This window comes from Eptatretus burgeri, chromosome 18, assembly GCF_056783735.1.
Source record: "Eptatretus burgeri isolate ZD-2024b chromosome 18, Ebu_testis_v1, whole genome shotgun sequence".
Taxonomy (NCBI): Eukaryota; Metazoa; Chordata; class Myxini; order Myxiniformes; family Myxinidae; genus Eptatretus; species Eptatretus burgeri.
In genome coordinates this window covers 37925349-38213706 of record NC_140978.1, presented here as the reverse complement: position 1 = coordinate 38213706, position 288358 = coordinate 37925349, and the positions used below count along the sequence as shown (strand labels likewise).

The following is a 288358-nucleotide window of genomic DNA, read 5'->3' as shown; positions in this document are numbered from 1 at the left end:
TGTTTGTTTTTAAAGACTCACTCATTGCTCGTCTGAGCATCTCCACCAAATGGTTCATGTCAAGCGACCCTGACGAAGCCGATTCGCTTTGGTCGGGCACGGATCCGCCAAGGGTCGGGAGGGAAGTGTGACGGAGGGGGGTGTCATACACCACCCCTGCGCCCTTTACGGACTCTGTGTTTGGTTGTGCGGGGTGGTCAACCTGCATGGCGGTGGTGTCCAAGACCATGGGTTCATCTACACTATTACCACTAGGACTACCCACCTGCCTCAGCTCGTCTTGGCTCAACATGTTGCGTGCTGGGAATAATTTTAAAACGCTCGAAATTTGGGGGAACGGGAGGGGGGGTTCGCTCGCTACACCCCTGAATTTTGTGGACGAAGGGGTACGAGTCCCGCTCCTGGACACCAATGTTGCAGGGCCGGGCGTCGGCCGCGAGCACGACCGCGAGATGGAGCAGTTGAGTCGGCTCGACCGATTGCCCGGTAATTAGATCGTACCTTTTCGGAAAACGGAAAAGTATGAGTCCCTTATCGGACCGTGAAGCGTCAATATTTCTGCCACATGGTGCAGGGTTATTCGCCAATTTTCAAAATACCTACATAACCACGTGGCTATTTACCGAGTCTCCACACCCTCGACGGCAGCTGTACGGAACGAGCCGCTTAGCGTACTCGAACCGTGTGCGATCCGAGCGGTTTATCGCCGAGGTCCGTCGGTCCAAATGTCCCGTTATAGCGGCAACAGCCTGACCAATTTCCCAACACACAGCACGCTAAGCCAATGGAGGAAAGGACATGAACGAGCGGATACATTTCACAAATGGGGATGTTTATTTACAATAATAATTGGGTGACGAGGGAAGCACGCAAGAGCAGAGTTAAACCGATTAAAAGAAATGCACGTATATATACAGCACGGCACTTCTACAATTTCCTACTTAACTGACTGGCGCCACAAACACACATACGCACACACCCAAATAATCGGACCAAAATGGTCTTTATTGAGGCCTGTCTCGGACCTGTCCGCCTCGTGCGGTCTTCAAGGACCAGGTCCTCGGGGCAGAACTGGAACCCCAGCACAATCCAGATGCCCTAACGACCGGGCTCCAGGCGAACGGAAGTCGGCAGGGCGAAAGCTGGCAGGAGAAGACCCTCCGTTGCCCCGACTGTGCTGTATCACGTGGTTGGGTTTTCGTATGTCATGACTCGCCCGCTAGGGGTGGCAGTGATGTACATCCGGGCACGCAATAAAGCGGAGTTACTGCTAACGCTCTCACTCTCCATGTTCCGCTGCACCTCGGACATTACAGTTGGCTGACGAGGATGATTATTAGACGAGTCACGGCGCACGGACAGTTGCCCGTTTCCGTCGGAGACGACTTCGAATTGTTTTCGGAACAGTTGGGGTGCTATTTCCACGCGAATGATGTGGTCGACGGGAGCAAGCAGAAGTCGATCTTGCTCGCCACGCTATCGACGGAACATTATCGACTGCTGAGTGATTTGGTGGCGCTGGACAAGCCCAGTGGGGACACGCTGTCGTTTCAGGACATTGTGCAGAAGATGAAAGCACACATGGCGCCGGAGAAGTCATTACAGCTGGCTCGTTACCAGTTCGATCGCCTCACGAAAGGTACGGGGGAGCGCGTCGCGGATTTCGTGGCGCGAGTGAAGCATTCGTCCGTGGCCTGCAAGTTCGCGGCCGGAGGAGCGTCCAGCTCGGCTCAGAGATCACTTTATTTCTGGTTTACAAGATGAAAAAATGGTTTCGGCGATTCTACGGCTGAAGGGTGAAGCCATTACGTTCACCTCGGCAGTCGACACTGCTCCAGCTGTCGAGCAGACTCTTGAAGATGTTCGGCCAATCACCGGCCGCGGCATGCCAGATGGCCCGGGGGCCCACGCGGTGTCGCGAGCGCCCCAGGACGCACGCGCGACCTTCGGTGCGGGCCGGGGCCAGACGTCGCCGCACGTCCGCACGAGCGGCGGGGCGACCCCACGGACGCGTTTGGGATGCGGAGGTCGACACCTGGGCGTGTGTGCCCGTATAAAAACACCGTGTGTTTACATTGTCGCAAGGTGGGTCATCTGAAGCGTGTGCCGTGGGGCGTTGGCCACCGTTAAGGTCATGGACGGCAATGTGCGGGGTGACGCCGGTGACCGGGGGCGGAACCGGCAGCCGATGATGAGCCTGTTTTCAATTGGTTCTGCGGCGGCACGCCCGATGACGGTGGAAATCAAAGTGAACAAAACGCCGATCACGTTTCAGGTTGATACGGCAGCGGCGGTGTCGATCATCGGCGAACAGACCGCGCGTAGACTCAAAGGCCTGAGGCTTATCAGGTCAAACCTCACACTGTACACGTACACCCTTGAGAGGATAACGCCCATCGGGATGGCAGACGTGTCTGTGCGGTACCAAGGCCAGGTCGCCACGCTTCCGTTGTATGTCGTGCGGGGGAGGGGTCCGTCTCTCCTAGGCCGGCACTCGCTGACCCGCATCAGGCTAGATTGGGCCGCCGTTCACCTTGTGAAACCCGTGCCGAGCCGATGGGAGGATCAGTTGGAGAAGATTCTTCAAAGACATCAAGGTTTGTTTGGCGACGACCTTGGGAAACTCAAGGACGTGCAGGCAAAGCTCTTCCTGAAGGAGGGGGTGGTTCCTCGCTTTTGTAAACCACGACCGGTGCCGTATGCCCTGCGGGACAAGGTCAAGGGTGAACTGGATAGGCTGGAGGCCTGTGGGGTGATCGAACGGGTGTCGTACTCAGATTGGGCCACCCCGGTCGGCACGGTGCTGAAACGGAATGGAGACGTCCGATTGTGCGGGGACTTCAAGTCCACGGTTAACCCGGGGCTCAGCGTGGAGCAATATCCACTGCCGTCAATCGATGAGATATATGCACGATTGGCGGGGAGTCAATACTTCACGAAGCTTGATCTGCGTGATGCATATTTTCACCTGGCGATGGATGCCGGGAGTAGCGACCTTTTGACAATCAACACGTGTCAAAGGGATCTATCGATATACCCGACTCTGTTTTGGAATTGCCTCGGCCCCAGCCTTGTGGCAGAAAGCCATGGATCAGGTTTGCATTGGCCTGCCCGCTCAAACCTCCCTGGACGATGTGCTCATTGCGGGGAAAACGGCGGACGAGCACCTTGCAAACATTGCCCAAGTGCTGACGAAGCTGGAAGTGTGTGGCCTGCGCTTGAACAGGGACAAGTGCGCATTCTTCAAGCAGCGCTTGGAATACCTCGAGCACATCATCACGCCGGAGGGGTTGTTGAAAGGCCCTCGGAAGGTGGAGGCAATTCAGCACATGCCACCGCCTCACGACAAGACGGAGCTGCGCTCATTCATTGGTATGGCACGGTATTACCAAAGATTCGTGCGTGGGCTCAGCTCGCAGCTGGTGCCGTTAACGCGGTTGCTCAGGAAGGACGAGCGCTGAGCCTGGGGGCCTGCACACCAGGCATCGTTCGACCGCGTCAAGCGGCTGCTCACAGAGGATATGGTCCTCGTGCACTACGAGCCTGCACGTCCGCTCTTATTGGCATGCGACAGCTCTGCATATGGCATCGGGGCAGTCCTCTCCCACAGGATGGACGATGGTTCCGAGCGGCCTGTTTGTTTTGCATCCCGGACCCTGTCCACAGCAGAGCGGGAATATGCCCAGATCGAGCGCGAGGTTCTCACCCTCGTCTGGGGTGTGCGGAGGTTTCATCAATACCTGCTGGGGTGGCATTTCACTTTGCAGACGGATCACAAACCACTTCAATTCATCCTGAGACCCGAACGCGGGGTACCGGTGGTGGCGGCCGCACGAAAACAGCGGTGGGGTCCATTTCTTGCTGCTTACAGCTACAATATTCAGTTCCGAAGCACCGAAAAGCATGCTAACTGCGACGGGCTCTCGCGCTTGCCTTGCGTGGAGGGTCCAGTTCGTCTGAATCAGTCGACCGGGTTGATGCGTTTGCACTGAGCCAGGTCCAAAGCGGGACGATCACTGCCAAACAGGTCGCGGTGGAATCGGCTCATGATCCAGTGCTCGCCCGTGTCGTTCAGGCGATTTCTACGGGGAATTGGAGCAATCTACCTCCAACACCGGCATTTCAGCCTTTTGCGTCATGCGCATCAGAGCTGTCGTTGGACCAACGGTGCGTTATGTGGTGAATGAGAGCGGTGATTCCACCGAAGTTCAGGCAGCAGTGTTTGGAGGAACTTCATGTTAGTCACATTGGCGTCGTGAAGACCAAGAGTCTTGCTCGTAGCCTGTTGTGGTGGCCGGGGTTGGACAAAGACATTGAGCAGATGTTTAGGCATTGCACCACGTGTCAAACAGATGCTGATAACCCACGTCAAGCTTCGGGACTCTGGCCGACCCCAGACAGGGCTGGCAGAGGGTCCATGTGGATTTTGCGGGGCTGGTTAATGGCAAAATATTTTTGATTGTGATCGATGCATTCTCTAAATGGCCGGAGGTTGTAGTAATGCAGCATACATCATCAAACATTACGATAGAAAAACTGCGGACGATCTTTGCTAATAAAGGATTACCCGAGATTCTGGTCTCTGATAAAGCTCCGCAGTTCATCGCAGGTGTATTTGATGAGTTTATGCGTCAAAATGGTATTCGATATCTAAGGTCCGCACCGTATCATCCTGCGACGAACGGGCAGGCGGAACCATTTGTTAAAATGTTGAAACGGGCTTTGCGAAGGGGGTGTGTTGCACCTGTGCAGACGGTGGTCGATGTCTTTTTGCTCCAATACAGGAACGCTATTCATCCTGTCACGGGCGATTCTCCTGCCATTCGTCTCTATGGACGGGCATTGCGGTCCAGACTGGATTTGCTGCGACCTGGAGGGTCGGTGAGTGGGGCGGTGTCGCGCCCGCCACTGCTGCGCGGTTTTGATGTGGGACAGCGGGTAATGGTGCACGATTATTTCCACGGTTCCAAATGGGTGCCGGCTGTGGTCTCTGTGGTACTGGGGCCGGCGAATTGCATGGTGCTGACTGATGGTGGGGAGGTGTGGAAGCGGCACGTGGACCAAATGCATGATCGCTGTTCAGCGTCACACCCCCCCCCCCATGCCGAGTGATGTGGGACCCCCACCTATGATGTCGCCGTGGCCAGGGCGTTGTATCGTCACCACCGCGGTACTTGGAGGATTTTGAATGTTGATTTTTTTCGTTTGGTCATGTTATAATTGTCATTTCATCATTGGAATTGTCATTTTACGAGGGGAGGAATGTGCTGTATCACGTCGTTGGGTTTTCGCATATCATGACTCGCCCACTTGGGGTGGCAGTGATGTACATCCGGGCGGCCAATAAAGCGGAGTTACTCCTAACGCTCTCACTCTTCCTGTTCCACTGCACCTCGGACATTACACCGACCACTCCGTGCGCAGACGCTTTTCACTCCACCACCTTGCGCGCAGATGTCCACTTCTTTGCAGAACTCTCAGAACTCCCCAACGCGCAGACCGCGACTATAATTATAGCCCCTCTTCAGGGGGGGGGGGAACCGCCTCCTTGCAACCTTCCCTCTCTCACTGGCTGTTTTTTGGCGCACAAATCGCTCTTCGTCTCTCTCACTGGCTAAAACGGGCGGCAAGCTCCTTGATTGGCCAGGGGGCATGGTGACATCACGCGGAGCCCTTTCCTCCTGTCGCGATATCTCATTGGTGGGCGACGGTCACCTCATTTGTTGCACGCTCATTGGTCGAGCGCCTCCGCGTGGCTCCTCCTTGAACTCCGCCCACCATGACGTCGGCCAGAGCGAGGTGAAGGAAGCGAAGTGAAGCTGAGGATGATGTGGTGTCGTCGGCATTGATATTGGTGGAAAAATAAAAGAAAAACCCAAACTATCAAAATAACTCAACAGCACATGAACATTTAATTACCCATTAGACGAGGGTCGGGACCCTAACTGGCAACATGAACTAACCGATATTACTGATCTACAGGACCTGTATGTTGTGTGCTCATGGCTTCCAGATTAGCAACAGTTCGGCTGCAATGACGGATTGGGGAGAGGTGGACGGGACGATCATGAAACGGAAAACCAAGATGTAAAAACTTCTCGTGACGTCACCAGATTTGTATGACGTTGTTTCCACACAGGCGGCTCATTTGAAGTTTGTTGAGATTGAGTTTTGTTCATCACGTTAACATCCTCCATGTTGGGAGTGTTGATGATGTTTTGTTCATCACGTTAACATCCTCCATGTTGGGAGTGTTGATGATGTTTTGTTCCATTTGTGGTTCGAGTCTCGGATACTTCCCCAGACCGAGTTGTCCGGATCATGGTGTCCATGTTCGAATGAGCTTCGTGAAGGAGACCTCAACACAGACATGGTGATGAATATTTATCTCTCATTTGATCCTTTATTTCATCACCAGCGTCGTAATCCCCAAAATCACACCTTCTCACTCCCTTCAGAAACCCTAACATGTAATCAGTGACGTAATTACCTTGTCCGACGAGGTGAAACACGTGACGTTCAAATGAAACCTTCTGTCGATGGTCCAAGTGATCGTTCAGTTCTCCGATCGCGCCAAATCCTCCTCGTGCGTCAACATCATGTTCCTCATCACCAGGAAACCTCATTCGTTCCCCACAGGATTTCATCAAACACCACACGACGTCAAACCGCCATTCACACACCCTCCCTTCCTTCATTCATTCACACCAGAATACCATCGTAAATGTGCAAGATTCTCATTGTTTATCACTAATTCCTGATATGTATTTGTTTATTTATCGTGTTGATGATTGAGACTATTTTTACAGTTAATTGACGTCATTCCTCCGGCCGGGAAATAGTGCGTCGACCCCGGAATTAACGCGCGGCGGTAAACTGTACTACAATTCTCAACGGCGCAATAATAAAATAGTGCGTCTACCCTGGAATTACCGCGCGGCGGTAAACTGTACTACAATTCTCAACGCGATAATAAAATAGTGCGATCGCATTTTTGTTGAATTAAATATAAAAACAAGAACCTGAACTCTGATTACAGGTCAGAAACAGGGCGGATAAAACACTCGTGATGTTCATCAAGTTGGGCCGCATGGTTTTACCGAGATTAATCGGAGAAAAATAAATAAATTATACAAAAGGTGGAAAGAAATGATGCGGTGAGGAGGGGGCGTGGCTACAGGCAACTATGACGTCACAATGGTTGTTGTTGGAGACAATGAGAATTCCATATTCGGGATCATTCAACACAGAGATTGATTGTGAAACGCCATTCCGTGGATAGACGTGCATGAGAGATGTGGTCTCTGATCGCAGTGGTCATGATGTTCGTCTCCGGAGAACCATCCCGACCTCCACAGCAGGTAAGCGGTGATTGTAAGAGATAACGTTTTTGGGTTGATGGAGAAGTGAACCGGTGGTGTATTCCATGTTATATTTCTCTTGTTTTGGATTCGATTGAAAATCCGAGTGAAGACGAGAGTGACACGGCGAGTGTGATTCAAATATAAAACGTTTCACGGAAATAACTTTCTCGCAAGAACGTCAATCGTGGTGCAGAGTGTGTGTGAGTGGAGGAAGCGACATGAAGAGAGGTGATTCGTTATTTCAGTAAAATGGCCGCAGGAGTGGGATTCAAAACGATCCTTCATCCATTGAGATAATCAGAGATTGTTCAATATTCACAAATATGTAAACTAGATATGTAAAACTAAAAATATGTAAAATAGGTCACAATTCTTCTTCTTCGTTTGATATGACGTCACAATTGATGCTGGGGACCTGATACTGCAGGCACAAAGCTGCACATACTGGCACGCACCGACGGGCCCGCACTGGTATTCATAATCATAATAATAATATCACAATAATTGGCAGTAATAAAAAGAATAACGTCATACAATGACCAATGTCTGTCAACCAATAACGATCGATATATTGTCTGTCAACCAAACAGGACACTGTGCTATGACATTACGAATGATGTCACAATGCTTCCTCTTTTTTTTCTTTCAATTTAATGGCTTTTTCAGTGTTGAAAAGGTGTATATATGGCAGCTGAAGTGTCGTTCCACCTTATCACGCCATTTATTTCTCAGAATAATGATAACAGCATCTATCTATAATTCCAGCAATGTGTGTGTGTGTGTGTGTGTGTGTGTGTGTGTGTGTGTGTGTGTGTGTCTGTCCATCTGTTTGTCTGCGACCACCATATCAACAACTGCTGGTCCGATCTGATTGAAACTTGCCAGGAATATTGCCGGGGCCCCGCAGATGTGCCTTTTCGAGGTTTGATGTCAATCGGACAAGCAGTTCCCAAGTTACGGCCATTTATCTGTCGACCAATGATAAGACACGGTGCTATGACATCACAAATGACGTCACAATTAATGTTCATTTTTTTTTTTTTTTTGCATGATTGACGATCCGATCTGATTGAAACTTGCCAGGAATTTTGCTGGGGACCCGCGGATGTGCCTTTTTGAGGTTTGATATTAATCGGATAAGCGGTTCCCAAGTTACGGCCATTTATCTGTAGACCAATGACAAGACATGGTGCAATGACATCACGAATGACGTCACAATTAATGTTTATTTATTTATTTTTTATGAATACATTAACAGAGAGAGGGGTGAGAGAGGAGGGGTGAGAGAGGAGGGGTGAGAGAGGAGGGGTGAGAGACGAGGGGGAGAGAGGAGGGGGGAGAGAGGAGGGGGGAGAGAGGAGGGGGGGAGAGAGGAGGGGGCGAGAGTGGGCTGCACATACTGGCACGCCCCTACGGGCCCGTACTAGTTTATCAAAAATTCCAGCAATCTCTGTGTGTGTGTGTGTGTCTGTCCGTTTGTCTGCGACTGCAGCTTCTCGATGACCGCCGGTCCAATAGGATTGAAACTTGCCAGGAACATTGCAGGGGCCCCGCAGATTTGCCTTTTCAAGGTTTGATGTCAATCGGACGAGTGGTTCCCAAGTTACGGCCATTTATCTGTCGACCAATGACAAGACACGGTGCTATGACATCACGAATGACGTCACAATTAATTTTGTTTTTTGCACGATTGACGGTCCGATCTGATTGAAACTTGCCAGGAATATTGCTGGGGACCCACGGATGTGCCTTTTCAAGGTTTGATATTAATCGGATAAGCGGTTCCCAAGTTACGGCCATTTATCTGTCCACCAATGACAAGACACGGTGCTATGACATCACGAATGACGTCACAATTAATGTTCATTTTTTGTGAATACATTTACAGAGAGAGGGGTGAGAGAGGAGGGGGGAGAGAGAGGAGGGGGAAGAGGGGGGAGAAAGGGGGGGCAAGAGAGCGGAGGGAGAGAGGGGGGAGAGAGTGGAGGGAGAGAGGGCGGAGAGAGAGGGGGCGAGAGAGGACTGCAAATACTGGCACGCACCTTCAGGCCTGCCTCTACGGGCCCGTACTAGTTTATTTTAATTCGTGTTGGTGTTGTAGTTTAAACATTGGTTCAGAACACGTTATGGTCCATCATTCATGCCATGGTTGAGATTTAAGAGCAATATGAGGCAATAAAGGTGTGTGTGTGTGTGTGCGTGTGCGTGTGCGTGTGTGTGTGTGTGTGTGTGTGTGTGTGTGAGAGTGTGTGTGTTAGTGTGTCCTCCATAACCCCAAAACCATGAAACAGGGCATCATGAAATTTGCATGTGAAGGGAACTCCAAGGAAGTGAACATTGGGTGTTTGGGTTAATGAAAACATCCCTTTTGAAGATAATTAAAGGCCATATTTAATTAATATTCCCAGAATGTTTTGCCTCCATTCCCTTGGAACCTCCTCTGTTATCATAACACAGGTGAATCGTTCATTCAACACCTGAACCACGTGTTCACCGAGGCAGGTCCATACTTCCACTGGGATCTCATCAGGTCCCACTGCTTTGCCATATAATGCTTCATCTTCCTCCTTCACACGTTCGGTTCTCATGACTCCCTCTCACCTTTCTCAAAAACGACCCCCTCACCTTTCTCCCTCAACTCTCCCCACTCACCCTTCGCCCACCATTCACCCCCCTCACTCACCCTTCTCAAAGTTGCCCCACCCCGTCACATCCACAAAGCTCCCTCCTTCCGCTGCCCTCTCACCTCCATCTCACCACTCCACCTCTTCAAATCCTCAACTGCCTTCTGCCCCCTCTCTTCCCTCCCCTCTCCCCCAGCACCACAGAGCCTTTTCTCCCTCTCATCCGGCCCCTCCCCGGGCTATTCTGCAATCCACCACACTCTTTCAACAATTCTCCTTACCTCCACCCCTCCTCCCTTGTCCCACCCTCCCCCTCCACTCCCATCCCCTCCACCCAAAGCCTCCTCCCCTCCCTCTTCATTAACAGTGTGGACCTCAAATATCCGTGGCCTTCGCTCAAACCTGACAGATCATTCCACAAAGGTTGCCACTGACAAACCAGACATAATCTGCTTCACAGAAATTTTCTCCCTCAAGGCATCTCTGACTCCCAGGTATCTCTCCCTGGTTACTCCCTCCTCCGGTATGACAGACCTGCACCTCGTCCTGGTGGAGGAGTTGCTCTCTTCATCAAAAACTCTATTCCTCACTCTCCATGCACTGCCTTCACTCCCCCACACCCCCAGGAATACCTCTGGCTATGGCTTCCACTCCACTCCCACCTAATGTTGAAATGTGTACTGTACCATCCACCAAACAGTAATGACTCCATTTACACCTCACTATCCAAAAAGATGGACCAACTTCTATCTTCTCATCTGAACTCTCTCTTCCTCATATGTGGTGACTTCAATTGTCATTGTGCCAGTTGGCTCGGTGTGGGTACCTCTCACCTGTCATGGCACGTCAGTAAAAGACTTCTGCGACTCATTGGGACTGACTCAATCGGTCAACATCTCAACCAATGGCAACCAGGATCCCAACCAATGGCACTCCATCTCTTGTGGATCTGATTTGACAAATTTCCCTGAAAATATCTGCTGTTCTTCCTCTGCTCCAAAGGTTCTTCTGACCACGTGCTTGTCAAAGTGGACATCTCCCTGGTTGTTATCAGAGAACCACCTCAACGCCGTCGAGTCTGGCATGCACTCAGGCCGACTGGCAGGGTCTCCAAGCAGCCATCAATCTTCGAGACTGATCTCCCATCGCTACTTTCTCCAACATAAACTCATCCTGGGAATTCTTTCAAAGAAACTTGCTCTCCTTCTGGCACAGATTTATCCCCCTCTCGTCTTCAGTTGTCCAACCCTTCTTCCCGCCTATGATTCACTGAAGCTTGTGGCGAGGCAATTGTCCTAAAACAACTTGCCTTTGCCTCATGGAAAGCAAAGCCAACTGAGGGTAATCTCAGTTCCTTCTATAAAGCTCGGAACAAGTGTGTATCTACCCTCAGGAGAGCCAGAAAACATCTTTCGATGCGAAAGTCTGAACTCTAAAACCTCTCTCCCTTCTCCAAATCCTGGTGGCGTCCAATCAAATCTGTTTCTGGTGTATGTTCCCCCTCCATCCCCTCCCTTACCTCAAATAGCCGGACTGCTGATACCGCATGTGAAAAGGCTGAATGCCTAAACTCGGTGTTTGCATCGAAATCTTATGCACGAAACCCATCGCTTTCTGCACCCACCTTACCCAGTTTCATCCAACTGTCCATGGACTCTGTGTCCTTTTCTTCTGACAAAGTGGAGAGTTTGCTGTCAAACCTCAACTCAGATTCTGCGACCAGTCCAGACGGCATCAGCCCACGTGTGTAAAAAACCTGCTCCTCTGCACTTGTTCACCTTCTCTCTGTTCCACTCACCCTCTCATTTGCTCAAGTTCATCTGCCATCTGCTTGGAAATCAGCAAACATTACTGCCCTACATAAAAAGGTGCAAAAACAGATCCCTGCAACGACAGACAGATCAACCCTCTTCCAATCATCAGTAAGGTGATGGAATCCATCATTGCTTCAGACATCAAAATCCTTCTTCTCCAATGGCTGGATTTCCGATCATCAATTTGGTTTCAGACCATGCACTCTCCCTTCGATATACTGCTTCTGCTCTCCTAACAATGGATGGAGATCCTCAATGCCAGGCATGAAATCACAGCCATATCCCTCGACATATCATGTGCTTTTGGCACGGTCTGGCACCCTGCCCTGCTCACCAAACTCTCTTCCTATGGTATCCAAGGCCATCTCTACTCACCGCTCACAGACTTCCTCTCCTGTCGCAGTCAAAGTGTGGCCCAAAATGGAGTTCTCTCATCTCCTCTTCCTCTCCAGGCTGGAGTTCCTCAAGGCAGTGTTCTGGGCCCTGTTCTTTTTCTGGTTTTAATCAATGATCTCTCCGACTCTCTGGAAAATCCTCTTTATCTCTTTGCTGATGACTCCACCTTCTGCCGTACCATCTGTCATCCCTCAGACCGGAAAGCAGCAGCTTCTTCACTCTCTGCAGATCTGGATAAAATCACAAACTGGTCCAACACGTGGAACATGTCTTTCAATCGTGACCAATCTCACACTCTCACTATGTCTCTCTGAAAGGACCTTTTGGAAAACTCCCTGCCCCGATCTACTTTCCAAACAATCCTCTGAAGAAATCCTTTCATTCAAACTTCTGGGTCTCTCCATCTGCCATGATCTTTCCTGGGAAATCCACATTTCCAATCCGGTCTCCAAAACCACTCGCCGACTGGGAAACCTCCATCACGCAAAGTCCTTCCTCGGCACACCTGAGCTCCTGACCACATGCAAAGCTGTCGTCCGCAGTCTCACTTCTCACTTCACTTCATCCCACCTCACTCCCTTCTGAAACCACGTCATGGAATAAGTGACGTAATTACCTTGTCCGACGAGGAGAAACACTTGACGTTCAAATGAAACCTTCTGTCGATGGTCCAAGTGATCGTTCAGTTCTCCGATCGCGTCAAATCCTCCTCGTGCGTCATTATTCTCCTCGTCGTCAACATCATGTTCTTCATCACCAGGAAACCGCCATTCACACACCCTCCCTACATTCATTCATTCACACCAGAATACCATCGTAAATGTGCAAGATTCACATTGTTTATTACTAATTACTGATACGTATTTGTTTATTAATCGTGATGATGATTGAGACTATTTTTACAGTTAATTGACGTCATTCTTCTGTCCCCGGAAATAGTGCGTCTTCCCCGGAATTAACGCGCGGCGGTGAACTGTACTACAATTCTCAACGGCGCGATAATAAAATAGTGCGATCGCATTTTTGTTAAATTAAATATAAAAACGAGAACCTGAACTCTGATTACAGGTCAGAAACAGGGCGGATAAAACACTCGTGATGTTCATCAACTTGGGCCGCATGGTTTTACCGAGATTAATCAGAGAAAAATAAAATAAATTCTACAAAAGGTGGAACGATCAAAATAAATGACGTGGTGAGGAGGGGGCGTGGCCACAGGCAATTATGACGTCACAATGGTTGTTGTTGGAGACAATGAGAATTCCATATTCGGGATCATTTAATACAGAGATTGATTGTGAAACGCCATTCCGTGGATAGACGTGCATGAGAGATGTGGTCTCTGATCGCAGCAGTCATGATGTTCGTCTCCGGAGAACCATCCCGACCTCCAGAGCAGGTAAGCGGTGATGGTAAGAGATAACGTTTGTGGGTTGATGGAGAAGTGAACGGGTGATGTATTCCATGTTAGATTTTGCTTGTTTTGGATTCGATTGAAAATCCGAGTGAAGACGAGAGTGACACGGCGAGTGTGATTCAAATATAAAACGTTTCACGGAAATAACTTTCTCACAAGAACGTCGATCGTGGGGCGGAGTGTGTGTGAGTGGAGGAAGCGACATGAAGAGAGGTGATTCGTCATGTTAGTAAAATGGCCACAGCAGTGGGATTCAAAACGATCCTCCATCCATTGAGATCATCAGAGATTGTTGAAGATTTACAAACATGTAAACTAGAGTCTTGATACAGTTTACTCGGAGTCACGACAAGGTGTGTCTGGTCACGTGGGTAATGACCATCATTTTGTATCGTTCGATCGTTCATTGAATGAATAAACCATCATTCATCATTCTCATTAAAATGGCGGGATGCTGTGCTGTTAGATGAACCATTCGATCACTGAAGATCGAAATTTCAATTTCTCTTGTTTCTAATTTCTCTTGTTTCTGCCCTTGTCCATGTCCATAGTTGTTCCACAATGATGATGTGGAGGTACCGGTGATGTCGAAGGTTCGCGATGTCGTGTTCGTCACGATCGCGCTCCTCTTATTCGTCGTCGTGATCTCCTTTAAACCAGCGAGGTGGTTCGGGAGGAGGAGGAATCAAAGAAAGCCCGGCATTCACTGGTAAAGATCACGTGACTTTTCATCAATATTTAAATAATGCCTTCATCCAAGAGGACAAGATAGTACAGAACTTTGAAACGAGTTTACATTAAATTCTTACGAATCATCAAGTCTGGCAAACGAATCTCTGGTCCAGTGACAACAGGGAGGACCGGAACACGGATTACACTCTCCTTGAAAGTGACATTCAGTCTGAATCCTGAAAGTGACATTCAGTCTGTTTCCTGTCTGAATCCTGACAAACCACAATTAAAACGGGTTCAGACACTCCAAGCAGAGTCGAGGTCCGAAATGCTGCTCTACCATACTTCAGCGGAAAGTCTCAGCCAGTTGAGCGATGTGCTGGTACTTCCTTCATGGCCGGTACTGAATTGGTGACATGAATGGTTTTGCCATGTCGGATGGGGCTATGTTTTGTTTGGGACAGGAGTCGCTCCTGAACCCAACCTCTTCTTCAACGGACTATCAAGAGCCAGTGTGGCTCGGAATTAGGAAAACGAGAATCACTCCACAGAGCCCAAGTTATTATATATATATATTGATACTGAAGGACCAATTTTGTGCTCCTCCGAGCGGTCGCGTCCCGTTGTTCTCGGTACTGTGACCTGGACTGAAAGAAACTTCATCCCTGTAAGAGTGCATCGCACATAGTGGCAATTGTCAACCTTCAATTGTGAAGCAGAATAAACACTTTTCATTTTACATTCGTTTACATGGCGACGTGTGACGTCACGACGTTTTTCTCGGGACTAAGAAACTTCGTACCTGTAAGAGTGCATCGCACATAGTGGCAATAGTCAACCTTCAACTCTGAAGCAGAATAAACACTTTCCGTTGAGACGGGGGCGAGGAGTGAAGAGGCGGGGGGCAAGGTAAGCATTTTTGGGCGGGGGTAAGCAAATTGAAAGCGGGAGACGGGGGGAAATGGGGCGGGGGAAGAGTGGGATGGGACTGGGGTGAATTAGGCGGAGTTGAGTGTGAGGAGGTGGACAGGGGCGCGGAGAATCAAGAGACGGGGGGCGGGGAGTGAAGAGGCCAGGGCGGGGCCGGGGTAATTAAATTTTTGGGCGGGGGTAAGCAAATTGAAGGCAAGGGGTGGGATGCGGGGGGGAATGGAGCAGGGGCGGGGGATGAGTAGGTGGAGGCAAGCAGGCCCTGTCCAGTCCATGTCCCTCGAGTGTGGGTGAGCTGGTGAGGGTGGTTGAATGAACGGAATCCGTCTGTGAAGGGGTTTCGGCGAGTCATTATTATTGTTATTATTATGTTTTTCCTTACAAGGTGTATTCAACAACAGGGAAGGGAAAACAAAAGATACAATTACAAAAGAACTATTGCACACTGCGTGCCCTGGGTTTCATACGATCGGAAGGTCCTCAGACAACCTTAAGGCCTCAGACACACTCTAAGAAACAAATGACCAAGGAGACAGACAAGACTAGAAATACCGTAGATGTGTTCGCTTGTACACAAACAGGCCCACGGTCCGGAGACTGGTCTGATTACCTCCTCCACTGCAGGTGGATGGACATTTTGTTTTCACCCCTTTCTCTTTTGTTTGTTTGTTTGTGTGATTGTGAACAATATCTCAAAAATTTGAAGATGGATTTGGATGAAATTTGTTGGAGAGGTTTGGCATGTGACACTGACTGAATGATTCGATTTTGGTGAAGATCTGAATCCGAGGATTTTTTAAACTCATTTTTCACGATTGAATGATTGTGCTAAAACGATACACATACAGTGTGATATCTCAAAAAGTTAGGGACGGATTCGGATGAAACTTGGAGGAAGAGTTTGTTGGTGACCAGAACAAGCCGATTACATTTTAGTTTACGTCCAAATCCAGATCCATCCTTTCACTGGGATACAAAACGTAAACTAATCAGCCTGGCGGAGGGATGTGTTCTTCCAAGTGTCCTTCTTGTTGATGCTTGTATTCCAGTGTCTGGAGTTTCGTTGAGATTTGATTGGTCAAGATATCTTTCAATCAGACCATGTGTGTAAGGAATTGAATCGTCTCATCTTCGTTTTCTTCAATGCAACACTCATGGAACATGTGTTTGGTCGTTCACAAAATCATACATTTTCCTCAAACTTACGAGCATTGCCCTTGTTTTGTTGCAGTTTTTGTTGTGGCCGGAAGCACTTGCAGAAAAAAATGGGAAAAAAGGAGCGGCCGTTGCTGGAGGAGGATCAACAAAAGGAGGTGTTGGAGATTCAGAAGGTGAAGGAAGAGGAGGATAAAAGAATGGAAGAAAAAAAGGCATTGTTCGAACAGTTGTGGCAGAGAGAGAGAGAGAAACTACAGGAAAGAGGTGAAAAATTGCACCAGAAAGAAGAACGAATGAAAGAAAGAGAGCGATTAATTCAGCTCGCAGAAAAATCTGTGCAGGAAAAAGACGTTCAACACAGACATGAGGATGAACGATGGAGAAAAGAGAGAGAAGAGCAGAATAAAACAGAGGAAGAGCAGCAGAGGAGAAACAAGGAAGAGGAAATGAGAAAACGTGATGAGGAAGAACAGGTGAAAAAGAATGAAGAAGAGCTAAATAAAATAAAGGAGGCAGAGTGGAGGGAAATGGAAGAGGGATTCCTGAGAGAACAAGAGGAATTCCTACGATGGAAGGAATCGGTCCATCAGGAGCAGACACGCAGAATGCTTGAGATTCAGCAAAAAGAGCAACAAGTTTTAAACAGTGAGCACGTGCTGTTCGGGTTGGAGAGAGAGATTGATAAACGAGAGAGAATCGAGTTGGAACAACAGGCTCGATTTGATAAAAAGATGGAATTGAAAGAACTCGAGATTAAACACAGAGAGTTTGAGACATGTCGCCAAGAGGACGAGATTAGATTGAGAGAACAGGATGTGGAGAAGAGGGAGAAACTGGTGCACCAAAGAGAAGAGGAGGAGAGTGGGCGGCAAGATAAATTTGTGGAGACACAGAGAATAAAAGAGGAAGAGTGTTTGTGTCGAGAGCAGGCGGTACATCTGCTGGAGCTGGAGATACGTAAACGAGAAATCGACGTTCAGACACGGGAACATGAGGTTTGGCGATGTGAGGAAAAGGAGAGAAAGAGACGAGAGCACGATAAACATGGGGAAATTAAACAGGAAGAGGTGCACCAGAAAGAAAAAGAACCACGTAGACAGAGAAAGGAAGAAAAGGAAAAGAAGAAAATACAAAAGCACAGAGAGGAAGGAAAGAGGAAACGTGATGAGGAACGAAAACCTGAACGTGATGAATCGCTCAAACAGCAACCAGGTCAACAACAGAAACCACACGTTGTTGGAGTGCAGAAGGAACAAAAACCTCAACGTGATCAAGGCCTGCAACAGGTGCAGCACGGTGTTGATGGATCAGACCGTATGCAGGACCTTCAACAGGTGAGGACTCTTCAGTACTTGGGAGAAGTTGGGGGTGAACACACTGGGTACAAACACAGTGAACCTCACGATGAAGTTGTTCAGTTGGATAATTGTAATTATTATTTTTGTGATAAAGGTCACATATTGGCATGGTCATCCCCACGCAGGATAAATAACAAGAATTATAACTCACCTTGATTGGATCAAATCGACTAATTCACCTTTTCATCGATTTCCTGTTCCATCAGTTCATCTCCTGATGTTCCCTTTCCTGAACAAGTTATCAATCTGATGAACACATCAATGTGTTTAATCTTTTATCTTTTTATTCTTTCTCCAAAGACCCCCCAGAACAGGCGCTCGTTCCCTCCTCCTCCACCCTCTTACAAGAAACCTAACCAGATGGAACGTAAGTTACCAAGATTCTTACCTTACATAAATTATTACAAACTTTGTCTAAACTGATGAAGAAAAAAAACTGATGGTGATGAAGAAAAATCAAGATGTGAAATTGCAGGGGAAAGTGAAATAACATTGAGAGTGGGAGAGAGAGAGAGTGAGAGAGTGAGAGAGGGGGAGAGAGAGAGTGAGAGAGGGGGGAGAGAGAGAGAGAGAGAGAGAGAGAGAGAGAGAGAGAGAGAGAGAGAGAGAGAGAGAGAGAGAGAGAGAGAGAGAGAGAGAGAGAGAGAGAGAGAGAGAGAGAGAGAGAGAGAGAGAGTGAGAGAGGGGAGAGAGAGAGTGAGAGAGGGGGAGAGAGAGAGTGAGAGAGGGGAGAGAGAGAGTGAGAGAGGGAGAGAGAGAGTGAGAGAGGGGAGAGAGAGAGTGAGAGTGAGAGAGGGGGAGTGAGAGAGTGAGAGAGGGGGAGTGAGAGAGGGGAGAGAGAGAGTGAGAGAGTGAGAGAGTGAGAGAGTGAGAGAGTGAGAGAGTGAGAGAGTGAGAGAGTGAGAGAGTGAGAGAGTGAGAGAGTGAGAGAGTGAGAGAGTGAGAGAGTGAGAGAGTGAGAGAGTGAGAGAGTGAGAGAGTGAGAGAGAGAGATTCATTCCAGGACTGTGTTGGGACACGTGATAATGATGGAGATTATGATGACAATGCTACTTCGTGTTTTTGACCCTGTTGTTGTTGTGTATGTGCAGAGGAAGACGTCATCGTGACAGTTGCTGGCGAGGAAGATGCCATGTTTGGTAGCGATTCCATCATCGTTCCATCGTACAAACTATCCAGAAACAAAAGACGATACACCAGGCTCTTACAGATGGCTGATGCAGCATTTTTTCAATGAACATCAGTCTGAAGAACTCCAGGTACTTACACCTTCCATGGACTTAATTTAATCACTTGCATCCTTTTTGTGTCCTTGTTTGTCAATTTGTCACTTCCTTGTTTATGATGAGAACTCAATAATTCCGAGTGAAGAGAATTTTAACATCAGAATGAATCGGCCAACATGAAACAGGTGAGGTCTCTCCCTGATTTGTACAAGCAATGCCAATCATGGTCTGTCACTCATGAAGGAAACTGCAGCCATGAACCCTTGGGATTTGCTGCGTCACTTCATCACTGCACATCATACGTCACCTCATCACTGGACACCATGCGTCACCTCATCAATGGACACCACGCGTCACTTCATCACTGCACACCATGTGTCACTTCATCACTGGACACCATGCGTCACGAACACTAGACACCATGCATCACCTCATCACTGCACACCATGCGTCACCATCACTGGACACCATGTGTCACTTCATCACTGGACACCATGTGTCACTTCATCACTGGACACCATGTGTCTCTTCATCACTGGACACCACGCGTCTCCTCAACACGGTATAACCACATTTACACTCCAACATTATCTTTCCCGTTTTTTTTGTTTCCTCCTTCCCTTCAGCTGCTGCCATCATCATCTGGATCGACTTCAAATATTCTTCCAAAACATCTCCAGCCTGAGCGGCCTCATCTCCTCAATAATCATTCCAAATGGCTCTCCTTCATTGCTGTTCCTGAAGGATCTTTTCCACAAGTATCCCTCCAAGGTTCTCCAACCTTGATGTTACATTTCACTCCAGCACCCAAGACTCCACTGTTGAATTGTCTTTGATAAAAGTATTAATTTTCTTGTGTGAATGTAGATTTTCTCTTGTAATTACAGAGAATAAAATTGACCTAAAATCTCTTTTCCTTTCAAGTTATGTTATTTATAAATCCAAGGAACGGTGTCGAAAATATTGTTTTGGAAATGTCTCCTCATGATTACTAACTATGTAAGTAATTTAAAGTGTTTCTGTGTTTGTTTCTCTTTCGAGGCCAAACCGGAGCACCGAGAGGAAGCAAATTTTGGGTTCTTGTATTTCAGAATCTTGGCTAAGTTTTAAGCTGCTGCACGTTGGCCTTGACCTGACCGTGGGTACCCCTGGCACGTTTGTAATATTTAGTGTTGATTAGACCAGCTGTTTTTATTTCTTAGATTTCCAGACCTACACAAACGTGTCGACAGTGAATTTCCTTCAAGGGTTGAGTGATTTGGGGGGTGGAGGGGGTTGTGCCCACGACCTGACCCTGGGTATTCCCAGCATGTATGTAAAATTCGATTGAGATAGTTGCAGGGGTGTGGAATTTTATATCAATCAAGGAAAAGGCTTCACACACACAAACACAAACAACACACCGCGTTGAGGAAAGCGGCACATAATCACCTCGTCACACCATCTCACTCACTGCTTGGTGGTGTTGATGGCGATTCCGAAACCACAACCCTGACGTTGAGGTGAAGGAGATCCTGTGGAGAAAGGGCGGGAAATGTGAGCAGGACAGAGAGGCTTCCTTAGGAGTGTGGATTGGAGGCCCGAGGTGAGCTTCTGCTGCTGCTCGTGTTCCTGGACGATTTGAGGACGACGTGGCTGTTAATCTGAGCGGGTAATTCATGCACACTTCGAGGAGTCTGTAAATCAGCAAAATAGACATGCAACTGGATGTTAAACACTCTTCTTGTTACTTTTCAGATTGAGATGAAAGATGAGTAAGCCGTCAAAGCGAGTTCTGGAAGGAAGTGTGTCACTTCAGACAAACGAAGAGAAGATGTGATTCAGTGAAAACCAACCACAGCAAATGGAAAATATGTCGAGGTGAACAAAGTCAAAGAATGTGCAATCTTCAAAAGTATACATTTAAAAAACTTAAGTCGGCGATAATCGTCAGACGAGACAACTGCTTTACATTTGCAAATGGACAAAGTTGACCAAATTTGGTTGGAGCATGTGAAGCTGGGAAACCAAACACCCCACATGGTAAAATAAATGCAGAAATGTGTACATCACTGAAAAAGGCTACAAACTAACAGAACGGAGGATTGGGATTAAAACCTCGATTTGAAATAATGAAGAACCAACGGCAAGTTCAGAAGAGAGAATATTGACCGGACAACACGGTGAGCCTTATCAAGGAAAGGTATGCTGTGTTACATATAACCGATGGTTCCAGGGGAAAGAACCACAATGTAAAGTGTCGACAAATGATAACCAGGAAACAATCATTAGTCTTGCTAAAAATCTGAACATAAATGAGATAGTAGTTCAGGGTCATTGGTGCAGGACATGACACGGTGGCTAATGATGTGTGCCACCTCAAACCAGGTATGAACGCCTTTTCAAGCTACTTCAATCCCTTCAACAAGAACACAAGATGTTCGTCCTTTCGACAAAACGTTTAAACTTCTTGTGGATCAAAAAAAAGAAATCTGTGTTTCACGAACAGCAGAGTTTTCTGGTGCAGTCTTTATGTGATCAATACAAAAGAATTGTTTAAGATCTTGGAGTAAGGAATACAGACTACGACCGTGCGGTAACACTGAAATGGGAACTTGTTCAGCATTTTGACACTTGTATTGCAGTGTTTGATCAAAGCTGTGGCTCCACATTCATCTTTGCATCTCGGGTTTCTCTTGGTGATGCTGTTGATAAACATTGGAAGCTCGAAAAGGAGGAAAATGTAAACGAGAAACAAGAAACCCTTCTGCAGACAGCAAAGATTGTGAGATGACACAAAGTTGTTCAAAAAGGAGGTGCAGACCTCAGCGTCGACAGGGATATCAACTGAAGCAGCTTCTCAGATGGTTCCAGGTACATTCTATCATTTCATTGCCAGTCTATTAGCAGACAGAGTACACTTTCCAACAAATCAACAAGAGCGCGACAGAGACTCAGTCAACAGACAGAAGAAAATATCCTGATGATAGCACAACAATTATTGCAGCACATGTGTGGTGTTATTGTTGTGGGGCCAGGTCTCGGTGGCGAGCACGACCGAGAGGGGGAGCAATAGAGTCGGCTCCACCGAATACACCGGAATTTAGGTCGTACCTTTCAGATAAATCTGAAAGTACGGGTCCCTTACAGGACTATAAATCCCCAATAATTGAACCGCGTGGAGTCGGGTTAATTGACAATTTCAATATACCTAAGTGCCCACGCGGCAAAGCTTCCCAGGGAATTCACACCCTCGGCAGGCCTCGAGCGGAACGAGCCGTTACCGTGATCGAACCGTGTGCAACCCGAGCGGATGGTTCCCGAGGCCCGTCGGTACAAATGTAGAACTGCGGCAACTGCCTTCCTATCCCCCACTACGCAATGTGGCAAACCAATGGCAGAAATAACAAAGAACTAGCCGAAACCCCGTCACAGACGGATTCCGTTCATTCAACCACCCTCACCAGCTCACCCACACTCGAGGGACATGGACTGGACAGGGCGTGCTTGCCCCCGCTTACTCATCCCCGCCCCTTCCCCATTTCCCTCCGCCTCCCACCCCCCACATTCAATTTGATAACCCCCGCTCAAAAATTTAATTACCCCGGCCCCGCCCCCGCCTCTTCACTCCCCGCCCCCCGTCTCTTGATTCCCCGCCCCACTTGCCCCCGCCCCCCTCTCACACTCAACTCCGCCTAATTCACCTAAGCCCCCACCCAATCATCCGCTGCCCCATCCCCCCCGTCTCCCGCTTTCAATTTGCTTACCCCCGCCCAAAAATTTGCTTACCTTGCCCCCCACCCCCGCCTCTTCACTCCTCACCCCCATCTCAACGAAAAGTGTTTATTCTGCTTCAGAGTTGAAAGTTTGACTATTGCCACGATGTGCGATGCACTCTTACAGGTACGAAGTTTCTTTCAGACCAGGTCACAGTACTGAGAAAAACGTGACGCGACTGCTTGGAGGAGCACAAAATTGGTCCTTCAGTATTCATATAGAGAAGATAGAATGTTTCTTGTTACATTTTTTGTGTCAAATTCACATTCTGAGGTAGTCAGCATGTGCAGAAGAGGGTTTTACATTACAGACGCTATTTTTGAGGAGTGGAATTACACCTCTCAGCGGGAACGGTCTGTCGACGACAGACGTAATGACGTCAGCGAATGACCGATGATGTCATGACCTCCTAACGCCTCTCAGCGGTGACGTCACACGTCGCCATGGAAACGAATGTAAAACGAAGTGTTTATTCTGCTTCAGAGTTGAAGGTTGACTCTTGGCACCATGTGCGATACACTCTTACAGGTACGAAGTTTCTTTCAGTCCAGGTCACAGTACCGAGAAAAACGTGACGCGACCGCTCGGAGGAGCACAAAATTGGTCCTTCAGTATTAATATATAAATAACGATCTCTTATAATGCTTCATCTTCCTCCTTCACACATTCGGTTCTCATGACTCCCTCTCATCTTTCTCAAAAACTACCCCTCACCTTTCTCCCTCAACTCCCCCACTCAACCTTCTCAAAGTTGCCCCGCCCCCTCATATCCACAAAGTTCTCTCCTTCCCCTGCCCTCTCACCTCCATCTCAGCACTCCACCTCTTCAAATACTCGACTGCCTTCTGCCCCCTTTCTTCCCCCCCCTCCCCCAGCACCACCGAGACTTTTTTTCCTCTCATCCGGCTCCTCCCCGAGCAATTCTGCAATCCCCCACACTCTTTCAATGACTCTCCTTACCTCCACCCCTCCTCCCATGTATGACCCTCCCCCTACACTCCCCTGCACCCAAAGCCTCCTCCCCTCCCTCTTCATTAACAGTGTGGACCTCAAACATCCGGGGCCTTCGCTCAAACCTTACAGATTTTCCACAAAGGTTGCCACTGACAAACCAGACATAATCTGCTTCACAGAAACTTTTCTCCCTCAAGGCATCTCTGACCCCCAAGTATCTCTCCATGGTTACTCCCTCCTCCGGTATGACAGATCTGCGCCTCGATCTGGTAGAGGAGTTGCTCTCTTCATCAAAAACTCTATTCCTCACTCTCCATGCACTGTCTTAACTCAACCACACCCCCAGGAATACCTCTGGCTCCAGCTTCCACTCCACTCCCACCTAATGTTTATATGTGTACTGTACTGTCCACCAAACAGTGATGACTTCATTTCCACCTCACGATCCGAAAACATGGACCAACTTCTATATTCTCATCTGAACTCTCTCTTGCTCATATGTGGTGACTTCAATTATCATTGTGCCAGTTGGCTCGGTGTGGGTACCTCTCTCACCTGTCATGGCACTTCAGCAAAAGACTTCTGCGACTCATTGGGACTGACTCAATCGGTCAACATCTCAACCAATCTCATCTTCCCCCATCCAAAACCTCAATCTTTTCTACCCCCGTTAATCCACCCCAAACCCACCTCCTTCAAATTCCCTGCCTTCCTCCCCAAAAGTTCCCTGTCATGCAAGGTCCTGAAAGTTCCTGTGGTGTCCATCTTGTATACCTCATGTTCCCCACCCCATCCCTCTCCCTTCTACAGATCTGATATATCTGTTCCCCACTGTTTTGTCCTTCCCTCTCCTGCCCCCTTATCATGCGTTGTGTGTTCGCTCTCATGCGAGCCTCGACAATGTACAAAAAATACAATAAAATAAACAAAAACAAAAAAATCACGTGATATTTCAAAAATGTATTGGGCCCGATGTGTTCTCGTGCATCAGGCATTATGTGGCGGAGGTGTGCGCTCTCCTGTTCAGTTTATTATGTAACACACCAGAACACAAACACCACACAAAACAAGTCCTGGCGAGGGTCTGCAATGTCTGATTGCTCCTTTTCTTTTTAAATATGTGAAAATGAGACTTTCGAAGACAATTTAACCAGAAATCCAACATGATGAATGCAGGATTTTCTTCCTTACCATTGTGGATGGAGTCAAGCCAGCTCTTCAGCCAATGGATGGCTTTGAAGGCTTCATACACATGCAGCTTCGTGACGTTATATATACTCGTACACGAGAGATGCGCTGGAAGGTGAGGGATTTCGGTGTGGACTTCTGTTCCCAAAATAAGTTCTATTGGAGATGCCCCTATGACAAAATGTGTTGTACGATAATTAAGGAGAAATGTGAAGATCTCCTGATGCCAATTGGTGTGATCGATACATGGTGTGGGAAGAGATTTACCCAGAATGTGGAAAAACGTTCCATCTCTGAGTTGTCTTGAGATCAATAATGTGTAATTTGGTAATATTGTTGTGGTGCCAGGTTCGGGGGCGAGGAACGACCTGCAAGATGAAGCAGTTGGGCCGTCTCCACCGGAATTGAAGGTCGTCACTCCGGACAACTCCGAAGTCGACGGGTCGCTTAATGGACCATGGACGCCAATATTTCAACCGCGCGGTTATGGTCTTGTTGTCTGATTCCAATTTACCTAATTAGCCACGTGGTCATTTTACAGGTCATTTTACATCATTTTTACAGTTAATCGACGTCATTCTTCTGTCCGCGGAAATAGTGCGTCTTCCCCGGAATTAACGCGCGGCGGTGAACTGTACTACAATTCTCAACGGCGCGATAATAAAATAGTGCGATCGCATTTTTGTTAAATTAAATATAAAAACGAGAACCTGAACTCTGATTACAGGTCAGAAACAGGGCGGATAAAACACTCGTGATGTTCATCAACTTGGGCCGCATGGTTTTAGCGAGATTAATCAGAGAAAAATAAAATAAATTCTACAAAAGGTGGAACGATCAAAATAAATGACGTGGTGAGGAGGGGGCGTGGCCACAGGCAATTATGACATAACAATGGTTGTTGTTGGAGACAATGAGAATTCCATATTCGGGATCATTTAATACAGAGATTGATTGTGAAACGCCATTCCGTGGATAGACGTGCATGAGAGATGTGGTCTCTGATCGCAGCAGTCATGATGTTCGTCTCCGGAGAACCATCCCGACCTCCAGAGCAGGTAAGCGGTGATGGTAAGAGATAACGTTTGTGGGTTGATGGAGAAGTGAACGGGTGATGTATTCCATGTTAGATTTTGCTTGTTTTGGATTCGATTGAAAATCCGAGTGAAGACGAGAGTGACACGGCGAGTGTGATTCAAATATAAAACGTTTCACGGAAATAACTTTCTCACAAGAACGTCGATCGTGGGGCGGAGTGTGTGTGAGTGGAGGAAGCGACATGAAGAGAGGTGATTCGTCATGTTAGTAAAATGGCCACAGCAGTGGGATTCAAAACGATCCTCCATCCATTGAGATCATCAGAGATTGTTGAAGATTTACAAACATGTAAACTAGAGTCTTGATACAGTTTACTCGGAGTTACGACAAGGTGTGTCTGGTCACGTGGGTAATGACCATCATTTTGTATCGTTCGATCGTTCATTGAATGAATAAACCATCATTCATCATTCTCATTAAAATGGCGGGATGCTGTGCTGTTAGATGAACCATTCGATCACTGAAGATCGAAATTTCAATTTCTCTTGTTTCTAATTTCTCTTGTTTCTGCCCTTGTCCATGTCCATAGTTGTTCCACAATGATGATGTGGAGGTACCGGTGATGTCGAAGGTTCGCGATGTCGTGTTCGTCACGATCGCGCTCCTCTTATTCGTCGTCGTGATCTCCTTTAAACCAGCGAGGTGGTTCGGGAGGAGGAGGAATCAAAGAAAGCCCGGCATTCACTGGTAAAGATCACGTGACTTTTCATCAATATTTAAATAATGCCTTCATCCAAGAGGACAAGATAGTACAGAACTTTGAAACGAGTTTACATTAAATTCTTACGAATCATCAAGTCTGGCAAACGAATCTCTGGTCCAGTGACAACAGGGAGGACCGGAACACGGATTACACTCTCCTTGAAAGTGACATTCAGTCTGAATCCTGAAAGTGACATTCAGTCTGTTTCCTGTCTGAATTCTGACAAACCACAATTAAAACGGGTTCAGACACTCCAAGCAGAGTCGAGGTCCGAAATGCTGCTCTACCATACTTCAGCGGAAAGTCTCAGCCAGTTGAGCGATGTGCTGGTACTTCCTTCATGGCCGGTACTGAATTGGTGACATGAATGGTTTTGCCATGTCGGATGGGGCTATGTTTTGTTTGGGACAGGAGTCGCTCCTGAACCCAACCTCTTCTTCAACGGACTATCAAGAGCCAGTGTGGCTCGGAATTAGGAAAACGAGAATCACTCCACAGAGCCCAAGTTATTATATATATATATATATATATATATATATTGATACTGAAGGACCAATTTTGTGCTCCTCCGAGCGGTCGCGTCCCGTTGTTCTCGGTACTGTGACCTGGACTGAAAGAAACTTCATCCCTGTAAGAGTGCATCGCACATAGTGGCAATTGTCAACCTTCAATTGTGAAGCAGAATAAACACTTTTCATTTTACATTCGTTTACATGGCGACGTGTGACGTCACGACGTTTTTCTCGGGACTAAGAAACTTCGTACCTGTAAGAGTGCATCGCACATAGTGGCAATAGTCAACCTTCAACTCTGAAGCAGAATAAACACTTTCCGTTGAGACGGGGGCGAGGAGTGAAGAGGCGGGGGGCAAGGTAAGCATTTTTGGGCGGGGGTAAGCAAATTGAAAGCGGGAAATGGGGCGGGGGATGAGTGGGAAGGGGCTGGGGTGAATTAGGTGGGGTTGAGTGTGAGGGGGTGGACAGGGGCGCGGAGAATCAAGAGACGGGGGGCGGAGAGTGAAGAGGCCAAGGCGGGGCCGGGGTAATTAAATTTTTGGGCGGGGGTAAGCAAATTGAAGGCAAGGGGTGGGATGCGGGGGGGAATGGAGCAGGGGCGGGGAATGAGTAGGTGGAGGCAAGCAGGCCCTGTCCAGTCCATGTCCCTCGAGTGTGGGTGAGCTGGTGAGGGTGGTTGAATGAACGGAATCCGTCTGTGAAGGGGTTTCGGCGAGTCATTATTATTGTTATTATTATGTTTTTCCTTACAAAGTGTATTCAACAACAGGGAAGGGAAAACAAAAGATACAATTACAAAAGAACTATTGCACACTGCGTGCCCTGGGTTTCATACGATCGGAAGGTCCTCAGACAACCTTAAGGCCTCAGACACACTCTAAGAAACAAATGACCAAGGAGACAGACAAGACTAGAAATACCGTAGATGTGTTCGCTTGTACACAAACAGGCCCACGGTCCGGAGACTGGTCTTATTACCTCCTCCACTGCAGGTGGATGGACATGTTGTTTTCACCCCTTTCTCTTTTGTTTGTTTGTTTGTGTGATTGTGAACAATATCTCAAAAATTTGAAGATGGATTTGGATGAAATTTGTTGGAGAGGTTTGGCATGTGACACTGACTGAATGATTCGATTTTGGTGAAGATCTGAATCCGAGGATTTTTTAAACTCATTTTTCACGATTGAATGATTGTGCTAAAACGATACACATACAGTGTGATATCTCAAAAAGTTAGGGACGGATTCGGATGAAACTTGGAGGAAGAGTTTGTTGGTGACCAGAACAAGCCGATTACATTTTAGTTTACGTCCAAATCCAGATCCATCCTTTCACTGGGATACAAAACGTAAACTAATCAGCCTGGCGGAGGGATGTGTTCTTCCAAGTGTCCTTCTTGTTGATGCTTGTATTCCAGTGTCTGGAGTTTCGTTGAGATTTGATTGGTCAAGATATCTTTCAATCAGACCATGTGTGTTAGGAATTGAATCGTCTCATCTTCGTTTTCTTCAATGCAACACTCATGGAACATGTGTTTGGTCGTTCACAAAATCATACATTTTCCTCAAACTGATGAGCATTGCCCTTGTTTTGTTGCAGTTTTTGTTGTGGCCGGAAGCACTTGCAGAAAAAAATGGGAAAAAAGGAGCGGCCGTTGCTGGAGGAGGATCAACAAAAGGAGGTGTTGGAGATTCAGAAGGTGAAGGAAGAGGAGGATAAAAGAATGGAAGAAAAAAAGGCATTGTTCGAACAGTTGTGGCAGAGAGAGAGAGAGAAACTACAGGAAAGAGGTGAAAAATTGCACCAGAAAGAAGAACGAATGAAAGAAAGAGAGCGATTAATTCAGCTCGCAGAAAAATCTGTGCAGGAAAAAGACGTTCAACACAGACATGAGGATGAACGATGGAGAAAAGAGAGAGAAGAGCAGAATAAAACAGAGGAAGAGCAGCAGAGGAGAAACAAGGAAGAGGAAATGAGAAAACGTGATGAGGAAGAACAGGTGAAAAAGAATGAAGAAGAGCTAAATAAAATAAAGGAGGCAGAGTGGAGGGAAATGGAAGAGGGATTCCTGAGAGAACAAGAGGAATTCCTACGATGGAAGGAATCGGTCCATCAGGAGCAGACACGCAGAATGCTTGAGATTCAGCAAAAAGAGCAACAAGTTTTAAACAGTGAGCACGTGCTGTTCGGGTTTGAGAGAGAGATTGATAAACGAGAGAGAATCGAGTTGGAACAACAGGCTCGATTTGATAAAAAGATGGAATTGAAAGAACTCGAGATTAAACACAGAGAGTTTGAGACATGTCGCCAAGAGGACGAGATTAGATTGAGAGAACAGGATGTGGAGAAGAGGGAGAAACTGGTGCACCAAAGAGAAGAGGAGGAGAGTGGGCGGAAAGATAAATTTGTGGAGACACAGAGAATAAAAGAGGAAGAGTGTTTGTGTCGAGAGCAGGCGGTACATCTGCTGGAGCTGGAGATACGTAAACGAGAAATCGACGTTCAGACACGGGAACATGAGGTTTGGCGATGTGAGGAAAAGGAGAGAAAGAGACGAGAGCACGATAAACATGGGGAAATTAAACAGGAAGAGGTGCACCAGAAAGAAGAACCACGTAGACAGAGAAAGGAAGAAAAGGAAAAGAAGAAAATACAAAAGCACAGAGAGGAAGGAAAGAGGAAACGTGATGAGGAACGAAAACCTGAACGTGATGAATCGCTCAAACAGCAACCAGGTCAACAACAGAAACCACACGTTGTTGGAGTGCAGAAGGAACAAAAACCTCAACGTGATCAAGGCCTGCAACAGGTGCAGCACGGTGTTGATGGATCAGACCGTATGCAGGACCTTCAACAGGTGAGGACTCTTCAGTACTTGGGAGAAGTTGGGGGTGAACACACTGGGTACAAACACAGTGAACCTCACGATGAAGTTGTTCAGTTGGATAATTGTAATTATTATTTTTGTGATAAAGGTCACATATTGGCATGGTCATCCCCACGCAGGATAAATAACAAGAATTATAACTCACCTTGATTGGATCAAATCGACTAATTCACCTTTTCATCGATTTCCTGTTCCATCAGTTCATCTCCTGATGTTCCCTTTCCTGAACAAGTTATCAATCTGATGAACACATCAATGTGTTTAATCTTTTATCTTTTTATTCTTTCTCCAAAGACCCCCCAGAACAGGCGCTCGTTCCCTCCTCCTCCACCCTCTTACAAGAAACCTAACCAGATGGAACGTAAGTTACCAAGATTCTTACCTTACATAAATTATTACAAACTTTGTCTAAACTGATGAAGAAAAAAAACTGATGGTGATGAAGAAAAATCAAGATGTGAAATTGCAGGGGAAAGTGAAATAACATTTAGAGTGGGAGAGAGAGAGAGAGAGTGAGAGAGGGGGAGAGAGAGAGTGAGAGAGGGGGAGAGAGAGAGAGAGAGAGAGAGAGAGAGAGAGAGAGAGAGAGAGAGAGAGAGAGAGAGAGAGAGAGAGAGAGAGAGAGAGAGAGAGAGAGAGAGAGAGAGAGAGAGAGAGAGAGAGAGAGAGAGAGAGAGAGAGAGAGAGTGAGAGAGGGGAGAGAGAGAGTGAGAGAGGGAGAGAGAGAGTGAGAGAGGGGGAGAGAGAGAGTGAGAGAGGGGAGAGAGAGAGTGAGAGAGGGGGAGTGAGAGAGTGAGAGAGGGGGAGTGAGAGAGGGGGAGAGAGAGAGTGAGAGAGTGAGAGAGTGAGAGAGTGAGAGAGTGAGAGAGTGAGAGAGTGAGAGAGTGAGAGAGTGAGAGAGTGAGAGAGTGAGAGAGTGAGAGAGTGAGAGAGTGAGAGAGTGAGAGAGTGAGAGAGTGAGAGAGAGAGAGATTCATTCCAGGACTGTGTTGGGACACGTGATAATGATGGAGATTATGATGACAATGCTACTTCGTGTTTTTGACCCTGTTGTTGTTGTGTTTGTGCAGAGGAAGACGTCATCGTGACAGTTGCTGGCGAGGAAGATGCCATGTTTGGTAGCGATTCCATCATCGTTCCATCGTACAAACTATCCAGAAACAAAAGACGATACACCAGGCTCTTACAGATGGCTGATGCAGCATTTTTTCAATGAACATCAGTCTGAAGAACTCCAGGTACTTAAACCTTCCTTGGACTTAATTTAATCACTTGCATCCTTTTTGTGTCCTTGTTTGTCAATTTGTCACTTCCTTGTTCATGATGAGAACTCAATAATTCCGAGTGAAGAGAATTTTAACATCAGAATGAATCGGCCAACATGAAACAGGTGAGGTCTCTCCCTGATTTGTACAAGCAATGCCAATCATGGTCTGTCACTCATGAAGGAAACTGCAGCCATGAACCCTTGCGATTTGCTGCGTCACTTCATCACTGCACATCATACGTCACCTCATCACTGGACACCATGCGTCACCTCATCAATGGACACCACGCGTCACTTCATCACTGCACACCATGTGTCACTTCATCACTGGACACCATGCGTCACGAACACTAGACACCATGCATCACTGCACACCATGCGTCACCATCACTGGACACCATGTGTCACTTCATCACTGGACACCATGTGTCTCTTCATCACTGGACACCACGCGTCTCCTCAACACGGTATAACCACATTTACACTCCAACATTATCTTTCCCGTTTTTTTTGTTTCCTCCTTCCCTTCAGCTGCTGCCATCATCATCTGGATCGACTTCAAATATTCTTCCAAAACATCTCCAGCCTGAGCGGCCTCATCTCCTCAATAATCATTCCAAATGGCTCTCCTTCATTGCTGTTCCTGAAGGATCTTTTCCACAAGTATCCCTCCAAGGTTCTCCAACCTTGATGTTACATTTCACTCCAGCACCCAAGACTCCACTGTTGAATTGTCTTTGATAAAAGTATTAATTTTCTTGTGTGAATGTAGATTTTCTCTTGTAATTACAGAGAATAAAATTAACCTAAAATCTCTTTTCCTTTCAAGTTATGTTATTTATAAATCCAAGGAACGGTGTCGAAAATATTGTTTTGGAAATGTCTCCTCATGATTACTAACTATGTAAGTAATTTAAAGTGTTTCTGTGTTTGTTTCTCTTTCGAGGCCAAACCGGAGCACCGAGAGGAAGCAAATTTTGGGTTCTTGTATTTCAGAATCTTGGCTAAGTTTTAAGCTGCTGCACGTTGGCCTTGACCTGACCGTGGGTACCCCTGGCACGTTTGTAATATTTAGTGTTGATTACACCAGCTGTTTTTATTTCTTAGATTTCCAGACCTACACAAACGTGTCGACAGTGAATTTCCTTCAAGGGTTGAGTGATTTGGGGGGTGGAGGGGGTTGTGCCCACGACCTGACCCTGGGTATTCCCAGCATGTATGTAAAATTCGATTGAGATAGTTGCAGGGGTGTGGAATTTTATATCAATCAAGGAAAAGGCTTCACACACACAAACACAAACAACACACCGCGTTGAGGAAAGCGGCACATAATCACCTCGTCACACCATCTCACTCACTGCTTGGTGGTGTTGATGGCGATTCCGAAACCACAACCCTGACGTTGAGGTGAAGGAGATCCTGTGGAGAAAGGGCGGGAAATGTGAGCAGGACAGAGAGGCTTCCTTAGGAGTGTGGATTGGAGGCCCGAGGTGAGCTTCTGCTGCTGCTCGTGTTCCTGGACGATTTGAGGACGACGTGGCTGTTAATCTGAGCGGGTAATTCATGCACACTTCGAGGAGTCTGTAAATCAGCAAAATAGACATGCAACTGGATGTTAAACACTCTTCTTGTTACTTTTCAGATTGAGATGAAAGATGAGTAAGCCGTCAAAGCGAGTTCTGGAAGGAAGTGTGTCACTTCAGACAAACGAAGAGAAGATGTGATTCAGTGAAAACCAACCACAGCAAATGGAAAATATGTCGAGGTGAACAAAGTCAAAGAATGTGCAATCTTCAAAAGTATACATTTAAAAAACTTAAGTCGGCGATAATCGTCAGACGAGACAACTGCTTTACATTTGCAAATGGACAAAGTTGACCAAATTTGGTTGGAGCAAGTGAAGCTGGGAAACCAAACACCCCACATGGTAAAATAAATGCAGAAATGTGTACATCACTGAAAAAGGCTACAAACTAACAGAACGGAGGATTGGGATTAAAACCTCGATTTGAAATAATGAAGAACCAACGGCAAGTTCAGAAGAGAGAATATTGACCGGACAACACGGTGAGCCTTATCAAGGAAAGGTATGCTGTGTTACATATAACCGATGGTTCCAGGGGAAAGAACCACAATGTAAAGTGTCGACAAATGATAACCAGGAAACAATCATTAGTCTTGCTAAAAATCTGAACATAAATGAGATAGTAGTTCAGGGTCATTGGTGCAGGACATGACACGGTGGCTAATGATGTGTGCCACCTCAAACCAGGTATGAACGCCTTTTCAAGCTACTTCAATCCCTTCAACAAGAACACAAGATGTTCGTCCTTTCGACAAAACGTTTAAACTTCTTGTGGATCAAAAAAAAGAAATCTGTGTTTCACGAACAGCAGAGTTTTCTGGTGCAGTCTTTATGTGATCAATACAAAAGAATTGTTTAAGATCTTGGAGTAAGGAATACAGACTACGACCGTGCGGTTACACTGAAATGGGAACTTGTTCAGCATTTTGACACTTGTATTGCAGTGTTTGATCAAAGCTGTGGCTCCACATTCATCTTTGCATCTCGGGTTTCTCTTGGTGATGCTGTTGATAAACATTGGAAGCTCGAAAAGGAGGAAAATGTAAACGAGAAACAAGAAACCCTTCTGCACACAACAAAGATTGTGAGATGACACAAAGTTCTTCAAAAAGGAGGTGCAGACCTCAGCGTCGACAGGGATATCAACTGAAGCAGCTTCTCAGATGGTTCCAGGTACATTCTATCATTTCATTGCCAGTCTATTAGCAGACAGAGTACACTTTCCAACAAATCAACAAGAGCGCGACAGAGACTCAGTCAACAGACAGAAGAAAATATCCTGATGATAGCACAACAATTATTGCAGCACATGTGTGGTGTTATTGTTGTGGGGCCAGGTCTCGGTGGCGAGCACGACCGAGAGGGGGAGCAATAGAGTCGGCTCCACCGAATACACCGGAATTTAGGTCGTACCTTTCAGATAAATCTGAAAGTACGGGTCCCTTACAGGACTATAAATCCCCAATAATTGAACCGCGTGGAGTCGGGTTAATTGACAATTTCAATATACCTAAGTGCCCACGCGGCAAAGCTTCCCAGGGAATTCACACCCTCGGCAGGCCTCGAGCGGAACGAGCCGTTACCGTGATCGAACCGTGTGCAACCCGAGCGGATGGTTCCCGAGGCCCGTCGGTACAAATGTAGAACTGCGGCAACTGCCTTCCTATCCCCCACTACGCAATGTGGCAAACCAATGGCAGAAATAACAAAGAACTAGCCGAAACCCCGTCACAGATGGATTCCGTTCATTCAACCACCCTCACCAGCTCACCCACACTCGAGGGACATGGACTGGACAGGGCGTGCTTGCCCCCGCTTACTCATCCCCACCCCTTCCCCATTTCCCTCCGCCTCCCACCCCCCACATTCAATTTGATAACCCCCGCTCAAAAATTTAATTACCCCGGCCCCGCCCCCGCCTCTTCACTCCCCGCCCCCCGTCTCTTGATTCCCCGCCCCACTTGCCCCCGCCCCCTCTCACACTCAACTCCGCCTAATTCACCTAAGCCCCCACCCAATCATCCGCTGCCCCATCCCCCCGTCTCCCGCTTTCAATTTGCTTACCCCCGCCCAAAAATTTGCTTACCTTGCCCCCCACCCCCGCCTCTTCACTCCTCACCCCCATCTCAACGAAAAGTGTTTATTCTGCTTCAGAGTTGAAAGTTTGACTATTGCCACGATGTGCGATGCACTCTTACAGGTACGAAGTTTCTTTCAGACCAGGTCACAGTACTGAGAAAAACGTGACGCGACTGCTTGGAGGAGCACAAAATTGGTCCTTCAGTATTCATATAGAGAAGATAGAATGTTTCTTGTTACATTTTTTGTGTCAAATTCACATTCTGAGGTAGTCAGCATGTGCAGAAGAGGGTTTTACATTACAGACGCTATTTTTGAGGAGTGGAATTACACCTCTCAGCGGGAACGGTCTGTCGACGACAGACGTAATGACGTCAGCGAATGACCGATGATGTCATGACCTCCTAACGCCTCTCAGCGGTGACGTCACACGTCGCCATGGAAACGAATGTAAAACGAAGTGTTTATTCTGCTTCAGAGTTGAAGGTTGACTCTTGGCACCATGTGCGATACACTCTTACAGGTACGAAGTTTCTTTCAGTCCAGGTCACAGTACCGAGAAAAACGTGACGCGACCGCTCGGAGGAGCACAAAATTGGTCCTTCAGTATTAATATATAAATAACGATCTCTTATAATGCTTCATCTTCCTCCTTCACACATTCGGTTCTCATGACTCCCTCTCATCTTTCTCAAAAACTACCCCTCACCTTTCTCCCTCAACTCCCCCCACTCAACCTTCTCAAAGTTGCCCCGCCCCCTCATATCCACAAAGTTCTCTCCTTCCCCTGCCCTCTCACCTCCATCTCAGCACTCCACCTCTTCAAATACTCGACTGCCTTCTGCCCCCTCTCTTCCCCCCTCTCCCCCAGCACCACAGAGCCTTTTCTTCCTCTCATCCGGCTCCTCCCCGAGCAATTCTGCAATCCCCCACACTCTTTCAATGACTCTCCTTACCTCCACCCCTCCTCCCATGTATGACCCTCCCCCTACACTCCCCTGCACCCAAAGCCTCCTCCCCTCCCTCTTCATTAACAGTGTGGACCTCAAACATCCGGGGCCTTCGCTCAAACCTTACAGATTTTCCACAAAGGTTGCCACTGACAAACCAGACATAATCTGCTTCACAGAAACTTTTCTCCCTCAAGGCATCTCTGACCCCCAAGTATCTCTCCATGGTTACTCCCTCCTCCGGTATGACAGATCTGCGCCTCGATCTGGTAGAGGAGTTGCTCTCTTCATCAAAAACTCTATTCCTCACTCTCCATGCACTGTCTTAACTCAACCACACCCCCAGGAATACCTCTGGCTCCAGCTTCCACTCCACTCCCACCTAATGTTTATATGTGTACTGTACTGTCCACCAAACAGTGATGACTTCATTTCCACCTCACGATCCGAAAACATGGACCAACTTCTATATTCTCATCTGAACTCTCTCTTGCTCATATGTGGTGACTTCAATTATCATTGTGCCAGTTGGCTCGGTGTGGGTACCTCTCTCACCTGTCATGGCACTTCAGCAAAAGACTTCTGCGACTCATTGGGACTGACTCAATCGGTCAACATCTCAACCAATCTCATCTTCCCCCATCCAAAACCTCAATCTTTTCTACCCCCGTTAATCCACCCCAAACCCACCTCCTTCAAATTCCCTGCCTTCCTCCCCAAAAGTTCCCTGTCATGCAAGGTCCTGAAAGTTCCTGTGGTGTCCATCTTGTATACCTCATGTTCCCCACCCCATCCCTCTCCCTTCTACAGATCTGATATATCTGTTCCCCACTGTTTTGTCCTTCCCTCTCCTGCCCCCTTATCATGCGTTGTGTGTTCGCTCTCATGCGAGCCTCGACAATGTACAAAAAATACAATAAAATAAACAAAAACAAAAAAATCACGTGATATTTCAAAAATGTATTGGGCCCGATGTGTTCTCGTGCATCAGGCATTATGTGGCGGAGGTGTGCGCTCTCCTGTTCAGTTTATTATGTAACACACCAGAACACAAACACCACACAAAACAAGTCCTGGCGAGGGTCTGCAATGTCTGATTACTCCTTTTCTTTTTAAATATGTGAAAATGAGACTTTCGAAGACAATTTAACCAGAAATCCAACATGATGAATGCAGGATTTTCTTCCTTACCATTGTGGATGGAGTCAAGCCAGCTCTTCAGCCAATGGATGGCTTTGAAGGCTTCATACACATGCAGCTTCGTGACGTTATATATACTCGTACACGAGAGATGCGCTGGAAGGTGAGGGATTTCGGTGTGGACTTCTGTTCCCAAAATAAGTTCTATTGGAGATGCCCCTATGACAAAATGTGTTGTACGATAATTAAGGAGAAATGTGAAGATCTCCTGATGCCAATTGGTGTGATCGATACATGGTGTGGGAAGAGATTTACCCAGAATGTGGAAAAACGTTCCATCTCTGAGTTGTCTTGAGATCAATAATGTGTAATTTGGTAATATTGTTGTGGTGCCAGGTTCGGGGGCGAGGAACGACCTGCAAGATGAAGCAGTTGGGCCGTCTCCACCGGAATTGAAGGTCGTCACTCCGGACAACTCCGAAGTCGACGGGTCGCTTAATGGACCATGGACGCCAATATTTCAACCGCGCGGTTATGGTCTTGTTGTCTGATTCCAATTTACCTAATTAGCCACGTGGTCTAGCTACCGTGGAAACCACACCCTCGGCTGGCTTTGTCCGAACCGAGTTGCTGTGACCGACTCGGATCCGGCGTAACCGAGCGGGAATTACCAAAACCGTGCCGTTCCAAATCAATTTACGGCACAATCGGCTTCCCTGAAACAGAGCCCAAACCCAAACCACACTGGGTCAATGAAAGAAAACACAGACAACGAACTGGAACATTTAACAGTTATTTATTTACAATAGGCAATCGGGAGGGAAACACAGAACAGACTTAATCACGAATATAAATGCAGGGAAATGTATAATGGCAATTACTTAACAGTTTTACTTGCAAGACTGGCCACAGATGGACACACACACCCAAAAAGAAATGGAGCTGGCTGGCCTTTATTGGGCCCTCCAGCCGTGGAGGATAGGCAAGCTGGGGGTCAGAGTCTGGTCGGGTACCTGGACGCCTCATGCGGTTTTACCGACTCACACTTGTGGAGCTCGGAGTCCGTGGAAGGGAACGGGGATCTCCAGTTCGAGCGCTCCAAGACAACCCACCACGGTGGGACTCGAACCCACGAACCAGAATCCAACGAGGGAAGCCAGGATCCTACGAACGCCCCGGCCAGCCACGAACGATGACCGACGATCAGGAGAGCCCAGCAGACCAGAAGCAAGGAACGACCTCCAAGGAACCAAGGAACAACACACCAACACCAGATACAGCTCGCGATCCTTCTTATCCCTCCCCCGTACAGGGTGGAGGGATCCGCTCTCCTGTAACTCGCCTCCGGATTGGATGGGGCGTTTTTGGGTGTCCTGGTGGCCAGCCACGATTGGAGGAGGGGCGCCTGTCAGCGTCTCGGTGCTCCTCCCCCGAGAGAAGCTCTTTTGTTGTCTTCCCCAGTGACGAGAGGGGAGACATTCTTCTATGACGGGGCGGAGTCAGAGCTGAGGCGATCTCAGCCCTGATTGGACGGGAGGAACATTCCATCTTGCTGGGGCCGAGGCGGCTCTGAGGTAAGGGGGGCTCCACCCACGTCCGTTGTCAGAAACACGTGCGTTATGGCATCATGGTGTAAAGTGAAAGCTGGGCGGGTTAAGCACTTTTTCGCCCGCAGAGTGGGAGGAGGAGTGAAGTGAGGGTTCCGCTGGCGTCGGTAGATTTAAAGATGTAAAAAAAACCTGACTATAAAAGAAACCCGCAGCGCACACATGAAATTAACCCATTAGACATAGAGGAGAGATTCTAACTATCCACATATACTTAACGAAATAGCTAAACTTTGGCTCACCTCTATGTGTGAATGCGAATGGTTTCCAGATTCGTAACAATATTTGTTTCCATGAATACTGCAAAACTGTTTGAACTTGAAACTGATAAACTGAGGTCCATTGTGTGGAACAATTTCATGTGGCGAGTCGTGGATGGAAAATACAGGTGGTTCTGTTGCGGGGCCGGGTATCGGCTGTGAGCACGACCACCAGATGGAGCAGTAGAGTCGGCTCGACCGATTGCCCGGAATTTAGATCGTACCTTTTCGGAAAACTCCGATAAAGTATGGGTCCCTTATCGGACCGTGAAGCGGCAATATTTCTACCACGTGGTTCAGGGTTATTCGCCAATTTTCAAAATACCGAGAGACCACGTGGCGATTTACCGAGTCTCCACACCCACGACGGCACCCGTACGGAACGAGCCGCTTTGCGCACTCGAACTGCGTGCGACCCGAGCGGTTTGATCGACGAGATCCGTCAGTCCCAAATATCCCGTTACAGCGGCAACAGCCTGGCTAATTTCCCAACACGCAGCAAGCTAAGCCAATGGAGTAAAGGACACGAACGAGCGGATACATTTCACAAATGGGGATGTTTATTTACAATAATAATTGGGGAACGAGGAAGCACGCAAGAGCACAGTTAAACCGATTATTAAAGGCACGTATGTACAGCACGGCACTTATACAATTTACTACTTAACTGACTGGCACCACAAACACTCATACGCACACACCCAAAGAATCGGACCAAAATGGTCTTTATTGAGGCCTGTCTCGGACCCGTCTGCCTCGTGCGGTCTTCAAGGACCAGGTCCTCTGGGCAGAACTGGACCCACAGCACGATCCAGATGCCCTCACGACCGGGTTTCAGGCGAACAATATAGGAAGGGTGAAAGCTGGTGGGAGAAGACCCTCTGTGGCAACAACCACTTCTTGCCAGAACTCTCAGAACCCCCGAACGTGCAAACCGAGCTGTCCGGATCATGGTGTCCATGTTCAAATGAGCTTCGTGAAGGAGACCTCAACACAGACATGGCGATGAACATTTATCTCTCATTTGATGTTTTATTTCATCACCAGCGTCGTAATCCCCAAAATCACACCTTCTCACTCCCTTCCGAAACCCTAACATGTAATCAGTGACGTAATTACCTTGTCCGACGAGGTGAAACACGTGACGTTCAAATGAAACCTTCTGTCGATGGTCCAAGTGATCGTTCAGTTCTCCGATCGCGCCAAATCCTCCTCGTGCGTCATTATCATGTTCCTCATCACCAGGAAACGTCATTCGTTCCCCACAGGATTTCATTAAACACCACACGACGTCAAACCGCCATTCACACACCCTTCATTCATTCATTCTCCCCCTTCATTCCTTCACACCAGAATATCATCGTAAATGTGCAAGATTAACATTGTTTATTACTAATTACTGATATGTATTTGTTTATTAATCGTGTTGATGATTGAGACTATTTTTACAGTTGACGTCATTCCTCCGTCCCCGGAAATAGTGCGTCTACCCCGGAATTAACGCGCGGCGGTAAACTGTACTACAATTCTCAACGGCGCGATAATAAAATAGTGCGTCTACCCCGGAATTAACGCGCGGCGGTAAACTGTACTACAATTCTCAACGGCACAACAATAAAATAGTGCGATCGCATTTTTGTTAAATTAAACATAAAAACGAGAACCTGAACTCTGATTACAGGTCAGAAACAGGGCGGACAAAACACTCGTGATGTTCATCAACTTGGGCCGCATGGTTTTTACCGAGATTAATCAGAGAAAAATCAAGAAATTATATATCAGGTGGAATGCTCAATAGAAATTATGCAGGAGTTGGGGGGCGTGGCTACAGCCAATTATGACGTCACAATGGTTGTTGTTGGAGAGAATGAGAATTCCATATTCGGGATCATTTAATGCAGAGATTGATTGTGAAACGCCATTCCGTGGATAGACGTGCATGAGAGATGTGGTCTCTGATCGCAGCGGTCATGATGTTCGTCTCCGGAGAACCATCCCGACCTCCACAGCAGGTAAGCGGTGATTGTAAGAGATAACGTTTTTGGGTTGATGGAGAAGTGAACCGGTGGTGTATTCTGTTATGATGATATGCTCGGTGGTCATATTTTGAACCATAGTTGAATATTTAATCAATAGTCAATAGTTGTGTGTTAATCAGCTGTCGGGATTCAAACCTTGCTTGTAGTTGTGTATTATTCAAACCTTGCTTTAAAATGTTGCTTTAAATGTTCCATGTTACCAATGTTCCAGAGCACCCACTGTTTTTTGGACAGCGCCCAACTGTTTCTTGGAAACTAAGCTCTTATCACCCTTCCTGTTGTTCTGTGATAGTGTGCCCTTAGTGCGACCTTGGAGGGAACTGTGGAACTGTTCCTTCAGTGTATGCTGCCCACACATTCCTATTCTTAGTGATCACTAGAGTTTTGCCTTTGTTATCAGCAGGTGCCAGTGAAGGAGTGTAGGAAGCTTGGAAAGTTGTTAGTTTGCAAGACTTGCATATCTGAGAGTTGTGTAGGCGGCTTGGAAACTGTTGGGTTGCATATCTGAGAATTGACCGATTCAACTTCCCCTAGGGCCCCTCGGGAGGGGGAAAAGAAGCCCACTGCCACATTTATTTCTTTATTTCTTTATCCCTTAGCACACACTTTTAGTCCACACCCAGTTTTGCTTTTGTGTGATTATATATATATGATGGTTTTGAAGCATATTCTCAATGTGATTCGTGGGAGCCTGACTGAAGGGTCACTGAGTCACATTCCGCATGCATGTGGTCTTCGGAAATAAAACGTGTAATTTGAGGATCCTCATCTGACTCTGTCATCTTACTCGGCCGGGTGGGGAGTCATAACAATTGGCGACGAGGATGGGATTCGACTGATGCTGGCGGTGTGGACGGTGGGACTCCACTAGGTGTACAGCGATCACAAGGGTTCAGCTAAAAGGTACGTGACGATCGCACGTAGGGCACCTAAAATAGGGAGCCCCAGTTAGGCGAGCGCTGTACACTTGGTGGGCAGCGCCCTGCCGGACGCAGCTCCAGGATCTGCTCGAATCAAGAACTGTAACGGTAAACACATATGAGGTGATTCGAATGCGGTTTGTCTGAAGAGCACAAAGGGGGGGGGGGCTGGCAGGCAGTGTTTGTAGAACCTGGAAGGGTAGAGGATAAAGGTATCCGTGTGAAATAAGGAGGGAACAGGTTGGAATCCTGTACCATAGAGAGGGAAGGTTGGAGGCCTTCATTGGGTTTTGAGGCTTAAGGCGGCTGATTGAAAGGGATTTCGGTCCCGGCGTAAAAGGAGAAACGATTTACAGCTATTAGGCGGTTGATAAGATAAGAACAAAAGATGGGGAATAAATCTTCAAAGAACGAGAAGATACCAAAAGGAACAACGTTGAAAGTTATCAGTGACAAATATGAAATCGATAACGTAAAGGGAATACAGGACTGGGTGAAATGGACCGCGGGGAGAAAAGATCCCTTTCCGCTCACTGGATCCTTAGATCCAAAGATATTGAACACAGTGAGTAATGTGCTGATAGAGGGCAAACCAGGAGGCCCGAAACAAAGTGGACCACACTGGAAAGCATTGGCCGCGTGGCTAATGGAGTCGCAAGTCGAGACAGAGCATAGGCGACTCGGACTAGAAGGGACTGTGAACCAACGGAAAATACAAGACGAGGAACGACAAGGGAGACTAAAGCAGGCGCTAGACCAGCTAACGGAAGTTAAGACACAGGGAGAGGACAAACAGAAGGAACTAGACCAAGTGTTAGCCCAGCTGACAGAGGTCAAGATACAGAGTGAGGAGAGGCAGGAGAAGTTGAAGCAGGCGTTAGCACAGATAGCAGAAATCAACGACGACGTGAACCGAAAGACGACAACCCGACTTGGGACGACAAAAGGAATTTACCCCGTCTTAGGGGACGGAGCAAGAGGAGGGACCGACATTCACCAGTTCCCCATGATGCAAGCAGCAGGGGGAGATTGGGTTTGGAGATCATGGACCCCACAAGATATTAGGGGAGTAAAAGCTAGCATGGAAGAATGCATAAAGAAAAACCCAAGAAGGGCAATTCAGATATTACACGACCAGATAAAAATGCAGGGGGCAACCAGGACAGATATAGGGTTTATCTGCACTGCTGTGCTGCCTAGCACGGTTTGGAGCCGGCGTGCGGCAGCCTGGGGTGTCAAAATGGAAGGAGAGGAAGATACCACCTTAAACCGATATTATCCAGAGGGAGCCGACCGAGAAGCACAGGCAGTGTACAGGGGAAGGGTACAAGCCGTGATGGAAGAACTTGCGGCGGAGATGGCCCCAAGGGTAATGGATTGGCAGGCAATACAGGATGTCACACAGAATCCCAAGGAATCACCTGGGGAGTACAAGGCACGACTGTATGAGCAGATCGAACTGCACTCGGGATTTAATAACATCGCACAGACGCCCTCCATTTCCTGAACACTATGTTTGTAGATGGACTGTGTGACGAAGTAAGGCGGGAGGTGAAGGCGGACATGCCAGGGTGGAAAACGGCTGAAGTAGATGCCGTGTTTGAGAGGGCGAGACAGGCCTGGCAGACTCTAAGAGAAGAGGAACGGAGGGGAAAGAAAGATACCAAAGCTCTAGTTGCAAGAAACCTCGAATTGAAAAGCCGTAAATACGAAGAGAGGGAAAGCAGGCCTCGCTGGGAAAATCCAGATTGGGAACCCCGGTATGAAGCCGAACGGGACTAGCGGAGACCTTGGAACCGAGAGAATGAGCCGCAAAGACAGGGAGAATGCTTTAACTGCGGTCAATACGGGCACTGGTTTCGGGACTGCAAGGCACCTCCTAAACAACGAGGATGGGGCTCGCGGCCACCACAACAGCAAGAGAGACCAACGGCACCTCCTAGAGAATATGAGAGGCGAGGGGAAGCAGCAGGAAGAAACTATTGACATGAGGACACCGTGGTGGCTCCGCAAAGGGAAACACGGAACGTAAGGGAATTGACCACGACCTTAAACGTAGAGGGGAGACAAGTAACATTCCTGGTAGACACAGGGGCCACCCGGTCAACACTAAAACAAGGAGAGATAAAGAACCTGCCACTCTCAGGCGAGTCAGTGAGTGTGGTGGGGGTTTCGGGACGGAGAGAGGATATCCCGATTTCGGACAAATTACGAATTGAAGTAGGTCCCCTGCGGGGAGAACATGCATTTTTGGTAGCCAAACACACCCCGATGAATTTGTTAGGAAGAGATTTGTTGTGCAGAATGGGATGTACCATAACATGCAAGCAAGACGGAGTCTTCATAGATGCTCCGCTAGCATTGCAAGAGGAAGTAATGACCCTCATGATGACCAAACTCGGACCGGTAGTCTATTGGTTGCGGATTGTGTCACAAGAGGGGAGAGATAAACTGACTAGGGATTGGGAAAGTGTGAAAAGATTGCGGGACGTAGCAGAATGGTTGCGTAGCAACGACATTGAATTGAAAGAAGTGGAACTGCCTTTGCACTGTACGGTCTATTATGACGAAACAGGGCAGGATTTTGATTAATCGGATAGAGTACAAGAAGAGTACGCTACCACACGCACTTTAATGACAACCACTTTGTGGATCAGAAGAGAGGGAGCGGCAATGGAGGTGGAACTAACCGCCAAGGAACGTGAGCTAATGAAGCACAGAGAAGGACTTACCCCACACGTCTCAATGGCGGTCAGTAAAGGACATAGTGCCGGAGAATTGGGAAGGATGCTGACCAGGTTGAGATGCGCCTCGTAACCACCAGGAAGGGATAGTGAAACCCAGAGCACTTTACAGGCCAGTCGACGGGGGGATGGATGGAAGGTACGCTTGCCTGATCAGATTTTGTCTTGTATGCTAGAAAGACATGAGATGACCAGCGAAAGGCCCCGCCGCCAGGCCAACAGAGAAACGAGAACGGAGGAAAGACTACAGGAAGTACCTATTGAATTATGGACACGACATCCGAATGATGTGGGCAGAGTGCTAGCCGCAACGCCCGTGTCCATCCAGATAAAGGAGGGGATACCCCTGCCTCGAGTGGCTCAATACCCGTTGCGCAAATAGGCAATAGAAGGGATCGCTCCGGTGATAGCATCATTACGCGACCAAGGGGTGATAATACCTACTAAGAGCCAATGTAACACACCAATCCTGCCGGTGGAGAAGCCCGGAGGAAACAAATGGAGGTTCGTACAAGATCTGCGGGCAGTGAATAAGTGTGTGAAAGCGTCCTTTCCCGTGGTGCCACACCCGGTTACGATACTGTCAGGGGTGCCGTCCACCGCAACGCACTTTTCCATGGTAGATTTGTGCTCGGCATTCTTTGGCATACCGCTAGCCAAAGAGTCGCAACACTTGTTTGCCTTCAGCTACGACGGACAACAATACACCTGGACTGTACTTCCGCAGGGGTTTTGCGATAGTCCAACGTGTAGTGTCGTGATAGCGGTGCTTCGGAGGCAGACACGAGTGTGGGGAACAGTCGAGCCCGGCTTTGTTGCACAAGCGGGAGCGCGGGCGTACGTTGCCCGCAACTCTCCTTTATTACGTACTCAATGCACTCACGAGCCGCGGCGACTACGGCAACCACTACAACGCCTCAGGCGGCGCGCACTCCTATACCCCCCACACACACGTGATCACGCCGACCACTCCCCCACCATCATGCCCTGCCCCGCAGGCCCGCAGGCTACACCACACTCCTTCCTCCTAAAACCATGATTATTAAATGACCATCATCATAATAAGCATAAGAAGCATAAGACACCACGATATAAAAGCAGACAAGATACAAAAATGAAAAAGCATAGGCACATCACACCATATAACGTGTCGACGCGAGCGAGTGGAGCTGCAACGGACAGGTTCCGAAGACCGAGTTGCACAATGAACCCACAAACCCCTGACCGCGTTACAGATATGAAGCAGCAAGGCGAGAAGCACAGCATCACTACGCAGCAAAAGCGCCCCCAGGCGGCTCATGCTTACATGGCCTTCGGCGAGGTCGTGGCGACCCCCCCGAGCAAACCTCCCCCGGCACCATTAAACGCCTCCGGCCGACAAGGCGGCACATCTCCCCCAGCCAGACCTGAAGCAGATAAACATTCCGAGGCCGGAAGCCCGCTGTCTGGAAGCCGTGGCGCCAACGCCAGACCCGACTGACCTTGGGTGGGGGCGCTGAACAGCGCCGTTGGCTGGATGCAACAAATGCCCCATAACAACCCACGCACTACAATCAGTTGAGATTCCAACGCATGTCCAAACGGCCTCGAGCGAGAACAGAGAGCTGCTCCCCAGGCGCCAGGCACGTCTGACCTTGCCGAAACCAGAGGTGGGGGGTAACGCTGAACAGCGCACCAGCCCCGGCTCCGAGTCGACCTCCGAGACCCACACGGCAATTAGACGGTAGCCATTCCATACAAACCACCCCTTAAACTCAGGCTCGTCATAAATCAATAAGAACATCATTTGTGCCATTGCAAACTCATTTTTCCGTACAGCGCGTTCTTCCGATAAAATCCCTGCACATGACAAAGTAGCCACCCGTGGCCTGGGGCAACGGGAGGCCAATAAAACCTCTTTATTTGCCACCATCGCTCCCAAAGCCTTCACATCACATTGATCATAATGAAAATCCCATCGATTGATCCCAGCCAAACATATTCTCACACATGAACTGTCGGTATTTATTTCAACAACGTTAAACCGCATCACTTGAGCAATGAAAAACAAATATGCAATGAACAGCAACCCATAAACCACATCACGTGTCCGTCCGTCTCTTGGTTGTCGTCGCAACGTTGCGAGGACCTGCTCGCCGCCGATGGTCGCGATCCGCGAACTCCTTGAGCGCGACGGGCTCGCTGCAACTCCCCGTCGAAATCGCCTGACCGACACAGGCGCGCATTGTCTCATGAGCGCAGCCGAAGCGCGAGAGCTCATCACGGCTGGCATGGCTCCCGTTGCTTCCGAACCGCACATCACCGTTGCAGGCAGCAACAAACGGCCGCTCCCGTTGCATCGATGCGGCTCCCGCCGCCAGAACCTCGCTCTCGGGTCTCGAAGGAAACAACGAAGGAAGCACCGGCGCACCTGGAGGTACGAACTGGAGATCCAGCTCGAGGTGCGTCAGCCAGTCCCGACCCAAAAGGGCGGGCCCCTCCCCTCGCACCACAAACACCGAGAGTAGGGCGCTTCGATCCCGGTGGAGCACCGAGACGTCGGCCACCGCATGCGGTGCAATCGCTTCGCCGGTGTACGTGCACAGCGACAAGGTCGTCTTGACCAGGCGAACACCGCGAAGACTACGAGCCGCCCGCTCGCCCATGACCGACACTGCAGCCCCGGTGTCCACGTAAAACACGGTCGGCTCGCCATTCACCTCGACTTCCACCGTGATCGGTGTTGTCACCTCCGGACCAATGGAAAACAGACTCAACATTGGTTGCATCTCCTGCTCCGGCCCGCCGGCATCGCCATGCCCCGGCTGCAGGCCGCTCCCCAGGTCACTGGGGTCCTCCCGCACCTTGCCATCCAAGACCCCAACGGAGGCCCCCGCCATCCGACACACCCGTTTCAAATGTCCCACCTTGTGACAATGCAAACACACGGTGTTTTTAATCGACTTGCGCTTGCCTCCATCATCTACATCATTCGCGTGGAAGTAGCAGCCCAATTGTTCAGAAAACAATTCGAAGTCATCTCCCCCGAAGATGGGCACGCGTCCGTGCGCCGTGCCCCGACCTTCTGCCATGCTTGTGCTGGCGAGACCCCTGGCCCCGGAGCCTGTGCGCGCGGCGTGCGAACCTGCGATGCGCTCTTCGCGATGCGCTCCTCCGGAACCTCGAACCGCACGGGGTGCGCTGAGTTACTCACTGCCGATCTGAACGCCACCACCCTGCACACGCCGATCCGAACAGCCTCGTCGACAAACTGTAGTGTCGTGATAGCGGTGCTTCGGAGGCAGACACGAGTGTGGGGAACAGTCGAGCCCGGCTTTGTTGCACAAGCGGGAGCGCGGGCGTACGTTGCCCGCAACTCTCCTTTATTACGTACTCAATGCACTCACGAGCCGCGGCGACTACGGCAACCACTACAACGCCTCAGGCGGCGCGCACTCCTATACCCCCCACACACACGTGATCACGCCAACCACTCCCCCACCTTCATGCCCTGCCCCGCAGGCCCGCAGGCTACACCACACAACGCTCTTCTCGCAGGCTCTGAAGGAGGACCTGGAGGACATAGAACTCCCGGAAGGATCAGTCATGATACAATACGTGGACGACCTGCTGGTATGCTCGGACAATCAAACGAAATGTGAAACGGACACTGTAGCTCTGTTAACAGCTCTCGCCCGAAAGGGCCACAAAGTCAGCAAAGACAAATTACAGTTCTCGCAGACAAGAGTGACGTATTTGGGACATATACTGGAGCAGGGGCAGAGAAGCCTCGGAGCTGAACGGGTGGAGACAATCCTAGAGCACCCAAAACCTACTACATTGCGACAATTACGGCGGTTCCTCGGGATGACGGGATACTGCCGGCAGTGGATCCCTGATTACGCAGTTCAGGCGCGATCACTGTACGACATGGTAAAGGAGGCAGAGGGGGGTAAGATCTCCTGGACGAATGGTGCGAACAAAGACTTTGAAACATTGAAGCAGGCCTTATCAAAAGCACCAGCATTGGGGCTACCGAACTATGATCTTCCCTTCACCCTATTCGTCCACGAAAGAGGAGAGTTCGCCCAAGCGGTGCTGACGCAAGAACACGGAGGAAAGAATAGGCCGATTGCGTACTACAGTAGTCATTTGGACCCGGTCGCCGCCGCCTATCCCGGGTGCTTACGGGCAGTCGCAGCAACGCAATACGCAGTACCCGCAACAGCGACGCTGGTTTTGGGTTCTCCACTGACCGTGAAGGTGCCGCATGATGTGGCGGCGCTGATACGGAAAAACAAGACACAACATATATCCGCGGCACGAGCAGTTCAACATGATTTGGTGCTGTTGCAGGCAACTAATATAACGATCGAAAGATGTTTGCCACTGAACCCAGCCTCCCTAATGCCAACGGGCGATGAGGGAGAGGCACATGTGTGCGAACGAGTGCTGGTGGAAGAGACAAAGGCTAGGCGTGACCTACAGGAAGCCCCGATCGAGAATGCAGAATTGGAACTGTTCGTGGATGGAGCGGTGAGGAAGAACCGATGGGGAAAAACGATCGCAAGCTTTGCAGTATGCACCGCAAGCGCCACCTTGAGGAAACAATTGTTACCAAAGGGATTTTCAGCCCAGCAAGCTGAGCTGGAAGCGTTGATATGCGGATGTGAGCTGGGTGCGGGTAAGACATTGAACATATACACAGATTCCAGGTATGCCTGGGGCATCTTACATGACTCCGCTGCCATTTGGGCCTTGCGGGGCTTTAAGACGTCCTCCGGGAAGGTTATCCGACACGGGGACCTGATCAAACGACTAATACGAGCAGCACAAGAGCTGCAGCAGATTGCAGTGATTGAATGCAAAGCTCACACAGGAGGGACAGATGAAGTGTCAAAAGGCAATGAAAGAGCAGATTTAGCGGCAAAAGCAGTGCTCGATGAGGAGGAGGCGAACCCACAACCAACGACCGAACTTTACGTGGAGCAAATGGTGGACGGTCCACAAACGCAAGAACAGCTGAAGGACCTGCAGATCTCCGCAACTATAGAAGAACAGGAATCATGGAGGGTGAAGGAGGGTGCAAAGCAAAACACACATGGAGTATGGGTGGATGAGCGAAATAGGCCATTTGTACCCCGGATATTGCTACCGTGGCTAGCCCTCACTGCACATGCGCAGGGCCATATGGGAATAAAAGGAGTGACGGAAATTATTCATCAAACCTGGAATGCCCCAGGCGTAACAACAGCAGCAACAAAGGTGGTTAGCAATTGTGCTACCTGTGGTAGACATAACAGGAAGCATGCCGCCAAGAAACGGGGAGCACACCCACCCCCGTCTGGACCGTTTCAACACCTTCAGGTGGATTTTATAAAAATGCCGGCATACAAACATCACCAATATGTGCTGGTAATCGTGGATATGTTCTCTAAGTGGGTAGAGGCGTTTGCCACGACCAATCAGGAAGCTGATACAGTGGCCAAACTGCTTTTGCAGGAAGTAATTTCGCGATTTGGGATTCCAACACGACTATCCTCGGACCAAGGAGGGTCTTTCACGGCAAAAGTGATGGCAAAGGTAGCCGAAGGCTTGGGTATTAACCAGAAACTACACTGTCCGTACCACCCTCAGTCAGCAGGGGCAGTAGAAAGGGAGAACCAAACCCTAAAGCAGACGCTTTCCAAGCTCTGCGAGGGCCAGTCAATGCCCTGGCCAGACGTGCTGCCGATAGCGCTCATGAAAATGCGGGCAACAAATAATGCCACAAGGGGGCTCTCGCCCCACGAAATAATAACGGGACGTCCTATGCAGTTACCGGCCTCGGCTCCGCCAGATATGGGAGATTGGGATTTGGCATGTATGACTGACGGAATGATGAACTATTGCAGAACACTCACTGCTACCATTAGGACTTTTCACTCACAGGTACAAGAAGTGTTGCCGATACCTGCTGGGGACCCGTTACATGATTTCCAACCCGCTGAACGAGTTTGGGTGAAAGAGTTCCTGCAGAAAGACGCCCTGCAACCCAAGTGGACCGGACCCTACACTGTACTTTTGACCACGCTCTCGGCCGTCAAAGTGAGAGGTAAGAGTGCATGGATACACCACTCACACTGTAAACGAGCACCCAAAGAGGCCGCCGAAACTGGGGAACCGGAGGAGGTAACCCCAGCAGTGGTTCCGGCAGTGTCCGATTCAGTCTTTTATCGGGATAGTGAAGACGACGACGAGGGGGAAGACGTGATATCTCTACAGGGACCCCCTCCACTGCCACCAAATCAAGACGGAGCCGGCCCGGCGGGACAGGGTAAGATAGTACAGGGAGGCCCACTGCAGGCAGAGCCAGGCGCCCCGCCGGACCCGGGACCTGAAAACATAGACAACAGGGATCCTGGAATACCAGCGCTAGAACCAAACGCCCCGCCAGACGCGGAGCCGGAACCTGGGCCGGACACCCTGCCAAACGTGGAACAGGCAGGTTTAGACGACAGCAACATTGTAATACCAGAGACAGCGACAGGACCTTTGACGACACAACATGCAACTCCTGGTGCTAACGCTGCTCCTGTGCGAGGGCGGCCTGTCACTAGACAGCAAACTGACAGTCTCAGACCTCGAGAACCATACACGCCTCCTACACCTCGACCACGAAAGGGGAAACGGGAGTGAGTTAACAACTTCTTTACAGCGAAGCAGGAGAGAAGTACCGAGAGAGGCGACAGCAAGTAAATATGCAAATTTTGGGACAACCCATAACAAGGAGTTAGACACAGTAAGAGTCTTTTCAGTTAACCGCACCCAACCTTTTTCGTCAATGATTCCACACCCAATAGACATAAAGGCACCAACTGCTCCGACCTCAACAACTCATAGAAATACCCTGCATCCTAGCAGATGGGTCTAGTGACCTGGTAGAACAACACAAGGAACTTAAGGCCATCGTATGGTACTACATGATTGCGGGGCAGGATCTCTTGGTAGCTCGACAAGTAAAGAAACAGAGAGGACAAAAGGGATCCTACAACAGACAAGGATATGAATGGGGCTAGCATGCAAGTCTGATAACTAGAATTCCACAAGTACCAGATGACACTCATTTGGCATACTATTGCCGCGTTCTATTGAGCAACCAAACAGCACGGAGTAATTGGATACACTTTGATGTACGCAGACAGGGGCCGCCGACAAGGCCCCCGAATACCTTTGTAGCCCTAACCACAGAGATAGCAAACATTGAGAACCGGAGTGAGTGCTGGGTGTGCCTTAAACCACCATCTGGCCTTGTGACCGGACTTCCTCTTTTCGTACTACCATTAACCATCTTCAATCATGTAACCGGACCAGTGGAAGGACTCGAAGCTAAGACCTCAGCCCATGGTTATACACAACGGGTCGATGCAGGGAAGAATCCGAGTGCTAATGTAATGGTGGTGCCATCTCCCCAATGGGTAGAAAACACCAGGGGAGCGGTCTGTTTTAAAGGACAGGGAGCAAACAGAATGGGGAAGTCAGAGTGTGAGATTCAACTTCCCCTCCCGGAATCAACTGACCAGGAAGTCATCGCTGTTAACCCGGACACCCTGGTAGAGGAGCAAGTAACATTCACAATAAAAGCAGCCTTACACCATGACAACGGAATGATCCCGCCAAAAGGCATTCACTTAGTCTGCGGGGACAAAGCTTACCCCTACCTACCAAAAGGGTGGGAAGGGAGTTGTTATTTAGCTTCAGTATTTCCGGACAGCAGGATTAAGACCACTTTTCACCCTACCCCTGCACCACCACGGTACCGACGCAGCGCATCAGAAACGGGGGATCCAGAGGGATGGGCCGGTGTATCAACGCGCTTGGGGGTTATCAAAGGCACCTGGTGGGAGAAGGCTCTTGGCCTTTTCATGCCACATGCTGGTACTACTATTAATAGCATTAGGATAGATGAGCTTTCGCAAGTTTTGGAATATTTAGGTAATGTAACCATGGCTTACTATACAGAATTAACAGATATGTTAGTATCAATGCGCGCTATGGTAATGCAGAACAGAGTAGCTCTAGACATGCTTCTAGCTGAACAAGGAGGGGTATGCGGGATGATTGAAGGAGAATGTTGCGTCTGGATTCCGGACCCAAAGGACATAACTAATTAAACCCAAAGGCCCGAATTAAAAAGGTGGTGGAAGTTCTCACTAGCAATCGAGTGTAACGTTATGCATGGTGGAAGTCGATCTTCCAGGGCTGGGGAGGTTGGTTGTTGCGTCTAATAGGGTCAGTGCTTTTAATCATTGTAGTGGTAATTTTTGGGGTGTTTCTAATCAAACTTCTCATTACCATTTGTCTGAAGAAATGCTGTACAGCGTCACCCCTCACCCAGGCCATTATAATAATTAACAGCGAACTCTCTGTTGAGGACGACTCGGCCAGTAATGGGGAGGGAGACGACCAGGGCCTTCAGGGGGAACCCCACTTAGACGTCATACACGTGGACCTAGGCCAAGGCCGACAACCATTCCTCTTTGTTGAAGCAGATAACTAACCCAGGAGAGAGTGCGTGTTGTTTTGCCTTCCAGTGCAAGATGTGACTCCTGCGCTGGACGAGCTTACACCCGTGCCTTGAGTGCTACTTTTGCTACTTGCTTATGTAGAATTGTTTAAACAATAGTATTACAACTGCTGCTAATATAAAACAGTATTGCATGTTAATATGGTGTGGACTTAGCATAGAATTCGTATACTACAGCTTAACGGGAGACATGTGGCAGTAGGCAGGACAAAAGAGGGGGAAGACAATGGTAACCAAAGCTAACCTGAACCACCGGCAGTTGGGGACTTCTCATTTGGAGAATGTTGATGGCTACCCACGGCATTCGTAAATCCCGTTTGGCAGGCACGGGGGCCTAGGGGTAGCTGCTACAGGAACCAAATAGGGGTCCACTCGGTTGGTGAGTATCAGGTATGGCTGGGTATGGTCAAAATATGACCAAGGAGGGAACTGTTATGATGATATGCTCGGTGGTCATATTTTGAACCATAGTTGAATATTTAATCAATAGTCAATAGTTGTGTGTTAATCAGCTGTCGGGATTCAAACCTTGCTTGTAGTTGTGTATTATTCAAACCTTGCTTTAAAATGTTGCTTTAAATGTTCCATGTTACCAATGTTCCATAGCACCCACTGTTTTTGGACAGTGCCCAACTGTTTATTGGAAACTAAGCTCTTATCACCCTTCCTGTTGTTCTGTGGTAGTGTGCCCTTAGTGCGACCTTGGAGGGAACTGTGGAACTGTTCCTTCAGTGTATGCTGCCCACACATTTCTATTCTTAGTGATCACTAGAGTTTTGCCTTTGTTATCAGCAGGTGCCAGTGAAGCAGTGCAGGAAGCTTGGAAAGTTGTTAGTTTGCAAGACTTGCATATCTGAGAGTTGTGTAGGCGGCTTGGAAACTGTTGGGTTGCATATCTGAGAATTGACCAATTCAACTTCCCCTAGGGCCCCTAGGGAGGGGGAAAAGAAGCCCACTGCCACATTTATTTCTTTATTTCTTTATCCCTTAGCACACACTTTTAGTCCACACCCAGTTTTGCTTTTGTGTGATTATATATATATATATATATATATATATATATATATGTATATATATATATATATGTATATATATATATGTATATATATATATGTATGTATATATATATATATATATATATATATATATATATATATATATATATATATATATATATATATATATATGTATATATATATATATATATATATGTATATATATATATATATATATATATATGTATATATATATATATATGTATATATATATATATATATATGTATATATATATATATATATATATATATATATATATATATATATATATATATATGTATATATATATATGATGGTTTTGAAGCATATTCTCAATGTGATTCGGGGGAGCCTGACTGAAGGGTCACTGAGTCACATTCCGCATGCGTGTGGTCTTCGGAAATAAAACGTTTAATTTGAGGATCCTCATCTGACTCTGTCATCTTACTCGGCCGGGTGGGGAGTCATAACATATTCCATGTTAGATTTCTCTTGTTTTGGATTCGATTGAAAATCCGAGTGAAGACGAGTGACATGACGAGTGCGATTCAAATATAAAACGTTTCACGGAAATAACTTTCTCACAAGAACGTCGATCGTGGGGCGGAGTGTGTGTGAGTGGAGGAAGCGACATGAAGAGAGGTGTTTCGTCATGTAAGTAAAATGGCCACAGGAGTGGGATTCAAAACGATCCTCCATCCATTGAGATGATCAGAGATTGTTGAAGATTCACAAACATGTAAACTGGAGTCTTGATACAGTTTACTCGGAGTCACGACAAGGTTCGTCTGGCCACGTGGGTGATGACCATCATTTTGTATCGTTCGATCATTCATTGAATGAATAAACCATCGTTCATCATTGTTATTAAAATGGCGGGATGCTGTGCTGTTGGATGAACCATTCGATCACTGAAGGGTTTCAAATTGTGGAGATTCCCTGGAGATGGAAAATAAAATTATTCTGACATGGAAACCCACTCGGGGGGGGGGGGGGTACTTTGTGTGTCGGCTAAGTTGTAGTCCCGTGTGTGTACATTTGTGTGTGGTGTTGTAATCACATTGTACTTGGTAGTTGGGGATAACTCGTAAGAAGATATAAATCATCGTGGAAACCTGTTTGGATAAATTATGATGTTTATCAAGAACATCCTGGAAAAGTTACGTCTGAGGAAACTTGTCGTGTGTGTGTGTATATGTGTGTGTGTGTGTTTGTGTGTGTGTGTCAGTGTCTTCTCCATAACTCCAAAACCATGAAACCAAGCATCGTGAAACTTTGCATGTGAAGGGAACTCGAAGTAAGTGAAAATTGGGTGTTTGGGTTAATTAAAACATCCCTTTTGAAGATAATTAAAGGCCTTAATTAATTAATATTCCGAGAATGTTTTGCATCCATTCCCTTGGAACCTCCTCTGTTATCATAACACAGGTGAATCGTTTATTCAACACCTGACTCCACATTCACCGAGGCAGGTCCGTACTTCCACTGGGATCTCATCAGGTCCCACTGCTTTGCCATTTTCATTCCGCTTTAGCCGGCTGTCTTGTCTTATGGCACTTTTCTGCAGAAATGAAAGATTCCAGGAGTAATCTTTAAAATCCCATATCGATCTTCCTTGTGTGTCATTTAAATTGTTGTGATCCCTGTTCACCATGAGCACGTGATGAGGAATATAAAGGGTTTATCTTTGGTTGGAAACTGTAAGTGAACTTTCTCCACCAAGGAAACTTGGAATTTATTCCTGAAAGGGAAAAGCTCCTTCATGGTCGTGTCGATGGAGGAATCTTCACATTCCTCGTTTGTTCAGTGGATATTGATATTGAGAAAATACATCTCAGGGCTGCTGTCGCCTCACAGTTTGTACACTCACCTCTGAGCTGTGTTGCTTGGATTCGAATCTCTATCCCGGTATAAACTGCCACCCTGGTGTTTCACCTGTATTGCGGTCCATCAATGTGTGCACCATCAGAGGAACGTGAAGCACGAGGACCCGTATGCAGCACTAATTGTTGGTGTACGTTGAAGGTTTCACGGGTGTACGTTGAAGGAGTTCTCCGCGGCATTCTAAACAAATTACAAGTCACTTCCCAATCACCTTATAAAGCTGAACTTGTCAAGTGTGGTTCAAATGATAAACTCTCGTACATTCCATGAACCACTGTGTTTGTAACTTCTTGGTCTTGTTTTGTTACAAAGTTTTGGATTTTGTTAAATTTCAATTTCTCTTGTTTCTAATTTCTTTTGTTTCTGCCCTTGTCCATGTCCATAGTTGTTCCACAATGATGATGTGGAGGTTTCGGTGATGTCGAAGGTTCGCGATGTCGTGTTCGTCACGATCGCGCTCCTCTTATTCGTTGTTGTGATCTCCTTTAAACCAGCGAGGTGGTTCGGGAGGAGGAGGAATCAAAGAAAGCCCGGCATTCACTGATAAAGATCACGTGACTTTTCATCAATATTTAAATAAACCAATGTCACCCTCAGGGTGACCCGTATCTTGCCAAAACGTGACCACGTGTGACTTCTTTAAGGTCACACTGAGGTGAACAGAGCTGCTATTCACCAGGAGCGACTCCTTGAGGAATATCTGCCTACGAGAGATTCCGATGAGAATCGTTCTACAGAGTAACCATGAAAAATACGCGTTTGCCTCATAACGTCACCAAATGACGTCATAATGTCTCAAGCTTGACATATCTAGAAAGCACATATCTAGAACACTCAAAGTGTTCAATTTGAGGTACTACACGATATGGTTCCTAAAACTTGAAAATTTGACCTTGGGGTCAAATATGTTTGACCGAAGGCGCTAACCATGAAGGTCAAGGCCAATCGCCACTAAAAATTAATCAGCTGAGCGCCAGACCATGAACTATATTCCCATGAAGTTTGAAGACGATCCGATCAAAATTACTAAAAAATAAGGGTTTCGTCGACTCCCCTGATTTGCGCCAAAGTGACCTTGACCTTCAAAATTTTGTGCACTGAAAGGGACCTCTATAGGCCTCTGATATGCGAAGTTACAAAAATTTCTGATGATAACTGTGCTCTGCAGAATTTTTTATACGTGATTACAGACAAACAAACAAACAAAAAAAACAAAAAAAAAACATACAAGCTGACTAACATATCTTGCAAAAACTTTGTTTTGGCAAGATAATAATGCCTTCATCCAAGAGGACAAGATAGTACAGAACTTTGAAACAAGTTTACATTAAATTCTTACGAATCATCAAGTCTGCCAAACGAATGTCTGGTCCAGTGACAACAGGGAGGACCAGAACACGGAGCAACACTCTCCTTGAAAGTGACATTCAGTCTGAATCCTGAAAGTGACATTCAGTCTGTTCCCTGCCTGAATCCTGACAAACCACAATTAAAACTGGTTCAGACACTCCGAGCAGAGTCGAGGTCCGAAATGCTGCTCTACCATACTTCAGCGGAACGTCTCAGCCAGTTGAGCAATGTGCTGGTACTTCCTTCATGGCCGGTACTGAATTGGTGACATGAATGGTTTTGCCATGCCGGATGGGGCTATGTTTTGTATGGGACACGAGTCTTCCCTGAACCCAACCTCTTCTTCAACGGACTATCAAGAGCCAGTGTGGCTCGGAATTAGGAAAACGAGAATCACTCCACAGAGCCCAAGTTATTATCATTATTATTGTTATTACTATTATGTTTTTCCTTGCAAAGTGTATTCAACAACAGGGTACGGATAACAAAAGATACAATTACAAAAGAACTATTGCACACTGCGTGCCCTGGGTTTCATACGATCGGAAGGTCCTTAGACAACCTTAAGGCCTCAGACACACTATAAGAAAGAAATGACCAAGGAGGCAGGCAAGACTGGAAATACCGTAGATGTGTTCGCTTGTACACAAACAGGCCCACGGTCCGGAGACTGGTCTTATTACCTCCTCCACTGAAGGTGGATGGACATTTTGTTTTCACCCCTTTCCCTTTTGTTTGTTTGTTTGTTTGTCAACAAAAATATCTCAAAAATTTGAAGATGGATTTGGATGAAATTTGTTGGAGAGGTTTGGCATGTGACACTGACTGAATGATTAGATTTTGGTGAAGATCTGAATCCGGATCTGGATCTGAGGATTTTTTTGAACTCATTTTTCACGATTGAATGATAGTGCGAAAACGATACACATACAGTGTGATATCTCAAAAAGTTAGGGACGGATTCGGATGAAACTTGGAGAATGAGTTTGTTGGTGACCAGAACAAGCCGATTACATTTTAGTTTACGTCCAAATCCAGATCCAGCCTTTCACTGGGATACAAAACGTAAACTAATCAGCCTGGCGGAGGGATGTGTTCTTCCAAGTGTCCTTGTTGTTGCTTGTATTCCAGTGTCTGTAGTTTCGTTGAGATTTGATTGGTCAAGATATCTTTCAATCAGACCATGTGTGTAAGGAATTGAATCATCCCATCTTCGTTTTTTTCAATGCAACACTCATGGAACATGTGTTTGGTCGTTCACAAAATCATACATTTTCCTCAAACTGACGAGCATTGCCCTTGTTTTGTTGCAGTTTTTGTTGTGGCCGGAAGCACTTGCAGAAAAAAAATGGGAAAAAAAGGAGCAGCCGTTGCTAGAGGAGGATCAACAAAAGGAGGTGTTGGAGATTCAGAAGGTGAAGGAAGAGGAGGATGAAAGAATGGAAGAAAAAAAGGCATTGTTCGAACAGATGTGGCAGAGAGAGAGAGAGAGAGAGAGAGAGAGAGAGAGAGAGAGAGAGAGAGAGAGAGAGAGAGAGAGAGAGAGAGACTACAGGAAAGAGGTGAAAAATTGCACCAGAAAGAAGAACGAATGAAAGAAAGAGAGCGATTAATTCAGCTCGCAGAAAAATCTGTGCAGGACAAAGACATTCAACACAGACATGAGGATGAACGATGGAGAAAAGAGAGAGAACAGCAGAATAAAACAGAGGAAGAGCAGCAGAGGAGAAACAAGGAAGAGGAAATGAGAAAACGTGATGAGGAAGAACAGGAGAAAAAGAATGAAGAAGAGCTAAATAAAATAAAGGAGGCAGAATGGAGGGAAATTGAAGAGGGATTCCTGAGAGAACAAGAGGAATTTCTACGGTGGAAGGAATCGGTCCATCAGGAGCAGACACGCACAATGCTTGAGATTCAGCAAAAAGAGCAACAAGTTTTAAACAGTGAGCACGTGCTGTTCGGGTTTGAGAGAGAGATTGATAAACGAGAGAGAATCGAGTTGTAACAACAGGCTCGATTTGATAAAATGATGGAATTGAAAGAACTGGACATTAAACACAGAGAGTTTGAGACATGTCGCCAAGAGGACGAGATTAGATTGAGAGAACAAGATGTGGAGAATATGGAGAAACTGGTGCACCAAAGAGAAGAGGAGGAGAGTGGGCGGCAAGATAAATTTGTGGAGACAGAGAATAAAAGAGGAAGAGTGTTTGTGTCGAGAGCAGGCGGTACATCTGCTGGAGCTGGAGATATGTAAACGAGAAAATGACGTTCACACACGGGAACATGAGGTTTGGCAATGTGAGGAAAGGGAGAGAAAGAGACGAGAGCACGATAAACATGGGGAAATGAACCAGGAAGAGGTGCACCAGAAAGAAAAAGAAGCACATCGACAGAGAAAGGAAGAAAAGGAAAAGAAGAAAATACAAAAGCACAGAGAGGAAGGACAGAGGAAACGTGATGAGGAACGAAAACCTGAACGTGATGAATCGCTCAAACAGCAACCAGGTCAACAACAGAAACCACACGTTGTTGGAGTGCAGAAGGAACAAAAACCTCAACGTGATCAAGGCCTGCAACAGGTGCAGCACGGTGTTGATGGATCAGACCGTATGCAGGACCTTCAACAGGTGAGGACTCTTCAGTACTTGGGAGAAGTTGGGGGGTGAACACACTGGATACAAACAAGGTGAACCCCACGATGAAGTTGTTCAGTTCGATAATTTACTTATTATTTTTGTGATAAAGGTCACATATTGGCATGGTCATCCCCACGCAGGATAAATATCAATAATGATAACTCACCTTGATTGGATCAAACCGACGAATTCACCTTGTCATTGATTACCTGTTCCATCAGTTCATCTCCTGATGTTCCCTTTCCTGAACAAGTTATCAATCTGATGAACACATCAATGTGTTTAATCTTTTATCTTTTTATTCTTTCTCCAAAGACCCCCCAGAAGAGGCGCTCGTTCCCTCCTCCTCCACCCTCTTACAAGAAACCTTCTTACCGGATGGAACGTAAGTTACCAAGATAAGTTATCTTACATAAATTATTATAAACTTTGTCTCAAATCCGTGTTCTTCACCTCCATCGTGTCCCATTTTGTCCGTGCCTTAGAAATGGTGAAAACAAACGAATGTTTTGCTGCAATCGAAGTCAGAGAAGCACCAAACAAATCTTCCAGTTGGTGAAAGTGTGGCACCAGTGTTGATGTGTTCATGCAGAAGTCATTGTGTGCACCTGGATTATCATTAAAGTTAATTGTTTGAAAAACCAAATTTTTACAATCCCACATTCAATCAGCTTGGGGTGACTCGAGCTCCCTTCCCTGAAAGTGTACATCTTGGTTCACCCGAAGGACCGAATACACATTATATACACCGAATATTCACCCGAATACACAGATTTATCCCCTCTCGTGTTCAGTTGTCTTACCCTTCCTCCCGCCCTTGGTTTACTGAAGCTTGTGGCGAGGCAGTTGTCCTGAAACAACTTGCCTTTGCCTCATGGAAAGCAAACCCAACTGAGGGCAATCTCAGTTCTTTCCACAAAGCTCGGAACAAGTGTGTATCTACCCTCAGGAGAGCCAGAAAACAACATCTTTCTCATCTCAAGTCTGAACTCTCAAACCTCTCTCCTTCCTCAAAATCCTGGTGGCGTTTAATCAAATCTGTTTCTGGTGTATGTTCCCCCTCCATCCCCTCCCTTACCTCAAATGGCCGCACTGCTGATTCCACACGTGATAAAGCTGAATGTCTAAACTCGGTGTTTGCAGCTAAATCTTGTGTCCTAAACCCATCACTATCTCTACCCACTTTACCCAGTCGCACCCAACTGTCCCTGGACTCTGTATCCTTTTCTCCTGACAAGGTGGAGAGCTTGCTTTCAAACCTTGAGTCAGATTCTGCAACCGGTCCAGACTGCATCAGCCCACGTGTCCTCAAAGCCTGCTCTTCTGCTCTTGCTCACCCTCTCTCTGTTCTATTCACCCTCTCATTTGCCCAAGGTCATCTGCGATCTGCTTGGAAATCTGCTAACATCACTGCCCTGCATAAAAAAGGTGCAAAAACAGATCCCTATAACTACAGACCAATCAGCCTTCTCCCAATCATCAGCAAGGTGATGGAATCCATCATCGCTTCAGATATGAAATCCTTCCTCTTCTCCAATGGCTTGATTTCCAATCATCAATTTGGTTTCAGACCAGGTCACTCTACCCTGGATATGCTGCTTCTGCTCTCCCATCAATGGATGGAGGTCCTCAATGCCAGACAGGAAATCCGAGCCGTATCCCTGGACATATCACGTGCTTTTGACACAGTCTGGCACCCTGCCCTACTCACCAAACTCTCTTCCCATGGTATTCAAGGCCATCTCCACTCATGGCTCGCAGACTTCCTCTCCTGTCGCTGTCAACTTGTGGCCCTAAATGGAGTTCTTTCATCCCCTCTTCCTGTGCAGGCTGGAGTTCCTCAAGGTAGCGTTCTGGGCCCTGTTCTTTTTCTGGTTTTCATCAATGATCTCTCGGACTCTCTGGAAAATCCTCTATTTCTCTTTGCCGACGACTCCACCCTCTGCCGTACCATCTGTCATCCCTCAGACCGGCAAGCAGCAGCTTCTTCGCTCACTGCAGATCTGGATAAAAATCACAAACTGGTCCAACACGTGGAACATGTCTTTCAATCCAGACAAATCTCACACTCTCACTATGTCTCTTCGAAAGGACCGTTTACAAAACCCCCCCATCCACTTTCTCAACAATCCTCTGGAAGAAGTCTTTTCTTTCAAGCTTCTAGGTCTCACAATCTGCCATGACCTTTCCTGGGAAAGTCACATTTCCAACCTCGCCTCAATAGCCAGTCGCCGACTGGGAATCCTCCGTCGTGCTAAGTCCTTCCTCGGCCCTCTTGAGCTCCTGACCACTTACAAAGCTTTTGTCCGTAGCCTGATGGAGTACTGCTCTCCCCTCTGGGCTGGTGCTCCTGCCTCCCACCTTTCTCGGCTTCACGCTGTCGAAACCAGGGCATTTAAGATCATCGGCATCTCCCGCAATGAAGCTGAGTCTTTGGGCCTCTCACTCAATCACCGCAGGTTGGTCGGTGGTCTTTCTGTCTTCTACCGACTCCTCTCCAGCCTTCCCCCCCTGCTCTCTCTGCGATTTGTCCCCACCACATTTCCACAGGGCGCTCAAGGTCCGCCAACAACCCCCTTCTGGTAAAACTACCAAAATCACGAATCACTGCTCATCTTCACTCTTTCATTCCTCTTTTTCCCGCCTTTGGAATAAACTTCCTCACTCTATTCTTTCCCATTCTTCCCTCTAGGCTTTCAAAACAGCTGTTCACCACCACCTCTTATCTTCCCCCATCCAAATCCTCGATCTTTTCTACCCCCGATAATCCACCCAAGCCCACTTCCTTCATTTCTCCTGCTTTCCTTCCTGAAAGTCCCTGAAATGTCCATCTTCTCTTCGCCATGTTCCCCGTCCCATCCCCATCCCTCTCCCTTCCACAGTTCACCTAATGTGTCTGTTCCCCACTGTTTTGTCCCTTCCACTCCCGCCCCTCTTGTCTCATGCCTCCTTGCTGTGAGTTGTGTGTTAGCTCTCATACGAGCCTCGACCAAGGTATACAAAAAAAACAAAACAAAAAGGACATCAGAGGTTTTTTAATTTAAATTTGAACAGTAAGTGGGGATTTGTGTGCTTCTGCAGGAGGTGCAGGCATGATGGACCAAATTACCAAAGTTCCCTTGTAAAGTGTCAGAAAGTAAAGGTTCATGTAAATATGGTGGGAGATGGTGATGAAGAAAAATTACCCCCGTGTGGGGGTGACAGTCATCTCTATAATACCACAAGTTCTCAATGTTCAGTTATCACCGAAGACTACTGCGCAATTCTACTGCGCAGCTCGAACTGTGCAGTTTGGTTCAAGATGACTCGGCATTTTGGTGCGCGTGCACGAAATTATATTTTGAAAATAAATGCCGACGTTTACATTTCGGGTTTTGAAACTTTTTCACCTTTGGCGGAAAATGTATAAATAGAAAAGGCTAAAAATGTGTTTTATATTTATATTTCATTTCTCCTTCCTTCCTTCTTTGAGAATCGCATCGGCGTTTTTGGCCATCTTCCAGATCAGGTGACGATCAAACGGGAAGGAAATTCAAAAATCTGTCCGGTTAGATACAAGATAATATTTTTTACTATCATAATCAATAAACAGTTGCCGAATATCTTGTAGAATGGCAGACTCGATAGGTTTTGAAAATGGCGATTTTTATAACTTACGTGACCTCATCTCTGACCTTGAATCCGGACAAAAGTTATATCGTTGTGCAACACTCATCGACCTTTACCCACATACTAAGTTTCATCAAGATCGGAAAGAAAAATTGTTGACGGACGTACGGACGGACGGACAGACGGACATTTGGTCATCTCGGCAGAGATGACCTAAAAATCAAGATGTGAAATTGCAGGGGAAAGTGAAATAACATTGAGAGTGGGAGAGTGAGAGAGTGAGAGAGTGGGAGAGTGGGAGAGTGGGAGAGTGGGAGAGTGGGAGAGTGGGAGAGTGGGAGAGTGGGAGAGTGGGAGAGTGGGAGAGTGGGAGAGTGGGAGAGTGAGAGAGAGTGAGAGAGTGAGAGAGTGAGAGAGTGAGAGAGTGAGAGAGTGAGAGAGTGAGAGAGTAAGAGAGTAAGAGAGTAAGAGGGTGAGAGGGTGAGAGAGTGAGAGAGTGAGAGAGTGAGAGCGCGAGCGAGCGGGTGACAGAGTGAGTGCATGCGAGAGTGAGAGAGTGAGAGAGTGAGAGAGTGAGAGAGTGAGAGAGTGAGAGAGTGAGAGAGTGAGAGAGTGAGAGAGTGAGAGAGTGCGAGAGTGCGAGAGTGAGAGAGTGAGAGAGTGAGAGAGTGAGAGAGTGAGAGAGTGAGAGAGTGAGAGAGTGAGAGAGTGAGAGAGTGAGAGAGTGAGAGAGAGAGAGAGATATTCATTCCAGGACTATGTTTGGATGCATGATAATGATGGAGATTATGATGACAATGCTACTGAGTGTTTTTGACCCTGTTGTTGTTGTGTGTGCAGAGGAAGACGTCATCGTGACAGTTGCTGGGGAGGAAGATGCCATGTTTGGTAGCGATTCCCTCATCGTTCCATCGTACAAACTCTCCAGAAACGCAAGACGATACACCAGGCTCTTGCAGATGGCTGATTCAGGATTTTTTCAATGAACATCAGTCTCAAGTACTCCAGGTACTTAAACCTTCCATGGACTTGATTTATTCACTTGCATCCTTTTTGTGTCCATCTGAGGGACGTCACATATGTTGTGATGCAAGCATGCCAGCGTACGATTGTAGAGAACAATGTATTTCTCCCATCGATCTTAAAAATGAAACAAGCTACTTGCACGACCAGCATGGACTGCCAGTACAACCTTTTGGATCTGATATTCAAACACCTAAATGAGAGTGGAGAGTAATGGTGACAAATTATGTTTCGGATGTCGACATATCACACTGTCAAAATGCAAAAGCAGAACCACATTCCCACAATCCCATTTCAAACTAAAAGGATAAAACCACTTTATAAAGAGGTTACAACATCGAGATGTATTCATCATGTCTGTGCTCTTTCAACTTTAACCCTATTCAGGTCGGGAGGCTTTTTCAAAGCATGTTTTGGCTGGGAGACGAGGGGGGAGGGCCGGAGATTTGACCCCACCACCACCCTGGAGATCTCAGAGATGGAACTTCCGTCCGAATGACACCATTTGATGTGTGGATACAAAATCTTCTTTACTGTCATTGAATTACCAATAAAATGTCGATAATTTCAATTATTAAACAATTACGTTAATTTTATGCATATTTTGAAGTTTTTTTTATATTCTTTTTGAATAAATTTGGGTGTCAAAGAAACTGAGAACGGCACTTGGTAGGGCACATATCTCCACCAAGATGAACAGTTTACGTTTTGGATCCCATTGATAGGCCGGATCTGCATCCGGACCTTAATCAAAATTTAATTGGCTTGTTCTTACCACGTGCATACCCAACCCGTCCAAGACCTTTGGAGATATCATGCTACGTCTCATTTTTGGCTCTTTCTCATTGTGAATTTTTTTTTTAAGTTTCAGTTTCCAGATCCGGATCTTCGACTAAAATCGAATCTATTCGTCCTTGTTACACACCCAACCTGGTCCACCAAATTTGTCTGAATCCTTCCTTAACCTTTTGAGATGTCCTGCTCACAAACAAACAGACAGTGGTGAGAACATATTTGGTGGCGGAGGTTAACAGTCATGAAATAGTATTTATCGATTCGTGGGGATCGTGAAATTTCTGCAGGCAACTCATTTTGATCCCCCTCCCGCCCCCACCCCGAATAGGGTGAAGAGCCAGCTTTACCAGTCATTCCCCAATCCAACACATGACAAGCAGTTGCAGTATATGGAAGAATCTTTTTGGGGGTAATTACCCCACCACCTAAAGAAATCTCCAACAAAAAAGCCATCGTGTGTAAGATAGGCGGTCGGGTAAGCACAAAGCACAAACGTAGAGAGAAAAGTAATCCAAGGAGGAAGCTACCGTCACTTTGAATCATTACGAGTGGAGCCAGCATGACAGATTTATCCACTTTAAATAATCGAGCCTGTTAAAGTCCACTTCTTGGCACACTTTGCTCAGTGCATTGGGCGAATCGTAAATGGATGCCAAACTCAGCTGTTCCCTGCTGTGCCGTTGTGAGTGGGGAGCGTGAGAGGGGGCAGGAATGTCGACTTCAGTTTGGCAGCCATTGCTGCGATCTCAGGATCGTGTGCCTCGTGGCTTCTGACCACCTTGGTGAATTTGAGCACACCTGCATGCAAACAAGGAAAGATCACGAATCGAAATAAATAAATAATAATAATAATAAATTGGTGATTTCAACATGTTTTACATATTTTGTGAAACATGCTTAATTTTGGGTAATGGTTCCAACAAAGTCCAATAAACCTTCAAGGGCTTTATCATCTGACAAACCACTTAAAAAATAATACAAATTGGGCCTCGTGGTATCACGCGATGACAAAGGACAAAAAGCAATGAACTGGCAGAGGGGCACTGGCAACGGTTGGACGCAACAAGCACAGGTGAAGAACAAAAAGAGAGGAAACTATGACCGGCAAAATAAAACAACTAGGTTTGGCGAGGTTAGGTAGGGCTAATTGGGGAATCGCATTAAATGGTGGTGCACCACCATCTTAAAATGCTGCAGGGAAGAGTGGCCATTCAACAGCCTCAAGCAGCCTCCACATATGGAATAAAAGAGGAACAAAATAGTTGATGTGCAGCTCGCAAAAGTTTTGGAAGTTTCACCAGGAGGAGGTTTAATGGAATAACTTGTGTATCCTGGAAGAGAGAGAGAGAGAGAGAGAGAGAGAGAGAGAGAGAGAGAGAGAGAGAGAGAGAGAGAGAGAGAGAGAGAGAGAGAGAGAGAGAGAGAGAGAGAGAGAGAGAGAGAGAGAGAGAGAGAGAGGGGCGAGAGAGAGGGGGCGAGAGAGAGAGAGAGAGAGAGAGAGAGAGAGAGAGAGAGAGAGAGAGAGAGAGAGAGAGAGAGAGAGAGAGAGAGAGAGAGAGAGAGAGAGAGAGAGAGAGAGAGAGAGAGAGAGAGAGGGGCGAGAGAGAGAGAGAGAGAGAGAGAGAGAGAGAGAGAGAGAGAGAGGGCGAGAGAGAGAGAGAGAGAGGGAGAGAGAGAGAGAGAGAGGCGAGAGGGGCGAGAGAGAGAGAGAGAGAGAGGCGAGAGGGGCGAGAGAGAGAGAGAGAGAGAGGCGAGAGGGGCGAGAGAGAGAGAGAGAGGCGAGAGGGGCGAGAGAGAGAGAGAGAGAGGCGAGAGGGGCGAGAGAGAGAGAGAGGGGGCGAGAGGGGGCGAGAGAGAGAGAGAGGAGGCGAGAGGGGGCGAGAGAGAGAGAGAGGGGGGGCGAGAGGGGGCGAGAGGGGGCGAGAGGGGGCGAGAGGGGGCGAGAGGGGGCGAGAGAGGGGCGAGAGAGGGGCGAGAGGGGCGAGAGAGAGGGGCGAGAGGGAGAGAGAGAGAGAGAGAGAGAGAGAGAGAGAGAGAGAGAGAGAGAGAGAGAGAGAGAGAGAGAGAGAGAGAGAGAGAGAGAGAGAGAGAGAGAGAGAGAGAGAGAGAGAGAGATTCCTTCCAGGACTGTGTTGCGACGCATGATAATGATGCAGATGATGATGACAATACTACTGATTGTGTTTGACCCTGTTGTTGTTTGACCCTGTTGTTGTTTGACCCTGTTGTTGTTTGACCCTGTTGTTGAGTCTAAAGCAGAGGAGAGGCAGGTTTATAAAAAGAGGCCAACCACCTACCTGTGATGTGAGAGTAACAAGCCGTGTGCTTCAGCGTCATCGTGAGAGATATGTAATGCTGGGATGCCAGCCCACAAGGGAGAGCAGTCGTTTATTGAGCTGTATCTATTTTCTTTACATTTTCTTTTTGTATACATTGTCGAGACTAGGATGAGAGCCAAAACACAACGCACAGCAGGGGAGGCTGGGGGGGATGAGACAAAAGGGGTGGGAAAAGGGATAACAAAACAGTGGGGAACATAAACATTAGGAGATCTGTGGAAGGGAGAGGCATGGGGCAGGGAACACGGGGTGTACAAGATTGACATTAAAGGGACTTTCAGGAAGGAAAGCAGAGAATTTGAAGGAGGTAGGTTTGGGGTGGATTGTCGGGGAGAGAAAAGATCGAGGTTTTGGATGGGAGAAGATAATAGGTGGTGGTGAACAGCTATTTTGAAGATCTGGAGGGAAGAAGAGTGAGGGAGTTTATTCCAAAGGTGGGATAAAGGAGGAATGAAAGAGTGAAGGTGAGCAATGATTCGTGATTTTGGTAGTTTTACCTGAAGGGGAATTTTGGCGGACATTGAGCGCCCTGCGGAAATATGGGGGGGGGAGGGGACATATCGAAGACAGAGCAGGGGGAGCGAGACCAGAGAGGAGACGGTAGAAGAGAGAAAGATCACCGACCTGCCTACGGTGAGAGCGTGAGAGGCTCAAAGACTCAGCTTCATCGCGGGAGATCCCAATGATCCGAAATGCCTTGTTTTCCACAATGTGATGCCGAGACAGGTGAGAGACAGGAACACCAGCCCAGAGGGGAAAGCAGTTCTCCATCAGGCTGCGGACGAAAGCTTTGTCTGTGGTCAGGAGCTCAAGAGGGCCGAGGAAGGACTTAGCACGAAGGAGGATTCCCAGTCGGCGAGTGGCTTTGGAGGCCAGGTTGGAAATGTGGCTTTCCCAGGAAACATCATGGCAGATAGACCCAGAAGCTTGAATGAAAGGACTTCTTCAGAGGATTGGTGAGAAAGTGGATGGGGGGGTTTTCTAAACGGTCCTTTTGGAGAGACATAGAGTGAGATTTGTCAGGATTGAAAGATGTTCCACGTGTTGGACCAGTTTGTGATTTTACCCAGATCTGCAGAGAATGAAGAAGCTGCTGCTATCTGGTCTGAGGGATGACAGATGGTATGGCAGAGCGTGGAGTCATCATCAAAGAGATAATGAGGATTTTCCAGAGTCGGAGAGATCATTGATGAAAACCAGAAAAAGAACAGGGCCCAGAACACTGCCTTGGGGAACTCCAGCCTGGACAGGAAGAGGGGATGAAAGAACTCCATTTAGGGTCACAAGTTGACTGCGACAGGAGAGGAAGTCTGCGATCCGTGAGTGGAGATGGCCTTGGATAACACATGAAGAGTTTGGTGAGCAGGGCAGGGTGCCAGACCGTATCGAAAGCACGAGATATGTCAAGGGATATGGCTCTGATTTCATGTCTGCCATTGAGGACCTCCATCCATTGTTGGGAGAGCAGAAGCAACATATCCAGAGTAGAGTGCATGGTCTGAAACCAAATTGATGATTGGAAATCAAGCCATTGCAGAAGAGGAAGGATTTAAGGTCTGAACTGATGATGGATTCCATAACCTTGCTGATGATTTGGAGAAAGCCGATTGGTCTGTCTTTGCAGGGATCTGTTTTTGTACCTTTTTTATGCAAGGCGGTAATGTTTGCTGATTTCCAAGTATATGGAAGATGACCTTGAGCAAATGAGAGGGTGAATAGAACAGAGAGAGGGTGAACAAGAGCAGAGGAGCAGGTTTTTAGGACACGTGGGCTGATGCCGTCTGGACCAGTTGCAGAATCTGAGTCGAGGTTTCACAGCAACTCTCCACTTTGTCAGAAGAAAAGGACACAGAGTCCAAGGACAGTTGGGTGCGACTGGGTAAGGTGGGTGCAGAAAGCGATGGGTTTCGTCCACAATTTTTCGATGCAAACATCGAGTTTAGGCATTCAGCCTTTTCACGTGTGGTATCAGCAGTGTGGCCATTTGAGATAAGGGAGGGGGTGGAGGGGGAACATACACCAGAAACAGATTTGAATCGACGCCACCAGGATTTAGAGGAGGGAGAGAGGTTTGAGAGTTCAGACTTGAGCTTTGAAAGATGTTTTCTGGCTCTCCTGAGGGTAGATACACACTTGTTCCAAGCTTTATGGAAGGAACTGGGATTACCCTCAGTTGGGTTTGCTTTCCATGAGGCAAAGGCAAGTTGTTTCAGGACAACTGCCTCGCCACAATCTTCAATGAACCAAGGGCGGGAGGAACGGTAGGACAACTGAAGACGAGAGGGGATAAATCTGTGCATGAGGTGGAGCAAGTTTCTTTGAAAGAATTCCCAGGACGAGGTGATATTGCAGAAAGTAGCGATGGGAGACCAGTCTTGAAGTTTGATGGCTGCTTGGAGGCCCTGCCAGTCAGCCTGAGTGAAATGCCAAACTCGACGGTACTGTGGTTCTCTAATTACAGCCAGAGAGATGTCCACTTTGACAAGCACGTGGTCAGAAGAACCGATTGGAGCGGAAGAACAGATGATATTTTCAGGGAAATTTGTCAAAATCAGATCCAGAAGAGATGGAGTGCCATTGGTTGAGATCCGGGTCGGGAAGATGACCGATTGAGTCATTCACAATGAGTCACAGAAGTCTTTTGCTGAAGTGCCATGACAGGTGAGACAGGTACCCACACCCAGCCAACTGGCATGCTGACAATTGAAGTCACCACATATGAGGAAGAGAGAGTTCGGATGAGAAGATAGAAGTTAGTCCATGTTTTTGGATGGTGAGGTGTAAATGGAGTCATCACTGTTTGGTGTTCGGTACAGTACACATATAAACATGAGGTGGAAGTGGAGGGGAATCCGTAGCCAGAGGTATTCCTGGGGGTGTGGGGGAGTGAAGGCAGTGCATGGAGAGTGAGGAATAGAGTTTTTGATGAAGAGAGCAACTCCTCCACCAGATCAAGGCTCAGGTCTGTCATACCGGAGGAGGGAGTAACCAGGGAGAGATACTTGGGAGTTAGAGACGTCTTGAGGGAGGAAAGTTTCTGTTAGGCAAATTATATCTGGTTTGTCAGTGGCAACCTGTATGGAAAGATATGGGTATGTATGAGGGAAGAAAGGGTTGATTTTTTTGTTACTTTTTTAATTTAAGACAAGAAAAAGAATGTGTTGTTGGGAGGGATAGATGGTGGGCGTTGGGAAAAGTGAGGAAAGTAGGAATTGACGGTAAAGGGAGAGAATACAAATAAAAACGATCGTACACCTAGACGGGTAGGCCTCAAGGAGCTCGGTAAGACAATGTCGACGAAAACTCACAAAATAGCACGATTCTTGACACAAAACCGAACTAGGAACACGCATGAAGCATGTAGGTGAGAAAATAAACAGTTAAAATGGGACAAATAACGACCGGAAACTTAACTTTGAGAAAGTCGACAGAGACCCCTGAGAGAAGCTGCCGTCTCGAAGAGGAATTGGCTCTGGTAGTAGTTATATTTCCTTTCTCAAAGGAAGGGAATGTTGGTGTTGGCATAACAGTTAAGGTGGTTGGCTTAAGATGTTGGGGTCTTGAGTTCAAACCCCTGTAAACTGTTGAAATAACACCAGGTGGGCTGACTCAGCCGAGAATCCTTCCGAGGTCGGCAACATGAGTATCACCTTACTGGTGACAGGGGCACTGCATCAGTGGCACAGCCGCACCTTCAGAAAAAGATGCAACCAGCAGCCACAGGCTGCATCCGAAACAAGGAGGATAAAAAAATAAATGGATGCCACAGTAATTTAAAAGTTGAGGTTTGTAATTACGTGACAGTGCCCTCAAGGGAGCAAAATATAAACTATATAAAATAGTTCACCAGATGCTTTTGTTTTTCCCAGGATGAACAGCAACTGCAGATCTGTTGTTTTCCTAAATTATGGCAGAAAAATTCGAATTTGACTCGGGTACATCTTACAAAATGGACGACAGGATGTTGTCACACCTCCAAGAAAATGCTAGCAGGTGGGACAGCTGGTTTTACATCCCTTCATAAAAGAGAGCACGCCCTTCGATGCAACACCCTGTCTGTGAAGCACAAACGTAGCAGTTTGTTCAGTCTGGCCGGGTGGAGACAGCTTGCAGACAGGTTATCCTGTCAAGCTCATGTACAAGTTGTACACCAAATGCAAAAAGGACAACAATGAAGGGGATACAAAGAGAAAATACAGAGGTACAACAATGGGTGGTAAAGTAAGGACGGTACATGGAACAAGTCCGGATGCCTCACCCCTGATGGGCCCAAAGAGCAAGAGGTGGAACCCTCTTCACCTCCACCCCCACCCCCCATCCCCCACCCCCCTCCCCATGTATTGTTAACAAGAAATGAAGCACAGAGGCACCTTCTCCATCGTTGCTGAAACCATAGTTCTGGATCACTTGCTGCTGGATCACAATGGCCACTGGAAGCACCAGCTGAAGCATCTTGCACGTATCGCCGCATGCACTTTCACGCGCTTCCTGAAGGCGTGCGGCGTTAGTGGGTTCAGCAAACGCAGCCAGCACCTGTGTCAAGATTGCTGCGGGGTACACAAGGGACAGTCAGACAAATGGGATCCTTCCTGTGTCGCACTCTTGGAACCAATGTGATCCCAGGTTAGCATCCCACATACTGTGTTGCCCCATCGGTTTAATCAGGTCTTAGCCCTTCTACAAGTTTCAAACATGAACAAAAATAATTTGCTGCTTTGAAGGACACACAATCCGTTGCCATTTTGTGTGAAATCATATTATGTACAGTAAAATCCTGTGGTGTGTCTACAAGCTAGTACAGTATGGGCCAAACAAGAGGGTGTTGGGAGGAGTACAAGAAGGGAAGAGTGGAAGATGGGGGAGGGAAGAGTGGAAGATGGGGGAGAGAACAGTGGAAGATGGGGGAGAGAAGAGTGGAAGAGAGGGGAGGGAAGAGTGGAAGAGAGGGGAGGGAAGAGTGGAAGAGAGGGGAGGGAAGAGTGGAAGAGAGGGGAGGGTAGAGTGGAAGATGGGGGAGGGAAGAGTGGAAGATGGGGGAGAGAACAGTGGAAGATGGGAGAGAGAAGAGTGGAAGAGGGTGGAGGGAAGAGGGGTGGAGGAGTGGAAGAGGGAGGAGAGAAGAGGGGTGGAGGAGTGGAAGAGGGAGGAGGGGTGGAGGAGTGGAAGAAGGGGGAGGGAGGAGGGGTGGAGGAGTGGAAGAAGGGGGAGGGAAGAGGGGTGGAAGAAGGGGGAGGGAGGATGGCGGGAGGGTACAGAGACAGACGTGACAAGATGCCATTCCGACCATGAGATTTCCAAGATGATGTAAAAACCTCTTGATATGAAAAGAGAAAGTTTAAAATAAAATTAATTATAATATGTGTGTGTGTGTGTGTGTGTGTGTGTGTGTGTGTGTGTGTGTGTGTGTGTGTGTGTGTGTGTGTGTGTGTGTGTGTGTGTGTGTGTGTGTGTGTGTGTGTGTGTGTGTGTGTGTGTGTGTGTGTGTATTATAATCTGTTTTAGTATTGTTGTGGTTGAGGAAATTAGCAAAGCACCATTCAGGTCCCGTAGGTGAGGTATCTCTGTAAGTACATGTGTAGTGAGCCCCAAACCCGTTGTTTAGAGGGAATAAATGTGATTCATTCGGGCTGCGACCCTTTAAGATAGCCGTTTTTCTGTTCTATCTTTATTTTGAACCAACCACGTCTCAACCGCCATCACACAACAACCACCAACCGCAACGCCGCTTCACAACAACAACGCCAACAGCCACGACCTTAACCTTCACAGCACACCATCCCGCAACCATCGCATCACCGCCATTCCAAGCGTCACCATGGCCAGGGACTGCCACTTTAGACCCTCCACCACCTTCTCCTCTCCTTCTGCGGCCATTCCCGCACCGCTTGTGTGCACCGAGCGTCAGGCTGTCCTGGACTCGTACAGGGCGTGCGCTGAGCAGCGGGTGCAAAAAGCGGCCTTTCCGAGGAGAAGTCGGATCAGGAATGATACACGCCCACTTCCGATCCATCCAATCAGCAAGCGCGGGGCGATTTGGCCCCGCCTCGAGGCGCGTCGGAGTAGAATCGACATATGCATATTCGAGGATCAGGGGAGGTTCACACCCACTTTTCCTCCGTCCAACGGGCGAGCGTGGCTCCGCCCCCGAGCTCATCCTGATCCGGAAATTTGCATATGGGTTCTCCTGCCGTACTATAAAGCGCCAAGCGCAGGGCAAATTCAGTCAGAGTTTTGGGCTCGGGCGAGTTGGAGAGGTGTGGCGGCGGCGGAGTGTGGCAGCAGCAGTCAAGACGGGTCTGGAGGAGAGTCAGTCTGTCGGGGTTCGGAGTCTGTAGGCGAGCTGCAGAGAGGGGAAGCCGGGAGCTCGGTCGGGGTCGCTGTGGAGTCGCTCGTCGCAGGACCCAAGCAAGCCAGCTATCCTCTTTCCCCAGAGCATCAACAATTCCCCCCTTTCCCCCCCCCCCGCGCTGAGATAGTGCGGAAAGGGGGCCCCGTTCCCACCCCATTCCAAGCAGTGCCAACGAAACCCGCGGAGGAGCATGGGGTCGGGGCACCGCTGCCACATTTGCGGCTCATCACAAGACGGGTAGGCTCCACCCGGTCTCGCGCCCACAGACCCCGTCTGCCCCCTTGTCGTTGAGGGTGGCACTTTTCTTTTGCTTTTGAGTATATGTGTTGTCGGCGCCGTCTGTAAAGTAAAACTGTGTAAGTGTTGCCGTGTGCTCGCGTAGTCGGTAGTATCCCTGCATTGTTGTGTTTCTTTTGTTGCAATTGCTTTTGGTGCATAATTGTTGTAATTGTATATGTGTGCTTTCCGTGTGCCGCGGAATAAATGTGCCTTATGTTGAACTGTTTTTCCCGTTTCGCTTCGTCTTTTCTTTAATTGAATCTCCATCTTACTTCACGTAAAGGGTTGGTAGTGGGCTAAATACGCCCGATAATTAATCGGAACCGTCGAGGTCGACGATATAACAACGCTCGGTTATCCCGATAGTACGGAACGGGTCGCTTCAGTGGCCCGTGTCTGGAGTCGACCTGCGGCGAGGTGCGATCGCTCAGTCTACCCTCCGTGTGGGTACTTAGGTAGGTCGAATTTGGCGAACAACCCTATCCCACGCGGGGGGCCGATTGGCACGATCGTGGTGAGGCCGAAAGGCCCACCCGTGACTAGTTCCCGGCGTTAGTCCGAGAGGGTCACGACAGAATTGTCCGTCTGGTGGGCGACGTGCCGCGATTCGAGTTACGTGGCCGCTCGCACGCCGGCGGGCGCGAATTCGCAACACTGGTGTCAGGTCGTGGGACACAAACTCATCCCCCTCCTCGCGACACTGGTGTCGGACAGCGGGAAAATGGGCTCTCCTGTCTCCAGCTAAATTCACGGGAATCGGTCCAGGGATGAGAGGAGCGACCCCCGATTCCCTCCAAATTACGAGCGATTCAAATTAACCCTTTACGAGAAATAAGATGGCGTCTCAAGGCGAGCGGGTGCCGGGTGGATTAGGAATGTGTAATAGTAATGTAGAATCCATGGTCCAGGATGAAATCCCCGTGCAGGAAATGTTGGTTGTGCATGAACACGAACTCGCCCAACTGAACCCAGAGCCCGAAATAGGTGCGGCGGCGGCCGCGGTGTATGACATCCCCCCCACCCCTCCTCCGTCAAAACCCTTCCCTGGCCCCCAGCGAAACCATGACCGATAATAGCGGATCGGTCCTGCCAGGGCAGGTGACAATGCGGCAGATTATGGAACTCGCGCAGAGGATAAATGACAAACTGGATTACATGAAAAACGAAATAAAAGGCATGAACGAAAAAATGGAAACAAACATGAAGGAAGAAATGAAAGAACTGCGGGGTGAGACGCAGAACATGGGCCGAAAGCTGCAGGCGGGCATGAAGGCAATGACAGTGGAGCTCAAAATGGCGACGCCACGTGTGGGAGTGAACGAGCTGGATGGGAGTGCAACGGCTGTCAGGCCCGCGGGGAAGGCGGGAACAAAGAAAATAATTCGGGGGACGTGTTGGGCGAGAAGCGTGACGGTGACCGAGAGGGAAAAACTAATTGGGGTGACGGAGACGTGCACGAGGGAGATAAGAGACGAGGTGAAAGGAATTGCGAGGGAGAGAAAAGAACAATTAAGACGGAAAGCAAGGATGAGGTACGCGGAGATCGTGAAAGAGCAAGGAGTGAAACAGAGGGAAGGACGGGAGCGACTTTAGGAGAAAGCAAGGTTGACCTACATAAAGATAAGGGAAAGACGCCAGAAAGAAGCAGAGACTAATAGGCACAAGGGGACAACAGAAACTAATAAATGTACAGAGACACGGGAGATGGGAACGATAGAGGGAAGACTCCACGATGAAGACGGGGTTAGAGACGAACACACACACACGGAGGTAGTGGAGGACAATGGGGGTGAGCTGGCGGACTGGGTCGGGACCCGGTGCGAGCAGCTGGATGGCCTCCTTCGGGAACGAGGGGAGAGAGTATGCCCCCTTGAGGCGAGTCACGACCAGGTGGGTTCGGTCGTGCTTTGCGAGGTTGAGGGGAGGAGTGCTGCGAACGGGTGCACGGAGAGCTTGGGGGGGTATAGAGGCTCCGGAGACCCTTGTGGGGACACGAATCCCCAGTGTGGTTGTCCTGGTGTGTGTGGTGCAAGGTGTGAGTTCGTCCCCGTGTGTGGAAGCGACCCCGTGTGTGAGTGGTGTGGTGGTAAGTGTGCCAAAGGGCGTGCTTCCCAGCACGCCGTGTGTAAAAGGGGCACCGCAAGTGGAAGAGGCCGTGTGTGCGAGTGAAACGGCCAGTATGAATGGAGCACCACGTGTGAGTGGAACCACGGGTGCGAGGGAGGTGGCATGCGTGAGTGAACGGCCGAGTGCAAGGGAGACCGTGTGTATGAGAGAGTGGTATGTGAGGGAGATGTCGGTCGGCATGCAGGAGCACGCAGCCGCGTCTCCCGGTGTGAATGTGATGGAATGGAGTATGAGCGTTGTAACACGCAGGTGTGCGTGTGTCGAATGGAGACGACGACGACGACAGAGGGACAAAAGCCGGGTAGCGGCTGTAGCTGTTTCGGGGACCATGCCGGGTTCACCCAGCAGCGAGCGCGAGGTCCGTGCCGTGCAACGCATGAGGCCCCCACGTGCTCGCTTGCGAGAGTGAAGTCCCGGTCCGGAAACGCACGCGGTGGATTTGCCAATCCCGCGGACGGACATAGTTTAGGCAGGATTTCGGATTTGGACAGGACGGGTTCTCCACGCGGGCGGGTGTGTTAAGCTCCAACGGGCAAAGCATGTGTTCGCGTGGGGAACCCCTCGAGACGTGAGGCTTGTGTTTTTTTTTATGCGCCGGGTGACGTCATGGCTGCGTGTGTGGTTGGAATCCGGCAGGAGGGTGAACCCCTGCCGGATGGTACCGTCCAAGAGGGACGAGGGACGCGAACAGCTGCCATGACGTCACGCCAAAGGTGCGCAGCTGTGAATTGCCGCGCTGGTGCGCAGGTTGCGAGTTACCGCGCTGGTGCTGCGCAGGTGGGGGGAAAAAAAAAGCAAGCCTCGCTTTCGGGTGAACAGGATTCCCAGGCAAGGGGTGGATAATCCCCTTGGCCTGGGCACAGGATGAAACTAGTTAGGGGGAAGGGTTAGCTTAGTTAGACCGACTTCATGGGGCAGGTGTAAGTCCTCATGGAGTCCATGGAATGGATTAGTTAGAGGGATTGTAGCCAGATTTCGGATGGGAAATGATTTTTTTTTGATTTTGAGGACATGGACAGACTTGTGAATGTGTAGTGGGGACGTAGTTTAGCTACGTAGTGTTAAATGGAACGTGCTACTGGTATAAGGGACGACGTGGGAGCATGAGTTAGTTAGGGGATGTAGTTAGAAGGATGGCAGAGTTCAGCGGTGAGTGTGTTGAAGAGTTGGTGAGTGAAGTGGAAGCATGTGCTTGGTGAGTGAGTGAGGCCAGCGGGTATGTGTGAGTGGAGCGAATGGGCAATGCATGGTGCGATGAGTGATTGGGGGGAGGAGTGACTCCCGCCCAAGGGACCCCGGGGTCAGTGTAGAGTGAGTTAGGGGGTTAGTGAAATTGAAAAATGGAGGTCGTTTTGTTGTTGGTGTGAATGTAGGCTCGAAACCCGTTTGGAGGGGTGCAGGAGCCCTGTTGACGGGCTGGGAGCGTGGCTGCGAAAGGTGAGTATCGCTGAGTGGGTACCCCGGGCACCAGGCGAGTTGGCCGTAGTAGGCCAAGGGCCCATGGGGGGCCGGGATAGCATAGTGGGCACGGGTGCGCCCGCTTGGTGCGGGGGCCCGGGGCGCCATTAGCCGCGTGCGCAGTGTTGTGGGCACGGGTGACCCTCGGAAAGGGGCCCGGGAAGCCAGCCTGCCACGTGTGCGTTTCAGGGGAGTTGCCATGGGGGGCACTCCCCGGTGTTTAGGGAGCTGGTAGGTTCGGAGGCAGTGTAGTGCCCGGGGGTGCCATAGTTGGAGAATCGGCAGAGGGTCGTGCCTGCCAAGGGGAGCCACGCGTCCCAGCCATGAGACCATGTGAGGGCACGGGAAGAAAATTGGGGGGGGCGAGGCCCAAAATTGTAAGGACACCAACACAGGCGATGGGAATCTGGGTTGTTAGAACCAATAGTTTAAAGCGAGAGGCGCTTGTTGAAAGCCCCGGGGTAGTTTAACAGTTAAATGGTTAGGGTAGATTAGGAAGTGTACCCCTCCACACCATCCATCCCCTCCCTCTCGTTGTGGGCTGCTGGACCCACTTTGTGTTATCGATCGCTGAACTCTGGGGAGGCCATTCTGAGGCTTCGTTGGGCCTCGACACAGGACGCTAGCTCTCCCTCATTCCCCTCCGGGAAGGGAACGTAGGGGTTGGGAGTAGGCTAGGTGACAGGATAGGTTAGCCGAACAAGGACGATAAAGGGGGTTAGGGGACGATTTATAGTGGGGAAGTAAACATAAAAACAAAAAAAAATAAGTTGGGGCTAAATTGGGTTTTTTACAAATTAAGGGGGTGGGTATGGACAGTGACAGGCAAAGGCGATAGGTGGGAGGGAGACAGTAGGCAGGTCCGGGCCCGCCTTCCGAGTGGCCAGCACCACCGCACTCCCTCCACCAACCTGCACTGCACGGCAAGAGGCCGGCCAACTTCATCGGCAGCTGTTGTTTTGCTGCAAGGCCTGTGCCGGCTGGATCGTCTGCAGCTGCTGTGCTGCAAGGCCTGTACCGGCCGGATCGTCTGCAGCTGTTTTCTGCAAGGCCTGTGCCGGCCAGTTCATCTGCCGGCTGTGTTTGCCTGCAGCGGCCCTGTTCTGCAGGCTGTGGTTGCCTGCTCACCTTTGCCATGCCATGCCCACTGCCCCTGTTCACCAGCCCCCGTTCAATTTTGCTTTGCCCCCCCCCCTTTTCATTTCCATGTGCGCCAGGATCAAGGCAACAGTTTGCAAGCTGCAAGAACTGCCCTGTTGGCAGCTACAACACGGGCCTGCAGTGGCGGCCCGTGCACCGTGTTTGCGTCCATCCATACATCCATCCATCCATCCATCCGTTGTGCTCATTGCTTGTGACACTTGAGCTGGCACGGAGACTGCGTTTGTGCAGCCCATGCACCGTTGTGGTTCACTGGGTTCATTTTCAAAAGGGAAGGCCTTGGACTGCGTGTGAGCAGCCGGCCACGTTCCCTGTCAACTGCATTGTTTGAGCCAGAGACTGCATGCGAGCAGCCTGGCTCCCTGCTCACTGCTTTCTTTTTGCAGAGTCCATTGATCCTGGGCCATGGTTTAGTGTAAAATTTGTAAGTTAAGGTTAAGATGTATTGTACTGTAAATATGAGTGCGCCCCCGGCATGTATGTCTTAGCACCGGCAATTTTATTTAAGTCGTCCGTGTGAGTGGGTTTGTTTAGTTAGTTACTCAGCCCGCAGGTTATTTATTTTGGGGACACGAATACCATGAATGTCGCATTCAGGGATCCGTAGGTAAAACATACTAGGGGAGAACTACACATGATGGCACACGAAAATTTGACGACTCGGGACGAGTCTGTAAAAAGGGGAGGGGGTAGTGTTGTGGTTGAGGAAATTCGCAAACCACCATTCAGGTCCCGTAGGTGAGGTATCTCTGTAAGTACATGTGTAGTTAGCCCCAAACCCGTTGTTTAGAGGGAATAAATGTGATTCATTTGGGCTGCGACCCTTTAAGATAGCCGTTTTTCTGTTCTGTCTTTATTTTGAACCAACCACGTCTCAACCGCCATCAACCATGTCTCAAACGCAACTCCGCTTTACAACAACAACAACGCCAACAGCCACGACCTTTACCTTCACAGCACACCATCCCGCAACCATTGCATCACCGCCATTCCAAGCGTCACCGTGGCCAGGGACCGCCACTTTAGACCCTCCACCACCTTCTCCTCTCCTTCTGCGGCCATTCCCGCACCGCTTGTGGGCACCGAGCGTCAGGCTGTCCTGGACTCGTACAGGGCACGCGCCGAGCAGCGGGTGCAAAAAGCGGCCTTTCCGAGGAGAAGTCGGATCAGGAATGATACACGCCCACTTCTGATCCATCCTGTCAACAAGCGCGGGGCGATTTGGCCCCGCCTCCAGGCGCGTCGGAGTAGAATCGATATATGCAAATTCGGGGATCAGGGGAGGTTCACGCCCACTTTTCCTCCGTCCAATGGGCGAGCGTGGCTCCACCCCCGAGCTCATCCTGATCCGGAAAATTGCATATGGGTTCTCCTGCCGTACTATAAAGCGCAGAGCGCGGGGCGAATTCAGTCAGAGTTTTGGGCTAGGGCGAGTTGGAGAGGTGTGGCGGCGGCGGAGTGTGGCAGCAGCAGTCAAGACGGGTCTGGAGGAGAGTCAGTCTGTCGGGGTTCTGAGTCTGTCGGGGAGCTGCAGAGAGGGGAAGCGGGGAGCGCGGTCGAGGTCGCTGTGGAGCCGCTCGTCGCGGGACCCAAGCAAGCCAGCTATCCTCTTTCCACAGAGCATCAACAATTCCCCCCCTTTCCTCCCCCCCGCGCTGAGATAGTGCGGAAAGGGGGCCCCGTTCCCACCCCATTCCAAGCAGTGCCAACGAAACCCGCGGAGGAGCGCGGGGTCGGGGCACCGCCGCCACATTTGCGGCTCATCACAAGACGGATAGGCTCCACCCGGTCTCGCGCCCACAGTACCCGTCTGCCCCCTTGTCGTTGAGGGTGGCCCTTTTCTTTTGCTTTTGAGTATATGTGTTGTCGGCGCCGTCTGTAAAGTAAAACTGTGCAAGTGACTACGTGTGCTCGCGTAGTCGGTAGTATCCCTGCATTGTTGTGTTTCTTTTGTTGCAATTGCTTTTGGTGCATGATTGTTGTAATTGTATATGTGTGCTTTCCGTGTGCTGCGGAATAAATGTGCCTTATTTTGAACTGTTTTTCCCGTTTCGCTTCGTCTTTTCTTTCATTGAATCTCCATCTTACTTCACGTAAAGGGTTGGTAGTGGGCTAAATACGCCCGATAATTAATCGGAACCATCGAGGTCGACGATATAACACCGCTCGATTATCCCGATAGTACGGAACGGGTCGCTTCAGTGGCCCGTGTCCGGAGTCGACCTGTGGCGAGGTGCGATCGCCCGGTCTACCCTCCGTGTGGGTACTTAGGTTGGTCGAATTTGGCGAACAACCCTATCCCACGCGGGGGGCCGATTGGCACGATCGTGGTGAGGCCGAAAGGCCCACCCGTGACTAGTTCCCGGCGTTAGTCCGAGAGGGTCACGACAGAATTGTCCGTCCGGTGGGTGACGTGCCGCGATTCGAGTTACGTGGCCGCTCGCACGCCAGCGGGCGTGAATTCGCAACAGTATTAAACAAAGGTGGTTAATTATGGATCGTGCAGTGAAAGAAGAATGTGGTAAATAAAACGACTCATTGCATATTGTGATCCACGTGGTCGGTGAAGAGGTTGTGGATCAAGGACGTAAAAGCGGTGAATTGTGGTATATTCTGTGGTACATAAAAGCGGTGAATAGTGGTATATTCTGTGGTACATGAAGCGGTGAATTGTGGTATATTCTGTGGTACATAAAGCGGTGAATAGTGGTATATTCTGTGGTACATGAAGCGGTGAATTGTGGTATATTCTGTGGTACATAAAGCGGTGAATAGTGGTATATTCTGTGGTACATGAAGCGGTGAATTGTGGTATATTCTGTGGTACATAAAAGCGGTTCATAGTGGTATATTCAGTGGTACATAAAGCGGTTCATAGTGGTATATTCTGTGGTACATAAAAGCGGTTAATAGTGGTATATTCTGTGGTACATAAAAGAGGTTCATAGTGGTATATTCTGTGGTACATAAAAGAGGTTCATAGTGGTATATCCTGTGGAACATAAAAGCGGTTAATAGTGGTATATCCTGTGGAACATAAAAGCGGTTCATAGTGGTATATTCTCTGGTACATAAAAGCGGTTAATAGTGGTATATCCTGTGGAACATAAAAGCGGTTCATAGTGGTATATTCTGTGGTACATAAAAGCGGTTAATAGTGGTATATTCTGTGGTACATAAAAGAGGTTCATAGTGGTATATTCTGTGGTACATAAAAGAGGTTCCTAGTGGTATATTCTGTGGTACATAAAAGCGGTTATTCGTGGTATATTCTCTGGTACATAAAAGCGGTGAATTGTGGTATATTCTGTGGTACATAAAGCGGTGAATAGTCGTATATTCTGTGGTACATAAAAGCGGTTCATTATGGGATATTCTGTGGTACATAAAGCGGTGAATATAACGCGATACGTACATAACGCATTTCCTGAGAGATTTGAACGTTTACGTTTTAATATCTGTTCAGGATTCCTGAAAACTCGAACTCACCTTTTACTTGTTCTGTCGTCTGTGAGCCCGATTGGCACGTTGCCATTACAACGACTTTATCGTTTGTTTGTTTTTGTCACTTTCGAGTTTAATCCCTTCACACGAAACAACAAACGTGCGTTCACCGTTCTGTCGCGCACGTCACTTCCTGATTGTACGGTTGTTGTTGTTGTTGTTTTTTTTTTGAGTCGTTCACCGTTCTGTCGCACACGTCACTTCCTCATTGTAGGTTATTGTTGTTGTTTTTTGTCGTTCATCGTTCTGTCGCTCACGTCACTTCCTCATTGTAGGGTTGTTGTTGTTGTTGTTTTTTTTTTGAGTCGTTCACCGTTCTGTCGCACACGTCACTTCCTCATTGTACGGTTATTGTTGTTGTTTTTTGTCGTTCATCGTTCTGTCGCTCACGTCACTTCCTCATTGTACGGTTATTGTTGTTGTTGTTTTTGTCGTTCACCATTCTGTCGCGCACGTCACTTACTCATTGTACGGTTGTTGTTGTTGTTGTTGTTGTTTTTCGAGTTAAGGATCGACAGACCCATTTGTCAATGCCATTGTTCGCATCAACATTCGTAACGTATATTTTTAAACCTTAAAATAACTATGACGTTTAACAAACTAAGAAACAGACCGTAAAATGTAACAAAAAAAAAATCAAGATAAAGGATGTATCGCACAGCACGTCGAAAAACCGTCGTCAATACACCGCTTAAAGATTTAAAGAATATAAAAATTGTGAAGAACAGCGGATCGTTTTTAACTCACATTCCTCATTTTAAATTCTGTCCAACGCAATCATATTAATTTTCGTTCGTGATAATCCTTTGGCGATCGCCGTGTAGTCCAACAGACAAGCATTTCCAAGGATTTTAAAAACTGGATTTTAAAAATTGTATATTCGTTATTGGTGTGTGTCTGTCTGTCTGTCTGTCTGTCTGTCCCGAGCATAGCTCCGTGGGTTTTGATCCGATCCTGATAAAATTTTGGTGGGAGGTTTATATCATGATCTAGTTGTGTTTTCCTGAGAATGGGCATGGTGTGCCCATTATGGGCAGAGCCACACCCAAAAAACATGTGTTTTTAGGGGGTAGGTGATTTCAATTTGCATCTTCTCCTAGGGGGTTTGTCGAATCTGGCAGGGATTTCGGTATTTGGTTCGCCCAATGGCACCTGCATAGCCCCACGGAGCTCGATTTTTCATTTTCGTCCCAAGGTCAAGGTCACGAACTTAGAAAATTGCGGCTTTTGACATAAAAATCATACGACCGCCCAAACTTTGAGAGCTGGGATGACAATATTTTTTATGCATAATCTTGAGGTCATTCCCCACCTAAAGTCTTGAAACCATTTTGCTCTATCTCGAACACCTTGCCCGTGGCGCCCCCTTCAAGTTTGTTTTTACGCTGATTTCATAGTATGGATAATCCGATGAGTGTGAAATGCCATATAGCCTATATGACGTTATATTGTTCCTGGAATGTTCCAGAGGAAGTTTTGCACCAAAGGTCATAATCCTTGACCTTTGACCTTTAAAGTTCACAGAGGTCAAATTTTCAAAGTTGTGGGAATCGAACCGGGTTTTCGACCTTCTTCGACGAACTAACTCCAATAAGCTATAGCACGTATCCTGTTTCCTTATTTTAATGTCCACAACATCGTTTTGTGACCTTTGAAGGTTGTGCAAAGGTCAAATTTTGAAAGTTGTTGAACGAAACTGGGTTTTCGACATTTTGCAGCTCATAAACCTGTCACTCGTACCACATCATGTTGATCATTTTTATAACTTGGTCAAAAATTATCACATTGTCTCATCCTTGACTTCTGAAACAATGTACATCATCAAATACCGCTCGTGAACCATTGCCGTCTCCAGACTTGTATCCTTTTAAAATGCTCGGCATCTAGCAAGTAAGGAGCACAAACCATTTTTGAAGTCTTTGGAACGTCTCAGCTGGGGTTCAAACCACCGACCTCCCAGCTTCGGAGCGGATGCTCTAACCACGACACCACCGAGTCCGGTTCAACGGTTCACGCATTTATTCACCATTCTTGAATCAACGGTACAAAGAAAAGCTTGAACCACCTGATTAAAGGAGAAAAAAAACACAAAACTGGACCTGATGCAATGGAGCCCACAAGCGAATGAAGGGCGAAGAAAAACAAAATAAAATGGACCAAGTGCCAACAAGTCATCAGTCAATGCAGCTGTCCCACCATGTGGCCCTGGAGAAATCAAAACAAGCAAGCTGTGCACATGAACAGCAGTCTGTCGGTAATACGGTAGGCAGTGAGTTCGGGTCCCGTCGGAGTTCATCCGTGCTGCGAGGCCGTTCATTTGCTTCAATGCTGAACCCACACCGTGACCTCAATTCCTGCGGAAAATGGGTGGTGGCGCGTCCCGCTTCACTGCCAAATCCCACCCACAATGTTCATTTCTTTCCTTTTATTGCTGCTTCCAGCCCCGTGATGTACTTGCTTGGGATCTTGTACTCACCTGCAGAAGTAAACATCAAGCAAGAAGTTATTTCACGGATTTTTGCCTTTTCCAAGGGCAACACTCACTGGTAAGCCGTCTATAGGTTGTCGTGTTGACGCCGAGCGTAAGTTTGAATGAAGACTCCGACATGATAGCAGGGATATATTTAATTTTACTGACAGTGTTAATGTTAATTATGGGACAAGTGACCTGTTGGCTTAATTTGGCTTCAACATGAGAACAAACTGCATTTTGTAAATGGGGAGAAATGTGATCAGCTTCCTGTTTGTTGTCTCGTGCCCCCTCCCTCCAGTCTTTCAAGAGCGATTCCCATCGACCACCTCATGCTTTCTCCCACACTCACACTCACCTCTACTCTCTTCAACTCCCGCTGAGCCCCGCCCCATCTCTCTCTTCATTCTTCCACTTCAACCATTCATGTACGGTGTGTACGGTGTCCGTGTTTCCCTTTGATCCTCCGTCAGTCGATCTGCTGCCAAATGTGGTTTCACTCCTCCATGAGCATAGATTTCCGTAAACCAAAAAATATATTTGGTGAGCTTTCATTATGTAATCCGATTATGGGGAAAATTAGCTATCGTCTTAACAATGGATGAAATTAACAGGACATCGATCGAGGTTTGCTCAATCCCGTGGGAAGCATGGAGAAGCTGACATATTGGGCGTTTAGCTATTTTGCCCCGACAAAGGGTTAACGCCCGAAACGTCAGCTACTCCTTTCTTCCCACGGCGGTTAGCAGACCTTGATCAACGTCCTGTTGATTCCATCCAATGTTCTAGCTGATCACAGATCAACAATAAGCTTTACCAGCAAGACTAGTTCTTCATTTGACTTATTGTCTCAGTTTAGCTTCTTACAAGAATATGATTATATTTTCGTGGCCGGGCCGGTTAAGTTAATTCCCCCGACCCAACTGTCGTGGACGGGCACCGACCTGGCCGGATGGTCAAACGATTTCCCTTGGAGGCGAACAGCCGAGTTCCTTCGAGATTATAGCGCGCGGGACGGGAGGCGACGAAGCATGTACCAGAGGCGTTCACCAGGATGGTTGTACAAGGGTTTATACTTGAACACACGACAAATAGACAACACAAATAACTTCCGGGGGTTCAATGAAAATAAATCAAATATTTACAATAGTAATAATTCAATGTGTAATAATAAAACGTGAGGTAAATTAAAGCCTAAAGTCGAGGCGCCTCCACACACGGACTTTAATACATCCATCCATCCATCAGGACCATACTCTGTGCAGAGCGTTGGTGCTGTCTTAGCAGTCTCCTTGGCTATTGGGCACAATCCTGGACGGGTCACCACTCCGACACAGGATACCAGCAAGGTGGCACTCATTTTGCCGACCTCGGAAGGATGACAGGCAGAGTCAACCCCACCTGGTATTAATTCAACAGCCGAGTGGGGTTTGAACTCAGGATCATAGGATCCCAAATCCACCATCCTAACCAGTAAGCCAACACCAAGCATACTTCAATACAGACAAGGGGAAAAATAAAATAAAATAAAATCCTCCCTTTATTCTGGCACATAGCTTTGTCCAGAGATCGTCTTCTATGAACTCGATCAAACCGTGGCGTCCTGCGTGGGAAACCGCAACAAAATGGTGCCAAGCCACTCTCTGCGGTCACGAACATGAGGTAATTTGTGAGGCGGTATTCAACGCCAGGGCTCAGAAACTGCCGTGCGGCTTCTTCTCGTGAATGAATATGCTGAATATTCCTCTCTTACACCAGGTCCGCTCAACGATCGCCCACCTTCCTCCTTGAACACACAACGGGATAACGCCGAGTTCGCTGAGCGGCATGCTCCTCTTCCTCTCTTTCTCATTATCGTACAACTTCGTGACTCAACCGAACAGGAATGGCTCGCGCCTTGCCCAGAATGTGGGCAAATTCACACAGAATGAACACGAGAATCGCGCAGCCTTCTTCACCATGTCGAGGAGAAGCAACCACCATCTCCTCACTCCTCTCCGAACCTACTGACGTCCATCGATCAATCATAAGCCTTGGGGCGTGGCTCGTTGGCACGAAGCTGAGAAGGCAGGCTTGCTGCCTGCTCGAAATGTGCAGCTCGGTTGTTGTTGTTTTCAGGATGCGATTCCTGTTTATCGCCGGTCTTGTAAACGCAACAGCATAGGAAAAGGTCATAGGGGGGCAATCACATACTGAGAGAAATTGACCTTAATCAACACAGCACCGCCCCCCCGTGTGGTGACGCGTAACAAGCTGACAGTTTTCCTGACTTACATTACATCGAGATGTCTCCTGCTCGTCCACGGGCCATGTTGCACTATACATTCCTAACTTTGCAATGTAATTCCTCCATCTAGCCCCACAACTGTAACCTCATGATGTATTGTATAAAGGGATGAGAAGCGGTCTCAAAGATCATTTAAAACATCAAGAATTTTGGTTTCAAAGTAATCAGTGAAATATAAAAACCAAATATTTCTTTAAACCAAGTCTAATATAGAAGAGTTTCAGAGATTATTCAGCACAATAGGTGCAACATCAAAATTGGGCAGGATGCAACAAGACGTGAAATTCAAATGATGGAACGTGCCATTCAAATACAGACGTTGAAGTGGAGGAAGAATCAACAAAGCTACAATTTCCATTAGAAAGAGGACAAAGGTCAACACAGACAAGGAACTAAAATGGTATTTGAGAGAGCGCATACCTCCGCCACGCTGAACAGTTTACGTTTTGTATCCCACTGATATCCCACCTATTCGTCCTTGTCACGCACCAAAAAAATTAGAGAATTCTCAAATCAGGATCTTCACCGAAATACTCAATTTGTCCTTTTGACCCACTCAACCTGTACACCATGTTTCTCCAAATCCATCCATAACTTTTTGAGATATCGAGTTATACATATTGATTTTGGCCCTGTCTCACAATGGTGAAGAATCACTTTAAAATTCCAGTATCCGGATCTGGATCTTCACCAAAATCTAATTAATCCATCCATGTCACCCACCAAACCTGTCCACCAAGTTTCGTTCGAATCCGTCATCATCATTTTGAGATATTGTGCTCACAGGCAAACAGAGAAGGGTGAAAACATAATCTCTGTCCACCTTCGGTGGCAGAGGTAATGATTGAACTTTAAAGGTGTGCTGTGTGTTGGCATTCTTGAAAAAGTCTCACCAACGAGCAGCGTTGACAGAAGAGCCACCTGATTTCCTTGTACTTGAAGTTGGCTCAGCGAGCGTTGGCCGGGAACCAGGTTTGAGGTGATACTCGCCTGCGCCCGTCGTTGCAATAGCCGCCCGAATGCTTCCAGATCCACGCCGAAGAGCTCAAGGTTTCGCACGAGTGTCACCTCGGAATGGGGGGGGGGGGGAGAGATGGAAGTTACTTGGAATGTTGGTAATGGGATGTGGAAAAGTGAATTTCAAGCTCACAACTCATTGACGACTTGATTATTTAAATAAGGTTGCAGAACACTCACTTCCATTCCCAATAAATGTGCTGCTAAAATGTCGAGAGATGGGACAAAGAGCAGGTTAATGAGGAATTCAGATCTACCTTTTTGTTTCCTCCTCGCCGCGCCACGGTGACCTCTATAGGGACCACGGCTCCCTTACGGATCTCTTCTTTTCTCCCAGGGAACACCACTTTGTGGCAAACGTTCAATCGCTTCATACATCTAGTAAAGAATGGGGAAATGCAAAGGACTGTGGGTTACGTTGCCTAGTTATGGGTTACCCCACCCCAAAGATTGTGACAATTCCACAACTTGAACTTACAACTCACAATGAAGCAAGGAGCAGACCTTAATGGCATTACACAGCACACTGTATGACATCTTGAAATGCATTTTGGGGTGGAAATCAAACTTTGCGGATTGGTAAATAGCAATACAACACGTAGAGTGATACATACAGTGGGGAGAACAAGTATTTGATACACTGCCGATTTTGCAGGTTTTCCCACTTACAAAGCACGTAGAGGTCTGTAATTTTTTTATCATAGGTACACTTCAACTGTGAAAGACAGTGATGTGAAAGGTGATGCTGAGGTGCCATCCATCAGACAGCGAAAGACACTTCAGAGTGAGGTTTCCAAATGTGAGCACAGTATATTTACCAACCCCACCCCGACCCTGAGTTTGTCTGATGGTGGAGCAGGTAAAGCCTCGTTGGATTGCCATCACTGGTGCGGGCGGATTCCATTCCCACGACTGCTCAGCAGAAACATCCATGCCCTGTGATGGAGTGGTGATCCTGTCCAGGATAAATTCTAACCTCAAGACGTTCATAACTTATTGCTAAATGCCCTGTACCTCTGTCTCGAGTATGGGCTCAGCCACCATTCTTGCGCCAAAATCAGAAACACTTTATTATCGAGGAAGGGAGAGGTTTGTGTCACAATTGAGAAACTTAAAAGTAAAGGAACTCATCACCAAGCCTTTTCCACTTTGCCCATTTCCTATGCAAGAACAATGACAACTCAGCTGAGCTGGACGCCCATTACAAGATTTAAAAAAATAAACAAAACAATCCAGTTTCATAGCAACAATCGCGAAGGTGGGACGGGGAACGAAGGTGGGACGGGGAACGTACGTGGAAAGTTTATGCATCTGTGCCGAGTTTCAGAATGGGGCTTCAGAACAGTCTTAATAGGCAGGTTTGGGGTAGATGGCTTTACAACTACTACTTGTATGTTGTGCTGAGGAAGAAATAAAATCTGAATTTAATGAGTATTGTTTAATATTTACTTCACACCAGTTTTAACTCCGGTAATTGATCAACTTCATTTGGAATGATATTTCAGATATTTTAGCCTGAAACCTTTGAAAATAAATATTAACCGTTCAAACACGACACAAATGTTTGAAACACACCTACTTATAAATAATATTGTCCGATAAAACTTATAAAATAATTGGAAATGACTCCAAGAGGTGAATGAATGCTTAATATTATGGCGTAGTTATTTCCTTAATGAGTGTTCAGAATAAGCGTCGAGTAATTACATGTGCTCATATGTTTAGATATACTAATCCCTCCCCTCCCTCCCTGATCCCCGCCCCCCCACACTGTCTGTGTCAAAAAATCACCATCCCCTCTGACATTTTATTTAATATTGTTATGTCTGAGGGGGGGGGGGAGTATGCATTCAAAGGGTAATTAGGATGTTTAATTAGGTATGCCATGCTGTTCGAGTTATACCACGATATCGATGTAATTAAGTCGGGATTTAGTGGTGATAGATTATCTAGTAAATGTCCATTTCTTTAAGGGGGAAATGATAATTGTCACGTAATTAGATAGGGAGACGGGTTAGGGTAAGTGTTGATGCGTATTCCATTTTAGTATTTACCACAGGCTTGCTGTGACGTGAAAGAACGGTGCTGCGGACGGCTCTTCCCAACTGATGACCATTGGTGGAGGACTGCAGATGGAGGACTAATGAGGTGCTCCGTTGGGAGTTACAGAGACCCTGGAGCATGGGGTGGCCCGATTGGAGGATTGAGAGAAAGGGAGGAGATATATCTGTGGATGGCTCCGCCCCCTGATGACCATTGGAGGAGGACCGCAGACGGAGGACCAATGAGGCGCTCCGTTGGGAGGACCAGAGACTCGTGAGCATGAAACGATCTGATTGGGACAGAAAAAAAGATATAAAACAGCTGGCGGGGTTTGTTCAGGCCTCTTGCCCTTGCTCTTTTCTCGTGTCTCGTCCCTCTTGCCTCGGGCCTCTTGCTCTTCCCTCGTGCCTCATCCCTAATAATGTGGGCGGATGTATATCTGGCGACATCATGATGTCGAAGAGTGCCCTTCTAGTTTTCTGTTATTTTCAGATGTACACATACAGTACATACATACAGATAATTGCCTTATTTAATATAGGATACTGGCCCTCTATAGCTACTGTACAGCCAAAATATACAAGCTGAGCATGTTCTATTATACCACAGAACCATTCCAAGTTGTACCTTTTGCAGCATAAATCACCAGCTTGTGTCACATGGATTGCTTACTGGAATAAACTGTAATTAATAATTATCCTCATTTTCATTAAAAAAATTAAAATCAACAAATGTATGCTCTCCATACAAGGTGAACATTTGGACGACAGCAAAACCTTGTTTTCCATGGGTGGTTAAGATTTCTCTGACCGATAAACTCATGCATCATGAACTGGAGATGGTATGGGAGCAAATGCCGGAGTAGCGCGTCACTACTCCGTACCAGAGTATAGTTCAGAAATCAGATTGATCAGCTTTGGTGACACACCAAAAAGACAAAGAATAATCCAGAGGGCATCCCAATTCACTGAATGGAACACTTTGCGGAGATCAATATAATGCTCCCACGGCGGTACTCCCACTGAGTGAAAAGCTACTCCGTGGGAGTACCTCCTGTGCAGCTGCCCTTCGCAGGGCAGCTCAGCAGATGACGGGTTTCGAGAAAAGTCTTCGGGACCCCCATTCTTTGATAATAGGAGGAAAAGCACAGTGTAACCTTCCTGGATTAGATTGTGGTGATGTGGCGGGGTGATGCTGAGGTGCCATCCATCAGATGGCAGTCTCCTTGGGTTCACCTCAGGTGGTTCCTTCGGGTGGGTGCTGGGAATGTCCTATCCCTAAGAGGATGATCACCTGTCTGTGCTACTGAGCACCAGCGTTTGGACATCGGTATTGCAGCACTGTCTGAGGTTCGGAGAACAGATAGTGGTGAGATCATAGCAGGTGGTTACACCTACTACTAGTCTGGTCGTTCTGATGGTTATCATACCCAAGGGGTTGCTGTTGCTGTGCCCAATAAGCAGACGCCCATGATAATTGAGGCAACACCGGTCAGTGAATGTATTGCGAGACTGAGGATTCGTCACTCCTTGGGTGTCATTTCCCTGGTCTCTGTATATGCTCCGACTGAGGCGAGTGATCTCACTGTGAAGGAGGTATTCTAATCTGTGCTCGAGTCTGTGATTGATCGGTGCCCTAGGCGAGATACTCTTCTAATCTTGTGGGATTTCAATGCTTTGACTGGCACTGATATGGATGGCGATGAGACATGAGTTGGCCCGCATGGGTCTGGAACTGTGAACCAGAATAGCACTAAGTTCCATCCATATCTGGTGCCCAACTGCGTCTGTGAACGCCCTCCTGCAGTAGGTTACCTTTCCTCTGCCATTGGTGGCAGGATTTCCACTCTGGCCACAGGAAAACAATTCATCCCACAAAATACACTAAGTGGTGTGTGGCAGGGTGGTGCTGAGATGTTGTCCATCAGAGGGCAGTCTCCTCAGGTTAACCTGAGGCGGTCCCTTCAGGTGGGTGCCTGGATTGTCCGAACCCCAAGAAAAAGGCATGGGCCATGCATCTCCCTGGGGGATGGGCAGACAAAGGCCCCAGGAGTACCGGCGGAAAGTGGAAGCAGAAACACGCTGTTGCACATGTTCCCCATGTATGTATGTCTGTCCTTGACTTTGCAAGAAGTCGTGGACTTAGGATGGCTGGTTTATGGTTTCAGCGGCCACAGCCTCATTGCTGGACTTGGTATTCCAACGCTGGTGGTGTGGCAATGGAGATTCAACACGTGCTCGTTGATGGGCGCTGGAGATCGATTCAGAACTGCAGGGTCTACCGGAGTGCTCAGTTCCTCAATACCGACCACAGGCTTGTTGTAGTAACTCTGAAATTGCAGCTTAAATCCAGGAGAATGGTACTATCATCACAGCCTAGGCTGGATGCTGACAAGCTCATGGATAAGAGGGTAGCTGAGGAGTTTTCAAACAGGCCAAGTGAGGATTTGGGGGTCTGGGTATTGTGGGGTATCCTGAAGAGTTGTGGAGTGCCTTCAATACTACAATCCTTGATGTTACTGGTCGATGTCTTGGAACCTAACATCAGGCGAAGAAGAACTTTGTGTCCCAAGGGACACTGGATACCACTGACCAGAGTCGCAGGGCCAGGCTTAATCACAGAGCTGAGCTGTTCAGGGAGCTGAGGCGGAACACTTTGTGAGTTGAGGGCAGACAAGGAGGCCTATGTCCAAGGAATCTGTGAAGGGAGAGAGCATCACCTGTGGACGAGTGATTCTCGACCTGCTTCCAGTGGAATTTGTGCATTGTGTTCCTCCAAGCCTGTTCCTCGGTGTGCTGCAGTTTGAGCAGAGGTTGGTGGGCTCTTGATAGAGGTATCTGAAGTGAAGGCCACCGGGGCAGGTTACTTCGAGCGGCTGTACCAGGCTGGCCCACCGGCTGTTGAGTTGGATGTCAGGTGTATAACTATCTCCATTGCTGACCCTCCAATCAAGTGTAAACCACTTTGGTTTGTGGAAACACAGGCTGCGGTGAACCAGTTGAAAGGGGGTAAATCCCCTTGGATCTGTGGCATTCATGCTGAACTTCTCAAGGCTGGTCGAAATGCTGCACTCGTATCATTCTGTGCAGTTCTGTGCTCTGTTTGGAACACAGGCATCAGCCCAACTGATTGAAAAAGAGGCCATGTTGTTCCTCGCTGGAAAAGGAAAGGTGATCGCCAGAATTGCAACAACCACCGAGGGGTGACGCTGCTCTCAGTGCTGGGAAAGGTGTTTGCTCATATAATTCTTGATGGAGTTCACCCCCATCTGCTTCAGCACCAGCACCCGGAGTATTTGGGCTTTACACCAAAGAAGTCGACGATTAACCATATCCTTGCGTTTCAGGTCCTCACCAAACGCAGACAAGAGTTTTGGCAAGGGCTCTATCCTCCGCCCTCCACTCCAAACTGGAGCTTCTTCCACCTCGAACTAGAAAGGTTTACTAAAACCACTTTCGCTCGTAGTGCAAAACCAGATGATTCACGACCCCTTATTTTTTTATGCGCATTTCTTTACTTTGTAGATACTGGACTCGTTAACACCATGAAGTACCTTCAGAAAGTATTCACACCCCTTGACTTTTAATCACATTTTGTTGTGTGACAGCCCGAATTTAAAATGGATGAAATGAAAAAAAATTGTCACCAATCTACACAAAATATCCCCATCATGACAAAGTGAAAACAAGTTTTTAGAAACTTTTACAAGTTCATTAAAAATTAAAAGCTGAAATGTCTTGTGGAAATAAGTATTCAACCCCCTGAGTAAATACATTGTAGATGCTCCTTTTGTAGTGATTATGGCTTCGAGCTTCTCGGTTATGTCTGTATCAGCTTTGCACATCTGGATTTTGGGATTTTCTCCCATTCTCCCTTGCAGATTTTCTCAAGCTCTGTCAAGTTGGATGGGTACTGTCAGTGAACAGCAATCTCCAAATCTTTCTACAAATTCTCAATGGGATTCAAGTCTGTGCTTTGGCTGGACCACTCAAGGACTTTCACGTTCTTGTTCTGAAGCTATTCCAATGTTGCTTTCGCTGTATACTTTGGGTCATTGTCCTGTTGGAACATAAATCTTCCCTGCAGTCTGAGGTCCTTTGCACTCTGAAGCAGGTTCTCCTCAAGGATTTGTCTGTATTTGGCTCCATTAATTGTTCCCTCTATCCTTAAAAGTCTCTCAGTCCCTGCGGCTGAAAAGCATCCCCATAGCATGATGATGGCACCACCATGCTTCACAGTAGAGATGGTGTTAGATGGGTGATGAGCTGTGCTCGGTTTGCAACAGACGTAGCACTTTGCATTCAGGCCAAAGAGTTCAATTTTCATCTCATCAGACCACAGAATCATTTGCCTCATTCTCTCAGTCTTTCACGTGCCTTTTTGCAAGCTCCAGGTGTGCTGTCACGTGCCTTTTTCACAGGAGTGGCTTCCGTTTGGCCACTCCCCGATGAAGCCTCGATTTGTGAAGTGCTTAAGAGATTGTTGTCCTTCCGGCAGGTTCTCCCATCTCAGCCAAGGAACTCTGTAGTTCTGTCGGAGTAGTCATTGGGTTCTTGGTCACCTCTGTGACCAAGGTCCTTCTTGTCAAGTTGCTCAGTCTGGTCGGACGGCCAGCTCTAGGAAGAGTCTTGGTAGTTCCATATTCTTTCCATTTCCTAATGATGGAGCTCCCTGTACTCTTGAGAACTTTCAACACTCAATAAATTGTTTTATACCCTTCACCAGATCTGTGCCTCCTCACAATTCTATCTCAGAGTTCTACCGATGGTTCCTCGGACTTCAGGTAGAGTTTCTGCTCTGACATGCACTGTCAACTGTGGGACCTTATCTAGAAAGGTGTGTTTCTTTCGAAATCATGTCCAATCAAATGAATTGGCCGCAGGTGTTCTCCAATCAAGTTGTAGAGACATCTCAAGGATGATCAAAGGAAATTGGATGCACCTGAGCTCAACTTTGGGTTGTCATAGTAAAGGGGTTGAATACTTTTTGATGCATGACATTTCAGCTTTTCATTTTTACTTAATTTGTAAAAAAATTCTAAAAACATCTTTTCACTTTGTCATTGTGGGGTATTTTTTGGAGATCGGTGACAAAAAAAAAACAATTACATTTAGTCCATTTTAAATTCAGGCTGTAACACAACAAAATGCGATAAAAGCTGAGGGGTGTGAATACATTCTGAAGGCACTGTAATGTCCGCCCATGCAGTGACGCCGAGCACTTTTGCCTTGACCAAGCGTATGCAAAACCTCCATGTTCCATGTCAAAGACATCACTTTCCCTGACTTTTTTTGCACTTCGATCACCATGAGCAACAGTTTTCCTCTTGGGAGGCATGCTTAAAAATCACTATGAACAATAATAACTGAAAACAAAGGAATTGATTAAGATTCCACAGAACACAGTGCAGGCAGTCCTGTTTCCGAAAAAAAAGAAGTGTTTGTAAGCTGGATGTTTATAAGCCGGAACAATAAATCACCTTTATATCCATGTAATAAATGAGTGATTGGTTCCTGAAGACAAATCAAACCCTATTCTTTTCCACAAAACATTTAAAGTATGTGATTAAAAATATATATATATTAAAAAAAAAAAAATCAAGAATGAATAAATGGAACGTGTATAGAGTAGTGTAAGGGATGACCAGGGATAACAAGCTAGTTAGAAGGGTTTTTTTTTTTTGTATACCTTGGTCGAGGCTCGTATGAGAGCGAACACACAACTCACAGCAAGGAGGCATGAGACAAGAGGGGCGGGAGTGGAAGGGACAAAACATTGGGGAACAGACGCAGGTGAACTGTGGAAGGGAGAGGGATGGGGATGGGACGGGGAACATGGCGAGGAGAAGATGGACATTACAGGGACTTTCAGGAAGGAAAGCAGGAGAATTGAAGGAGTGGGCTTGGGTGGATTATCGGGGGTAGAAAAGATCGAGGATTTGGATGGGGGAAGATAAGAGGTGGTGGTGAACAGCTGTTTTGAAAGCCTGGAGGGAAGAATGGGAAAGAATAGAGTGAGGAAGTTTATTTCAAAGGTGGGAAAAAAGAGGAATGAAAGAGTGAAGATGAGCAGTGATTCGTGATTTTGGTAGTTTTACCAGAAGGGGGTTGTTGGAGGACCTTGAGCGCCCTGTGGAAATGTGGTTGGGACAAATCGCAGAGAGAGCAGGGGGGGCAAGGCTGGAGAGGAGTCGGTAGAAGACAGAAAGACCACCGACTAACCTGCGGTGATCGAGTGAGAGGCCCAAAGACTCAGCTTCATTGCGGGAGATGCCAATGATCTTAAATGCCCTGGTTTCGACAGCGTGAAGTCGAGAAAGGTGGGAGGCAGGAGCACCAGCCCAGAGGGGAGAGCATTACTCCATCAGGCTACGGACAAAAGCTTTGTAAGTGGTCAGGAGCTCAAGAGGGCCGAGGAAGGACTTTGCACGACGGAGGATTCCCAGTCGGCGACTGGCTTTTGAGGCGAGGTTGGAAATGTGACTTTCCCAGGAAAGGTCATGGCAGATAGTGAGACCCAGAAGCTTGAAAGAAAAGACTTCTTCCAGAGGATTGTTGAGAAAGTGGATGGGGGGTTTTTGTAAACGGTCCTTTCGAAGAGACATAGTGAGAGTGTGAGATTTGTCTGGATTGAAAGACATGTTCCACGTGTTGGACCAGTTTGTGATTTTATCCAGATCTGCAGTGAGCGAAGAAGCTGCTGCTTGCCGGTCTGAGGGATGACAGATGGTACGGCAGAGGGTGGAGTCATCGGCAAAGAGAAATAGAGGATTTTCCAGAGAGTCCGAGAGATCATTGATGAAAACCAGAAAAAGAACAGGGCCCAGAACGCTACCTTGAGGAACTCCAGCCTGCACAGGAAGAGGGGATGAAAGAACTCCATTTAGGGCCACACGTTGACTGCGACAGGAGAGGAAGTCTGCGAGCCATGAGTGGAGATGGCCTTGAATACCATGGGAAGAGAGTTTGGTGAGTAGGGCAGGGTGCCAGACTGTGTCAAAAGCACGTGATATGTCCAGGGATACGGCTCGGATTTCCTGTCTGGCATTGAGGACCTCCATCCATTGATGGGAGAGCAGAAGCAGCATATCCAGGGTAGAGTGACCTGGTCTGAAACCAAATTGATGATTGGAAATCAAGCCATTGGAGAAGAGGAAGGATTTCATGTCTGAAGCGATGATGGATTCCATAACCTTGCTGATGATTGGGAGAAGGCTGATTGGTCTGTAGTTACAGGGATCTGTTTTTGCACCTTTTTTATGCAGGGCAGTGATGTTAGCAGATTTCCAAGCAGATGGCAGATGACCTTGGGAAAATGAGAGGGTGAATAGAACAGAGAGAGGGTGAGCAAGAGCAGAAGAGCAGGCTTTGAGGACACGTGGGCTGATGCCGTCTGGACCGGTTGCAGAATCTGACTCGAGGTTTGAAAGCAAGCTCTCCACCTTGTCAGGAGAAAAGGATACAGAGTCCAGGGACAGTTGGGTGCGACTGGGTAAAGTGGGTAGAGATAGTGATGGGTTTGGGACACAAGATTTAGCTGCAAACACCGAGTTTAGACATTCAGCTTTATCACGTGTGGAATCAGCAGTGCGGCCATTTGAGGTAAGGGAGGGGATGGAGGGGGAACATACCCCAGAAACAGATTTGATTAAACGCCACCAGGATTTTGAGGAAGGAGAGAGGTTTGAGAGTTCAGACTTGAGATGAGAAAGATGTTGTTTTCTGGCTCTCCTGAGGGTAGATACACACTTGTTCCGAGCTTTGTGGAAAGAACTGAGATTGCCCTCAGTTGGGTTTGCTTTCCATGAGGCAAAGGCAAGTTGTTTCAGGACAACTGCCTCACCACAAGCTTCAGTAAACCAAGGGCGGGAGGAAGGGTAAGACAACTGAACACGAGAGGGGATAAATCTGTGCATGAGGGAGAGCAAGTTTCTTTGAAAGAATTCCCAGGATGAGTTGATGTTTGAGAAAGTAGTGATAGGAGACCAGTCTGTAAGTTTGATAGCTGCTCGGAGACCCTGCCAGTCGGCTTGAGTGAAATGCCAGACTCGACGGCGGTGAGGTGGTTCTCTGATAACAGCCAGAGAGATGTCCACTTTAACAAGGACGTGGTCAGAAGAACCAATTGGAGCGAAGGAAGAGCAGCAGATATTGTCAGGGAAATTTGTCAAAATCAGATCCAGAAGAGATGGAGTACCATTGGTTGAGATCCGGGTCGGGAAGTTGACCGATTGAGTCAGTCCCAATGAGTCACAGAAAGCTTTTGCTGATGTCCCATGGCAGGGTTTATAGTGAAGTTTATAGTGAAGTTTATAGTGAAGCAGGGTGAGCACCGTTATCTATTGTGCCGTTAAAGAACCCCATAGAGAATGGCGTGTGGAATGGCAGAAGTGTGCTGAAGTGAAGCACATGTGAATGAGTAATGAACTCTCGGGATCTGATTTCCCGTATTTAGCATTCGGTACAGTGTTAAAAAAAAAGAAGCAGTGTTCATATTGTTACGAATTTACACCTGCCCGGCGTGCGAGTGACCGCGTTAACTAATAACGGTCACTTCGCCCACCGAACGGACAATTCAGTCGTGACTTTCTGGAACAACGCCAGAAACCAGTCACGGGTTGGTTTTCAATCCCACCACGGCCCAGTCCGTATTCTACCCGCGTGAAATAGGGTCAATCGCCGAATAGCGATATACCTAAGTACCCGCGCGGGTAACCTACCAAGGGACCGTACCTCGGCGAAGGCCTGCTTGGACACGAACCGCTTAAGCGGTCCGTTCCGTTCTGGGATAACCGAGCGGGTATTATCGCCAGACCTGATTCTATTTAACGGTTATTTAAAAACCAACTAATATTCCGCAATACAAGATGGCATTTCAATGGGGGAAAAATGACGTGACGAACGGGTAACATTCACACAAGCACATTTATTATTTCTACACACATATACCAGAAAGCAATGAAAAACACTTATTCAGTCAACAAAAGCAAAACACGCATGCAGTTGTTTTATGAAGACTGCGGGACGGGGACAAAGACACGGGCAAAGCGAAGCACTACAACCGTCTATGAGCAATTATATACAGTCACTTAACAGTTTTTTACTTACAAGACACGGCGCCACAACATACATTCAAAAGCAAAAACCCAGGAAAAAAAGACCACCCCTATAGACAGGGGAGTCAGACTGGGCCCGTGGGCCTATATAACGTGGAGCCGTGTAGACCGCAGAGGCTCCGCGAGGCCGCGCAGGTTACCTTCCTTGCTGGGCGACCCACGACGCTCCTTCCCCACGGCAGCTAGCGTAACCGCGGTCCGGCTCAGGCCTGGTGGTACGGGCCCCGGCTGGCAACGCCTGAGAGGAACGAACGGGCCTTCGCTCTTTTTGAGTTGATGCTCTCTAAGAGCCCGTCCGTCCCTCGCGCTGCTCGGACTGTCCCGAAGCCCGATCACCTCGGACCGTTCGGAGCTGGTTGGCGAGTTCTCTCCGACTCGTACACGAGTGCGCAGGTCTGCGCGGCACAGCAGGCGGGGCTGCGCTCCCAGCTCGCGTCTCCTCCTGGTGTCCGAACCTCTCCACCGACTGAAGGCTCCAAGCGCCAGGCTCCAGACTTCCGCGCAGCTCCTCGACCTCTCCAGACTCGCCTCCAGACCCGACTTGACTCGACTCGTTCAACTGGCGCTCTGTGCGGCCTTTTATAGGGCTGGTGAGACGAGATCTGATCTCCACCCTCTCACCTCTGACCTCTGCGCGGAAAGCAGACGTCGCGGAAATCACTGACCCTCTGGATCCGATTCTCCGAGAGCGAGCCGACGTGTTTGAAATCATCACCCTTCGACCCCCACAGGCCCCGCCCCTTTCTCTTCTGTGATCCGTTTTCCGAGGCGAAGCTTCCACACAGAGCGGACGTGGTAGAAATCACCAGACTTGCACTCACAACGAAACCCCCCGCGTCGGTTTTCAGCGATGCTGTTCGCTGGGGACTCGCCGCGGCTGGTGCAAAGATGGTGTCGTTTCGGAGACGAAGGTGAGGCGATGTTTGTGGTGTGGAGATGTTGACGGTTGCTGGCGGAGTGGTGAGGATGGCGTGGTTGTTGAGAGGCAGGTGTGGTTGTGGTTGTTGTGAAGCGGTTGATGACAATGATGATGGTGGTTGGTGCAAAACAACGATAGTGAAAGAAAAACGGCTATCTCAAAGATCACAGCCGTGTGACACGAACAAATCCCATTAAACAACGGTGGGGAAATCTAACTGAACACAGACTTATCGATCTAACTGAACTAAGGACCTTTATGGTGTTCTGCGAATTTCCACAGCCGTAACAATATGAATGGATCAGCGTTTGAAAGACTGAAACATGGTTATAAAGTATAATTAGCAGGATATCTAATCTCCGACAGGTTCATACATGTCTCACCTCAAATGAGCCATTCCTGGAGTGTGTATTTGTAGAAACAGGAATTCAATGTAAAATGGCGATGTGGGACCATGACATGTGGTATATGTTTACCCCACAGACAGGTCAGGTCAGGTATGGGAACATGTGCCAGAACAGCACGTCGCTGCGTCCACTTTCCGCCGGTACTCCAGGGGCCTCCGTCTGGCCATCCCCCAGGCAGATGCCAGGCCCATCCCCATCTCCTTGAGATGATGGTCAACCTGTTGCAACCATGAGGAATGTGGTCGACCCACTGGCCTCCTCCACTCATGAGACTCCCTCGCTGAGAGAATCTGGTGAGCAGGATCAGAGTCAGGAAAACGAGCCACATGTCCATACAGCCGCAACTGACGCTCACGGACTATGCAGGTAACAAATCTCATCCGAGTCTCTCTCAGCAACCGCTCGTTGGACACAAAATCCGACCAGCGATGGCCAAGGATTCTCCAAAGAGACCTGGTACCAAAGGAATTAAGTCTCCGTCTCAGATCCTTGGTCAGAGTCCAAGTCTCGCACCCATAGAGCAAGACTGGAAGTAGCAAGGACTTGAAGACTCGGACTTTCGTCCTCCCGCACAGGTACCGGCAGCGCCACACCCCATGATCCAGTGAATCCATGACTCCCCAGGCCCGACCCAGACGTCTATTGACCTCTGACTCGCAGCCAGCAGAGACATGAATATCACTGCCAAGGTAAGTGAATCTCTCCACGACCTCAACATCCTCACCACAAACAGACACAGACAGGACAGCAGCATCCAAGATGTCACCGAAAGCCTGGATCTTAGTTTTGACCCAAGAAACCCGTAATCCCAACGGCTCCGACTCCTCATTCAGCACCTCGAGGGCCCCCAAGAGGATGTCTAAAGTCTCTGCAAAGATGACTGCATCATCTGCAAAGTCAAGGTCCGAGATCTTGACATTCCCAAATGACGCACCGCAACTTGATCTCTCCGACATCCTCCCTAGAATCCAGTCCATACAAGTACTGAAAAGTGTGGGGGCCAGTACACACCCCTGATGAACTCCAGTAACAACTGGAAATAAGTCAGAGATGGTACCACCACACTTCACAGCACTCTCAGTACCAGAGTAGAGTTCAGACATCAGATCGATCAGTTTTGGTGGCACCCCATGAAGACCAAGAATCCTCCAGAGGACATCCCGATTCACTGAATCGAACGCTTTACAGAGATCAACATAGGCTGCAAGCAGCCCCTGCCGAAACTCTCGTCTGCGTTCGGTGAGGACACGAAGTGCAAGGATACGGTCAATCGTTGACCTCTTTGGTGTAAAGCCTGACTGCTCTGGACGCTGGTGCTCAAGCAGATGGTGGCGAACCCTATCGAGAATTATCCGAGCAAAGACCTTGCCCGGCACTGAGAGCAGCGTCACCCCTCGGTAGTTGTTGCAGTCTTGGCGATCACCCTTCCCTTTCCAGAGAGGGACAACAAGGCCCCTCTTCCAGTCAGTTGGGATGATGCCTGTGTTCCAGGCAGAGCACAAAACTGCATGCAACGACACGAGTGCAGCATTTCCACCAGCCTTGAGAAGTTCAGCATGGATGCCACAGATCCCTGGAGCTTTTCCCCGTTTCAACTGGTTCACCGCAGCCCGTGTTTCCACAAGTGTAGGTGGACCACAGTTGATTCGAGGGTCAGCAACAGGGATTGTAACACCCTTGACGTCCAACTCGACAGTTGGGGGATCAGCCTGGTACAACCGCTCAAAGTAACCGGACCAGCGGGCCTTCACTTCAAACTCCTCTGTCAAGAGCCTACCACTCTCTGCTCGAACTGTAGTGCTCCGAGGGATGGGCTTGGATGAACGTAATGCGCGAATTCCCCTGTAAGCGGGACGAGAATCACCTGTCCACAGGTGATGCTCTACCCGCTCACAGATTCCTCGCACATAGGCCTCCTTGTCCACCCTCAGTGCACGTACAGTTTTACACCTCAGCTCCCTGAACAGCTCAGCTCTGCCATTCAGCCTGGCCCTGCGACTCTGGTCAATGGTATCCAGTGTCCCTTGAGAGACAAAATTCTTCTTTGCCCTGCGGTGAGCTCCAAGGCATCCACCGGCAACATCAAGGACGGTGGTCTTGAAGGCGCTCCACAACTCTTCAGGACCCCCCAAAGCACCCAGACCCCACAAGTGTCCACTCAGCCTGTTCGCAAACTCCTCAGCTACTCTCTCATCCCTGAGCTTGGCAACATCCAGCCTCGGCTGGGATGGTACCATTCTCCAGGATTTATGGTGCAGCTTTAGAGTTGCTACAACAAGCCTGTGGTCAGTATTGAGGAACTGAGCACTCCGGTAGACCCTGCAGTTCTGGATCATCCTCCAACGACCGTCAATGAGGACATGGTCAATCTCCTTTGCCACACCGCCAGCGTTGGAATACCAAGTCCAGCGATGAGCTTGTGGGCGCTGAAACCATGAACCAGCCACCCTAAGTCCATGACTTCTTGCAAAGTCAAGGAACTTAGTGCCATTCTGGTTCATAGTTCCTGACCCATGGGGACCAACACACACCTCATAACCGTCCCTATCAGTTCCAGTCGATGCATTGAAATCCCCCAAGACTAGAAGTGTATCTCGTCTGGGGCACTGATCAACCACAGACTCGAGTGTGGCGTAGAATGCATCCTTCACGGTGAGATCACTCGCCTCAGTCGGAGCATAAACAGAGACCAGGGAAATGACACCTAAGGAGTGACGAATCCTTAATCTCATAATACGCTCGTTGACCGGTGTTACCTCAATTATCATTGGGGTCAGCTTATTGGACACAGCTACAGCAATTCCTTGGGTATGGTAACCATCAGAGCGACCAGACCAATAGTAGGTGTAACCACCCACCATTATCTCGCCGCAATCCGGTCTCCGAACCTCAGAGAGAGCTGCAATCCCGATGTCCAAACGCTTGAGCTCAGATGATAACAGAGACAGGTGATCATCCTCTCTTAGGGATAGGACATTCCAGGCACCCACCCGAAGGGACCGCCTCAGGTTAACCCAAGGAGACCGCCGTCTGGTGGACGACACCTCAGCACCACTCCGACACACTCTCCCCCAATTTGACCCAGGGATGTTACCCCGTGGTTTCCCTCCTATCAAAGATTGGGGGTCCCGAAGGCTTTGCCCCAATCCCGTCATCCGGTGAGCTGCCCTGCGAAGGGAGGCTGCACAGGAGGTACTCCCACGGAGTGGGTTTTCAGATTTTTTTGCGTTTTTGCGTTTTGCGGAATGAAGGGTTTTACGGTGGCCGGAGTGCAAATCCTGCCACCAACCTCCTAATAAGAAGTGACCCAACTGCAGGAGGATGTCCGCAGACACAGTTGGGCACTAGATATGGATGGCCGTTGGCTCACAAGGAGCTCCTCCGCCCTTTGACAGGTTTTGTTTTTAATCCTGCTGGGTGTCCATATCCAAACACCCTCCTCACCAGAAAACCTGGTGGGGGAGACGGTTTAGTCGCCGACAACCCGACCATGGAACAGGTTAGTACAGGTTTACATGGTACCTGTAGCAGGTCACAGATCGAACCTGACCTGACATATAATGGATTAGGATTAGCTCTGCATGCATCAGGACTGAGAAACCATTTTGGCACGGCTTCCCCTTTAATGGTAAATCCCTGGGGGAGGTGAAACTTGGTAATGGTCTCTCATATTCTCTTAAAGAGACTGGCAGAATTAACAATCCGACCGGGGTCTGGCAGAATGTTTCTATCTGCGCAATTTTGCAGGAGTTAGAATGACTTGCGCAATTTTTTCAGGACTTTCCAGCACTGGAAAATACTTTTTCATATCTCCAGTAATTTCAAGGACTGTACGAATCCCTAAAATAACATTGACTGTTTTTTTTATGCTTTATTTTTAACTTTGATAAGCTTTCTAAAGCAAATGAAACACAAGCATGATGGGTCAAACGTTCCTTATAGTAATCGATGACATCCACACAGGTTTTCCAAAAGTCTGGCCAATAAAATTTGAATTCTCGGAAAAGCATCACTGATGTTTTGATGCCACATGCATTAACCATGAAAATTGTAAGATAATCATGATGTAGCATCCTTTTCAAGCACCCGGTACAGCTCACCAGAAGAGCCAAAAGGAGAGAGGCCTTACCGAGAGAAAAGCATGTCCCATCGCAGTGACGTGCAGTTTGGCCGCTCCTCCTTGTCCAGCAAACAGTCACAAAGCACGGGGTCCACACATACGAGGCTGCATTTGCACAAGCACATTGCTGTTAAAATCCAGCCGGTCTCATCATTGTTAAAATCCAGCAAGTCTCATCATTGTTAAAATCCAGCACGTCTCATCATTGTTAAAATCCAGCAAGTCTCATCATTGTTAAAATCCAGCAAGTCTCATCATTGTTAGAAATTAGAGAAAATCTCATCCTCGTGAAAAATCCACAAATCTCATCCTCGTGAAAAATCCACAAATCTCATCCTCGTGAAAAATCCACAAATCTCATCCTCGTGAAAAATCCACAAATCTCATCCTCGTGAAAAATCCACAAATCTCATCCTCGTGAAAAATCCACAAATCACATCCTCGTGAAAAATCCACAAATCACATCCTCGTGAAAAATCCACAAATCACATCCTCGTGAAAAATCCACAAATCACATCCTCGTGAAAAATCCACAAATCACATCCTCGTGAAAAATCCACAAATCTCATCCTCGTGAAAAATCCACAAATCTCATCCTCGTGAAAAATCCACAAATCTCATCCTCGTGAAAAATCCACAAATCTCATCCTCGTGAAAAATCCACAAATCTCATCCTCGTGAAAAATCCACAAATCTCATCCTCGTGAAAAATCCACAAATCTCATCCTCGTGAAAAATCCACAAATCTCATCCTCGTGAAAAATCCACAAATCTCATCCTCGTGAAAAATCCACAAATCTCATCCTCGTGAAAAATCCACAAATCTCATCCTCGTGAAAAATCCACAAATCTCATCCTCGTGAAAAATCCACAAATCTCATCCTCGTGAAAAATCCACAAATCTCATCCTCGTGAAAAATCCACAAATCTCATCCTCGTGAAAAATCCACAAATCTCATCCTCGTGAAAAATCCACAAATCTCATCCTCGTGAAAAATCCACAAATCTCATCCTCGTGAAAAATCCACAAATCTCATCCTCGTGAAAAATCCACAAATCTCATCCTCGTGAAAAATCCACAAATCTCATCCTCGTGAAAAATCCACAAATCTCATCCTCGTGAAAAATCCACAAATCTCATCCTCGTGAAAAATCCACAAATCTCATCCTCGTGAAAAATCCACAAATCTCATCCTCGTGAAAAATCCACAAATCTCATCCTCGTGAAAAATCCACAAATCTCATCCTCGTGAAAAATCCACAAATCTCATCCTCGTGAAAAATCCACAAATCTCATCCTCGTGAAAAATCCACAAATCTCATCCTCGTGAAAAATCCACAAATCTCATCCTCGTGAAAAATCCACAAATCTCATCCTCGTGAAAAATCCACAAATCTCATCCTCGTGAAAAATCCACAAATCTCATCCTCGTGAAAAATCCACAAATCTCATCCTCGTGAAAAATCCACAAATCTCATCCTCGTGAAAAATCCACAAATCTCATCCTCGTGAAAAATCCACAAATCTCATCCTCGTGAAAAATCCACAAATCTCATCCTCATGAAAAATCCACAAATCTCATCCTCGTGAAAAATCCACAAATCTCATCCTCGTGAAAAATCCACAAATCTCATCCTCATGAAAAATCCACAAATCTCATCCTCGTGAAAAATCCACACATCTCATCCTCGTGAAAAATCCACAAATCTCATCCTCGTGAAAAATCCACATATTGCAAGGACACTTACTAGTAAGTATCTTTGCAGCATTAGTAAATGCTTCTGCAAGGATACTTACCAAGATTAGTAAACGCTGCTGCATGGATAGCTGCTCAATATTTGCTGGAGATCTTACCTCTGATTGGATCGGTCTACAAGATCATTTTCTTTAACGTAGCGGGTGATGACTTCACGAACCTCCACCCGGCTGAGCACTGCACCCTTCCTGCAGCAGGCAGTCAGAAAACAATCCTGTTGTTTTTTTCGCATGCCAATTTACTGCTCAGCATATTAGCCAAGTTGGTTGGTCAGCTATACATATGCTCTGCACCATCAACATGCACAGAATGCTGATATAAAGAGCTTAACACACAAAAGGAACCCTACTTGATATTGGCACATGCGAACAGTGGTTGCAGGCAAACGGGGACTACGAATAGCGGGAAAATCTCGGGTGTCTGGTAGTTGCACTCTGATGTCTGAGCCGGCATATCCTTTACCCGTGCAGATACAGAATCAGAACTACCAACACCCTTTGGTTTGGAGAACGAGACAATCCTGCGGAGACATGGAGGTGCAAAGCGTGAAGTTGTTTCGAGTTACTTCAACAACTGGCATGTTGGCATTTAAATTTTCAGTCACATTTCATTGTGTAATAGACAGCTGATACAGGCCGAGTCTGGCACTTTTCATAAAAAGTATCACAAGACATGCACCTGTAATGTTATTGGAAGTTCGACAGGAGCAACCGATATATCTCGTTTCAGAGGCGCCAACAGCAAATGCTTCGATGGTAAAGATGCAAGAAGATATTTTGTTAAGTTATGATTCCTGCACATTGGTGAGTGTGTTGGGATTTGTACCTTTTACTTAAAAGCTTTGTTTTCCTCCCAAATCAATTCACTTCGCCTGCAGTTAATTGAAATATATTCCTGCTTGGGACATTGTGTGTGAGATCAGGAAGGTTTAACTTTGAGTGATTCAAGGGAGCATTGTGTAGCAGAATCTGAGAGGGAAACCTCTGATCTTGCTTATCTGTTTGATATACATCGCCAGGACATAAGCCAGCTGGTAATCCAGCTGGTCCTGGGATGAAAGAAGGAATTTTGCATTGTTATTTGCTAAAGATAAAATCGCGTATATATGAAGGAGTGATTTAACCATTCGAGAAGAGCATTCTCCGGTTCCCTCAGGCAAGAATTGTGGTGCTTGGGTGTGCTCTCCATGCACACATATTGATCTCTAATAAAGTTTTCTCTCAAGTATATCGACGTCTTCATGCCTTAAGTGAAGGGTGATCATGCCTCGACAAGTGTAATGAATGGGGCATCTGCAGTCATCTGGGGATTCAACAGAAGCAAAAGTTGTGAAAAGAAAGATTATTTTTCCACATCCAGTGTGCATGGTTGTGAGAGGCTAACTTTACAACCTTAAATGTCAATGGATGGTCTGAACCCAAATATACACTGCCAAGAAGTCGTTTCAAGGAAAGGTTTATGCATGGTATTTGCACAGGCGGCTGACTCTTCAAAAAGAAAAATTAATTATTGGCAATACGGTGGCTGAAGAAACTCAGTGAAAGTTTGTAACAAATATTCTGTGATGCAGTACCCCATCAATGTTCCATCAGAAACGGAAAAATCAAAATTAACACAAAGCATTGGCTCAAAGCAAACACGCTACACATGGTACAATGCTGAACTTGTAATAAAGAGGTACGTGGGAAATACGGAAGCAGAGAGGAGTTGTACACAAGCGACGGGATGGGCAGGCACAATGATGCACTCTTACTCTGGGTGTGTCCAGACCACGCTGGTTATTGTTTGCACTCCACGAGTTATTTCCTTTACTTGCAGCAATCCCCGGCGCTGCAGGCTGGACATGAAGCGCGACAGCTGGGGAGGGAGAGGAAGCACTGTAAATGGCTACATTGCAAGCAAAGGTTATCCCCAAGGAATTTGCCAAATAGGGCAGCAACCCCACCCCACTCCCCTCACTCAACCCACCTTGCCCTCAAACTCAAACCACTTCCCTCTCCCTTTCCACATCTGGTTAATCAATGCTTCCAAGATTCAGTCTTGTGCTTAAACTTTCCATATGAAGTGTAAACGTGTAAAATTCCCAGAACACAACTCGTACCTTTTTGTAGCTCGACCTCTTAATATCCACTTTTGTGTCCTTTGGGCTGGAGAGCAAAGCAAAGGATGTGAAAGCAAAATAAGGACCAAATGCACTCGTGGCATAATTAGCTTGCTGATGAAAATCTTTTTGCTCGATATCACATGTTGAATGTCATTCACGATTAAAATGTGTTCATCATCCCATAATGCCCTCGTCTTTATCCTCCATGTGCTTTAAAAACTCGTAAAAATAAAATAAAACCAGAAGGGCACTCGGGAGAGCACATACCTCTGCCAGGCTGATTAGTTTATGTTTTGTATCCCACTGATAAGCCGGATATGGATTCAGGCCTGAACCAAACATTAACTGGCTTGTTCTAATCACCTAACCAACTCATTGACCAAGCTTTGTCTGAATACATCTCCAACTTTCTGAGATATCGTGCTATATTGCTGTTTCGCCCACTCACTCAATGGTGAAGAATCATTTAAAAATTATTGGATCCAGATCTAGATTCGGATCTTCACCAAAACTGAATCAATTCGTCCTTGTCACACACCCAAACTGTCCAATAAGTTTTTCATCCGAATCTGTCCACAACTTTTGAGATATCCTCCACACAAACAAACAAACAAACAAACAAAAAAAAAACAAGAAAGACCGTGCATAGCACTATACTTGTGAAATCCATCAAACAAATTTGACCATAAAAATAATTGGTGGTCGAATTCAAAGACAGAATATGCTAATCCTCTTCAAAATTAAAGTCAATCGGATGAAAATTTAGGATTTTAGAGATTTGACAAGGTTGTTGACCTTTTGACCTCAAAATCAACAGGTTTCTTGCTTATGGACCAACTCTACGAGGTGGTGAAGTTTCGTGAAGATCAGATGAAAACTGACCTGTAGGTGATTGACAGACAAACAATGAAGATACACGTCGAGCTCAGCACGACACTTGCAAAATCTATCTCCCCGTTCCCGAAAAAAAAACAAAAAAAGTTGCCACAGATACATCAACTTGTCCATTTCATTGAGATTAAAACTGACAATCTTAACCAAAGCTCAGATCAATCGCATGAAAATAGATTATTTTTTCAGATGAAAATTTATTTTAGAAAGTTGGCCTTTTCACCTCAATTTTTCCCCGAATAACCATTTAAATGATGCAATATGCAATTGTTATTCAAATTTGAGGTCAATCGGATGGAAATGTCGATTTTAGAAATCCCGTTCTTGAATTGACCTTTTGGCCTCAAAAATAAATCGAATAGCCATATCAATGATGCAATATGCAATTATGATTCAAATTTAAAGTTAATTGGATGAAAATTTATGATTTCAGAAATTTGACCCCAAGATAACCTTTGACCTCAAAATCAATCAGCTGCTCAGTTGTGACTACCTCTACAACTTGATAAAGTTTAACGACGATCAGCTTAGAATTGTGAGCTGTAGGCGATTGACAGACAAACAGACAGAATCACAAGATACACGTCGTGCATAGCATGATACTTGCAAAATCCACCCCCCCTCCCCCACCAAACAAAAGGTGCCATGGATACAAATTGTCCATTTCATTTTGATTAAAATCGACGATCTTAATCAAAGCTCAGATCAATAGGATGAAAATTGATGATTTTATAAGTTTGACCTTGAGTTGACCTTTTCACATCCAAAAATAGTTGGTTTCTAAATTTAGTGACCCAATATGCAAATCCTGTTCAACTTTCAAGTCAATTGGATGAAAAATGGCGATTTTGGAAATCTGACCTCAAGATGACCTTTGACGTCTCAAAATCAATAAGCTTCTCAGTTGTGACTACCTCTACAACTTGGTAAAGTTTTGTGAAGATCGGTTTAAAATTGTGTTCCGAGAGGCAGTTGACAGAAACAAACAAGATGTCGTGCAGAGCACGATAATTGCGACATCCATAAAACAAATTTGACCTCAAAAATAATTGGTGGTTGAATTCAATGACCAAATATGCAACTCCTCTTCAAATTTCCAGTCAATCCGATGAAAATTGGGGATTTCAGTAATCTCACCTAAGTTGTTGGCCTTTGGCCTGTGTTGACCTCAAAAATAATTAGTGGTTGAATTCAGTAACCTGATATGCAAATCCTCTTCAAATTTTTAGTCAATGGGATGAAAATTGACGATTTTAGAAATTCCACCTCAGTTTGTTGACCTTTGGCCTATGTTAACCTTTTGGTTCATGTTGACATGAAAAAATAATTGACTGGATGAATTAAGTGACCTGATATGCAAATCCTGTTCAAATTTCTAGTCAATCGGATGAAAAATTGAGGATTTTAGAAATTTGACAAAATGGTTGACCTCTGGCCTATGTTGACCTTTTGACCTCAAAAACAATAGGCTTCTTGCTTATGACAAACTCTCCCATGTGGTGAAGTTTCGTGAAGATCGGTTTAAAATTGTGACCTGTAGATGACAAACAAACAGAATAACGCACGCAACCAACCAATAAACTTGAAAAATCTTTGATTTTTGCAAGTAACAAACAAAGAGACAAAGAGATAGGGTTGAAAACATCACCTCCATCTACCTTCGGTGGTCTGAGGTAATAAAAGAGGAGAGTTTTTTTTTCCCAGGTCAGCCCGGGCAGCACTGCCGATTGATGACCAGAGCATCCCAAACTGATGAAGATGGTTTTGGCTTTGCCAGGCGGACAGCGGTTCAGAAGCGAGGTCTGGCTCGGTAGTTTGAATGTGAGATTAATGGAGGGGAGAGGAGTCGAGGTGGTGGAGATGATGCAAAGGAGGAGGTTGGAAGTGTTGTGTGTGCAGGAGACCAGATGGAAAGGAGACAGGGCGAGGAGGTTGATCGGAGGTTACGAGCTATTGCTCGTTAAAGCAATAGCTTTAAAGAGAGCCCTTGAAGGGCTAACAACTTGGTAGGGATGGAAGGAGTAATGACGTGGGAATAATAGTATTGGAAGGGATCAGCAAGCAGGTGATCAGAGTGGAAAGATGGAAGAGATAGATAGTTAGGGCATGGGTGGTGATACAGAGGCAAATGGTTTGTATTATGTCGGTATTTTTTCGGCCACAAACGGGAAGGAATGGGGTGAAGCAGAAATTCAGGAACACGCTGGAGATGATGGGAATAGTTGAGCTGGAGATGATGCTGTGCACTCGTGCATGTGGGAGTAACGGAGAGGAATGCTTTGGTAAATTTGGTTCGAGAACAAGGAATAGAGAGGGTCAAGAGCTGGTGGAGCTGGTGGTGAGGAATGGGAAGGCCATAGCTGGTTCATTCTTTCAAAAGCGAGAAAGCTACAAGATTATCAATAAGAGTGGAGAGCATAGAACAGAACTGGATTTGGTGGTGATAAGGAATCGACAGTTGTGGAGGGTTGAAGATTGTAGGGCAGTGGCGGGAGAGCATGATAGCACCCGGCACAAGCCTGTGGTGTTTGTGGTATGGATGAAGAAAAGGAGGGAGGTTAAGAACAGGGCTCGGAAGATTATGTGGGGGAAACGTCATCGTAGAGTACAAGGGGAGGATGAGGGCCAGGTAAGAGCAACTTAGCGATGAAGCGACAGGTTTGGAGGAGGAATGGAAGAAGTACAGAGAGGTATTTAGGGGAATTGCAGTTCTGTGTGGAAGGACGTCAGGAAACGGTGCATCGTCGAGGGATAGAAACCAGGAATGGTGGACGGAGGAGGCAGTGAAGGCAGTTGGTGGTGGTTTGGAAGAGGATAGAGAAGATCAAGGATAGAGGGTGTTGAAGAAAATTTCCTCTTGAAGCATTTGTAATTCTGTTGCCAGCCCAAAATGTGAATGAATGAATGAAGGCATTGTTCCTCACTCATAAAATATTACTTGGACTTCGGTAAAATGCTACAGTTGAGAGGATTTCATTGTAAACATGATTATCCACGTATTCTGTTGCATCTGCCTTCAGTTGATATTGATTTGTCATTTTTGATTAAAACTATGAAACAACCTGGAAATGTTGCAGAAGTTCCAGGAAGACTTAAGTATATCAATTAGTCCATGATTAAACATAATGTTAGAGATTTCTTATTTAGTTCACAAATTTGATGAACATAATTCATGGCTTTTGTGTAGCGGCACCGGTCAGAATGTCAAAATGTAATGTTGTTCTTTATAAATGCTGAGAACGTGCCGAAGTAATGATTCACTCCCTTGATCTGTGTAAGTGTCTGTACCTCCAAACCCTGTGGGACCTTGAGGGGCTGTTGTGCTCTTTTCTGATTGGCTGTACTTTGGCCTTGCCTCGTTGAACCAATATTGTTCAGACTTGTTCCAACCCTTCCCCAGTAGCAGAAAGTAGTTATTGTGATTTCAAATTTTTGGAAAAGTTACTCTTTCCCAGATGAAAAGCTATTTCTCTTTTATCCGGCTTGTTCAACCATTTCCCCCACTCAATATATATATATATATATATATATATATATATATATATATATATATATATATATATATATATATATATATATATATATATATATATATATATATGACTTGGGTTAGGGTTTTTAATTTTAGAGTTTCATTTCATTGATGGAGATTTCTCCTGTGTATGCGCACGTACGTCATGTTATGTAACATTCTCCTTCGTATGCTGAACCCGAGTGGAAATCGAGTTCATTTCCACCACCAGGGAGACAACCCAATGCCAGGTTGCTGCACCTGTATGAGCAAAAGAAGAAAGCAGCAAGGAGAGCTGCAGATAAGGCGAGGAATGATATGGAAGAGGAGGTGTACCGGAGAGACCGGAAAGAGTGAGCTTTCATAAGGACTGAGGTTGGAAGAGGATGGTGGGAGGAAGACGATATATATATATATATATATATATATATATATATATATATATATATATATATATATATATATATATATATATATATATATATATATATATATATATATATATATATATAGGCTCGTGACAGGGATGAGGATGGTAAGGACATGAAGGGGGGGGGTGGTGATTAATGATGAAGGTGAGAGGCTAGTTAACAGAGAGGGGGGGCAGTATTGAAGGTGTGGGAAGGATATTTTGGTTGCTGTTGAACCAGGGAGGAAGCAACTGTGAGCTGGAGCTTCTGGATAATGTAGAAAGGAAAGTGGATTTGGTGGAGATTACGGAGGAGATGGTGTGGACAGCATTGAAGAGGATGAAGAAGGGAAGAGTACCAGACATTGATGAGGTGTGTGCAGAGATGATAATTGCAGTGGGAGAAGTCAGAGTCAGTTAGACGAATAAGCTATTGAATGTATGTATGTATGTATGAGAGAGTTCAATTCCGGAGGAGTGGAGGACAGGGTGAATTGTGCCGATTCGGATGGGGAAGGGCAATGTTCACGATTCATGATCCGGGGAAGTGCAGGTGCATTACGCTCCAAAGTCGTGTTATGAAGGTGCTGGAGAGGATTCTGGATGGGATAAGGAAGAATGTAGAAATGGAGATCACAGAAGAGCAGCAGGAGTTTATAAAACATTCGGTGGACAACCGATGAGATGTACATGCTGAGACAGCTGGTGGAGAAGAAATGAGAGGTGCAAGGTGAAATAGCATTGTGATTTGTGGACCTGGAGAAGGCCTACGACAATGTCCTGAGAGATGGTGGTGGCGACATTGAGATGGATGAGAATGCCGGAAGAAGAAGTTATGGTCATGGAAGGGATGTACAAGGGAACGAAGGGAAGAGTTTTGGTTCATCCTGGGATGTCTGAGGAGTCAAGTGTGAACATCAGGTTGAGGCAGGGAAGCGCTCTCAACCCACTCATGTTTATCATGATGATGGAGCTGGTAAGCAGGAAGGTAAACATGAGGGGTATTCTGGGGAGGACATTGTATGTGTACAATCTGGCTGTGGTGGTGGAGAGTAGGTGGGAGATGCAGGAAGTACTGGGGGAGTGGAGGGAGGTATTTTGGAAGCAAAGGCTGAAGATGAGTATGGAGAAGACTTAGGCTATATGGGTGAGGCAGCAGAGCAAAAAATTAATATCAGTTTGGAGGGGAAAAAGATCAGACAGGAAAATGGGATTGAATATCTGGGAAGAACAGTGACTGGGGATGGTAAGTCGGAGGCAGAGGTGCGAAGGAGGATTCAGGTGGCTACGAATGAGCGGAGAGTGGAGGGATTAATGGCAGACAGAAAGATAAGAAGGAAATTGAAAGGGAGGTTCAGATGTTGTGTGTAACGCCGGCCTACCTTTACGGTCTGGAGACATAGCACTGAGAGAGAAAACAGAGGCTGCAGGTTTGCAAGGACAACTGGGTCAGGAGGATTGTGGGAGTGAAGAGGGTGGATAGGAGGAGGATGGATGAACGGAGAGAGCGGATTGGTGTGCAGATGAGCTGAGGCCTAAGTCACATTTGCCACGGCGGCCGTGGGGTCTCCAAAATCTACGGCCACTAGCAATTATACGGCGGCCGCAGTATTTCCACGGTCACACAATGTAGCAGTCACATATGTTTTTATTTTTCGGGGAGCCGCACGGCGTATTTAGAAATTGTGGAGACCAAAAACGTGGGGTTGCCGTACGGTCTTTGATTTGATGTCGCACGGTGACCTTAAGGGGCCCTGCGGCGGCCATATAATTTTCAAGGCAGACGCAAGGCAGCCTCAAGGTGCCCGCAAGGCAATCGCAGGGGGGCCCTAAGGCGAACGTGCGTCCAGACGGACGGTAACGAGTGGGTTCATTAATTTTTTATTTTTTACCAGTTTTGTTTTTTTTTTGGCTTGTCGAATTGCTATGGCGAACGTAGAAATGAAAAAAAGTTATAATTCCACGGCGACCCCTACGGCCTGTAAAAGATAGCCAAACGGCGTAAGGCCGCCCTGAGGCCACCGCAGAAACTCTGCGGCCGCCGCACGTATCTGTCAATTCAAAGGGCGTACGGCCGCCGTAGAGCAAATGTGACTTAGGCCTTAACGAGGAGATTGGTGAAATGCCGGCTGAGATGGGCTGGACACTTTGTATGGATTGGGGAACAGAGCGGATTGGTTCAGGGAGCAGGATAAGAGGAAAATAGGTATACTGCCGTTGAGATGGGAGGATTGTATGTGTCGGGATATCAGAAAGGGGAGGAAAGGGGGGGTGGAGGGGGGTTGTGGTTGGACAGTGGAGAGAGTTAGCTGAAGACAGAGGGAAGTGGAGGAGTCTTGAAGTCAAGGCAGGGCAGAAGCTTGGTGCCATTGGACCTCACCCCTTATAAAGGGAACAGGAGGAGAAGAAGAAGGTGAAGAAAATTAAGTTTCAGCAATTCATGAAAAACTATCACCAAAACCTCCGAGCGTCCTTGTTCCCTCCGTCACCGAAGATTGACGGAGGTAATGTTCTCACCCCTGTCTGTTTATCTACGAGTTGGATATCTCAAAAGGTTTTGGACGGATTCAGCTGAAACTTTGTGGATAAGTTGGGAGTGTGACAAGAAGAATGTAATCAAGCTTGGTGAAGATCTGGATCCGGATACAAGAATTTAATATTTTAAAAAAGTGATTCTTCACCATTGAGAGATCGGGCCAAAAGCGATATATAGCATGATATCTTAATCAGTGGGATACAAAACAAACTGTTCAACCTGCGGATGTATGCGCTCCACTGAGTGCCATTCTAGTTCTACATGTGATATGTTTATGTACAAACTCTATCATGAAATCCCACACTCTCACCCTCTCTCCGAAATGACCGGATGGCAAACCCCATCTACTTTCTTAACAACCCTCTAAAGTACGTTGTCAATCAAACCCTTGGGTCTCACTCTCAAACATGATCTTTCTTGGGCAAACCACATTTCAAAGTTGGCCTCCAAAGCCAGTCACCGACTGGGCATATCCGTCGTGCAGACTCTTTCCTTGGCACACCTAAACTCCTATCCACCTCCAAGGCCTTCATCCGCAACTTGACGAAGTACTGCACTCCCCTCTGTGGTCAGATCGACATTGTGGAAACCATGGGCTTCAAAATCATTGGACTCTCCCACGATGAAGCTGAGTCTATGGGCCTATCACTTCACCATCACAGACAGGTCAGTGGTCTCTATGTCTTCCTCCTCCTCCATTCTGATCTGGCACCCTCTACACTCTCCATGCTCTGTCCCCCCAGGTATCTGCAGGGCATACACGGTCCACCAGCAATGCCCTTCTTGTGAAACTCCTAAAATCCAGCATCACTGCTCACCTCCACTCACTCCTGCCTCTTTTTTCTCACCTGTGCAACCAACTTCCACATTCTCTTCAATCTAATTCTTCCCTCTAGGTCTTCAAGACATGTTCACCACCATCTCAAATCGTCCCTAATCCAAAACCGTAATATTTTCTACACTCGTTAACCTTCCCCAACCCCCCCCCCCAACTTTTTTTTTGCTTCTTATGCACCCCTGATATTCTCTCCTAGCACGCATCCTTATCCGTACATCCCCCTTCTCTTTCTGATGTTCCTTTTGTGGTCATGGATCTGTCTGTGTTCTAGCTGTTCTATGAGCATCGACTCTGTATACCAAAAAAATGGAGGGGGGACATGAGGAGTGAGGGGAGTGAATTGCAGACGGAATGGGGCCTACGTATGTCGGGGTATACTGTAACCTTCATACAACAGTTATCTGTAAAAACTAGTTCTAAAATTAAGATATACATGACCTCTGGTAGTGAAAACCATCCTCCAAAGAGATTTCGGGTGTTGATGTCATCGGTGGCTGTTAAGACACCAAGCAGCAACCATTCGAGTTGTCTTTCAAAAGGAGATGTACATTGAGCTTTTATAACCTAACAACCTTTGCATGCCAAAATTAACCTTTTTCTTTTTATCCTTATTCAAAAGGGGCACGAATGACATCATGGCTCACAAGATATGGTACAACATTTGGATCAAGTGCACTTGGAGTAGAGGGAAACCGATGGACGTTAATGTAATTTTGCTTGGGTCGGGGTTTAAATGTCTCTGCAAGGACCGTCATACGATGGAAAGTACTGCTGCACGGGACCACAATCAGGGATGTGGAACCACACGGCAATGTGCGTACCATGATGGGATGATGTAGTTGCCGTAAAAAGTCGCGACTGCCAAGGGAAGGTCCTCCGGTCCAATGCGGCTCTTGAGCGTGTGCAAGCAGCACTGCAGCAACAACCAATCGTGCTGCTCTGGGAGGTCGAAAACGATGGGAAGAGTTATTGAGTAGGTAGAAGGGAGATCATTCTCAAAACTCACACAGCACCATACAGGGAGGAATAGAGGTGCAGTATCCTGGACCATATAGTCAGAGTGGAGTTTCAAACCGGCCATCAACTTGTTCTCTACAGTACTTGATTATGCAAGCACAATCAGTTATTACCTTGTGTCATACTATCTACAGCTTCCCCAGACTCTTCTTCTCCTTGATTTTCTACCTCTTCCTTTATCTCGTGATGATCCTCCTCTTGCTGTACTTCGCTTTCTTGGTCTTCCTCCTTGCACCCAGGTTTCTTCAATCGTTCATCTTCATACCAATCCCCTTCACTTTGCTCTTCCAACGAGGTGGCCATGGCTCCGCCCTCTCCATTCTCAACCACACAGATGCCCGCTTCATCATTGGCTCCGCAAACTTCCTCATCAGATGTCGCGATTGGTTGTTCAGGCTCGACCAGAGGGAGCAAAGGTGGACTCGATTTGGGACCGGAAGCCCTGAGCAACGACAGACACAGACACGGACATATGGACAACCCAACACCAACCTCTACAATTTAAACTGCCATATACTCAAGCTTTTAGAGCAATTATCAGGTTAATTTTTTTCTCTACAAGAGTGACATTCATGAACGAGCAAGAGTTCATTTGTTTTCTCCATAATCTGAGGATTGTATATGCAAGATAGCAGAATTTAAATCCACGCTCTCCCACAAATTCATCATCGTTTCTACTCGAGACATGGAGGCGTGATATCTCACCAAAGGTGGTCTGACATTGTGTGCAGGATGTTTACTCCACGACCTCTCATACTAACCGCTAGCATGTTCTCAGAGCTCATAAGGGTGACGCCTACAGCCACAGGTGCCCTGCAGAAGGAGACGATGTTTTCAACATGCACACATTTCCACAACAAGGTTCTACCACATTTTGAAAAGGCTTCCACGTCGATTTCACGACAATTCCTGCACAGAATACCAATTACACATCGTGAGCAGACCCAGCTCACCTATTTTCTACCAGGTGGACAGAGCACAGTTCGTTAGGTTTTAGTACCGGTAGGCCTCCTGGGGGGATAACCACACCTGGCAGCATCAGGTCTGAAAAGGACAGGGTAGATAGAGGGAGGAGAAAACAAACAAACAAAACAACAACATTAAATTGAACTTAAAACTTGATAACTTCAGAAAATACAGAAGATGGAGTGACAGGTGACCGTGTAAGTCCTGCAGGGTAGACCAAGGTACCAGAGCATCAAGGTCTTACCTGCTCCACCAGCAAGCCGGGTTAACACAGGAGGCCAAGTGGTTAAGGTGGGAAGAAGATCAGGGACCTTCCAGAGGGTGTACACTGCAATGAAAAGCAACGATTAGTTGAATCGATGAACTTTGGTTGTACAGGTCATCTTGTTTACTTCACAGGTGAACAATACGTTCGCTTCAAAATGAAACATTAAAGTGGTTGACCTACCCACATGACTTACTGATGTTTAACAGATACGAAGGTGCACCTCAAAATCATGGCAGACCTTTGCATGTAAAGGCATCTTCGTAGTGAATACCTAAGACCGGCAGCCAAGAGGTTGCGGGTTCAAATCTGGTCGAAGGGAGCCATCATTAAACTGATATATTAAATAAATATTCGTCTCAGGAGTCATGAGATTATCGGTGAAAGCCAAAATGGTTCACTAATGACCTCGATTGACGGGTGGTAATCTGCCTGCCTGGTCTGGCCTCCACGGGGTGACATTCTGTGATGTTTGTGATCAACTCTCAATGTCTTTCAGCTTTGGGCAACACGGGATGCGCACCGCAATTTATCATCGATTCGAACAATGATGTAACTCGTTTGAGTAAAGATATTAAAAAAATGAGATGTTTTTTGAGTTGTGGCATACCGGTTGGGACAATACGACCGGAAGACACAAAAAAAGCCGGCTCCCCTGCAACCAAGTACACGGTGAGGATTTGTCTATGATGGTCAATCACTCGTAGAACAGCCAGCTCCCGCTTTCCCGGCAGCAGGCAGGACAGTTGCTCAGCACTCAGTTTGGGAAAAGCAGTCGAGATGTCCGTCCTCAGCTTCCGACTGCACAGAACAGGACGAGCATCGAAACTCAAATACCTTTCGACCCACGACACCTGCGTCGCATTCACGTCTCACGGTATGCTTTTATCTACAAGGAAAAGCAAGACGACCGGTACTTTCGATTTCAACACCGTCGATGTATTATGCATGGTGGAAATGTTAGCCTGGTGTTGGTTTAGTGGTTATGGTGGCGGCTTGGGATCCTGGGGTCCTGAGTTCAAGCCCCATTGGCCGCCGAATTAAAATACACCAGGAGGTTGACTCAGCCTGTCATCCTTCCGAGGTCGGCACAATGAGCACCGGTGTACTGGTAATGGGGACACTGCATCAGCGGCATAGCCGCGTCCCAACCAATGATGCAACCAGCAGCCACAGGCTGCACTCGATCGAGAGGGGTGGAAATGTTATGGGAGACAAGGCATGCGTTATGTCACACAGCAAAGCAAAACACCCTTTTGGCAATTGGAACCATACTTCTTCTTTCGTATGCAGCGCAAGGCTGTGGGGTCGCATCATTGACTGATATGAGGTTGCAGTTGTGTCGCTGATGCAGTGCCCTATCTTCTGGTTCAGGCAGGAATTTGTAATTTGTTCATGGTGCCGGCGACGAGTCGTTCACTCTTTGCGAAAGATACCATTGGACCCACATGTACATGCACACGCACACCCTGTGGAACACCTCGAGCTATTTTGTTTGGGTTCGATTCCTGACTCCACTTGAAAAACAATCGGGCAGGGTGTTGCGTTCCCCAGACAGACATTAAGCTGGCTGTCCCGTGTGCCAGCATCATTTGGGGGACGTTAAAGAAGCCTCGGTGTCTCTCGCTAACAGGAGGCGATACATGACCGGCACCCTGAACGAATGACAAATTCCTGGCGAGATCAACTCCAGTTGAACGTTGGGCCTGGCCAACCGGTTCGTGAATGTCTTGGCCCAAAATGTCTCTCCCTGCCGAGCCCACAAGCTGGAAACAATTTGGGCCGTTAAAGAATAGTGGTCGTAGTGGTAGTAGTAGTAGTAGTAGTAGTAGTAGTAGTAGTAGTAGTAGTAGTAGTAGTAGTAGTAGTAGTAGTAGTAGTAGTAGTAGTAGTAGTGGGGCCTTGGTGTTTGGGGGTAGTCGTAGTGGTATTAGTACATATATGGATGCCGTGCATCAGCGAGGGGTTCATATGGGGAACACGACCAGGTCGTTTGTTGTAACTGAGACCCGACCCCACCCACGACCCTTTGACGCCAATCAAGAACCAGGATACTCCAGATCCTGGACCCCGATTGCTGAAGAACAATTCGGTTCTGACAGTGGAAAGCACCACAAACGACCAGCACCTCCGTTGCTCACTATACCTCCACAGGTAGTGTAATTAAAACAAAATTAAAATACCTTTCTGATCCCCTCAAAGCACTGTTTGACTTCACACGGAACGCCTTCACGAACATAGTCTCAGCCGGCTCGTTTCGGGCACACCAAACAACCTCCGAACTGCTTCACGAACAGAAAATAATCACCAAACATTTGCTTTGAAATGTAAAAAAAAAAAAAACACACACACACATACAAACAGATCTTCAATCAATATGGCATTCACACACACTCTCTCTCTCTCCGTCTCAATGCCGTATTAAACTCTTTAATGATACGCGACGCCTTGAGAGCAGCTGTTAGGACCATGGCTGGGTAAATTAGCGTCGCACGGCGCCCCCAAGGCATATTTCATATGAATTAATCACACAGCTCTTTTTGACGTGAGGAGAAATTTTCCGATAAAAAAAAAATGTTGTAAACTTCCTAAATATCGTTTTCATACCTCGACGGTTACTTTTTTGTGGTAAGACGATCGATTTGTTTAATAAATGCTTCGGAGAAACCGAGGGTTTTCCTCATGTTCTTCAGGAAACAGATGCGGTTCGAGTTCTTCCTCTATTAATCATACGTCACTTCCGCCCTGGGGATCTTTTGCACGTGCGTTTTACCTCATTTCCCCGTGCGTTTTACCTCATTTGCCCGTGCGTTTTACCTCATTTGCCCGTGCGTTTTACCTCATCGGCTCTAAGTTTCGTCCTATTTCGAAGATTTTGTGTAAATTGTCATTTCGAAGGACGGTTAGCCTCTGTTTGCGTGTGTAACGACCTTGATGTAGCTGAGTGTTCTGTAATCTGAGTAGCCAACGGGTACGGTAGTAAAGATGACGTGTGCTTTTTTTTTTTTTCAGGCCGATTCCATCTTTACCGTTGTGGAACACTTCGAGGCTGTTTTATAATCGCCTTTGGTCACGTGGTTCACGATTATTTAACTTTTTCCCTTTTACATGTATTTTCTGAGGGCTGGCAAGATGGCTTACTGTAGGCCCGAGAGGGACGCACACTCTCCCTCTGAGCTGTCATTCGTCCCTCGGATGGACGTTAATCGGCTGTTCTGTCTGCTTGCATTCGTTGGTGGACGTTAAAGATCCCACGGTGTCCTTCGCGAAAAGTAGGCGAGCCATCGCCGGCACCTTGAACGAATTACAAATTCCCTGCCCTAACTACTGCTGGGCGAGGGATGGCAAACCGCCCAGCATGACCCCCCTGGCCTCGAAACTGCTCTGATCGAACGCAGAGCCTGGTACGTCGGATCAGGTAGAGAGAGAGAGAGAGAGAGAGAGAGAGAGAGAGAGAGAGAGAGAGAGAGAGAGAGAGAGAGAGAGAGAGAGAGAGAGAGAGAGAGAGAGAGAGAGAGAGAGAGAGAGAGAGAGAGAGAGAGAGAGAGAGAGAGAGAGAGAGAGAGAGAGAGAGAGAGAGAGAGAGAGAGAGAGAGAGAGAGAGAGAGAGAGAGAGATATTTCAGTACCCATGATGCTGTGCGCGGGCGCCATGTTGGTTGGCAAGTTAAACGAGTGAGGAAAGGTAAACAAGACCTCAAGGCCAAATAACAAGAACTCACAAACAAAACTACTACTACTACTACTAGGATTTGTTTAATGGCTGCAGTCATTCCGAGGGGTACATCACAGAGGTAAATTTTTGTCCAAATATTTCATAAACCGATTGGCGGGGCCCAATGTTCGACTGAAAGTGATTGGTCAGGAATTTGTAATTTGTTCAAGGTGCCGGCGATGGCTCGCCTACTCTTCGTGAAGGACACACTACCAGATTTGGTGAATTTCAGCACGACCGTTTAAGACAGTGGTCCCCAACCTTTTGATCCCACGGGCCGCATTCACTACTCCCAAGGATGTTGGGAGCCAGAAAAAAAATTGATGCATTTTATTGTTTTATTGATGCAAATCGATTTGATTCCTCCCGGCGGTTAAGCGGCAGTGGCCGGCAGCGGCATTGTGTAAACCCCTTTAAAATTGCTACATGAAAATGTGTTTTGATTGGAAAGTCCTCGCGGGCCGTTGGTTGGGGACCAATGGTTTAAGATAAGATCGCGTGACGGAAGCACAGACGGAGCCAATTACAATTCCCCCCCCCCCAAGTTATATATATATATATTTTTCCAAAAATGTGAGGATTATTAATTTATCTCAATAACTCCTCAATGTGCTACTGCATCAATCAAGAAGACCGAATGTAGCAAACTCGTTTCCATTTTCTCCGACGCAGACGTACAGTGATATTATAAACTCCAACCAAGGTGTGAAAAGTGAACTTGGACTCTCTTCCAGTTTCAGATACGTTGAGTTCTGCTATTCGTGACGACGGGTTTCATTGACATTCCAGGTTGGATGCGTGAAATAAATGGGAAGCATCTCCACGTTTCTGTGGTCTTATTATTTATTTCAAATCGAAATGCTGGAAAGATTTGGTGTAAGATATCTTGAATACTGACTGGTTCCTGCTGAGATGTTTGGCCTTGAAGTGTGCCGAGGATCACCTGCTCATGGCTTTCCTTCATTACTCCTCACTGTTTTATTTAATTATTTACCATACTCTCCGCACAGAGTGCTGGTGCTGCTCAAGGATGTTCTTGGCAAAGGTATACTGGGTGGTTTGGCAGTGCCATCCCATTGTTGTTTGTCTGTGCTCTATCCTTTTAAATGCTGAGTGTCCAAGCAAGTAAGCAGCACGAACTATTTTTAAAGTCTTTAAGACTGACCGGGTTTTGAACCGCCGACTTCCCAGACTCAGAGTGGGTGCTCCAACCATTACACCACCAAGTCTGGTACTCGATCAATGCAAAATGTCATCAGGGATCATTTCTTACCAGTTATTGCACAACTACATGGTCTGCACCAAAAAGGTCGACCACATTCGTGACTTTAGACTGTGCAGGAACTGTCTTCTTGTAAAAAACAGTCTGATTTGTTTTTGTACTATTTACAGATTGGCAGCTTACCATGTAACACTGGGAAATAATGGTTTTGTTTTTGGGGAAGTATTCGCCCATCGAGTTGTAACACTAATCTCGTATATCGATCCGATTTGTCGATATTTTTTTCAGGTCATGGCCAAAGGCGCTCATTGCAAATGGAAGAGGAAGATGCGTGCAGCAAAGCGCCAACGATACGCGCCGCGGGAGCTTTCCCGGCTGAAGGCCACGCTCGGCAAGCTGTCGGCGTTCGAGGCCCTTTCAGACATAGCCAGATTCACTGCCGGACCATGGAATAGATCGGTCAAGTCAAAGCCACGAGATAAAGAAATGGTCACGATTGATTCAGGAGTTACTGAGACACGAGGTATGTATCCTCAACTCAGAAACTTCCGGTTCCGGTTTTGAGCAGCGAGAGGTCTCCTTTGGGGCTCCCTGCTGACTTCTCAAAGCTAAGTTTCCGGTTGTTAATTGTCCCGTTTTAACTGTTTAATTTTCTCACCTACATGTTACTGTGTGTTGCTAGTTCGGTTTTGTTTCAAAAATCGTGCTATTTTGTGAGTATTTTTGTCGACGTTCTTACCTGTGCTTGAGGCCTAGGCGTAGGCTTGAGGCCTACCGGTTCCACTCGGTGTTCGATCGTTTTTTTTTTTGTTGTTTGTTTTTTCTCCCCATTACCTTCATTTTCTATCCTCCCCATTACCTTCAATTTTGATCCTCCCCACTTTCCAAACATCCCCCATTCTCTCAACTAATCTCTTTCTTATCTCAAAAAAAAAAATAATAATAATAAAAAAACCTACAACAACAACACGCTCACCTTCTCCCGATTCTGCTTCTTCTTCTTCCTCTTAACTTCCTCCTCGTCTTCTTCCTCGATTTTTTTTTTTTTTTTTTTTTTTTTTTACTACACTTCCATGACCTAATCTGTTGAACTCTCTCATATATTAATATTAACAAAAAAAAAATATATATATATATACACCCAACAACAATAACAACAACACGCTCACCTTCTCCCCTTCTCCCGATTCTGCTTCTTCTTCTTCCTCTTAACTTCCTCCTCGTCTTCTTCCTCAATTTTTTTTTTTTTTTTTTTTTTTTACACTTCCATGACCTCATCTGTTGAACTCTCTCATACATTATTTTTAACAACAAAAACGATCTTGTAATGCTTCATCTTCCTCTCTCACACATATGGTACTCTTTACTGTTTCACAATGCACTACTCTTCTGCTATTTTAACAGACTGCTCTCATTTCGAGCTCTCCTTCATTCCTTGCCTAAAAAATCCAAATATTACAGCGCTTCTTCTCTCCATGCTCTGAATTCGCCTTCATTGCACCCTTCAAGAATTGTGTTAAATCGCATCTCTGACCTAAAACTTTTAAAAACCACAGTTTGCCATGGATGCTCGCTTTCCATCAACCATTCTTTTTTTCCAAATTCAGTGCCAACTCACCCCCCTCACCCCTCACTCTCACTCTCAAAGCAACCATCCCACTCTTCTTCCTCCAAGCCTCCCTCTCACCTCTCTCAAAAATGCCCCCTCACCTTTCTCCCACCTTTCATCCCCCTCACTCTTCCTTCTCAAAGTTGCCCCCCTCTCATCCACCAACCTGCCTCCCTCCACTGCCCTCTCACCTCCATCTCTTCACTCCACCTCCTCAAATCCTCAACTGCCTTCTTCCTTGTCTCTTGTCCCCCTCTCCCCCAGCACCACAGAGCCTTTTCTCCTCATTCGGCCCCCTCCCCTCGCTGTTCTGCAATACCCCACACTCCTTCAGCAACCCTCCTTACCTGCCCCCCTCGTCCCTTGTCCTACCCTCCCCCTCCCCCTCCACCTCCTGCACCCAAAGCCTCCTCCCCTTCCTCTTCATTAAAAGTGTGGACCTCAAATATCCGGGGCCTTCGCTCAAACCATTCAGATCTTTCCATACAGGTTGCCACTGACAAACCAGACATTATCTGCCTAACAGAAACTTTCCTCTCCCAAGACGTGTCTGACTCCCAAGTATCTCTCCCTGGCTACTCCCTCCTCCGGTATGACAGACCTGAGCCTCGTCCTGGTGGAGGTGTTGCTCTCTTCATCAAAGACTCTATTCCTCACTCTCCATGCACTGCTCTCACTCCCCCACACCCCCAGGAATACCTCTGGCTTCGGCTTCCCCTCCACTCCCACCTCATGTTTATATGTGTACTGTACCGTCCACCGAACAGTGATGACTCCATCTACATCTCACTATCCGAAAACATGGACCATCTTCTATCTTCTCATCCAAACTCTCTCTTCCTCTTATGTGGTGACTTCAATTGTCATCATGCCAGTTGGCTAGGTGTGGGTACCTCTCTCACCTGCCATGGCACCTCAGCAAAAGCTTTCTGCGACTCATTGGGACTGACTCAATTGGTCAACTTCCCGACCCGGATCTCAACCAATGGTACTCCATCTCTTCTGGATCTGATTTTGACAAATTTCCCTGACAATATCTGCTGCTCTTCCTTCGCTCCAATTGGTTCTTCTGACCACGTCCTTGTTAAAGTGGACATCTCTCTGGCTGTTATCAGAGAACCACCTCACCACCGTCGAGTCTGGCATTTCACTCAAGCCGACTGGCAGGGTCTCCGAGCAGCCATCAAACTTACAGACTGGTCTCCTATCACTACTTTCTCAAACATCAACTCATCCTGGGAATTCTTTCAAAGAAACTTGCTCTCCCTCATGCACAGATTTATCCCCTCTCGTGTTCAGTTGTCTTACCCTTCCTCCCGCCCTTGGTTTACTGAAGCTTGTGGCGAGGCAGTTGTCCTGAAACAACTTGTCTTTGCCTCATGGAAAGCAAACCCAACTGAGGGCAATCTCAGTTCTTTCCACAAAGCTCGGAACAAGTGTGTATCTACCCTCAGGAGAGCCAGAAAACAACATCTTTCTCATCTCAAGTCTGAACTCTCATACCTCTCTCCCTCCTCAAAATCCTGGTGGCGTTTAATCAAATCTGTTTCTGGTGTATGTTCCCCCTCCATCCCCTCCCTTACCTCAAATGGCCGCACTGCTGATTCCACACGTGATAAAGCTGAATGTCTAAACTCAGTGTTTGCAGCTAAATCTTGTGTCCTAAACCCATCACTATCTCTACCCACTTTACCCAGTTGCACCCAACTGTCCCTGGACTCTGTATCCTTTTCTCCTGACAAGGTGGAGAGCTTGCTTTCAAACCTCGAGTCAGATTCTGCAACCGGTCCAGACGGCATCAGCCCACGTGTCCTCAAAGCCTGCTCTTCTGCTCTTGCTCACCCTCTCTCTGTTCTATTCACCCTCTCATTTGCCCAAGGTCATCTGCCATCTGCTTGGAAATCTGCTAACATCACTGCCCTGCATAAAAAGGTGCAAAAACAGATCCCTATAACTATAGACCAATCAGCCTTCTCCCAATCATCAGCAAGGTGATGGAATCCATCATCGCCTCAGATATGAAATCCTTCCTCTTCTCCAATGGCTTGATTTCCAATCATCAATTTGGTTTCAGACCAGGTCACTCTACCCTGGATATGCTGCTTCTGCTCTCCCATCAATGGATGGAGGTCCTCAATGCCAGACAGGAAATCCGAGCCGTATCCCTGGACATATCACGTGCTTTTGACACAGTCTGGCACCCTGCCCTACTCACCAAACTCTCTTCCCATGGTATTCAAGGCCATCTCCACTCATGGCTCGCAGACTTCCTCTCCTGTCGCAGTCAACGTGTGGCCCTAAATGGAGTTCTTTCATCCCCTCTTCCTGTGCAGGCTGGAGTTCCTCAAGGTAGCGTTCTGGGCCCTGTTCTTTTTCTGGTTTTCATCAAATCAGTTGATTTGTTGGTTGGTTGGTTGGTCGAATCATTTTAACCGCTGCCACCGAAAGTGGACGGAGATTATGTTTTCACCCCTGTTGGCTGGTTTGTTTGTCTGTGAGCAGGTTTGTTTGGAATTTGATGGACAGGTAGAGTGTGTGACAAGGACGAACCGCTTTGATTTTGGTGAATATCCGGATCCGGATCCGAGAATTCTTTAATATATAAATTGATTCTTCGTAATTGAGAAATGGGGCCAAAAACAATGTAGCACGAGATCAAAAAAGTTGTGGATGAGTTGGGTAGGTGACAAGAACAAGCCGATTCGATTTTGGTTCAGGTCTGGTTGCAGAGCTGGCTTATCAGTGGGATACCACACGTAAACTGTTCAGCCTGGTGGAGATAGGCACTCTACCGAGTGCCGTCCTAGTATTTGATTTGATCTGTCACATGATCTTGAAGATCATCCGGGCACCATGTGGTCATTTCTCTGGGCAGTAGCCTCAGCGTTACCTATTTCCTCTCCTGGTTGGGGTAGGACGGAAGTCTGGACCTTGTCTATCAAGTCGGCACACCATCACCTGCTTCTTTTTCACTCACCTGGACTATAGTCTAGTGAGCTAATGCGATTGAGCATTGTCCGTGAGTGAACGAGTCCGTAAACACTTAAGTCATTATCGCTTGAACCAAACACTTGATTTTTATAAAACTTGACCACAACCTTCATCACCCGTGATGTACCAAAGTTTGTTCATAATACATTAAAATCGGGGTCTAAGGGGGTCTGCGGGGGTGTTTGAGTGACTGTTGCTCCTGATCCAGGTGAGCTTCAGGACGTGTGGTCCTATTTTTATTTTATTTTATTTTATTCTTTCAAGCAGTAGCTTGGGATTGTTAACGTCCATTAACAAATGCAAGCAGATGGGACATCCAAAGGATGGTGTGCTCATTAATGCAGCACCCTGTCTGTGAAGCACCAGGGTGACAATTTTATTGTCGTCTAAACAATCAAACCCAGATTAGACGGCTCAAAGGTGAGCGCACTATTCCTGAGCTATGTTGTTTGCCCAAAAATGTAATAATGGCAATACTATTTGTTCTACTTTTTAAAAAAACGATTATACAGATAAGATATGGATTTTTGTCTTCCAGAAACAACTTTGGATGGCCCACAGGAGACGCAGACGGAGGAAGTGACCCAGAAGAACGAGACAAAGAAAATTAAGGTGGAGAAGATGGACACGGGCCATAAACGAGATAGCGCCACCATGCTCGACCAAAACGGACACTATCCCAACTGGATGCACCCCAGGCAATGCAAACGACTCAAGCGGAAGCGCCTTCGAAAAGCACGCAAGAACGTGCACTGATGGCACAGTGATGTGAGCATTCGCCGCTTATACAGCACTCGATGAAAAACAGTCCTCGCTCACACGCTGTACATCTCACGATAATTTGTCCCATCGTTCGCCATTGTCTTCATCATCAGGTATAATTTACAGAACCTGTTGACTCCCTTCATTTCATTGAAACAGTTTGTTAATAAATCGCTTTGACCTCCTGCCTCGTCTCAGTGCTTTCGTGGGCACGGTCATTCCCGGTTCAGGTGAGATCATCATGAACAGGTTCGATCCTTTACATCGTTTCCACCAGTCGAGGGCTCAGATTGGTTCATCATTGCTGGGTGCCGTGACAAAGGCCGTGCCCAATGAGAGAAGCAGCAAACTCACAGGCTCGAGAAAGTCGGATCCTGCTGTGAATGGCAGACATGGAATTTGGGCCGATACCTATCAAGTACGGAACAGTGGGTCTAAAATTGTGATCGAGTTAGAGACGGGGGAAAGTTCACGGGGAGGGGTGGGAGAGGTTAATTCTTCTAGTTCTGTGTCCGTACCACGTGTGTGGTCCTCATCGGAGAGGAGTGACTGATTGCGCATGCTGAGGATGAATTTGGAAATCGATTCCGTAAGGAATGCAGTTGAAGGACATGGAACGGTCTCATTGTACCCTTCACCTTTCACTCGTCCTTGGCTTGCTCTATTTTTCCTCGGCCCGTGATGGCGTTCCAGAAGGAAATGCAAGTTGTTTCTTTGCTCCACTGTAAAAACAAGTAGTTTGTACTTTTGGTGCGTTCAACATGATGGCGTGAATAAGCTTAAGTCCTCAAGAGGAAACCTTAATTCATTGGAAAGCGATTCAATCCTGTGGTTCAACAAAACTTTTTGCAATGATGCCAAAAAAAAACTCGATTAGTTGGACGTGGGGCAGATTAGGAGCACTCGTTATCACTCAAACCCTTTAATAACGAGCTAGAATATGTTGGAATGAGCTGAAGTGGATTTCGCAAAAGAACACTTTGGGTGACGACTGGTTGCCGTAACTATCAGCTGTAGCGGTGTCGGCCCAGCTGCGTTTCCTTTGGGTACGTCGAGCCTTCGCCGCGCCGAACCCCCGCCTCGTTTGGCCTTCCGATCTCTTCCTGACGTCTTGCCAGATGGGATCGCATGTGGAACAGACATGCACATCGTGGGGGCCTAGTTGTCCACAGCGAAATCTGTCCACGGAACCACGTGCGTGTGCATTTTACACCAAGTGAGTGTCACCGCGTGTTCATGTGTGGCGAGTGAATACTTGTTTAAATTTGTCCGAGTTTGATAAGCCAACTGTGCCACGTTTAGTTTCTTCTTCAAAGGGCAATGCAGGTGTTCGATCTTTTACCAGGATTTCATCCAAAGGACAGGTCAAGGTGTAAACTCGACTTGTTTTTACTGCTGTTATCCCATACCACCATTCCCTTTCTCCCCCACCCCCCCCATCATGTGTCCAGTACGTCCTCGCTCCCGTGTACGTTCTCATGTGTCCAGTACGTACTGGTTTCATCAGTTCAAGAGTGTGATAATGCTGTTGATGCAGTGCCCCCTCCCACCCCACCCCCCTTTTCAGAGATTGTGGCAGCAATATTCTTTTCAACCAGTGCACCACCACACAGCGGTCTACTCTCCCGGAAAGACACCGTGGCATCTTTAATGTCCACGAGCGAATGCCAGCGGACAGGACACCCAGCTTAACGTCCCATCCGAGGGATGGCGTGTTCATTGATGCGACACCCAGCCCAGAGTCAACCTTCACGACGGAACAACCCTGAGGATCCAGTCAGTTTTCAAAGGTTTTGTGCCAATTCGAATTGGTGTCATTATCCGGGAGACGACCGCTCTAATGCTCTGAGGTTGTTACCCTCGTTCAAATACCTCGAAATGATGAACTTGCAGGACAGCTCAGAGATCGTGTGCTCACCTCTGAGCTGGCCAGTCTTGGTTCGATTTTTCCAATGAAGTATCGCTTTAGACGACAAAGTTTCGTCCCTGTGTGTTCCATGGCCAGGAAGGCGTTTTGGAGGGATGCGAAGCCGGCCGTCCCATCTGCTGCCCATTAAAGATGCCATATGGTGCTTTGAGGAAAAGATTCGATCTTCGTGTGCTGGAGTCCTGGCCAAATTCCCACTCCTGAATTTCCCATTGGGAAGGCATTGGCAAATGATCCACTGTATTCCATGCCGGGGAAGTCACTTCAGTCGAACCAGTTCTCTTATACAAGTGTCATTTGTTGCGTGCGACTTAAAAACAAGCTATTTGATGAACATGACCAAATGTACAGTATCCGATTTAATTAAAAAGAGTCATTAGTGAAGTAACCAGTGAGGTCAGATGTTTACATCCTTGAAAAGGATGGCCTCGATGTAAACACACTCACTTCTTAGCCGTCTGGCTTGGGTTCGAATCCCAACCCAGCTATAAACTGTCATCCCAGTGTTTCACGGGCAGGGAGAATCAATCATCAGTCTGTGTGTCGTCCCTCGGGTGGATGTTAAGCCAGGTGTCTCATCTGCTGGAATTTGTTGGTGGATGTTGGAGATCCCATGGTTTTCTTTGCGAAGAGTAGGCGAGCTATCGCCAGCACCATGAACGAAGTCCGAATTCCTGTCCTAACTACTGCTGGGAAGGCACATGGCAAACCACCTCGTATAACTCTTGCCGTGGAACTGCTTCGGCAGAACCGACGCTCCGTTAAGAGTACATCTTGCATCATGTTATCAGAATGGCGACAAAGTAAGAACGAGGGCTTGGATCTATCATTCAGCCTCATTGGAACAAGATTTCCTGCAAAGGTTATCACTGATGGGTTGGCCTGGGGAAGCTTGGCCCAAGTCATTCACGAACAGCCTTAGCCAGGCCTGTGGTTCGACGAAAGTGAGGACAAGGATTTGCGATTTGTTCAGGGTGCCGGCGATAACTCGCCTACTCTTCGCGAAGTACACCATGAGATATTTAACAGCCACCAACTAATGCCGGCAGACAGGACACCCAGCTTAACGTCCATCCGAGGGATGACTCACTCATTGATGAATCACCCTGCCTGCAAAACATTAGGATGGCAGTTTACAGCTCGGGCGAGGTTCGATCCCATGCTGGACAGCTCATAGGCTGAGTGTGCAAAACTATAGGACCTTGGCCATCCTGCCAGGTGATGCCATGGTCATAAAAGTTAATTAGCGAACTAGTTTCAGACATAAGTCCAAAAGTTCTCTGCAATGGACTATGCCCTCTTGCAATGGAAGTTGTATCTAAAGTTGCTGTTTGTGCAACCATGTGTGAGGTTGTCACACTGGGGGAGACACCGATTGGAGCTCAAACTTTGGAATCTGTGAGCAGTCATGGAAATCAATGGTCTTGCAAAGGTCTTGCTATGCTCGTGGGATGTGGTTGGAGTTCTGCTGTTCGGGTCTGATTCATAAAAACGTGAGATTATGTCATATGACCTGTGTCCGTACGGTTGTGATTATGAACCACGTGCATTGTGGTTGAGCAGAAAAAGAGAGAAGAATATATATATATATATATATATATATATCCTCCCATGCTCTTCGAGCCAAATAAACTGCATAGAACGACCATGAATGGCTACCCAAGGTAAGCCCTTTACTGTTTCAAACCCTTCCCAGAGTTCCTCCACAGCTGTAAAGACGTTCACAAATAGTTCACACATGAGAATCCCAATGCTACACACCCCCTCAGCTGCCGGACCAGTTTCTTCACTTCCATTCACAGGTGAGAGATGTGAGTAGGTCTTTGTTTTTGAAATATATGTTGACTGCTTTTGACATTTGCATGTGGTACATGTTTGGGAGCCTCAGTGGTGCAAGTGGTCTGTCTGCACCATCGCTGATGATTTGCCAACATTTGATGAAACCGGTCCTGCAACTGAGGGGGCGTGTAGCATTAGGATTCTCGTGTGTACAATTTCTGAACGTCTTCATAGCTGTGGAGGAACTCTGGGAAGGGTTTGAAACAGCAAAGGGCTTAAATTGGGTCGCCTTTCATGGTTGCTTTATGCAGCTTCTTCAGCAAGAAGAGCATGGGAGGAGTCAATTTATTTATATAATCCTAGCCACCTGGGTTTGATTGATTAGGTGAGAGATGATTGGCTATTCCCTCCATTCACAGGTGAGAGATGTGATTGGGTCTTCGTTTTTCATACACACACATACGCACGCACGCACGCACGCACGCACGCACGCACGCACACACACACACACACACGTTGTAAACTGTCCTTGATCATATATTGAAGCTCAAAGTCGACATTTTTATTTTCTTTGTCGTGAGATCGTATAAGGACATAACCATGAAAATGACTCTGTATGGGAGACTAGGTGGGGGTTGGGGAGGGAGTCCGACAGAATGGGATGTGAAGCCAGTTTTTGGAATAAGGAGCGATTGGTTGGATGTGGGAAAGGAATCGTCCCCAGCAGATTGTCCTGGCTCTTATTGATGGCCTTGGCCAAGGTTTTGAGGGCAGGGGGTGGGGGGAATGTGGAAGGCATTGGGGTGGGGGTCGGGTGGTCTGATTGCATCCAGCTTGGGACACAGAAATCTGAATCCTGGTCCACCGCACTTCCCTTCCCGTTTCTCTGTTCATTCATGGTTTGTTCTTCAACTCGAGTTCTCACTGAGCGCAATGCTAATTCGCCGAGCTCTGTTTGTCCATTTCAGACTATATCTCGTTCTCATCCTCATCTTCATCCATCCCAAGATCAGTCTCATCCTACTCTTGTGCTCGGAGAGAGAGAGGAACTGATTGATTGGAGGTAATTTCTGTGAGTGAGTGAGTGAGTGCAGCGAGACTGGAGTGCGACAAATGGAGTTCAGAGAGTAAATTCCGATCACTCTGCAAGGAGGAGGAAATGGAGTCAAATGCATTGCCTAGTTCACATTGAGTGTTGTTGAGTGCACTGAGAGTTATTGAGAGGTGAATGAGGAAAGAGTGATCAGTTGCACAGTGTGGAGTGCTTAGAGCAAGTGTGCAGGCATGTGTGAACTGGCAGTGAATGATTTCCTGCGTTTTTTGCCACATGATCTTCCACAGACGTCTCGGTAGCCATTTCCGTCTCCTCCTCCTTCCCCCCTTTCCACCTCTCCCCCATTTAAACCCCCCTCGCTGTGTTGACTATGTGGACCATAAGTAACCGCAGGAACCTGGGGAGGGAAACGTCCTCAGCTGGTGGGGTCGTGCTGGAGCCTGACAAGCTTGGGAAACAATTAAAGAATTCACAACAACAAAAACGACCCAAGCTCTGATGACCAAGGAGGGATGTGACCGAGGATTTTTGGGGATAAAGGAATGGGTGGAAGAGAGAGAGAGAGAGAGAGAGAGAGAGAGAGAGAGAGAGAGAGAGAGAGAGAGAGAGAGAGAGAGAGAGAGAGAGAGAGAGAGAGAGAGAGAGAGAGAGAGAGAGAGAGAGAGAGAGAGAGAGAGAGAGAGAGAGAGAGAGGTGGTGTGGTGTGGTGTGGGAGAGGTGTGGTGTGGGAGAGGTGTGGGGTGGGGGTTGTGAGATTTGTGCACTAAGGGGTAAAGGGAGGAGAGAGAACTGAGACAGGGAGTGCTGAGAAGCTTTCCCTCTTCCTCCCATTCTTCCTCTCTCCCTCTTCGTTCACTCTCCCTGTTCTTTCTTCCTCCCTCCCTATCCCTCTCCTTTTTAGTCTCCTTCGCTCTCTCTTTCCTCTCCCTGTCCGTTTTTGTCCCGTTCCGAGTGTGTCCTTGTCCCTCCCCCGGGATGTGATTGGGACGTAAAGCTTACGGATGGAGGGCGTGTGACCCGAGAGGGTTCGTTTTGCGCACTTTTTGTAGAGTTTGTAAAGTTTTTATTTATTTATTTTCCTCTCTGCTGCCAGACGCATCCAAAGCTCCCGAGTTCAGAACAAGTTCTCTTATTAGATCATCCCGAAGAGCAAAATGCAGGAGCTGGGAATATGATTTCAGTGAGTGTGTGTGTGTGTAACTTGATGGTTGAATTTGTGACCTGATTTCATGAGTGTATTTGTGGACACACTTAAGTGATGGACTATTCGCCTAAACGAGTGAAAGAAGTGTAAGTTCAGGTCTGTTGCATGGTAGGATAGCTCAGAGATAGTGTAGTTGCCTTTAAGAGGTGTAGTCTGGGTTTGATTCCCAACCCGACTATAAACTGTTCATCCTTGTGCTTCACTGGCATGGCCATCAATGAGTACGCTGTCCTTTGGAGGAGACATTAAGCCAGGTGTTCAGTCCGCTACCATTAGTTTGAACTTGAAGATACCCTGGTACCTTTCATAAAGATCAAGGCATCGTGTGTCGGTACCCTGACAAATACCAAATTCTTCTCCCAAACCAACTCCAGCAAGCGGATGGGCACCACCAGGTCTATTTGTCCATAGACATGCCAACATGGCACTCCAACGATCTTCAACGTCGTGGGACAAACCAGATCAGACAAGTTGAAGTGTACATAACTGACAGAATGAGGATGTGCTTGAACATGACTTTAGTTATTGTGAGAGGCAGTGAGCACCGAATTAAGGAATTTAATGAGCTTAAAAGTGCTTGTCTGAGTGAGGACAACCCACATGTGAATCATTGTGTGTGTGTGCATTGTGAGTGAGGTGAGTGACAATGCAAATTTGTATTGAGTAAGGAATGGAGTATGTCTGGTAGGTGTGTGAATGAAGGAGTGTGGGGACATGTGAGTGCATGTGTTTGAGAGAGCTAGTACATGAGATTGTTAATATTGCTGTGCCCTCAGATGAGTGAAGGCAGATGGTGTCAGGTGCAACTTCCCAGCAGTCGGACCTTGGAGCTGCTGGTTCAGGTGAAAATATCCACTTATTCTGCCTCTCATCCTCTGACGATGCAGTTCTATGGAGAAATTAACCACAATAAGAAAGATCTGATACAAAATTATCTTCCACCCATTCATAACAACGATTAAAGAAACTGCATTTCAGGTGTACGAGCGAACATCCACCACCCGAGTATGTGGTCCAGGAGTGTTGCGGAATGTGCGAAGATTTATGTTAATGGGCAAAAATTCAAGGCATATTTTAACAACTCTTATGTGATATGTGAGTTCAATTTATTTGGACTGGAATGCATGATGAGGTTCTGCTTGCATTTTTGGCACACCAGGCTTCCAGATGTGCTCCTGGGCCAAGTTTACACATCTGGTATTGTTGTCACTTGTGCCTTGGATTTTACCTTTTGGCTTCCTCTGATTACAATTTCTTCTTATTTAGATGATACACATCTATAATTTGTATCTGCATATACGTATATTTATGTCTGCAAATGTGTGGATAATATATATATATATATATATATACATATATATATATATATATATATATATATATATATATATATATATCTTGTTGCGGATTCGCGCCCGCCGGCGTGCTGACGGCCACGTAACTCGAATCGCGGCACGTCGCCCACCGGACGGACAATCCAGTCGTGACCCTCTCGGACTAACGCCGGGAACCAGTCACGGGTGGACCTTTCGGTCTCACCGTGATCGTGCCAATCGGCCCCCGCGTGGGATAGGGTTGCTCGCCAAATTCGACCTACCTAAGTACCCACACGGAGGGTAGACCGGGCGATCGCACCTCGCCGCAGGTCGACTTCGGACACGGGCCACTTAAGCGACCCGTTCCGTACTATCGGGATAACCGAGCGGTGTTATTCGTCGGCCTCGACGGTTCGATTAATTATCGGGCGTCTTAGCCCACGACCAACCCTTTACGTGAAGCAAGATGGGGATTCAATGAAAGAAATGACGAAGCGAAGCGGGAAAACATTTCAACAATAAGCACATTTATTTCGCGATGAACGGAAAGCACACATATACAATTCCACCAAAAGCACATGTAAAAGAAGAAGACAAAAAGCAAATGCAACAATGCAGATCTATCCGACTACCGGGCACTCGGCAACACTTATACAATTTTACTTCACAGACGGCGCCGACAACACATATTCCCAAAGCAAAAGAAAAGAGAACCACCCTCCAGGATGAGGGGTAGGCGGGCCTGGGGCCGAGACCGTGTCGGGCCTACCCGTCTGATGATGAGACGCGAAGTGGCGGTGGTGCCTCAACTCCGCGGGCCTCGCGGACAGTGTCTGGTAGGGGGTGGGAAGGGGGCCCCCTTTTGTCGCACTATCTCAGCGCGGGGGGAAACAGGAGAGGGTTGCTGATGCTCGGGGAAAGGAGGATTTCACAAAATCTCGGGTCCCGCGACGAGCGTCTCCACCACGACCTCGGTCGCGCCGCCGGCCTCTCCCTCCGTAGTTCCCCGAATCCGACGCGAGCACCCCCTCAACCGCCTTCGCCGCCGCCGCCTCTCCACAGCTCCGTCCTCTTCACTCTGACTCCGCGAACTCCCAACTGCCCTGAACTCGACTGACGAACGCAGTCGTTTTTATAAGCCCCGTGGCTTCGCTCTTTCATCTTTGACCCTCTGCCTCCGACCTTTCACCTCGCTCCCCATTGGCCCGAGGAAAAGTGGGCGTGAATGCTTTTTGATCCATGAATTTGCATATAGCGACCGCCCTCCAACGCCCTGGAGGCGGGGCCAAACCGCCCCTCGCTCACCAATTGGACGGAACAAAAGTGGGCGTGAGTCGTTTTTGATCCGTTTTTCTGCGGAAAGTCCGCGATGCTTTTGAACACGCTGCTCGGTGCGCGCCCTACACGAGTCCAGCATCGGTGCCCACGAGTGGCGTGAGATGACGGTGATGCGATGGTGGCGAGTTGTGACGGTAAAGGTCGTGGCGGTTGTGGTGAAGCGGCGTTGTGGTTGGTGGTTGTTGTTGTGATGGCTGTTGAGACGTGGTTGGTGGTGGTAATAATGGCGGCTGGTCCAAAATAAAGATAGTAAAAGAAAAACGGCTATCCTGAAGAGTCGCAGCCCTCATGAATGACATTTATTCCCTCTAGACAACGGGTTTGGGCCTAACTACACATATACTTACCGAGATATCTCACCTAAGGGACCTGAATGGTGGTTTGCGAATTTGGTCAACCACAACAATATATATACATATATATATATATATATATACATATATATATATATATATGAGAACGATATTGTGGATGCGAGTATATATATATATATATATATATATATATATATATATATATATATATATATATATATATATATATATATATATATATATTGTTGTGGTTGACGAAATTCGCAAACCACCATTCAGGTCCCTTAGGTGAGATAACTCGGTAAGTATATGTGTAGTTAGGCCCAAACCCGTTGTTTAGAGGGAATAAATGTCATTCATGCGGGCTGCGACCCTTCTAGATAGCCGTTTTTCTTTTACTATCTTTATTTTGGACCAGCCGCCATTACTACCACCACCAACCACGTCTCAACAGCCATCACACAACAACCACCAACCGCAACGCTGCTTCACAACAACAGCCACGACCTTTACCGTCACAACTCGCCCTCGCAACCATCGCATCACCGTCATTCTCACGCCGCTTGTGGGCACCGATGCTGGACTCATGCGGGGCGCGCACCGAGCAGCGGGTGCAGAGGCACAGCCTTTCCGAAGAAAACGGATCAAAAACGACTCACGCCCACTTCTGTTCCGTCCAATCGGCGAGCGTGGGGCGATTTGGCCCCGCCTCCAGGTGCGTTGGAGTAATATCGCTATATGCAAATTCATGGATCAAAAAGCATTCACGCCCACTTTTCCTCGGTCCAATGGGGAGCCAGTTAGAGGTGAAGGGTCGGAGGTAAAGGGTCGAAGGTGAAGGAGCGAGGCCACGGGGCATATAAGGGGCTGCGTTCGTCAGTCAAGGCAGTTAAGAGTTCGGAGTCAGTGAAGAGTTGGGACGAGTCAAGAGAGGAGTCAGAGAAGGCGGTTGGACGGAGCTGTGGAGAGGTGGCGGCGGCGAAGGCGGTCGAGGGGGTGCTCGTGTCGGAGTCGGGGAGCTGTGGAGGGAGAGGCCGGCGGCGCGACCAAGGTCGTGGTGGAGACGCTCGTCGCGGGACCCGAGACAGGGAGATATCCTCCTTCCCCCGAGCATCAACAACCCCCTCCTGTTTCCCCCCGCGCTGAGATAGTGCGAGAAGGGTCCCCGTTCCCACCCCCTACCAGACACTGTCCGCGAGGCCCGCGGAGTCGGGGCGCCACCACCATCTTGCGGCTCATCATCAGACGGGTAGGCCCGACGCGGTCTCGGCCCCAGGCCCGCCTACCCCCCACATCCTTGAGGGTGGTCCTTTTCTTTTGCTTTGAGTATATGTGTTGTCGGCGCCGTCTGTGAAGTAAAACTGTATAAGTGTTGCCGTGTGCTCGGTAGTCGGTTAGATCTGCATTGTTGCATTTGCTTTTTGTGCATTATTGTGTGTTTCTGCTTCTTTTACATTTGCTTTTGGTGTAATTGTATATGTGTGCTTTCCGTTCATCGCGAAATAAATGTGCTTTATGTTGAACTGTTTTCCCGTTTCGCTTCGTCTTTACCTCTATTGAATCTCCATCTTACTTCACGTAAAGGGTTGGTCGTGGGCTAAAACGCCCGATAATTAATCGAACCGTCGAGGCCGACGATAACACCGCTCGGTTATCCCGATAGTACGGAACGGGTCGCTTCAAGTGGCCCGTGTCCGAAGTCGACCTGCGGCGAGGTGCGATCGCCCGGTCTACCCTCCGTGTGGGTACTTAGGTAGGTCGAATTTGGCGAGCAACCCTATTCCACGCGGGGGGCCGATTGGCACGATCGTGGTGAGGCCGAAAGGTCCACCCGTGACTAGTTCCCGGCGTTAGTCCGAGAGGGTCACGACTGGATTGTCCGTCCGGTGGGCGAGGTGCCGCGATTCGAGTTACGTGGCCGTTCGCACGCCGGCGGGCGCGAATCCGCAACAATATATATATATATATATATATATATATATATATATATATATATATATATATATATATAATATTGTGGTCTCCCACCAGACTCCCGGAATTGTAGGCCGTCGCTCACTGATAATTCCGTGACGTGGTGAGTCGCTTAACCGACCGTGGACGCCAATGCCTCAACCGCATAGCGTAGGGTGTTCCTGCCAGGTGTAATCAGTTTACCTAATTAACCACACGGTTTCGACTCCCGGGGAACCACGCCCTCGATACGCCTTGCCCGAACCGGATCACTCTACCAATTACGGTAGAGTACCAACTACCAACTCCGGATCGGATGCAGCCGAGTGGAACTGCTAAGGACGTACCGGCTGGAATGAACAGATTAATTATCGGGGATAAAGACCCGGCTAAACTCAGATCCGAACCATGCTGGACCAATGAAGGAAAAGACAAAAACGAACTGGGAACATTTCTGCAATAATTTATTTACAATAAGGCGAGCAAAAACATGTGGTACAGGAACAAGTTTATTGGTGTGTTATGTAGGGGACAGAAGAGAGAGATGTGCGACAATTTTTACAACAACTTACAAAAGCAGACATTGCAGACTTACGTGAGAATAATACAGGCAAGAATTACAGTAATCAAAAACTTAAACAGTTTTTACTTAATGGACAGGCACCACACACTCAGAGACACACTCGGACAAAATAAACCCAGTTGAATGGCAAAGAACTTTTGCAGCCACGGACGGAGGGAGCTGAGGTCACAGTTCTTTTGGTACCTGAACGTTCCGAGGAAAGGGATGCTCCGTGGTGCGGCACCAGGTAGAGGTCGTGCAGTTCGGCCCACAGCCGCACATGTGGAGACCGTGTCTGCAAAGGAGCCTGGGTGGAGAGCGCCGAGTCCAAGGTATGAACGGGGCTGCAGACAGGAGCAGGACCCGACCGAGGCCTGGTCGAGGTCTTTTCAGCTCTCTTACAACGAACGAACAAACGAACTTTCAAATCCAACCAGCGAACCTCTTCCTCCCTCAACCAACAACGAAGTCTCCGACTCTCTCACTCTACTCTGAGGATGGTGTCATAACTTATAGATCCCCAAGGGCAGGGAGGGGTCTTGGCGAAGCCGACGTCATCCTCCGTCCTGATTGGATAGGGCCTTCATGGGGTCCGCCCTTTCTGGGTAGGGTTTCAGCCAGGCCGGGAAAGCCCGCCCACTTCACGCGTGTCTGGACCCGTCAAGAAGGAATTGGAACGTTTGGGGAAGCCGAGGAACTGGAACAGCGACCGCGAAGATTTTGCCTCGAGAAACGAGCCTCCGGAGACAGCAGATGTACAATGGTGCGCTGTGGCCAGCGAACCAAGGGCTGCAAGCACTATGGTACCGTGGATCGTAATGGAGGGGATATTAATGATTGATTAATCTAACTAAAAAAACATCGCAACGCACCCCAGTGTCTTCCCACTACACACAAGGTAGGGATCTATCTACACATATACTTATGGCGTAACTTCGGGACAACTGTATGTTTGTATGCACATGGTTCCTAGAACCATAACAATATATATATATATATATATATATATATATATATATATATATATATATATGTATATCTATATGTATATATATGTATATCTATATGTATATATATATATATGTATATATATGTATATCTATATGTATATATATGTATATCTATATGTATATATATATATATATGTATATATATGTATATATATGTATATATATATATATATATATATATATATATATGTATATATATATAGGCTAGTGTTGGCGCAGTGGTAAGAGCAGTGGCTTGGGACCCAAGAGGTCCTGAGTTCAAGCCCCGTTGGGACACTGAATTAATATATGTATGTATTGTACTGTACTGAATTGGGAGATGCTTAGCAGGCAGACACGAAGCGGAGGAACAGTCGAGCCGGGCTGTGTTGCACGAGTGCGAGCCCGGGCGTACTGTGCCCGCGGCTCTCCTTTATTCCGTACGCGGTACACTCACGAGCCGGCCGACTCCAGCATTACTACGACGCCTCAGACGGCGTGCACACCTCATATCCCTCGCCGACCCCCACGGCCACTCCTCCAACCATCACGCCCATCATGCATCATCATCATGCCCCTCCCCGCGGGCATGACTACACCACACTCCTCCCTCCTAAAAGTATGATTATTAAATGATCAGTATTATAAGAAGCATAGACAACACGAAGAACCTCGGTATAATAATCATGCAAATAAAATGAAAACAGCGAAGTATAACAGCACATCACATCATATAATGCGTGGAAGCGAGCTACTGGAGAAGCACAGCAGCACGACTCAGCAAACCCGCCCCCAGGCAGACCTGAAACAGATAAACCTTTCGAGGCCGGACCCCCGCTGTCTGGAACCCGCGGCGCCACCGCCAGACCCAACCGACCTTGGTGGGGGCGCTGAACAGCACCCTTGGCCGGAAGCAACAAACACTCCCCAACCCTCACGCACCATAATCAGTTGAGATTCCACCGCATGGCCAAAACGGCCTTGAGCGCACCCAGAGAGCCACGCACCAGGCGCCAGGCACGTCTGACCTCGCTGAAAGCAGAGGTGGGGGTAACGCCGACCAGCGCACGAGTCCCGGCTCCGAGTCGATCTCCGAGACCCACACGGCAGTTAGACGGTAGTAATTCCATTTAAACCCCACTTCAACCATAAGCTCGTTATAAATCAATAGGAATAACATTCGAACCATTGCGAATTCATTTTTCCGTACAGCGCGCTTTTTTGATAAAATCCCAGTACAAGACAAAGCAATTACCTGCGGCCTGGAGCAACTGGAGGCCAATAAACCCTCTTTATTCGCCCCCACATCACATTGATCATAACACCAACTCCATTGACTGATCTCCGCCACATCCACTTTTACACGAGAACTGCTGGCATTTATTTCAACAACATTAAACTGCATTACTAGAGCAAGGAAAAGCACATATGCCATGAACAACAACCCACAACCCACATCACGAGTCCGCTTCTTGGTTGTCGACTTGATGCTGCGACTCGCGACTCCCTTTAACGCCACGGGCGCACCGCCACCTGTTGAAGCTGCCTGAACCACACCGATGCGCATTGCCTCCCGAACCTTGCCACAGCGCGGGAACTCATCACGAACGAAGCGCGGGAACTCATCGCGAGAGCTGATATGGCTCTCGCCGCTCCTGGAGCACACATCATCGCCGCAGGCAGCAACGAACGGTGGCTCCCGCTGCATCGACGCGGCCCCCGCCGCCAGCGCCTCGCCCTCGGTACTCGACGAAGGTCTCGAAGAGAGCACTGGCACATCTGGAGGCACGAACCGGAACCCGTTCCGACCCAAAAGGGTCCGGCTCGCCGAGCCCGGCTCCTGCTCCGGCTCGCCGGCATCATCATGCCCCGGCTGCAGGCTGATCTCCAGGTCACTGGGGCCCTGCTGCGGTGCCCCTTCGCTCCCGGTGCGATCGTGCTGCGGTGCCCCTTCGCTCCCGGTGCGACCGTGCTGCGGTGCCCCTTCGCTCCCGGTGCGACCGTGCTGCGGTGCGCGCTCTCGTCCCGCACCGCTAGGCGTGCGAACACCCTGCGGCACTTGAGCCATCGCGCGGACTTGCGCGGTCACCAGTGTCTGCTCGACAGATGAAACAGTTGCGATCGCCGAGTCGAATGTGATGTCGGTCAATGGCTGCTCGCAGACAATGTCAATGGCTGCTCGCAGACCAGAAATAAAATGATCTCTGAACCGTGCCGGATGCTCCTCTGCCGTGAATTTGCACGGCACAGCCGAATGCGATGCGCGGCCAGCACGAGTGGACTCAATTCGACACCCGATCCGTGCCTCGCTCACTTCCCCCCCCCTGCCACTGATCTTGTCATTTCCGGATCAATCGCAAGCAGGTTTCGACGCAGGACGGAAGGATCGCCTCGAACACCGCCATCTATGAACGCAACAATGGGCGATGACCCTCGGCCCACACACCGTAGACGACCTCGAGAGCCCAGACCGCCGTCCGAGTGATTGCATTGCCACGCTCGCCCACGACCCGCGCCGCAGACCGTGCGCATGGCCGTGCGTGCCTGGCCCATCGCGATGACCCCTAGACCATCTGCTGTGTCCCGACCATCGAGACCTCGGACATTCTCCAGAGCTTGCGCGACGTCCAACGCCGCGTTCGAGCCGAAACGCGTATCCTCGACAAAACGAACAAGAAAATGAACCAAACGAACGAACGTTGCCCACTCGACGTGGCCGGCGAGACCCGACGAAGGCGGGCACGCGTACGTTTGCCATGCACCGACTCTTTGCCATGTTCGCGCTGGCGAGACCTTTGGCTCCGTAGCCTGGAACCGCACGGGTCATTTGCCGCCCTTACACACGTCGATTCGAAGATCCTCGTTCGCCAACTGTACTGTACTGAATTGGGAGATGCTTTGCAGGCAGACACGAAGCGGAGGAACAGTCGAGCCGGGCTGTGTTGCACGAGTGCGAGCCCGGGCGTACTGTGCCCGCGGCTCTCCTTTATTCCGTACGCGGTACACTCACGAGCCGGCCGACTCCAGCATTACTACGACGCCTCAGACGGCGTGCACACCTCATATCCCTCGCCGACCCCCACGGCCACTCCTCCAACCATCACGCCCATCATGCATCATCATCATGCCCCTCCCCGCGGGCATGACTACACCACATGTATATGTGTATATATATATATAAAACCAAGTCGAAAACACCAGGGGGTTGACTCAGCCTGCCATCCTTCCGAGGTCGGCGAAATGAGCACCAGTTGTACTGGGCCCGGTGTATGCCCCGGTTAGAATAGGTGTACCATATCCCTGTGTGTCGTAAGAGGCGACCAGGGTTGCGTCAGGAAGGGCATCCGGCGTAAAAACCTATGCCAAATCATTATGCGGACAACAAAACGAATTTCCATACCGGATCGGTCGAGGCCCGGGTTACCAACGACCGCCACCGGTACCGGTGGTCAGCAGGGTACCAGTGGAAATTGTGCTACTGCTGGGCGAAGGAGGAGAAGGAGACGGGGAAGGCGAGTCTGGAGGCAGTGGGAGAGGGGGAAGGGTAGAAGTGTGGAGGTGAGAGTTGGAACTCTGAATGTTGGGACGATGACTGGCAAAGGGCGAGAGTTGGCTGATATGATGGAGAGAAGAAAGGTGGACATACTGTGTGTACAAGAGACCAAGTGGATGGGGAGTAAGGCGAGGAGCATTGGAGGTGGTTTCAAAATGTTCTACCATGGTGTGGATGGGAGGAGAAATGGTGTCGGGATAATCCTGAAGGAAGATCATGTCAAGAGGGTATTGGAGGTGAGGAGAGTGTCTGACCGAGTGATGAGTGTGAAGTTGGAAATTGAAGGGGTGATGATGAATGTCATCAGTGCATATGCCCCACATATGGGGTGTGAGATGGAATATAAAGAAGATTTCTGGAGTGAGTTAGATGAAGTGGTGGAGAGTGTATCCAAGGATGAAAGAGTGGTGATTGGAGCAGATTTCAATGGACATGTTGGGGAAGGGAATAAAGAGGATGAGGAGGTGATGGGGAGGTACGGTCTCAACAAGAGAAATGTGGAAGGGCAAATGGTGGTAGAGTTTGCAAAAAGAATGGAAATGGCAGTGGTAAACACGTATTTCAAGAAGAAGGAGGAACACAGGGTGACATACAAGAGTGGAGGAAAGTGCACACAGGTGGATTACATCTTAAGTAGGAGATGCAACCTGAAAGAGATTAGTGACTGTAAGGTTGTGGCAGGGGAGAGTGTAACTCGACAGCATCGATTGGTGGTCTGTAGGATGACTTTAGAGGTGAGGTTGAGGAAGAGAGTGAGGGCTGAACCAAGGACCAGATGGTGGAAGCTGAAGGAGGAAGACTGTTGCGTGAAATTTAGGGAGGAGGTGAGACAGGCGTTGGATGGTGGTAAAGATGGGTGGGATGATTGGGCAACGACAGCAGAAGTTTTGAGGGAGATAGCGAGGAAGGTACTTGGTGTGACATCTGGACAGAGGAAGGAAGATAAGGAGACTTGGTGGTGGAATGAGGAAGTACAGGAAAGTATAAGGAAGAATGGGTTGGCGAAAAAGAAGTGGGATAGTCAGAGAGATGAAGAAAGTCGGCAGGAGTACAAGGAGTGGCGTGGAAAAGCAAAAAGAGAGGTGGCAAAGGCCAAGGAAAAGGCATATGACGAGCTGTATGAGAAGTTGGATACAAAAGAAGGGGAAAAGGATTTATACCGATTGGCAAGACAGAGGGACCGAGCTGGGAAGGATGAGCTGCAGGTTAGGGTGATAAAGGATGCAAATGGGAATGTGCTGACGAGCGAGGAGAGTGTGTTGAGAAGGTGGATGGAGTACTTTGAGGAGCTGATGAATGAAGAAAATGAGAGAGAGAGAAGGTTGGAAGAGGTGGAGATAGTGAATCTGGAAGTGGGGTGGATCAGTAAGGATGAAGTGAGGACTGCTATGAAGAAGATGAAAAGTGGAAAGGCGGTTTGCCCAGATGGTATACCAGTGGAGGCATGGAAGTGCTTAGGAGAGATGGCAGTGGGGTTGTTAACCAGGTTGTTTAATAAAGTCTTGGAAAGTGAGAGGATGCTGGAGGAGGGGAGATTAAGTGTACTTGTTCCGATTTTCAAGAATAAGGGTGATGTGCAGAGCTGTGGAAATTACAGAGGGATAAAGTTGTTAAGCCACACCATGAAGTTGTGGGAAAGAGTAGTGGAAGCTCGGTTGAGAGGAGAGGTGACGACCTGTGAGCAGCAATATGGGTTTATGCCAGGAAAGAGCACCACTGATGCGATGTTTGCTTTGAGAATGTTGATGGAGAAGTATAGTGAAGGCCAGAAAGAGTTACATTGTGTGTTTGTGGATTTAGAGAAAGCTTATGATAGGGTGCCAAGAGAGGAGTTGTGGTATTGTATGAGGAAGTCGGGAGTGGTGGAGAAGTATGTGAGGATCGTGCAGGATATGTATGAGGACAGTGTGACAGCGGTGAGGTGTGCGGTAGGAATGACGGACCGGTTTAAGGTTAAAGTGGGATTGCACCAAGGATCGACTCTGAGCCCTTTCCTGTTTGCAATGGTGATGGACAGGTTGACGGACGAGATCAGACTGGAGTCTCCATGGACCATGATGTTCGCGGATGACATCATGATCTGTAGGGAGAGTAGGGAGCAAGCTGAATCGAGCCTTGAGAGGTGGAGGTACGCACTGGAGAGAAGGGGAATGTTAGTCAGTAGGAGTAAGACGGAGTACATGTGCGTAAATGAGAGGGAGGGTGGTGGTATGGTGCAGTTGCAAGGAGTTGAGGTGGGGAAGGTGGATTGGTTTAAATACTTGGGATCAACTGTCCAAAGTAACGGAGAGTGTGGGAGAGAAGTGAAAAAGAGAGTGCAGGCAGGATGGAGTGGGTGGAGAAGAGTTGCAGGAGTGATTTGTGACAGAAGGGTAGCTGCAAGAGTGAAGGGGAAAGTATACAAGACGGTAGTGAGACCAGCTATGTTGTATGGTTTGGAGGCGGTGGCGCTAACAAAAAGACAGGAAGCAGAGCTGGAGGTGGCAGAGTTAAAGATGCTGCGATTCTCGTTGGGAGTGACGAGGATGGATAGGATAAGAAATGAGTGTATTAGAGGGACAGCGCAGGTAGGACGGTTTGGAAACAAAGTGAGAGAGAGGCGAGATTGAGATGGTTTGGACATGTGCACAGGAGGGAAACGGAGTATATCGGGAGAAGGATGTTGAAGATGGAGCCGCCAGGCAGGAGGAGAAGAGGAAGGCCAAAGAAGAGGTTCATGGATGCGGTGAGGGCGGACATGCGGGTGGTTGGAGTGTCAATGGAAGATGTGGAGGATAGAGCGAAATGGAGACGGTTTGTCCGCTGTGGCGACCCCTAACGGGAGCAAGCCGAAAGAGGAAGAAGAAGATATATGTATATGTATATGTATATATATATGTATATGTATATGTATATATATGTATATGTATATATATGTATATGTATATATATATATATATATATATATATATATATATATATATATATATATATATATATATATATATATATATATATATATATATATATATATATATATATATATATATATATATATATATATATATATATATATATACACACACACACACAGGGTGTTTCAAAAAGAGTGATGCAACTTGAAATGTTTATTTACAAAGAAACAGAAACCTCAGGAACGTGAACCAAACATTTCTTGAAAGCTTTTGACATGGTATTTTCTATCAATCATTGCTATTGCAGTAAGTCACTGTGAGAGTTCGTGAGAGAGCAAAGTCTGAAATTGGCATTTACACAAAATCCTTGTAATTGATGTTCTCGATGTGTGCCCCTCCACAGTTCAGACAGGCATTGATCCTGACTCCAAAGTTCTGTCCAACTTTCCTGTAGGTCTCACATGGCACTGTTTGAAGGTAGTCTGACATTTCCTGCTTCAGATCATCCAGTGTGGTGTAGACAGAGCCCTTGGCAGACCCCAGAACCAGTAGACCAGAGGGTTCAAGTCTGGGCTATGGGGTGCCCAGTCATGAGCAGTGCCCAGGGCAATGAGGCGGTTTCTGAGGAGCTGACACAGGAAAGTGATGATCTGACAAACCAGCTGTCTGCGGGGGTGCACCATCCTGCATAAACGAGGTCATGCTAAGCTGGTTTGCGGTGACCTTTTGGGCTCGATCATTTTGGAACTTCTGGAGCATGGACCGATCGTGCTCACCTTTGATCGTCACCATCCTGCTGTTGTCATTCTCAAACCAGTAAAGCCCTCGTGTTCCCCCATCTGGCATTGAAGGCGCAGATCTCCTCAGGTGGTTCTGCCCCCAGAAAATGTTATGGTTGTTGATAAGTGGAAATGGGCTTCATCATTTTACCAGATCCGGTTGATCCAGTTTGGGTACTGCTCCATCCTATCACTGAGCCAATTGCACATATCAAGTCTCCTTCTCATGTCATCTTCACTAAGTTTATGCCGAATAAAGATGATTTATGGGAAAAACTTCACTTCCTTAGTGATGATACGCCAGACTGATGTTGGTTTGAAGCCGAGCTCCTGGGAGCACCGGCGGTGGGACTTCTTGGGACTGTCCACTGCAGAATCCGACACGGCATCGATGTTGGCTTGGCTCGTGGTTACTGATGCTGGCCTGCCTGCCACTGTTGCTCTTGCTCTGGTTGTGCACTGTACCTTGTGCTCAAAATGTTTCATAATACGTTGAATGGCACAATTTGTGGGTCCATCATGTGTTCTGAGGTCATATTCCCGGCAGAACCTCTGGCAGGTATCTACATATGATTTAGCCTGAGACCACAGAGCCACCACTTTTGTCTTCTTCTTCACTGTCAGTGGCATAGTTGAGCTATGGAGCTAGAAATTCCAGGAAACAAATAGCCTACCAACACCAACAAACCCTGACTAGGAAAACAGTATAGGTCAAGAAAAGAAATGGCAGGAAGTCAAAGTTGTTTCAATCTTTTTGAAAAACCCTGTATTTATATTGTTACGGCCACAGGTACCGAGTGTATCATGAGGGGGTTCATCCCCGTTTCTCCTCGGAAGAGCCGGACCTGGGGCCACCGTTCACAATTAACTTTGTGATACGGTGGGTTGCTTTAGAACCACAAACGCCAATCAGTTAACTACAAGTTCCAGTGTCCACAGTCTAATTTTACCGTTTAATTAGAGGTCACGTGACTTCCTGAATGGGGAGTGCGCCCTCGGCAAAGCACCAATCTTATCTTGATTAGATCTTAATTAGGGCGGCCAAGTGTTTAACCGCTGGTGCGTGCCGACTATTACAGGTCAATTAGTTTGGTAATTACCTTCCAGTCTCTCTAGGTTCGGACAATGTTGGATCAATAGAAGGAAAGGACAATCACGGACAGGTTGAAACGTCAACAAGCAATTTATTAACAAGGAAAAAATAAATAAACGGAAGAACTTTTTATTTCCTTGTGGTGAAAATAGGGAAATTCAAATCAATTAAAATAATCTCAAGCAAATGAAGAATTAATCAGGCATTGATAGAAAAACAGAAAAAGAGCAGATGCTTCTCACTATGCCTTAGTTAACAATTGTACACTAGACATGGGTACCCAGCAGATCATTCAGGGGGAAGAGAAATCCGGTCTCGGCTTACCAAGGAGAAAGTCGTCGTGCATCAAATAAAATGTCCCAAAATGTGTGAATGTGCCTTGGTCCGCTGCCAGCGCACTGCCTCGCCGTGCACCCACCTGCAAACAGGCTCGAACACCAATTGACGTCACGTTGTCAGCCCCAGGAACCAGGGACGCCAATAATCAGGTATGAGCACAACCAGCAGGAACAATCCAACCGTCACCCACTTTCTGGAGCCGCAACCAACGGACAGCTGCAAGGTGCTGCAAGAAGCTGTAAGGTGCTGAGGAACTGTGAGGCACTGTAAAAGCTGCAAGGCCCTGAGGCACCGTAAAAGCTGCAAGGCACTGAGGAACTGTGAGGCACTAAAAGCTGCAAGGAACTGTGAGGCACTGCGAGGTACTGTGGCACTGTAAGGCTGTCACCAGAGATCAGAGCTGCAAGGCCGTCACCAACTGTCACAAACTCAACTGTCTCCAGCTCACCAACCGTCTGACTTGAAGTGACTGGAGCTGAAAATAGCCGTCACCCAGCTGTCACAAAAACTCTCAGAGCTGTAAGAAGCCGCAACCAGCTATCACCAACTGTCACAAAACTGTCGCCCCGTCCTTTTAAGAGGCAGCCAGTCTGGGTGGAGCCTCAAGCAGACTTCAGCCAAATCCATCTTGCCTATTGGCGCATCGTTGCACGTGACAAACCGCCAATCTCGCGATCATTCCTTCCTTACCAGAGCGAGATGGAACCCCAAATCAGCACAGGCTTGGCTTACGATGCCATGTTTGTGGTGCTGTGCGAATGGCAGAAAACAGCCATTTGCCTGAATTACCGAGCGAAAACGTGAAGCGCTCATAAAACGTCAACAACAACCATCCACAGAGCTGCCAAACGGGGCGTCAAACGTCGATGGAAAAAGGTGGAGACCAACGTCGGTGAAAGAAGTGGGTGTCGAATGTCGATGGACAATAGGTGAGTGAGGTAAATGATCCACAGCCATATTTGAACATGAGAATAACTGCTCAGGAAAATCCCAGGGTGTGCTAAATCAAATGTCCAATAAGTCCAAGGTCGAAATAAATCGTCCACCTCCAAGCCAATGTGTCTTGATGGAAAGGGGTTAGACGAGCCTCCGTTGGGCTAACGGTTACCTCATGTGCATGAATGTGTCTGTCGTAAAGAGAAAATGGCCATCCTCTAAGAAAGGGAATCTATTCCATACCCTTCTGAATGCATCAAAGTTAGAATCCCACCAGACATGGGGATGGGTCTATCCTTGACATGCATTTAGGGAAATAACTGTCTGAGGACCTAAATGTTTGTATGCATATGTCGGATCCGATTCTGAAATCCATAACAATATATTTTAGATATACTTTACACATGTGTATATATTTAGATTAAAATTATTAAAACTCTCATCGTGTGTGTGTGTGTGTGTGTGTGTGTGTGTGTGTGTGTGTGTGTGTGTGTGTGTGTGTGTGTGTGTGTGTGTGTGTGTGTGTGTGTGTGTGTGTGTGTGTGTGTGTGTGTGTGTGTGTATATATATATATATATATATATATATATATATATATATATATATATATATATAGTGTCCCAAAAAAAAAATAGAACTTTTAAAATGCTTAGTTTGATCCTAAAAAAACAGTAATTTTGTCACTAATGCTTCATTTCTTGTTGCAGAGACCCTGAAGTTTATTTTGATACAAAGCAAGCCCCAGAAAAATGCCAAGACCGACCGTACAACAACGGACGAAAATTGTTGAACTTTGGCACCAGACGAAAAGTGTCATAAAGGTGCAACGTCTTGACTCGAGACATTTTGGTATCCACTTGTGCCATGCGCCAAACTTTCGGACAATAAAGTGCACCATCGCAAAGTTTACCAATGTGGGAACCATCTGTGACCTTCACAAGGGTCACAGTGGTAGGAAGAGGACAGGTCGTAGTGAAGAAAATGTGGAAATGATGAGACAGGCGGTCGTTCAGAGTCCAAAAAAAATCGATTCGACGACTTTCTGCCGAGACAAACAATCATAAGAGCACCGTTCAGAGGATCCTTCGCCAAGACATTCATGCCTTTCCAAACAAGGCATTTTCTCAACCAACATTTTGAGGGCTGCTTTATCTCCCCCTACGAAGACGTTGAGTGGCTACCGTATTCCCCTGACCTTACTCCTCCAGACTTCTTCTTGTGGGGGTATCTCAAGGACAGGATCTATGGAAACCCTAGGCCTCAGACTCTTGATCAGCTGAAGGAAAACATCCACTGAGAAATCCAGAACATTCCTCAGGAAACGTTTCCCAAAGTGATGGAGAACATGACAACACGTTTGCAGGCAGTGATCGGACAACGTGGAGCCGACGTTGAACATGTGGTCTAAAAGAAAACGACGATTCTATACCAAAATTTAAATTTTGGTGGAAATTTTGACATTGGTATAATAAACCAACCTTTCAGTTTTCTATCCAGCCCTATATCTTTTTTAAAAATATATGTTATGACCATCTTCTTTGCAGATGAAAAGTTGCATATTTTTTTGGGACACCCATATATGTATGTGTAATATATATATTGTTGCGGTCTTCGCGCCCGCCGGCGTGCGACGGCCACGTAACTCGAATCGCGGCACGTCGCCCACCGGACGGACAATCCAGTCGTGACCCTCTCGGACTAACGCCGGGAACCAGTCATGGGTGGACCTTTCGGTCTCACCGCGATCGAGCCAATCAGCCCCCGCGTGGGATAGGGTTGCTCGCCAAATTCGAACTACCTAAGTACCCACGCGGAGGGTAGACCGGGCGATCGCACCTCGCCGCAGGTCGACTTCGGACACGGGCCACTTAAGCGACCCGTTCCGTACTATCAGAATAACCGAGCGGTGTTATCGTCGACCTCGACGGTTCGATTAATTATCGGGCGTATTCAGCCCACTACCAACCCTTTACGTGAAGCAAGATGGGGATTCAATGGGGGAAAAGACGAAGCGAAGCGGGAGAACAGTTCAACAATAAAGCACATTTATTCGCGGCACACGGGAAGCACACAAATACAATTCCACCAAATGCACACAAAAAAAGAAAACACAATTCCATTTACACAAAAAGCAAACATAAAAGTGAAAACACAGTGCAGAGCTAATACCGACTACCGAGCACACGGCAACACTTATACAATTCTACTTCACAGACGGCGCCGACAACACATACCCAAAACCAAGGAAAAGAAATCCCCCAAGAATGGGGCAGGCCTGGGGCCGAGACCGGGTCGGGCCTACCCGTCTGGTGATGAGACGCGGAGCGGCGATGGCCCCGCAACCCGCGGGCCTCGTGGACAGTGCCTGGCAGGGGGTGGGAACGGGGCCCCCTTGGTCGCACTATCTCAGCGCGGGGGGAAACAGGAGGGGGTTGCTGATGCTCGGGGTATAGAGGATCTTTATTATGTGCGACGAGCGTCTCCACCTCGGCCAGGTCGCGCTGTCGGCCTCCCTCGGGTGCAGCTTCCTGCACGACGCGAGCACCCCCTCGTCTGGTGTCGCCGCCTTTCCACCGCTCCGTCCCCTCCGTTCCGACTCCAACGCACACGACGAGCAGCTCCACCGCCCGCGAAGTCTTGACCCTCTGCTTCCGACTCTCCTCTTCTTGACTCTCCGACCCGTTCTTGTTTGCGACTCTCCGCTTTTTCTCTTTCTGACTGACGAACACCGTCCTTTTATCCCCCCGTAACTTCGCCTTTGACCCCCTCCCTTTGACCTTTCACCTCGCTCCCCATTGGCCCGAGAAAAAGTGGGCGTGAAGGCTTTTTGATCCACAAATTTGCATATATCGATCGTTCTGGAGGCGGGGCCAAATCGCCCCTCGCTCACCGATTGGACGGCAAAAAGTGGGCGTGTGTCGTTTTTGATCCGTTTTTGAAGCAGAAAATCCGTGGTTTTGTACACGCTGTTCGACGCGCGTTCTGCATGAGTCCAACACCGGTACCCACAGCGGGGCAAGAACGGTGGCGATGCTACGGTGGCGAGGTGTGATGGGAAGGTCGTGGCGGTTGTGGTGAAGCGGTGGTTGTGGTTGTAATTGTGATGGTAATCCTGGCGGTTGGTCCAAAATAAAGATAGTGAAAGAAAAACGGCTATCCTGAAGAGTCGCAGCACGTATAAATGACATGTATTCCCACTAGACAACGGGTTTGGGCCTAACTACACATGCACTTACCGAGATACCTCACCTAAGGGACCTGAATGGTGGTTTGCGAATCTGGTAACCACAACAATATATATATATATATATATATATATATATATATATATATATATATATATATATATATATATATATATATATATATATTGTTGCGAATTCGCGCCCGCCGGTGTGCGATCGGCTGCTCGACTCGAATGGCGGCCGCTTTGCCCACCGGAACGGACAATTCAGTTGTGACCCTCTCGGAACAACGCCGGGAGCTAGTCACGGGTGGGGATTTAACCTTACCACGATCGTGCCAATTGCCCACCCGCGGAGGATAGGGTTGCTCGCCAAATTCGATCTACCTAAGTACCTGCGTGAATGGTCGACCGGGCGATCGTACCACGCCACAGGCCGACTCCGGACACGAACCGCTTAAGCGGTCCGTTCCGTCCTACAGTGATAACCGAGCGGTGTTATCGTCGGCCTTGACGGTTCCGATTAATTACCGGGATGTTGAACCCACTACGAACCCCTTACGTGATGCAAGATGGAGAGTCAAACAAAGGAAAGGACACAGCGAAATGGGGAACAAGTTCACACAAGCACGTTTATTCGCACACACAGACAAGCACGTATCTACAGCCATACAGAATACACAAAAAGCAAAGGCAAGAGTTAAAACCGAATACGTGTACACACGACAACACTTAAACAATACTACTTCAAGGACAGGCGCCACCCACAGTCATTTACATGAACCCAAAGAAAAGAAGGGACTTCCCTTGGAGCGGCCGTTGAGTCCTCCTCCCACGACCTCCACTCCAAGCTCTGTCTGCTTCGCCGTCCTCCACTGCCGACTCGACCAGACTCGACGACGACACAGCTCGACTTCAACGAGCTCCACACCGACGCAGAGACACTCAACCACGACGACACAGCTCGGCGATGACCCAACAACGACTTCAGACGGAGGCGAGTTCCACGAGTCAGGGAGAGAGTGAGAGCTCAAGCTCCCCCACTGGGACAAGGGAATAACCTACCAACCAACAACCACGTGCAGACAAGCGAAGCGGAAGAGGAGGAGGCAGCAAGTGGAGGAAGAGCGAGAGGAAGAGGGAGAGAGCAGGAAGAGGGAGAGAATGCGCCCCGCCCGTGTCTATCTTTTATAGCGCGGGGCTCCGCCCTTCGCTCCGCCCCGTTTTCGGCTCCACCCTCCTTCGAGAGGGTTCTCGAAAAGGGGCTTCCCTCACCCTGACCGCCTCACGCTGTCCATCCACCAATCGGCGGCGAGCCGCCCTTCCCCCCTTCCCTCACCAAAGCGCGGGGAAGAGTGGCGGGAAAAGCCCACCAGCATCGTTGGCGTTTTTTGTTGGTTTGAAGTAAAAGATAGAGAAAGAAAAACGACTAACTGGAGGATCGCAGCCCGAATGGATCACATAAATTCCCTCTATACAACGGGTTTGGGCTAACTACACATGTACCTATCGAGATATCTCACCTGAGGGCCCTTTATGGTGTAATGCGAATTTCCACAGCCGTAACAATATATATATATATATATATATATATATATATATATATATATATATATATATATATACATATATATATATATATATATATATATATATATATATATATATATATATATATATATATTTTGCGGCAGTTGCGAATAAATTCAGAAAAATGGATGTTCTAAAAAGACAAACATACTTACGGCTTTGAACACTTCCTTGGTGACATTAACTTATTCAGACAGGAGACTGACTCAATTTGCCTTATTGGTACCTTATTTTGTATTTTGTTTTGCAGTTACGTTGATGCCATTTATTACCTGTTTTCCTTGAACCTTGTTGTCAAACTATGCAAATGTCAACTTGATGGATGTCTACCCACTATCTCAACCCATGGCACAGACTGCTGTTAATGTGATTTGCACTGAACTTGTGAGCCACCATGTAGATTGTAAGAATAGATGGTGCAAATGTTCTCCTTTCCTTCCTGCATGGTTTGCTTACAGCCCAAGCTGCTTGCAAAAGAACTGCTGGACCTGGTGGCTTCTCATCTGAGTCTCAAGGAAAAGGAGTTTTTTGGCATGAACTACCTGGATGAGCTGTGAGTTCCAGGAATGAGGTTCTCTGTCTGTGCCTTGTGTCTATCACATTTGTGTGCATTGAGTGTCGATGGGTGGAGCATGTGTACCACAGTGTCTGAAATGTTGTCCTTACCCGAAGATTGTCATCTCTTCCTGGGTTTGGAGGACACACCCCTAACTCGGCTCAAACCATCTGGTTTGCGAAGAGATGGTGCCAGCAAGGTCCCGTGATGCCATGAGCAGGCCATGTCCCCACCCCACACACATTTGTTGAACAATTTCCTGCTGTGAAGTCCATATCCACCAATGTGCCAACAATCCTTTTTCAAAAACATGTGCAGTTTCACCGTTTTTGTTTGGCTGCCCAACTTGACATTATATTGAAATTAAAGGAGAGGAAGCAAATTATTCACTAATGCAGTCGTGACTTGGAACTGCAGTATAAATCATGAATATTATACACCCTTGCCAGATCTGTGATCTTGATAGGCAGGACAAACTCCCTTCTTGCTGACACCAAGTGCAACAGTCCATTTTGTAAGTGGAATGGTGTGGAATGATCAGCTCGGATGTGAAAGGGAATAAATTATGGCAGTAACTTTAAGGGATGTACATGTACACGGTTGATTAACATACGCTTCAACCCCCCTCCCCCCTATTTTATGGTCCCCTTTACCCGGGGTTAGAATGAGGCTTCTGCTGTTCGACAGTGTCCTTGCAGGATGTACCTTGTAACGAGGCACCTTTCCCCTTGTGCAGTCACGAGTAACGCCTCATGGAGCTTTTTGGCAACTCGTCCACATTGTGCAGCGCTCGGCACACGTTTGGGCGGCACTTCGCTTTTGCTTTGGCAACGGCAACTCGGGGCAGTGTGGCCAGTCAAGAGAGCATGCCTGGCAAGCTGATCCCTTTAATGCCCGGCGATTGTGGGGCAAACGGTAGGCGGTGCCCATCTGGCTGTTTCTCGCTCGTGCTTGGTTAGGATGCTCTCTTGCTTTGGCCGTGAGCGGTTCGCACAAACTGTTTGTGTTGTTTCGTCAAGCCGAGCTGTGAATAATATGCAGGCATGGTCTTGAAGTCATAAAGAAAACCATGTGGGGAAAAGTGGCACAAGCACAGCGGTTTTGGACAAAGCTATGCGAGGCCATACGCCAGCCAGAATTTATTGAAATATTTATGCTTGGTTGTGGCATCGAAATGTCTGTTGGTGTCCAGTGCAGATGAGCAAAGTGAGAGGAACCCGAGCAGGAATGTCCCTGTGCGTGGTGTACAGTGATGTGCCTGATCAAAGTCTCTCTTTAATGGTTTGTGTGGATCAAACAGGTTTCCTGGTGACAATTTCCATTTGGATTGACACGTATCATGGAGTATATGATTCCCACTTTCTCATCAGTCTTCCGGTTGGACACGTTTAATTTCTGGACCTGCATTACTTGAGCACAACATATGTTTAAGGAAGTTCCATTTTGTTGCTGTTTTTTTATAGTGGTCACTGGCTCATCAAGGTGCTTGTGTACAATATTCACATGCTGGATAAAGACATCCATCCATCCATCCATCCATTGGGATCATCCTTTGTGCAGAGCATTGGTGCTGCTTAAGCAGTCTCCTTGGCTAGTGGTCATAATCCTGGACGGGTCACCACTCCGACACGGGATACCAGCAAGCTGGCACTCATTTTGCCGACTTCGGAAGAACGACAGGCAGAGTCAACCCCACCTGGTATTAATTCAACATCTGAGTGGGATTTGAACTCAGGATCCTAGGATCCCAAGCCCACCACACTAACCATTAAGCCAACACCAGGCATTATAAAGACATCAGTAAACATCAATGTACTATTACATTAATTAGGAATTTAGTAGGCATAGGCTAGGGCTGGCAACAGGGCTTGGACGTGCGCACAATCCCCTCCACAATCCCCTCTAAGCTGTCCAGCTCAAATCTTGGCCGAGCTATAAACTGCCATCTCGATGTTTCACAGGCAGGGTGATTCATCAATGTGTGTACCATCCCTCGGAAGGATGGCAAAGCAAGCGTCCCGTCTGCCGGTATTAGTTGGTGTACGTTACAGATCCGATGGTATCCTTCGAGAAGAATGGGGGAGCTATCACTGGCACCATGAACAAATTCCAAATTCCTGCCCAAACCATTCTTGATTGAGTATACTGTGTTGCTTGATTCCTCCATTATTTTGTATTCTCCTCGTCATGGGTCCAAGGCGATGTCGTTCTCCTTTTCTGTAAGTTGTGTGTACAATCCTTTCCAAGAATCTGTACCTGCAGAGAAAGATCTTGTAAAGCAAGATTCGTGGCTTTCAAGACGGTTTGTGTTGATGACGAAGTGAAAAGCAAAAACCACTTTGGTCTTGACTGATCCTGCACGATACGAAGGCAGTAAAAGACTCTTTATGTGCGGGTGTGGTTACAGAAACCTATGCCAATGGCTACAGCTTGACAGACGAGTCCTGGATCACGACTTCCCTCGCCGTCCTGGTTCATTGCTTTTGCGATTCTCCGTCAGGTCAGTGACCATCACCGTCCCTCGCAGGTCCACCCTGACTCGTTTTCCTTGTATCAGCTTTTGAAGGCTTCTCTTTTGCAATGGCCTGCCTCATCATTCGTGACACCCACACACACACACCTTATCAAACAAGCGCTTGCCTTTTCAGGTTTTATATCGAAAGCATAAAATACCTGAAAGATTCCACAACAATCGAACTCTTCTACCTGAACGCCAAGTCATGTGTTTATGAGGTGAGACCGGGTTGAGCGTTTGTTGGTCAACGTGTGAAACTTGTTGTCCACTTGTGCTCGGGGTTATCAAGGCTCGGCCTCCATATTCTCACCGCTTGTGTGGCAGGGGCAGATCGAGGTGAACAATGACCTCGCGTTCAAACTTGCTGCGTACGCACTTCAGGTAACCCGCATGTCCCCTTAATATTTTCCTTGCAGTTGCAGAACGCGCGCTTGAAGTCTCCATTCGGTGTAACGACCGAAGATCGTCTTTGAACGCCTTAACAAACCAATTACTGGCTCTTTTTTGTTTGTTTCTTTGTTTCTTTCTTTCCTTTTTCTGATGACACTTCATGACTTTTGTTCTTTCAGGAAGCCAAAGGAGATTACACAAGGTATATGACCATGGCAGGCCCGGCTGCTTGCGGAATTTACAATGTTTGGCTTGGCACACGGCCGGTAACGGGGATGAACTGTCTCGCCTAGCGGAGGGAATGGCGGGCTAGATCTCCGTTGGGTTGTGGAAGGGGACGGGGTTGTTGTACAGGTAGAGTGGATTGAGGGAGTGCTGCTCCAGTAGCAAAAGCATTTATGGTTTTGATGATATTTTTTGGTGACTGTTCTGGCAAGTGGACCGATGGGTGTGGAACCAAAAATGCCTGGTGTGGTGCGGTGTGCGCACCGCACATATCAAACTGGGAATGACCAGGCAGGATTCTTTTCAGACATTTCCGATCTTGGTTATTTGCCTTTTGTTTGAAACCCCCTCTGTCCGCAGTGTGGTGTCGATGTCAGACTTGGACACGCAGGCACTGATTCCCACAAACACTTTGAAGGAACATCCTTCATTGGCCATCTGGTAAAGTATCACGGAGCACCACCAACCTGTTTTATTGTTGCTGCCACCATTCCTACCATTATAACCACCACCATATATTTGGGCACTGGAGACTAATAAATATGAGAAACATCAGTGAATGGGAGTTGAGAAGGAGTGAGAGGAAAGGAAGAGGTTGGGAGGGAATATGAGTAGAAGAAGGCACGAATTGTGTGCACGTGACTTGGATTGGGGGTAACGTGGTTTAACATGGATGAGTAAAGAGGGACTTTTAGACCAATTACTGATTGTGTGACGTGTACTCATTGCTCGACACATGTCTCATTTCTTTCCCGTGTGATATGTAAACTTGTCTCTTATCCTTATCGTTACGGTCGACTATGTAATGTCGAGGGACCTTCGCCGGTGTGGAATTGAAATACTTAACTTCCCCTTGACTCATGTGAGCAAAGCTGTTGACCAGGTATGACGTAACTCCAAACTTGGGTGCAGCACTTCGTATTTTCGTATTTGCAAACATTGCTGCCTTCATGTTACCATGTCATTTTTAGCTTGGGAGATGAACCTTCTTTGATCGAGGGCTTTAGGTTTTTTTTTTGTATGCAAAGTCGAGGCTCATGGAAGAGATAGAATTAGTACTTCGAATGGATCATGACCGAACAGGACAAAAGGAACAGTAGAGAGAGGGGGGAAAACACCAACAGCAGAGGGAGGTGGACAAACATTGGGGGAGGGGGGGGGCGGCAAAAGAAGAAGCATGGGGTGGACAAGATGGATACAGAAGAAAACTCTCAGGGGGGAAAGGAAGGAAGAGTGATTGTGCTGGGGGTTAATGATGGTAAAACATAACATTTTTTGGGGATTGGGGATGATCTGACATGATGGTCTTCACGATCTGGAGGGAAGAATGAGATTGAAGATAATGTGGAAGTTGGTTCCACAGGTGGGGGGGGGGAGGGGGAGGAAGAAATGAGTGGAGGTGAGCAGTGATCCTCGATTGAAGATAGTTTCACCAGAAGAGGATTCATGGTGGACCGTATGTGCCCTGCAGAAACCTGGGGTGGGGAAAAAAGCACGGAGATAGCAGAGGATGCAAGAACAGAAGGAGGTGGTCTGTCTCTCTCTCTCTCTCTCTCTCTCTCTCTCTCTCTCTCTCTCTCTCTCTCTCTCTCTCTCTCTCTCTCTCTCTCTCTCTCTCTCTCTCTCTCTCTCTCTCTCTCTCTCTCTCTCTCTCTCTCTCTCTCTCTCTCTCTCTCTATCCACCAGCGGCAGAGCCGTGAGAGAGTGTCCCCCTTACCAGTACACTGGTGCTCATTTTGCCGACCTCGGAAGCATGGCAGGCTGAGTCAACCTCCTGGTGTATTTAATTCAGTGGTCAACGGGACTTGAACTCAGGACCCTAGGATCCCAAGCCACCACCCTAACCACTAAGCCAACACCAGGCTCAGAAGGAGGTGGTAGAAGACAGAGAGACCACCGACCTGTCTGTGATGGCGAAGTAATACACCCACAAGCCGGTAGGCGACATGGGTGGTCGCTATATAATTGCATACTAGTCATGCAGTTTTTGACGGATCGGGCTGAAATTTTTGACAGAGGTTGATTATAGTGCGCATAAAAGCGCAGAAGCTGATTTTTGATTTTCGATTTTTTTTTTTTCGGATTTTTCAAAAATTTCAAAGTCCCATTGTTAGGCAACGGTGGTGTCCATAGCAACGGTGCTCAAAAGCATACAACTAGATCCTGGTATGAACCTACCAGTCAAGTTTCATCAAAATCGGTTGACTCCTCCGGCCTCTAGAGCCGTCCATTACATACATACAGACAGACGGAAAACCTGAGAATAACGGTAGTCTCGCGACCACCCAACAGACTTGGCTTCATCACATGAGATTCCAATCATCTTGAAGGCCTTCACGGTTTCCACGGCATCAAGCTGAGCAATACGTGAGATGGGGGAGCCAGCCCAGAGGGGAGAGCAGTACTCCATGAAGCTGCGGATGAAGGCCGTGTGCCGATCTGAAGAATGTGAGATGCCATGGCACAGGGTGGAGTCGTCAGCAAATAGATAAAGGGGATGTTCCAAAGAGTCAGAGAGATCATTGATGAAGATCAGGAATCGGACTGGGTTCAGAACACTGCCTTGGGGTGTTTTTGTTTCTTTCCTTTTTCTGATGACACTTTATGGTACACGGCCAGAATGTGCAAACGACAGAATCCAGGAGCAGTTGGGTATGACAGGGAAGGGCGAGTACAGAGAGTGAGGTGTTGGGGACACAAGATATGGAAGCAAACACAGAATTGAGGCATTCGGCCTTCTCACGAGCAGTCGGTTGTGGTGCCATTTGAAGAGAGGGAAGGGATGGAGGGGAGAATACACCAGGGACGGGTTTAACAAGGTGCCACCAGGTTTGAGAGGAGGAAAACCAGTTTGAAAGTACAATCTTGAGGTTGGACAGATGCTGTTTTCTCACTCTCATGAGAGTGGATACACACTTGTTGTGGCTTTGTGGAAGGCACCAAGATTGCCTTCAGTCAGATATAATCCTTCCAGGAAGAGAAGGCAAGTTGTTTCATACCAACTGCCTCACCACAGTATTCAGTGTACCGTGGGTGGGAAGAGGGTTAGGATAATTGAAGATGCGATGGGATGAATCTGTGCATTAGAGAGAGCAGGTTTCTGTGGAAGAATTCCCAGGCCGAGTTAACATCAGCGCAGTAGATATGAGACACCAGTCGTGAAGAGAGATGGCTGCTTGCAGTCCCTGCCAATCTGCCCGAGTGAACCGCAAGACTCGCTGGCATTGAGGCAGCTCTCTGAGAATAGCCAGAGAGATGTTGACTTTCACAAGGACATCGTCAGATGAACCCATTGGAGCAGAGGAAGAACAGGAGGCATTTGTAGGAAAGTCATCACCAAGTCCAAGGGAGGATTTGCCGTTTGGAGAAATCCTGGTTGGGAAGTTCACCGATTGACTCAGTCTGATGGTGTCACAGAAATGGACCTTCGTCAGTTTCGAGATAAATCTTGGCGAAGGGCAGCGGCTTGGGGGGATAACTTATCATATAGTTTTGCAGTTAAATGTGAAACTTGCAAAATTATCAGAGACCCAAAGACTGTGGGTCGTAACAATTCCGTAGTTATGGATTTGTAACTCAGGACATTTAGGCAGGGAAGGAGAATGGAGGCCAAGGTGTGCTCACTGTGGCTTTCGCTGGGTCAGAATGACTAAAGTCGTTAAGTTGTTGAGTGATAACATAACAAAGGAAGTTGTAGTGATGTGCCAAGGCTGTTTTCAGTCTCGCTGTATTAAGTTATTCAATCAACCCCGGTGATTACTCGATTAACCAGTCTTATTTGCTCGGTTAACAGATAATCATGTAACGGTAACTCGTCACCAAGAGTGTGAATGCAATCATAATACCAGAATTGACGAAACCCTTCTTGATCAGAAAGAATATCCTCATGGTGATCGTGTGTGTTACCATTTGTTCATGTGTTCTCAGCAAGAGTGTCATCGTGAACTATTACCAAGACCTGAATGGGCTGACACGAGGCCAAGCCATTGTTGGGTCAGTAACTCGTCACGTTTCGCATCCTCAAGTCATCCCTTCTAGGCCCCTCGGTTCCTGTTTGTGTGAGTGCTTCGGCATGCACAGCTTTTGCATCAAATAGTTATGGTTCCCAGAGGGAGGCATGAAGTGTTTCGTCTTGGTGTCCATTGTGTCCCGCTTTTTGAAGTACAAGCCCAACATTTTTTCTTTGGGTTTGGCCAGGATTCGAACCCGGGACCTCTTGCACCCGGAGCGAGAACCATACCTCTCCCCCCCACCCCAGACCACGAAGCCATATCGTTCAGCGTACCGCATCATTGTTCACTTTTTTTTTATCACCCACATTTCCAATCTGTCGCAGATCTATTCCAATGACCTTTCCCAATCGATTATGACCTCGAGAAAAGAAAAAATAAAAAGTTCATTTTTCACATATGGAAAACTAGAACGGAACTCTGTAGAGAACATACCTCCTCCACCAGGCTGAACAGTTAACGTTTTGTATCCCACTGAGATGGGTCGGATCTGAATCCGGACCTGAAGCAAAATCGAATCGGCTTGTTCTTCTCACCGAACCAAGTTGTCCATCAAGTTTTGTCACAACTCGTCCATGAATTTTTGAGATGTCATGCGACGCATAGTTTTAGCTCCATCCCTCAATAGTGAAGAACCTCAAATTTTTTTTTAGCATCCGGATCCAGATTTTCAGCGAAATCCAATCAACTCGTCTTCATCACACAACCAACCTGTCCACCAAGTTTCGTCCGAATCCGTCCATAACTTCTTGAGACATAATGTTCACAGACAGCGGTGAAAACCCAACCTTCTCATCCACCTTCGGTGGCGGAGATGATAATACGTTTGTTTTCGTGATGAGGCAGAATTTGAAATGCTACCACTTGGCTAATATTACGAGTTGGCTCTACCGGGTACCGTGAGCGATCTCCAATTGCAGCTCTCTAGTTATTTTGAGCTTCTCCTTTCCCCCCAAACTCTCCTCCGCTTGTCATGAGATGGTCTTCCATCATCGATGCTCGACAATCTACAAGGAAGTTGCCAATTAATTAATTCAATGTTTACTCATCTTTCCTTATGAGCAAAACTTGCATGCATCAGGAGTTTACTTTTGGTAAAGTAAGGTTTTTACACGGGATTTGTGGAATGGTTTAATAAGTTCATGAAAGTTATATGTAAGTGTGAGAAATCTATCTGGGTGAGCCAAGCCAGCAGCTGAGCACGATCACCCAGATGGCAGAGCACTGGTACGGTTCACCAGAGGACCCGGGTTCGATTCCCCGTCTGGGTGCGTAATTTTTCCCCACATATAATGTTTGTTTCCCTGTTCGATTATAAGTTCGTGATCATTGAGTAAGTAGCTCGAAGAGGGAAGATACAGTAACTGAGTCATCGCTTGTTGGTCATCGAGTTGCCTGATTGTGCTCATCTCCCTGATGGAGTCAATTTGATTAAAAACTGTCATTCTGATGCGCTACTAATTGGAGGTTCTGCACGTGAAGCACGCCTCCCTTTGGATGGGGATGTAAAGCCGGCTATCCCATCTGCATTTAGGTTGTGGATGTTAAAGGCCCCATGCCATCTTTAAAATCTCTCCACTTCTTTGAACAGCCCCAATTATTCCCAACTTTTTGTGTGCTCTGTCAGAGAAGGGTATTAGCCCAGGTCTTTCACAAACCGACGAACCAGGCCTGCTGTTTGACTGAAGGCGATTTGGGCAGGAAATAGGAATTTGTTCAGTATTCCTGCGATAACTCGTCTACTCTTCAACGAGATACAATGTGGGATCTTTAACGTCCACCAATGACCAATACCGGCACAAGGGTCCTCCGACTTAGCATCCTTTCGATGGATGGCACACACATTGATGCCTCGTCCTGCATGTGAAGCACCAGGATGGCAGTTTATAGCTGGTTCAGGATTTGAAAACGGGCAAGACAGCTCAGAGGAAAGTGTACGTCCAAACTCGTCTATCCTGCCAACCTCGCTGCACAATCTTTCGAATGCAGTAGGCCATTGCGTGCTGGTATCCTAACTAAATTACCTGCTTGGAGTTAGCTGTACAGCTATCTATACCTACGGAAGGTGTGATTGCTGGAGTGTGGATATGACACAAGCACAATGGGCAAAATGACCTTCTCTTGCATCTTAAGGTTCCCTACACATGAAGTATTGTTGTGGAGCCGGGTATCGGCTGCGAGCACGACCGCTGGGTGGGGCAGTAGGGTCGACTCTACCGAACACCCGGAATCTAGATCGTACCTTTCGGAAAACTCCGAGGGTACGGGTCCCTTACCGGACTGTGAATCAATTCCACCACGTGGTACAGGGTTATTTGCCAATTTTCGAAATACCTAGAGATCCACGTGGCGAGTTACCGAGTATTCACACCCTCGACGGTCCTCGTACGAGTCGAGCCGTTAGCGTGCCCGACCCATGCGCAACCCGAGCGGATGGTTGCCGAAGTCCCGTCGGTCTAAATGTACATTTACAGTGGCAACAGCCTTTGTAATTCATCAACACGCGCCATGCTAAGCCAATGGAAGAAACACAGAATGAGCTGATGCATTTCACAAATGTATTTATTTATAATGGGGGAAAGGGGGGAGCACGCAAAAAGCAGTTATCCGACTATAGAGATGCAAGTATGGACAGCAAAGAGCACTGAAACAATTCCTACTTCCAGATGGGCCCACAACACACACACACACACACACACACACACACACACACACACACACACACACACACACACACACACACACACACACACACACACACACACACACACACACACACACTGACATGGACCTGTCCACCTCGTGTGGTTTGGCTGACATGGGCAAACCAGGCCAGCGTCGAGATGCGATGATAGAATCCAGAGCTCCCTTCAGCGCTCGTCCCGGCAACCAAAAACTCTCCTCTGTATCCCAAACTGTCCAGAAGGCGGGAGGTTTCTCTGCCACTTCTCCAAGTCTTTAAGTTGAACGTCAAAGCGAGGGCTGATAACTCCACACTTGTTCAACCTGCCCGTCAGATTGACCACAACCTTGACTGCTCGATGGCCATCAACTATCTCAAAAACTCTCCTTCGGTCTGATCGCACCGCAACCCCATTCACCCTTCTCCAGGGGGAGGGGACGCCTCCACCTTCCCTGCTCTCCCTCACTGGACGGTTTTGGTGCGCAGAATCGCTCGTCGCCCTGTCATTGGCCAAAACGAGCGGCAAGTCCGTCGATTGGCTTGGGGGCGTGGTGACGTCACGCAGACCGCCTTTCTCACCGTCGCAGGGTCTGATTGGCTGAGCGGCGGCCACCTCACTCGTAGCACACTGATTGGTCGAGGGCCACCGCGAGGCTCCTCCTTGAACTCTGCCCACCATGGCGTCGGCCAGAGCGAGGTGGAGGTGAGGGTGATGCTGGTGTTGTCATAGTTGATGGTGGTGTAAAAATAAAAGAAAACCCTGACTATCAAAATAACTCACAGCGCATGTACATTTATTCACCCCTAAAACGAGGGACAGGGACCATAACTAAAACAAGGACAAATGTGTCCAAGAGCCGCGTCAGAAAGGTTTTGTCTTCACCAGAACAAGAAGAACAAGAACAACGTGGAGCTCTCTTAGAGCCAGCGTTCGCAACACGACGCGGCTAAAAACACATCCTTACCGATATAACTGTTCTATAGGACCTGTATGTTGAGTGCTCATGGCTTCCAGATTCGTAACAGTATTTTTCACCATTATTTATTAAAAACACTCGGACGTTGCTGTTTCGCCATTTTGAGGAAAGGTTTTTGATTTTTTTTTCTTGGCAGATACATGTCTGTGGTGGAAGAATCTCCCATGTACGGGATTCATTTCTATCATGTCAAGGTGAGTCCTTCTTTGGCCATTTTTTTTCATTTGCATTTAAATAGATGCTGCGGTGGTCAACAGGCAATTATTCATGGAGCATGCCATACTGTATTTTAAGACAACATGTTAAGCCGGTTATCTGCTTGCTTTCACATATAAGCATTTCCTTTATGGTTCAAGGCAGTTGGTTTTGGGACTCGTTGGGCAAAGATCTGTATTCCCTGTAAAGATGACATGAGGTTGCAGAGCAAGACTCTTCCTGCTCTCCAACGACTATGTCCAACCCATGAGAATTCATCTTTGGTGAGCCTCCAAGCTTCAATTTGCAACGTCAATGAAATACGAGTGTGGGGCACGTTCACTGAACATATATCTACCTGGTTATGAAATTCCACTGTGGCTTTTGTTAAATACAGAATCCACTTTACTCTGAATAGTTTACTTAACTTAGAAACCTCCCTTTACTAGAGTTTACTGGCACGGTCAGTTCGGCCAATTGTGCGGTTAGAAATTTAATGTCTTTAAAAATAAAAGCATGGGATCTTCAATTTATTCAAGTGAGTGCGCACAGGTTAGCCAGCTTAATATACCCTCTAAATTCTCCCTCATCTCTGCTGTTGGTGTGTTTCCCTTCCACTCTTGCTACCTTCGTATCATATCGGATTCAACCCACAATCATCAATGCACCTTGTCATGTAATGGTCCTCCATTTTATTGTCGTCAATTCTGAGGTTGGATACAGAGAAAAAAAATTAACCTGAGTGTGAACCATGGTAATGATGAGTCAAATGGCCTCATTTCCTTGTTTGAGGTCATTTTCTTGATTTCCAGACCTACAAACACATACAGAGAATTGCCCAGCAAGGTGGGGGTGGGGGTGGGTTTGTGCCCATGACCTGATCCTCAGTACCCCCAGCATGTATGCAAAATCTGGTGGAGATTGGTCAAGGGGTGTAGAATTGTGTAGAAATCAAAGAAAAAGCCACACACACACACACACACACAAACACACACACACACACACACACACACACACACACACACACACACACACACACACACACACACACACACACACACACACACAGTAACTTCAAGTCCTCAACCTCCCTCTCCAAACTATGCCCCCCTCCCCTGATGCCCAACTCTCTATGATCCCCACCCCCTTCCCATTCTTAACAACAGTCCTGTTCCTATTCATTCAGAACAATGTTAAAATCAAGTTTTAAAAAAAATTAAATAAATAAGATAAAAACACATTTCAATCACACTCTCATGAGATTCCATCATCTGGAAATCCTTCAGTAACTAGAACAGCACTCAGTAACTAGGGAGAGCGCATACCTGTGCCAGGCTGAACAGTTTACGTTTTGTATTTACGAACAGTTTACATTTACGAATCTGCATCCAGACCTGAACCGAAATCGAATGGACTTGTTGTTGTCGCCAAACTAACTCTTCCACTGAGTTTTTTTTGTCACGACTCGTCCACAACTTTTTGAAATCTCATGCTGCACTGTATATCTTTTTTGGCCCCATCTCATCCCTGCTCGACTTGAACCCTCGACCCCGACTCTCTGCGACATCTTTATCTCTATCTCTCTCTGAAAGGACCGTCCTGCAAACCCTCCCATCTACTTTCTTAACAATCCTCTTGAGGAAGTTCAGTCATTCAAACTGTTGGGTCTCACTCTCAGCCACCTTTCTTGGTCAAACCACATTTCAACGTTGTCCTCAAAAGCCAGCCGCAGAATGAGTATCCTCCATAGTACAAGTCCTTCCTTGGCACACATGAGTTCCTATCCACCTACATACAAGTCCTTCGTCTGCAGCTTGATGGAGTACCGCTCTCCCCACTGGGCTGGTTCCCCAGCCTCCCATCTTTCTCAGCTTGACGCCGTAGAAATGAAAGCCTTCAAGATCATTGGAATTTCCCGTGCTAAAGCCGAGTCTATGGACTGAACCTTTTGCCATCTCAGACAGGTCGTTGGTCTCCCTGTCATCTTCAGCCTACTTTCTGGTACGAAGCAACCAATAAACTATAAACCCTTCTGCATCCACGATACCAATGACAAAACGGAGATCATTAATTATCTTACTTCGGGTCCGGCAGACACACCATGTGAGATAGACAATGGTGGAATGACAAGACAGAAGAGAGTTAGCAGGATGGGTCGCTGCGCAGTCCCGGCAGGAGGCTGTGGCGAATATCGTGTGTGTGTGTGTGTGTGTGTGTGTGTGTGTGTGTGTGTGTGTGTGTGTGTGTGTGTGTGTGTGTGTGTGTGTGTGTGTGTGTGTGTGTGTGTGTGTGTGTGTGTGTGTGTGTGTGTGTGTGTGTGTGTGAGAGAGACAGAGACAGATCCTGCCTGGGTGGAGCATGACTCGCGCTTGACATGATCACTCTGCATGGCCTTTGGTGCACAGCTCGAGGAAGTTTCCTCCAGCTTCCGCCGTCACTCCACCCTTTATGTCCTCGGGTCCATGTGCCTCTGATGACGCGTCATGCCCTCCGCTCTCACTCACAATTGTCCATTGACCTGGTCTCCTGCCTATACCCACGCCACTGACCGAGCGAAACGCTAAAACAGACATTTGGGACTGATTACAGAGGGTAAGACAGTAAAAATGGGTTTGAAAGGGTTGACAATTTTCGATACACACAGGGAGGGGGAAACGTCGTCGAGCTATTACATGAATTAAGAATATAACTTCAACACATGAAGCATTATTGTCACCTCAAAGCCATTTCCACAACAATATACGACACATCATCCGTGGAAGGAATGAAAATTGCTGGTGAGATGAGATTGTGGGAGATAAAGCAGTTCGTCATAACAACAGCAAACGTTTTCCATGTCTGTGTGATCAGGACAAAGAGGACATACCATTGTGGTTGGGTGTCTGCTGGAGAGGAATTTGCCAGTATGATCACCAGGACCGTAAAAAACCACGACAGGTGAGAACCGGGCAGCAGGACGGTGTAGGCAGGTGGACAGTGGGAGGGTTATGCAATGCAAATACAGCCAGGTGAATGTACTAGGTGGGCTGTGGGATGATGCAACCATGGAGACCTGTGGGACAATACAGCCAAGCTGACCTTATGTGGGCAGTGCAACTGTGCAAGTGATGAGAAGGGTGGAATGTATTGTTTTCGGGTTTGGTTTTGGTAATGGTAAAGGGCTGGGGGGTGGGGTGGGGTTGTGGGTGAAGATGGGGGAGGGAAATAGCAGTTGAAGGGGAAATGTTAACGGAGACGAGATGGAGGATCAGATTATCATCGCTATTTCCCCGCCCCTTTCAGCCTTGGCTCTCAGTATTTGCTTTGAGCAATTATACACAGGTAAGAGTGCAGGTACACAGGTAAGCATATTCCTTCACAACCGAATGCGTCCTTTTAAGTACATAGCTGTGTATAAGTGTTTGTGCAATCGCCTCAAAGTGTGCGTGTGATGTCTGCTTGGTTTTCTGTTCTGTCGCTTCTTCTTGCACAGGTATGATAAATAAATCAGGACTGGCTCAGGTGTTGTCGGCAGAAGAGTACTGCAAGCAGCAAAGGGTCGATGGCCGCTCGTGATCCAATCATGAGAATGAAGGCTTCTTGTCGTTAATTTGTCCGTGTTACTGTGTAAGGCTTGGTGCCGTGTCACGCGTTCCCACCTGGCTGGGGCGCGTGGCCACACTGGACGGCTCGCGCCGCACACCTATTGAGCCCGTGGCACGTGCGGCGTCGAGAGGGGCGACATTCTTGCGGTTTGTCTCGAAGCTCAGTGGTCGTCTTTTGCAAAGTTGTTTGGCTTTCAGATCAGGGGAGTGCGGCCGATCCTTATGGTGCCTGTAGCTCCATGAGAGGTGCAGCTTTGTAAAAGGAGTGGAGCTCGTGTCCACGCCGGGGTTCCCGTGCCCAGTAAAACCGTTTTGTGGGTCGTGGATTCGCCCCGCCAGGTGCGATTCTGTTGTGGCGTTCCCATGTAGCCAATGACTCGCTGGACCGAGTGTGGCTTTCTGTTGATCCGGCTGGCGTGGTCTCATGTGGTCAAGAGTCTGTCAGGTGAGTGTCATTGGCTTACTTGGGTTAACAAGATTGAAACCATCAGGTCCCAAGGGTTTGCAGTTAATCGGTGAACTGACTTCTTCAAACTTATATCTTTCCAAATATCGCATTTACACATTCATTCAGTGAATGAAGTGATAGTTTGGGGGAATTTACATATCCATTCAGTGAATGAAGTGATAGTTTTGGGTATGTACACATCCATTCAGTGAATGAAGTGATAGTTTTGAGTATGTACACATACATTCAGTGAATAGTAATAGTTTGGGGGAATTTACACATTCATTCAGTGAATGAAGTGATAGTTTTGGGTATGTACACATCCATTCAGTGAAGGAAGTGATAGTTTTGGGTATGTACACATCCATTCAGTGAATGAAGTGATAGTTTTGGGTATGTACACATCCATTCAGTGAATGAAGTGATAGTTTTGGGTATGTACATATCCATTCAGTGAATGAAGTGATAGTTTGGGGGAATTTACATATCCATTCAGTGAATGAAGTGATAGTTTTGGGTATGTACACATCCATTCAGTGAATGAAGTGATAGTTTGGGGGAATTTACATATCCATTCAGTGAATGAAGTGATAGTTTTGGGTATGTACATATCCATTCAGTGAATGAAGTGATAGTTTTGAGTATGTACACATACATTCAGTGAATGGTAATAGTTTGGGGGAATTTACACATTCATTCAGTGAAGGAAGTGATAGTTTTGGTTATTTACATATCCATTCAGTGAATGAAGTGCTGGTTTGGGGTATTTACATTTCCATTCAGTGAAGGAAATGATAGTTTTGGGTATGTACACATCCATTCAGTGAATGAAGTGATAGTTTTGGGTATGTACACATCCATTCAGTGAATGAAGTGATAGTTTTGGGTATGTACACATCCATTCAGTGAATGAAGTGATAGTTTTGGGTATGTACACATCCATTCAGTGAATGAAGTGATAGTTTGGGGGTATTTACATATCCATTCAGTGAAGGAAGTGATAGTTTTGGGTATGTACATATCCATTCAGTGAATGAAGTGATAGTTTTGGGTATGTACATATCCATTCAGTGAATGAAGTTATAGTTTTGGGTATGTACATATCCATTCAGTGAATGAAGTGACAGTTTTGGGTATGTACATATCCATTCAGTGAATGAAGTTATAGTTTTGGGTATGTACATATCCATTCAGTGAAGGAAGTGATAGTTTTGGGTATGTACATTTCCATTCAGTGAAGGAAGTGATAGTTTTGGGTATGTACATATCCATTCAGTGAATGAAGTGATGGTTTTGGGTATGTACATATCCATTCAGTGAAGGAAGTGATAGTTTTGGGTATGTACATATCCATTCAGTGAATGGAGTGATAGTTTTGGGTATGTACATATCCATTCAGTGAATGAAGTGATAGTTTTGCGTATTTACATTTCCATTCAGTGAATGAAGTGATAGTTTTTGGTATTTACATTTCCATTCAGTGAATGGAGTGATAGTTTTGGGTATGTACATATCCATTCAGTGAATGGAGTGATAGTTTTGGGTATGTACATATCCATTCAGTGAATGAAGTGATAGTTTTGGGTATGTACATATCTATTCAGTGAATGAAGTGATAGTTTGGGGGTATTTACACATTCATTCAGTGAATGAAGTTACAGTTTTGGGTATGTACATATCCATTCAGTGAATGAAGTGATAGTTTGGGGGTATTTACACATTCATTCAGTGAATGAAGTTACAGTTTTGGGTATGTACATATCCATTCAGTGAATGAAGTGATAGTTTTTGGTACTTACATTTCCATTCAGTGAATGAAGTGATAGTTTTTGGTATTTACATATCCATTCAGTGAATGAAGTTATAGTTTTGGGTATGTACATATCCATTCAGTGAATGAAGTTATAGTTTTGGGTATGTACATTTCCATTCAGTGAATGAAGTGATAGTTTTTGGTATTTACATGTGCATTCAGTGAATGAAGTGATAGTTTTTGGTATGTACATATCCCTTCAGTGAATGAAGTTATAGTTTTTGGTATTTACATATCCATTCAGTGAATGAAGTGATAGTTTTGGGTATGTACATTTCCATTCAGTGAATGATGTTATAGTTTTTGGTATTTACATATCCATTCAGTGAATGAAGTGATAGTTTTTGGTATTTACATATCCATTCAGTGAATGAAGTGATAGTTTTTGGTATTTACATTTCCATTCAGTGAATGAAGTGATAGTTTTTGGTATTTACATATCCATTCAGTGAATGATGTTATAGTTTTTGGTATTTACATATCCATTCAGTGAATGAAGTGATAGTTTTGGGTATGTACATATCCATTCAGTGAATGAAGTGATAGTTTTTGGTATTTACATTTCCATTCAGTGAATGGAGTGATAGTTTTGGGTATGTACATATCCATTCAGTGAATGGAGTGATAGTTTTGGGTATGTACATATCCATTCAGTGAATGAAGTTACAGTTTTGGGTATGTACATATCCATTCAGTGAATGGAGTGATAGTTTTGGGTATGTACATATCTATTCAGTGAATGAAGTGATAGTTTGGGGGTATTTACACATTCATTCAGTGAATGAAGTTACAGTTTTGGGTATGTACATATCCATTCAGTGAATGAAGTGATAGTTTGGGGGTATTTACACATTCATTCAGTGAATGAAGTTACAGTTTTGGGTATGTACATATCCATTCAGTGAATGAAGTGATAGTTTTTGGTACTTACATTTCCATTCAGTGAATGAAGTGATAGTTTTTGGTATTTACATATCCATTCAGTGAATGAAGTTATAGTTTTGGGTATGTACATATCCATTCAGTGAATGAAGTTATAGTTTTGGGTATGTACATTTCCATTCAGTGAATGAAGTGATAGTTTTTGGTATTTACATGTGCATTCAGTGAATGAAGTGATAGTTTTTGGTATGTACATATCCCTTCAGTGAATGAAGTTATAGTTTTTGGTATTTACATATCCATTCAGTGAATGAAGTGATAGTTTTGGGTATGTACATTTCCATTCAGTGAATGATGTTATAGTTTTTGGTATTTACATATCCATTCAGTGAATGAAGTGATAGTTTTTGGTATTTACATATCCATTCAGTGAATGAAGTGATAGTTTTTGGTATTTACATTTCCATTCAGTGAATGATGTTATAGTTTTGGGTATGTACATATCCATTCAGTGAATGAAGTTATAGTTTTGGGTATGTACATTTCCATTCAGTGAATGAAGTGATAGTTTTTGGTATTTACATGTGCATTCAGTGAATGAAGTGATAGTTTTTGGTATGTACATATCCCTTCAGTGAATGAAGTTATAGTTTTTGGTATTTACATATCCATTCAGTGAATGAAGTGATAGTTTTGGGTATGTACATTTCCATTCAGTGAATGATGTTATAGTTTTTGGTATTTACATATCCATTCAGTGAATGAAGTGATAGTTTTTGGTATTTACATATCCATTCAGTGAATGAAGTGATAGTTTTTGGTATTTACATATCCATTCAGTGAATGATGTTATAGTTTTTGGTATTTACATATCCATTCAGTGAATGAAGTGATAGTTTTGGGTATGTACATATCCATTCAGTGAATGAAGTGATAGTTTTTGGTATTTACATATCCATTCAGTGAATGAAGTGATAGTTTTTGGTATTTACATGTGCATTCAGTGAATGAAGTGATAGTTTTTGGTATGTACATATCCCTTCAGTGAATGAAGTTATAGTTTTTGGTATTTACATATCCATTCAGTGAATGAAGTGATAGTTTTGTGTATGTACATTTCCATTCAGTGAATGATGTTATAGTTTTTGGTATTTACATATCCATTCAGTGAATGAAGTGATAGTTTTTGGTATTTACATATCCATTCAGTGAATGAAGTGATAGTTTTTGGTATTTACATTTCCATTCAGTGAATGGAGTGATAGTTTTGGGTATGTACATATCCATTCAGTGAATGAAGTGATAGTTTTTGGTATTTACATATCCATTCAGTGAATGAAGTGATAGTTTTTGGTATTTACATATCCATTCAGTGAATGAAGTGATAGTTTTTGGTATTTACATTTCCATTCAGTGAATGAAGTGATAGTTTTTGGTATGTACATATCCATTCAGTGAATGAAGTGATAGTTTTTGGTATTTACATATCCATTCAGTGAATGAAGTGATAGTTTTTGGGTATGTACATTTCAATTCAGTGAATGAAGTGATAGTTTTTGGTATTTACATATCCATTCAGTGAATGAAGTGATAGTTTTTGGTATTTACATTTCCATTCAGTGAATGGATATGTAAATACCCAAACTTTCAGTGAATGAGGTATCATTGCATGACATTTTTATTTCCCTCGTGTTTGAATGTGTGATCCGTTATTGTGGATTTTATTTCCTCTCCTTCACATCATGTTTGAGATCCCCCACTCTCGTTCAGCGATTCACAATCCACAGGAAGCCACCTTGTGTCATGTCATGGTCTTTTCGCACCACAATTTCAAGGCCATTGCGTTTGTAATTAAAAAAAGACCTGTATTTTCGGGTGGCAAAATGAGCTGGAAAGTCTTCATACAGTTGAGTTGTACTTGTACAGGTGGACAGTTTGTAAGTGTGACACCCTCAAGCTGATCTTGTCCTGTTTGCAGGTGTTTGACTGGAAGGACCTGGAAAACCTGTACTTTCGAGAGAAGAAATTCTCCATCGAGGTGCGAGACCACCACAGGTGAGAAAATACCCTTGGACGACTGTGGGGAATTTGTTTGCATCGTTCAGGTGACAATGTAGACGGAAGCAGATGGGTTGCACATCCCCAAACCCTCCCAACTCAATCCCTGTTGTCCGCAGTGTGAATGAGGAGACAATTTCTCAACATCTCGAGCATACATGAACAACCTTCGGGAGGTTCTGTTTCTCGCTCTGAACCCCGTGTCAGCTTTCATGTCGCGTCTCGTCTTTCCAAGCGAAGAAAAACCTTGTCCTACATTGGGAGTGGTCAAATAGCCGTCTTTTTCCTTTCCACCCCTCCCCTCTCCATGTCTTTGCTTTCCTCCCTCCACATCCACCGACGGCTCGGTGAGACCTCTGCAAGTGCGTTCATCATCCACTCTAGCATTCTTGCCAAGTCGATGGTGGACTGACGGGGCCGTCTGGCTTTACATCCTAGTTCCCTCGCAAGGAACGTCGACACAGGAGGCCATGAGTCCTGCAAGCCTGTGTAATGGTTTCCAACCCATGGTTGTTTGTCCATTCTCCGTCCTCTCAATGCTGACCCTCACGTCAAGCAATGAAGTGGCACGTCCCATTTTTAAAGTCTTCACTAATACACTAACCGTACACAAAGCAGTGTTGTGAAAGTGTGAGGAAGAAGTTTGTTTAAGAGGTTTATAAAAGTGAGGGAGCAAATTTTTTTTTGATGAATTATTTGAGCTATGCAGTGCCAGGCCGTGCGTGTGCTCCCGGGCAATCCCTGAGCGACATTGTTCAGACAGTTTTCATGTGCGTACATGCCGTGGTCTACCGTGCCGTTCACCTGTCGCTCCAGCCGCCCTAGGGAATAGAGACTGTTGGGATAACAAAAAGGGTTGGGGGTGACGAATTGTGATCTGGATTTCCATTACATTGGGGCAGGAGAGGCCGACGTCCCTCCGGTGTTTATTTGTCAGGATTTCAGGATGGAAGTTGAAATAATTTCAATCGTCATGATGGGTAAGACAAGTCCACGATCTTGTTGCTGGATTTGGTGTGTAATGTTAGAGGTGGGAACAAAATGTAAAACCAATTGACTTGTTTGAATGGGATATGATAAAGACGTTTAAGATGATGAAGGGTGTAGTTTTTCAGGAGAATGGATAGTGAAAGGATCAGGGGCCAATACCTGAGAGCAAATTAGAGGAGAGCGAGTGCAGTGGGCAGGCAGAGGTCTTCACTCGGAGAGTCGTTAATGCCCAAAATGGTCTCCCTGGAGAGTTCGTGTCAGTAGAAACAGTAAATAGGTTTAAATTGAAATATGACAGCTGCCGAGCAGTACTGGATATCGGGATATTGGCACGAATGCAAGGTAGCTCAGGTATGGATCAGTGATTGTATACGTGTCGTGCTACCTCTGATCGGGTTTAGTCAAAAGGTGAATGTGCTGTCTTTGTTTGTTCCTTCCTTACCATATAACTGTGTGGCCACCCCCTCACCCATACCTCCCCTTTATTTCTCCGTACACAGCCTGTGGCTGTTGGCTGCATTATTTTCTGGGGGTGCAGCTGTGCTGCTGATGCAATGCTCCCGTTACCAGCACACTGGTGCTCATTTTATAGACCTCAGAAGGATGAAGGCTGAGTCAACCCCACCTGGTATCAACAGGAATTTAACAGCCGAGCAGGAATTGAACTCAAGATTCAAGGATTTAAGCAAGCCACCCAAACCGTTAAGCCAACACCAGGTTTCTAATTCTCAATAATAATAATCCATCCCTCCATCGGGACCATACTCTGTGCAGAGCGTTGGTGCTGCCTAAACGGTCTCCATGGCTATTGGACACAATCCTGGATGGGTCGCCACTCTGACACAGAATACCAGCAAGGTGGCACTCATTTTGCCAGAAAGATGACATGCAGAGTCCACCCCACCTGGTATTAATTCAACAGCCGAGTGGGATTTGAACTCAGGATCCGAGGATCCTAAGCCCACCACCCAAACCATTAAACCAACACCAGGATGATAATATATATATATATATATATATATATATATATATATATATATATATATATATATATATATATATATATATATATACATATACATATACATATACATACACATTTTTGTCATGTTATCCACGTGAAGAAAACACCATGGTGATGTCCTGTGCTTGTCCGGGCCACTGTCCTTGTCCCAACTCCTCCAGCGCTGACACCCCATCCCCGAGTGAAGTTGAAAAACTGATTGAATTGTGGTGGAGACTGTACATGTAGTGCAGGCTTGATGGGCCAAGTTATTTGTGTGACGTATCCAGTGAGAACTTTCAGGTTTCCATATTCGTGCTTCCCAAACTTTGCGGCCTCTCCGCTGAAGGGTCGTTTCATTTGTGCGTCTGATACCGTGCTTTCGGTTGGATGAAGTAACGTGCTTGAAAGTTGTTGTCTTTTTGTATGTACGATCGAAGCTCGTGGACGAGCTAGAGCAGAATGAAATGGTACTAAATGGAAAGGAGAAACCATAAACAGCAGAGTAAAAGTAAGAGTAATATCAACGGGAGGGGAAGAAGGATACGTGGGGTGAACAAAAGCTGTTCAATGAAATTAAAACGGGAAAGGAACAATCGAACCCACAATTAACAAATTGAGAGGGGCGAGGGAGAGGGGGGGGAAAAAAAATCTCAATAACCTGGAAAAAGGGACTGCTTGGGAATGGGGTCATTTGGGGGTAGAAGAGATTATGAGTATCAATGGGGGATGACCTGAGTTAGTGGTGAATAGCTGTGTTGAGTGTGTTGTCCTGAATCTGCCATCGTGTACCCGCACTACTACATTGCGTGGCACGCCCGCACGAGTGCACACACACTTTTCCTCTTGGTCGCTGTCGACGTTTCGCAATAGATGCTCACCCATTTTGACAGAAGAGCAAAACATAAATCTGGCCGAAGAGTGGTTTGAGACCAGACGTGGCGGAACAAAAGCCGCACTAATCGGTCCAAATTTCAACGTGAAACTGCACCGTTCCTGTCGCCGAATTAAACTCGAATTCCTTGCATAATCCCTCCGAATGACCGTGCTGGTGGCTCGGCTTTAAATGCTATGCTTGGAATGTCCTGAGTTTTTATTCGGCTCGTGTGGAGGGAGGAGTTGAACCACAGCCGGTGTTGCAGTTCAATCCTACCCTTTTGTGGTGCTTGTAATAAGTGGTGTAGTCTCACATGCATAATGATTATTGTTGCATTGCTGGGAATGACGGTTGAGGCTCAGCAATCAGACACCAATGCGTTCAACCCTCTTCTCCCCCGCAAAAAGTTTCCTCTTTGCCCAGTGAAAGATTTCTGTTGGAGGTGTGCATGAGGTCGTCGAGGGATTACAAACGCAATGGGCTGACCCAGGTTGGCTATCCCTCAACTACCGGTGGACGGGTCACAAAAAGCTCCCATCAATACGTCCTAGGTCTTCTCTTGAGACTTTCACCCATGAGTAAACACTCGTCTTTGGCCTCGCACAGTTGAGGTTGACGACAAAGGTCGAAGATTACAGGTGGAAAGAGCTGGTCCAGGTGTTGAGTGTCCCAGCTTCGGTATGATAAAGATGGCATTGAGAGGATCTCAACCTTCAGGTTGTAAGACGGACGAAGCTTCTGTTTCGTCAAACAACGAGGGCTTTGTGGGTCTGGAAATTTGATTCTGCCTCCGGAAAGGATCGGGGCTTCGATGGTGCCATTTCCAGGCAGCGGTGAAAGCTTGAACCTCAACTTCATCACTTAAATCTGAAGCCTGCAACATGTTCCACCACTGCCTTGTGTAAGGAGGCTTGTGCTGATGACGATTAGCAAAATACAGTTTGGCAAACTAATTGGCTGCAGGATCGGCCACAATCTGTCTATGGCCAGCAACATGGTGAAGTGAACCCCCAATAACTGGAGCGTCATTGTCTCAACCACTTCTCGTCAGCCCCATCAACTCACCTCTGATGCTTTGTCGGTTTTTTTTAAAACCTGCAGAATTACCTGTCTGTTCTTTTATTCTTAATCTTACCTGCAAGAAAAAAATAATCTGAAATTTATTTTGTGACAACCAAATGGTCGTGAATTCATGTCTGGCTGTTTTTTTTTTTTTGACCATGATGACAACACCAACATGGCCAGTTTCCCATGCCATTGTTGGTACCAACATTTGTGACTTTTTTCCTTCATATGCAATGCATGGTTGTGGGTAGCATGATTTGCTGGGGGTATGACTGCCGCTGAATCTGTCGATGCTGATCCCCCTGTAGTTTGTGCAGGAATTTGGAAATTGACTCGTGTGCCGGTAATGGCTCGCCTACTACCTGCTTGTTTTCCAAGCACCACAATCTGACACGGTTGGCTTCGCGTATCTCCGTTTCCTCTGGGTTGGCCATTTCTGACTCCAGTAGAACGAGCTTTCTATACAAGTACCAATTTACAAAAAAAAAACAAAAAAACAAAAAAAAAATAACTTAAAACTGGGTGTGTTTGGAGTGAAGATGGATTCACCAACAGCACTTTGTTCCACATAATGCAGACCATCAGGACCACGGCGATCATTCAGCTCTTCTGGTGTGGTGGTCCATACCTGGTACGCAAAACCAGCACTTATCAAGGCCATCTGGGCCATGGCCATCAGCCAGCACCAATTTTACCTGGACCGGAAGCAGAGTATGGTGAGTGCAGATGGTCTTCACATTCAAACCTTCATCCGTTTTAAGTGTCACTTTTGGGTGGTTGCTGCAGTGAAATTTTTGACGATCATTGAGAGGCTTGGAATCGCTCTGTGGGCCACAGGCAAAGATTCAAGCTGTCCGTGGTCAGGCAGAGATAGCTGTGGACCTGGACCAGGCTGCGGCTTTGAACATCTCACGGCTTGCCAGCGTGGGCAGCAAGGCCCGGCTAAGCAGCCGCGACAGCCTTAGCAGCCTCAACTCCTCAGGTACAACTGGCATCGGAAAGGGAAACCGTGTGTGTGCGGAAGGATGGAGATGGATCTGTTCAAATGAAAGTCGTGATATGTTAGAATGTCATTATCAAACCATCCTTTCATCGCAGATTTCGGGGGTGAGGACGACACAGTGGTGAAGCAGGAGGCCATGGACACCTTGTGCTCTAAACGAGATGAGCTAATGCGACAACTCGCAAGGTGCCAGGAGGAGCTGCAGCGGTTATGTGAACGTGAAGCTGTGAGTGCAATTCATACCACACCACCACCACTCTTTTTTTTCAGATAAACACGCGACATTGCCATCTGCATGGCTTGATAGAGGCCTCGTCGAGATGGCACATTTTTATGGTTCTTTGTACCAACTTTTCCCACTCCAATAGCGAATGAGCATGCACAAGTCTTGCATATCAACAAAGTGCACAAATGAGAATGTAAATGTGGAACCAAACATCCGACGTTGCGAAATGGAGCACAGTGACGGCTCGGTTTAACTTTGAGGGTATTTTCTTCAATCGAAGCAAGTCGTCTTCACTGGGAAGTCACTCTTCTGATTGGACAGTAAAGCTGTTGCTGACATCACAGGTAGGATTCATTCCTGTTGCTGAAAGTCACTTCCTTTTTAATATGGATAGTCAACTGGTCCAGACATAAAGGAACCGTGCAAACGACATTTTGAATACAAGAATGACGACCTTCTGCAAATGTGCAATATGAAGTCCTGAGGGTTTGGGACTTGTGTGTTCGTATGGCAGCTTAGCTGCCGGGGTAGCTATCATTTCTTGAAGCGAGACTGTGTCGCTGATGCAGTGCCCCTCTACCAGTACACACACTGGAACTGGTACTCATTTCGCCGACCTCGGAAAGATGACAGGCTGAGTCAACCCCCTGGTGTATTAATTCAGCGACCGACGGGACTTGAACTCAGGACCCTAAGATCCCAAGCCACCACCCTAACCACTGAGCCAACACCAGGCTTGGTTTGGGACTGAATGTGATTGAGAACAGGTAAATACAGTACCAACTAACCATCTGTAGAGCGTCATTGAGCTCGTCGCTCTCCATGAGAAGTGACCCGATGTGCACATCAGGTCTGGATGGAAAAACAAATTTGCTTAGTAGAACTTACACCACAGTTTATTTTTTACAAACGATTGTGGATTTTGTCATTTTCTTCACTGGAGTTCACAATTAGAACGGCACATGGTAGAGCGCACACCTCCACCAGGCAGAACAGTTTACATTTTGTATCCCACTGATAGGCTGGACCTGAAGCAAAATGGAATCAGCTTGTCCTTGTCACACACAGTGTGACCACTCCTTGGCTTTTTTCACAAGATCTTGGCTATTCGTCGTTCACCTCGGCGTCTTGGTTTCGTATAGGTTTTCTATTATCATCGCTTTTCCGAAACCTTGTGAATTGTTGGCTTTTTTCATTGGCTCACCTTGGCATTTATGAAAATGAGGAGTGGTCACACTGGTCACACACCGAACCTGTCCACATAAGATAAATCCAAGTTGTGGAAACCTTTCAACATGTTAGACTGGTGAACAGTCATCTAGAATTACCGACCATTCCTTATTCAGTACATGTTGATCAAAAAGAAGAAATGTTTGACCTAATCACTGCCTACGACACACTCTTGAATATCTGTTGGTTGGCAGGCTAGCTTGGAGGTACGCACACCGGCCTCTTGAGCCGTCGAGCCTTGGTCTGAATCTCGGCTGAGCTATAAACTATCATCCTGGTGTTTCAGAGGGCAGGGCAAGGCATCGATGTGTGTACCTTCCCTCAGATGGACATCAAACTGGATGTCTTCTCGACCAGCATTAGTTGGTGGATGTTAAAGATACCATGGTGTCATTCGCAAAGAGGAGGCGGTCTATCGCCAGCACCGTGATCAAATTTTGGCTCGAGCCTACCGCGGCACTGCCGCACCCCTGCAAATACTGATGCTAACCTGCAGCCACGTGCTGCACCTGAATGGTGACTATAAATGTTCAATTTGATTGAGTGCTGTTGCTTTATGACGACTGTCATTGTCTTGCCTCGTTTCAGGAACTTACGGGCCGTTTGCCTCGGCACTCCAAGGACAAGCTGCTCGGAAGCTCTCCCCACAGGGTGGGTGCTACCTTTGCACTTGACAAGAACAGGCTGCATGGACCTGGACAGGTGGGTAGTCAATGACGATGAGGCAAAAATCATCAGAAAAAGGAGAGATCATGGAGGAGAAAGTCAAATGAGATGTGTATTCCCTTCACACTTTCTTGCAGACAGAGTGTGAGCGATTAGAGCAAGCTTTGGCTGTGCAGGAGCAGATAGTTCGTGCTGCCCGTCAGCGAGCCAGCGAACCAGGCCTTGCACGGACTCCACGACGCCACAGACAAGCCGAGTTAAATGCTGAGCTTGTTCGCTTGCAGAAGCTGCAAGAGGAGTTTGATAGATGGAGCGAACAGGACAACAGTACACTCAACCACCAGCTTTCATCACCACTGCTACGTAAGAGCCGAAACCACCTTTATCCCATATTTATTATTGCATCTCCTGCCACTTGCCCTCCCTCCATACATCGATATTTAAAAAGAGCTCGATCTCAGCGTAAGTCCCTCCGTCCCTCCCTCCCGTCCGTCCCTGTGCCTATATGTCTTTATGTACTGTTGGAATGTACCTTTCGACCCTTTAAACTGCTGAGACCCCTTAGACCTTTGAAGACCCTGAAAACCTTCAAAGAACCCAAGACCCCAATGATGCTGAAGATCCCCAAATAACCCAATACCCCCAAAACCCCGAGCACCCAGAAGTCACCGAAGACCCAAAAACCATGAAGACCCCGAGGACCCAAAAGACCCTTTAGACCCATTTGACATGAACATCATGTCAACCTCTTACACCCTTCAAACAGCTTAGGCGTTGTTATATCACAAATAAAATTTCAAATAAATACAATATCAGCAATATTACACATAAATATGTAGAACAGAAATGTTTGTATTATAATTGGTGTAAATCATGCCAACACAGCAAATCTGTGACGTCAATCTCTGCGACGACGTGTGGAGAGGAGAGCGTGGCGAGCCAAACCACACCAGTTGTTTTGATTGAAGATTGTCGATTTTAAGTGGCCCAAATAATGATTCGTGACAAAGGTAAATGACATCTCATTTCGTCACCAGCAGAATTTAGTTTCATTGTGATGGTCTAACAAACCCAAATACTCAATGAAATTGAGTTCTGGCTATGTTGGTTACCATTCTTACACCATGCGAGCCATGAAAATCGTGATATTACCACCTACTACAAATCCGTATGCCCTGGTAAGTGGCATAGCAACCCCCTTGGGGGTTGTACCTCTTGCACTTTGTTCCCTTACAATGGAGGGAATGTGGGGTTAGGGCAGGAATTTTTTATCATGGTGCCGGTGATAGCTCGCCTACTCTTTACGAAGGACACTGAGATCTTTAATGTCCACCAACTAATGCCGGCAGATGGGACGCCTACTTAAACATCCATCCATCTGAGGGACGGCAGACACATTGATGAATCACCCAGCCTGTGAAACACCATGATGACAGTTTATAGCTGGGTCGGGATTCAAACCCAGGCGAGACAGCTTAGATAGAAGCGAGTATGCATACCTCCGAGATCGAGGCCATCCTGCCAGCACATTACCATCCTGAAACGTCTCAAACTGGATCCACACTTCACCATCGCAGACAGGTCGGTGGTTTCTCTATTTTCTGCCACCTCCTTACTGGTCTTTTACCCTCTGCTCTTTGCATGCTTTGTCCACACCCCCCGCCCCCCAACCTCTCAGGTTTCTGCAGGGTACATTTGGTCCACCATTAACCCTCTTTCTGGTGAAACGACCTAAATCCAGGATAAGTGCTCACCTCCACTCATTTGTTCCTCCTTTTCTTGCCTGTGGAACCAACTTCTACATCCTCTTCAATCTCATTCTTCCCTCCAGGTCTTCAAGATAGTTCACCACCTTTTGGGGCAGATAACAGCAATTTTTGAGAGGAATCGTGCAAATGATGATACAAGCATCAAATTTGGTACATTTGTTCTCCAGGGGATTCTAATCAAATCTGCCTGATTGGCCATTTGAAAATCCAAATTTTTAAAAATTTGAAAAAAAAAAAAAAAACTTCAAAAAAGTCAAGATCACGAATCATTGTTGGATGCTGGCTGAGATTGGTGAATGTTTCAGAAACATCACAGACGTTCCAAGTCTGCCATGCAGTTTTCTTCCCTTTACCGCAGAAGGCAGACACGACGTCAAATCCAGTGAACGCATGGAAGTATGGGATCCCTCCAGCTTTCTCAGGTCCTATTGCAGAAACTACCTCATGGACTGGAATCCATCGCGCCTTGGCTCCTTGGCCAAAGGCAATCCACATGTTCTCAAGACCTAGTTCCTGTAAGGATGGCAGTACAGATATTGCTATGACGAGTACGTCAGTGTCATTAGCCTTAATGATAATGGACTTGCTACGATCCGTCGCTGCATCCCTGGCGTGTACAAATATTCAAGTGTCAGCTTCTTCATGACAACATGGAGACACAGCATCCAGTGACTTCCTTGTGTTGCTAATGGCATCTTCTCCTTTTGTGACAATGACTGTGCTTCACACATCTTTTCCGCAAGGAAGTGAAACAGCCGTCTTGTTGCTGTCATCTCGAAGAAAGCTTCTCCAGTTACTTGGGGTCATACTGGTTCCTGTCACTCTTCTTCCGATTCCTTGCCCCATTTTCGACCTTGCCTCGGACTTCAGACTTGACTTCTTGCACGCATCAAACACTACGTCCACCCTCTCGTACCTGGCACCATAGGATTCCACCTTTGGGATGATGTCTTCTTTAGCATAGTCATCAAATATCTTTGAAGTGCGTGGAGGTAGGGCATTGATAAGTGCTGAGCCATCAATGATGACTGCATCTCCCCTTGGTTCTCTGTCTCGGATGTTCACTTGCACTTCAAGAATTTCAGCCAGCTGTGACTTCAAATAAAAAATTTTTTCTTTTAATTTTTCAAAATTTGGATTTTCAAATGGCCAATCAGGCAGATTTTATCAGAAAGCCCTGCAGAACAGAAATGCCAAATTTGATGCTTGTATCATAATTTGCACGATTTTTCTACTATCTCCTTCACTAACCATCTCAGATCACCCCCAATCCCAAACAATGATCTTTTCTACCCTCATTAACCATCCCCCCAATCCCTCCTCCTTCCAAATTTCCAGTTTTCCTTCCTGAGAGTTTCCTTCTGCATCCTCTTGTCCACCCCATGCATCCTTTCCTTCCCCTCATTCCTCCCCACACCCATTATTTGTCCAAGTCTGCCTCTATCTTGGCCTTCAACTCTGCTGTTGGTGTTTCTCCCTCTCTCCACTGTTCCTTTTGTCTTGTGTTCTGATCCGTTCAGTGTATTAATACTATCTTTTCCACGAGCCTCGACCACGTATACAAAAAAAAGCAACTGGAATCAGTTGGTCTAAATGCTTCCTGGATATCACATGACCATGTCGGTGTGCCCACCTATCCAGGATTGTAACCCTGGCCCAGAAACTTTTTTGGCAGAACGGTTGCCCTGCATAGAGCATGGTACATAGTCGTATCACCTGGCTTTGTAACGGAAGGAAAGGTCCAAAACCAGGCTGGCCAAATTCTCTAGACTATAGAACATCTCCAGCTGGAGAAGCCTCCTCCTCCACCTTGATATGCAGCACAAGGCTGGGGGTAGCATCATTTGCTGGGGACACGGCTGAACCCATGTTACCATTGCAATGGTACTCATTTTGCCGACCTTGGAAGGATGACTGGCTGAGTCAACCCTACCTGTGTTAATTCAACGGCCCAGAGGGGGCTTGAACTTAGGATCTTAAGCTAGCCACCCTAACCATTAATTCAACACCAGGCCTTCCAGAAGGCCTGAACTGTTGGCATAAAAAGTCGATGGATTTCTGCAGAGTCCAGAATATTCTGGAATTGAAAGATTGATGATACTTCCAGGTGCTAGAAGCTAAAATGGCAGGAAACGGTGGTCATCTTTTTGTCCAATGCTGTCTAAAGTACTGTATGCTGTTTTTTTTTTGTATACATGGTCAAGGCTCATGGCAGAGCGAGAACACAGAACAGATCAGGACACAACGTAAAGGAATAGTAGGAGAAAGGGGAAACGCCAACACCATGGTGGAGGGAGAAAGTCGACAGACAAACAAGGGAATAACAAGAAGAAGAAGAGGAAGAAGAGGAAGAAGAAGAAGAAGAAGAAGAAGGCCTGATATTAGCTTAATGGTTAAGGTGACCGCTTTAACATGAGGGTCTTGAGTTTAAATCCATCATGTCATTAAATAACACCAGGTTGGTTAACTCAGCCTGTCATCCTTCCAAGGTCGGCAAAATGAGTACCATTTTACTGGAAACAGGGCACTGCATCAGAGGCATAGCCATGCTCCCAGCAATGATGCAACTAGCAGCTACAGGTTTCATACAAAGTAATAAAACAAGCCCTTAAGTGATAAGCTCTTGCACTGAAAAAAAAAGAAAAAGATATATATTCTTGGCATGACCTCCCCCACCCCCGCCCACCCAGCATGCAGAAGTACAGTTGGCAGATATTAATTACCAGCAAATACCACCCATTGCTTTTCTGACAGGAGGGGGTGTGGGGATAAAGAGGAGGGAGTGGGTGGGAGGAGCAAGAGAGGAGGGAGGGATAGCGAGGAGGTGAGGGGAAGGTAGTGTGAGAATTAAGGGAAGGGAAGGCAGCGTACCGGGGCGAAAGTGCTTTCAATTGTCGATTGTGAAAGCGAACTTGTTGCTGTTGCAGACTGATTTCTTTGAATCTGCATTCTTAACTGTCACTACGAATAGGTACTCTCTCTGGAGTGTTGTAATACGCCCAATATGATGAAACATTTGAAAACCAATGATGAGCAAGATCTATTGAACAAAGTGAGCATGCAACTTTCGGACTGTCCTTAATTTTTCCAAAATAGTTCCAAACCACTTTTGAACATGTCAAAACTTTAGTACATTTATTGCCCACCCATACGTCAGCAAAGCAATCAGCACGCTTTACTGGACAATTCCAAATGCCTTGCAATTCATTTAAAAGGATCACGCCCTTGCAAACTAAACATGCCCCAAGTGATTCGATTTTGCTGCTACATTACAAAGCTACATTAAAGCCTGGTGTTGGCTTAGTGGTTAGGGTGGTGGCCTGGGATCCAAGGGTCCTGAGTTCAAGCCCCGTTGGCTGCTGAATTAACACCAGGGGGTTGACTCAGCCTGTCATCCTTCCGAGGTCGGCGAAATGAGTGCCAGTGTACTGGTCCCGGTGTATGCCCCGGTTAGAATAGGTGTACCATATCCCTGTGTGTCGTAAGAGGCGACCAGGGTTGGCGTCAGGAAGGGCATCCGGCCATAAAACATTGCCTCAAGAAAAAGCCAAACCCCTGCACAGCAGGGAAAAATGGCTGTAAAAACGGTCATTTTTATTATTATATATATTACAAACGGGATGCCCCAGAAGCATGGTCCTTTTCAATTAATACATTACTCGGCCATGCGTAACATGAACATGACGAACAATCCCACCCCCCCCCCAAACCCCAAAAAAACAACAACACTTCTTTCTCTGAAGTCGGAATTACTCGGAATCAACATCAATTCCAGTTCATTACTCGATTCCTTTCGATACCATGGTTGGAATAGAGTCCCATGGAAACAATTCCACCCACCACTATTAAGCACTCCAACGAAAGGGTTGACAAAGAATGACAGGCTGGGTCACACTAAACACCGTCTGGAGTGTCAAACAACGTGCAAATTGGACAAATGAACACTTTTGTTCACAGTCAGAACTGCTGCCAAGTTCAATTTGGCAGTTTAAATTTTTTAATTTGGTTCAGGTTAGATTCCATAGCTTATCACATTTCAGCTGTAATGCTTATAAACGTCCAGATAACTTTATGATGGAGGGAGGGAGGGATGGTTTGGGAGGAGGTAAGCGTGAGATGAGGGGAAGGGAAGCCAGACATGCATTAATTACAATTCATTCTGTCTCATCAAAATGATTCTACGTAGAATAACAGGGAGGATGGAAACAAAATAATGTCTGAAATCCATTTTCCACCGGTCATACTATAAACTGTCCGGAGATGACCGCTGGCCATCCGAACATGTCCGGAGATGACCACCACCCGGTGGTGGGGATACAACTCTGGACATTATAAGCATTTCAACTGAAATGTGACTAGCTGTAGATTCCAGAATCTATTGATGTGAACCGAATTTCAAAGTTTATAATTTTTATTTCATTTATTTCAAAAAATGTATTTTTTCAAAAATAACGTGTTCATTTGTCCAATTCGCACATGGTTTGACACTCCGGACGTCTCGGCTCAGTTTAAATTTTCAAATTTGACTCAGGTTAAGAGTTTCTCAAGCTTATCGCATGTATGCGGAAACAAAATGAAAGCACGGACACTCAGAGGCTCTCTCCGGGCGTTTGTAAGCATTGCAATGTATCAAGCGATTCGTACATATGAAGATATAAGCGAGGAAAGTGCAAAAACATTTTTGAGCGCTTTATCATTAAGAAACTGTTGCGGCCTGTTCAAAGTCAAGGCATTGTTGAGCAGGCCCCAAAAAATGGCGAATTAAGACCCCAGCGATAAAGAGCGAGGTGACCAAGAATGATGCCTTTATAAAAGGATAATTAAATAAGACTGTTAATTACCTTAAAAAAGGGGTGTTTAAATTAACCCAAACACCCAATTTTCATGCAAGCATTACCTTGGAGTTCCCTTAGTATGCATGCAAAGTTTGGGGCCACGAGGTTTCATGGTTTTGGGGTTTGAGTTATGGAGGAGACATACTGACATTTATTAGAAGTAGCAAGTAGAGTTAGCACATACAATCATTAAAAAAAAGTTATTTTCGCACCTTATGAGGATTTGTGGGTGACACCAAAATAAATCTTCTTCAGTCCCTGGAATGTCGTGGGAATACAACGCTCCCTCCCTAAAACTGCAGCACGACAGTGATCCACCATGCGCATTGATCGACTCGACCGGCAGCGAAGCATTGTGAAAGTTCACTTGTTCTTCAGCAAGTTGACCAGATATTTATTTGCTGGCTCGAAGTTTATTAGGATGAGGAGTACGTTTAACTTGCAGTGATTTCATATCGACAAGACTGCAATTATGCCACAAGAATAGTTCAGGATTACAGTGCTTCCAAGATGGTTTCTTCCCATTTCAATCCGCGTCGAGAGCAACAAAGTGACGGGTGCATACCCTCGAATTGTGGGAAGGCCGTCAGTCATCGTGCCTCAATACCCGACTTATCCACTGAAGCCTCTCACTCGAAATAACGTGACACCGCTCATCTACAGATGGTTCTCATATTTGAACGAGGCCGATTTGCATCTGGAAACACAATAATTACGGTTAACCACATTGGGATTGCCCTCAGTTTGACTCTTTCGTTTCAATGCTGCAAAATGAATCAAAAAGCCGATTTGATTTCGCTCAAGCGAACACACAGCGTGTGCGTGAAAGGCATCGTTGGGCATTCAAGACATTGAAAATCCTGCATAGGATATTGCTAATACCTTAAGAGGGTAGCACAGAACGAGAATGGGTTCCATTTTGTCCAGAGACTGAATTTTACTTTATTTTTTTGGAGATTTTGCATCAGAGTAATATAGGATGTCTCTTGAGATTTAGGATTTGAGCAAAGAGCCAATAAGGTTGCAAAAAACATGCACTTCACACTCACTGAACAATGGGAACAGGTCAAGCCAGGATAAGTGCAGGACCTGAAGACAGTGTTTGTTCATTCGGAAAATTATTAGGTACATGTTCCTTCACCGACGCTCTGCAAAATGTGTTTCATAGATGATCGTTTGGCTAAGCGGCGGCCTTCACTTCCCGTGAAGACCTCAGCCACAAGTCTGTCGGGCCTCGGAAGGCAGAACCAAACACCTCACACTTCCTTTTCTCCACTGTCATTGGGGCGTGGAGTCCAACGCCTGTTCTCCACTGTCTCGAGGTGGGTGTCGCTCCAATGGAAGCTGATGGAAACAGTCTTCTCTTATTCGTGTGGACTGCAATTAAAAAATTATATTAATTTCTTCCACGAGCCACAATCTGCACAAAATAAGAGATTACTGCCACCACAGAATCTCCTTGGAAATTCATTTAAGTTGCTGTGTAGTGTATATACATATACATAATATACAGACACATACACATTATATTTATATATATATATATATATATATATATATATATATATATATATATATATATATATATATATATATACACACACACACATACACATATTGTTACGAATTCTGGCCCGCCTGGCGTGCGATCGGCCGCGTAGCTCTAATGGCAGCCGCGTCACCCACCAGACGGACAATTCAGTCGTGACCCTCCTGGAACTACCGCCAGGAGCCAGTCACGGGTGGGTCTTTCGACCTCACCACAACCCAGTCCGCATTCTACCCGCGCAAAATAGGGTGAATCGCCGAATGTCGATATACCTAAATACACGCATGGGTAACCTACCGAGGGGTTGCACCACACCGCAGGTCTGCTTAGGACACGAACCGCTTAAGCGGTTCGTTCCGTGCTACAGGGATAACCGAGCGGTGTTATCGCCGACCTCGACGGTTCAGTGATTCTTCTTTACTCGGGTGTTCAAAACCCACTACTCATTCCACGATGCAAGATGGCACTTTCAAAGGGGGAAAGGACGCAACGACGGGAAACAGTTCGACAAGCACATTTATTATTTACACACACGTAAGGCAGTCATGCAATATGTACATTAAGAAAACAATACAACCGAATAAAGCAGGGAATTCTGTACAACACAGTCACTTAAACAGGTTCTACTTACAGACAGCTCCACACCATGCAAGCAAAAGTAAAAAGAAAAGAAAGGACCTCCCTTTCGTGGCCGTCCAGTCCCCCTCCCACGACCGTTAGCGGGGTCGCGCCTGGTTCCCACCTCCCACGCGGCCGGCAAACCCTCTCCGGCACCCCTCGTCCGGACACGCAGGTCCACCACAGGCGGCACTGCGGCGCCTCCCATCCGCGTCTCCACCACCAGGCCGCGCTGGGCCACGAGGGCGGGAACGAGCGAGGAGGAGGGGAGCGCGAGCCAAGAAGAGCGCATGAACCGTGAAGAGAGGAGGAGGCCCAACGAGACTCACCCAGAGAGACAGGGGCGAGCATGAACCAAGAAGAAGAAAGAGCTCTGCATGCGGTCCGCCCTTTATAGCGCGGGGCTCCGCCCTTCGCCCCATCCCGTTTTCGGCTCCGCCGCCCTTCGAGAAGCTTCTCGAAAAGGGGCGTGCCCTCACTCCGACCGCCTCACGCCCCGTGTCCCACCAATGGGGAGCGAGCTGCCCCGCCCCCTTCCCTTCACACCAAGCGCGGGGAAAATAGGTGGGAAAAACCCCACAGGCTTCACAAGAGCTTTTGTTCTGCCAATCCTTCTCGGACGGTTTCCGACGTGGAAACCGTCTCACCGTGGTCCGCGGAGGATGGCGTTCGTAAGCGGGCGATGTGGTGAAGATGGTGGTGATTGTTGTGGGGGTGGTGTGAGCGTGGTGGGCGTTGCGGCGTAGTTGGTGGCGGTTGTTGTTTGCGTGGAGGTTTGTTGCAATGGTGGCTCAAAATAACGATAGATAAAGAAAAACGGCTATCTCAGAGTCGCAGCCCGGTGAACACGAAGAATTCCCTTTAAACAACGGTGGGGACCTATCTGAACACTCACTTACCGGCACAGCTCATCGAAGGAACCTTTATGGTGTATTGCGAATTTCCACAGCCGTAATATATATATATATATATATATATATATATATATATATATATATATATATATATATATATATATATATATATATATATATATATAAAAACACAAACACATCTTAATATATATATACATATACAAACACATCTTAATATATATATACATATACAAACACATCTTAATATATATATATATATATATATATATATATATATATATATATATATATATATATACATATATATACATATATATATATATATATATATATATATATATATATATATATATACATATACAGATGTACATATACAAACACATCTTAATATATATATATACACATACACATATAAATATATTGTTATGGATCTGGAAACCATTTGCATTCAACATACAGGTCCCAAAAGTCAGTTATCCCGTTAAGTACATGTGTGGTCAGATCCCTTTCCTTTTGTCTCGTGGGAGAATCAAAAACGTGCGTTGCGACTTCTTTTTGATAGGTTATTAAATCTTTACCATCAAAGGCCATCCAACAAACAAACTGACAACACCACTGAACAAGCGCTTGACCCGCCCAACTGGCGACTCGCAGTTTCGAGGCAAAATCTTGGTGAAGTACCTTTTTGGGCGAGTCCGCACGTGTGGAGTGGGTGGGCTTTCCGGTATGGCTGAAACCCGGCCCAGAAAGGGCGGACCCATGGAAGCCCGGTCCAATCGGGGCGAACGTTGACGTCAGTTTCACCAAGGCCCCTCCCCGCTAAGGGAGGTCCATAAAAGTTACGACGCGATCCTCAGTGGAGAGTTCTGTAGAGAGGAGTCTCGAGAGTTCAGAGGGGGTTCGGTCGTGAGTTCTAAGGAGCTCTAAAGAGTTTGGTGGAGAGGAGTTTTCATGGTGGTTGGACCAGGAGTTTTCATGGTGGCTGTGAGCAGTCTGGTTCATTCTTCACGGTGGCTGTTACAGGGAGAGGAGTTCTGTGGACCCCGACTATTCGTCACGCGAGCTCTGTCACGAGCCACAAGTCCCACACATGCGACTGGGACCAAACCGACGACCTTTGGCAGGTGCCACACCACAGAGCATGCTTTCCCTCTGACAACCAGGTACCCACCGAACTCTGACCCCCAGCTTGTCTCTCTTCACGGCTGCGAGGGTCAAATAAAGACTCTGGGGTTTCTTTTCTTTTTGTGTGTCTGCGTGTGGGTCCGTCTTTAAATATAATTAAGTGTTTTTGCTTATTGTAAATATTTCCCTGCTTGCATATTCGCGTCAAGCCTGGCCTTTGTCTTTATTTTCCTGTTAAAAAATGTATTAGAAATATTTCCAGTCCGTTTCTGTCCTCTCTTGTATTGGTCCAGCATGGGTCGGGTCTGAGTATAAGCGGGGTTTCATCCCCGGTAATCGGTCTATCATAGCCGGCACGGCTTTGGCAGTTTCCGCTCGGCTGCACCCGAACAGAAGTTGGTAGTCAGTAGTTGAAACTCAACCACAGTCGGAAGAGTGACCCAGTTCGAGCAAGACGTGCCGAGGGCGTGGTTTCCCCGGTAGTCGAAATCGCATAGTTCATTTGGTAAATTGGTTTTAGACAAACAGACCCTACGCTACGCGGTTGAGATATTGGCATCCACGATCGGTTCAGTGACTCGCCAGCTCAAGGAATTATCCGGAGCGACGGCCTACAATTCCGGGGAGTCTGGTGGGAGACGGCTTAACCTCCCCCACCACAATATATATATAAATATTGTTGCGGATTCGCGCCCGCCGGCGTGCGAATGGCCACGTAACTCGAACCGCGGCACGTCGCCCACCGGACGGACAATCCAGTCGTGACCCTCTCGGACTAACGCCGGGAACCAGTCACGGGTTCGGCGGGCCTGGGGCCGAGACCGCGTCGGGCCTACCCGTCTGATGATGAGCCGCAAGATGGCGGTGGCGCCCCGACTCCGCGGGCCTCGCGGACAGTGTCTGGTAGGGGGTGGGAACGGGGCCCCCTTCTCGCACTATCTCAGCGCGGGGGGAAACAGGAGGGGGTTGTTGATGCTCGGGGGAACGAGGATATCTCCCTGTCTCTGGTCCCGCGACGAGCGTCTCCACCACGACCTCGGTCGCGCCGCCGGCCTCTCCCTCCGCAGCTCCCCGACTCCGACACGAGCACCCCCTCGACCGCCTTCGCCGCCGCCACCTCTCCACAGCTCCGTCCAACCGCCTTCTCCAACTCCTCTCTTGACTCGTCCCAACTCTTCACTGACTCCGAACTCTTAACTCTCTCCCCTCCGTACTCTTAACTGTTTGGCGAGCGCGGCCCCTTATATGCCCCGGGGCCTCGCTCCTTCACCTTCGACCCTTTACCTCCGACCCTTCACCTCTAACTGGCTCCCCATAGGACTGAGGAAAAGTGGGCGTGAATGCTTTTTGATCCATGAATTTGCATATAGCGATATTACTCCAACGCACCTGGAGGCGGGGCAAAATCGCCCCACGCTCGCCGATAGGACGGAACAGAAGTGGGCGTGAGTCGTTTTTGATCCGTTTTCTTCGGAAAGGCCGGCGCTTTTGCACCCCTGCTCGGTGCGCGCCCTGCACGAGTCCAGTATCGGTGCCCACAAGCGGCGTGGGAATGACGGTGATGCGATGGTTGCGAGAGCGAGATGTGACGGTAAAGGTCGTGGCTGTTGGCGTTGTTGTTGTTGTTGTTGTTGTTGTTGTGAAGCGGCGTTGCGGCTGGTGGTTGTTGTGTGATGGCTGTTGAGACGTGGTTGGTGGTGGTAGTAATGGCGGCTGGTCCAAAATAAAGATAGTAAAAGAAAAATGGCTATCTAAAAGGGTCGCAGCCCGCATAAATGACATTTATTCCCTCTAAACAACGGGTTTGGGCCTAACTACACATATACTTACAGAGATATCTCACCTAAGGGACCTGAATGGTGGTTTGCGAATTTCGTCAACCACAACACTACCCCCTCCCCTTTTTACAGACTCGTCCCGAGTCGTCAAATTTTCATGTGCCATCATGTGTAGTTTTCCCCTAGTACATTTTACCTACGGATCCCTGAGTGCGACATTCATGGTATTCGTGTCCCCAAAATAAATAACCTGAGGGCTGAGTAACTACCTAAACAAACTCACTCACACGGACGACTGAAATAAAATTGCCGGCGCTAGGACAGACATGCCGGGGGCGCACTCATATTTACAGTACATCTTACCTTAACTTACAAATTTTACACTAAACCATGGCCCAGGATCAATGAACTCTGCAAAAAGAAAGCAGTTAGCAGGGAGCCAGGCTGCTCGCATGCAGTCTCTGACTCAAACAATGCAGGTGACAGGGAACGTGGCCGGCTGCTCAAACGCAGTCCAAGGTCTTCCCTTTTGAACTGAACGCAGTGAACCACAACGGTGCATGGGCTGCACAAACGTAGTCTCCGTGCCAGCTCAAGTGGCACACGCAATGAACACAACGAATGGATGGATGAATGGATGGATGCAAACACGGTGCACGGGCCGCCACTGCAGGCCCGTGTTGTAGCTGCCAACAGGGCAGTTCTTGCAGCTTGCAAACTGTTGCTTTCTGATCCTGGCGCACATGGCAATGAACAGGGGGGGGGGGGCAAAGCAAAAATTGAACGGGGCTGGTGAACAGGGGCAGTGGGCATGGCATGGCAAAGGTGATCAGGCAAACGCAGCCCGCAGAAGAAGGCCGCTGCAGGCAAACACAGCCGGCAGATGAACTGGCCGGCACAGGCCTTGCAGAAAACAGCTGCAGACGATCCGGCCGGTACAGGCCTTGCAGCAAAACAACAGCTGCCGATGAAGTGGGCCGGCCTTTGCCTTGCAGCAACGCAGCCAGCAGATGAAGCTGGCCAGCCTTTGCCGTTCAGTGGAGGTTGGTGGAGGGAGTGCGGTGGTGCTGGCCACTCGGAAGGCGGGTTCGGACCTACCCTACGGTCTCCCTCCCAACCTATCGCCTTTGCCTGTCATTGTCTATACCCACTCCCTTAATTTGTCAAACCCCAATTTCGCCCCAACTTATTTTTTTATTTTTACTTCCCCACTATAAATCGTCCCCTAACCCCCTGTACTGTCCTTGTTCGGCTAACCTATCCTGTCACCTAGCCTACTCCCAACCCCTACGTTCCCTTCCCGGAGGGGAATAAGGGAGAGCTAACGTCCTGTGTCGAGGCCCAACGAAGCCTCAGGATGGCCTCCCCAGACTTCAGCGATCTAACCAAAAGTGGGTCCAGCGGCCCACAACGAGAGCGAGGGGATGGATGGTGCGGAGGGGTACACTTCCTATCTACCCTAACCATTTAACTGTTAAACTACCCCGGGGCTTTCAACAAGCGCCTCGCGCTTAAACTATTGGTTCGAACAACCCAGATTCCCATCGCCTGTGTTGGTGTCCTCACAATTTCGGGCCTCGCCCCCCAATTTTCTCTCCGTGCCCTCACACGGTCTCATGGCTGGGACACGTGGCTCCCTTTGGCAGGCACGACCCTCTGCCGAATCTCCAGCTATGGCACCCCCGGGCACTACACTGCCTCCGAGCCTACCAGCTCCCTAAACACCGGGGAGTGCCCCCCATGGCACCTCCCCTGAAACGCACACGTGGCAGGCTGGCTTCCCAGGCCCCTTTCCGAGGGTCACCCGTGCCCACAACACTGCCCACGCAGCTAATGGCGCCCCGGGCCCCCGCACCAAGCAGGCGCACCCGTGCCCACTATGCTATCCCGGCCCCCATGGGCCCTTGGCCTACTACGGCCGACTAGCCTGGCGCCCAGGGTACCCACTCAGCGATACTCACCTTTCGCCACCACGCTCCCAGCCCGTCAACAGGGCTCCTGCACCCCTCCAAACGGGTTTCGAGCCTACATTCACACCAACAACAAAACGACCTCCATTTTTCAATTTAACTAACCCCTAACTCACTCTACACTGACCCCGGGGTCCCTTGGGCGGGAGTCACTCCTCCCCCCAATCACTCATCGCACCATGCATTCCAGACTCGCTCCATTCACACAGACCCCCTGGCCTCACTCACTCATGTCTCCACCTCACAACTCTTCAACACACACACCACTGAACTCTGCCATCCTTCTAACTACATCCCCTAACTAACTCGTGCTCCCACGTCGTCCCTTAAACTAGTAGCACGTTCCTTTTAACACTACGTAGCTAAACTACGTCCCCTCTACACATTCACAAGTCTGTCACTGTCTCCAAATCTCTAAAATAACTTTCCCAACCTAAATCTGGCTACAATCCCTCTAACTAATCCATTCCACGGACTCCATGAGGACTTACCCCTGCCCCATGAAGTCGGTCTAACTAAGCTAACCCTTCCCCCTAACTAGTTTCCATCCTGTGCCCTGGTAAGGGGGTCTTCCACCCCTTGCCAGGGAATCCTGTGCACCCGAAAGTGAGGCTTGCTTTTTTTTTTTTTTTTTTTTTTTTTTTACATGCGCAGCACCAGCGCGGAAACTCACAGCTCGCGCACTTTGCACCTGCCCGTGACGTCATGCAGCTGCACGTGTACCTCGTCCCTCCTTGGACGGTACCATCCGGCAGGGATACCCCTCCTGCCGGATTCCAACCCCGCGTGCAGCCATGACGTCACCGTGCGCATAAAAAAAATACAAGCCCCACGTCTCGAGGGGTTCCCCACGCGAACACATGTGCTTTGCCCGTTGGAGCTTAACACACACGATCGCGTGGAGAACCCGTCCGGTCCAAATCCGTAATCCTGCCTCAACTTTGTCCGTCCGCGGGATCGGCAAATCCACCGCGTGCGTTTCCGGACCGGGACTTCACTCTCGCAAGCGAGCACGTGGGGGCCTCGTGCGTTGCACAGCACGGACCTCGGGCTCGCTGCTGGGTGAACCCGGCACGGTCCCCGAAACAACTACAGCCGCTACTCGGCTTTCTTTCCTCTCATGTCGCCGTCGTCGTCGCCATTCGACACACGCACTCCCGCGTGTTTCGACGCTAACACACCTCACCATAAAACTCACACCGGGAGACGCGGCTGCATGTTCACACATGCCCACCGACATCTCCCTTACATACCGCTCTCTCACACACACGGTCTCCCTTGCACTCGGCCGTTCACTCACGCATGCCCTCTCCCTCGCACACGTGGCTCCACTCACTCACGGCCTTCCACTCACTCGTGCCATTTCCCTCACACAAACCATACCACTCACACACGCGGGGGCACTCATCCGCGGTGCCTCACTCACACACGCGGGGGCACTCATCCGCGGTGTTTCACTCACACACGGCGCGCTGGGAAGCACGCCCTTCTGCACACTTACCACCACACCACTCACACACGGGGTCGCTTCCACACACGGGGTCTTTGTCACCCACCCGGTCGCTCTCACACACGCCCTTGGACCCGCGCTATGCGTGCGTTGCAGCACGCATTTCGCCACACTCGTGAACACACACCTCGACACCACACACACCGGGACAACCACACTGGGGATTCGTGTCCCCACAAGGGTCTCCGGGGCCTCTATACCCCCCAAGCTCGGCGTGCACCTGTCCACAGCACTCCTCCCCTCGACCTCGCAAAGCACGACCAAACCCACATGGTCGTGACTCGCCTCAAGGGGGCATACTCCCTCCCCTCGTTCCTGGAGGAGGCTATCCCGCTGCTCGCACCGGGTCCCTACACGCTCCGCGAGCTCAACCTCATCGTCCTCCACTACCTCTGTGTGTGTGTGTGTGTGTGCGTCTCTAACCCCGTCATTATCATGCAGTCTCTCCTTTATCGTTCCCATCTCCCGTGTCTCTGTACATTTATTCGTTTCTGTTGTCCCCTCGTGTCTATTAGTCTCTGCTTCTTTCTGGCGTCTTTCCCTTATCTTTATGTAGGTCAACCTTGCTTTCTCCTTAAGTCGCTCCCGTCCTTCCCTGTTTTTCACTCCTTGCTCTTTCACGATCTCCGCGAACCTCCTCCTTGCTTTCTGTATTAATTGTTCTTTTCTCTCCCTCCCAATTACTTTCACCTCGTCTCTTGTCTCCCGAATTACTTTTTCCTTACCCGCCTCCACCGCGGGCCCGACAGCCGTTGCACTCCCTCCCAGCTCGTTCGCTCCCACACGTGGAGTCGCCATTTTAAGCTCCCTGGCCACTGCCTTCATGCCCGCCTGCAGGCTTTGGCCCATGTTCTGCGTCTCACCCCGCAGCTTTTTCATTTCGAGTGCGTTTGTTTCCATTTTCGTTTTCATTTCGTTCATTTGCTTGTTCATTTCATTTGTGTTTGTATCCATCCTCGCTGTCATTGCCGCCAGCATGGCGAATAGCTGGGCCATGTCGGGTGCGCTTGGGTGAGCCGATTCGGCCAGGATCGGGAGGTTTTGGCGGAGGGGAGGGTGGGGAGGTGTCATACACCGCGGCCGCCGCCGCACCTATTTCGGGCTCTGGGTTCAGTTGGACGAGTTCATGTTCCTGCACAACCAACATTTCCTGCACGGGGATTTCATCCTGGACCATGGATCCTACATTACTACACATATACATTTCTAATACCCCCGGCTCCCGCTCGCCTTGAGACGCCATCTTATTTCTCGTAAAGGGTTAATTTAGCTCGCTCGTAATTTGGAGGGAATCGGGGGTCGCTCCTCTCACCCCTGGACCGATTCCCGAGAATTTAGCTGGAGACAGGAGAGCCCGTTTTCCCGTTCTCCGATACCAGTGCCGCGAGGAGGGCGATGAGTTTATATCGCACGACCTGACACCAGTGTTGCGGATTCGCGCCCGCCGGCGTGCGAACGGCCACGTAACTCGAATCGCGGCACGTCGCCCACCGGACGGACAATCCCGTCGTGACCCTCTCGGACTAACGCCGGGAACTAGTCACGGGTGGACCTTTCGGCCTCACCACGATCGTGCCAACCGGCCCCCCGCGTGGGATAGGGTTGCTCGCCAAATTCGACCTACCTAAGTACCCACACGGAGGGTAGACCGGGCGATCGCACCTCGCCGCAGGTCGACTTCGGACACGGGCCACTTTAAGCGACCCGTTCCGTACTATCGGGATAACCGAGCGGTGTTATCGTCGGCCTCGACGGTTCGATTAATTATCGGGCGTTTTAGCCCACGACCAACCCTTTACGTGAAGTAAGATGGAGATTCAATAAAGGAAAAGACGAAGCGAAACGGGAAAACAGTTCAACATGAAGCACATTTATTTCGCGATGAACGGAAAGCACACATATACAATTACACCAAAAGCAAATGTAAAAGAAGAAGAAACACAATAATACACAAAAAGCAAATGCAACAATGCAGATCTAACCGACTACCGAGCACACGGCAACACTTATACAGTTTTACTTCACAGACGGCGCCGACAACACATACACTCAAAGCAAAAGAAAAGGACCACCCTCAAGGATGAGGGGGGTAGGCAGGCCTGGGGCCGAGACCGCGTCGGGCCTACCCGTCTGATGATGAGCCGCAAGATGGCGGTGGCGCCCCGACTCCGCGGGCCTCGCGGACAGTGTCTGGTAGGGGGTGGGAACGGGGCCCCCTTCTCGCACTATCTCAGCGCGGGGGGAAACAGGAGGGGGTTGTTGATGCTCGGGGGAAGGAGGATATCTCCCTGTCTCGGGTCCCGCGACGAGCGTCTCCACCACGACCTCGGTCGCGCCGCCGGCCTCTCCCTCCGCAGCTCCCCGACTCCGACACGAGCACCCCCTCGACCGCCTTCGCCGCCGCCACCTCTCCACAGCTCCGTCCAACCGCCTTCTCAGACTCCTCTCTTGACTCGTCCCAACTCTTCACTGACTCCAAACTCTTAACTCTTTCCCCTCCGTACTCTTAACTGTTTGGCGAGCGCGGCCCCTTATATGCCCCGTGGCCTCGCTCCTTCACCTTCGACCCTTTACCTCCGACCCTTCACCTCTAACTGGCTCCCCATTGGACCGAGGAAAAGTGGGCGTGAATGCTTTTTGATCCATGAATTTGCATATAGCGATATTACTCCAACGCACCTGGAGGCGGGGCCAAATCGCCCCACGCTCACCGATAGGACGGAACAGAAGTGGGCGTGAGTCGTTTTTGATCCGTTTTCTTCGGAAAGGCCGGCGCTTTTGCAGCCCTGCTCGGTGCGCGCCCTGCACGAGTCCAGTATCGGTGCCCACAAGCGGCGTGGGAATGACGGTGATGCGATGGTTGCGAGAGCGAGATGTGACGGTAAAGGTCGTGGCTGTTGGCGTTGTTGTTGTGAAGCGGCGTTGCGGCTGGTGGTTGTTGTGTGATGGCTGTTGAGACGTGGTTGGTGGTGGTAGTAATGGCGGCTGGTCCAAAATAAAGATAGTAAAAGAAAAACGGCTATCTAGAAGGGTCGCAGCCTGCATAAATGACATTTATTCCCTCTAAACAACGGGTTTGGGCCTAACTACACATATACTTACAGAGATATCTCACCTGAGGGACCTGAATGGTGGTTTGCGAATTTCGTCAACATATATATATATATACATACACATATACACACAAAGATGCAAAGTTGAAATTTTCCTTCTTGTGTTCAATTTCAAGAGAAGAATCACAATTACATTTTTATTAACAAGATCCTGCCAATGGAGCTCAATCTGGTGTTGATGGGAAATCTAGGGTAGCAGAAGCAACAATTGGGCTGATATGATGGCCTAAAAGTATGTACACTCGCCTCCGAGGTGTCTAATCTAGGTTCAAATCCCGATCCAATTATAAAACTGTCATCCCGGTGTTTGACACGTGCAGCGATTTCATTTGTGTGTGCCGTCCCACGGATGGACGTTAAACAGATCTCGCATCCGTTGGCATCAGTTGGTGGACATTAAAGTTCCCACGGTGTCCTTCATGAAGAGTTGGCGAGTTATCGCAGCACCCGAAACAAATTACAAATTCCTGCCTTGACTCTCTGCATCAGTGGTGACCCGACCAGGATTGTGCTCCTTGGACATTGAATCTGCCTCGGCAGCCCGATGTGTTTAATAGCGTGAGAAGGGAACCAGAGATTTGAGCAATAACTCTGGCCAACAAAAATGGTATACAAAGTTAGGAACTGTCCATCTCCCACAATGGAATTTACATGACTAGAGTGGGTTCCCCCCTTGCCCCCCTCTCCTGATTGTCGTTGAAGGAATTCCCCTGACCGCTCTACATCTCACACATCAACTCCTGATCAGTTTATCCCCAAGGAAGCGGGCAACAAGAGATTCCACACTGCACCTTCAACACCCAACCCTTCCCACTCACTTCTCATAGTAAATGGGTCAGAGGATCCAAGCCAGGTGCGCAGAAGTTCTGCATCTGGCAGTTGCGGCAGTGCAGGTCCGGCTATTCGGAGAGATGCCGCAGACACAAGTGGACGGCCGATAGTGTCGGCATACTCCTCTTTGTCCCAACACCAGACCCCAGCTGTTCCCCATTGTGCAAACACTCCGGTGTACTCTTATACGTTGGGACGTGTCGGTTCAGCACGGGGTGTACCACGGACCAGGCTGAGCCTCGCCGTATCTGGCAGCGTTCCAGACCTAAAGACACCGTCATCTTCACAATGCAGCACTGAAACGGGGGATAACCCAGAGAATGCAAAGAAAGGCAGCACCTCGAGCAGTCTACGATCAGAATGGCAAAGGAACAAGGCGCCCACCGTTCAACCTTGTGATGCGTATGTACGGACACTAACTTACACTGGCTCTTTTAGAAACAAAGCCTTCAACTCAAACTCTTCCATATGTACCCCCGGACCATCGGTCACAAAATCACCCGGAGTGAGCCGGTCTACTCCGACGAGGGGATTAGGCCGCCCACCCATCCACAATGGCCCCTCACCACGATCACGTTGCACAAGTCCAGCTCAGGATGGGGGACGAAGTAAAGCAGGCTTACGTATTGGTAGTCGGGGTGGCGAAGGTTCTACCATCAAGATAGTGCGTGTACCATCTGAACGAGAGGTTGCACAAGAAGGACTGAGAAAGTGGTATGAACGGCGACAGACGGGCATGGAGGCCGAGAGGGCATCGTCACCTCATTGCTCTTTGGCTCAGGAACCATCCCACAGACGAGCGCAACGGCAGTTATCGGAGCCTGCAGGTGAAACAACACCTGTGCATACCCCCCTTCCCCCAACCACGACTCAATTTGTTAGCCACACACACCACCTTGTCGTTTTAACTGATTTGTTTCTTCAGGTTGGGACATGGATCAACGGCGTAGCAACGTCCTTTTTGCATCTCAAGTGCGAAGCTCAGCACAGGGTCGCCCTCAAGGGTCTCGGCCTATTCCCCCAACACGGTAAAGACCATTTCTTTGGATTTAATCGTTCATTCATTCACTCATTGCTCACCAAATAATCGACACTCACTGTATCCGTCGTTCTTTTTCCAGGAGGTTCCGCAATCCTTCCACTTCCCCAGCAAAGAGAGATGACAGGGCAGACAGCCTGTTGAGCTCGAACACGAGAGCACCGTATCCAGGCACTCTCGTATAAGCATGCATGTGCAGTCCGGCCGGTTTGGAATTGCGAAGTGGTGAACATAGCCTCAACAACGGTACAGTCGATGCCAGTTCTGTACGATGCATCAGATTTTGTGTAAAGGGTGTGTGCATGGGTACACTTCTCCAGTGGCCCAGTAGCTCGTTGGGTGGCAGTCTTTCGGGACCATCACGGCAAAATTGGATCAGGTGGGATCGAACGATTGATCAATTAACAGAATGAAGAGGATCCAAACTCAGAGGAGCAAATAACAAACATTTAATATTTGTACAATGATTGATGCTGAGGACCATTGGAAGTTACAATTTTATGGATCCAAGAAAGTTCACATTTCCTGGGAAGCCAACCACATGGTGCTCGTTACAAAAGGAACGAAAAGAAAATGGTTTAGTAATTTTTTTTTATTGAAGCAAATTGATCGCTATTCCATGATGTTCGACATGCAATGACGAGTGCTTCATTTGACAACGGTAAACTGCGTCCATGGCAACTCAATTGCTCCACCTTCGCTTTGCAATAACTACACTCTAAAAAGGTTTAAACTACAATTGATGAGTTCATTATTGTATTTTAATTTATTTAAATGTTAACATTTTACCTTAGCCAAAGTTTATTTAAAACGAGCTCTGTTCCAGTATTTCCGTTGGAAACGTGTTTGTGTGTAAGTAAGCTGTCATATCACCACATGGAGATTAACAAGCAAACAAAAACCATTTGTGGATAACCATTTGTGAAGGTTTTGGCCCGAGTCTTTCACAAACTGGATAGCCAGGCCTGATGCTCAATTAAGCAATTAGGGCATCAATTTGTAATTTGTTCAGGGTGCCAGCGATAGCTTTCCAACTCTTCATGAAGGACACCGTGGGATCTTTAACGTCCACCAACTAATGCCGACAGACAGGACGCCAATTTTACGCCCATCTGAGGTATGGCACGCACCGATTAATCACCCTACCTGTGAAAAATCAGGATGGCAGTTTATAGCTGGGCCGAGACTTAAACACAAACAAGACAGCTTAGAGGCGAGTGTGCAAAGCTCAAGGTCTAGACTATCCTGCCAGCCCACGACTGGTAAAGCACGAAAACTCCAAACTCAAGTTCCACAATGGCATCAATTTCTATTCTTTATGCCTGATGATAAAAGGGGAAGCATCTCCAAAACTTACTATTAATAGGGGTCACAGTCAATGAAATACCCACAAAGGCAATTTACATCTACCTTCTCAGAAATAAATGGAAAAAAAAAATCAAGTTTTTCAAATTTCACTTTTTGTTTGCCCTTTTAGCTCCAAGCTGAAGCCTTCAAAAACCCAATTCAAATCACGTTCAGGGGCGTTTGGCCGACTCGCTACACCTGGCAAGTGAGTGTTGGTGAACACGAGCAGTAGTGGGTCTTGAACTCGCAACATCCATGAGAGAAAGGTCTTAAAGAAAAGTGCATCGATACAATGGAGAGCCACAAGCTTCTCTAATCAAAATGTTTGTACAAACAAGACCAACACCATATCACCATGCTTGGTAAAGCTCACCGAGGAGTTGAAGATGCGTTACAGGATAACACGCAGATTTGCTTCTTTCTTTTCAAAGAATGCCAAAGGTTGTCAAAGAAGGTTGTCAATGCCAAAGCTCGATTTGGGGTTTTCATCAACTTTTAGGTCCATCGTAGAACAATGCCAAACACAAAGCAATTTCAGAGTTTGTAGAAATGTAGTTCCTCGATAACCCGGTGTGAAACCATGACTGTTGTTTCTCCTGAGCTTGAGCTCATCCTTTCCATGTGAATCACCATAAACCCATATCCAGCATTTCCTTGAACACCATTCAAGACAGAGGCAACACCATGCCAGGATTACAGGGGTGAGACAATGAAGTCCTTTCCTTCCTGATAAAAGCAGACTCGTGGATCATGCATGGATGGGGTGAGGGGATACTTTCCAGTTGTCACTGCAATATTAAGAAAAATCATGTTGGGAAATTTGAAAGATTAATAAAACAAGGACGAGGAAAAACAAACAAACAAACAAACCCCAATTGAAAAAGTCGTTAACCGAAGGGATGGAAAAGGCAAAAAACAAAAAAAGTTTTGCAAAAACTGTTGTTTGGTTGTACAAACAAGCGACACGGAAGAACCTCGTTTTCATCACTTTTTCTGTTTGGTCATCTTTGTGCCAATCAAAAGTCCGAATGTGCCACCGTACGTTACTGCAAGTAGCAAGTGCACACCATATTGTGAGATCATTGTGACACATTGTTACATTGTCAAAACGCCTGAACACTCAAAGCCAAAGCGACTGATCAATTTTGCCACTATCAGTGGACCAAACACTCAACTGATGTTAAAGCCCGATATGTATAAATAGACAAACAACTCGGCATAAAAGTTCAAACATACAGAGTTACTCAGGATTTGGACGTGACCTTACAAACTGCTTTCCTGGTTTTGCACAAGCAGGGTGTTGTATCATGGAGAACCCCATTCCATCAGAAGGCCAACCAATCATGTGTATATAAAAATCCCACAGTCTTTCACAGGAGAAACCATTCCCATTGGTTTGATAGCCAAATCCCAATGAAGATACCAAAAACGTTTGAAAAATATTTATTCGACAAACTGAAAACAAAAAGCAGGATGCATACTACAATCAGGTTTGGTGACGGTCTTGATGGTCCACTTCCTGCATCCAAGATTAATCTTTGTTCATCGCCACTGGGAAGAGAGCTCACCCGTGTATTGTCATCCTTGGCCAAGCTGCATGAAAATGGTTCTTGCTCATCATCAGGGCAAGGTGTAAGGCATGCCTGTGGGCAGCGTGCCGATGTACTGCGATTAGGCCTCATGTGCAGCGGAAAGTGGAGCACATGCCGGTGAAGACAAAGCATGAACTTCTCAGGGAATAAACTTCGAATTGAAAAAAAAACAAAACAAAAAAAACTATTTAAACATTTATTGTCAAAGTTTTTTAAAGTTTTTTTTGCAGTTTGCTTGTACACAACATGGTCATCATTGTACAAATGTCACAGTCAGACAAAGTGGCTTCAACTTGGTATGGGTGAGGACCACGAACTTTGACCTTTGCCATTCCAATGCACCAGACCGTTTCGAAAACAAAATGCTCAGAACTGGTAGGCACGACCCCACACCCCTCTTCCCTCCTTCTCCAATAGCATTTAGAATAGTTTACAGCTGTGTGTGCATATTGTAACATCTATTACACAATGGGCCAGTTCCTATGAACCGAGGTAATTGGACAATCGAGACAGACACATACACATTGTCCACGTTAAATAAAGTTTGGAATCAAGTGACGGAGCTGAAGCTTTACCTTTCTCCAAACGTGTATTTCAGCCCAAAAAGTTGACGCAAAGCAGTTCTTACAAAATCATGAGAAAATAAAGCAGCACCATCTCATAACGATCGCACAGCTACAAACAGATGGATTTCATTCCGAATCAGGACTCTCGTTATGGGTAAATGGTGCGGGGAGCAAACAACCAGACTGGATGGTTAGCTGGCGGCAAATTGGAGGGGCTACGTGAAAATGAACGAACGAAAAGAGCATCACCACTCCCTCAGTTGAAGATAAATGTTGTGTTGTGATAACACTACTTTTGTGTTGTGCGAAGTAACCAACTACAGGCCAAACAGAGGCGCAATTCAATAACAGGGGCGTTACAAGGTTTTTGTCGGATACTTATTTCATCCTCCCATTTGTGCAGCGGGTCCAAGAGGAGCCAGCTTCGTGTACCCACAAACTTCCACACTGACGCTCAGCAGATGTGGTCTTTCACTTTACTTTTGGACCCAGACTCACCGATCACCAAAACCCTTACTCTGCAATGATGAGAATGCAAGGCATTTGGCTTAATTTTTGGCACATCAACAACTAAGTGAGCACAAAATGTTTTGAGCTTTGGCAAATTTCAAGAAATGCAAATAATAGACAATCAAAAAGGTGTTATTTTTTAACAGTGTGCACATCCTGATCACACATGGCATCCAGATTGCTGCAAAACTCCACATTTATAAGAACACCTCCACCCTTCAAACATCCCCTCCTCCGTCCTTCAACAATACTCAAGGCTCATGATTAATAAGCATCCCAATGCAAATACAAGGGCAAAATGAATGACGTTAATTTGGACGCAAATTAGGATGGGTCACGGATGGTACATGAGCAAAGGAGGCGTTGACGTCATCGTTTGATGGGCTGAGAGATCTCACGGGGATGTTCGAGAGGAATAAAGTTCCGCAGAGTCGTACGCCGTCACGACGCGCAACTAGTCACGTTTCATCAACCGTGAAAACCGCACAGCCTTTTGTGTTGCGACGATCAAACACATCTCCTCGGAGAGTCGCTTCGCGAGACGCAACAATGAAACGTGTTGCAAGTGACAAGTGTCCAGCGAAACGCCCGAAATTGGTTAGCATCCATTCCAAAATGACCTACAACTGTGGTCGTTTCAGAATTGGATGCCAAGCAACTTCAAGAACTTTTCCTGGGATGGAGAAAGTCGTTACGACTTTGCTTTGATGCCAAGTCCGGAGCAGAAAAAAAAAAAATTAGTCCAACTGGCGAATCAAATGTTCAGATCACAGAAAAAAAAACAAAAAAAAAAACAAAGGTCATGAGCTCATTCATACCTTGGTAGATGAAATACAACTATTGATGGCATTAAGTAATTAATGTGTTATCAATCCGAAATTCCCGACCAAAGAAATGGCCGGTACTTCAATGTAAAATGATTTTTAACTCCTCTGAGCCAAGAATTCTGTATAGCTGTGCAGAAGAAAAATAAAATAAAAAAAAAAAAAACTTCTTGCAAGACCCTCAAAAGTCACCTTGGGAGAATGACGCAGTCCTGAATCGTCGCACCAAAGCAGCAACATAACCAAGAGCCAGCCTCTCAAGCATTTTTGGAACGTTAAAACGTCACAAAAAATATGGCCAATGGTTTGAGGCTGGGGTTGGGGGTTGAAGAATAAGTAAATGCCACAGATTGACAACCTTAGAGAAGCAAAAAGCATCCAGTTGCCTTCACTCCCATATTCTCTCGCTTCTCACCCTCCTCCATGATAAAGCACCTCACCGAGACACAACATCCCTTCTTCTCCAACGGTCCGTACTGGGACTGTGTTACACCCTCTGTGGGTTCAAGTTCAAAGATCAGGCAAGCTTGCAAACTCCCTCACAACTCGTATTGAACTCTCTTACTCTGGTCTCCAGCCACAGGTCGCTTGGCAGTTCCAGCGCAGCCGGGGCTTCTAGGTAGGTCTGACGGACAGCAGCCTGTAGACCTTGGATTTTGTCAAGATTTTGCTCGCTGGAAGAAAGCCTGTGGACGAAGGAAGTGGTGGAGACAGGCAGGGAGCAACATGAGGATGTTGGGGTTAGAGGGATTTCAGCTCTTGTGGTGAGCTTGTCATCAAAGGACAAAGATTATAAGCAGATCAAACAAAGCTTCAGATCTCTTCAAAATACAGCAGGTGTCCCAAACCTTCAAGTAGGTTTTGAACACTTTTGTGTCGGCCTGCTCCAGCACCTGGCAGAACTCCTACAACAAAGAAGAGGCAAGAGAAAGCCATATTAAACAACAACCAAAATTTTTTTTTTTTTTTAACCTCAAACATTCCTGTGGATCATGCTGTAGTAAACACAGTGAAGATACCTGGGCAACATCGGGTGTGATTTGCAAGCTTGGAAGGTAATCTTGTCGAAGGAACAGCAGAAGCTCTGGGCCCTGCATTGGAGAACATGGCGAGACATCGATTACAAAGCAATGGAATGTCAATTCATTTTGCTCTTCGTCGCGAGCAAAACTGACAATGATGCTCTGGAGCTAAACAATCACTCACCCGTTGTTGAAAAACTGACTTCAGTGTTAGGGCGCACTCGGCCAAGGCCTGAAAGCATACAGAAGAAAATAATCAAATCTGCTGCGAAGGCTGCAAATAATCACGCATCGAATCGGGAAATAAATTGTGGACCTACCACTGTCGTTTGTGCATCCATGAGGTCAAATGACGGCTTAAGTGGAGCCAGGAAGCAGGCAGGTACAACTCTCTTGTAGACAAAGTCCAGAAACACTGGAAGGGCATCTCCACCACCTACAGGAAGATAAAACAATTTCTCCAAAGCGAACCAACCAGCATTCACTCAGCCACGTACGGTCCTAAACCATAGCACCACCCGTTCCTCCAGAAAGCACGCAGCTGCTCACCCCAAGTTTCAATCATGCGTGAAAGGATGGTGAAGCACATCTTCTGAGCCACGGGGTCAGGAAACTCCATGGCACCCTGGACCACAGAGCCCAGCACCTGTTCGGCATCCATCGCCCCTGTCGAGCCAAACGAAGCACAGATTGCTGCTCGTCTCCATCGGTAATGCATTCTGGTGTAATAAAGCTCAGCTACTTGTTCGGATAAAATTCTTACAGATACTCCTGAGCAAACGGAAAAGGAGATAAAAAGATGCCAAAGTTGAGAATCAAAACCAGGCAACTAATGTCAGCAGGTTTCACACTGGATCCTAAAGGGACAAGCGGCAACCATGGCATTCTTGAAACCCCAAACAACGCTCATTCTCTTGAAGTCCAGAACATCTCAAGCCGCAGAGACCGACGAGTCTCCCCAACCCAAATGAGGCAGAATCGATTTGTGGGGACACCAACCATCCCCCGTTCCTACAAACTCCTTCCATCTGACATCGTTGTTTCCTTAAGGCACCATAAGGCCATTTTCGAAGGCTCAGCTTCTCTTCGACCCTGTGCAGTCCGCACCTCCAGTCGTCTTGCCTGCCTTCACCATTCTTGGTGAACGTGGCCCTCCGTCACTGAAACCGCCATTGGCCTATGCTCGTTACCCTGAAGAGTCCATCGTCAGGTGCTCCCAACCAGAGATACTAGGACCGAAAGCTCACGTTGTGGGTGTGGCAACCACACCATGAAGTAGCGCAACCAACAACATGACTAACCACTATCCAGAGCACAGATTAATCCACAATATCAGATATCCCTGAAAATTCTAGCTCATCCACAAGCTTCGACTTCGCATATAAAATAAACTCGAGCGAAATAAATCATGCACCATCACAAATTCCCACACTTACCACCTAAAGCAAAGGTCAAATATGACAAAAAAGTGGATCGGAGTTCAGGTGTGCCAAGGAAAGACTTTGTACAAAGGACAATGCCCAGTCGCCAGCTGGCTTTGGAAGCCAACTTTGAAACGTAGTTTGACCAAGAAAGATCGTGGTGATATCGCGACCTTGGAGTTTGAATGACAACTTCCTCAAGAGGATTAAGAAAGTGGAGAGGAGGGTTTGCCAGATGGTCCTTTCAGAGAGAGATCGTGAGAGTGAGAGTTGTTGGGAGTGAAAGACATATTCCCAAGTGTTTGAACAGCTTGTGATTTTGTCAAAGTCTGAAGAGAGGGAAGAGATTACAGTCTTCATGTCTGAAGGATGAGGGATGTCACAGCAGAGGGTGGAGTCATCAGCAAATAAAGAGGGTTTTCCAAAGAGTCAGAGATCATTAATGAAGACCGGGAATAGCACTGGGCCGAGAACACTGCCTTGGAGTACTCCAGCCTTGACAGGGAGAGTAGAAGAAAGGATTCCGTGGAGTGACATGCTCACTAGCAGAGTAGAGGAAGTCAGAAAGCCATGTGTGGAGTTGACCACGGATGCCATTGGCAGAGAGTTTGGAGAGCAAGGCAGTTCGTACGAAAAGCATGAGATGTGTCCAGAATTTTTTGGCATTCCACATTTTGACCACACCCCAGGGGGCAGAGCCAAAAATGACACTGCCCTTGCACCATGTGATTATCATAATTATCAAGTTTGGTGAATTTCTGCACAACTGTTTAGGAGTATACGACAGCATGATGGAAGGGCAGACAGACAAACACAAGAGAGAGAGACAGACAGGCCTCAATTACAATACTTCGTTTTTTAAAGAGCGTGGGGATAATTATCTCCTTTTACTTCATAGACCACCTTTACACAAGTGCTGGTTATCATTTAAATTTATTCCTCCATTCAAAAAAAACAGAGTACCTTCTTTTTTTTTTTTAAACGCAAAAAAAACGAGAGAAGTCGATGGCACGCCATCGCAAATCCCCACGTTTCCCACATCAAGCCAAGTTGTAAGATGGCAAAAGGTTCCACCAGGAATGACCTAATATCAAATTAATTTTTTTTTTCCCCCCATTTTGACCCCTGTGACCTGAAGTACCCATCCCAAAGGAAACGAACCGGGGATTAATGTCTGTCCTACAGTTTTAGGAGATAGCGTGATGGACGGACAAACAGACAGACAGACAGACAGACAGACGGAGCCGATTACAACTTTTTGAAAGAGTGTGGGGATACTTAAAAAGCACTGTTCTTCTCCTGGTATGAAAGATCAGGCAATACCACAGAAGCCTGATGTGTAATGGGAGACTGCAAATGCTCTCCAACAGTAATTAAAGCGTTAAAAGTATTTCAACACAATTCAAAAGCCTGGTGTTGGCTTAGTGGTTAGGGTGGCGGCTTGGGATCCTAGGGTCCTGAGTTCAAGCCTCGTTGGGACGCTGAATTAATACACACCAGGAGGTTGACTCAGCCCGTCATCCTTCCGAGGTCGGCAAAATGAGTACCAGTGTACTGGTAAGGGGGACACTGCATCAGCGGCATTGCTGCGTCCCAACCAATGATGCAACCAGCAGCCACAGGCTGTACTCAATAGAAAGAGAACACAATTCGAGCGACAGGATGAGACATATTTTCAGCATCCTCCCTCTTCGCATTATTCAAATACGCAAGTGTGATCGACGACAAAGTGGTCCAAGGGATATTGAAGGGTCAACTCACTTGTCGATATTAACATCAATTCCTGATCTCAAGCCTCACTCCTTACCCTGATCAGATATGATGGAACCAAGGCCATTGGTTAGCAGTGCAAGCATGAAGGTGTAATAAGCCCGGCGGATGCTTTGCTTTTCTAGCGCTGCAGATTGGTCATTTTCTTCAACCGGTAGCCGCAAACCTCCCAAAATCCCTGTCAGTACCACGGGAAAGACTTCCCGCACCAGTGGCTGCACCTGAACCTGTCAATGAGACAATACCAACATGACACCCAAAGCAAAAACCTTGGACGCATGCATGACATTGCATGGACAAGCAATTCTTTGTACAATGTGTACTGGAGCACACGGTCATTGAATGTTTCAAATCTGGTGGTACATATTTGATCTATTGTGTGTGTGCATATTATATATATATAATGTCCAGGGGGTTCAACCCAACCTGGATTAGTGGCCAAGCTTCTCCCTTGAAGGCCTACAGCCGAGACTCGGAGATTAATGCACGCACGGGAAGGGGGCGGAGGGGCGGAGCACAGCACGGGAGGGTGGGGGATAATACTTGAACCCCACTACAATACACAGATACAGCTTCTTAAAAGGAACACATTTAATGAAAATCAACAAATATTTACAAAGGACAATAATTCAAAAGGTAATGATAATAATTAAGTAAATTAATCCTAAAGTCGAAGCGCCTCTTCATACAGACTCAAATACAGACAAAGGGAAAATAAAAAATAAAGAAAACCCTTCCTTTTCGAGTATTCTTGAACTTAGCTTGGCCCATAGGTTGTTTGTGGAACTTGGGATCGAGGCGCTTCTGTTCGCATGTGCAGACGCGCACAACAAAATGGCGCCTCGTTGCTTCTCTCAAAGCGGGACAAACGCATGCTAGGCAATCCGCAAGCAGCACTCCACACCAAGGCTCAGCGATCCAATGCAATGGCTTTGTGCGCCGATCATCCTCACCAACCCAACCAAGAGCCAAAGGCCAGCGTCTTGCTTCACCACACGAGCCAAATCACCTCAACATGAATACAAGGATCGTGCCGTCCTCTTCGGGCGTACGCTCACCCTCAACTCTCGCCTCTCCAAAATGCGCAACCAACCCTTCCTCTTTGATCACGCCTCTCAATCCTCCGCCTCTGGGGCATGGTCTGCTCGCACGAAACCCGGGAAGGCGGGGCTTCTGCCGTCACGCCCATCAATCAGCCTATGGGGTGAGACTTTGCTTCTGCCTGCTTGGCACATTTGCTTGTTTCTCCTCATGGTTTTGGTTATGAAGACAGATAAAAGTCACAGGGGGCAATTACATACTGGGGAACTTATTCTTACTCCCGAGCTAATTAACACCACACAACCCCATGTGGTGACAACACTTAAGCTCAAGGTTCTCGACTTAATTACATTGAGATGCCTCCTACACGTCCACGGACTAAGCAACTCTACACAATGTTATATTCCCCATTAAATTCCTCCATCCACCCCCACAACTGTAACAATAATATATATATATATATATATATATATATATATATATATATATATATATATATATATATATATATATATATATATATATATATATGCAGAAACACAAAAGTTGCACACGCATACACACACAGTTATTAAACAAAGGTAATCTAAAATCTACTCATTTGTGGAAATATTGCATGTCTGAAGTTAGAGGGACAACTCCAATAGGCAAGAAGAAAGAAACCTTAGTCCCACCTTGAATTTTCCCACAAGCTGGTTGAGGAGTGGGATGGCATCGAGCACGTCACGGGTATCACCCCGTGAAAGCATTGCCTGCAGTGCGGCAGGCAGGTAAGGCAACAGCTCTACGTCCAGGCAAACAAGCATTCGGTGCAGGAAAGAGCGTAGAGCGGCGCGAATTGAGTCGCGCTGCAAGGGGCAAGCGAGCGCCGGCAGGAACGCACTCAAGCAGGCCACGTACACATCTGCACAGCCAGATTCACGTACCGTTGCACGGCTGCTGAAGGCCTTACTTGTGCGGCTGGAGCAGGGAAAGGAGCGGCAAAGGTGGATAAGTGGAGAGCCCTGTCTGCATTGACATCAGCACCACCACCACAAAGGTAAATCCTTGCTTTCCGATACAACGTCTAACCTGGCAAAGCTGACAGCATGGGCAAGGCTCTCAGCCAGTGCTGCTTGCCGGTCTTCGTCGGTCTCAGCTGAAAGGCGGGCCAAAAGCGGAGGAAAGGCCGCTGTGAGAGGGCCTAAAAGGCTGCCCAGTAACTCAGCCTTACGTCCGACAGCCAGCTCACCGCACGCCACCAAATAACCAGCCATTTCATAAAGGAACAGCTGGTCCTCTCCACTAAGTGCGAGCTGAAGACCATTCACCTTGGCATGGGTACAAAGGGCAGGATCTTGACACAAACTTCACAGTATTTACCATTCAAAAGCAACTTCACACTCACATTTGAAGAAATCATCCAAATGAATTTTCCTCAATTCTGGAAACCAACTTGCCTTAACTTGACTTCAGACCAATTCCCTTTTTTTCTATTTTGACTACAACATCACAACAAACAAAAAAAAGTAGTTACCCTAGGAGAGAACACCAGCAGGTCCTGCACCTGACACAAGATCTCCTCCACAAATGGCATGATCTGCTTGCTGATCAACCGTAAAGTACATGGACATCAGAAGAGAAAGCTTTCCCATCATGACAAAGGATGAACTTCATGAAGTTTCCATTGCACACAATGCTAGGGTTCTTTTTAACCAAAAAGGAAGCAAAATAAGAGTATGACAGACACAAAAATGATAATAGTGAGAAGATGTGGAGAACCTGAGTGATTTGACAAAGCGGCTGAGCAGGTAAGAACAGCGACTGCGGACTTTTGCGTTTGGGTGTCTTAAGCCTCGACAGTCCAGGAAACCAACCTGAGAGGTGGGGAAAACAAATTAGGGAGTGCGGGGGGGGGGGGGGGAGGGAATAACAATGAAAGTAGGATAACACTGAATGGCCAAAACACAACCACCCCCAGCCCCCACGACTCAAAAAGTAGAGCGAGAACAAATCAAACTTGATCGTCACTCAACTCAAAAAATAGATTTTAGGTGTCTTAGTCACAACAAATCCAACTTGCCAGTACTTCTGGGATGTGTTGTGGTTCGGCAGAGAAGAACTTGTCATAACGCACAACAGTTTCGAAGAACTGCAGGGTTACCGCACAATGCTGGTAGTGACTCACTCCAGAAAGGACCACCTACGAAGAACCACATGGATTATGAGACCAATACAAAGCAAATCGAAAAGGCCTGACAGGAGCATGATCAAAATAGATATTTCGATCACAAAGCAATCGCCAAGGGTAGGCCTCCCCCAGCATCTGTCAGGCCAAGATTAAGTGTGGGGAAATCCAATGATGGCCATATTCTTTTTGGATTGCCACATGACCTTGACCTTCAACGTTTATGGATAGAGTGTAAATTAACAAAACGTGTCCCCATCTACAACCAATCAATAAAACGAATCATGAAAATCAGAGGAAAATTATTCAAGTTATGATCAAGGTGATTTTTTTTATTGTCAATTACCAGTGGATCACAATCCGAAACAAGAAAAAGATCAATCAGAGATTGCAGACCCTCGCCAGCACTTGTTTTGTGTGGCATTTGTGTATGAGTGCATTACGTAATTAAAAAGACACATGACTAGAACTGCCACTTCATAACTGCTGGCAGTGATGACTGGGTACCAAGACGTCCCGCTTTGATCGGACACCTGACCCTGACCCACGACATTTATTATTATTATTATTATTGCGGAGAGGGTATTGCGTTTGGGTCCGTTTGTTTGATTGTCCGCACAGAACTTTAAGTGGTTTTCTCCGCAATCGCTTGTCGAATTGAAACAAAACTTTCACCATTGGAGCGACGACTCATGTGGATTGTTTTATTGATTATTATGGCATGGTCGTTTGTTTGTTTGTTTCATGGGATATAGTTGAAGTCAAAATAGGAATCGTCATATAAATCATGTGGTGTGGCAACCATGTTGGAAAAACAGAAAAAAAACTTTGGCTCTCTGCATCTCTGAAACCACACCAAAGAAAAAAAATTGAAACGTGGCACACGGCAAGCACTCCTCATGGGGAATGTGTGATTTTTTTAAAATGACATCACAGGTGCCTTCTTTATGACGTCATAATTGCATATGTAGAACGCTACATCCGATCAGTATGAAACGTTTTGAGGGTCACCTTGGGATAAAATGATTCACAGAAAAGAAATTCTTTTAAATGGCATCATCGGTCACGTGATTCGGCAGCCATATTGTTCAAGTTTAAAAAAATAGAAATAAAAATAAATTCAAAAAAAAAAACTTTAAAAAGTATTTTTTAATGGGAATATAACATTGTGTAGAGTTGCTTAGTCCGTGGACGTGTAGGAGGCATCTCGATGTAATTATTCTCTGAAGTGGCTGAACAGTTCGATGCGAAACTTTACATGCATGACCACCTATCCATGAGGAGCAAAAGGTTCACACTTGTCATAGGTCACATGGTTTGGCAGCCATGTTGTATTTACCCTGAAACCTATTTTAAAATATAAATTCTTCTGCAGAATGGCTGGACAGAACGAGGAGAAACTTCACAAAAAATGTTCCCCAGGCCATGGGTGTACAAGTTTCAGGAATAATTGATAGGTCACATGGTTTGGCGGCCATATTGGATTTGAAAAATATTCAATGAATCGACGTGAAACTTCACAATTGTGATCTGGTCGACATGTTTTAAATTTCAACTTGATCGGCCACATGGTCTGGCAGCCAGAATTTTTTATTTTTTACCTCCACCACCTAAGGTGGAAGGAGGTTATGTTTTCGCCCATTTCCATCCGTGTACAGGATATCTCAAAAAGTTGTGGACGGATTCAGATGAAATTTGGTGGACAGGTTTGGTGTGTGACAAGGAAGAAGCGATTAGATTTTGGTGAAGATCCAGATCCGGCCACTAGAATTTAAGTAATTCTTCACCATTGAGAGATGGGGCCAAAAAAGGATATATAGCATATTTCAAAAATGTAATGGGCTCTATATGTTCCAATGGATCAGGCATTGTGTGGCAGAGGTATGCGCTCTTCCGAGTGCCCTTCTTGTTTGATCTGGGGGTTTTTTTTTCTTTTCATTTTTTGAATAAGGCTCACTTGGCTGTGCCTGGATGGGTTTTAGGGGAGATGAGTAGCAGCTGAAATGTGAATCCTATCCAGGTTCCTCCTGATAATTTCATCTTTTCTTTTTTCTTATTTGGTCTTCCATTTGATTTGAATTAGATTTATTTTAATCCCATTTGAAATTCTGCTGGCATGCAAATATAGATTCAGCTCAGAAATTGGCAGCAAAAAAAAGAAGAAATAATTTTAAAAACCTGAAATGTACGTTTGATACTCCTTGGGGTCCTATAAAAACTTTGGGGTACCATTAAAAATTGTGGGCACGAAATGCACAAACAAACCCAATAACAGCAAGGTATAAAAGCTTCCGCTATACAATAGTGGGAGGTTTACAGAGCAACAGAAATGCACTTCACACACCACGGTCACCCTTATGTAACAAGTTATAGTGTCAAGGAATCTATTACCGAACAGATCCAGCAGAAATGAAAGTAACACCGAGGCATTATACAGTAAGTACTCTTAACATGTCGGCAACTTACAACCAAGACCATAAAACATTCGATTTTGCCATGCGAACATACAAGACCACCCATGCAGCCCCAACTACAGAACATTAAATAAAAAAATAAATAAAAGAGGAGGAACATTCCAATTCCATTCCAGAAAATAAACCTTTAAAAGATGCTTCAAGCATCTGCTCTGGTTTCTGTATATCTGGAGTCCAAATGGTACAATCACACACAAACACAATCTAAAGCTTCACCGACACCATCATTATCCCAAGCACATGATCATGTGCTACACACCCCCACCACTTCCTCCAAACCACGATGCTTGAAGGAGCACAATTTAAATTTTTGGCTTTGTGCAATTGGAGTGTTAGACGTCTTGTTGGAACACTGTACACTTGAAACATAACGGATCGCTCTGCCATTTCCTTTTGATTTGCGGACCAAGTGAGTCACGGAATGTATGGAAGGAGTTCCACTTCACCATCAATCTTCGGCTCTCATCCAAGAATGTAGAACTCTCGATATGCGGCTGTTTTTGTTGTGTGGGATATGTATGTTTGCACAAGTACAAGCGTGAATATCCTTTGTAGTCACGGACGATGTGAGGATTCCATGTGAAAAAAAGTGGAAAAACCCGAGATCACAGGATAATCCGAAGCAGATCCCCATGCCTATTGGCAAATGACTACAGCTTGTCGATCCCAAACTTGAATGTATACAATGCCTCAGCCATCTCTGTGTTGCCCAAATAATAATAGTACAAATAAAAATAGTCAGAAACAAATGGCAGCATCACTGAAGTTGAAGTTCAGACCTCAGCATCTGCTTGTAACAGCTCCAAAACATCCCCACTCCCACTTGGCACCACATAGTCCTGGGTTTGGACCACTCAATCAAAATGGTTGACCCAAAATTTGCCTGCTGAGCAGATAAACCAGTTGAAAGTGCCTACATTTTGGAATATAGATCCTTCCGAAAGAGAACAAAATATTCAGTCAAAAAAATTTAATAAATAAAACGAACAATTTAAACAAAAACAAAGATTTTATGCAAGAATGGATGCTTTTTCATGCAAATAAAAAGGTGAATGATCTGCACGTGCCGTCGGATACAAACGTGATTGACCAACAGCATTGGCTGTAGGTAACGTACATCCTCAGAACTGTGCATACGAGGGAGATGTTTACAGAGGGACAAGAAACGTACCGTGCGCACCATGTCCTGCAGCACCGACGCTTTGCTTTCATCCCCAGAGAAATGTCCGCAATGACCTGCTGGGAGAGCCTCTCCTAACAGGTATAGCAAACGCAAAGCGAGCTCAACTTCACCAAATGCACAATCCTTCCAGTCCCTGCAGCACATACACCATTAACAATGTCAGGTTTTCAATGTAAATCCCTCAGAAATAATATTTCCTTTCTTTTTATTTTGGGGGGGGGGGGGTTAAATGGCAAAAGAAAGGCAATGGCAATCATTCAATGGCTCAAGCTCGCTGTGGCATGGAAACAAACCTAAGAGTACCGGTGACCACTCGGTGTACTGAGAGCAGCAGGAGATTCGGCGCAACTTGTGCCACTTTATCCAGCAGAAGCTTCAACTGCTTGCGGTAATCCAGGAACATCACCTCTTCCTCACCCTGCCCGCTCACCGTAAGATCACGACACGGCAAGGAAATGCAAAAGTCATGAAGATTGTGGTCCAATGCGATTTTTAAAGTTCATCCTATAAGCCAAACTAGTCGAGTCAAAAACATTGAAATGAAACAAGACTGGTTTCAAAAACAGAATTACAACATCCGATCTGATCATGATGGAATTTGTTATATATTCAGAAAAAAACCCCAATAAATTCATGTAATTTCCATGGAGGCAGCAAAGACCCTCCATTGAGGTCGTCGCAAACGTACGACATACCCAATGCAAATTCTGGACAGCAGCGTTTACGCTTTTCACCCTTCATAACAACCAAATGCAATCACAATTTAAATATACACCTGAGCGGGTTTGAAGGTCAGCTCGGATACAAAACTTGATGCAATCGAGTGTTAATCAACCTTAGCGACTATGGAAAGTGAAAACAGAATTCAAATTGAATCTATATTAATATTTCGGCACGCCCCTTTCTTTGTTCCACCTTCAGATTTTTGTTACTGCATGAAATGAAACAAGATTTGGCACATATACTAATGATATTATTGTCTTCCTTAAGAGGCCCCTCAAAATTCGTTTTGATGCATTTTCACAAACTCCAACGGATTCCATTCAAATTCGGTACGATTATGGCTTTTGGTCCAACTTAGGTCATTGGCTATAATTTTTTTCCATAACACTTCCGATATTCGAAAAAAAAAAAAAAAAAAAAAAAAATCGATAAATCGATAAATCGATATCCCTTATGGGATTTTCCATTCAAATCCACTCAAACTTAAGGCCTACGGGGGACGCAAATTTCCACTTTGCCCCGGGTGCTGTTTACCTCCGCTACGCCAACCTGTTAGGGTTAGCTACCCTAACACTAACCCCAACAGCTAACCCTAACCCCAACAGCTAACCCTAACCCTAACCGCTATTCAGGAAATTTGCAAGAAAGCCCGGGCAACGCCAGGCTTTATTGCTTGCCCGAGCAACGCCGGGCATTACTACTAGTATAAAATAAACACATGAGGCCGCTCAAAGAAAAAAAATCTCCATATTCCAGGAATCATTCCCATCATCATTATACAATTTTCAAACCCATGTTTATGGCCATGAAATAAACACTCTAAGTGTGTGCATTTAATGGCTGTATCCAGGACAGAGCTGGACCCCAACTAAAAAGGACCCCCGGTCCACCGAGAAACTCAATCACTCACTGCCTGCACATCTGCGCGGCGTCACGTAACCAGCCAGCTCGCCGTGGGATGAAATGCCCTCACAAAACCTTAAACCGTCCGTTTTTCACCAGAATTATTTCAGGTACTTGTAGAGCACATCCCCAAATCATCTAAAATATAAACATTAATCTCACAGACGCTACGAATAAGCAGTCCCTCATGAGGACAGGTTACGAGGTGAAGCAGCAAATGGAAAGCATGTGATGTCCCTTCCAGTCTCACGGTTATTTGAATTGAATCCATGTTCCTCATGAAAAGTGTGTTTCTGCACGGATTTGCACGAAAATTTTCATTAAACGTGTAGCTACACCAGAAGGTCCCAAAAGTGAAAGCAGAAATCAACTAGACCTTAAGACAGCCTCGTTATATAGCATGGAAATGTATGGCAGCCCATGGAAGCTACCCCTCGCTGCAATGCATTCCACACAGACCGAGGATATAAACATTCAATTTTCACAAAGCTTGATGCAACCGAGTGTAAATCAACCTTAGCGACTATGAAAAGTGAAAACAGAATTTAAATTGAACTTAAAATAACCACGCGAAGCAGTGTTGAAGTCAGCGGACCTCGTGTTGCCCAATAAACAGGGCCAGATGACAGAGGTAAAGAGAAACTAGTTGGTCAAATAAAATCTTAATAATCCCTATGAAACCCATTATGCATTACAGCCATCTGATGCTTCCTTATAGGCCATTTGACCAATCGGTCATTTTGAACTTGATGACCCTGTAACCTTGACCCCGAGGCGAAAATGCGAAAAAGGGCTCAAACTATCTATGGAGAGCAATTGGTATTATCGTGTCAAGTTAGAACTAAATCGGCCGAAATGTTGAGGAGGAGATAGAAAAATAAAAATTGACAGACGGACGGACCTGAGGACATTGAATGGTTATATTACGTCAGTGAGCCGACCTAATAATCCTCTTGTAGGGTGATAGCAATACCTCGCTCGCTTAGAACTACTCCGTAGAACACAAAGAGCTCTTTGTCCTGGAGAAATTTTTACTAAAAAAAATATAAAAATAAAAATTAAGAAAATCCATACCACGCTGTACGTACTTGCTGAGTAAATGCACCTGCCGCCACCACAGGTATGCACACGCTCTAAGACAATCAGGTGGAAGTAAGTGGCTTGTGCTTTAGACTTTGCGACATCGACCATGAGAACAATTCTCAACAATGGAGATAAAATAAAAAGCTTCTGCCTAGTCCATGACAAAAACAAAGTCAACTTGTTCAAGGAGCAGTTTGTAACTTGCACAGCATCCGGATAAATGGCGACGCTGCAAGCGCAGAGGACCGGGCAGCCCTAGAATTTCCCGAGCTGTCGTTTTCTCCACCGAAAGTGGACAGAGGGTTTTGTTTTAACCCGTCTGTTTGTTTGTGAGTGGCGTATCTCAAAAAAAACAAAAGCTATGGATGGGTTTGGACAAAAATAAAATAAAATAAAATAAAATAAAAAAAACAAAAACTTGGTGGCCAGTTATAAGGTGTGTGACAAGAACGAATCGATTCAATTTTGGAGAAGATCCGGATCCAATTTTTTATTTTTAAAGCGATTCTGCACCCTTGATCGAGGCGGGCCAAAAAAATATATACTTCACTTCATCATGTGAAGCACGATATCTCAAAAAGTTGTCGACGGATTATAACAAAACTTTGCAGAAGAGATGGGTAGGTGACAATAACAAGCCGATGAGATTTTGGTTCATGTCTGGATTCAGATACAGCCCATCAGTGGGATACAAAATGCAAACTGTTCAGCCTGGTGGCGGTATGCGCTCCACCGAGTGCTGTTATAGTTTACCATCTGTATTATTAATATTAGCGCTATTATCAAAACCTCAATGAAGCCCTCATGTATACAGCTCTGAGAATAGAATACAAGCGTCTTCAAAACGAGTGACGTCTGGATACAGATCACCAGATAAAATGAATCTTTGAGCACGACTCAGCATACAAAGTTTCTCGATGACAGTAAATAAATTAACAAGTTATTTATAAGAAACGAGATAATCTGCTACCAATAAACTTTGCCACATTAACAAGCTGACCAACATTACCTACGTTTAACAGCTCATTCATTTGAAACACCGAGGGATTTTCCCCAACGATGGCATTACATACACTTTTTACGAGCTTCATTTAACACTGGACAGACAAGAAGTGAAACTGGTCACCGGTAGCAATAGCCTCGCATAATGGACGCAACTGTTGAAAAGTGACCATGAGAAATAGGAAGATTTGGGTGGTGCGTTGTAAAAGTTAAATATGGTTTAAGGTTAAGGAACTTGTACGTACAACTTCTTGTGATGTCCCTGGGTGAAGCGCCAAAGTGGGGCCTTGGCAAACATTCAGGAAGGTGAAAAGGGTGAAAGGTTGCATATCATGATGAAAGGAAGGAGAAAGGGGGAGGAGCTTTGATCGCCTCCTGAGGGGCGGAGTTTCATTACACCCGGAGGTGAGGAGTTTTGGATGGTCTCCAAGTTCTGCGGGTCTCACGAGAGTTTGTTCGGCACGAAGGAGGGAGATCGACACAGACAGCAGAGCAATGGTTCTGCTTGCCTGTCCGTCATCTCTCAACGTGTGCTTCATCGTTCCTGCTTGCCTGGTCGTCATATGTTCATGCCCGTGTGCATCACCTGTTCACCTCTCCTTTCCATAGACTTGCTTCCTCCTTGTCCACCAGCCTCACCTGCTTCTTGTCCCCTTTCCCCATCAGTGAACAACTCTGGTGTGTGGCGCCATCGATTTTATTCTCATTGTATCCCTATTTACCGCACCCTCCCCCAATTCCGCTGTCGTATCCCTCCGTCAGATTCAATCTTCCCCTGATATTTGTTGGGAAATAAAACCCGTTCAATTTGATTAAGGATCTCGTGTGCTTTCTTGTGATTCCCACGTGTGCGAGACGTTGAACGCAGTAAATGATCGTTTCAGTTCATCACAAGATCAACACCTCCCACCACGACGAGGTCAATATGAATAGACTCATTGACACTGCAATACTTTTCACAGTCGATATCCATTGAGACTCAAATCAGTGTCATTTTAGGAGTTGCACTTCACATGAAGAACGATTTGAAATGTCCATGAACTAATCTTACACCTCCCATTGCTGAGCACATCTTGTGCTGCAGCAAGAGCACATCTTGCTGCAACTTTCCCTCCGCTCCCAACTCTTGTTTGTCTGTGTGTGTGTGTAACAGTGACAACTTGACTTGCATCTCTCTCAGACCACACAAACTTTTAACCACTTATCCCCATGAAGACAGTTTGCTCATCAAAACATCATGTGGAAGAAATAATAGTTGGGAATGCACGTCCATATAAAGAATCATATACTTCCGGTTCTGGGTTTGGAGCGTCGACAGGTCTCCTTCAGGGCTATCTGCTGACGATCTCAAAGTTAAGTTTCCGATCATCTGTCCCGTTTTAACTGTTTATTTTCTCAGCGACATGTTACTGTGTGTCATAGTTCGGTTTTGTTTCAAAAATCGTGCTATTTTGTGAGATTTTGTCGACCTTGTTTTACCAGGTGCTTGAGGCCTACCGGTTCCCCTCGGTGTACAATCGTGTTTATTTGTTTTTTTCTCCCCATTACCTTCAATTTCTATCTTCCCCACTTTCCTAACGTCCCCCATCCTTCCCAACTAATCACTCTATTTCTTATCTTAAATCAAAAAAAACAAACAAACATACAAAAAAACCGCTACCTTTCTCTTTGCACACTCAAGAGTCTCGATTCTTCTTCTTCATCTCTTCTTCCTCGATTTTTTCGACAACACTTCCATGACCTAATCTGTTGAAAACTCTCTCAAACAATAATAATAACAAAAACGATCTCTTATAATGCTTCATCTTCCTCTTTCACACGTGTGGTACTCTTTACTGTATCATAATGCACTACTCTTCTGCTATTTAAACAGACTGCTCTCAATTCGACCTCTCCTTCATACCTTGCCTAAAAAAAATCCAACTGTTACAGCGTTTCTTCTCTCCATTCTCTGACTTCGCCTTTATTGCTTCCATCAAGAATTGTGTTAAATCGCACCTCTGACCAAAAACCTTTAAAAACCCCAATTTGCTGTGAATGTTCGCTTTCCATCAATCATTCTTTTTTCCAACTTCAGTGCAAACTCACCCCTCACTCTCAAAGCAACCATCCCACTCTTCTCCCTCCAAACCTCCCTCTCAACTCTCTCAAAAACTCCCCCCCTCACCTTTCTCCCACCATTCATCCCCCTTACTCATCCTTCTCAAAGTTGCGCCACCCCCCTCCCATCCACAAAGCTGCGTCCTTCCACTGCCCTCTCTCATCAATCTCTTCAATCCACCTCCTCAAATCCTCAACTGCCTTCTTCCCACTGTCTTGTCCCCCCCTCTACCCCAGCACCAGAGCCTTTTCTCCTCCTCAATTCGGCCCCTTCCCCAAGCTATTCTGCAATCCCCCACACTCTTTCAACAACCCTCCTCACCTCCCCCCCCCCTCATCCCTTGTCTTGTCCTTCCCTCCCCCCACCCCCTGCACCCAAAGCTTCCTCCCCAACCTCTTCATTAAAAGTGTGGACCTCAAATATCCAGGGCCTTCGCTCAAACCTTTCCGATCTTTCCATACAGGTTGCCACTGACAAACCAGACAATCTGCTTCACAGAGACTTTCCTCCCCCAAGATATGTCTGACTTCCAAGTATCTCTCCCTGGTTACTCCCTCCTCCGGTTTGACAGACATGAGCCTCGTCCTGTTGGAGGAGTTGCTCTCTTCATCAAAGACTCTATTCCTCACTCCATGCACTGCCCTCACTCCCCCACACCCCCAGGAATACCTCTGCCTACGGCTTCCCCTCCACTCCCACCTCATGTTTATATGTGTACTGTACCGTCCACCTAACAATGATGACTCCATCTACACCTCACTATCCAAAAACATGGACCAACTTCTATCTTCTAATCTGAACTCTCTCTTCCTCATATGTGGTGACTTCAATTATCATTGTGCCAGTTGGCATTGTGTGGGTACCTCTCTCACCTGTCATGGCACCTCAGCAAAAGCTTTCTGCGACTCAATCGGTCAACTTCCCGACCCGGATCTCAACCCATGGGACTCCATCTCTTCGGGATCTGATTTTGACAAATTTCCCTGACAATATCTGCTGATCTTCCTCCACTCCAATCGGTTCTTCTGACCACGTCCTTGTCAAAGTGGATATCTCTCTGGCTATTATCAGAGAACCACCTCACTGCCGTCGAGTCTGGCATTTCACTCAAGCCGACTGGCAGGGTCTCCAAGCAGCCCTCAAACCTATAGACTGGTCTCCTATCACTACATTCTCCAACATCAACTCATCCTGGGAATTCTTTCAAAGAAACTTGCTCTCCCTCATGCACAGATTTATCCCCTCTCGTCTTCAGTTGTCCTACCCTTCCTTCCGCCCTTGGTTCACTGAAGCCTGTGGTGAGGCAGTTGTTGTGAAACAACTTGCCTTTCCCTCATGGAAAGAAAACCCAACTGAGAGCAATCTCAGTTCCTTCCATAAAGCTCAGAACAAGTGTGTATCTACCCTCAGGAGAGCCAGAAAACAACATCTTTCTAATCCCAAGTCTGAAGTCTCAAACCTCTGTCCCTCAAAATCCTGGTGGCCTCAAATCAAATCTGTTTCTGGTGTATGTTCCCCCTCCATCCCCTCCTTACCTCAAATGTCCGCACTGCCTATACCGCACGTGAAAAAGCAGAATGCCTAAACTCGGTGTTTGCAGCTAAATCTTGTGTCCAAAACCCATCGCTTTCTCTACCCACCTTACCCATTCGCACCCAACTGTCCCTGGACTCTGTGTCCTTTTCTCCTGACAAGGTGGAGAGCTTGCTGTCAAACCTCAACTCAGATTCTGCAACCGGTCCAGACGGCATCAGCCCACATGTCCTCAAAGCCTGCTCTTCTGCTCTTGCTCACCCTCTCTCTGTTCTATTCACCCTCTCATTTCATGCACAAGGTCATCTGCCATCTGCTTGGAAATCAGCAAACATCACTGCCCTGCATAAAAAGGTGCAAAAACAGATCCGTGCAACTACAGACCAATCAGCCTTCTCCCAATCATCAGCAAGGTTATGGAATCCATCATTGCTTCAGACATTAAAATCCTTCCTCTTCTCCAATGGCTTGATTTCCAATCATCAATTTGGTTTCAGACCAGGTCACTCTACCCTGGATATGCTGCTTCTGCTCTCCCAACAATGGATGGAGGTCCTCAATGCCAGACAGGAAATCCGAGCCGTATCCCTGGACATATCACGTGCTTTTGACATGGTCTGGCACCCTGCCCTGCTCACCAAACTCTCTTCCTATGGTATTCAAGGCCATCTCCACTCATGGCTCGCAGACTTCCTCTACTGTCGCAGTCAACGTGTGGCCATAAATGGAGTACTTTCATCCCCTCTTCCTGTCCAGGCTGGAGTTCCTCAAGGTAGTGTTCTTGGCCCTGTTTTTTTTCTGGTTTTCATCAATGATCTCTCTGACTCTGGAAAATCCTCTATATCTCTTTGCTGATGAATCCACCCTCTGCCGTACCATCGGTCATCCCTCATACCGGCAAGCAACAGCTTCTTCGCTCACTGCAGATCTGGATAAAATCACAAACTGGTCCAACACGTGGAACATGTCTTTCATTCCGGACAAATCTCACACTCTCACTGTCTCTTCGAAAGAACCGTTTAGAAACCCCCCCCCCCCATCCACTTTCTCAACAATCCTCTGGAATTAGTCCTTTCTTTCAAGCTTCTGGGTCTCACTATCTGCCATGACCTTTCCTGGGAAAGCCACATTTCAAACCTCGCCTCCAAAGCCAGTCACCGACTGGGAATACTCCGTCGTGCAAAGTCCTTCTTTGGCCCACCTGAGCTCCTGACCACTTACAAAGCTTTTGTCCGCAGCTTGAACAAAACCTGTCAAAGGGCGGAGGAGCTCCTTGTGAGCCAACGGCCATCCATATCTAGTGCCCAACTGTGTCTGCGGACGTCCTCCTGCAGTTGGGTTACTTCTTATTAGGAGGTTGGTGGCAGGATTTGCACTCCAGCCACCGTAAAACGCTTCATTCCGCAAAACGCAAAAACGCAAAAAAATCTGAAAACCCACTCCGTGGGAGTACCTCCTGTGCAGCTTCCCTTCGCAGGGCAGCTCACCGGATGATGGGATTGGGGCAAAGCCTTCGGGACCCCCAATCTTTGATAGGAGGGAAACCACGGGGTAACATCCCTGGGTCAGATTGCGGGAGAGTGTGTCGGAGTGGTGCTGAGGTGTCGTCCACCAGACGGCGGTCTCCTTGGGTTAACCTGAGGCGGTCCCTTCGGGTGGGTGCCTGGAATGTCCTATCCCTAAGAGAGGATGATCACCTGTCTCTGTTATCATCTGAGCTCAAGCGTTTGGACATCGGGATTGCAGCTCTCTCTGAGGTTCGGAGACCGGATTGCGGCGAGATAATGGTGGGTGGTTACACCTACTATTGGTCTGGTCGCTCTGATGGTTACCATACCCAAGGAGTTGCTGTAGCTGTGTCCAATAAGCTGACCCCAATGATAATTGAGGTAACACCGGTCAACGAGCGTATTATGAGATTAAGGATTCGTCACTCCTTAGGTGTCATTTCCCTGGTCTCTATTTATGCTCCGACTGAGGCGAGTGATCTTACCGTGAAGGATGCATTCTACGCCACACTCGAGTCTGTGGTTGATCAGTGCCCCAGACGAGATACACTTCTAGTCTTGGGGGATTTCAATGCATCGACTGGAACTGATAGGGATGGTTATGAGGTGTGTGTTGGTCCCCATGGGTCAGGAACTATGAACCAGAATAGCACTAAGTTCCTTGACTTTGCAAGAAGTCATGGACTTAGGGTGGCTGGTTCATGGTTTCAGCGCCCGCAAGCTCATCGCTGGACTTGGTATTCCAACGCTGGCGGTGTGGCAAAGGAGATTGACCATGTCCTCATTGACGGTCGTTGGAGGATGATCCAGAACTGCAGGGTCTACCGGAGTGCTCAGTTCCTCAATACTGACCACAGGCTTGTTGTAGCAACTCTAAAGCTGCACCTTAAATCCTGGAGAATGGTACCATCCCAGCCTAGGCTGGATGTTGCCAAGCTCAGGGATGAGAGAGTAGCTGAGGAGTTTGCGAACAGGCTGAGTGGACACTTGGGGGGTCTGGGTGCTTTGGGGGTCCTGAAGAGTTGTGGAGCACCTTCAAGACCACCGTCCTTGATGTTGCCGGTGGATGCCTTGGAGTTCACCGCAGGGCAAAGAAGAATTTTGTCTCTCAAGGGACACTGGATACCATTGACCAGAGTCGCAGGGCCAGGCTGAATGGCAGAGCTGAGCTGTTCAGGGAGCTGAGGCGTAAAACTGTACGTGCACTGAGGGTGGACAAGGAGGCCTATGTGCGAGGAATCTGTGAGGGGTAGAGCATCACCTGTGGACAGGTGATTCTCGTCCCGCTTACAGGGGAATTCGCGCATTACGTTCATCCAAGCCCATCCCTCGGAGCACTGCAGTTCGAGCAGAGAGTGGTAGGCTCTTGACAGAGGAGTCTGAAGTGAAGGCCCGCTGGGCCGGTTACTTTGAGCGGTTGTACCAGGCTGATCCCCCAGCTGTCGAGTTGGACGTCAAGGGTGTTACAATCCCTGTTGCTGACCCTCGAATCAACTGTGGTCCACCATCGCTTGTGGAAACACGGGCTGCGGTGAACCAGTTGAAACGGGGCAAAGCTCCAGGGATCTGTGGCATCCATGCTGAACTTCTCAAGGCTGGTGGAAATGCTGCACTTGCGTCGTTGCATGCAGTTTTGTGCTCTGCCTGGAACACAGGCATCATCCCAACTGACTGGAAGAGGGGCCTTGTTGTCCCTCTCTGGAAAGGGAAGGGTGATCGCCAAGACTGCAACAACTACCGAGGGGTGACGCTGCTCTCAGTGCCGGGCAAGGTCTTTGCTCGGATAATTCTTGATAGGGTTCGCCACCATCTGCTTGAGCACCAGCGTCCAGAGCAGTCAGGCTTTACACCAAAGAGGTCAACGATTGACCGTATCCTTGCTCTTCGTGTCCTCACTGAACGCAGACGAGAGTTTCGGCAGGGGCTGCTTGCAGCCTATGTTGATCTCTGTAAAGCGTTCGATTCAGTGAATCGGGATGTCCTCTGGAGGATTCTTGGTCTTCGTGGGGTGCCACCGAAACTGATCGATCTGATGTCTGAACTCTACTCTGGTACTGAGAGTGCTGTGAAGTGTGGTGGTACCGCCTCTGACTTATTTCCAGTTGTTACTGGAGTTCGTCAGGGATGTGTACTTGCCCCCACACTTTTCAGCACTTGTATGGACTGGATTTTTGGGAGGATGTCGGAGAGATCAAGTTGCGGTGCATCGTTTGGCAATGTCAAGATCTCGGACCTTGATTTTGCAGATGATGCAGTCATCTTTGCGGAGACTTTAGACATCCTCTTGGGGGCCCTCGAGGTGCTGAATGAGGAGTCGGAGCCGTTGGGATTACGGATTTCTTGGGTCAAAACAAAGATCCAGGCTTTCGGTGACATCTTGGATGCTGCTGTCCTGTCTGTGTCTGTTTGTGGTGAGGATGTTGAGGTCGTGGATAGATTCACTTACCTTGGCAGTGATATTCATGTCTCCGCAGGTTGTGAGCCGGAGGTCAATAGACGTCTGGGTCGGGCCTGGGGAGTCATGGATTCACTGGATCATGGGGTGTGGCGCTGCCGGTACCTGTGCGGGAGGACGAAAGTCCGAGTCTTCAGGTCCTTGGTACTTCCAGTCTTGCTCTATGGGTGCGAGACTTGGACTTTGACCAAGGATCTGAGACGGAGACTTAATTCCTTTGGTACCAGGTCTCTTCGGAGAATCCTTTGCTATCGCTGGTCGGATTTTGTGTCCAACGAGCGGTTGCTGAGAGAGACTCGGATGAGATTTGTTACCTGCATAGTCCGTGAGCGTCAGCTGCGGCTGTATGGACATGTGGCTCGTTTTCCTGACTCTGATCCTGCTCACCAGATTCTCTCAGCGAGGGAGTCTCATGAGTGGAGGAGGCCAGTGGGCCGACCACGTGCCTCATGGTTGCAGCAGGTTGACCATCATCTCAAGGAGATGGGGATGGGCCTGGCATCTGCCTGGGGGATGGCCAGACGGAGGCCCCTGGAGTACCGGCGGAAAGTGGACGCAGCGACGCGCTGTTCTGGCACATGCTCCCATACCTGACCTGACCTTGATGGAGTACTGCTCTCACTCTGGGCTGGTGCTCCTGTCTCCCACCTTTCTCGGCTTCACGCTGTGGAAACCAAGGCATTTCGGATCATTGGCATCTCCCGCAATGAGGCTGAGTCTTTGGGCCTCTCACTCAATCACCGCAGGTTGGTTGGTGGTCTTTCTGTCTTCTACCGTCTCCTCTCCAGCCCCGCCCCCATGCTCTCTCTGCGATTTGTCCCACCACGTTTCCACAGGGCGCTCAAGGTCCGTCAACAGCCCCCTTCTGGTAAAACTACCAAAATCACGAATCACTGCTCACCTTCACTCTTTCATTCCTCTTTTTCCCCGCCTTTGGAATAAACTCCCTCACTCTATTCATTCCCATTCTTTCCTCCAGGCCTTCAAAACAGCTGTTCACCACCACCTCTTATCATCCCCCATCCAAATCCTCGATCTTTTCTACCCCCGATAATCCACCCAAGCCCACCACCTTCAAATTCCCTGCTTTCCTTCCTGAAAGTCGCTGTAATGTCCATCTTCTATTCCCCATGTTCCCCATCCCATCCCTCTCCCTTCCACAGATCTCCTAATGTCTCTGTTCCCCACTGTTTTGTCCTTCCCACTCCCTCCCCCCTCGTCTCATGCCCCCTTGCTGTGCGTTGTGTGTTCGCTCTCACACGAGCCTTGACAAGGTATACAAAAAAAAAATGGGATTATGATCCCTTTTACTCCATTTCTGACAAACGCTTTCTTCTCCAGAAACACCCCCTTCCTCCTGTAAAAGTATTTACAATCGATTTGAAAACTCATTTCAACCCTTGAATCTCCTTCAGAAATGTGACAAGTGTTTTCCTTCTGCACCACCATATATATATGTTTCTTATTCTTCACACAGGTTATTTTTCAAAGGTGTTTGTCCACTCGGCACTTGGTCAACCCCCCAAAGTGCACAATCTTTTCCGAGCTTCGACAATGTGGCAAGAGTTTTTATTGTTCAGGAGAGAACCCTCTTTCAGCTTGTTCACTTAAGTGGGATAACTGCAGCAATTTTGATCTAATCCAGATACACTTTCCTGTTGTCACACTGGATAACATTACCGAATGAAAGTTAAGCCAGCCACAGCCAGTGCAGAGGCTTCTCATCTAGTTTCAGAGGTGACGATTACAAGCACAATTGCTGCAAATCGCAGTCAAGATGCTGTGACAAAACATGCAGACAATGAAAACCGGTTACCAAGAGAATGAAGGAGTGTGCGCGTATCAGTGTATCGGCAACATGCTTTATGAACAAGCATTAGCAGAGATGATGACAAAGAACCACTGCCAAATGATTCAATCATTCAACAAGTTTTTGAACATCTCCGACAGATATAAACCCGTTAATGGAAACTGTGCACCACAACACAATCTGTTGCTAAAAGCCATGAAACTGAAGAGGCACAGAACACCAAGAGGGATTTCAGTTATCAACACACCTCATTCTCAAAGTTGAAGTCTTCATCATAGGTCAGCTTCTTTATTATCGCAAGTAAAATCGCCTAAGGAGAAAGCATGGGGTTAAGATTATAGAAAGCAAACATCACATATTTGCAACTCTCATTATGCACAAAAAATGTACAGAAACTAAGGAGCAGCAAAATGTGTCTGATTGTGGCAATGGAGGGGATGCTGGGAGGTGAGGAGCTTACTTCCACATCAGCTTTCTGCAGATCAGGAACATCAGGAAGCTACAAGGAAAACAAATTAAAAATGGCCCAGATTAAAGAACAAAAGGTGTAAAGAACAATAAAGCGAAATTATTATTATTAGCCGAAACCCCATCACAGACGGATTCCGTTCATTCAACCACCCTCACCAGCTCACTCACACTCGAGGGATATGGATTGGACATGGATTGGACAGGGCGTGCTTGCCCCCGCCTACTCATCCCCCGCCCCTGCCCCATCCCCCCCCGCCTCCCACCCCTCACCTTCAATTTGCTTACCCCCACCCAAAAATGTAATTACCCGGCCCCGCCCCCGCCTCTTCACCCCCGCCCCCCGTCTCTTGATTCCCTGCCCCACTTGCCCCCGGGCCCCGCCCCCCTGTCCACTCCCTCACACTCAACTCCGCCCAATTCACCCCAGCCCCCGCCCACTCATCCCCCCCCCCATTTGCCCCATCTCCCGCTTTCAATTTGCTTACCCCCGCCCAAAAATTTGCTTACTTTGGCCCCCACCTCTTCACTCCTCGCCCCCGTCTCAACGAAAAGTGTTTATTCTGCTTCAGAGCTGAAGGTTGACTATTGCCAGTATGTGCAATGCACTCTTACAGGTACAAAGTTTCTTTCAGTCCAGGTCACAGTCCCGAGAAAAACGTGACGCGACGGCTTGGAGAAGCACAAAATTGGTCTTTCAGTATTAATATATAGAAGATACAATGTTTCTTCTTACATTTTTTGTGTCAAATTCACATTCTGAGGCAGTCAGCATGTGCAGAAGAGGGATTTACATTGCAGACGCTATTTTCGAGGAGTGGAATTACACCTCTCAGCGGTGACGTCACACGTCGCCATGTAAACGAATGTAAAACGAAAAGTGTTTATTCTGCTTCAGAGTTGAAGTTTGACAATTGCCACTATGTGCGATGCACTCTTACAGGTACCATGTTTCTTTCAGTCCAGGTCACAGTATCTTGAAAAACGTGACGCGACCGCTAGGAGGAGCACAAAATTGGTCCTTCAGTATTAATATATAGATTATTATTATTACTACAAATAGACGTGCCCCCGTCGCTTTGCTGACTGGTTTAATCAAAAGACAGCATGTTGTACCTCCACCCAGCTGTAGGTACACAAGCATATTGCAGGTCTGTCTGTGAATGTCAATGAGGATGTAAAATTAATGCCTGGGAAGGCAAAGGCAAACCACCCAGTATAACCCTCGGCAGCACCGACACTAAGCTTGGTGTCGGCTTTGTGGTTAGGGTGGTGGCTTGGGATCTTTGGGTCCTGATTTCAAACCCTGTTGGCCACTGAATTAACACCATGTGGGGTTGACTCAGCCTATCATCCTTCCGAGGTCGGCGAAGCGAGTACCATTGTACTGGTGGAGGGGCACAGCATCAGCGGCACTGTCACACCCCAACAAAATGATAGCTGCCCGGCAGCCAAGCTGCCATACGCAAGAATAATAATAATAATAATAATAATAATAATAATAATAATAATCATTGAAGCTTTGTAGATTGGGGTACATCAAAATAATTCTTGTTGTCTATGGTTGTTTTGTGCTCCTTCCATATTGTTACAGCTGTGGAAATTCGCACGACACCATAAAGGTCCGTAGTTCAGTTAGATCGATAAGTCTGTGTTCAGTTAGATTTCCCCACCGTTGTTTAATGGGCTGTGATCCTTTGAGATAGCCGTTTTTCTTTTTCTATCGTTATTTTGGACCAACAACCACATTTCAATCGCCTCAAACCTCATCAACCACCGAACCACCTTCCCCGCTACGCCAACTGCCGATCCCCTTCTCCACAAACCATACCACAACTCTCTACCGATGGCGCGCGGATTCTCCCTCCTGCTTTTCCCGTGCTTTGGCATGGGGGAGCTGAGATTTGAGCCAGAGGTCAAAGGTGATAAAAGGTGGGGGCCTGATTTTGGGGGAATGAATCTCCCTGGACCTGTGCCAAGAAAGATTCTCTCGGCACCCCGTGAGGCGTGCGGGGAGGGGGGCGAGAGGGCACGCCCATTTTCTGGAAGCTTCCTGCAGGAGCTGGAAGGGGGGCGGTGCGAAAAAAAAGGGGAGGGGAAAGGCGTTGGAATGGGGGGGGGGATATAAGGCCGCGAAGGACGGCAGCTCGGGGCCTTCTTCTCCTTCGTGTGTGTTTTTCATCGGGGACTTTGTTTTGTCTTCTTCTTCTTGGTGGTTTTTGGTGGTGTGGGGGGCTTCTTCTTCGTCGGCTTGGTCTTCGGAGAGTCTTGGGTTTGGGTCGAGTCGTCCGAGCTCGCAGTCAGTGGGGAGTCCTTGCGTGACCTGAAGGGAGGCGCCGCTTTGCAGCTCTGTCGCGCAAGCCTGCGCATCCGTGTGGAGAGCGCCGGAGAGAGCTCGCCCACCATCGCACCACGAGGGTGCAGGTAACCTGCAACGGTCTTGTGGGGTCCGTTCGGTCATCCAGGCTCCACGGACCCTGTCTGGCGCCCTAGTCTTTGGGGGTGGCCTTTTCTTTTCTTTTGTGTGAATGATGTGGCGCCGAGTCTCCATAAGTAAAACCTGTTTAAGTGCCTGTAAAATATAAATAATAGTCGGTCGTAGTGCTTTCGCTTTATTTGCTTCCATACCTGCATGATTGACTGTATATGTGCATGTGTAAAATAAATGTGTTTGTGTGAATGTACCCCGTTCGTTGCGTGCTCCTTCACCACATTGAAATGCCATCTTGCATCTCGGAATAAGAGTTGGGGTTGTTAAATACCCGGTAAATAGAATCGGATCCGGCGAGGTCGGGCGATAATACCCGCTCGGTTATCACTGAAGAACGGAATGGACCGCTTGAGCGGTTCGCGTCCAAGCCAACCTGCGCCGAGGTACGGTCTCCCGGTAGGCTACCCGCACGGGTACTTAGGTATATCGAGATTCGGCGATTGACCCTATTCTGCACAGGTAGAAAATTGGCTAGGCTGTGGTGGGGTTGAAGACCCACCCGTGACAGGGTTCGGGCGTTGCTCTGGAAGGTCACGACTGAATTGTCCGTCCGGTGGGCGAGCGGCTACTATTAGTGGAAAGCGGCCGGGCGCGAATTCGTAACAATAGACATCTTTTTATAATGTTCCAAATATATCAGAATATTTTAAAATTTTCTGAGAAGTATTGCTACGATACTTATTTTTGTGTGCTCCACCGTGTCCTTGTCAAGGGAACATGAAAGCTATATTAAAACTTGGAGATCCCACTTATTCTTCAATCCCGGAAACACAGGCTTTTAAAACAGACGAGTTTGTGATTAAAGGAATGAATTTTTGTTCCAAGTAAATCGATGATCAAGCTTTCCAACGGTACCATTTATATTATTCTACAACAGCAGAAACTCTTTGGAATAAAGCGCTATGGACGGAGAAACTTGGCTGTTTTATATATGGTATATAAAAAGCTCTCTATTACCATTCACTCACTCACAAACACAAACACAATTGTTTACTTGGTTGAAGGTGGGTAGAAAATTGAAATTTGGCAAACTGATACAAGGTCACAATTCCAGAGGGAGGAAAAAAAAAATTCACAAAGCTGTTCCCAAATGAAAACATCAATCAACAAAAAAAAGTCAGCGACCCCCTCAATTGGGAGAGGAGCGGAGCTTGGACTGTGCCATGGTGCATCATATCCTCCAACAGAGGGGGGTGCAGCTTGAACTGCGAGTTAAACAAGCAATAGAACAATCGGAGATTGCAGACCCTCACCAGGACTTGTTTTATGTGGTGTTTGTTTGTGGACTGCTGTGTTACATAATTAATGAGAGACATAATGAGAACTGGCAAATTATAACTACTGGCAGTGATGACCAGGTACCAAGATGTCCCACTTTGATCGGACACCTGACCCTGACCCATGATGTTTTTAAAATTATTATTCAATTGAATTTAGAATTCGATTAAAATAAATTCTATTCATGATCAAATGGAAGACCAAATAGGCACAGTCCAGCATTGCAGTAATCAGAAGGAACCCGAACAATCAAAAAGAAAAGTCATCAGGAGGTCACCAGATGAAGTCATCAGGAGGAACCTGGATAAGATTCCCATTTCAACTACTACTCCTCTACCCTCAAACCCATCCAGACGCAGCCAAGGTGATCCTCATTCAAAAAATATAAATAAATAAATAAATAAAACATCAACCCAGATTAAAAGATTAAATAATTCTGGCTGCCAGACAATGTGTCCGATCAAGTTGAAATTTAAAACCTGTATTCCCATCACTACTACATCACAATTGTGAAGTTTCATGTCAACTGATAAAGCGGTTCCAGAGAAAACATTATTTAAGATTTTTCTTAAATCCAATACGCCTGCAAAACCATGTGACTTTTCAATTATTCCTTAACAACCCTGTACATGCATGCCTTGGGGAACATTTACGTGAAGTTTCTCCTCGATCTGTCCAGCCGTTCTGGTGAAGAAGATTTTTATGTTTTCAGGTAAATCCAATATGGCTGCCAAACCGTGAGATCGATGACATAGTGTGTGACCTTTTGTTCCTCATGGATAGGCCATTATATGTGTAAAGTTTCTCCTCAATCTGTTCAGCTATTTCAGATTATTTTTGGGGGAAAAAAAAAACAGTAGCTGCCGAATCATGTGACCGATGACGTTAACAATTTTTTTTTTTTGTGGAGCATTTTATCCCGAGATGACCCTCAAAATTTTTCATACTGATCTGATGTAGTGTTCTACATATGCAATCATGACGTCAGAACGAAGGCACCCATCAGATCAGATAAGGTATGGGAGCATGCGCTGGAGCAGTGCGTCGCTGCGTCCACTTTCCACCGGTACTCCAGGGGCCTCCATCTGGCCATCCCCCAGGCAGATGCTTGGCCCATCTCCATCTCCTTGATATGCTAATCAACCTGCTGCAAGCATGGGGTACGTTGTCGGGCCATTGGCCACCTCCACTCACGAGGCTCACTCACTGAGAGAATATTGTGAGCAGGATCAGCATCAGGAAAACGAGCCACATGTCCATACAGCCACAGCTGACGCTCACAGACGATGCAGCTAACAAATCTCATACGAGTCTCTCTCAGCAACCGCTCATTGGACACAAAATCCAACCAGCGATAGCCAAGGATTCTCCGAAGAGACGTGGAACCAAAAGAATTGAGTCTCCATCTCAGATCCCTGGTCAGAGTCCAAGTCTCACACCCATAGAGCAAGACTGGAAGCAGCAAGGACCTGAAGACTCGGACTTTTGTCGTCATGCACAGGTACCAGCAGCGCCAACCCCATGATCCAGTGAATCCATGACTCCCCAGGCCCGACCCAGACGTATTTTGACCACTGGCTCATAGTCAGCAGAGACATGAATATCGCCGCTAAAGAAAGTTAATCTCTCCGTGACCTCAACATTCTCACCACAAACAGATACAGACAAAATAGCAGCTTCCAAAATGTCATTGAAAGCCTGGATCTTAGTTTTGATCCAGGAAACCCGTAATCCCAGCGGCTCAGACTCCTCATTCAGTACAGAGGGCCCCCAAAAGGATATCCAGTCTCTGGAAGGATGACTGCATCATCTGCAAAATCAAGGCCAGAGATATTGACATTCCCAAACGACACACTGCAGCTTGCTCTCGCAGACATCCTCCCCAGAATACAGTCCATAAAAGTACTGAAAAGTGTGGAGGCTAGTACACACCCTTGACGAACTCCAGTAACAACTGAAAATAAGTCAGAGATGGTACCACTACATCTCACAGCACTCTCAGTGCCAGAGTATAATTCAGACATCAGATCGATCAGTTTTGGTGGCACCCCACGAAGACCAAGAATCCTCCAGAGGACATCCTGATTCACTGAATCAAACACTTTACAGAGATCAACGTAGGCTGCAAGCAGCCCCTGCCGAAACTCTTGTCAACATTCGGTGAGGACCCAAAAAGCAAGGATATGGTCAATCGTTGACCTCTTTGGTGTAAAGCCTAACTGCTCTAGGTGTTGGTGCTCAAGCAGATGGTGGTGAATCCCATCAAGAATTATCCGAGCAAAGAACTTGCCCAGCACTGAGACCAGCGTCACCCCTCGGTAGTTGTTGCAATCCTGACGATCACCCTTCCCTTTTGCAGAGAGGGATAACAAGGCCCCTCTTCCAGTCAGTTGGGATGATGCCTGTGTTCCAAGCAGAGAACAGAACTGCGTGCAACGACACGAGTGCAGAATTTCCACTAGCCTTGAGAAGTTCAGCATGGATGCCACAGATCCCAGGAGCTTTACCCCATTTCAACCGGTTCACCTCATCCAGTTTTTCAACAAACTTGTGGGTCACAGTTGATTGGCGAGTCAGCAATAGGGATAGTAACACCCCTGACATCAAACTCAACAGCTGGTGGATCAGCCTGGTACAGCGAAAAAGTAACCGGCCCCAGCAGGCCTTCATTTTGAACTCTTCTGTCAAGAGCCCACCACCCTCCGCTCTAACTGCATTACACCGAGGGATGGGCTTCGAGGAACTCAACGCGTGAATTCCCCTGGAAGCAGGATGAGAATCACTTGACCACAAGTGATGCTTGACCACCTCACTGATTCCTTGCACATAGGCCTCCTTGTCCACCCTCAACGCAGTGTTACGCCTCAACTCCCTGAACAGTTCAGCTCTGCCATTAAACCTGGCCCTGCGACTCATCAATGGTATCCAGCTTCCCTTGACACAAAATTCTTCTTCGTCCTACAATGAGTTCCAAGACATCCACCGGCAACATCAAAGATGGTGGTCTTGAAGACACTCCACAACTCTTCAGGATTCCCCAAAGCAATCAGACCCCCCAAATCCCCACTCAGCCTGTTCGCAAACTCCTCAGCTACTTTCTCATCATTGAGCTTGCCAACATCCAGCCTCGGTTGTGATGGTATCATTCTCTCAGATTTAAGCTGCAACTTCAGAGTTGCGACCACAAGCCTGTGGTCGGTATTGAGGAACTGAGCACTCCAGTAGATCCTGCAGTTCTGGATCCTCCTCCAGCGACAATCAACAAGCATGTGGTCAATCTTCTTTGCCACATCACCAGCGATGGAATTCCAAATCCAGTGATGAGCCTGTGGGCACCGAAACCATGAACCAGCCACCCTAAGTCCATGACTTATTGCAAAGTCAAGGAACTTAGTGCTATTCTGGTTCATCAACCACAACTCGAGCATGGCATAGAATGTGTCCTTCACGGTGAGATCACTCGCCTCAGTCGGAGCATACAGAGAGATCAGTGAAACGACACCCAAGGAGTGACGAATCCCGAGTCCCATAATACACTTGTTGACCGGTGTTACCTCAATGATCATTGCAATCAGCCTGTTGGACACAGCTCCAGCAACTCCTTGGGTATAGTAACCATCAGAGCGACTAGACCAATAGTAGGTGTAACCACCCACCATGATCTCACCACTATCTGGTCTCCGGACCTCAGAGAATGCTGCAATCCCGATATTCAAACGCTTGAGCTCAGATGATAACAGAGACAGGCGATAATCTTCCTTTTGGGATAGGACGATCCAGGTACCCATTGCCTCAGGTCCAAGGAGACCGCTGTCTGGTGGATGACACCTCAGCACCTCCCCGACACACGACCACAATCTCACCCAGAAGGCACTCATGACATCATTAAAATAATAATAATAAAAGTAAAATATATATATATCATCAGAGATGGGGAATCCCCTGCCATTGAATGAAAAAGGTCATACATATTCCAGATAATGTGGGAGGCGAATTGGAAACAAGACACCATTTGGTCATCATCTCAAAAAGGTTCCCCAGGGATGAGGAACGTAGTAACCAAAAATAATTGAAATCAGATAAGCGGTTTTCCATTTATTACAAAAAACATTTTTTTCAAGATGGCTGCCCCAGTCGGCCATCTTGGATCCGGCCATGCCCAAAATCAATAGGATTCTTCCTTTTCAGGTGGTACACGTGTGACCCAAATTTCAAATCGATATGGCGAACAGTTTATGAGTTATCACACTCACAGCTATAAATGTTGACGCCCGGACGGACGGACAGCCGGCCGACCTGGGTGACAACAATATCCCCCTTCCGCCACACGGCGGGGATCGGGGATAAAAAAACCACTCATTCCCCATGAGGAATCCTTGCCAAGTTTTAATTTTGTCCTTGGTGCAGTTTGAGATACAGAGGTCCAAAGTTTTTTCCAACAGGACTGCCACACCACATGACCTATGACATCATAATTATCATTAAAACATTCTTCATGAGTCGTTGCACCAATGGTGAAAATTTTCTCAATCGGACAAACGGTTGCGGAGAAAAACACGAAAGTTTTGTGCAGACAGACAAACAAACGTACCCAAATACAATACTCCCTCCTTTGGCGAGAGTAAAAATTAAAAAAAAAAAAACAATATATATATATATATATATATATATATATATATATATATATATATATATATATATATATATATATATATATATATATATATATATATCCGTGAAGCCGTCCGTATACATCTCTTTGGCCTAAGTCACATTTGCTCTACGGCGAGGATACGGCGGCCGTACGCCCTCTAAATTGACAGAAATGTACGGCGGCCACAGAATTTGAGGTGGCCTCAGGGTGGCCCTACGCCGTATGGCTATATTTGGGTCGCCGTGGAATTATAGCACGGAGTTATAACTTTTTTCATTTCTACGTTCACCGTAGCAATTTGACAAGCCGAAACAAAAGAACTGGTAAAAAAAATAATAATAATAAAAACTAGAATGGGCAATCGGTAGAGCGCATACCTTCGCCTCCGCTACTTTTTGGTTCTTGGCATGAGAGTGGGGGGAACAGAACAGTGAACATTTTGGTGTTGGTTTCATGCAAATCGGTTTTGATTTGACCGTGTTATGACAAAAACCGCATATTTTGAAAGGTCGTGACCCCACTGACCTTTGACCCCCAACCGCTAACAAGGGTAATGATGTAATTGTGTCATGTCGCCCATCACAAGATTGGGCAATGAATTCTGAACATTTTGGCATCGGTTGCATGCCAATTAGATCAAAATTGACCGCGCTATGGTAAAAATACGAATTTGACCTTTCCGTGACCTTGACGTTTGACCCAATCGCTCCCAAAATCTAATCAAATGCTCCTTGGATAATAACCCATCATCCCACCAAATTTCAAGCGATTTGGTTTAATACTTTCTGAGTTATGCGAATAACAAACACACAAATAAATAAATAAATACACAGCGACCAATACGTAACCTTTCGCAGAATGCGAAGGTAAAAAAAAAAACCCACTCGTTACCATCCGTCTGGCCGCACGTTCGCCTTAGGGTCCCCCTGCGGTCGCCTTGAGTCTGCCTTGAAAATTCTATTGCCGCCGCAGGAACGCCCTCAGGTCACCGTGCGACATCAAATCAAAGACCGTACGGCACCCCCACGTTTTATAAATACCCTGTGCGGCAACCCGAAGAAAAAAAAAAAATTATATATATATATATATATATATATATATATATATATATATATATATATATATATATGTGACTGCTACATTGTGTGACCGTGGAAATACTGCGGCCGCCCTATAATTGCTAGTGGCCGTAGATTTTGTAGACCCCACGGCCGCCGTGGCAAATGTAACTTAGGCCTCAATTACGTACTGTTTGAATGTCAATTGCACCCTGACAAGTAGCCATTAATTACGTACTCTTGGAACGTATGGTTGAAACCTTTCGACCCTTTGGACTGCTGAGACCCCGTAGAAGTTTGAAGACAAGGACCCTTTAGACATTCCACCATTTAGACCCCTCTATACCTTGAGACCCTATAGACCCTCAAGACCCCCCCTCCAAGATCCTCAAGAATCCTTTGGTATTTAAGACCCCTAAGACTTGTAGACCATGTTAAATCCTTTGGAACCCTTAAGACACTAAACTAAGACCCTTGAAAACCACCTTAGACATCTTAGACTCCTCAAACCTTGAGACCCCACAGACCCTCGACACATTTACACCCCTCAAGTTCCTTGACTCCCTTTATACCCTTCAGACATGCAAGACAGCTTGAACCCTTAGCCATTTGGAGATTTAGACCACTTATACATTTTTACACCATTTCTAGACACTTTGGATCCCTTACACATTTACATGCTTTAGGTTAGATCCTCGAAATCCCTTCGACCCCAACTACTGTTGTAGCGTACCCTTTATACATTTAGACCTACCAAAACATTTTACGCTCACACAAAACAAACATCTATAGTCTTCTTGCAAACCACAAATCACACTTTTTTCAACAAATAATGTGTAAACTTTACCCACCCAGAAGGTAGGTACTCTGCTAGTAATAAATAAAAAAACAAACTTGTACTGCTCGCTCATTCTTAATTTAACCGATCTATTCATCTGCTTGCAGAATATCAGCACAATCCACAAGTATGAAGCAAAATTCCGAGGATCACGAGAAATGCGTGTACCAAAATGCTCAACTGCACAAAGCCATACAATAAAACAGACAGGTGTACATGCAGATGAGCACCTGCTTGAGTGTGTGGAGATAATCATAGCAAAAGCCGCAGCAGTTGAGTGAGATGTCATCGTCAGAGTGGCCAAGCAGTCCAAGCATAACAGGTAGCTTAGCACGAGCAGCATCAAATGCTTGAGCCGCCTCTGGCGCAGCCCCAGCTTTGCCAAAGCGGGCCCAGCTCTGCAGCAGAGCCTGGCCCATGGCACATAGCAGCTTGGAAAAGTGAGCAAGGAAGTCTCCATCTTCATTCTAAGAGAAAGCAGTTATGCAAAAAAAAAAAAAAAAACACGGTCAGAGAAGCATCACCAGAACGTGAAAATAACTGGAAAAAGAAGAGAAAACGTTGGGACAGAAGCAAAACAGCTGCTGCTTAGTTTTAAGAATGTACCTGCTGCAGGTTGTAGAAGCCAGCAGCCTCAAGCACCTGGCTGAGGGATTCTACAAGCTCCATCTTGTCCCTTGGCTCCATACCCTTGCTCACGATCTCCAGAAGGCAATCGCATGCAGATTCTCGGAGAACGTCCACAGACATATGTCCGAGAAGGAGCGAAATAAATCTGATGAAAGAAAGTCATTTTGTTGCTCTCGTCAACTATTCATCTCATCCACATCGGTCCAGAACTTTTTTGCTTCATAATGCTACATAACGTTTTTGGCCTATCACACAATGGTGAACAATCATTAAAAAAAAAAATTCTCGAAACCAGATCCCAATCTTCAGCAAAAATCAAATAAATTCGTCACACACTCGACTTGTCCACCAAATTTTGTCCGAATCCGTCCATAACTTTTTGAGATATCCTGCTCGCAGACAAGAGACGTGAAAACATAACCTCCGTCAACCTTTGTTGGTGGATGTAAAATAGCCCCGTGGGAGACTGACAGTTATTTACTCAACAGGTGGAGTGAAAATGAGGGATTAGGTGGAAGGGGCACAATCATGGGGAGCAAAACGCAAGTTAACGGTATGGGCCTTTTATTTCATGAAGAGTTTGGTCTGCATCTAGTTGTCAGCTTCTAAGATTAAAAAAAAAATTACCTGAATTTGAGGTGAAACCCCCCCTTTTCAGCCTATTATAAGGGGAGAATCCAGGTGGAGAGCACAACCTCATGATATTGTGGGGCCGGGTCTCGGTGGCGAGCACGACCACTAGGGGGAGCAGTAGAGTCGACTCCACTGAAATTTAGGTCGTGACCCTCGGATAAGTCCGAAGGTCCGGGTCCCTTACAGCGCCATGAATCGCCAATAATTCGACCGCGTGGAGTAGGGTTAATTGCCAACTTCAATATACCGAAGTATCCACGCGGCAAAGCTTACCAGGGAATTCACACTCTCGACAGGCCTCAAGCGGAACGAGCCGTTACCGTGCTCGAACCGTGTGTAACCCGAGCGGATGGTTACCGAGGCCCATCGGTCCAAATGTACAACTACGGCAACGGCCGTCCCAATCCCCAAGACGCACCGTGGCAAACAAATGGCAGAAATGACAAAGAACGAGCTGGTACATTCAACAAGAGGGGAGTTTATTAACAATAATTGGAGAGGGGAACACAGAGCAGAGTTATCACGAATATGCAGTCAATGTACAAGGGCGAGATACTTAATCAATGTCTACTTATCGGACTGGCGCCACACACACACACACACACACACACACACACACACACACACACACACACACACACACACACACACACACACACACACACACACACACACACACACACACACACACACACACGATGGGGCCGGTTGCCCTTTATTGTGCCCCACAGCTCGGGAGGGAAGACGAGCTAAGGGAAGAGCCTGTTCTTGCACCTGCCCACCTCGTGCGGCAACGTTGATCTTGTTCGGTGGTGGGACTCGAAGCCGCGCCGATATACCAGGCACCGAGGGTCCAAGGATTCAGCCACGGACGCCAGCCAGCTCGAATAATGACGAGATGAGGGATCACTGCGACGAGACCAGAGCGAGCGACAAGACGAGATGAGACCAGCACCAAGACGAGACCAGCCACGAGATGACCGCGCTGGCCTGTCCATTTCTTCTCTCTCCGCAGTCGGGGGGGGGGGGGGTGACGTGTCTCACATCACCGCACCCCTCATTCGCCGGGAGAAAAATCGGTCGTCTCGCTGTGATTGGTCGGGGGGGGACTCGACCCCCCCCCCCCGGAGAGACTCTGCTTCTCTTGGAGCTCGATCTGCGCCCATTGGCTGAAAGGCGGCAAACGCGCTCGCACCCTTCCGATTGGCTGCAGTGTGGAGTCAGAACTTTGGTGACAGAGGGAACTCCGCCCACACGCGTGTTTGACACGCCATTTTGCGGGGAATGGTCCATAGTATTGTTGTTGGGGATGTAAAAATCCTAACTATAAAATAATCCACAGCGCACGTACAATTAATCACCCATTAAACATAGGACGGGACCCGACCTACAAACACTCACTTACCGATATAACTGATCTATAGGACTTGGCTGTTGTGTGCAGTAGGCTTCCAAATTCGTAACAATGACACCTTATAGTTCTGATGCATCTATCGTACCAAACTTGGTCCATAAACGGTCATATAGGTTGTGAGAAAAATACGTTTCAGTGAATATGAGGGATGAGGGGGAGGGAGGCCATGGCCCCCTTTCCAGGGGATATATGGTCATGGGGAGCACAACTTCAGGTTAGGGCATGGTCACGATGCCACATCACCAGTTTCTGAGAAGATGATTTTTGAAAGAAATACCAATATTTGGGCCAAAACCCTCCTTTCACTCCCATTAACTGGGTGGATCAGGATGGAGAGCACAACCCGATGAGATCTTACTGTCCTGGTGCATTGTACCTAATTTGGTCCAAAATCACAGGTAGTTTGTGAGGAAAATGTGTAAGTGAAAATGAGGGATTCAAGGAGGGGGCCCGCGGCCCCTTTCCAGGGGAGATACGGCCATTAAGAGCCAATCTTAAGGTTAGGGCACGGTCCCGATGCCTCGTGGCGAGTCTGGTCTCGATCTGTCTGGCAGTATGACAAGATGTTTGAATAAAATACCAATATTTGGGGTAATACCCCTCTTTAATCCCCTTTATAGGGGGCGCATCCAGGTAGGGAGTACAACCCCCGGAGACCTTGCTGTCCTGATGAAATGTACCAAATTTTGTCCATAATTAGTCGGGTAGTTTGTGGGGAGATGATGTTTTCATCAAATGTTAACAGACATACATACGGATGGCCGGACACCAGGACCCGCTTTACGAGCTTATTTCGGAGAAATAAACCAACAATAGAAGTGTTGGGAATTACTCCGACGCGACAGAAAGGAAACACTTTCAATCCTACCGCTCATTAGCAATAAGGTTTATGTCGATCCAGGATACGTAAGCTCCAACCACCTCCAAGCAAAGGCAAGCAAGCTCTGCATTGGAAGCTTGGAAGGTGTACAAGATTTGCAGCCACGACTCAACCAGGCGAGGGACGCTCCTCTCTCGCATGCCATCTTTGACTGTAGTGTTCCTCCTCATTTCCTGTATGGCCAGATCACACTGCATGGCAAATCAGGATGCACTACCTCAAGTCTATCCAGTTAAACAATCCACAGACGGAACTTTCCTACCTGTGCAGTGTGCAAGACGTCCCGATCCACCAACTCGCCATCGATAGCAAGCAGCAAGCGCAAGTATAGGTCGACCCCAGCAGGAGATAATCCAACAATACGCAGCACTTCATCAAGGAGGCTGGGCCCAACCTCAGGGAACTCCGCAAGGAACAACAATGCCATAACTTGAGTCGCTTTGTTTCGTACAAATTTAGGCTCAGCCTCAGGACGAGATGTCTGCACACGGATGAGGAAAATGAGGATGATGAGGATGCAGAGGAAAAATTGGGAAGGAGTGGGGGGGGGAGGAGGTGGGTAAAATTCAACAAATGTAAAATCCAAATCAACCAAAGAATGCATGTGTAACCACACGAGGTAATTGGGCCAACCATGTGTGCAACCACACCCAGAAGCACCATCAAAGGCCTCAAATATGTGCTTCCTGTGCTTTTCATGCACTAATGTCCCAGCTTTAGTACGGCGAGCTGGCACTGTTATGGCCAGAGGCCACGACCAGAATACTGGATCACTGTGCGCCCACGACATTCACAAGCCAGGTATAACAAGCTGGCTTGCTGGGTTTCACGGGCAAATACAAAAAAAAAAGTAAAACCACAACACTCAAGGGGTGCAGACACGAGGATATAATTGGAGTTGTAAATATTTTTCCAAGTTGACAAACGAGTTGCAAAACTTTTTTATTTTTAAAACAGCACCGATACTCTTCGGTAACTTATACGCTTATCCAATAAATCACGTTACACCGTAAAAGTCACGAAAAGTTGCACATTTTGAACAAATATAATTTGGTTTGGACCAAAATGTTTTCACTTTCTCGAAGGCCAAGTAACGCGCACAAACATGGAACCCGATGTTCTTAACAATGTTCAGTGTTGCATCCTTACCTATGTGCCAGAAACCTGACGCGTGTGTCTGTCAAAAATTACCCACCTGTGCCTGCAACCATGACAGCAAGCTCTGCCTCAGGACATGACGACATTCTCTTCCAAGCTGCTCATACCTTCAACAAACACCCACAAAGGCCCCCTCGTTAAGACGAGGCTCGATGGGCACCGTTTGCACAAACTACGGCATTTTAATGAACGAAACGCCAAGATCGCGCGATATTATTCGCGTTGTAATCAAGAGGTTTGATCTCAACTTGCGGGTCGCATGAAAGACAGGGCGCCAATATTATATGCTTTGAAGTCGAGCTATGGTCTGCAAAATGGTTTTCAAAGATCACATGACCTTTGACCCAAGGGAAAAACAATGTCAACAAAATATAACAAATACTAGAAATCAAGCTTCCAAATAATCTCAGGAGTGTCCTTTTCATCATTCCGTAACTCCTGATCAGTTTGATTTGGAATGTCCGTGCTGTGCAATACCAAATTAATAACCAATGTCTAATATTATCTACTGCTATCTGATGCATCTAATTAAACATCAGTTTCAAACATTGGTTAATGTACTAGGCTACATCATACTAGTTAAAATAAACACAGACTAGCTTATGCTAAGTAAAAGTAGCACCTTTATTCATTCTACAATGTAGGTTCCCAGGATGTCACAGTCTCAAAATGTTCGAGTGAGACTAGTCATTATAAAGCTCATTTTATCTCGTTAATTAGTGTTCGGGAGACATAATACTGGTCAACATGATTTATTTGGCTAGTTAATATCTGCAAACTTGTCACAGTAATGTTTTGCCATCTATGAAAGGAAAAATTCATTATATTACATATATTTGAAGCAAATGTTGCTTAAATTGCTGAGATTTGAAGTAAAGTAGTGGTGAGCTACTTCTGTATGTAAAGTCCCCTGTGATTGGTCGACCTGAGTCAGTTTGACCAATCACAGCTCCTGGGGTATAGTGGTGGTTAGGCAGGACACGGGAAGGAGGTTTAAAATGGCTTCAGAGCTTTACTTGCACAAAGTGCAAGTGAATCAAAGGTATTACTTGCACTTACTTAATTACCTTCGCATTCTGTGAAAGGTTATGTTTTGGTCGGCGTGTATTTATTTATTTATTTGTAATCTTGTGATTCGTATAACTCAAAAAGTATTAAACCGAATTGCATGAAATTTGGTGGGATGATTGGTTATTAGCCAGGAAGCATTCGATTAGATTTTGGGATCGTCAGGTCAGGGGGGTCACGACCTTGAAAAATATCCTTGAAAAAAAAGTTTTTGTCATAACGCGGTCAATTCTTGTCCGCTTTACATGAACCCAGCACCAAAATGTTCAGAATTTAATGCCCAATCTTGTGAAACAATGACGTCATAACACATGTCACCGGTTGGGGTAAAATGTCGGGGGGGGGGCGGTCACGCGCTTGAAAAATATGCGGTTTTCGGCACAACTCAGTCAATTCTTATTCGATTTGCATGAAACCAGCATCAAACGAGATTACCTTCTCTTGTTGAAACGTTGTATTCACCGAGCTTGCGAGTGAAGACTCGCCAAAACGACGCGAGTTGATTGTTGTTTAGTCCGTAGCCCCCGAAAGTCGGGGGGGGGGGTCATGACATTATAGATATGTGGTTTGTGTCACAAGACCATTCATATAAAACCAGTTCCCCACACTCATACCAAGAACAAAAAAAAGTAGTGGCGGCGAAGGTATGCGCTCTATGAGTGCCCATTCTCGTTTTACTTGCACTGTGCAACCACTTAAACACGAGTTTCTTTCACTGTAAAATAAATAAATAAAATATTCCATCAACAAAGTAAATATCCTCAAAAATAACACATTGTTATGAAGGCTCAGTGGGATTGTGGTTCGATTGTGCGCTCTGAGCCCGCGAGGTTGGCGGTTAAATTCTGACGCACAGAACCATGGCTGAGCAAGTCATACCAAAGACTTTTAAACTATTCAGCACTTAGAGGATGAAACATCGACAAATCCCAATGGTTAGCACGCATTCAAATGGGGAGGGAGGAGGGGGGGTCGAACCACTCACCCATGCCTGATCTTGTGTTCCAACACTTGGAAACAGAAAAACTTGATGTTGTTGTCACTGTCAATGAGAGTGAGTGAGGGAGAGTGAGTGAGGGAGAGCGAGTGAGGGAGAGCGAGTGAGGGAGAGCGAGTGAGGGAGAGCGAGTGAGGGAGAGCGAGTGAGAGTGAGCGAGGGAGAGTGAGTGAGGGAGAGTGAGTGAGGGAGAGTGAGTGAGGGAGAGTGAGTGAGGGAGAGTGAGTGAGGGAGAGTGAGTGAGGGAGAGTGAGTGAGGGAGAGTGAGTGAGGGAGAGTGAGTGAGGGAGAGTGAGTGAGGGAGAGTGAGTGAGGGAGAGTGAGTGAGGGAGAGTGAGTGAGGGAGAGTGAGTGAGGGAGAGTGAGTGAGGGAGAGTGAGTGAGGGAGAGTGAGTGAGGGAGAGTGAGTGAGGGAGAGTGAGTGAGGGAGAGTGAGTGAGGGAGAGTGAGTGAGGGAGAGTGAGTGAGGGAGAGTGAGTGAGGGAGAGTGAGTGAGGGAGAGTGAGTGAGGGAGAGTGAGTGAGGGAGAGTGAGTGAGGGAGAGTGAGTGAGGGAGAGTGAGTGAGGGAGAGTGAGTGAGGGAGAGTGAGTGAGGGAGAGTGAGTGAGGGAGAGTGAGTGAGGGAGAGTGAGTGAGGGAGAGTGAGTGAGGGAGAGTGAGTGAGGGAGAGTGAGTGAGGGAGAGTGAGTGAGGGAGAGTGAGTGAGTGAGGGAGAGTGAGTGAGTGAGGGAGAGTGAGTGAGGGAGAGTGAGTGAGGGAGAGTGAGTGAGGGTGAGTGAGTGAGGGACAGTGAGTGAGGGTGAGCGAGTGAGGGTGAGTGAGTGAGGGTGAGTGAGTGAGGGAGAGTGAGTGAGGGTGAGTGAGTGAGGGAGAGTGAGTGAGGGTGAGTGAGTGAGTGAGGGTGAGTGAGTGAGTGAGGGTGAGTGAGTGAGGGTGAGTGAGGGAGAATGAGGGAGAATGATGGAGAATGAGGGAGAATGATGGAGAATGAGGGAGAATGAGGGAGAATGAGGGAGAATGAGGGAGAATGAGGGAGAATGAGGGAGAATGAGGGAGAATGAGGGAGAATGAGGGAGAATGAGGGAGAATGAGGGAGAATGAGGGAGAGAGAGAGTAGCATTATAATCCAAGTGGTAACAATGGGCAGCATAACAACAGGCGTAAAAGGTGCGACCGTTGCTACCTGTACGAGCCGTGCGCCAATGTCTGCGTACACAGCTGCCAGCCATCTGGGGAAGATTTCAGCTGCTCAAAGTACGCTATTGCCTGAACAAGGACAAACACACATCTTCAAACAAAATCACCTTTGGTACAGATTCTCTCTATGTAAAAGATCGAGGCTCATGGAAGAGTGAGGTAACAGAGAGAGTGATCTGAGAGAAGTGAAATGGCTCAACAGCTGGGCACACAATAAGCAAGGGAACATAAACATAAACATATATATATACACACACACACACACACACACACACACACACACACACACACACACACACACACACACACACACACACACACACACACACACACACACACACACACACACACACACACACACACACACACACACACACACACACACACACACACACACACACACACACACACACGATTGGGGTTAATGGGGGTAATAAAGATCCTGAGAAGGGAAGATGGAGAAACAGACAAAGAAACACAACTTCCATCAACAGGCCACAGGCTCAGCTTTCACAACAACCATCAAAACAACCACCGCAACCCGAAGGACACACACTCAAGACCCTGGAACCACCACCACCCTTCACGTCATTCCTCCTCTTGCCGTCAGACCATTTCCCCTTCACCCCATTGGCGTCTGTTATTACAATCTGCTCCTCCATGAGCCTCGACACAGCCGCCACAATGTAACATGTTCGTGTGCCGCCAAGTTAAACGGTCACAGGAGACGAGCGACGCCTCATTAAGTGCGTTGACGTTCCTCACCCGTTGGTGCGACCTTGAATCGGCAAGAGGAGCGAGACCACGCAGGGCCTGCTCGTCCATGACCGGACTGCACGATCACGACGACCCGCTCAACCAGAGACTCCAAGAATTCATCAAGAAAGGAAGGAAAATCCGAGCAGACGGATCGCCAGGGGGCGAGACTTGTCGGACGGACGCTCACGTGCACCGCCTCGAGACGCACGTGGTGAGCTAGCTCTCTCTCTCTAACACGAGCCAGGCTCGCTGCATCCACGACCAGGCTCCCACAACGTGCCGTGCGTCACGGATATACCAGCGAGACCACCCACGAAGGTGGAGAGACCCCAACACCGCCGAGATTACTCAACGAGGCCTACAGCCTCGAATAGTCCGAACACGACACCGGGACTGGCGAAGCGGACGCCAATAACGCAATGGTTCCGCTCAACAAGAGAAGAAGAAGGAGGAAGAGGAGGAGGAGAAGAGCGCGGAAAGGCAGTGTGAAAAATCCCAATGAAGAAGAACGGAACACGCAGCGTCGCTCATCTCATCGCGGCCAGTGAGGCAGAACGCCTCGCAAGCTGCTCTCCCATTGGCTATTCAAATCAGAGAACCACGTTCCGTCGTTCCCATTGGTTCACTGACCGAAGGTCCGGTGATCTCATTGGTGAGTGGAACGCAGCTGATTGGTCGAAAGATAATTTCTGCACGCTCATTCCATTGCCCATGGTGTGATTGGCTGAAGCGATTGAGGAACATTTAAAAAACCGTATTATCTATCTAAAATTCCAGCAGTGTGTGTGTGTGTGTGTGTGTGTGTGTGTGTGTGTGTGTGTGTGTGTGTGTGTGTGTGTGTGTGTATATGTGTGTATGTGTATGTGTGTTTCTGTGTGTGTGTGTGTGTGTGTGTGTGTGTGTGTGTGTGTGTGTGTGTGTGTGTGTGTGTGTGTGTGTGTGTGTTTGTGTGTGTGTGTGTGTTTGTGTTTGTGTGTGTGTGTGTGTGTGTGTGTGTGTGCGTGCGTGTGACCGCTGTTTCTTGACAACCACTGGTCCGATCTAATTGAAACTTGCCAGGTATATTGCTGGGGACCTGAGGATGTGCCTCTTCAAGGTTTGATATTAATCGGACAAGTGCTTCCCAAGTTATGGCCATTTATTTACCAAACCAATGGGAAGACACGTTGTTGCGTGGGCGTGGCCGATGGGGAAGGGAAGCTCAGCCGCGTTCGCCATTACAGGTTACAACGTACGGACTTCCGGATAATGATGACTTCGTGTATTCTAATAATTTCTCGATTTCTTATGCGCATTTATAGATAAACACAATGCCCCAAGTTATGATCGTTTTCATATTAGACGGTGCATAAATTTCGGTAACATCAGAGTGCTGGTATGCTCCGAACCAGGAAGTAATTTTTTTTTCTCTACTCTTCTCTTTTTGTTTTTCCTTGCGACGACATTGCGAAAAGGCAAAATACGTTGGCGCTAATTGAATAATTGGCCATTAAAACTAAATTTCGAATAATCATAACTGCGATATGCAAACTTCCGGGCAACGCACGTACGGACACGTGAGAGTGAAGAAACGGCCTGTGTGGTTGTTGTTTCTTGCTCGCGGTTTGAATATTTATTTATTTAAAAATTTTTTTATATTTTTTTATTTTTACGGGCACGTACTCGTATAAAGAAATAATGAACCGATACGAGTCGGCTCTGGAACAACGAGGAAATCTGACGCAAGATGAAGTCATTCGGCCGTCGTGTGTGCGCTACACCAACACCTGGGGGTGTGTTTCGTTGGCAAGCAGCTTGCCAAGCACTTTTTGGACTCAAACGGCTCAAGCAAGCATTCCAACGGAACGGGGTGCTCGGCGCCTCAGATTAACAACATGGCGGTCCCCATGCAAACAATGTGATCGTGGGACTCCAAAGGGACACTGTGTGTGTGTCGTTTTCACCTTTACTCGATCATCACGTGGAAACGGGGGGGGGGGGGAGTTGGTGGCGTGCAGGTCCCGGAACACATCCCTGTTGTGGCTCCCCACCACCACACTCCCCACCACCACCGCACTCCCCACAACCACACTCCCCACCACCACCGCACTCCCCACAACCACACTCCCCACCACCACCACCACACTCCCCACCACCACCACACTCCCCACAACCGCACTCCCCACCACTGCACTCCCCACCACCGCACTCCCCACCATCGCACTCCCCACCACCACACTCCCCACCACCACACTCCCCACCACAACACCCCACCACCACACTCCCCACCACAACACCCCACCACACTTCTGTTAACTCGTAAGAATGGACATGATTCGAAGATTTTCTTCAGTTTCCATGAACACTATTTCATTTTCCACATTTCAACAAAGATTCCAGGATAAAAAGTTGAATCGATAGTAAGTTACAGATTAAAAACCCGGACACGCTCTGCTGGTCGTTAGGGACGCGCGGACTGCCTAGAAACGGATAGGCCACGCCCCTTGTACACTTGTGTTTATTTATTCATCTATAATTACAACAATCTCTGTCCGTCTGTCTGTCTGTCTGTCTGCGACCGCCGTTTCTCGACAACCACTGGTCCGATCTAATTGAAACTTGGCAGGTATATTGCTGGGGACCTGTGGATGTGCCTTTTCAAGGTTTGATATTAATCGGACAAGTGGTTCCCAAGTTATGGCCATTTATTTACCAAACCAATGACAGGACATGGTGCTATGACGTCACAATCCTTCTTTCACGTACGGCCACGCACGTACAGGCCCACACTTACGGGCACACGAGAGCGAAGGAACGGCCTGTGGTTGTTATTTCTGGCACGCGGTTTGAAAGTTTATTTTATTTTTTTGCACGTGCGGGCACGCGAGAGCGAAGAAACGGCCTGTGTTGTTGTTTCTGGCACGTGGTTTGAAAGTTTTTTTTTTTTGCACATACGGGCATGCCGTGAGAGTGAAGGAACGGCCTGTGTGGTTGTTGTTTCTGGCACCCGGTTTGAAAGTTTTTTTTTGGACGTACAGGCACGCAAGAGCGAAGGAATGGCCTGTGTGGTTGTTGTTTCTGACACATGGTTTGAAAGTTTTTTTTTTCTTTTTTGCACGTACGGCTACGCACGTACAGGCACGCAAGAGAGAAGGAACGGCTGTGTGGTTGTTGATTCTGGCACGCGGTTTGAAAGTTTTATTTATTTTTTGCACGTACGGCACGCACGTACGGGCACGCACATATGGGCCCACGAGAGCGAAGGAACAGCCTGTGTGGTTGTTGTTTCTGGCACACGGTTTGAAAGTTTTTTTTTTTTTTTGCACATACGGCCACGCACTAGTGACTCGAAATCCATGAACTCATGTAACTTATAAACGTCTGAATGCTAAACTCTGAACTGTGTCGTCATTTGGAATGACCAAATAACATTTGTTAGATCGGGAGGAAGAAATGAGCTTGGAATACCCTGGAGGTAGAAACTGCTTATGAGTCCATGACCAGTTTCACCAGACGACCATTGGTACCTGTTGGTTTTCAGTCTTGTTTTTTTTTTCTTCCCACCCCCTTTAACTAAAACTTGGTACATGGGTTTATTATGATGAGGTACACAACAAGTTCGAGTTTCATCAAAATTAGCCCTGCATTAAGATGGACCTCGGCACCACAAGGTCCATGTGGACGTGGAGATGGACCTCGGCACCACGAGCCCCACGTGGACGTGGAGATGGACCTCGGCACCACGTGAACGTGGAGATGGACCTCGGCACCACGAGGCCCACGTGGACGTGGAGATAGACCTCGGCACCACGAGGCCCTCGTTGCCGTGGAGATGGACCTTGGTATTGTGGGACGGGGTTCGACGGCGATAAACGAGCACGAGGTGGAGCAGTTTACTCATCTCCCACCGAGCACCAGGAATTTAGGTCGTGACTCTCGGATAAGTCTGAAAGGTCACAGGTCTCTTTGCGGACCGTGGTCGCCAATATTTCGCCGGCGTGGGGAAGGGTTAATTGCCTAATTTCAATATAGCTAAATACCCACGTCGTCCCACTACCGGGGAAAACCACACCCTCGACGGACCTCGGGCGGAACAGACTGTTTACTAAGCCCGATCCGGGTGTAAACCGAGTGGGGATTACCAAGATCCGTCGGACGAAATGAACAATTTACCGGCCCAAACGGCCTTACTAATTCTCAAACCCGAACCATACTGGCTCAATCAAAGAAAGGACAGAAACGAACTGGAACATTGAAACAATTATTTTATTTCCAGGAATAAAAGAAAGGGACGAAGTGTCGACTTATTCATGACTATATGCAAGCAAATATTTACAATGATCATAAACACTTAAACATTTTTATTTATAGGACGGCGCCACATACAGACACACACACCCAAAAGAAAAGGACCCAATTGGTCTTTATTCGACCCTTGCAGCCAAGGGGATAGTCGAGCTGGGGATCAGAGTTCTGTTGGGGTACCTGACCGCATTTGTGCGGCTTGGCCTGCGACTGCACATGTGGGACCCATGGTCCATGGGAGCTTGGATGGTGGATAGCGGATCCAGGGTCGCTCATTGGAGAAGGCCAGTGGAGACTCCAGGCTTGAGAGCTCCAGCAATGACGTTAGCGCACCCAAACTACCTTCCAAAGAACTTCAAAGAACTCCCAAGGACACGCAATAACTTTCTGAACTCTCCAAACTCGAACGAGCACACAAACTCTCCACACACGCACACACTGAGAGTCGCGTCGTCCTTTATCGACCGCTCTGAGCGGGGCGGGGCCTTGGTGGAGCTGACGTGCTGATTGCCCTGATTGGACAGGGACCTCCATGGATCCGCTCTTTCTGGGCAGGGTTATGGCCGAGCCAGGAAAATCCCGCCCCCTCTACGCGTGTCTGTACCCCTCTTGCTGGAGAAAACGATTTTGCCTCATGGTGTTGGAATGCAGACCAATTCGAGGAAGTGGAATCAAGCACGTGAGGCCTCGCCTCGTATGCTACGGCCACGAGGTGAGGGCGCAAACGCTGAAAGACACTGTGGCTGCAAGTGGAGGGGATCTGGAGATTTAAATAACCTAACTATAAAATAACTCACAGCACACACACAAATTCCCATTAGACATAGGGGATGGATTCCAACTGTACACATACTTATCGAAATAACTGAACTACGGGGACTCTGGCTGTTTGTGTGCACAAGGTTTCCAAATCCATAACACTCGGCACCACGAGGCCCGCGTGGACGTGGAGATGGACCTCGGCACCACTAGGCCCGTGCGGACGAAGAGATGGACCTCGGCACCACGAGGCCCGCGAAGATGTGGAGATGGACCTCAGCACCATGAGCCCTGCATTGCCTCGTTTCCTGCAAGCAGTACATTTGCCCTGCTTCTTGTAAGCTGGTACTCATTTTGCTGACCTTGGAAAGATGACAGGCTGAGTCAACCCACTTGGTGGTATTTGAAGCCACATGGGCTCAAACTCCAGACTCTAAGTCCTAAGATCTTAAGCTAGCCATCCTAACCGTTCAGCCAACACCAGCCTTCACTTAATGGCTTGTGAAGGTTCCTTTTTCGCTCACCTGCACTTTAGTCCAGTGAGATTATGCGATTGATCAGTGTGCGTAGGTGATTGAGTGAGAGTCTGGTTCAAGCGATGACTGAGGGTTTCCAAACACACCATTTTGATGAAACTTGGCCACAAGCTTCATATCTGATGCCTAACGAAGGTTTATTGACCGCATCAAAATCTGCGCTCATTGAGGGTGTCTGCGGGGTGGTTTTGACCCCCTTCCCCCCCCCCCAAAATAGGTATTTGCTTTTCTTCAAAACGACACACAATTTCGATGAAACCTGACCATAACGTTCATCACCCGTGATGTTCCAAAGTTTTCTCACGGTCTGGGGGGGGGGGGGGTCTGCGTGGGGTTTGAGTGAGTGTTGCTCCTGGTCCAGATGAACTTCAGGACTCCTGGTTATATTGTTCTTCTTTCGAGCAGATGTAAACTGCATTCTCTGTCGTTACATCCATGCTTGATGGATTTAGATGGTTTTTTGACCATCTAATTAGCATAAACAAAATGGCTGCCAAATTGACAATTTTGGGCACTTTTTTGGGACAGGCACTACTATACCATTTAAATAAATGCACATTGTTCACATGTACGCATCTTAGAAATGTCCCTTGAGCAATAGATCAAAGCTACAAGCCAATAAAATTCGTAACATGCCAAAAATCTATTATGCCAATTAGCTACCGCCATCACCAAAAAAATCTATTTTCTGCTGTAACTTTGTTACTATGCATGCAAACCTGACAAATGAAATGTCTAGACCGACGTTTTGAGGGTCAAGAAAAATTATTAAGACATATGTGAAGCATTTTAATTAATGTTTACATGGTTACCGATGTTTATTAATAAAATGTAAAAGTTAAAGTTGCTCGTCTGTAATCATAACCAGAGAGTTGGTGTCAAAGCCACCCAATGCTCGCCTGTTTATACATTTATCGTTTTTAAAAGACTAGTCTAATAATTTTTTTTATAAAGCATTGCAGTGAAGTCTGATCCAAGTAATTTTAAAGCAATATATGTATTTGTATATTGTAATCAGTAAACTAGTACACATATTAAATGAATGGCATGCGTCTCGTATAAACAGGCGAGCATTGGGTGGCTTTGACACCATCTTAGGTTGAAATTTTACAAACATTTAAAATCATTTGTTAATTTCAACTTCACTACACCAATAGTATACCCCAAAGGAACCTCCATGCCAAATATCAGCATCCTCATACACATATTAAATGAATGGCAAGCTTCTAAAAAATAACTTGCACCAAAAAAATTTAACGTTGATGTGATACAAAAAAGTTAAGCTCAAAACAGGTCAAAAATTTAAAACATTTGAAATTATTTTTTTTTATTTCAACTTCACTACATCAATAATATACCCCAAAGGAATCTCCATGCCAAATATCAGCATCCGAGTACACATATTAAATGAATGGCAAGCTTCTAAATAACTTGCACCAAAACTTTAACGTTGATGTGCTACAAAAAAGTTAAGTTCAAAACAGGTCAAAATTTTTAAACATTTGAAATTATTTTTTTATATCAACTTCACTACATCAATAATTATATACCCCAAAGGAACCTCCATGCCAAATATCAGCATCCTAGTACACATATTAAATGAATGGCAAGCTTCTAAATAACTTGCACCAAAAACTTTAACATTTTCACGCTCACGCTGACGGTATCGCTATAGCTCTCTGTTCTTCGAACAGGCGAGCTAAAAACTAAACAAAGTTCTATCATGCTGCTACGTGAACAAATTTCAGTCAGCATAAACAGATTTCAGGAATGCCCAACATCTTTTAGGCAAATCACATTGTATTCATGCAAGGAGTCTGATGATCAATGTGTTGCTGGCATGCACACATTGATGTGCATCATAATCCTGAATTCCGGCATGTGCAGCGTCGAGTCTTGCATTGTTTCCGACATGCACAGGCTACCACGTCGAGGTAACCGTCTGGAATGGGACTCGACGCCAACAGTATGGGTTGCAGTCCTGATTCCCCAAGTCTCCATCCCATTTCAGAGGGCGCAGGGAGCTCAGGTGTGGGGCAGTGGGAATTTCTCCATATCATCGCTTGATAGTGTACTATCATCAAATGGAAACGGAGCACATCACTTGTTGGGGCCATGGCTTCTGGTTTCCCCGTCTTGGAGAACAATAAATGCCGTGCTGCATCAACAGAATCTGTTGTGTGCACATTGTATATTCTGCAGACAAAGGTTTCTGAAGATTTGATGGTTTCCTCTGTGAGTTCACCAATGCCCAAGTTCTTCAGCAATTCATGGTGCTCTTCAAAGACCTTCCATGATGATCGTTTGGTGTGATTAGCGATGTAGGAGGTGGTGTCACACCCAGTCAATGCGTGATATGCTAGCAAGGATGCTGCTGAGCCTCTTGGTAGTTTGTTGAAAACTGCATCAATGGGTATATACCGCCGTTTCTTAGATGTGCCCGCATTGCATGCATCGAAAGTGGGATACCAGAAGCAGGAGAACATCACTGTCCCTGGAAGACAACTGTACTAAACTGGCTGTGGACGGCATGCAGCACCAATCTTGTGTCCGCTTCTTCATGTGTGGATTTCAGGTGTCAAATCAGTTGTTCCTTTTGATGACTTGACCTCGAGTTCCTCTCTGAATCCCTCGAAAACTACAATTTCTTTATCCTTAGGCACCTGCGAACACAGTTCCTCAGACAAGAAATGTGCTAGATCTGCTTTATTATCAGTTAGTGACAGAAAATTTGAACACTTCTTTGGAAGAGGTACATCACGACCTTCCACAAGCCGTCTGATTGGCCATGCTGCTTTACTGCGCCGTGTTCTGGTTGTACCCTTGATTGTTTCTTCTCTGTATCTGTCGACCACCATAAATTCTTTGATATTTGGAACCTGCTTTCAGAAGTTTTCACATACGTGTTGTCCAGATCCCCAAAGGTAACAGCATCATCAGGCTTTCCAAGAGCTACTACCAATGCTTGTCCATCAATGATAAGGCAAGTTGACGTGTCATGAATTTGAATTGTCTCAGGACAGTCTATGTCTTCTGTTATCACGTTAGCAAGTAACGACTTGTTTCCAGTGCGTAGTGTACCATTCATTTTGGCAAGGGACACAGGGACCGGAAGATGCTCATGTTTGAGTACAGATGGCAAATTAACTGGTCGACCCGCCTCTCAGGCAGTAATTAGACGTCGGAGGACATTTCTGTCCGTCTTCAGAACAATTTTCTTGTCTTTGACCTTTGTGTGTTTAACCACTTCGTATAAAGTGGCAAATGTTGGGGCGTTATTCCTGCGCAAATGGTCATGGATTGAAACATGTGGCTTATCACATTGCTCAGCCACGATCAACCTGTCCTGAACAAATTTCTTGACTTCTTCTTGTGCAAGCTCCTATGCACGTAGTGATTCTTGAATCGACTCTGTTGCTCGGTCTTTTGTAGCAAGGTTTTGCAACGTACCTGGATGTGGTACAGATGAGAACACGCTGAATCCCTGGAAAGTGTTCCGGTTTTACTTCCGGGTCCGGTTTTAGAGCAGCGAGAGGTCTCCTTTGGGGCTCCCTGCTGACGTTCTCAAAGCTAAGTTTCCGGTTGTTATTTGTCCCGTTTTAACTGTTTAATTTTCTCACCTACATGTTACTGTGTGTTGCTAGTTCGGTTTTGTTTCAAAAATCGTGCTATTTTGTGAGTATTTTGGTCGACGTTCTTTCTCCTGCTTTCCTTCTTGAAAGTCCCTGAAATGTCCATCTTCTCTTCGCCATGCTCCCCGTCCCATCCCCATCCCTCTCCCTTCCACAGTTCACCTAATGTGTCTGTTCCCCACTGTTTTGTCCCTTCCACTCCTGCCCCTCTTGTCTCATGCCTCCTTGCTGTGAGTTGTGTGTTAGCTCTCATACGAGCCTCGACCAAGGTATACAAAAAAAAAAAAAAAAAAAAAGTGGAAAGTAAAGAATTCTCGTCGTCATTGTCTCTCATTTGTCGTGATTTGGTTGCTTCGTTGTGAAGGTCTGTACTCCCACGGTGGAGACTGTACATTCCATGGGTTTGTTCTGCTATGCGAGATCTCAGGTTAAAGGAGAGTGTCCACCGACACAGAGCTGATGTCGTCTTGGTGACACCAATGATACCACCTCCTTTCTTACCTGTGCCATTTATCCATTCCATGGCGTGGTCAAGATCTACATGGCTGAACTTGTTAGCAGATCTCTTGACTACAAAATTGCCTCTGTGGAAATCCGTTAAAACAGCTTCTTGCAAGCTGGTGCATCTCCACTAGATACATTGGACCCCATCGTGCATAGTTCAGGTGGTCATACCGCTTGAAGTAGGGCAACATTAGACTGAAAGAGTAAAGATGGAGATCCCAGATGCCATCACGCTGAGCTCGAGTGCATTGCAGCAGTACAGCGACCATGCCCATATATTGCCACCAGAAGCTGAAGTTCACATCATCAGATCAACTCTCAACAAAATCATCCAGGAGCTTCCTGATCCAGAAATGTTATCAGTTCTGGAATCTTCTGTGGGTCGTCATCAGAAGCCATCCTGGAAATGTAAGCATGGCAGTCCTCGTCCACCTCTGCAATAAAGGAGAAGGCTTGGCATCAGGAGATGCCACAGAGCTTGCAAAGTCAGTTTGCGTGCCCTCATAGCTTTGTTGTATGCCTTTCCTGCCAGAACAAGTTCCACAGTGCCTTGCCCGAGCAGTCCACTCTCCACCCACACTTCAACTTGTCCGGAACCATTCATATGATCTCCTATGGCCTTGAGGAAGTTTATCGATACGCGAAGGCCACCAAGGCGAGGTATTAACTTATCCTGGTATTCTGGAACAGATCACTTTAGCTCCATAAATCGGCAGTACAGTGCTTGGTCGACTGTGAGGACTGTATGTTCCTATCCAAAATGTGAAGATATTGCCATGCATGTCTTCACGGCGGTATTCAAAGTATCCAACTCATGAGCGGGAGCAAGGATTACATTGAACAAATTATAATCAATAATGAAAATTCAACAAATATAAAATCCAAATCAACCAAAGAATGCATGTGTAACCACACGAGGTAATTGGGTCAACCATGTGTGCAACCACATCCAGAAGCACCATCAAAGGCCTCAAATATGTGCTTCCTGTGCTTTTCATGCACAAATGTCCCAGCTTTAGTACGGCGAGCTGGCACTGTTATGGCCAGAGGCCACGACCAGAATACTGGATCACTGTGCGCCCACGACATTCACAAGCCAGGTATAACAAGCTGGCTTGCTGGGTTTCACGGGCAAATACAAAAAAGTAAAACCACAACACTCAAGGGGTGCAGAACACGAGGATATAATTGGAGTTGTATATATTTTTCCAAGTTGACAAACGAGTTGCAAAACTTTTCTTTTTTTTTTTAAACAGCACCGATACTCTTCGGTAACTTGTACCCTTATCCAATCAGTTCACTGGGCAATAAATCACGTTACACCGTAAATGTTACGAAAAGTTACACATTTTGAACAAATATAATTTGGTTTGGACCAAAATGTTTTCACTTTCTCGAAGGCCAAGTAACGCGCACAAACATGGAACCCGATGTTCTTAACAATGTTCAATGTTGCATCCTTACCTATGTGCCAGAAACCAGACGCGTGTGTCTGTCAAAAATTACCCACCTGTGCCTGCAACAATGACAGCAAGCTCTGCCTCAGGACATGACATTCTCTTCCAACCTGCTCATACCTTTAACGCCAAGAATGAAACGCCAACATCGCTCGATATTATTCGCGTTGGAATCAAGAGGTTTGATCTCAACTTGCGGGTCGCATGAAAGACAGAGCGCCAATATTATATGCTTTGAAGTCGAGCTATGGTCTGCAAAAATGGTTTTCAACTATCACATGACCTTTGACCCAAGGGAATCCCCCCCCTCCCCCCAAAAAAATCAAATACTTGTGCCAAATTTGATTTAAATCTATAAAAAGTGGTTCACAGGTAATTGCAGTAACACGATTTTCAATGAAACCTCACATGTCCTTTGACCTTTGGAATGCAAAATGCAACTCGAGAGCCTCTCAACAGGCGAAGCCTGTCCGCATCTGCTTTGTACTCGAACTCATCTGTGTTCTCACTATTCTCATCACGAAAGGTTTGTGAAAGATTTGACGACAAAAGCTCAATTCGTAAAAATGTGACGGACCGGACAGATGCACTGAAGCTCAGTCTTTTTAGAATAATAAATGTCAGTGTTTGTTGGTCAATCAGTCACCGTGTCGATGTGAATGTGCGAGTCTCCTCCACGACTCCAAGACCATGAAACCGAGCGGCCCGAAACTTGGCATGCAAATCAACAGAACTCCACACGGACAAGAGCTTTGGAAATGCTCGACTCGATGGATGGAATTAAGTAAACTAGAAGTGCACTCGGTAGAGCGCATACCCCCATCACGTAATACCTGATCCATGAGAACATGTCAGATCCATGAGAACTGTCCGAGTCCTCTGAAGACATTCTAGTTTACTCTTGTCCGTGAAGTGGGCATTGCACATTCTGTGTCACACAAGAGATAAGGCTGTGGCAGAATCTAATGTATTCTCAAGATGATCAAGTAAGTCTATTTTTGGAGTCCCTCCGCTTCTTTCTGCTGCAGGCTGCATTCCTGAATGTTGTGAGTCCATGTTCAGTTGCTTCACTCAGGTTTTTTCTGGCTTTATGCGTTTGGCAGAAAATGCACAGGCTGTAGTCGACAGGTGACGGCCTCTTCAAGCTTATCACGGGATCCATTGCAGCCTGCAAACAATAATGAATCATTAGTGTAGGCCTACACAAGCCCTTAACAATTTAACAGTTAAGTTAACAGTTGTTCACAAGTAAAATAGATTAGCATTGTGCTGGTATAGTAGTGCCTGTCCCAAGACAGTGCCCAAAATTGTCAATTTAGCAGCCATTTTGTTTATGCTAATTAGATGGTCAAAAACTCAAAATTCAGCTTGGGAACAGGTCTAGTCAAATTCAGCATACCTTAATTATGTTAAAAAGTCATGTTCCCAACTTTTACCAAAAAATGCTTCAAGCGCCTCATCCAGGGCCCTTTGAGAAATAATTCTAGTCTATGCCAAATTTCATCCAGATCGGCCCAGTGGCTCGACGGGAGAAGTGGACATCGACAGACGGTGCACGATGCCAGGAATTCAAATTCCAGATAAGCTAAAAACCCTCCCCAAAATGCAATGCTTTTCTGCAAATCTTAGCGAGTGGGACCAGCCTCAATTCCTATGTCCTTCATTGTTTCATATGAAACTTGTGGCTGCTGGTTGTATGGCTGTGCTGTTCCCAGAAAGCCGATACTCATTTTGCTGACCGCAGGTTGACAGGCTGAATCAATCCACCTGGTATTTCAACAGCTCGAGGGGCCCAAACTCAATACCCCAAGATCTTAAGCAAACACCAAGCCAATCAAGGCCTGCACAGTTAACACTAACCGTTATGATTCATAATTTATCTCCGAAAACACTGTTCACTTTACCGATAGTCATAAATACCTGGCATGGTGTTGTCTGCTTACTCCCATATCTATCACCACCCCCAGATCCTTGTGCGTGACCCCAAACCTGCACCTTGCATTATGTTATCTCAATTTTCATCATTAGCTCACTTGGAACGTAGTTCCGGGGAGCTTACGCGATCGAGCAGTGTCCGTAGACGAGTCAGTCAGTCAACACTTCAGTCATTATCGCTTAAACCAAACATGATTTTGATGAAACTTGGCCACAAGCTTCATATCTGATACCGAACAAAGGTGGATTAACATCATCAAAATCTGTGCTCAATAAAGGCATCTATGAGGGGGGGGGGTGGACTCCCCCCCCCAAACTACACACAAATTCCATGAACCTTGACCACAACCATCATCCACAATGTACCAAAGTGGATTAACCGCATCAAAATCTGCACTCAAGGGGTCTTGTTTGACCCCCCCAAATTAGGTATTTATTGTCTTCCAAAACTACACAATTTCAATGAAACTTGATGACAACTGTCAACCATGATATACCGAAGTTTGTTCATGGCATCAAAAAATTCAGGGTCGAACAAGGTCTGCAGAGGGGTTGAGTGACTGGCTCCTGATTGAGGTGTGGATCAGGACAGGCGGTCCCATTTCTTACCCATCCGCAGCACCTTACACTTGTTTACACTACTCTAACCAGCAGAGGGCATTGCTTCAGTGGCACAGCCATGCCCTCGGCCACTGATGCTACCGCACATATTTGTTGTGCATAGGGATGAAGACGAACCCATTGCAAGGCGAGATCTGTCCAGCAACTACTGAAGCATCAATCATTCTGCTTGCATATCCAAGCAGATGTGACAATTACAATACTGTTTGAGAAAGGAACATATATATATATATATATATATATATATATATATATATATATATATAGATATATATATATATATATATATATATATATATATATATATATATATAGATATATATATATAGATATATATATATATATATATATATATATATATATATATATATATATATATGTATATATTTTCAAAGTGATAGTCATATTCAAGCAAAATAAAGGAAGTTTAAAAAAAAATAATAATAATAATAAAAGTGGTCTCCATAGAGAAGTTCATTTGTCCACTAATGCCCTTGTAAATGCATGCATGAACTACAATGGCATCAAATGGATTTTGTCTTGTACATTGTGTGCACATTTGCTCCACCACAAGCTAGACAAACGAGATTTGGGGGGGGGGGGACAACAAAATAAAAAAAATAAACGCAGAACGGCACTCGGTAGAACACGTACCTCCGCAATGTTCAATAGTTTGTGTTGTATCTCAGTGAGAGGCTGGATCTGGACCAGAACCAAAACAATTGGCTTGTTCTCCTCACCGACTTAACTCATGTCAACTCGTCCACAACTTTTTGAAATATCGCATGACGTGTCGTTTTTGGTCCCATCTCAAAAGGGTGAAAAATCACTGAAACATAGCATCTGGTTCTTCACCAAAATCGAATCGATTTGTCATCACACAACCAACCTATCCACAAAATTTCATCAAAATCCATCGACAACTTTGAGATATCCTGCTCAATGACAGGAAAACAACCTCCATCTACCTTCAGTGACAAAGGTAACAACCATTTGCAAAATGTTCATGTGGACACCACTTGGAATGATTACTGGTAGAACTTGCAAGAATCAATTTTATTGAACACTTGTGAATTGCTTCAAACCACCTTGGAAAAAGAAAAAAGAAAAAGTGAACTATTCCAACACAAGTGGCATTTTTAGCCTCAGAACTCAAGGCCAGAAATGATAGAAAGCAATGAACAGAGAGATCTCCCAAAATCAACTACTTGTTTTGGTTGAACCTTCAAACAAAATATTGTCAACCCACTCCGTGAAAATTATATGCATTTGGCTTGGTTAGCCTTCTTATTTCTTGTCGGTCTATTGTCCAAAATCAGGTGTTGTTAATAAACTTGGTCAAATCCATGGGACTACTCAGCGAGTGCACCGTTGGGGTGGTGGTCCATTGAAACATTCCATGGCAATCTCAATGGGCAAATCAAACCTCTGCTGTGCTGACTTAAATCCAACCGGCATCCCCAGGGTTGTATTCTCACGCTGACAATCAGAAGTAGTATGATACAATCAGCAGCACCAAAAAAAAAATTAAAAAATTAACAAACTCACAAAATCAAAAATGTGCAGAATTTGAAATCTGTGTACACTCTGGAAACAAATGCGTCTGGGTTTGAAAAGCCAAAGTCATTGTGCGAGTAATAATATCCGTGATGACGAGTTATTTCTGTTGGTCACAAAAATGGGACCTTTCATCGCAAAACGAGCGAAGATGATCATCTTTGGGAACGTCAGGGAAAATAAATGTTGTCCACTGGACAAGCACAGTCAGGAGGAAAGCAAAGGCCTTTCAATTTTAGCACAGGACCTGCAGTTGAAAGTCTTGAAAAGTAATCAAAGCAATTCTGACAATAAGACTGATAATAATAATAATAATAATAATAATAATAATAATAATAATAATAAAGCAGATCACAAAATTAAAGTTCACCAAGCAAAGTCCTGAGGTTCAGCAGAAACACAAGGCAGCCCCAAACAACTCTGTACACAGTCAGATGACGGCTTTACGAGCACCAAAGGAAAAAAAAATAAAAAAAAACAGGGAACGATGAATCGTTAAACCAATAAAAATAAAAAAACAACAAAAAAAAGTATATTGAGGAATATAAGGATTTAACAACATACTAAAAGTGATGGAGTAGAAAGGTTACAGAGGCCAGGTTGGACCTTCAGTAATTTTTCTTAGCATCTTCACGTGGTGTGGGTGGACCTGCAGGCCTGTACCAATAGCAAAACCAGAGGGGCAGAAGAGCCAGGGAAATGAGGAGAACTGTGATCAGTGGATGAAACACCAACCAAGCGAGGGCCACGACCAGAAGAGAGATGGAGAGCGAGAGTGCGCCACAAAACAGCGACAGCCCGACGTTCATACACTCTCGCACGAAAGGTACCCAGGACACTAAGGTTGGGTGGTAGGGATGCAAAGAAAGCAAGTTTGGGTTTAACGACAACAGCACGTGGCAGAGCAGATACCTGTCAGGTTGAACAGTTCACGTTTTCTATCCCACCGATAGGCAGGATCTGCATCCGGATCTGAACGAAAATATAATTGTCTTGGTCTCGGTACATTCCCAAATCTTCCACGACATTGTCCGAATCCGTCCATAACATAGCATGATGTCTCAAACAGTTATGCATCTTTTTGTTTTGACCCCATCTTTCAATGGTGAAGAATCACTTGATTGCCAAACATAACCTTCGACCTCTTAATGAAATCTAATCAGTTCATCTTTGCATCATTGTATACAGTACCTTCAGAAAGTATTCACACCTTTCAACTTTTGTCACATTTTGTTGTTACAGCCTGAACTTAAAATGGATCAAATTTAAATTTGGTCACCAACCTGCACAAAATACCCCATAATGACAAAGTGAAAACATGTTTTTAGAAACTTTTACAAATTCATTGAAAATTAAACACAGAAATATTTAATTTACAAAAGCAATCAGCCTCCCGAGTCAATACTTTGTAGAAGCACCTTTGGCAGTGATTATGGCTTCAAGTCTTCTCGGGTATATCTATCTTTGCACATCTGGATTTTGGGATCTTCTCCCATTCTTCCTTGCAGATTTGTTCAAGCTCTGTTAAGTTGGACAGGGAGCGTCGGTGAACAGGAATCTTCAAGTCTTTCCACAGATTCTCAACGAGATTCAAGTCGGGGCTTTGTTGGGTCACTCAAGGACTTTCACGTTCTTATTCTGAAGCCATTCGTGTTGCTTTGTCTGTATGCTTGGGGACATTGTCCTGTTGGAATGTAAATCTTCACTGCAGTGTAAGGTCTTTTGCACTAAAGCAGGTTCTGAAGAATTTGCCTTTATTTGGCTCCATTCATTGTTCCTTGCACATCAGTCCCTGCCATTGAAAAGCATCCCCATAGCATGATGATCCCACCACCATGCTTCACAGTGAGGGATAGTTAGTGTTAGATGGGTGGTGAGCTGTGTTTGGTTCCCAACAGACGTAGTGCTTTGCATTCAGGCCAAAGAGTTCAATTTTCATCGCATCAGACCAAAGAATCCTTTGCCCTGTGCTCTGAATCTTTCACGTGCCTTTTTGCAAACTCCAGGCATGCTGTCATGTGCCATTTTCTCAGGAGTGGCGTCCGTCTGGCCACTCTCCCATAAAGCCAAGATTTGTGAAGGGCTGAAGAGATGGTTGTCCTTCCATCTCAGCCAAGGAACTCTGTAGTTCTGAGTTGTCATTGGGTTCTTGGTCACCTTCCTGACGAGGATCTTTCTTACGTGGTTGCTCAGTTTGGTTTGACAGCCAGCTCTCGGAAGAGTCTGGGTAGTTCCATATAATTTCCCTTTCCTAATGATGGAGCTCACTGTACTCTTGAAAACTTTTAACACTCAAGAGTTTTATACCCTTCCCCAGATCTATATCGAGTTCTACAGACAGTTCCTTGGACATCATGGTAGAGCTTCTCCTAACATGCACTGTCAACTGTGGGACCGAATAAAGAAAGGTGTGTTTTTTTATAAACTAGAAGGGCACTCGGTAGAGCGCATACATCCACCATTCAATGCCTGATTCATGAGAACATATCTGGCCCAATACATTTTTGAAATATCAGGCTATGTATCCTTTTTTGGATCTATCTCTCAATGGTGAAGAATGGATTTAAAAATTATTAGTAGTTGGATCTGGATCTTCACCAAAATCTAATCAGTTCGTCCTTGTCACACACCGAACCTGTCCACAACTTTTTGAGATATCCTGTACACAAACAAACAGACAGAAAGGGGGTGAAAACAACCTCCTTCACCTTCGGTGGTGGAGGTAATAATGTCCAATCAACTGAATTGGCCACAGGTAGACTCCAATCAAGTTGTAGACACATCTGAAGGATGATCAAAGGAAATTGGATGCACTTCAGCTCAATTTAGTGTGTCATAGCAAAGGGGTTGAATTCTTTTTGATGCAAGACGTTCCAGTTTTTCATTTTTAATTAAAATAAAAATTCTAAAAAAGTGAAAATCCACTTTGACATTGTGTGTAGATCAATGACCAAAATAAAAAAAATCTCCATTTAATCCATTTTAAATTCAAGTTTTACAACAAAATGTGAAAAAGTCAAGGAGTTTGAATACTTTCTGAAGGCACTGGATGCTTTGTACCAGGTTTGGTCAAAATCCCATTACTGGTTCACAGGTTCGGTCATAATTCTGTTACCGTGCTAACAGGGCGTTTGACGTCTTGATTCCATAATATAATCAGTTTATCTTTACATCATTATACACATGGGCACCAAGTTTGATTTGGATCCCTTCAGCCGGTCTCAAGTTATCGTGGTAACAAAAACCTATCACAGACGGGCGGCATCAGATGGACAACTCCAACAACCTCCCAATAGCTTAGATGGCAGAGGTTTAAAAAAAAAAAAGAAAGAAAAGAAACAAGTCATAAGCTGCAGGAACGAAACTTGCAAATGCAAGTGTACCAGTTCTCAACTACATCGACGTGTTGATGGATTTGGGCCTGGAGACAAAGGATCAAGAGGACTGGAAGCGAAGGATCAATGCCAATGAGTTCAGCCTGAGAATAGAAGAAATACAAGCAAAACTGGAAACTCAGCCATGTTCCTTCTGGACAGGACAGAATGGGATTTGACAAGTGCGACCAATTAACTCTCCAAGGGATCAATCTTGCAGGGTTAAGATGGGCCAATGGAACTCATTCCTCACATGGCATTTCCTTGAGAATTGAGGGATGTGACCAACAACTTCCCACCCTCACAAATCAAGGCTGTCCATTAAAAATAAATAAACAACTTGGCCATTTTTTTTTGTACAAGAAGAACTAAACCAAATAATTTGTGCAACATGAAGGTTTGGAGCAAGCATACCTAATGATTGCAGAGGACGTGTCATTAAGCTGAGGCCCAGGTACATAAGGAGCCATCCAATGACTCGCATTGCCCAAGCATACATCACCAAGTTCTTCTGTTCCTTCTCCAGCATCACCTGTCCAGTCAAGGCAGTTGCTCATGCAAAGAAAAGTCATCCATGTGCTTCAATAACTCAAGCCAACATTCAACCATCATGGCATTTCTGGTGTTATTCTCAATCAAGTACTTTTGTTGACATCAAGCGTGTACTCCAAAGGAGGTGCAATAAAATGCCGAGCGGCAATCAAGCATTCAACAACCAATCGTCAAATTCCATTGTGGTAAAGTGGCTCGTTTCCAATCACAGACAACCCCAAGAGCGAACCTGTGCTGAGACCATTCCACGAGACAGCAGAGCGAGCATGTGTCCAGACTTTGTGCGGTAAGGCTGCAGCTCTGACTCGGCCTGCCTTGCAACCACCGACACCTAAACACAAATATGTTGACATTCATGAAAAGGTTTTGATGATGTGCCATTTAACTTTGAGTAAAGAAATCTCAAAATAACCCCCTTATCCTCACAACACAATCGATCTCCCACCCACATGCACAATTTGCTCAGAAATCTTTTGCAACGCAACTCCAGTCGCAGTTGAGAGAATCCCACACATTGCCAATTATGTCCAAAAGGAAGAAGCTTTGAACAATTTCAATATAATGTCAATTGCGAAGAGAGGTGTGCGAGTGCACAACAAAGTCAACCATGGGATACCTGCTCAGCATTGTTTCCACTTTTCCCAGCAAACAAGAAGGAAACACGCAAGTCCCCGACCTGGAAGTACAACAGTTTGATTTCATGAACATCGGTGAGAAACGAGCCCCTTGGGGTGCAAAGAAACAGTGCAGCTAGCAACTTTGAGTCAGGATTAGTGAGTGGGCAGACAGCAAAAAAAATAAAAATAAAAAAAATGCAAAAACCAGTGGATTGTGAGGATTGCTGCTGTGGTAGTGATACGCATCGGTCACAATGACGCCATCGGTGGCTGGCGGGACGCCATCAAATGTGAGCGGTTCGAACCAATCGATCTTCTCCAGCAGATCTGCGTGCAACAACCACCCAATCAACTGTAAAATCCTAGATGAATCTCAAAATAACAGATAAGAGCGAAGTCGATGGCACACCAACGCAAATCACCACACTTCCCAAGGACAAAGTTGAAAGATGCAAAAAAGTTCCACCAGGAATGGCCCATCAAATTTGAGCAAAACATTTCACCGCCCCCCCCTCAACCCCGTTTTGAGCACTGTGACCCCACCCCCAAAAGGCATGAATCCAGGGGTCAAATCGAGAAAAATAAATAAATAAATCGAATATTTCTTGTGTCCCCCAATGTTGATTTAATATCGTCTCATTTTAAAATGTTTGAAAATGTGCTTTGACCGCCCATAACTGCATTTTTCAGGATTTGACCTTTTCACCCCACCCCGGGAGGCAGGACCAAAAGTGACCAATACCTGACAAGAAGTTGCAAGAGCAATCACAACTACAATGTTCAGTGAATTTCTGCACAACCGTTTAGGAGGATAGTTTCAGAGAGACAGAGAGACAGACAGACAAGACTTTCAAAGAAACTTGCTCTCCCTCATGCACAGGTTTATCCCATCTCATCTTCAGTTGTCCCACCCTTCCTCCCACCCTTGGTTCGCTGAAGCGTGTGGCGAGGCAGTTTTCCTGAAATAGCTTGCCTTTCCCTCATGGAAAGCAAACCCAACTGAGGGCAATCCCAGTTCCTTCCATAAAGCGCCGGAACAAGTGTGTATCTACCCTCAGGAGAGCCAGAAAACAACATCTTTCGAAGCTCAAGTTTGAACTCTCAAACCTCTCTCCCTTCTCCATATCCTGGTGGCGTCTAATCAAATCTGTTTCTGGTGGGTGTCCCCCCCCCTCTTCCATCCCATCCTCATGCTGCCTTAATGGTTAGGGTGGTGGGCTTGGGATTCTTGGGTCCCGAGTTCAAATCCCACTTGGCTGTTAAATCAATTCCAGGTGGGGTTGACTCTGCCTGTCATCCTTCTGAGGTCACCAAAATGAGTGCCAGCTTGCTGGTATCCTGTGTCGGAGTGGCAACCCATCCAGGATTATGCCTAATGGCCAAGGAGACTGCTGAAGCAGCACCAATGATCTGAACAGAGTATGGTCCCAATCTCCTCCTATTCTCCAATGGCTTGATTTCAGATCAATTTGGTTTCAGACCAGGTCACCCTGGATATGCTGCTTCTGCTCTCCCAACAATATACAGAGGTCCTCAATGCTGGACCTGAAATCAGAGCAATATCCCGAGACATATCGCATGCTTTTGATATGGTCTGGCACCCTGCCCTGCTCACAAAACTCTTTCTATGGTATCCAAGGACATCTCCACTCATGGATCGCAGACTTCCTCTCCTGTCACAGTCAACGTGTGGCCCTAAATTGAGTTCTTTCATCCCCTCTTCCTGTCCAGGCTGGAGTTCCAGAAGGCAGTGTTCTGGGCCCTGTTCTTTTTCTGCTTTTCATCAACGATCTCTCCGACTCGCTAGAAAATCCCCTTTACCTCTTTGCTGACGACTCCGCCCTCTGCTGTGCAATCTGTCATCCCTCAGACCGGCAAGCAGCAGCTTCTTCACTCACTGCAGATTTGGATAAAATCACAAACTGGTCCAACACGTGGAACATGTCTTTCAATCCGGACAAATCGCACACTCACTATGTCTCTCCGAAAGGACCATTTGGAACCCACCCCCCACTTTCTCAACAATCCTCTGGAGGAAGTTCTTTCTTTCAAGCTTCTGGGTCTCACCATCTGCACTGATCTTTCCTGGGAAAGCCACATTTCCAACCTGGCCTCCAAAGACAGTCGCCGACTGGGAATCCTCCGTCGTGCAAAGTCCTTCCTCGGCCCACCTAAGCTACTGACCACATACAAAGCTTTCGTCTGCAACCTGATAGAGTACTGCTCTCCCATCTGGGCTGGTGCTCCTGCCTCACCTTTCTCGGCTTCACGCTGTAGAAACCAAGGCATTTCGGATCGTTAGAATCTCCTGTGATGTGGCTGTCTTTGGGCCTCTCACTCAATCAGCGCAGGCAGGTTGGTGGTCTTTGTCATCTACAATCTCCTCTCCGGTCTCGCCCCTCACCCCCTTGCCCTGTCTGCGATTTGTCCCCACCATATTTCCTCAGGGTGCTCAAGGTCCGCCAACAACACCCTTCTGGTAAAACGACCAAAATCACGAATCACTGCTCACCTTCACTCTTTCATTCCTCTTTATTTCCCACCGATGGAATAAACTCCCTCACTCTATTCAATCCCATTCTTCCCTCCATGCCTTCAAAACAGCTGTTCACCACCACCTCTTATCATCCCCCATCCAAATCCCTGATCTTTTCTACCCCTGTTAATCCACCCCAAACCCACCTCCTTGAAATTCCCTGATTTCCGTCCTGAAAGTCCCTGTAATGTCCACCTTGTATACCCTGTGTTCCCCACCACATCCCTCTCCCTTCTACAGATCTAATGTCTCTGTTCCCCACCGTTTTGTCCTTCGCACTCCGGCCCCTCTCGTCTTATGCCCCCCCCCCTCGCTGTGCATTGTGTGTTAGCTTTCATACGAGCCTCGACAAGGTACTGTATACAAAAAAAGATGACAATTAATGTTTGCTTTTGTATTTTGTTGATGGGTAGGAGTAGCAATCAGACAGGTAACCAGAATGTGGAGGAAGATGTACCGGGTGAGAGGAAGAAGCTTCCCACACGAGCTGCAGGTGATGTAGCCACCTTGCTTTCCACAGCCATGATGCTTGGTGGGGAGGCGGGTGGGGGTGGGTGTGGAGGAGCAGTAGATACAGTGCAGGAGCATAATTATACATAACAAGTGGTAAAGAAGTGTTTGTATTCTCCATACCACAGATTAGAATTAAAGATGCAATTGAGATTGCCCACACGTGCTTCAAATAAATATTTGGCAGCACTTGTGGCACAAGAGTTGCAAACAACGTAACCATTTTCTGTACACATTTAACTGGTGCTAAATGGGGAAAAACAACAAGAGACAACTGGATCACTGCATGGCATGTTAGTGGTGTGCTCAAGACATTGCAATCATGCATCGGTACATTGTTGTTGGCTTATTGGTTAGGCTGGTGGGCTTGGGATCCTCGGGTCCCGAGTTCAAATCAGCAACTTAATTTTTCTGAAACAGATTAGCAGCAAACTTTATATTTTCCTTTTCGCAGAAAAATTTTACTGACAGCACCAAATTAGGATATCTCAGCATACTCTGTTCCAATACAGAACAGCCATTAAGCAAGGGAAAGATGGGTTGGTACGGCGGGAAATGTGTCGTGTTCGAGCAAAGCATGAGGCACCTGGGATTCTCGTGTCCAATCTCTCGGTCAAAGTTACGGCTGTTCACGACATCTGGACGCCATTCTGTGGCTGTTCAGAACAGGGAGAGAAAAGTAAAAGTAAAATAAAACCCATTTCATGACATGCTATGGATGAGAGCATTGGCATTCCAATCTCATGCCACAAGTACAGGGTACAAAGAATGGTTGTCATTCCATTTCTCAACACCCAGCACTTCAACTGCTCCCACCATATACGTTTCACATTTGCCTTTTTTTATATACATCACCTTCAGATCCTGTCAATTGCAGCACACAATAAGCAAATGACGACATCTCAGCACTCACTCCACACAATTAATTAACAATCAAGTTCACACAATGGTTATTATTTAATTTCGTTGTGCGACAAAATATTATTAGCTCAATGCAACACGGCAGAATTTCATTTTTCAGCCAAGAGAAGTTACTCGGATATGCCATTTGTTGAACGACACAGACAGAGCACCAGGGGCTGCTATCCTGGAGTAGATTGAGAATTAGGATGGCAGTGAAGCAGTGGTCTTTGACACAGTGGTTCACCACCGAAGGTGGATGAGGTTACATTTTCACCCTTGGCCGTTTTCCTGTGAGCAGGAAATCTCAAACAGTTAAAGATGGATTTGGATTAAACTTGGACAAGTTGGGTGTGAAACAAGGACGCATCAATTCAATTTTGTTGAAGATCCAGATACGAGAACTTCAACTGATTCTTCACCACTGAAAGATGGGGTCAAAAACATATATATATATATATATATATATATATATATATATATATATATATATATATATATATATATATATATATATATATATATATATATATATATATATATATATATATACACACATACATACACATATACATATACATATGCTGAGAGATTGCATCTCTCCCAAGCTGAGAATAGCCATTTGTTAGCAGAATTACTTTTTAACAATCAAAAGTAAAAGAAAGAGCCAAAGGCATTCATTATAGAGCACTCTTAACAGCTGCAGTTCTTGACTGTGTTAAAAGCCAAAGCATGTAGTCTCTTTCTTTGTGACACAGCTGAGCAACTGGCTTTTATTACCCTTGTAAAAACCTTGAGCCAAGAGAAGCCCGATCGTAAATCAACCTTGAGCCAAGGAAGCTTGGTCATAAACAAGCCTCGAGCCGAAGGAAACTCGATCGTAAATCAGTGCCATTTGACACAGCACAACAGCTGCTTCCACTTTCCAAGGAGTGGAATAAGGAAAGGAAGGTAAAGGCTCTTAAAAAGTAATCCGTATTCCTGACTCCCTGGCCGGATAATGACCAAACCAGATGGCTTTTAGAGCCCAAAGGGAGGAAATCAGCACCTGGCTTTTACCTCTTGGAGGAAATTGATCTTTGGGAAACAAAGTCTCAATAGAAAGCAGTGATGGGAGCTGGGCCAATCTTGAAACCAAATGGTCCCACAAGGGGCAGGACAAATTGTATATAAGGCAAGCCAGAGTGCCAAGCTCGCAGAGTTAGATTGAGCTGGACTACTGTGGGTATTCTGTGTCTCTCCATATCTCTCCATGTATACATGTTTGGTGTGAATTAAAGCTCTTCTCTACCAAGACCATACGTGTGGACAGCGCTCGATCTCAATCAGCGGTGCAACATGGTCTCAACATTTGGCGTAGTCGGCAGGATAAGACAGACCAATGAGGAAGGCGAGACTGCCCTGGTGAGACAAAGGAGGACAGAAGCCGGCCGGCTTAAAGATAAGGTAAGAAGAACTGCCTCTTTTTTTCGCACCAGGGCATACAAGTTCGCTGCTCTTTGTGATCTGTCCTTATCTTAAAAGAACAAGGGGGAAAAGGAGCTTTTTTCCACATCAAAAGGGGGCACCCCTGGGAGGGTTAAGGGTCCATTGCGAGGTTGAGGGAAACCTAGGAAGGGGCAACCCAAGAACATCTCGGGACAGGGTCCAAACGGGAGATTCCGTTGAGAGATTGAGTGTGCGGGAGGTGTGCCAGGGAGTGTGAGGGTCCGTGGAAAGGTGAAAGACGCCCGACCCAGCCCGAGATCACCCTCAGGTGGGAAACACTGTCCTGACCCAAGAAATACTCTAGGAAGGACCAAGGGAAATGGGGAATAAGCTTGTGAAACCAAAGTCGGATAAAAATGCACCGCCCACGAATACCGTGGCGGGAATGATGTATGAAAAATATGGAGTTAAGTCATGTACTCAATTGGCAATGTGGTATAAGTGGACAAAACAGGACGCACACCCATTCCCGAGATGGGGTTCCTTAAGAGCAGAAATTATAGTTAAATTGTCATGCCGATTAGAACAACGGACAAGTGATAAGTTAGAACCAGAGCCAGACCTTGAAGCTTGCAAATTATGGGAGGAAGAGGTCCTCCAAGTAAGTGAAGTGGCAAGAAATTTGGTAAAACGGAAACTGTTGGAATTAGAAACACAGGTTAAAGAATTGCCACAACAAGGGATTGAGATTACTCCCGCCCCTGTAACTGCCTCCGAAATGGTGGTACAAGGGCGGGAATCTCAGGGAAGTAATGCAAGTGATCCATCTGCATATGTTAATAACACACCAAGTTTGTATCCGAACCTGGAAGGTACGGGGTTGATGGCCACAGCCTCTGCCTTCCCGGTTAAAGAGGTAACTCCGGAGGTGTCAGGATTACAGCCAGCTCAGTCAGTGTACTGACCGTTTAAAGAAAGCGAATTAAGATCAATGAAGGAAAGAGTGTTAGATCAGGGAAGAAATGCAGGAGCAATAAAGGAATTAATATCGCAGTGGGTTGAGGCACACCGCTGCACGCATAACGACATTGGGGTGTTATGTCAAGCCGTGTTGTCTCCATATGTGTGGAAGAAAGCTCGGGAAGGTGCTGAGTGGACAGCGGACGAACCAGCAGAATGCACCAACGCAGATCGGCAAAGTAAGCGACGGCGCCTGTATGATGAGATTGAAACAGCGTTGCGACCGCCAGCACTAGATTGGGATAAGATTTATGAAACAAAGCAACGTCAAGGGGAACGGGCATCCGAATTCATGGATAGATTAATACAGAAACTCTTACAATATGGGGGTTTTCAAGTTGAGGGAGACATACCGCAGCGAACATTGACAAACTTCGTAATGGAAGGGCTCAGGCCTCAAATTAGGAAGCAATTAAAGTATGTACTGTTAGGTTGGCAGGGCAAAGAGGCAAGTCAGATTTGTATAGCGGCTGATCAATGTTTGGACCGAGCGGAAGAAAGGGAGAACGCAAAGGCAAAAATTAAAGACGAAGCGTTGCAGATGGTGTTGTTAGACAAAGCAGTAGAAAAAAGAAATGATAAGGATTGGAGAAAGTGGGAGCTGGAGGAAGATGACACAGACTCGGAAGAGGAAGCAGCCAGACAATGGGGACGACTAAGGAGAGTTCTGCAAAGAACCCCACCAGCAGCACAGGACGAACGGCCCAAGAGAGGGAGTGGAAGAAACAAAAATTGGACACAAGCGCCACCACAGACCCGCTCAAGAACTGCAGCAGGCCAAGGGCAGGTACAACCAACAGCGCCGCAAGTATGTTTCCAGTGCGGACAACCAGGACATTGGAAAAGGGATTGCCCCCAAAGACGACAATCGGGGTTCCAGCAGGAAGGAGGATCAAACCAACCGCAGGATGGTAGGTCATATTGACAGACCGCGGGTGGCCTCGTGGTGCAAGGAGCGATGCTGACATTAACACCAACAGAAGAGCCGACCTACATTCTGGATGTCTCAGGTAAGAAACTTTCCTTTTTAGTTGACATGGGAGCCACTCACTCTACTATTGCAGCCAAAGAGCTGCCAGGGGTTGAAAAATCCAATGCTAATGTACAAGTAGTAGGGTTAGGGGACAAGATACAGACATTAAGTGCAACGACACAATTACCAGTAAGATGTGGACCTTTGCAGGAAAAACACGCTTTCCTTCTCACAACCACTACGCCAGTGAATCTGTTAGGCAGGGACTTGTTGTGCAAGTTGGAATGTACAATAGCATGCACAAACAAAGGGGTTTTTGTCGATATTCCCCGGGATAAAACACATTCAGCAATGATGATTTTGATGACACCGCACCCAGTTGTCTATTGGTGGAGGCTGCCAAGACAGCCGATTAGTGATGTTTTGATATGTTTAAATGCAATCTTAGCCGAAAGTAAGGAAATGCAAATGTGGCTAGACAATGCACAAGTAATGACACACACCTACTATGATCCCCCACATTGTACAATCTATTATGATGCAAATGGAAATGATGTTGAATTTGCAGAGAAAATTGCTCCGCATCTGGAAACACACAATGATTTACTGATTTGCCGTTTGATGATTGGTAAGGAAGGTGTTGCAATGGAGGTTAAGCTCACGGAAACCCAAAGGCAATTGATAAAATACCCGCCGGGAGTGACCTCGCATGTGACAATAACTATGGCAAGGGGGTATCACCCGAAGGATTTGGGTTTTATGGTTCATCGCCTGCAGGGGGCAGTATTGACCTGCACGACAACAGTGTTGCATTGGCAAGTGCATAAGCTAGCGAATGATGAAGGGTGGATTTGTGATTTTCAGGAACAGATGTTACGAGGATTGGTGGAGGAGGTTAATCTACCACCTAAGCGCGAGATGATGGAAATGGCAAATGAAACAGGAAACAAAGAAAGTTTGATAGAAAAAGTCCCGCAAGAACTGTGGACCCGACATGACAATGATGTGGGCCGTATCATTGGGGCAACGCCCCTCGTGGTTAAACTCAAATCTGGAATGCCTTGGCCGAATGTGCGTAAATACCCTCTCCGAAAAGAGGCTGAGGCTGGGATAGCACCAGAAATTGAATCCTTGAAGGAACAAGGTATAATTGTAGAAGTTTCAAGTCCATGTAACACACCTATACTGCCAGTGAAAAAGCCACAGAATAATAAGTGGAGATTTGTCCAGGACTTACGGGAAGTAAATGAGGTGATTCAAAGTATCCACCCCATAGTACCAAGTGCAGAGGGGTTGATAACGTCTATACCTGCAAGCTCCACCCATTTTACTGTCATTGATTTACGTTCTGCATTTTTCTCCGTACCCATTGATAAGGAATCGCAGTTTTTGTTTGCCATCACATACAAGGGCCGTCAATATACATGGACGGTGTTGCCACAGGGGTTCGCTGATAGTCCCACTTTGTTTTCACGTGCTTTGCATAAATATTTGGAAGATATTGTCCTCGAGGGTAAATCAGTGCTGCTACAGTATGTGGATGACTTACTAATTTGCTCCCCAAACAAAGCAGCGTGTGAAACAGATACGCTGCAGCTGCTACAGGCATTGGCAAGGAAAGGCCACAAGGTAAATAAGGACAAGCTGCAATTAGTGCAGGAAAGGGTTAAGTATCTGGGACACCACATTTCACATGGAAAGAGGGAATTGGACAAGGGAAGGATAACTTCAATTGCGGAAGTGCCCCGCCCTCGCACAAAGAAAGAGATGATGCGATTCCTAGGTATGGCAACCTACTGTAGACAGTGGGTCGTCGATTATGCAATCCTGATTAAGGAACTGTATGTTGTCGTGGGCAAAAACCAGCCCAATGTAATCAAGTGGACTGAGAAGATGGGGGAATGTTTTACCCAACTAAAAACAGCACTCTCGACGGCACCAGCCTTGGGCCTACCAGACTATGAGAAGCCATTTTTTCTTTATTCTCACGAAACTAAAGGATTTGTGCAGGCTGTGCTGACACAATCCCACGGCGACCGCCAGCGACCAATTGCATATTTCAGCCGAAGGCTGGACCCAGTCGAACGCGGCCTACCCCTTTGTTTGCAAGCAGTGGCCGCAGCCAGCTACGCAGTTAAGCGCACGGCAGAGATCGTAATGGGCCACCCTCTTACTCTAAAGGTACCTCACTGCGTTGCAGCTTTATTAACCCAGAAGCAAACACAACATTTAACCAACACGCGCCTGATGCAGTATGAGACGACTCTCCTACACCAGCCGAACCTGCAGGTTGAGAGATGTAATGTTCTTAATCCTGCTTCTTTGCTGCCAACGGAAGAAGACAGCGATCCTCACGATTGCACAGAGGCAATACAAGAAGTATCCACCGTGCGCCCGGATCTAAAGGATCAACCCTTAGAACACCTGGACCTCACCTTGTTTGTCGATGGTTCGGCCTATCGAGGCCAAGACGGCTCGGGGCATGCAGGATACGCCGTGTGCACCGACAGTGAAGTTATTGAAGCGATACGCCTGCCTTCACATTTTCTGCCCAGCAGGCGGAGTTGTGTGCCCTTATAAGGGCATGTGAATTATCTGCCGATATCTCGGTAAATATATACACTGACTCTAATTATGCTTTTCGTGTAGTACATGACAAAGATGCGATATGGAAAATGCGAGGGTTTCTCACCTCTGCTGGAACACCCATAAAAAATGGTGAGTTAGTTTCTGAGCTGTTAAAAAGTATTTCGGCGCCAGCGAAAGTTGCAGTTATCAAATGCCGCGCACACCAGAAACTGACTACGGATATAGACAAAGGAAATGACAAGGCGGATAAAGCTGCAAAGGAGGCGGCTGGTCTGCCTATCCCATCAGTAATGCCAGCGCGACTACCAACGGAACAAATTAAGCTGCATCAGTATAGCTTGTCAGATATTATTGCAATTCAAACTGCAGCATCGCTAAATGATCGAAACAAATGGCAAGTTGCAGGAGGAACAGTGGATGAAGACGGACTATGGTCAAACAAAGGGAAGGTCATAGCGCCTACTGAGATCCTACCATGGCTTGCACGCATGGCCCATCTGAATGGACATGTGTGCAAGAGGGGGACTGTGAGACAGGTACAAGAATCCTGGTATGCACCAGGAATTGGGAAAATAGCAGAAGGGGTTTGTAAAAGCTGCCAGGTATGTCAACAGCATAACCAACAGAAAGAGGGAAAAACACGGGAACTGGGAGCTCACCCAGCCCCTTGGGGGCCGTTCGTGCACCTACAAATAGATTTCATAAAAATTCCTCCATCATGCGGGATCAGCAATGTTTTGGTAGTGGTAGACATGTTCACCAAGTGGGTAGAGGCATACCCATGTGCAAGGGCTGATGCCGCTACCGTGGTAAAGCACCTGCTAAAAAACTTTTTCTGCCGATTTGGCATCCCTTATAAGGTGTCCCACGATCAGGGGGGACACTTAATGGGGGAAGTGACACAGGCAGCATGTAAAGCACTAGGAATTAAACAAGCATTTCATTGTGTTTACCACCCACAGTCAGCAGGTGCTGTAGAACGGCAGAACGGAATCTTAAAGAACAAATTGGCAAAAATAATAACGGAAACGGGGTTAAAATGGCCAGATGCATTACCCTTGGCACTAATGAGCATGCGATCAACAGTAAACCGGAAAACAGGGTTATCCCCTCATGAAATACTAATGGGAAGGCCGATGCGGCTGCCCGTGACTGCCCCCACAAACATGGATAAGCTGAATATTACAATGATGGCCGAGAACTTGCTGACATTTTGTAAACAGCTCTGCAGGATCGCAAGGGCGATACACACAAGGGTAAAAGAGGCCCTACCCGAACCAGTGGACGAGCCGTACCACGCTTTCCAGCCAGGAGACTACGTACTGATAAAACACTTCACAAGGAAAACAGCCTTGGAACCTCGGTGGAAAGGACCATTTCAGGTACTGCTGACCACTCTGACTGCGGTAAAGTGCGAAGGTAAGACAGCTTGGATACACGCCACACATTGTAAGCTTGCAATACCAGCAGAGACAGGGACAACATGAACAACACCTATCTTACCACGACCGAGATTCTTTGTGCACTAGTTTGCATATGGGTAATTCGCAATGCCGACTGTAAACGTGATGATGAAGGAATCACTAATAATGTGAGAACTACAATAATGGGAAAAGGGAGTAAGGGATTAGATCAGGGAGAGTTAAGGGGTGGTAAAAGAAAGAGATGAGGAATAACCCTACATAAAGAATTGACCGACCATCCACTGAACACCTACTTGGCACTATCCCTACAGTACGCTAGGACAATGAACAAAAGGGAATGTTGGGTATGCTCCCACCTCCCACACTCCTCAAAACACGGATTACCCTTGTATGCAGTTCCACTCCAGGGGGAGTACATGTGTGGGTACTTAGTCCGTAGGCAAGATAGGCCAATTTTAACTAAAGTAGAGAAGACACCAGCATCAGTGAAAGAAAGAATAGCGGAAATAAGGAGTAACTGGGAAGAGGGGGGATACAATTGTACGAGCTTTGAGCATTGGTATTACCCTAAGTACAGAACTATTGAACAGAGAGTCGTGATACAGGGCCCGGTGAGAGCAATAAAAATAACAAACCTTGACGGATTGAAGAAGGGGGAAGGACTAGAAAAGAACCCTCCACATTTTCAACTCATGCACAAACAAATTGGACTAATTTGCCTCGTTAGAAGACAGGGCAGCGGACCCCACTTAGGAGAATCAACATGCCAACATTATGCTAGACATGGTAATGAGGCGGTCACCATTGAAGGACGAATAAATGGGACAACCATACCTGTAAATATACAAGAAAATAACCTCGTCGAACTACAGGCACCCCTGAATGGTACATATTTTGTGTGTGGATATAAGGCGTACTCATGGCTACCGGTGGGATGGACAGGGTCATGCTATTTGGGATTTGTACTACCCCGGATTCGGATCACTGACCAATCGCCATTTATGCCACAGGCCAGATCGAAAAGAGCCATTTCAGAAGTTGAGAGGTTTTTTATGATTGCATTTCCTTTTTATGGAGCTGGCAAAAGTGCAAGGGAAATTATTAATTTGGCAGCATCATTGGAGAAACTGGCAAACACCACCAGCGAAGGATTCCATAAAACAAGTGCCGAGCTGGTAGCTATACGGACAACCGTTATGTAAAACCGTATCGCCCTGGATATGCTGCTGGCAGAAAAGGGAGGGACTTGTTCGGTCATCGGGGCAGAGTGCTGCACATACATCCCAGATAATTCAGAAGAAATCGACAATTTGGCCAACAAAATAAAGGCCGAAGGTGCAAAATATCATAATTTTAACAAGGGATGGTCAATGGGATCTTGGTTGATGGGAATATTTGGCAGTTGGGGAGCTTGGATAATCCATTGGTTGTTCATCGGGCTCATTATCTTCATAGCCGTGATCGTTGTCATCACTTGTATTAAAAGGTCGAATCAGGGAGTGTGTGAGACGATGTTCCTCCACAGCAAAGAAGACAACAAAAACGAAGACGGACCTGGGAAGGCCTGCTGTGATTGCCGTGGTCGAGCCGCTGCCAGCACCTTCACCGTCTTTACCCTCCCCGATAATTCACTTCTCTTTCTCTCCCCAACCCATAGAACCTGAAATATACTGTGAACTTAATGGGACTGTTGACCCACTGCTCAATCTCACATTGGATGAGTGCCTCGAATTGCTTGCGCCAATGGAGGACATGGGAAGAAATACTATATAACCACTGCCTTGTTGGCAAATACTCTGGAATTTTGTACTTCTTATTTTACTCTGGAATTTTGTATTCTGGCTTGCAGTTAACCAAACATGTTCGTAAAGAACAATAGTTAGCCAAAATATTCTTACTTGTTGTTCGTAACGAACCCATGTTAGTTAAATATATACATATATATCCTTTTGTGCATAAAGTAACTTTGTGAGAGCCGCTTTTGGAAGGAAACTTTGCTTCCTCAGGACCTATGCCTAAGTCATAATTGTTGAAACGTATCCACTGTTCTACAGAGGGGTGGGGTGTTGGTGGGCCGGTTAGGGGGGTAGAGAGGGGGCTTTTCTATAAGGCGAGAAGGTGCAGGAGGAGCCTCCGTGACGTCATGGGCCACTTGGAGCTGACCATAAGAGTGGACCACCTGTAGAAAAGAATCCTGCCTGCCGTCCTACCGGTCCATGGATGCTCCATCTCTCAAATTTATTATACAACTGTTTGTTTCTTTTGCACAAATGTTCCAAAGTAACAAGAGGAGCGATTGTTGAGAGATTGCATCTCTCCCAAGCTGAGAATAGCCATTTGTTAGCAGAATTACTTTTTAACAAAAGTAAAAGAAAGAGCCAAAGGCATTCATTATAGAGCACTCTTAACAGCTGCAGTTCTTGGCTGTGTTAAAAGCCAAAGCATGTAGTCTCTTTCTTTGTGACACGGTTGAGCAACTGGCTTTTATTACCCTTGTAAAAACCTTGAGCCAAGAGAAGCCCGATCGTAAATCAACCTTGAGCCAAGGAAGCTTGGTCATAAACAAGCCTCGAGCCGAAGGAAACTCGATCGTAAATCAGTGCCATTTGACACAGCACAACAGCTGCTTCCACTTTCCAAGGAGTGGAATAAGGAAAGGAAGGTAAAGGCTCTTAAAAAGTAATCCGTATTCCTGACTCCCTGGCCGGATAATGACCAAACCAGATGGCTTTTAGAGCCCAAAGGGAGGAAATCAGCACCTGGCTTTTACCCCTTGGAGGAAATTGATCTTTGGGAAACAAAGTCTCAATAGAAAGCAGTGATGGGAGCTGGGCCAATCTTGAAACCAGATGGTCCCACAAGGGGCAGGACAAATTGTATACAAGGCAAGCCAGAGTGCCAAGCTCGCAGAGTTAGATTGAGCTGGACTACAGTGGGTATTCTGTGTCTCTCTATATCTCTCCATGTATACATGTTTGGTGTGAATTAAAGCTCTTCTCTACCAAGACCATACGTGTGGACAGCGCTCGATCTCAATCAGCGGTGCAACGTAGTCTCAACACATATACATATTGTTGCGGTTCGAGGAACCGCATGCCTCCAAGGCAATGGCATCCAACAGTGGTCCCAAGACAGTTATTCCATTAATATTAGTTCAGATAGTCCCTTTCCTTTTGTCTCGCGGGACAATGGGACATGCATTGCGGGGATGTCAAAGCTAGGTCCGTTTACACCACAAACTTCATTTCTCCTCTTCTTTTCTGTTTATCCCTGAGGTAAATCCGAATTTGCGTCCTCGCAGAGGCCAACACGTGCAGCACGTCCCACGGCCGGGGGAGGGAGATAGAAAGCCGCAACACCACCCGAGAATAGACAGCGCAGCTGTGAGGAAACGGCGATATCCTTGAACGAACCTCTGCCGCAAGCTCGAGATGATAGTCTGATGTTTCCAATGATCTGGGATGAGATTGCTGGTTGCATTGAAAAGGAATACGAATGAATATCTCTTAAAGAGGCTGCACAGATGTTGTTTTTCACAACACAGAAGCAGATGACCCAATATCGGCAAGAGCGTGGCATCCAAATATTACATCCGATCATTCCCCTCAATGCCTGATACAGACCCGAGTTGGCCCCGCGCATACGATAACAGAATTGGGCGA

At 46.8% G+C, this 288358-nt stretch overlaps 9 protein-coding genes across 37 annotated transcripts in view; 5 read left to right on the top strand and 4 right to left on the bottom strand.

The window, feature by feature from the left end:
- Positions 1-20596, bottom strand: part of LOC147008920 (uncharacterized) — a 127162-nt gene extending 106566 nt beyond the window's left edge. The window contains exon 1 of the mRNA XM_085864586.1: positions 20413-20596. The gene's annotated coding sequence lies outside the window, so the exon portion shown is untranslated. The remainder of the gene's footprint in view (positions 1-20412) is intronic.
- LOC147008921 (uncharacterized) lies at positions 12821-19870 on the top strand. The gene is made up of 5 exons (XM_085864580.1): positions 12821-14324; positions 16449-17709; positions 18034-18100; positions 18825-18992; positions 19586-19870. The coding sequence occupies exons 1-4, from the start codon at positions 14200-14202 to the stop codon at positions 18968-18970; spliced, it is 1599 nt and encodes a 532-aa protein (XP_085720706.1). The 5' UTR covers positions 12821-14199; the 3' UTR covers positions 18971-18992; positions 19586-19870.
- A 5700-nt stretch (positions 20597-26296) lies between the features above and the next one.
- Positions 26297-32625, top strand: LOC147008919 (uncharacterized). The gene is made up of 5 exons (XM_085864581.1): positions 26297-26642; positions 28773-30030; positions 30355-30421; positions 31131-31298; positions 31859-32625. The coding sequence occupies exons 1-4, from the start codon at positions 26518-26520 to the stop codon at positions 31274-31276; spliced, it is 1596 nt and encodes a 531-aa protein (XP_085720707.1). The 5' UTR covers positions 26297-26517; the 3' UTR covers positions 31277-31298; positions 31859-32625.
- Positions 32626-64722: 32097 nt separating this feature from the next.
- On the bottom strand, positions 64723-121845 carry LOC147008918 (protein C10-like). Of its 5 annotated transcripts, XM_085864612.1 has the most exons (16): positions 121604-121845; positions 120031-120221; positions 119400-119483; positions 119143-119233; positions 118895-119002; positions 118303-118631; positions 117994-118111; positions 108985-109030; positions 108637-108740; positions 107233-107403; positions 106982-107071; positions 105136-105231; positions 88780-88900; positions 88399-88573; positions 72241-72417; positions 64723-66329 (listed from the first exon to the last, which is right to left on the bottom strand). In XM_085864612.1, the coding sequence occupies exons 1-16, from the start codon at positions 121657-121659 to the stop codon at positions 66190-66192; spliced, it is 2097 nt and encodes a 698-aa protein (XP_085720738.1). In that variant the 5' UTR covers positions 121660-121845; the 3' UTR covers positions 64723-66189. The 5 variants fall into 5 exon arrangements, with proteins under 5 accessions (XP_085720738.1, XP_085720741.1, XP_085720742.1 ...); XM_085864615.1 differs by lacking the exon at positions 120031-120221 and having other exon boundaries at positions 121604-121844; XM_085864614.1 differs by lacking the exons at positions 64723-66329; positions 72241-72417 and adding an exon at positions 84750-87361.
- Positions 121846-122035: 190 nt separating this feature from the next.
- Positions 122036-129903, top strand: LLPH (LLP homolog, long-term synaptic facilitation factor). 3 transcript variants are annotated; one of them, XM_085864617.1, is made up of 3 exons: positions 122036-122182; positions 124645-124879; positions 129495-129903. In XM_085864617.1, exons 2-3 carry the CDS (start codon positions 124648-124650, stop codon positions 129710-129712), a joined length of 450 nt encoding a protein of 149 aa, XP_085720743.1. In that variant the 5' UTR covers positions 122036-122182; positions 124645-124647; the 3' UTR covers positions 129713-129903. The 3 variants fall into 3 exon arrangements, with proteins under 3 accessions (XP_085720743.1, XP_085720744.1, XP_085720746.1); XM_085864618.1 differs by having other exon boundaries at positions 122134-122204; XM_085864620.1 differs by lacking the exon at positions 122036-122182 and adding an exon at positions 122230-122248.
- A 341-nt stretch (positions 129904-130244) lies between these two features.
- Positions 130245-207073, top strand: LOC147008916 (FERM domain-containing protein 4A-like). Of its 7 annotated transcripts, XM_085864606.1 has the most exons (23): positions 130247-130934; positions 131286-133138; positions 134393-134487; positions 136459-136524; positions 156981-157075; positions 159486-159578; positions 159727-159811; positions 159918-159974; positions 160163-160185; positions 160569-160649; positions 164136-164201; positions 168015-168072; positions 170924-171010; positions 176779-176855; positions 181371-181509; positions 181631-181775; positions 181892-182022; positions 183841-183954; positions 184056-184281; positions 191691-191844; positions 203763-204718; positions 204817-204919; positions 205013-207073. In XM_085864606.1, the coding sequence occupies exons 4-23, from the start codon at positions 136459-136461 to the stop codon at positions 205113-205115; spliced, it is 2859 nt and encodes a 952-aa protein (XP_085720732.1). In that variant the 5' UTR covers positions 130247-130934; positions 131286-133138; positions 134393-134487; the 3' UTR covers positions 205116-207073. The 7 variants fall into 7 exon arrangements, with proteins under 7 accessions (XP_085720730.1, XP_085720732.1, XP_085720736.1 ...); XM_085864604.1 differs by lacking the exon at positions 134393-134487 and having other exon boundaries at positions 130245-130934; XM_085864608.1 differs by lacking the exon at positions 131286-133138 and having other exon boundaries at positions 130918-130934.
- Positions 207074-207704: 631 nt separating this feature from the next.
- Positions 207705-254062, bottom strand: XPOT (exportin for tRNA). Of its 12 annotated transcripts, XR_015053375.1 has the most exons (26): positions 253495-254062; positions 252716-252798; positions 251521-251577; positions 249505-249574; positions 248572-248790; positions 248298-248500; positions 245359-245527; positions 244983-245219; positions 234426-234464; positions 234213-234275; positions 221141-221265; positions 220836-220980; positions 217086-217205; positions 216785-216879; positions 216540-216609; positions 216095-216333; positions 215698-215983; positions 214020-214209; positions 213710-213835; positions 211341-211457; positions 211112-211227; positions 210976-211023; positions 210789-210860; positions 210618-210674; positions 209962-210455; positions 207705-207920 (listed from the first exon to the last, which is right to left on the bottom strand). XR_015053375.1 is itself a non-coding variant. In XM_085864593.1 (25 exons), exons 1-25 carry the CDS (start codon positions 253552-253554, stop codon positions 210429-210431), a joined length of 3033 nt encoding a protein of 1010 aa, XP_085720719.1. In that variant the 5' UTR covers positions 253555-254062; the 3' UTR covers positions 208052-210428. The 12 variants fall into 12 exon arrangements, 10 of the variants coding, with proteins under 10 accessions (XP_085720719.1, XP_085720720.1, XP_085720721.1 ...); XM_085864593.1 differs by lacking the exon at positions 207705-207920 and having other exon boundaries at positions 208052-210455; XM_085864594.1 differs by lacking the exon at positions 207705-207920 and having other exon boundaries at positions 208052-210455; positions 217092-217205.
- A 14191-nt stretch (positions 254063-268253) lies between these two features.
- The window catches only part of TMEM43 (transmembrane protein 43), a 38563-nt gene continuing 18458 nt past the window's right edge, over positions 268254-288358 (bottom strand). For all 3 annotated transcript variants that reach the window (XM_085863530.1, XM_085863531.1, XM_085863529.1), the window contains exons 6-12: positions 276949-277018; positions 276310-276380; positions 273522-273643; positions 273316-273375; positions 272929-273030; positions 272562-272679; positions 268254-269611 (exon numbers count right to left, since the gene is read on the bottom strand). In XM_085863530.1, coding sequence (XP_085719656.1) covers positions 269382-269611; positions 272562-272679; positions 272929-273030; positions 273316-273375; positions 273522-273643; positions 276310-276380; positions 276949-277018 — 773 coding nt within the window. In that variant the 3' untranslated portion in view covers positions 268254-269381. The remainder of the gene's footprint in view (positions 269612-272561; positions 272680-272928; positions 273031-273315; positions 273376-273521; positions 273644-276309; positions 276381-276948; positions 277019-288358) is intronic.
- LOC147008914 (protein NYNRIN-like) lies at positions 278469-287703 on the top strand. 4 transcript variants are annotated; one of them, XR_015053385.1, is made up of 3 exons: positions 278469-278708; positions 284496-284691; positions 286222-287703. XR_015053385.1 is itself a non-coding variant. In XM_085864655.1 (2 exons), the coding sequence occupies exons 1-2, from the start codon at positions 283359-283361 to the stop codon at positions 286467-286469; spliced, it is 1581 nt and encodes a 526-aa protein (XP_085720781.1). In that variant the 5' UTR covers positions 278469-283358; the 3' UTR covers positions 286470-287703. The 4 variants fall into 3 exon arrangements, 1 of the variants encoding a protein (XP_085720781.1); XR_015053383.1 differs by having other exon boundaries at positions 278469-284691; XR_015053384.1 differs by having other exon boundaries at positions 278469-284654.

Excerpts from the sequence above, each read along its gene's own strand:
- LOC147008921 (XM_085864580.1), top strand. The coding sequence starts at position 14,200 with ATGTCGAAGGTTCGCGATGTCGTGTTCGTCACGATCGCGCTCCTCTTA. Across the intron at positions 14,325-16,448 it reads AGAAAGCCCGGCATTCACTG|TTTTTGTTGTGGCCGGAAGC; the intron begins GTAAAGATCACG and ends GTTTTGTTGCAG. Across the intron at positions 18,101-18,824 it reads GAAACCTAACCAGATGGAAC|AGGAAGACGTCATCGTGACA; the intron begins GTAAGTTACCAA and ends GTGTATGTGCAG.
- LOC147008919 (XM_085864581.1), top strand. The coding sequence starts at position 26,518 with ATGTCGAAGGTTCGCGATGTCGTGTTCGTCACGATCGCGCTCCTCTTA. Across the intron at positions 30,031-30,354 it reads GTATGCAGGACCTTCAACAG|ACCCCCCAGAACAGGCGCTC; the intron begins GTGAGGACTCTT and ends CTTTCTCCAAAG. Across the intron at positions 30,422-31,130 it reads GAAACCTAACCAGATGGAAC|AGGAAGACGTCATCGTGACA; the intron begins GTAAGTTACCAA and ends GTGTTTGTGCAG.
- LOC147008918 (XM_085864612.1), bottom strand. The coding sequence starts at position 121,659 with ATGTTCGTGAAGGCGTTCCGTGTGAAGTCAAACAGTGCTTTGAGGGGA. Across the intron at positions 105,232-106,981 it reads GTAGACCGATCCAATCAGAG|CCTCGTATGTGTGGACCCCG; the intron begins GTAAGATCTCCA and ends GTGCAAATGCAG. Across the intron at positions 72,418-88,398 it reads TCTGTCAACGCTGCTCGTTG|CAATCTTGACACAGGTGCTG; the intron begins GTGAGACTTTTT and ends TGTACCCCGCAG.
- LLPH (XM_085864617.1), top strand. The coding sequence starts at position 124,648 with ATGGCCAAAGGCGCTCATTGCAAATGGAAGAGGAAGATGCGTGCAGCA. Across the intron at positions 124,880-129,494 it reads AGGAGTTACTGAGACACGAG|AAACAACTTTGGATGGCCCA; the intron begins GTATGTATCCTC and ends TTTGTCTTCCAG.
- LOC147008916 (XM_085864604.1), top strand. The coding sequence starts at position 133,064 with ATGGTCTTGCAAAGGTCTTGCTATGCTCGTGGGATGTGGTTGGAGTTC. Across the intron at positions 133,139-136,458 it reads CGGGTCTGATTCATAAAAAC|ATGAGTGAAGGCAGATGGTG; the intron begins GTGAGATTATGT and ends CTGTGCCCTCAG. Across the intron at positions 204,920-205,012 it reads CGGCCTATTCCCCCAACACG|GAGGTTCCGCAATCCTTCCA; the intron begins GTAAAGACCATT and ends TTCTTTTTCCAG.
- XPOT (XM_085864593.1), bottom strand. The coding sequence starts at position 253,554 with ATGGACGAGCAGGCCCTGCGTGGTCTCGCTCCTCTTGCCGATTCAAGG. Across the intron at positions 216,610-216,784 it reads CGCTTTGTCAAATCACTCAG|CAAGCAGATCATGCCATTTG; the intron begins GTTCTCCACATC and ends ACGGTTGATCAG. Across the intron at positions 215,984-216,094 it reads CATGCTGTCAGCTTTGCCAG|CCGCACAAGTAAGGCCTTCA; the intron begins GTTAGACGTTGT and ends TCCCTGCTCCAG.
- LOC147008914 (XM_085864655.1), top strand. The coding sequence starts at position 283,359 with ATGCGAGGGTTTCTCACCTCTGCTGGAACACCCATAAAAAATGGTGAG. Across the intron at positions 284,692-286,221 it reads GACTGCGGTAAAGTGCGAAG|CAAAGAAGACAACAAAAACG; the intron begins GTAAGACAGCTT and ends GTTCCTCCACAG.